The 288,358-nt window shown below is 42.8% G+C and overlaps 2 protein-coding genes across 7 annotated transcripts; one reads left to right on the top strand and one right to left on the bottom strand.

Annotated features, from left to right (window-relative positions):
• The first annotated feature begins 45,634 nt into the window (after positions 1-45,634).
• Neb (nebulin) lies at positions 45,635-227,851 on the top strand. Its single transcript, XM_041631527.1, has 157 exons — positions 45,635-45,704; positions 46,278-46,362; positions 46,839-46,903; positions 50,630-50,671; positions 52,254-52,454; positions 54,184-54,291; positions 54,733-54,837; positions 55,480-55,584; positions 56,214-56,318; positions 59,815-59,919; positions 65,932-66,036; positions 66,560-66,667; positions 69,038-69,154; positions 70,778-70,882; positions 70,977-71,084; positions 71,188-71,292; positions 71,757-71,855; positions 72,932-73,036; positions 74,004-74,111; positions 74,208-74,321; positions 75,471-75,572; positions 75,668-75,775; positions 75,865-75,969; positions 77,003-77,101; positions 79,188-79,292; positions 79,812-79,919; positions 80,025-80,138; positions 82,810-83,007; positions 85,128-85,235; positions 87,456-87,554; positions 88,316-88,420; positions 88,501-88,608; positions 90,155-90,466; positions 90,546-90,752; positions 91,555-91,659; positions 92,332-92,439; positions 94,252-94,563; positions 95,670-95,876; positions 97,806-97,910; positions 99,660-99,767; positions 100,604-100,915; positions 101,538-101,744; positions 102,160-102,264; positions 102,420-102,527; positions 103,072-103,383; positions 104,486-104,692; positions 105,762-105,866; positions 106,829-106,936; positions 108,137-108,448; positions 108,576-108,782; positions 109,321-109,425; positions 110,373-110,480; positions 113,204-113,515; positions 113,689-113,892; positions 115,911-116,015; positions 117,415-117,522; positions 117,927-118,238; positions 118,599-118,802; positions 119,035-119,139; positions 119,224-119,331; positions 120,391-120,702; positions 120,991-121,194; positions 121,617-121,721; positions 124,437-124,544; positions 126,817-127,128; positions 128,993-129,196; positions 129,715-129,819; positions 131,636-131,743; positions 132,919-133,230; positions 133,833-134,036; positions 136,877-136,981; positions 140,926-141,033; positions 142,010-142,321; positions 143,582-143,785; positions 145,403-145,507; positions 145,959-146,066; positions 146,668-146,979; positions 148,406-148,609; positions 149,670-149,774; positions 149,919-150,026; positions 150,548-150,859; positions 151,516-151,719; positions 152,499-152,603; positions 153,549-153,656; positions 154,804-155,115; positions 160,433-160,636; positions 160,991-161,095; positions 161,907-162,011; positions 162,113-162,424; positions 163,255-163,359; positions 163,908-164,006; positions 164,371-164,472; positions 164,602-164,709; positions 165,375-165,686; positions 166,719-166,823; positions 166,936-167,040; positions 167,354-167,458; positions 168,039-168,146; positions 168,251-168,364; positions 168,785-168,982; positions 169,330-169,434; positions 170,121-170,225; positions 170,323-170,427; positions 170,662-170,769; positions 172,366-172,479; positions 172,986-173,183; positions 173,509-173,613; positions 174,195-174,299; positions 175,430-175,537; positions 176,039-176,143; positions 177,442-177,549; positions 178,128-178,232; positions 178,362-178,466; positions 179,610-179,708; positions 180,105-180,215; positions 180,969-181,073; positions 181,662-181,766; positions 182,166-182,270; positions 184,299-184,403; positions 184,547-184,651; positions 185,415-185,519; positions 186,866-186,970; positions 188,297-188,401; positions 190,573-190,677; positions 190,971-191,078; positions 194,327-194,431; positions 196,148-196,252; positions 196,596-196,700; positions 197,499-197,603; positions 197,694-197,804; positions 198,423-198,533; positions 198,732-198,833; positions 198,938-199,042; positions 200,872-200,982; positions 201,336-201,440; positions 202,091-202,195; positions 204,446-204,550; positions 206,931-207,041; positions 207,500-207,610; positions 208,160-208,273; positions 208,743-208,847; positions 209,857-209,961; positions 210,527-210,631; positions 211,269-211,361; positions 212,648-212,740; positions 214,240-214,332; positions 214,795-214,887; positions 218,462-218,554; positions 220,709-220,801; positions 221,096-221,188; positions 221,524-221,616; positions 222,479-222,586; positions 222,897-223,080; positions 223,326-223,418; positions 224,368-224,511; positions 224,880-224,986; positions 227,235-227,851. The coding sequence occupies exons 3-157, from the start codon at positions 46,868-46,870 to the stop codon at positions 227,406-227,408; spliced, it is 21,450 nt and encodes a 7,149-aa protein (XP_041487461.1). The 5' UTR covers positions 45,635-45,704; positions 46,278-46,362; positions 46,839-46,867; the 3' UTR covers positions 227,409-227,851.
• A 9,101-nt stretch (positions 227,852-236,952) lies between these two features.
• Rif1 (replication timing regulatory factor 1) lies at positions 236,953-288,054 on the bottom strand. 6 transcript variants are annotated; one of them, XM_041631470.1, is made up of 36 exons: positions 287,938-288,054; positions 287,285-287,398; positions 285,783-285,861; positions 284,024-284,120; positions 282,444-282,571; positions 282,267-282,361; positions 279,900-280,089; positions 276,489-276,581; positions 275,298-275,436; positions 275,018-275,169; positions 273,220-273,346; positions 272,249-272,407; positions 271,925-272,035; positions 269,951-270,013; positions 269,631-269,731; positions 268,212-268,298; positions 266,951-267,024; positions 265,580-265,760; positions 263,941-264,048; positions 263,476-263,625; positions 257,198-257,297; positions 256,388-256,652; positions 254,700-254,742; positions 253,431-253,633; positions 251,881-251,980; positions 251,450-251,569; positions 250,666-250,817; positions 250,197-250,280; positions 250,076-250,118; positions 246,488-249,613; positions 244,010-244,156; positions 243,670-243,747; positions 243,462-243,580; positions 241,598-241,751; positions 239,499-239,607; positions 236,953-239,199 (listed from the first exon to the last, which is right to left on the bottom strand). In XM_041631470.1, the coding sequence occupies exons 2-36, from the start codon at positions 287,386-287,388 to the stop codon at positions 238,988-238,990; spliced, it is 7,293 nt and encodes a 2,430-aa protein (XP_041487404.1). In that variant the 5' UTR covers positions 287,389-287,398; positions 287,938-288,054; the 3' UTR covers positions 236,953-238,987. The 6 variants fall into 6 exon arrangements, with proteins under 6 accessions (XP_041487404.1, XP_041487403.1, XP_041487405.1 ...); XM_041631469.1 differs by lacking the exon at positions 287,938-288,054 and adding an exon at positions 287,673-287,777; XM_041631471.1 differs by lacking the exon at positions 287,938-288,054 and adding an exon at positions 287,599-287,678.
• Between the last annotated feature and the right edge of the window lie 304 nt (positions 288,055-288,358).

Genomic DNA, 288,358 nt, shown 5'->3' with positions numbered 1-288,358 from the left:
AATAATACAACAAAAGAAGATCAAGGGGATACAAATTGGGAAAGAAGTCAAACTCTTAATATTTGCTGATGATATGAGAGTTTGCATAAGCGACCCCAAAAATTCTACCAAGAAATTTCTACAACTCATAAACACTTTCAGTAATGTAGCAGGATACCGGATTAACTCAAAAAATCAGTAGCCCTTCTTTACATACATGATAAATGGGCTGAGAAAAAAAAATCAGAGAAACACCACCCTTCACAATAGCCACAAATAGCATAAAATATCTCGGAGTAACTCCAACCAAACAAGTGGAAGACTTATATAAAAAGAACTTTAAATCTTTGAAGAAATAAATTGAATAAAACACCAGAAAGTGGAAAGATCTCCCATGCTCTTGGGTAGGTAGAATTAACATAGTAAAAATGACAATCATACCAAAAGCAATCTATAGATCCAATGCAATGCCCATCAAAATCCCAGCAAAATTCTTTACAGACCTCAAAAGAATGGTGCTCAACTTCATATAGAAAAGAAAAAACCCAGAATAGCCAAAACAATGCTGTACAATACAAGAACTTCTGGAGGCATTACAATCCCAGGCTTCACATTCTATTATAGAGTTACAGTATTGAAAACAACCTGATGTTGGCATAAAAACAAACAGGAGGGAGCGGCAGCGGCGCCAGATGCACAGAGGCGGAGCGGCGGTGGCGCCAGACGCGGCCGGCGGAGCAACAACGCATACAGGAAGAAGCTTTCGGGGACCGGCACAGCGGCAGACCCAAGCGGCGGGGACAGGCGTGCAATAAGGAGAGCAGATCGCCCTACTACAATTGAATCAAAGAGGTAGGCCTTTGGTTGGCCAGGTCACTGGCACAAGGGGAGCCTGGTCCTGTCCTGAAGATCCTTCGGAGGGGTGAGAGGGTTCTTGGCCTGCAGCAGGAACCACGAAAGAGAGTGAGGGCATTTTGTAAGCGGAGCCCTTGGCCAGCAGGGAAACCTGATCCGGTTTCTAAAGGGACCCATTGGATAGGATCAATAGGAGGACATGGGCAGGCGCCAAGGCAAGAACTCACCCAATAATCCGAAAAACAACATGAAAACATCAGAACCCAATGATCTTACAACAGAAGTATTTGAACAACCTAACACAGAAGAAGTGGAAAAAATCGACTTTATGAAGATAATAGAGTCCCTTAAACAACATGTAAAAAATGCCCTTATAGAAATGGATGAGAAGTATAACAAAAAGTTTGAAGAAATGAGTAAATACGTACATGATACCCTGGGAAACCAAGAAAAAACCATCAAACAGGTAATGGAAACAGTTCAAGAATTGAAAACGGAAATGAAGGCAAAGAAGAAAATACAAACTGAGGACCAGCTGGATATGGAAAATCTAGGCCAACGAGCAGAGTCTACAGAAATAAGCATAAGCAATAGAATACAAGAGCTAGAAGAAAGACTCTCAGATGCTGAGGACACCATAGAGAAAATAAACGAACAGATCAAAGAAAACAGCAAAGCCAACAAATTCTCAACACAAAACATTCAGGAACTATGGGACACAATAAAAAAACCAAACCTAAGAATAATAGGAATAGAAGAAGGAGAAGAGTCACAGCTCAAAGGCCCAGAAAATATTTTCAACAAAATTATGGAAGAAAACTTTCCCAACTTAAAGAAAGATATTCATTTAAATATTCAAGAAGCATACAGAACACCAAACAGACTGGATCAAAGAAAAACATCTCCTCGCCATATAATAATCAAAACACAAAATATACAGGTTAAAGAAAGAATATTAAGAGCTGCAAAAGAAAAAGGGCAAGTAACTTATAAAGGTAAACCGATCAGACTTACACCTGACTTCTCGATGGAAACTATGAAAGCCAGAAGGTCCTGGATAGAGGTTCTGCAGAAGCTAAGAGACCATGGATGCAAACCCAAACTACTATACCCAGCCAAGCTATCGTTCACTATCAACGGAGAAAACAAGACATTCCAGGATAAGAACAAATTTAAACAATACGTAGCCACAAATCCAGCCCTACAGAAAGTAATAGAAGGAAAATCGCAACCCAAGGAATCCAACACTGCCAACACTGCCTACAATAACCCAGGCATCTAATGACCCTTCACGAGCACATCTCAAAGAAGGGAGACACACAATCTCTACTACCAAAAGCAATAAGAATAACCGGAGTAAACAACCACTGGTCATTAATATCACTTAATATTAATGGGCTCAATTCACCTATAAAAAGGCACAGGCTAAAAGATTGGATACGAAAACAGGATCCAACATTCTGCTGTTTACAAGAAACACATCTCAACCACAAAGACAGGCACCTACTCAGAGTAAAGGGTTGGGAAAAGGTGTTTCAAGCAAATGGTCCTAAGAAAAAAGCAGGTGTGGCCATACTAATTTCTAACAAAACTGACTTCAAACTAAAATCAATCAGAAGAGACCGAGACGGTCACTTTATACTCATAACAGGAACATTTCATCAGGAGGACGTCTCAATCCTGAATATATACGCCCCCAATATAAAAGCACCTACTTATGTAAAAGAAATATTACTAGAACTCAAGGCAGACATCAAACCACACACACTAGTAGTAGGAGACTTCAACACACCTCTCTCTCCAAGGGACAGGTCAATCAGACAGAAACCTAATAGAGAATTAAGAGAATTATTGGAGGTAATGAAGCAAATGGACTTAACAGACATCTAAAGAACATTCCACCCAAATAGGAAAGAATATACCTTCTTCTCTGCAGCTCATGGAACCTTCTCAAAAATTGACCACATACTCGGAAACAAAGGAAACCTCCACAGATACAAAATAATATCAGTGTCCACCTGTGTCTTATCAGATCATCACGGATTAAAGTTAGAAGGCAACAACCACGCTGCCCCCAAAAAACCGACAAACTCATGGAAACTGAACAGTCAACTACTGAACCACACCTGGGTCAAGGAAGAAATCAAGAAAGAAATTAAAGTCTTCCTTGAATTTAATGAAAATAAAGGGACAACATACTCAAACCTATGGGACACAATGAAAGCAGTGCTAAGAGGAAAGTTCATAGCACTAAGTGCCCACTTAAAGAAAACGGAGAATGCATACATTGGGGACTTAAAAACACACCTGAAAGCTCTAGAAAAAAAAGAAGCAGACGCGCCCAGGAGAAGTAGAAGACTGGAAATAATAAAACTGAGGGCTGAAATCAACAAAATAGAAACCCAGAAAACAGTCCAAAGAATCAATGAAACAAAAAGCTGGTTCTTGGAGAAAATCAACAAGATCGACAAACCCCTATCCAAACTAATTAAACGACACAGAGAGAACACGCAAATAAATAAGATCAGAAATGAAAAGGGGGACATAACCACAGACACAGAGGAAATTCAGAGAATCATTAGATCTTACTACAAAAGCCTGTATGCCACAAAACTGGAAAATACAAAAGAAATGGACATTTTTTTAAATAAGTATCATATACCAAAGCTAAACCAAGACCAGGTGAATGATCTAAATAGACCGGTTTCTCGCGAAGAATTAGAAATGGTTATCAAAAATCTCCCTTCGAAAAAAAGCCCAGGACCAGATGGTTTCAATGCAGAATTCTACCAGAACTTCCAAGAAGAACTAATACCTATACTCCTTAATGTATTTCACAATATAGAATCAGAAGAGTCATTGCCAAATTCCTTTTATGAAGCTACAGTTACCCTGATACCAAAACAACAAAAAGACCCAACCAAGAAAGAGAATTACAGACCGATCTCACTCATGAACATCGACGCAAAAATTTTCAATAAAATGCTGGCAAACCGAATCCAAGAACACATAAGAAAAATTATCCATTATGATCAAGTAGGCTTCATCCCAGAGATGCAGGGCTGGTTCAACATACGAAAATCTATCAATGTAATCCGCCATATAAATAAACTGAAAGAAAAAAACCATATGATCATTTCACTAGATGCTGAAAAAGCATTCGACAAAATTCAACACCCCTTTATGATAAAGGTCTTGGAGAGAATAGGGATACAAGGGTCCTACCTAAATATAATAAAAGCTATTTACAGCAAGCCAACAGCTAACATTAAATTAAACGGAGAAAAACTCAAAGCCATCCCACTAAAATCAGGAACACGACAAGGATGTCCACTCTCTCCATACCTCTTCAATATAGTGCTTGAAATTCTAGCAATAGCAATAAGACAACATAAGGAGATCAAGGGGATTCGTATTGGAAAGGAAGAAGTTAAGCTTTCGTTATTTGCAGATGATATGATAGTGTACATAAGCGACCCCAAAAATTCTACCAAAGAACTCCTACAGGTGATAAACAGCTTTAGTAACGTGGCAGGATACAAGATCAACTCCAAAAAATCAGTTGCCTTCCTATACACCAAGGATAAGGAAGCAGAGAGGGAAATCAGAGAAGCATCACCTTTCACGATAGCCACAAATAGCATAAAATACCTTGGGGTAACCCTGACCAAGGAAGTGAAAGATCTACTTGACAAGAACTATAAGTCTTTGAAGAAAGAAATTGAAGAAGACACCAGAAAATGGAAAGACCTCCCTTGCTCTTGGATTGGGAGGACCAACATAGTAAAAATGGCAATTCTACCAAAAGCAATCTATAGATTCAATGCAATCCCCATCAAAATCCCATCAAAATTCTTCACAGATCTGGAGAAGACAATAATCAACTTTATATGGAAAAACAAAAAACCCAGGATAGCCAAAACAATCTTATACAATAAAGGATTGTCTGGAGGCATTACCATCCCTGACGTCAAACTCTATTACAGAGCTACAGTATTGAAAACAGCTTGGTATTGGCATAAAAACAGAGAAGTCGACCAATGGAATCGAATAGAAGACCCTGACATTAACCCACAAACCTGATCTTCGATAAAGGAGCTAAAAGTATACAATGGAAAAAAGAGAGCATCTTCAACAAATGGTGCTGGCAAAACTGGATGTCAATCTGTAGAAGAATGAAAATAGATCCATATCTATCACCATGCACAAAACTCAAATCCAAATGGATTAAAGACCTCAATATCAGTCCGAACACACTGAACCTGATAGAAGAGAAAGTGGGAAGTACTCTACAGCACATGGGCACAGGAGACCACTTCCTATGTATAACCCCAGCAGCACAGACACTAAGGGCATCATTGAATAAATGGGACTTCCTGAGGCTGAGAAGCTTCTGTAAAGCAAAGGACACTGTCACTAAGACAAAAAGACAACCCACTGACTGGGAGAAGATCTTCACCAACCCTGCAACTGACAAAGGTTTGATCTCCAAAATATATAAAGAACTCAAGAAACTAGACCGTAAAAGGCTAATCAACCCAATTATAAAATGGGGCACTGATCTGAACAAAGAATTCTCAACAGAAGAACTTCAAATGGCCAAAAGACACTTAAGGTCATGCTCAACTTCCTTAGCGATCAGGGAAATGCAAATCAAGACAACTTTAAGATACCACCTTACACCTGTTAGAATGGCTAAAATAAAAAACACCAATGATAGCCTTTGCTGGAGAGGTTGTGGAGAAAGGGGTACACTCACCCATTGCTGGTGGGAATGCAAACTTGTGCAACCACTCTGGAAAGCAGTGTTTCGGTTTCTCAGGAAATTCGGGATCAACCTACCCCTGGATCCAGCAATACCACTCTTGGGAATATACCCAAGAGAGGCCCTATCATACAACAAAAGTATATGCTCAACTATGTTCATGGCAGCATTGTTTGTAATAGCCAGAACGTGGAAACAACCTAGATGCCCTTCAACGGAAGAATGGATGAAGAAAGTATGGAATATATACATATTAGAGTATTACTCAGCAGTAAAAAACAAGGACTTCTTGAATTTTGCATACAAATGGATGGAAATAGAAAACACTATCCTGAGTGAGGTAAGCCAGACCCAAAAAGAGGAACATGGGATGTACTCACTCATATTTGGTTTCTAGCCATAAATAAAGGACATTGAGCCTATAATTCATGTTCCTAGAGAAGCTAAATAAGGTGAATCCAAAGACAAACACATAGGCATCCTCAGGAATATTAACCTTCATCAGGCGATGAAAGGAGACAGAGACCCACACGGGAGCACCGGACAGAAATCTCAAGGTCCAAATCAGGAGCAGAAGGAGACGGAGCACGAGCAAGGAACTCAGGACCACGAGGGGTGCACCCACACACTAAGACAATGGGGATGTTCTATTGGGATCTCACCAAGGCCAGCTGGCCTAGGTCTGAAAAAGCATGGGATAAATCCGGACTAGCTGAACATAGCGGACAATGAGGAATACTGAGAATTCAAGAACAATTGCAGTGGGTTTTTGATCCTACTGCACGTACTGGCTTTGTGGGAGCCTAGGCAGTTTGAATGCTCACCTTACGAGACCTGGATAGAGGTGGGCAGTCCTTGGGCTTCCCACAGGTCAGGGAACCCTGATTGCTCTTCGAGCAGATGAGGGGGGGGGACTTGATCTGGGGAGGGGGAGGGAAATGGGAAGCGGTTGTGGGGACGAGGCAGAAATCCTTAATAAATAAATAAATTTAAAAAAAAAAAACAAACAGGAGGACCAATGGAACCAAATCAAAGGCCCGGATATTAATCCACACTTTTGAACAGCTGATTTTTGACAAAGAAGTAAAAAATATCAAATGGAAATAGAAAACATATTTAACAAATGATGCTGGCATAACTGGATATCAACATGTAGAAGAATTAAAATAGATCCATATCTGTTACCATGCACAAAACTCAAGTCCAAAAGATTCAAAGATTTCAACATATATCCAGTCACACTAAACTTCATAGAAGAGAAAGTGGGAAGTACACTGAACACATTGGCACAAGAGACCACTTCTTAAAATATAACCTGAGTAGCACAGACAAGAAACAATAAATGGAACCTCCTGAAACTGGAAAGCTTCTGTAAAGAAAAGGACACGATCAACAAGGCAAAATGACAGCCCACAGAATGGGGAAAGATCTTCACCAACCCCACATCAGTCAGAGGTCTGATCTCCAAAATATACAAAGAAATCAAGAAATTGGTCATCAAAAGAACACATAATCAAATTTTAAAAATGGAATAGACCTAAACAGAACTCTAAAATAATTGAAAGACACAGAAATGTTCAACATTCTTAGAGAAATGCAAATCAAAACAACTCTGAGATTCCATCTTACACTGTAAAAATGGCCAAGATCAAAACATTGCTGACAACTTATGCTGGAGAGGTTGTGGGGTAAAGGGAACATTCCTGCTGGTGGGAGTGCAAGCTGGCACAGCCCTTTTGGATATCAGTGTGGCGATTTCTCAGAAAATTAGGAAACAACTTTCCTCAAGACCCAGCAATACCACTTTTGGGTATATATCCAAAGGATGCTCAAATATATATATATATCAAGGACATATGCTCAACTATGTTCATAGCAGCATTGTTTATCATAGCCAGAACCTCAAAACAACCTAAATGCCCCTTGACCAAAGAATTAATAAGGAAAATGTGTACATTTACATAATGGAGTACTGCACAGCAGAAAAAATAATGACATCTTGAAATTTGCAGGCAAATGGATCGAGCTAGAAAACATCATTTTGACTGAGGTAACCCAGACCCAGAAAGACAATTATCATATATACTCACTCATATGGTTTATAAATATAAAACAAAGAAAACCAGCCCACAATTCACAATCCCAGAGGACTTAGGCAACAATGAAGACCCTAAGAGAGACATACATGGATCTAATCTACATGAGAGGTAGAAAAAGACATGATCTCCTGAGTAAATTGGGAGCATAGGGACCTTGGGAGAGGGTTGAAGGGGAGGGGAGAGACAGGGAGGGGAAGAGAGATAAATATAGAGCTCAATAAAACAATATATATATATATTGTTTATATATATAGAAAGAGAGAGAGAGAGAGAGAGAGAGAGAGAGAGAGAGAGAGAGAGAGGAGACAAAGAACCCACACAAGGCAAGGCAACCCCAGTTCCCCGGTAATTCATGGATAACAAAATTACTATGCTGAGTTGCTGAGTGTTAACCAGGCAAAGAGTACAAAATTTATGGAAAGTTCTAGAAAATGCCGAGCTACCTGTAAGGAAAGGGAGCTAGGGGGTGGATCCTCAGAAGGTGAGGCTGGAGAACTTACAAAGGGACAAGAGGAACCCTTTGAAAATGAGGGCCATTTTTTGTTATTTTTCTCCTGATGATGGCGTCACATGTGAATACCAACTCAAATTTAGCAAATTGTACAGCTTACTGTGTATCAGTCACACTCCCCCAGTGCTTGGTTTCTTGGTCTCTAGAAGTCTCCATAATGTTTAATGACATTAATATAACATTTTTTCAAGGGTACAGAAATCATATCAATGTTTTCCGGAATCTGTGGATGACCTGTGAATTAATTACATAGTGGGATGGTAGACATTTCTGGTGGTGGGATCATCCCCATTTAATTATTGTGGCGGCTTATGTCTATATGTTTGCCAAAGTTCACAGGGATATACACTAAAGAGTTTAAGTTTCCTTTTATTATGAATCATATCTTAATTTTAAAAATGGAAAAGATGAGCAAATAATTCTGAGAACACCAGAATTTTTTAAATTAAATTTCTCCAGAGTAGTACATATATAAAACCAAAGATATAAATATGTTAATTCAGATAATTTTTTAAATCAAAATACAGCTATAAAACAACCCTTTAAAACTAAATTTGAGAACATTCAGTCTGAGAACTTGTAGAGACATAATACCTCATTCACTATGACACTATAGAGCACCATAGACCAACACTGGAGCCAACAAGCAAGGTAGCCTCGCCCTCCAGACCTCAGCCAGAGCCAGCAGACCTGAGCTCCAGAAGTGCCAATCAACCTCCAGGAGACCAGAACCATGGCCCAGACTCTACCATGCGGAGGAACCATTCAAGCCTTGGATCCCCTGGCACCTGGAGGAAGGGCCACCAGAGACACAGCCCCAGCTGCACCAATTGGAGGAAAGGCAGGTAGACAACAAGGAAAGAACACCCTCAACACAAAGAGCAATACAGCAATATGGTACCACCAAAAACTAGTGGCTCTACAACAGCGACTTTTTTGGACACCCCCAACACAGATGAAGCAAAAGAAAATGACCTAAAAGAACTTTAGGAAAATGTTTGAGGCCCTTAAACAGGAATTGAAAAATTCCCTCAAAGAAGTGGAGAAAAAGACAAAAAATTGGAAGCAATCAACAAATCACTTAAAGAAACCCAAGGAAAAGCAATCAAACAGGTGAAAGAAACATTTAAGACTTGAAAACTGAAATAGAGACAATAAAGAAAACACAAACAGGGAACTCTGGAAATGGAAAATATGAGTAAATGATCAGCAACCACAAGGCAAGCATAAACAGCAGAAGAGATAGGAGAAAATTTCAAGTGCCTGAAGATATGATAGAAGAAATAGATTCATTGGTCAAAGAAAATGTTAAATCTAACAAAAGCCTAACACAAAATATCCAGGAAATATGGGACACAATGAAAAGACCAAACCCAAGAATAATAGGTGGGGGCAAAGAGAAGTTCAACTCTAAGGCACAGAAAATATATTCAACAAAATCATAGAAGAAAACTTTCCCAACCTAAAGAAGGATAACGCCTATGAAGCTTAAAGAACACCAAATAGACTAAAGCCCCCCAAAAAAGGCCCCTTGCCACATAATAATCAAAACTCTAAACATACAGAATAAAGAAAATAATATTTAGAGCTGCAAAGCAAAAAGGCCAAGTAACATATAATGGCAGACCTATTAGAATTACACCTGACTTCTCAATGGATACAATGAAAGCCAGAAGGTTCTGGTCAAGCATTATGCAAACATCAAGAGTATTAAGAAATCATGAATGCGAGCGCAGACTACTATACTCAGCAAAACTTTGTTACCATAGACAAAGAACCAGACAGAACCAGATTTAAACATTACCTAGCCACAAATCCAACCCTACACGAAGTACTAGAAGGAAAACTACAACCCAAGGAAGTCAGCTACATCCACAAAAACACAGACAATAGATGATCTCACAGCAACAAATCCCAAAGAAGGGAAAAACACAATAACATCACCAACAACAAAAACTAAATTAACAGGAGATAGCAATCACTAGTCATCAATATACCTTAATATAAACGGACACAACTCACCTATAAAAAGACACAGGCTAACAGATTAAATGTGAAAACAGAATCCATCCTTCTGCTGCATACAAGAAACATGCTTCAATCTCAAAGACAGACATCGTCTCAGAGTAAAAGTTTGGGAAAAATTTTTCCAATCAAATGGACCTAAGAAAGAAGCTGGTGTAGTTATCATAGTTATAGTATCCAACAAAATAGACTTCAAAGTAAAACCAATCAAAACAGACAAGGAAGGACATTTCATATTTGTCTCAAGAAAAAAATCAAGAGGAAATCTCAATTCTGAACATTATGCCCCAAATACAAGGGCACCCTCATATGTAAAAGAAGCATTATTAAAGCTTAAATCACACATTAAATCCCGCACACTAATAGTGGAGACCTCAACACCCCACTCTCACCACTAGATAAATCTGCCAGACAGAAACTTAACAGAGAAATAAGGGAACCAACAGGTGTTATGACTCAAATAGATTTAACAGACATCCTGAGCTCTGCAGTCTATAGACACAATGTAATTTACCATCAACATTTTGAACCTTGTCAGATTTTGGGAAACTTTGGCCATGAAAGCAGAGCCATTGACAGACCTTAGGGGAGGGGCAACCCAAATCTAGGAATTAACTCTTGGAGGAGTTTCTTGGTAACTATTGAGACTGTCTCCATTTGGGTGAAATATCCTTCCATGTTTCCAGAGATGCTAACTGTGAAAACTACCAAATACTTTTGCCTGAGAACTATGACTCTTATCTCTGTAGAATCCAAGACCCAACATTCTCCAAGCATGGCCCTTTGGGAAAGGATTCCTTCCTAGGGTACTGTTGTAGAATGTTTTATTCTTTCGGCTTTTTGAGGGAGCCCATCACCCAGCTCCCAAATAAATCTCACACGGAGGCTTATTCTTAGTTATGAATGCCTGACCTTAACTTGTTTCTTGCCAACATTTAACTTAAATTATCCCGTCTACCTTTTGCCTCTGGTCTTTTACCTTTCTCTATTTTTGCATACCTTTCTTTTTTCTCCGTTGCTTGCTATGTAACTGGGTGGATGGCCCCTAACATCCTCCTCTCCTTGTTCTCTTGTTCTTCGCCCCTAACATCCTCCTTTCCATGTTCTCTTGCTCCTCGCGCTCTCTTCATCCAGGTTTCTCCCATTTATACTCTCTGACTGCCAGCCCCGCCTATCCTTGCTATTGGATATTCAGCTCTTAATATATTAGAACCATCAGGTATTCTAGACAGGCATAGCAATACAGCTTCACAGAGTTAAACAAATGCAGCATAAACAAAAGTCACACACCTGAAAATAATATTCCCCAACAGGGTGCCAGTTCCTTGCAGCCTTTTCTTTCTCCTTTGGGGTTTCCTTGTGCAAAAGTGGGGTATGTCTGAACTCTGTCTTTGACTAGATTGTCTAGTTGAGGGCTGTGGTATCTGGGGCTGAGGAAGTCAGCAGTTTTGGATGCCCCCAGGAGGGTGGCCTGATGGCGTTTGATGACCTCTTGTCTTCTGAGAGCAGCAGGGAGCATGTGTCTCCCTGTGTGGCAAGAATCACCACCCGTTAGTGTCCTGTTTGGCATCTCCCCTTTATGCCCACTTGATTGCTTCCTGTGTGTAGTTTCGGTGCCCAGTTTTAGGGCCAAGATCAGAGGTGTATTCCAAGGGGAACGTCAAGAAATAAGGATCGCTGATTTCCATAGTCAATGTGCTTAACCATCCACTGCTTGACTTCTCGGCTTATAGGATGCTGTTTGGCCCATACTAGGCTAGTAGTACTTAGTACCTGAATGATCACTGACACTTGGTGGGTGGCTCATCCCGATGGGTTATTCTCAGTCCAGACCCCAGGGTGCTGCTGTTGCAAATCCTGCAGGTACCCCTAAGTTTGAGCATCATTTGCAGGTGCTGAACTTGGTTGGAGTAGGTATTACTCCAGTAGGGGGTAGCTCACAAGAATATGGTGGAGTAGGAGTCAAAGTAAGATGGGTAGGTGCCCTCCTCAAAGGAGAGAGTTGTCCTCAGTCTTTATGTTAAGTCTCTCCCAATTAGGAAATCGGGGCACACTGGCATGATTAAGGAGTGGGTTATAGCACCTTTCCCCAAGTCCACTGTCTGGGAAGTTCTTCAGGGACTGAGCGCAGTCTGTCACGTAGCACCCTAGATGCTATCTACTGAGGTATCTCTGGTCCAAGTGGCTCTATCAGAACTGAATGGGCCTTTCCTGTGCTCATCAGGAATTAACAAATTTGCCTTTAATGCCCTCGAATCCTGGGGGCTCAGGGCTCCGGGGTCCTGTCAGTTCTCACCCAGATGAAGGCTAGGTATCCTTCTTTTCTCTTCCAGTTTGGACATTCATTTTTCTGTTGGGACCATTTGGAGTCCTGGCCTCCAGCTGCTCTTCCCTGCTAGAGATCTTTACTTTCCTTCTGATTTGAGTTACTGAAAGCTGTGTCAAAGTTGTTTACCAGCTCTGCTTCATGAGCACGGGTTGCCTTGGCCTTGAGGATCAGAGGATAGGGTTTTCACCTGTTGGCCCACCTGACTGTTGGGTATGTAAGCCTCTGTGGCACTATTGAATAAAGGGCTTCTTACCAGTGACTAGAGGTCCATGTCTTCTGTGTGTGTTTGTGTGTTTCAACCTCCAGTCCCTTGCCCAAAGCTTGGGAACTGTATGGTAGCGCATAGAGCACAGACAGGCATTGTGCGCTTCATTTTGCCAGTGTGCCCTTTGCTTGCAATAAGGGCTTTGGTTATTGTCTAACCTCTTCTTTTCCTAGACTTTTCTGGCTTCCCCCTCTGGGATCTCTTATTGGTCTCCCCAAGCACTGCCACTGCTGCCTGGGTAAATCCTTTGTCCTGCTTTTCTTCCACAGAGTCACAGTTATAAACCTTCCTATCAAGCTCCAATAAGTGGGACCTTTTCATACCCTCAAACCTTTCTCACTTCTGAATTTTCTTTCCAATATCTGGAGCTGACTGCATAATAGAAGCAATATCGGATGCTTGCTGAGTTTCAAGCCTCTCTGGGTCTGTGGGAGTAAAACCTGGCAAGCTTCAAAGGCATTCAGGGAACCCAGCGGGTGCTTCTTGGGGCTCTGCCATTACCTCATTCACCTTAGACAGATTAGCAGATTTTCTAGCAGCTGCCTCCAATTCTCCTGAAAGGGCCTGGCAAAACCGTCCAGAGCCTCCTTATCTTGGTCAGTGTTAGGGTGCCTATCAGATCAGGAAGAGGGGAGATCTCTCTCTGGGCTGCACTATCCCCATCAGTGATCCCCTGCCTCGCCCAAGGGTGGCTGCCCTACTCTGCTTCGCTCCTTGGCAATAAAGAGGGTGGCTAGGAGTTCTCGACCGCCATTCCAGGCCAACTTATGGGTGTAAGAGCCTGAAGTTTTTCAAAGAATTGTGAGTTCCAATTATACATATCATTGGATGAGGAGGAGACATAAACCATGAAAGGGGAAAGATGAGAACTTCCAGGTCTTGGGGCTGACTAGGGAAGAAAAGGGGTGCCTCTGTCCCAGGGAAATTCCTCCTAGGGCCCACATGTCCAGAGCTATTCCATGTGGTAGAGGGAAGAGGGGGCCTGAGGTAGAAGGAACTATACCACCACCACTACAACAGCAGCAGCCCCGGCCCTCCAACCCCCGTGTAGTATGCGCAACTATTTCCCTTTCCTGGGCATAGTCTGTAAATGACTAAGCTTGGACATTGGAGGGGGAAGAGAACAGGTAGAAGTTTGGGTTTCTCTGAGACAGCTGGCCAAACCGAGACACCATGCACTTCAACGGTGTCTTGGGACTGCTCATACATCCTCCCACCACAGCGCCTCTTCTTCCAGTCAATAAAATTGACAAAAACACACAGAGAGACACACAAACCGACAACAACAAAGACAACGAGGGGTGGCCACCACATAGACCAAAACCAGGGGTTCTGGTGATGGATCCCAGCCACTGGAATTAGGGCTGTATCCAGCCTTTCCTAAGGGTCCTATGTATAAGGTGCTAGAAGCACTCACGTCCACAGGGGACAGATCCAGACAACTTTATGTAGTTTCTCCTTCAAGAGGCTGTAGGTCAGCAGGAACAGAAGAGAAGTTCCTGGAGTCTCAGAAGACCACAGGGTGTGCGCTCCTGCCCCTAGGAACTGCCCATTCCCCCATGCTATCTGCTCAGAGAATCTCAGGCCCCCAGTTATCAGGCCTCCCAGTCTCTGGGAATTTCTCTGGTGCCTCCAGAATGTTGCAAGGTAATTCCTCCAGAGAACATAAGGCTATTCTTTTTTTTCCTTTTTTTTATTTTTATTTTTTAAATTTATTTATTTATTAAGGATTTCTGCCTCGTCCCCGCAACCGCTTCCCATTTCCCTCCCCCTCCCCCAATCAAGTCCCCCTCCCTCATCTGCTTGAAGAGCAATCAGGGTTCCCTGACCTGTGGGAAGCCCAAGGACTGCCCACCTCTATCCAGGTCTCGTAAGGTGAGCATCCAAACTGCCTAGGCTCCCACAAAGCCAGTACGTGTAGTAGGATCAAAAACCCACTGCAATTGTTCTTGAATTCTCAGTATTCCTCATTGTCCGCTATGTTCAGCTAGTCCGGATTTATCCCATGCTTTTTCAGACCTAGGCCAGCTGGCCTTGGTGAGTTCCCAATAGAACATCCCCATTGTCTTAGTGTGTGGGTGCACCCCTCGTGGTCCTGAGTTCCTTGCTCGTGCTCCGTCTCCTTCTGCTCCTGATTTGGACCTTGAGATTTCTGTCCGGTGCTCCCATGTGGGTCTCTGTCTCTGTCTCCTTTCATCGCCTGATGAAGGTTAATATTCATGAGGATGCCTATGTGTTTGTCTTTGGATTCACCTTCTTATTTAGCTTCTCTAGGAACATGAATTATAAGCTCAATGTCCTTTATTTATGTCTAGAAACCAAATATGAGTGAGTACATCCCATGTTCCTCTTTTTGGGTCTGGCTTACCTCACTCAGGATAGTGTTTTCTATTTCCATCCATTTGTATGCAAAATTCAAGAAGTCCTTGTTTTTTACTGCTGAGTAATACTCTAATATGTATATATTCCATACTTTCTTCATCCATTCTTCCGTTGAAGGGCATCTAGGTTGTTTCCAGGTTCTGGCTATTACAAACAATGCTGCCATGAACATAGTTGAGCATATACTTTTGTTGTATGATAGGGCCTCTCTTGGGTATATTCCCAAGAGTGGTATTGCTGGATCCAGGGGTAGGTTGATCCCGAATTTCCTGAGAAACCGAAACACTGCTTTCCAGAGTGGTTGCACAAGTTTGCATTCCCACCAGCAATGGGTGAGTGTACCCCTTTCTCCACAACCTCTCCAGCAAAGGCTATCATTGGTGTTTTTTATTTTAGCCATTCTGACAGGTGTAAGGTGGTATCTTAAAGTTGTCTTGATTTGCATTTCCCTGATCGCTAAGGAAGTTGAGCATGACCTTAAGTGCATAAGGCTATTCTTAAAGCAGAATAGAAAGTCTGTGTTGCCAGCCAGCAGCTACATGGGGGAACTTACCTAAAACATGCAGCTCTGAGCCTCACCATTCTTTGCTCTTTATGCACCAAAAAAAAAAAAAAAATCATATTCTGGTTGACACACTTTGGTTAGTAAGAGCAGTTAGTGAGAAGGAAAACTACAGAAGCCAGAAGCCAAAAAGCAAGGTTAGTAGGTTTCTGGACTTCTCTGGATCCTGGAACTACGGACTATGTCTTTGATGCAGTAGGTCTATGTTCCCGTTTTGGCAGGTGCAGGAGCCCACGTGTTGGCTTCTAGGGCCAGAAGGGTGTCTCTAACAGGACATCAGTTGTGCCAAGGTCTTGGGGCCTGTTACAGTAGAAAACACTTGGGGCCCATGCGGCGAGTAAAGAGGAATGAGCTGGTAAGGAAGGCAGAGGCTCCGTGTAGAGTATTTCTGCTGGGGGAGCTCCCTTAAAGACTAAGAATGAGACCCTCCTTGTATGCCAGAGGGCTCATATGTGTGCTCCGTTCTTGGCCCGTGCGGCCTCTCGTGATGGAGCTAAATACAGCACAGGCTTCCTTTCCTAATAGCAAGATGATTAACCAAGGTCCCAGCAGGATCCTAAGGGGCTGCCCAGGACGGAACCTGAGGACTCTTCTGCTCCAGAGCCTCCCGGGGCCTCCTTGTTCTAGAAGAGTCTTCACACTTTCTCATTGCTCTTCCTATTTTAGCCTGAGTCTCCTTCACGCCAAGAGTTCTTGAATGACAACGGAGCCAAGAAAGGGCTTTGATAACAAATCTGCTGCACAGAACCGTGGGATCCCAATCTCTGGACTGTTACTTACAGACACTAAGATATTAGAGCATAGGAAATGTTGCTGGAGCAGGGAGATCAGATTAGAAGACTGGAGCGTACCTCCCAGTGAAGTTCCCAGTGCTGGGCAGAGTCAGGCTGAGTCAGGTTTGAAATGTTTCAGAGTCTTTCCGATGGTGAGCAGTTTTGAGTGCCCACAGTCTCCTGTATCTAAGTTCATTTTCTCTAGGGAGTTTCTCTTCAGCTGAGCTTTCTCTCCCTTGGGTCCTCTGGAGAGAAGAGGTTGGAGACACGTATTCAATACTACATCCTCAGAACTTCCTGGAGGTACCATCCCCCTCTCTGCCAGATGGGGAGTAAGTTTATGGGACATCTGAGGCTTTCAGTGGCTATAGGGGGACCATCTATTGATCAGCTCAAACTAAATGCATCCTCTTCCAACACACACACACACAAACACGCATGCACACACATGCACACACACGCACATATGCACACACATGCGCGCACACACACACACACACACACACACACACACCATGTCCTTATCTGTTTATGCCAGAAGAGCTCATAAACAGCATATGATGACAGTCATAATGATCATAGTCGCTCCAAGAGCCAAGGCAACTCTTGACTGAAACTAAGAACCATGGAGTTCAAACAACTGCCCTATCTCAGATGCCTCGTAATGGTTAGTTGGTAGGCAATGACCTTTCAGTGTGAACTGGCTCCCCAGAGCTCTTGGAACCGAACAAACTGCCGTCCCAGAGTGCCCAGGGGCAGCTCTGGACAGCTGTGCTTGCCCAACTGTTTGATGTCACGTCCCTATTTAGTTCATGGGCGTATCTGAGAAGAGGTAAACAAAACGGTGGCAAACTTCAAACTGTAACTACAATATGGCATTGAAAACCGTCTGTTTGTTCAGCCATTGAGACTGTGCCATGGCGTTGGGTGGTGGGCAGAACAGGGAGGCTGGGCCAAGTCTCCTTCGGGTCTTCACCTGTAAATCAAGGCTGTGGAAGGTCTAGGGAGTTTGGTGTATACGTCCTTCGTACGCAGCCTTGCTCTTTTGGCGAGCCTGTGCTGGGGCTTACCACAGGAAGGGAAGCCAGTAAAGGGGAATAGATTAGCCCAGTGGAGGATAAGACGTCCTCAGAGGGGGGAAGAAAGATCACCCAAATAATAGGTGACATAGTGCGGTGGTGGGTCTGGCGTATTTGGAGAACAGACTCCTAGGGAGGGTCTGCTTCTGAGCCAATATGGCCATTCACCTTCAGGCTGTTTCTTCTTTGTAATGGGAGGAAGCCACTGGTGCTAGGAACCTCTGGAACTTTTGTGAACGTAAGAGACCAAAGCTTCCCAGAAGACACAGGCTGGTCCACAGAATGGGACTTAGAAACCTTTTCTAAATATCTTCGGTGAAATCTATACAATGTTTTCCACTTCCCAAATCTTGCTCCTGTTCCTTTGAAATGAGCTAACAGTGCCTTGGCCCATTTACCCCACAGAAGCTTGAGAAGTCTGCAAAACTTCACGGTTCTCTTCAGAGATGCTGTGCTAGTTAGTTAGTTCTTGACAACTGGACACAAACTTGTGTCACCTGAGAAGAGGGGCCCTCAAATGAAGAACTGTTTCCATCAGATTGGCCTGTGACCTTGTCTGTGGGACATGGTTTTGATTATTGATTGATGTGGCAGGGCATAGCTCATTGGGCAGGGGCTTCTGGGTTGTATAAGAAAGCAGCCCGAGCAAGCCAGGGGATGCAAGCCAGTCAGCAGCGCCCCACCCCCACCCCATGGCCTCTGCATCAGTTCCTGCCTCTTGACTTGCGTTATTGCCTTGGCTTCCTTGGATGATGGATTGTCAAATGAAAGTTGAGAAACATCCTTTCCTCCCAAGCTGCTTCTGGAAGCTGGTTTGTGGCGGCAAGAGGAAGCAAACAGGACTGGAGCAGAAGGAATGTGACAAACTGAAATAATAAACCAAGCTTGCAAACTCAAGACAGGTCTTCTCTGTCACTATCATCAGTAACAAAACCAAGCAGACACGCCATCTCCTCAATGCCAGGAACCTAGCTAAAAATATAATCTACTCAAATGTTGTAAATTATTAGGTAAACGTGTATTACATTTGTTTATGCTGTGGAACACTTATTTAATGATGCAAAGATGTGTTGCATTCTTTTATGTTGTATTTGTTGAACTCTGTGACGCTGTGTTACTTTGCCTGTCTAAAACACACGATTGGTCTAATAAAGAGCTGAATAGCAAGGCTTGAGAAAAAAATAGATGAAGGTGACAGGCAGAGAAAATAAAAAGGAAGAGAAATTTGGGAGGAGAGGATCAAAGAGTGAGAAAAGGAGGGATCAGCCACCCAGCCACACACCCAGACACTGAATAAGAAGGAAAGAAGAGATATGCAGATATAGAGAAAGGTAAAAGCCCAGAGGCAAAAGGTAGATGGGCTAATTTAAGAAAAGCTGGCAAGAAACAAGTCAAGCTAAGGCCAAACATGTATAAGTAATAATACATCTCTGTGTGTATTTATTTGGGGACTGGGTGGCAGGCCCCCCAAAGAGTGAAAACAAGAACCCCTAAGCCTGACAGGTGCATGCTGCCACTGTGAAGACAGACATTCAGGAAAGTAAAACATACAGGATTGGTACCTCCTGGGCAGTGAGGGCAAGTGTTCTGTGGATGGGAGAGCCTGAAGGGCATCTTGAGAAAGGCCCCCAGCCCCAAAGAGGAGCCAGGAGGTGCCCTAAGCCAGGGCTGTGTGAGCAAGAGCAGGAAGATGCCCTGCCAGGAAAAAGTGAGTGGAGCCTCTTTGTGGGGCAGCACAGATGTGAGCTGACAGGCGTTGCCAAGGGAGTCAAAGCTGTAGGCTACCCCAGCCTCCTCCTCCTCCTTAGCGACCGGACCCTGATTTTTCCTGAGATTGTTGTTGCTCAGAGATAAAGATGATGTTTTCCAGCCTCCTTATATGATGAAGTATGGCCACGTGGCTGGGTCCTGGACATCCCATCCAGATGGGGTTAGGCCTAAGTGTAACACGTGGGCCTTTAGGGCCACCCCAGATTCAAACTATGGCAGGGACTGGTGGTCTAATAGCCAACAAAAAGGTGACTCAAGAATGCGTACCGCTTATTGGTGTTTGGAGAGGGAGGAAGCAGATGAGCCTAGGTCATTTCTAGTGCTTAGACGCAGCTGAAACTGCTTGTTTACAGACTTGTTTCATACGAGGGAAAACGTTAAAGCAGTTATGTAGCATTTTTCTGCTACCTGTATCCTATATGAAGAAAAGCTAGATTATAATAGGAATGAGGTTCCAGGAGAAGCTGTTTGAATCTAACCCTCTCGAGACTAGAAACTCCATACGATTACATCGGGGAAATCTACTATATGCTGGTCTCTGTGATAGAGCCCAGAGGCAGAGCTGGCGTGGGGCTCTTTTAAATGACAAGTTTCCCCTATGTAGTAAGATGCATGTGCTACTTCGGCACACTGCAAACTGTCAGAGAAATAGCCTTGACCTCACGGCCACTGCAGAGACACCTAAACCAGGCCGTGTTCGTGAGAACTTAGGCTGGAGCGAGGAAACTGGAACATTCTAAGGTGCCACTTCGTTATCTCTACTGCCCACTTAAAATGAAACGGGAGCCAGGTGTGGTAGCTCATGCCCGTGATCCCGGCACTTGGGAGGTTAGGGCAGGAGAACTGTCGTGAGTGTGTGACTAGCCTAGACTACAGTGTGAGACCCCGTCTCAAAAAACAGGCAAACAAAAAACTGAAAATCCTGGGAGCAAATATAACTTCCACCCACCACAGGTGTACCAGATATAACCTCCCTCTCGTGCCTCCACCACAAGTGCTAGAAGTTTGCGTCAACACTCAGGAGACCACCCCAAACACACTTTGTGGAGCAGCAGCAGGAATTGTCGGCTGTCTTAAAAGCTTTCTTCATTTAGCTTCTCATGAACACGCCAATGAATAATGACTCCAGCCCGCACACACGTTAACTTGGTGGGTGTTTGTTAATACAGATGGGTCCCTTACAGAATGGAAAGCCCACCACATTCCTGAGTACTCTCTTGCCAGGGGTGATTTCTTGTACAGATTATAAGATGATGCTAATGATAATGACAGTACCATCAGCATTATTTTTTGAGTATTCTGTGTGTGACAGAAGCTTGGCATGAATGTTAGGTGTGTTATGTTACATGTTTGGATGCTGATAGGAACTCGGTACAGGAAGCACTCTTTTGATCTCCGTATTTGACTTGAGGAAGCAGGATCAGGGAAGCTAACATTCTGAGGGTGACACATAGCAAGCTCACAATATCAGCTGCGTGGGTTTTGAGAAATTTTTGACAGAACGCTCTAAGCGCACTACCTGTGGTAGAGTGTTCTATAAACTATGTCACAGCAAAGACAAAATGTGAACACAAATGGAAACTCCATGTTTACAGTACAACATTTTTAAAAAATCGAAGTACGTATATTTGGGATATAGAAGTGAAAGCTGGCCTCATCAGCCACAAAACCACAGTGACTTTAGGAAAGCAGTTACTTTTAAGCTCGCTTATGATCTCAGGGAGGAGGGCCATGGAGATGTTTGTATCCCCCAGCACACTGCCAGTCAGAGGCTAACCAGGGAAGGTGTGTACCCCAGGTTCAGTCCCCTTTCTGCTCCTGAGCTGTCCAGTCAACCAAGCCACTTCTTTGCCAAGTCTTGAGTAAGTCTCTGTCTATTATTGACTTCTCATGAGTCTCTGTGTCTCCCTGGGAACCTCATTTTGCTCTTGGGAACAGCTCAAGGTCTGTCCAGCTTACCATCTACAGAACACTAAACATAGGTCTATTTCCATGTCTCAAGTCTGTAGTTGCCTGCTGCTGGCCAAACAACACAGCTACATGTGTGGGTGAGGTGTGAGGTGTGTGTGTGTGTGTGTGTGTGTGTGTGTGTGTGTGTGTGTGTGTGCGTGCGCGCGTGCATGAATGTTGGGAGAAGGAAGGACACAAGAAAGCCTAGAAGGCCAGAATTGGCTTATGCTGTGTTTCTGGAGCATGTGTTACTTTACTTTGCTAAGCTCCAACTGAGCTCCTTACTTTTGAGGTGGTTTGGCCTTAGTGATCTAGTCTACTGGGGCTTCCAGTTACCCTGGTGATCATCTGTGAGTTAGTGTGGAAGGGAAGGTATGTGCCCTTAGGTTCAGCCCAGTCTGTGGAAGCCTTGGAGGGTAGTTATGTAGATGAGCTATTATCCCAGGAAGCCCCACCACATCTCCCTAGGATCCAACACACATATACCCTCAGCTTTAACTCAACAATAAAGAGGCCAAACAAAGCAGCTTGTTACAAATCTGCAGAAAACAAATCACTGCATGCCACGGACATCGCCCAGTGATGCTGACAGGCACAGAGAGGCCTGGAGTCTTGGGGAGGGTGCATTTAGGAGAAAGAGACTTGTGATGGCATTGCTCCTAATTGGCTGGATCACCTTGCAAGGTGCTTCAAGTTCTTGTATCTTTGATGATCAAAGTCCTTGTACAATTTGTTCAAAATACGCTTACTTAGTCAACTTTGGCAGAAGCAAAAGGAGAGAGAGAGAGAGAGAGAGAGAGGAAGAAGAAGAGGAGAAGGAAAGGGAGAGGGAGGGAGAGAGAACCAACATCCCAAGCAACTGCAGGATGTTGATGGTAAACATTGGTCCAGGGCATCAGGACCTTTGGGTTTCCAGTCTTGAGTTCTGCTCTTGACTTAGAGGCCTTGGAAAAGCCACCCTAACTTCCTGAAAGTCATTCTCTCATAGTCTCCTCAAATATACATGGCGGTGGGGGGTGGGGGGGTGGGGAATCATAACTGTAGCTGTGTTACTACTACAAACTCTATCCTCTTTTCACCCACTCGAGTTTATTGTGTACTGTTCCCATTCCAGGAACAGTGTCACCATAAGAAGCAATACTCAGGTCCCCATTTCAGAAGCCTGTGTCACTGGGAGGGAGAGAGGTCATAAACCAAGATATAAATACATGGCCAGACCCAGTCCAGCTGGCTTGGGATAAAATCCGCTGAACATAGCAGACAATGAGGACTGCTGAAAAGTCAAGAACAATGGCACTGGGTTTTGATCCTACTACACGTACTGGCTTTGTGGGAGCCTAGGCTGTTTGGATGCTCACCTTACTAGACCTGGAAGGAGATGGGAGGTCCTTGGACTTCCCACAGGGCAGGGAACCCTGACTGCTTTTCGGGCTGATGAGGGGAGGGGGAGTTGATTGGGGGAGGGGGAGGGAAATGGGAGGCCGTGGTGGGGAGGAGGCAGAAATCTTAAATAAATAAATAAATAGCCAAAAGGTCATAATTGGTGAGTCCCACAAAGGGAACCCAAGCAGGACAACAGATGGTGTGGTAGGTCGGTGTGATTGGAACAGAGCTCCAGGACAGACAAAGGGCAGTGAGTCTGGGCGGAAGAGCATCCAGGCCAGCTGGACAGCAAGCCCACAGCCCCAGGCTCCCAACAAGCCAGTCAAGGGCATTGGGACACAGCCACTAGAAAGATAAACCCGAAGGGCAGGAACTGAGCCATAGGGCCATAGGGCAGAAAAATGGAATCCTTTGAAAGTGTGCACCTTAATCTGATTCTCAGAATTAAATTTCAGAATAGTCTGTGGGTAGCAGGAAAATCAAATCTCTGTCCCGTCCTCCCCTCTGTGATGAGGAGAGAAGCAGATGGGCATAGCAGGTCCCCTAGAGAACATGTTGAGTTGGTGACAAAGGACGAATGGAAAAGGAACACACTCCAACTTCAACTCTCACATTCACAGAGTCCTCCCTTTTTTCCTTCCCCTGGAGGGAAGATGGAGGGAGAGCTGATGCCAACGTCTGGGATTTCTCTCACAGCCTCAAAGGATTTGCAAAGCTGAGTGGTTATTATGAGAAGCCATCACCATGTTATACCCACCCCAAAATCATTCTTTAACACAGTACTAGAATGTAGAGTCACTACTCCCAGATTCCTCCCCTGTGTGCTGGTGCCGCTTCGGCAGTGAGGGCTGATACCAGGGAACAGGTCCTTCCCAGGAGGGGGTGTGGGAAGTTGCAGTGTTTGATAAGAAAGAAAGAGGGGGGGGGGGCTGAATTGATGACTTCAAAGCAAAGGGTAAATATAAATGGTTAGCGGCACCCAGCCGTGTTCTTGACCTGGGACCAGATGGGAGTTAGGCTTTTTCTTCACCAGCACTGTACCAAGGGGGAGCTCTGGTGCCGATTGTCCCAGACCCCCCCACCCCCCCGCACCTCTCTGGAAACCGACAAAGGAGGAACATTCCCAGACAATGGTACACAGGGAGGAGGAGAGCAGCGGCCAAGGGAAGCTCTTGTCCTAGTAACACAGTCTGAGGCTTGGAGCTGAACTGATCCTATAAGGGTATAGTGGATCTTTAGTCACCCTGAGAATTCTACAGCAGACGTGGCCCAGCGTTCCAAGGGACTTCCTCTTCCAGAGTGTGCCCATGTGAACCACATGGTTCCTAACACTCCCAGACTCAAAACCTCCCCAAGGCAGCCTGGCCCTCCTGCTAGTCTCCTATTCTCTCTCTCACATCTCCTTGTGTTCTTTTCTTGCTTGGTTAAGGCAAACACGTGCCCACTTCCGGTTCCTCTGCCTGGGCGGGTCTCCCTTGGGCATGCGCTCACTCTCTTCCTTCACCCATGAGTGCTATAGCTTCGCCCCGCCAAAGTGTCTCTGGGACTTCTAGATAGTTTGTCACTCCCCTTGAAATGCCGATTGTCCTTCCTCACAAGAATGTGAGCTCGGGAGGGCAAGAAGTCACTCTGCCTCATCACCTCCAGATCTTCAGCGCTGTTCCTAGCACGCAGTTGGCATCCTAAAAATATTTTCTACAATGATGCTTTGGTTTGTGCCCAGAGGCTTGCTTGCTGAGATGCCCACAGCTCTAGCCTAGGTTTGGTATGCATACCACAGACCTCATTTGCATCCATGCTATCTCCTGGCTGTGTATGTCTGCACATTCACGTATGAATGCATTTGCCGGTGTTAAGAATAATAAAAGTGATACTTTCTTTGATTTCCTGAGATTACAAAAGCATCCATATCTACAGGGACCTTTCCAGCCAGCAAACAGGACAAGGGAACTGCAGCCTTGCAGGGGCATCCGGGTTCTCAGGGTGGCAGCTGGATGTTTTCTGTAGTTATGGCCTGCCCAGCACAGAGGGAACATGCTGCCAGGATGCACTGGCCTCTGGGCAATGCTGGTGGGTCTGCATCAAGAATTTTACCGAAGCTGGAGGTAGCAGGAACCATAGAACACAAGGCCCTTGGATCTCATGCCTCCCACACAGCCCCTAGGACCCCGGCTGAATGCATGGGGTTGGATATCTGCTTGCTGGCATGTTTGGAGTTTATGCTTACATGGGGCACTAAAGGTCATGGAGAGTTCTAGTTCTCTTACATAGTCTTCTCCCCTCTCCCCCGAGATACAGACTCTGCAGTGTGGAATACCCAAAGTCACAAGTGCCAGTCCCTGGACACTACCACAGCAGCTTTTGTTCAGGTGGTCCTTGTGGTTTGACTTATATTTATACACACCTGCTAATCCCAAATTCACTGAGAACATATATTTTGAATCTTAATGTATGCTATAATACATCTGATTCTTTAAAACACCAGATTCTGCCTTGCTTTTTCCAAGGGGATGGTGTGTTTCTGTGGTTAGCTTCTACTGGGGTAATCACCAGGGAACTCCCTGACCTCATCAAGGCTCCAAAGACTAGGGTAACAAAACCCCTGAACAAAATATCTGCAATGTTAAGAAAAAAAAGTATCAGGTAGGATGCATATGAAAAATAAAGTTATTAGACTGGCTGTCAGGTTAAGCCACAGCCCAGCTAACCAATAGGCAAGCTGCTGAAATTCATAGTGCATAGTAGGTAAATGATCCTTAGTGATCAAGGAGATCCAAATGATCAAGGAGAGAGGAACCAAGCGCCGCATCTGAGACCCTTGTCCCTGCAAGTGCACACCCCATAAGCTCAATGTTTGCTAGATTTGCTTCATTATGTTGTTTAAACCGCACCAGGCAGGGATTCTGACCACTGAGAAAGAGGAGTGTCCCCTGTAGTAGGACACTCTTCTCTTTCAGTGATTCATTCAGGCTAGCTGTCCTGAGAGCTTGATGTTTGAAAAATCTTTTTCTCGGTTAAAATGGTGAATGCATGGCCCCTCTGCCTTTCCATCTGATGTTCTCTCACCACTGTGGCTGGCCGGATGACCCCAAGTTCAAGTCACAATTATTTTGTTCGAAACAATTTGGATTTAAGAACAAGTTAGAAAATACAATTCCTAGAGAGGCATAAGGTAGATACGTTTAACGTTGTACAGTTTGAAGACTTTTCAAGTCTTTTTTCAAGACTTTTCAAGAAGTCTGAAACTTCTAAAAAGACATAGACTTCAATGGCTTGCTTTTTGATTTACCAGCCTTTCTTTTTTTGGTAATATTCATCACCTTTTCATAACTGGCATGTTTAATGATACCATGATTGTTTTCAGTCAAATGGCTGTATATGTAGTAAAAATTGCATTACGGTAATTGTAAAGGGTATAAAATATCAAATCAAATGACACTGGCAACATTGCACCTACACGCACTCTCTCTCTCTCTCTCTCTCTCTCTCTCTCTCTCTCTCCATATATATATAGTATTTGGGGAAGGAATACCCTGAACTACAGCTCCCATGAACTCAAATATGACCATAACATTGAAGAGACTTTTGTTTTTCATTACAAGGATTAGTTTTGTGAGGAAAGTCTATGACTTGTCTTTTTAAAATGTCACTAAAGAACTGAGCCTTTGAGACAGACCTGTAATCCATGGAAACTGAGGCAGGAGAATTGAAAGTGCAAAACTAATCTGGCCTATACAAATAATTCAAGGCTATCTTAGGCAATTTAATAAGAACCGTATCAAAACAAAAAGTAAAAACAGGCTGGAAAGATGGCTCAGCGGGTAAGAGCACACACTATTCTTTCAAAGACTAGTTTGGTTCCCTGTTCCCACGTCAGGAGCAGCTCTCAACTGCCTAGAATGCCAGCTCCAAGACCGTCCAATGCCTCTGACTTCTGTGGCCACCTGCACTCACTTGCACATACATACACACACACACACACACACACACACACAATTGTTAAAAATAAAATTCATCTGAAAAGTACAAACAGGGCTGGATACAGTTGGTAGAATGCTTGCCTAGCCCAATACCCCATACCAAAACTAAACAACACAACCACACCCCAAATGGCAAAGGTCAGGCTAACCTCCGAAGTCTTCCCAGATGTAACGGGTATCACTGAAGCCAGAGCAGTGTGGCCGATCTCAGGTTCCACGACGTCCTCCAGGCCCATTTGCTGCTGTCCTGCCTTCTTGCTTTGCACATCCACATACCTACTTAATGCAGAAGCCGTTCACTATGAGAGGGCTAAAGGTCAAGAATGGACGCAGCCAGGGTGAATCCCCAGCATTCTCAGCAATCCATCCCTTTGCTCAAGCTGACACTGAAGAGCCAGCTCTACGTGCTGAGTGGCAGATGGATAGCTTTAGTTCTGCACACAGCCTAGGGGAGATCAAGGCCGTCAAGGCAGGGAGCCTCTTCAAACAGATGCCCAGACCACCAATAGAAGCTGGGGAGACAGAAAAAGTCACCTGGATATTCAGTTCCTCGAAGTGCTGTAGGAAACTGCCTCGGAGTAGGTTGACTGCACAGAAATGTCTTACTTCAGACTTCTGGAAATAAAAGCAAAAATGAGGGGGACTGGCAAGGCCAGGTTCCTTTCTTCTCTCTACTGCTGCGATTAGGTGGCAATCTGTGGTGTCTCTTGGCTTTTCCAGGTTTCTACGAGGTATTCACTCCAAGACTGTCTTCTTAAAGAACAAAAAGCACACCAGATTAAGGCTCACCCTATGCCAGCATGACTTCATCTTAACCAATTATACCTTTAATCAGCTGATTTCCAAATATGACCATATTCAGTTCCTGGGAGCTAAGACTTGAACCTACATATTTTGGGGGACACAATGCTCCATGGCCTAGTTTGTAAAACTAAGGTTTGAGAGACTCAGATCTTTACTTGTTTCTGTTCTACTTCCATTCTCAAGGTCTCTCTCCTTGCTGAGTGTGGTGGCTCATGACTGTATTCCCAGCACTCAGAAGGCTGAGGCAGGAGGACCAAGCGTTTGAAGCCTCCCTGGTCTGTGTAATGAGATGCTGTAAAAAGATAAACCATTGACTTACTGAAAAAATTCTTAAAACTGCTCCTACGGGACTGAGAGCATTGTAAGCACCACTAAAGTACTTCCTGTGGCTTAAGTAAACAAACTCTTATAACACAAAAACAGAGCGTGATACAAGTACACAATCCACAAAGGTAACTAGAGTCATAATGATGGACAGCGTGTAATGACTGCTAGCATCCTCTCAAAATGGGATCTGAATTTTGAATTTCAGCTGAATGGCAATTGGCGTCTCCTTGGCTTACGTCAGTCAGCTTCTGTGAGCCTCGTTAGTCATAGCTTCGGACACTTACCCTCAAGGCCCTTGCTCCTTGGAGGCAGGGCACTGCCCTCACTTGGAAGGAAGCCACTTCCAGTGCAATGTGCTGATTCTTTCCCTCTCCCCGCCGAGCCACCCTGCACTGTCTTCACCCCAGCTTGGTTCTCCCACTCCTGATTCAGACCAGCACCCTCCTGTTCCCTTTCCTCTCTCTCTCTGTGCCCTGTTTGCTCTGTGTTGGAGGGTGGACATGATCCTGGGTGGCCGAAGGTGGCTTCTATTTCCAGCGCTGAGCTCCACAGTCAGGCTCTAAGCCTGTGTGTTCTTGTCTCATGACTCAAGAGGGCTCTAGGCCAGAATGGTTTTCTGACTGCTGCAAGTGTTCCTGTTGTTGTGATGGCTGCCATGCTGTATTTTCTCCGAGACAAACAGAAATGAGAACAGAAACATTCCCTGAGCATCCTTATGGAGCAGGGACCACTATCCTCCTCAGGCTGAAATCAAAAGCACGAAGTTGGCAGACTGACCCAAGTTGGCGTCTCTGCAGAGCCAGGACACCCCCCCAGTAATCTGAATGAGAATGGCTTCTGTAGGCTCACATATTTAAATGCTTCCCAGTTGTTAGACCTGTTTGGGAAGGATTAGGAGGTGCAGCCTTGCTAGAGGAGGTGTGTCACTGGGGGGTGAGCTTTGAGATTTCAAGAGCCCATACCATTCCCAATTAGCTCTTTGTTTCACCATTGTGTCTCAAGATGTAAGCTCTGAGCTGCTGTTCCCGCAGTATACCTGCCTCCCTGCTGCCATGGTCAGTGCTCCGGAGCTCGTCACCCTCTGAAACTGTAACCCCAGATTAAACGCTTTCTTCTATAGAATGCCTTGGCCATGACATTTTATCATAGCAATAGGAAAGTAACTAAGATTCTCCCAGACGGGTAGGTGATCTGACCCCTGAGATGAGACCTTTGACCACTGTGGTTCTGTCGTGGCTCTTTTGACCCACTGCAACAAAATATCACAGACTGGGTAGCTTGTAAACACATTTATTTCTCATAGTTTTGGAGGCTGAGCTGTCCAATCAAGCTGCCAACAGATCTGGTGGCTGCTGAAGGCCCATTCTTTTTTATGTAACATTCCAAGTTAGAGACGCCCTCAGGCCTCTCCTGTTAGAGCATTAATCCTACGCGTGAGGACCTTAACTTCCCATCTCCAAATAATCTCATAGTGAATTGGATTTCAAGCTGTCAATTTGGGGACTACATAACTCTTAGACCATAGCAATATATCTCTAAGAGTTTAGGACCCTAATAAACCCTTATGCTAGGATGGGAGCTAGCGGGGCTTAGAAGCCTGGAGGCCTGACAGACAGATCCAGAAAGAGGCCAGCTCTCCTCACTCTCTCTACATGAGACACCCCGGATGGCTGTGGTTTCTGACCCTTGAAGGTTTGATGCTACCTTGAAAGTTTGCTCTGTACTTGCCTATTACTTGAGAGGAACCAGATTAGCTGTGACAGCAATGTGGCAGGGTCTTTGAGAAGCACAAGACTCAATCTGCATTTTAGGTAGATAATTCTCACAGCTGATAGACAGGAATAGAAAGGAAACCTCAATTCAGAGACACTGGCTGGGAAACCACATTGCTAATCTGAGTGAGAAATCCTGATTGATCTAAATTAAAACTGTGACACATAAATTAAAACATAGAAGGAGGAGGAGGGATGAAGGAAGACGAAGAAAGGAAGTGGTATGAGAAAGTCCTAGCACTAGGTAGCACCAACTTTTGCCAAATCTGCCAGGAACAAGTGGCTGTTATGAATACAGCAAGTGGTGGGGGTTTGGGCAGTCAGGGTGAGGATGGAGAGAAGTAATTTCCCAGAGCAGAGCCAAGGCATGTAGCAGAGCCAATTAGAACACTATTAACGATAGATTGCTGCTTGGGCCTGGTGATACTTAACTTTAGTCAAAGGATTCAAGGCCAGCCTGAGCCATGAAAGGAAACCCTGTCTCAGAAACAAGCATATCCAAAACAAAAAACAACACCAAAACACTGCTGATCTTGAGATCAAAATTGAAAGTTACAGTCATACAGAATATAGGACAGTACAGGTAGGTTTGGGTATGTCTTCTAGGAAGTGCTTAGATAGGGGTTGGTTTTGAAAATGAAGGAGTTCTTTGCAGGTAGGTTAAACAGTGTGGGCAGTGCACTAAGAAAAAGACGATGGCCGGGCCTTTTGAGGGACGGATCATGGTGGAGATGAGGTGTTGTGTTGTTCTAGCCATGTCTCTGAGACTGTTTCTTGCCTGGGTTATAATTTAGCTCTGGGAGAGACACTGTCTTAGAGTAGGTTCATCTGGATGAAGGAGGACTGTAAGTAAGCACACCATTTACAAAGCACAGAGCTGGCAAGACGGCCTTGTGAGTAAAGGCGCACACTGACCAAGCCTGAGCCCCTGACCTCCACCTCCAGGCATCACGTGGAAGAAGGAGAAAAGCGACTGTTTCAAGTCATCATGGCACACAGGTGTGCTCGTATACAGACACACATGGACAAACAAGTGCAATTTTTCAAACCTAAAAACATGACTGACAGGCCTGAGGCCACGGCTCAGTGATGGGACACACTTGCCTGCTCTCCTGCACAAAGCACGTGACTGGATCCCAGAATGTCAAAAAAAAAAAAAAAAGTTAAATTAAAAAACATCCCCTGTAGGTTTGCCTACTCCTTTGGTGACTGGTTACATGGTGGGAGTCCAGGTGAAGGGATTGCTTGAGCCGCCTGTGTCTATGGTCTCTCCCATATCAGGACCAAGCCAGGTGTTGCCTTCTACCCCACATCTCTTGGCCAGTAGCAAAGTCATTCTCTGTTCCAAAGCCGGCTGCCTCTCAATATGAGCCAGTAGCTGAAGTTGTTATAGGTGCTCAAGGGACACTGTTCAAGGATTATGATTCCCTAGAGTGGCTGCTTTGTGGCCGTTGTGATTGTGACATTCCTCAGTGGAGGAGGATGGGAGGAGACCTTCCCATCAGCACAGTTCATTCGGTAGCCTTACTGAGGAGCCTGGAGGTTTTTGAGTATCCAAATATTGTCCAGCTGACAGAGGTCTGTGCGAGATCAGGGTGACCCCACTGTTGGAGTATATAGACAGGACCTAAGGACATTTCTGGACAAGGCACCCCACTTCTTGAGATCAAGAATGTGCATTTCCTCCACAAGAATTGCATCGTTCACTGAGACATGACCCCGAAAAATGTTCTAGTGAGAAGAAGTAGAACAGTCAAATTGGATAACTTTGGCCCAGCCAGAATCTACAGCTACAAGATGGCTCTACAAATTGAGCTGGCATTACACTATGGTACCAGGCCACTGAAGTTTTGAGCTGGCTGTATCATAATGATACAGCCATAGTCATTAAGTCCCAAAGAAATCACACAGAGGTCTACTTTAATTATAAACTGATTTGCCTAGTATCTCAGGCTTCTTATTAACTCTTATAACTTATATTAGCCCATAATTCTTGTCTGTGTTAACCACGTGGCTTGGTACCTTTTTCAGTGAGGCAGTCATATCTTGCTACCTTGCTTCCTCTGCATCTGGGTCACAACTGCAGAATGAAACTTTGCTCTTCCCAGAATTCTCATTGCCCCACCTATACTTCCTGCCTGGCTACTGGCCAATCAGCATTTTATTAAAAATAACACAAGTGACAGGATAAAAGACCATTGTCCCACAACAAAGTCTGAAACACAGCTGTTGTGGTAAATGCTGTTTTTAACCCACATGGGTGGATCTTTGCCTTATCACTGAGATGCAGCTACTGGCGTTGGCTAGGCGAAATGCTTTAGATTGACTGGATATAATCCAAGATCCAAAGAGGCTCTGTGCAAGTGAAGCAGCACCTGGTAGTAATGCTATCTGACAAGGATCCTGATCTGGGCCTGTGAGTAGCAGTGGTAAAGTGGAAAGGGGGGGCATGGGATTCCATGTTGCTTCCCATTTGGGAATCTAGAGAAAGCCAACCAGGTGAGTTGAAGTGGGGTAAGGGGAAGGATTGCCTTCGTATTCTAAGGATGTCAGGTATATTTTGCCTCTAGAAGTAGGGCATCAGTGTAGTTAGCTATCTCTGCATGTACAAAGGGTTTTTGTTTGATTAATTTTTGCTTGCTATTGTTGCAGAAGAATAGTTCATAATGAGCAAGGTCCCAGGGATTCCTTTAGTTCTTCATTTTAGATTAGCACACTTTTATGGTAATTTAGTCTCATGACTTCTCCCTATTGCTTTTTTTTCTCAATGGGTATCTTTCCTTGGGAAGTTAAGTGCTGCCTTGGTCAACATGGCTTACTATTCTGAGACACCATAGACTCAGTGGCTCAAACAATAGAAATGTATTTCTTCCAGTTCAGCAGGTAGAAGTCTAGAATCTGCCATTGGGTTCAGTGTTGGTCAAGAGCCTCCTCCTGGTTTTTAGGTTTACAGGTGGCCATCTTCTCGCTGTGTCCTTACATGGCAGAACAAATAGTCTCTAGGTTCTTCCTTCTTCTAAATACTGTAATCTTGTCATGAGGACCTGGCATTCTCACCAGCTCATCTAAATTCATCTGTCTCCCAAAGCTCCATTTCCCGATATCCCATTAAGGGTTAGGACTTCAAAATATGAGCTTGGGGTGTGATAGTTAATTTTCACCAGTTCCTTGGTGGATTCAGAATCACTACAGAAACATACCTTTGGGTAGGTTTATGAAAGTGTTTCCAGAAAGGTTTAACTTAGCCCGGGAAGATCTACCCTGAGTGTGGTGGCACCAAGGCATGGGCTAGGGTTCCAGACTAAACAAAGAGAGAAAGAAAGCTGAACACTGGCAGTCATGGCTCTCTTTGCTGACTGTAGACACAGCATGGCTAGTTGCCCATCGCTCCTGTGACCTGTTTTCTCTGCTATTATAGATAGTCAGTATCCACTGGAACTGTGAGTCATAATGTATGCTTTCTTTTTTTTAATAAAGCACGTCTTAATTTTTTTAATTTATGTGTACAGGTGTTTTTCCTGCATATGTCTGTGCAACATTTGGGTTCAGTGCCCTTGGTGACCAGAAGACAGTGTCCCATCCCCTGGTACTAGAGTTATAGACGGTTGTTAGGAAACAAACCCAGGTCCTTTGGAAGACCAGCTAGCACTCTTCATCTCTTCAGCTTCAATACACGTTTTTCTTTCTAAATACCTGCTTCTTGTAGGGTCTTAGGTCATAAGAATGAGAAAATTAGCAAATACAGGGAAGCACAGAGACACGCAGTCAACAGTAGATATTCTTCCCTGGGAACTATATTTTCTTGGGCATCAAAACTGGATCGGCATTCTACTTTTGGCTTCCCAGTCTCTACGGTCTCAGGTTCACTGTCAGCTCAATTGGAATGGTAGGCATTTGCTAACTTGTAGAGTTCAAGAAAATGATGGAGACCAATTGCTTCTGGAACTTGCTAAACTCTTACGGTGCCTGAATGACCCACATCTGTAACTAATCAAGAAAAGTACTAATTACATACAAAGGCCTTTTGAAGACAGTAAAAAAGAAACAGAAACAAATTTTTCAGGTTAAAAACTCGCTAATTATTAGTCCCAGTGACTCTGATGGTAACTCTCATGTCCACTGAACATTTCCTTTAGATATTTTCCTATCCTGAGAAAAAGTTCACCAAGTATTAATTAGCTATAAATATTTAAATTATTATAGCTAAAGTAAAAACCGGGGCTCTATGTTTCTCAAATAAAATAAGATACCTACTGCCTTGCAATGTGTAATACAATGGTTTAAAGACAGTAAAGGCTATTTTCTTCTTAGAGGTCAAATTGGTCCTATTTGAAAGTTACTAAATGTCAGTCCCCAGCTATAAATTCATCCTGAGACCTGAGCTATGGAACATCTATTTATGGAGGATTAGCTGTGGTGCCTGTCACTCAACAGCCTCAGGCGGTGGGGAGGCCAAGTTCTGCAGCCAACCTCCCTCACGGAAGCTATTTCATGCCGTGGCAGAGCCAAGGGTTCGCGCAGCTCAGTCACTCATTTTACACACGAGGAAAATGAGTCTCGAAGCGGGAGAGTGGCTTCCAAGAGAAATACAGTTAGTTATAAACGTGTGTGCCTCAAATCTCGCAGGGTGGGAATCTGAGCCTCCTTCCCAGCCCTGGATGACGGCGGTCGCTGTTCCGTGCCAGCCCCGAGGACTAGGGTTCATGCCATCTCTATTCCATGCCAGCCCCGAGGACAGGGGTTCAGACCATGGCTGCTTTGAAGTTAAGAATCAAGGTTGAGAGAGACTCACTACACATGTGCCACAGGACAAGCTTTGCCAAAGTTACTCGAAGGGGTTGTTCCACGCTAGGCCAGTTTTCAGGCACTGAAGGAGAAACTAAGCCGGTAGGTCTCCTTGACAGTGAGTCTCAGCTTCTTGGATCATTACGGACAACATCCCCACAAATGGTGGAGGAGTCACAGCCTTCAGCTTCCCCACAGTTGCTGACATTGGAACCTTCCTCTCAGACAACTGGCGACACCAAGGTTCTCAAGAGTTCCTACAAACAAGGCCCATCTTAGTTCCCTCGCTTACTTAAGAGGAAAGGAAGCTGCAGACTTATGGAACCAGACTGACTTCCGTTTTGGAAAACGATATTTATTCTCATTTCACCAAGCCTCATACCATGCTCACTCTGGACAGGAGTCTACAGAGACCACGCCAAGAAAGCATCCTATGGGATTTCAGCTTGGCTCTCAGATGTCTGTTTTACTCGTGCCCAGGGCACCATCTTGATCCCTCCCTAAATCGCATCTTAGACCACTGCAGATGAAAGAACGGACCCAGCTTTTCAGTGACGCCCAAACTGCTGGTGTTCAGTGGTCTCGCCAGACACTCCGTGAAGCACCCGGTTCAGGACAAGACCTGCAGCGCAGTTCTCAACTGGCTCTAGAAATCAATATAATAACTGTCCACTATTTATCTGCCAATGTTTGCTATCATTACACTTTCAACTCAGACACTGAATCAGGAAAAGTTAATGTAAACAAATGTGTTCCTCTTTGTCTTCTTCTTTGAGAAAACAACCTCATTTGGTCCCAAATACTTTTAGTGGGGAAATGAGTTAGATATTCAAACTCTGACAAGAGATTTAGATATTTCCATACTGTCCATTACCCAACAAAGGGCATAAATAAGTATTTTTTTAAAAGAGAATTACTTATTCTGATCCAAGATGGCTGGCCCCATGCAGGCATGGTCTGCTAGAATCTCCGGGAAACCAGCAAGGAAAGCTGGATAACAGCTATCAGACGAGGTGGGTGACGGTTGAAAAATAGTGAGATGACATGGGAAACTTTAAAGTCCTAATGAAAAGAATAGATGGTCGCAGAGAGATTGGCCAGTGTGGGAGCACCTTAAACCCCCAGTGAGAGCGAGTGACTTGAGCCACACTGGAGACAACAGCTTCAGAACGTGAGAGCTGTCCTCTCAGTAGTGGACATTTTTCAAGACAGAGAATAAAAGCAGGAAGTGGGAGAGAGAGAAAAGTTGTGGTGAGACTCCGGGAAAATCTCAGTGTTCAATGAGAAAAAGCAGCAAGGGCTCATCTTCAAAAGACCCCAGCTGCATCAGCAGCTTTGTGGCCCGAGACTCTCCAGGAACCATACTCTCAGGACGTACAGAGTGAGGCTCAGGGGACTAAATGCTGAACCTTGAACAGTGGACAGTTTATTGGGGGAGAGACTGGATCAGCACTGTGTGGCACACAGTAAGGCAGAGACCTGCTTGGGGCCCGAGTCTGCAGGAGAACATGGACACCGTTCTGAGTGGCACACTGCTGGGGGCATCAGCAATTAGACTCCAGAAGGACCGTACAGAAGTGTGGCTACCATCTGTGACTTGACCCCTTGACGTAAGAGCACAGAGAAGTGACAGGCATCTGGAAGCCAGGGAAGGAATGTTGAGAGAGTAGAGGCAGCAGCAAGCAATTGGGTGGTGCTGTATCCAGACCCGACGCCCCCACCCACCTCTGACCTTCACAGCTTTCCCTCCTTTACTAAGCAGTACTGGAGTAGACAAGGTCTGTCCTGTTCACTTCTCAGCCTCTCTCTTTCCCTCCTCCTTTTCTCTCTAGTCTCTCCTCTCCCAGCCTCCTTTGGGCGGACATTCCAAAAAACATAAGACAATCTGGTGTGGTAGTTTGAATGTATACAGGCCCCCATAATCTCACAGAGAATGGCACTAATAGGAGGTGTAGCTTTGTTGAAGTGGGATGGCCTTGTTGGAGGAAGGGTGTCCCTGTGGGCGCCAACTCTGAAGTTTCCTATGCTTAAGGTACCACCCAATGATGTTGCTGCCTGAAAGATATAAGACTCTCAGCTCCAGCACCACGTCTGCCTGCCATGCTCCCCACCATGATGGTAATGGACTGAGCTTCTGAAACTGTAAGCAAGCCACCCCAATTGAATGTTTTCCTTGTAAGAGTTGCTGTGGTCATGGTGTCTCTTCACAGCAATAGAACCTCTAACTAAGACCCCTGGTGTGTAGCATCTCTGTATCCCGTCTCCTGAGACCTGCAGCTCTGAGTCAGTCTATTGAACTTCCCTGCCTCTCTTTTATTCCACATTTAGCCACAACTGCCTCCCTCACCTTCGTGCCTTTACTCTTCACCACTTATATTTTCTTTTCCCTCTTTGACTGTTTTCTCTATCAACCAAAAACTAATATCTGGCCTTGCTCTTTTTCCACATCCACTGTCTTAGTGCCTGTTTGCTTCCCACAGCTGGAGTCTGGGGAGTATGTGTTTGCTATTTGACCATTGCTGTATGTTTTAGTGGCATCCTTCAGTAGTAATTGTTTTTCAGACAGTATTTTACTCTCAGGAGCTCTTTGGGAGCTAAGTCTGCTGCTGTGAACTCAAGTCTAGAGAAGAAATCAGCACCTGAACCATACCTATAACTCAGCACTTCTTGAAGATTGCAAACGCCTCTGCTGAAGGAATAAAAGTGGTTAAGCACCATAACCCGAGGTGGACAAGTCTTGACACACAAACAAGGAAACACAAGACACAAGGCACAGGCAGGACTCCTCCAAAATAATTCCCCCAGTAATGATCTCCAACAAGAATGAATCCAATGAAAATCTAAAGGGACTCAAAAGAAGCTTATGACTATGTTCAAAGAAGTAAAAGAAAGCGAAGTAAACTCCCCAGGAAATCCCAAGAGAACACAGCAGCTGTGTGAAGTAATGAAGCCGGTACTGAAATTTAATAAAGAGAAATTGAAATAGCGACAAACTGAAAAATTCAAAACATCAAAAGGCTACATGAAAAGCCTCCCTAATAGAATAAATCACAAGAAACTCAGAATTGTTGTGGAATATTACTTTATTATGTGTTACATTTGTTTATGCTGTGGAATATTTGTATATTAACCCCAACACATTAATAGTGGGTGACATTGGTCCTCTACTCTCAGCAGTAGAAAAGCCTTCTGAACAAAAAATACAGAAATATCTGACTTAAATCACAGCACAGATCAAATGAACCTAACAGACATCTACATAACATCTGCCTAATCACTATAGAATATAAATTTTTCTCCGTATAGAATTTTCCCTAAAAGAGATCTTATAATAAGATACAGAGCAAGTCTCAACAAATACAGGGAAATTGAAGTACTTACATTCTGTCAGACTGCAATGAAACAAAACTAGAATATTCCTTTATACTGTAGTAGGATATGTCATTGTGATTGGTTTAATAAAAAGCTAAAAGACCAATGGGGGCAGAGAAAATGGCTTGAAAGAAGAAAGGCAGAAAAGTCAGACATGTGGAATGGGTCAGACACACAAAATGGGACAGAGGTAAAAGCCATGTGGTAGAACAAGATTAATAAAAATATGAGTTAATTTAAATTATAAGAGCTAGTTAGGAACAAGTCTAAGCTATTGGCCAAGTTTTCATAATTAATGATAAGTTTCTGCGTCATGATTACAGAGCTGACTGGCAGGACACAGACAGAAAAATAACTGCAAAAATATACAAAATTGTGGAAATTAGATACACTATTGAAGAATGAATGAGTGATGGAAGAAATTAAGAAGGAAATCAGAAGCCCCAGAATAGAATTAAAATTAACTACCACATAGCAAAACCTATGGAATACAATGAAAACAGTCCCATAACTTAATCCTACTTAGTCTTAATAAATTAGAACCCAGAGTCAGATATTAGGGAGTGAAAGCTGAAAGATCAGAGAAGAAGAGCAGTCAGCCACTAGAGTTCTTACTCTGAATGCTCAGACAAGCATGATCCTGCCTCTAGGAATCCTCAGACTGAATGTGATGCCCTCCTGTCTCCTTCCACCTTATATTACTTTCTCTGCCCAGCCTTCCTGTCTCCACATCCTTAGTGCTGGAATTAAAGGCAAGTGAGAACAGGAGAGTTCTGGGAAGAAGAAAGCCCATTCCTCTGCAGTCCTGCTGAAAATGTGGGCAAAGGGAACCTTTACTCCCTGTTGGTGAGGACAGAAACAAGGCCAGCCATTGTAAAGGCCAGCATAGAGGTGCTTCAGAAAACTAAAACTAGATCTACTTATGACCCGGTGGTACCAAAGGACTCTGAGAAGCACACCACAGAGACACCTGCACATTAGTGTCACCTGCAGCACTGTGGACAAGTTATGGAGCCAACCCAGGTATCCAGCAACAGAGGAACGGATGCAGAAAACATGGTGCATACACATGATGAAATCTTGGCATCTGTAAAGAAAACTGACACTGTCTTGTTTGTGGGGAATGGACGCATCAGAAACACAATGGACGTTTTTTCTCGTGTGGTTCCTGAATCTTATCTAGATATATAAAATGGCATGCTGTCGGGTTACAAAGAGGACCAATGGTGAGCAAGAGGGAAGGGAGAAAAGGCAATATGGGGAGCAATGCATATTGCCAACACACAGTATTTACTTGTATGAAAATTTGAAAATGTAGACTATTACTCTGGTGTCATAAAAAGTTCTTATCAAATTCCACCTCCTCTGCATAGGCTTCTCCTGGTAATTACAAGCAGTAGGACAGCTTCCAACCCTAAGAGCAGCCATATGAAAATTATATAATGTATATACAAACCGATAGCCTGGCATTGGTAGCTTACATCTATAATCCCAGAACTTGAGACGATAGGAGGATTCTCTTTAGTCCAAGGTCATCCTGGACTACATAGTGCCTTCCAGTCCAGCTGAGTCTACAGAGGGAAATCCTGCCTCAAGTACATAAAAAGCTCAGTGTATGGATACATGCCTATAGTCCTATCACTCAGGACATGGCGACAAGGAGAATCAGGAGTTTAGGTTACCCTCAACTACATAGCAAGCTTGAGGCTAGCCTCGACTGTATAAAACCTTGTCTCGACTTTTTTTTCATCTCACTTGAGGCATCTTTAATACTACAAACTCAGGGACTGCCTATGTCTTCATATTTACCTAGATACATGCTTGATTTTCAAATACTAGGATTTATTTTTGATGACAACGTAAGACTTGATATATTCAAATGAATACCTAGGAAAATCACTGTCCCACAGACCCGCTCATACATTTGTGTATGTGTGTGTGTGTCATATATATTCATGTATATAATATAATTCACATGTGAGGAATAAGGGTTAGAGGTACTTCCTTTGCAGTTAGTTCGCAAGCCACACAAGAACTGATATTGGCCACAGAACATTGCTACAAAATGTCTTAGCCAGTGCTTATCTGGTGTATGAGATCAGGAGAAAAAAAACAAGAGAGAGAGAAAGACAACAATTGCAGAGAAACCAATCTTTATGCAGGAAAAAAAGAAAAGACGAGAAGCAGTGGATAACAGCCTTCTGGTGGTCTTGTTAATGTGGGCCTGGAACTCTGAATCATGCAGAGCGCTAGATTGGGGGGTGAGCATGTGTGTGCCCTATGGAGGTTGTATGAAAGTCAGTCAGAGCCTCATCTTCCCATGCGGGGCTGCACAGGTGATGGGTGAACCTGAGAGATCAGTGAGGAACTATACAGGCAGTTTTGTTAAACGTGTAGCCACATAGAACAAAAGATTCGGGGGAATGAGAGTAAGTGTTGACCGTGGGGCTGTGGAAATGGATGCTAATTTAATTAACCACTCCTATTAGTTGCTTTTCTGTTGCTGTGATAAAATACCCTAACAAAAAGCAAGCTGGGGGGGGGGGGTTATTTGACTTCCGCTGTCCGGGGCTACACTGTAATCTAGAGATGGTAGGGAAGACACAGGGAAGGAGCAAGAGGCCATCCTGGCAGACAGGAAACCAAATGATCACACTTCATCTGTACACAGGAAGGAGAGAGAGAAAAGGAAATGAAGCCAGGCAATAAAACCTCAAACTCTGCCTCCAGCGATACACTTCTCCCAGCAAGACCCTACCTCCATAATCATCCCAAATAATGTCATCATCCGCCTACCAACCTTACAGAACTCTCTGATTACTAACCCATGTCCATGTGATTTATTAAAAATGTATGAAACTGAAGAAATTGCATCCACAAAGCATCTATGGTGGTATCCATCACACCTCATCTTCCCACGGGCCACTATGTAGGAAACGGTCCCTGAAGATCATTGGCAGGGCCTCACCCAACCCTTCTACACTTTTAGGGTAACCCCTACCAGTTCTTAGATGTTGGGAGCAGTAAGACCCCAGATCCTGGATTTCTTGTAATCCCCAGATTCTGAATTCTGTGTAAGATCAGACAACCCATGAGAATGCAGCATATGGTCACTTAGCAGAAGCAGGATCAGCTGGGCTGCTAGGGAAGCCAAAGAGGTGCACGAGAGAGAAGGTGTCTCCATGCACTCAGCTGACAAGAATGAATGTGCCACGGGGGTATGGCAGCTGGGGTATGTTATTTAGCGGACTGCTGAAGGAGCAGTATATAACCTATATAATCTGCCCCTGAACACAATAAAGGGGGCATTCTTGGGGAATTCAAGGATGAATTCCTTGCTCCTGGGGTCATGGCAAAGCCACTCCTAAAAGTCCCGAGTCTGAAATGGTCACACACCTCTGTTCACTTGAGGGGAAGAGGGTGTGTGGGAAATAGTATGAGGAACCAACCTGGGATGCTTGACAGGCGTAAGTTGCTCTCTTGTGTTCCCTAAAAGCCAGTATTCTCCTGAGGAGATGCTGTCACTCTCTCCTGAGTACAGGTTCAACAGAGTGCTGGCCAAAGTGAATCTAGGTGCAGTAGAGACCAAAAGGCTGTGGTCAGGAGGGTCTTCTGTTTTATAAAAAATTAAGGGGGGAGATGTTGGGGGAGCAGTGAGACCCCAGATCCTGGATTTCTTGTAAACAACTTGTTTCCCCTGATCTGAGTGCCTACAGCTGCTCTGAGCACAAGACCCTCAGGAGTTCCTGATGGCAGGAGAGTGGTTTCTGGTGGGTTTGGCTGGGCCGTGGCTATCTCTATATAATCTGCCCCTGAACACAATAAAGGGGGCATTCTTGGGGAATTCAAGGATGACCCATGTAGCTGTCTCTCTGTGTGTGTCTGTGTATTTTAACCTCCAGCCCCCTTGCCCGAAGCTCGCGAACTGGGCACCAGCGCACAGAGCACAGACATGGGGGCGCGGTGTGCAGCATTTGGAGGTCCCAGCCGAGATATCGGGAACTATGGAACGCTGAGAGTTCGCCCTCAGAAGGTGAGGGTGGATTGGGGTATATGTGTTAATCCTGATAGCATCTGGAGGTCTCCACCAAGATAGCGGGCCCTTAAATTCTTAGACTAACAACAACTGACTTCAGAAGCCTCATGGTATTTTGATATTTCAGCTAAGTATAGAATTAAAAAATGGAGACTCCAACAAAAGGTTAAAAAACAGTAAGCAAAATTTTTAAATAGTAGTAAAAGCTCACTGAGTCCTCCGTATTCAAGGCATGTGATAAGAACCTATCACTAAGCCAGGATTTTGTTTTATTCTTGTTGTGCATAAGAGGCCACAGAGAGGCCAGGACAAAAGAGCTGTGCCCCCATTTCGGGAGGGCACAGCTCAGGTTAGCCCCTGCAGAGCCCTCTGTCAGCATGGTAGCGTTTGAGTTTGGGATAATGAGCAGGAAAACGCTGCCCATTGGCACACTTGTTCCTGGGTGACTATGATGGGAACGTTACTAACTCACCTGGGACGCTCATTCCTTCTGAGCTTTGCAGATTGTTGATACAACGGAGAACAGACAAATTTAACTGGGAATTTGGGACTTTCATTTAGGAAGGAGTGAAATCAAGAAGTCTAAGGCAAGCTATTTTCAGATGAGCTTACTTGCTGCCTTCTGAATGTTCTGTCCATACATGGAGTCTCAGTTGAATGTCGTGGGTTTTTTTTTTTTTAAGTAATGTAGTGTGTCTGAGCCCATCAAGTCCGCTAAAACAAAAGACCATAAACTGGGTGACCTCTGCACAGCAGAAATTACCTGCTCACGAAGCTCTGGAGCTGGAAGTCTGGGCTCAGGCTGCTGGCAGAATGGGGTTCTTTAGAGGCTGCTGTCGCTGGAGGTAAGAGGGTGAAGCAGCAACCCCTTCCCCTAAGGGCCCCACCCTCATGTGAGACCACCCAAAGCCTCATCTTCTAATATGATCATCTTAGGGGGCAAGATTTCCATGTATTAATTTCTGGGTTACATTATACATCCACCCTACAGCAGAAAAGTGAACATTGCCCTAATGGACTATGAAGTTTACAAGGCTGATAACCCGAAGGTAGCTGAGAGGCATGCACAGCAAATGAACCTAACTATTTTGAATGTCAATTTGGCAAAGGTTCTCAATTTTCAAAATGTGCCTATAACCTGAGGCTTGGTAATTTTGCTTCTAGAAATTTGTCCCACAGATACATTTCATACAACTGGGCAAACATAATGTATAGGGGTGCGTAGAGTCTTTTGCGCTCTCTTTAGTGCTGTATTGTTTTATTTTGTTATAGGGGGAAAAAAGCATAAAACAGGCCAAGCCTGGTTGTGCAGGCCTGTAATCCTGTACTCTGGAGACTGGGGCTGGGGGCCCTAAGTGTGAGGCTAGCCTGAGCTACGTAATAAGAACCTGGGTCAAAGCAAAACAAATAAAAGCAAAATAACGTAAAGGCTCATGAATGAAACAATGATTAAACTATATCTGTTCAATAGAATTGTTTGTGTAAAGTGAGATATATCTGTGTGATTTTGTTAAAAAGGCCATTATGTTTTTATATGTAAATTTGTTAGTGCCTCCTTTAGAAATGTCTGGAATTTAACATTAACTGTATAGTAATAGGGGCGGCAGAGCACCCCGGCTGCCTGCTTGGCTAGCTTATACCCCGAAATAACAACACACAAACTGTATTCTTTTAGACACTGCTTGGCCCTTTAGCTCTAGCCCTTACTGGCTAATTCTGATATCCCGATCAACCCATCTCTAATAATCTGTGAGCACCGGTCTTACCGGGAAGATTCTAGCCCACGTCCATCCTGGGTCGGAGCTTCATTGCGTGTGTCTGCCCAGGAGCCGTGAGCATGGCGTCTCTCTCTCTGAGGTGTCTGCTCCCGAGAGGAGAGCTGTGGAGTCTGAGCTCACTTCCTCTTCCTCCCAGCGTTCTGTTCTGTTTACTCCTCCCACCTATCTTCTAACCAATGAGGGCCAAGCAGTTTCTTTTTATTTAACCAATGACCTTCCTCCATCATAACTGCCTTTGAGAAAGTTCATACTTCATTTTTTTTGTAATTTTGTACTATCTTTTTATTTTGTTAAATAAGTTCCTAAATTTTGTTGTTTTTTTTTTTAATAGAAAAAGAGTAGCCCTATTTGGACTGGAACTCATAGACTTACTATATTTCTCTCTCTAGTATATATTGAATAAGCAAGCTGTGTTTCCAATCTACGGTCACCAAGTGAGTGATCTCACATTACACAGATATCCCTTGCTCAAATGGGAGGCGGTGGCGGGGAGGAGGCAGAAATCTTTAATAAATAAATAAATAAATTAAAAAAAATATTCATGAGTCCGCATGAGATGAGCTAGTGTACTTAGTTAGGATGACAAAGAGAGATTAAATATAATTTTCTGTCACACAAATCATGCAGCAAGGATGGAGAAGTAAAGATCCTCAGAGCATTAGATGGCTCACTTTTTTCACTCAAAAAGCTGCTGCAGTAAGATTGGTGTCAATGAGGAGACCTCTGGGATGGAAGCCTCGGTTCAGAAGCAGCCCAGAGACAAATACATTCTTGTTCTATTTGCATTTACAGCTATGCACTTTGTATGAGGAGAGACAGAACTCGAGGGTAGCCCCAAAACAGTAGATTAAGATCAAAGGCAGAATAAGAATGAGGGACACAAGCAAGCTTTAAGAAAGTTGTTAAGTGATTTTGTTGTCTTGATCTATTTCTGATTTGGGGCTTTGTTGTTTGTTTTTGAGACATGGTCTCACGTAGTCTAGGCTAGCCTTGATCTCCTTCCCGAGTGTTTAGATGGAAGGCTTGGGCCTCCCACCATGGCCAGCTGGTAGATGATTCTGTACAAAGGAAATGTCTTACACTGTGAACTGCCCAGCAGGACATCGTTTTCTCCTGCTGTAGTAGTAATTTCCTGACTTCCAATGGACCTGTGTTTGCCATTCATAATGGCCAACCTATGGGGCCAGCATCCACGCTTTGCTTCTAGGAGATGGGGAGTCAATAAGAAATCAGCACGCCTTTAATTCCAGCACTCGGGAGGCAGAGGCAGGTGGATCTCTGTGAGTTCGAGACCAGCCTGGTCTACAGAGCTAGTTCCAGGACAGGCTCCAAAGCCGCAGAGAAACCCTGTCTCGAAAAACCAAAAAAAAAAAAAAAAAAAAAAAAAAAAAAAAAAAAAGAAATCAGAAACTCGATTACTGTGGTAACCCCAGCAGCTGGGCAACCAGGAGAAGGAAAAATTGAACACCACTGGCCATGCCCCCTGCCTTAGAACCAGGAAATCAATGAGGTCAAACTCTGATTACACTTGGGGATATGTCATCTAGGGTTACAACCAAGTATTGTCACCTATAATTGCATTGCATTAAAAAAAAAAAAAGCCTTGTTTCTGTCAGCCTGATGATTCCTCAGGTTCTCACACAGCCACACCAGTGAGAGCGTGAGCTGTCCTTCTGAAGTGAGCAGTCCGAAGGAATCCTATGGATGCCTGTGAAGATGAGGTGGTGTAAAGCCAGAAACAGAAGCGTCATGGCCTCCAAGTCCCTCTAAACCATTTTGTACAAGTGGGACGTTTTCTGAACACAGCTTCAGAAAATGGTGAGTTAAGCCTGAACTTGACTCTCAGATTGGCGGTTAGGTAAAATTCCGTGGCATTTGGATAGTTCTAAGCTAGCAATTTGTTACCCTTTCTCCTTTAGCGGAATTGACAAAACAGGTGGTCTGCGCATCACCCAGTATATTTAGCTTCTGAAATTTGAGCAACGCGAGATCTGATTGGCCACTCCCGCCACATGATAAGTTGGGAGCACCGGCACCGGGGTGGCTTTTGCCTGGGCTTCTCAGGAGGGGAGAGCTGGGAGAGGATTTGCTGCTGGCCAAGGGTTAATTCGCGTAGCTCGAAGGTAAGGCCCTTTTTTTTTTTTTGTCTTCTTCTGGAATGTTCTCCTGAGACTATGTTCCATGACTCCCCTTGAATTATTTTCCAAAGTTTTGAGTACCTAACTGGGGGAAACAGTGACGAGACATGGCTAGGAAAGACCCCGTTAGTTCTCTCTGACACGGCGCATGTGGATTAGCAGACTCATTTCCGCCCTCACCAGTTATTGCTGGACCGAGTTGGTCAAACACCAACTTTCTTTTTCATTTTTGTTGTAAATATATTCCGATGGAGAAGGCTCTATGGTCAGTGTTCCTATATTTATCTCACCCTACAGAGCTTCCTTCGCCTCAGAAGGACCAGCCGTTTCGCTAGCTTAACAAAACCAGCCACCCCGGGTGTTGGTTTACAGTCAAGCGTCTCTAGGAGAGGGACAGCTGCTCGCAGACATCACCCAGCTTGTACGGAGCGGCCACTGTCTGGCGTCAGGCCCAAGGGCCTTCAGCCTTTCCCTAGTTCCTGAATTAGAAATGTAGGCCAGAGACTGGCAAGATTGCGTGCACCTCAACCAATGCGGGTTTTGTTTTTTTGTTTTCAGGCTTGCACACGAGCTACAGAAAGGAAAAAAAAATTATCCACGGAAACCAATGATTTTCCGAAGAAAATAACCCCATTGCCGTGAGGTTTCTACTTTTATTTTTAAAATTATAGGCAGATTTATTCTACATGTTCTAATAATATAAGATATGCTGCACACAGCATTCTAGATGGAGGCAGAATACTAAGTTAGCCTTCCTAGAATTTGGAGTTTATGAGGCAAAATTCCAACTATTTGAAAGCCACACTAACGCTCCTTTTGCACAAAAAAAAAAAATATTGCTTGAAAATATTTTCTTTTTGGTCATTTCAGTTCCATCTCTGGGGTCCATACTGCCTCGCTTCCTTTTAAAACTTAAACTGAGAAAACTCTGTACGGGTAGCGGTGCTCAGCCTATCACTGAGGGAGTTAGGAGGGGGAGGCTGAGGCTCCTGTTGGTAGCCCGTTTAAATGCTCCTTAGCCCACAAAAGTATATTAACTGTGTAGGCTGGCTTGTTTTACAGTTTTATGGTGTTGTAAGAAAATGCTAATATACTTTCATTTGTACGGAATACGGGTAGTTTGTAGGTGCCACTACTACTCTGGAAAAATGGCGGACGAGGAGGAATACGAGGAGGTGATAGAGGTAAGAAGAAAGGCCGCTCAGCAGCAAAGTTTACGTGTACGTGACAGCCACAGCCAGTGGGCAAATGTTTAAAAAAAAAAAACACATCATCTATTTTAACTTCCCAAAGAGTCACTGTTAAAAGGCAAGAAAGGTGTATTTTCTGTTCCGTTTGACAGTAAGTTTGCGAGACCAAGAAGGGAAGGAAATGCCACTACTTCCCAGTTTTACTTTTTCTTAAACGCTCAAAAAACCTTCACAAATAGCGACAGACAAATGGAAGCCAGGGTGTGGGTGCGGGTCGGTTTTGCCTTTTAAAACTGATGGATTTCCAACCCCCAAGGCTGGTGATCACAGGGCATTCTTCCCAGCATCTGCACCAGGAGATAGGGAATGGGCAACTTCTGCTTCAGCTAGTTGACTGGCATAGGGGAGTGTGTTATACACAGGAACAGCTATCTATGAGCCAGGCGCGTATGCACGTGTGTGTGTATGCGTATGTGTGCGCCCACGATCATAAATACCATAATACATGTGTGGATTCATGAAGGTTACAGCTACAGCTAGAGCATCTTTCCCGTGGATGCCATCATATTTAAGCAAACAGACAAGACTAGCTTTTGAATCCTGCCTGAGCACTAAGACCACAGCAGCTATCTTGAAAACATCCCCTCCCCCCCTTATTGGTAGCCACCTGGCCGTTTTACAGAATAATTGCGTGTTCCACACTAGAATCTCATTGCTGTAATCACAGTTATTACTTTTCCTTATCTGCTCTTGCCCTCAGCGTTATGTTCGAGGCCAGAAACCCAAAGGCTTGCAGCTAATCTGCGCGAATACGTTGCTAAGAAACTGAGTCTGCCTAGAAAGTTCCAGTTAACAGCCATCTCAATGGATGCAAATCAGTGTTCATTTTGAATGACTGCCCCAACAAAACGTGGGATGGAGATGCCAAAATTTACCCTTGCTAATCGGTCTTTATGTAGGCAAAGAAAAATTTTTGTTCTATAAATAAAATTACCTGGGACATATAAAAACCAGAATGTATCTGACAGATGTAGTGTTTAACCTCCCTGTCTTGTATACTGATGACTAATCCTCTCATGGATAAGTACATCACTCGTGCACATTTTAATGTAGGTTCCTAAAAGTCAGAACTAGCCCATTAAACACACTATAAATTAAGTTATAATTATGATTAATTTCTTTCCTACTGTGATAACAAAAGGAACCCTTTCAAGCCTCCAGCTGAACTACACCTTGCTTTTCTTAAGTGTTTGTGTGACCTTGGCCATTGTGCCTAGCATTAGCCTTGCTTGAGGCAACCAGTCTCACAAAGGGAAGGGGCTGTTTCAGGCATTTCCATCCTTGCCTTTCTGTTCCCATTACTACTGCTGGTCTGACCAGCAGGTGCCTTTCAGGGAATGTTGAACTTGTCTCTTTGGTTTCAGAAAAGATCACAAGAATGGGGGAGTGGCAGATTCAAGAGAAGTGTTCCAGAAACAATAGCCAGCCTCAAATATGTATCTCTTAGGTGTCTTGGATACCTGAAATAATATTTTGCTGGCTCTGTCTATACAGACTGAAACATAGAAGGAGAAAGGAGACCAATTAGCAGCATAACTCTTAGAAATAAGATTTAACCTTCAAGTTAATGCTAAGTCCCTGAACAATGTTGCTTTTTTTGTGTGTGAGCTTCTTTCCAAGATTGATTTCCCAATGGTGAGATCCGCTAAAGGCGAAACCGTGCTGCTCACAAAAGCTGCTTCTGCTGGGATGCTAGGAAAATCTAAAATTGATGGGAGTCATTTATTGTAGTTTAATATTTCTTTGTAGGCTACTCAAGGTCTGTGTGACCAGGGGAATGGCTCCATTTGCCCTCAGTGCCAAACAATATCTCTTAAAGTGTCTAAATGGCCTTTGTCCTGTGGTGAAGTCACAGGGGTAAAAGAGCTCTCCTCTGTCCTGCTTATTGCTATACGTAAAGATATGTTCACGCAAAAATTACATTTTCCATGGAAGTAAGTACAAGCTTAGGAGACATTAGGTGAGCTTTATATAGCTATAACCTTGGTGACTAGGTAGATGCCCTGTGGCAATGAGAGCCTGCCGAACTAGGGACAAAAGGAAGTAGGGCACTGAGGAAAATTTTGCATCCTTGTACCCATCCCTACCCACAATGCTTCAGTGTCAGCGTAAAAGAAAAGAAGCATAAAGTTCCATGCTTTTTCTCGACTTGAGAAGACTGAGCCAGCTGCTTCCATTTCATCCCTCTCTTGTGTGCCCTGACCTGCAGGAGCCGTTCCTGCTGTTTGCCCAGCACAGCTGGGTGAGCCTCGGGCCGGATTCCACTCCCCTTAGGCACCAGAGACAAAATGTCAGCCAGTTCCTCTCTGTATCTATTTATTGCTCGTGATGTCAGGGAACGAAACTAGAGTGGGTTTCAGAACCAGACTGCAGGCCCAGTAGCAAACTCACAGCCCTGTATTCTCTGAGGAGTCTCTTCTCTCCCCTTCCTTCCCACAACCTTCGCCAACGGTCACCTCAGCGCCCCTCCTTCCTTCCCACAGAGAGGCCACCCCAGCTTGGCTAGTTGTTCAGTGGGCGCAGGAAGACAATGGTGAACCGGATACAGGCTATACTTTATTGAAAAGGGGTGGCCATCACTCCACAGGACTCTAGTAGTCCGGGGAAGACGGGAATAACGGAAACGCGACTATTAATACAATTTGCTCCCGGGAGGTTTCTGTTTTGTTTTTTATAATTAGTGGACAGTGAGTCCAAGCATAGTTTCTCTTTGCACACACAGCGTCCACAGAATATTATTACTGTGCCCTTTTCTTAAGTAGATTCTCTCAAATATTGTGGCTGTTAGTTTTTGTCTACCAAGTAGAGCCACCCGGGAAGAGGGGAACCACAGTTGAGGAATTGCCCTGTCAGATTGTTTGGTAGGAAAAGTCTGCAGGGCATTCTTTTGATTAATGCTTGATATGGAAGGGCCTAGTCTACTGTGGGCAGAGCCAGCCCTGGGCAGGTAGTCCTGAGTTGTAGAAGAAAGCGGTCTGAGAGCTACCCAAGAGCACATCAAAGTAGCGTTCCTCCATGGTATATGCCTCTGCTCCTGCTTGACTTCCTGCCCTGATTTCCCTTGAGGGTGGACTGTCATGGGACATGTAAGCCAAATCCATCCTTTTCTCCCTAAACTGCTTTAATGGGCTGGAGAGATGGCTCAGAGGTTAAGAGCATTGTCTGCTCTTCCAAAGGTCCTGAGTTCAATTCCCAGCAACCACATGGTGGCTCACAGCCATCTGTAATGGGGTCTGGTACCTTCTTCTGGCCTACAGGCATACACACAGACAGACTATTGTATACATAATAAGTAAATAAATACATAAATAAAAACTGCTTTAATTGTGGTGTTGATTAGGGCAACAGAAAGCAGACTAGGACAGAAAGTATAAGGGACAGATGTTTCTTGCCCTTAGGAAAATAGCTTCCAGTGCTTACAGGCTCCTCAGACCGCTCTCCTTGCTGGACACCTTGCATCTTTTTCTTAGACCTGACACGTCCACTTTAGCTTTCCTCGGCCTTCCTAAGTGACAGTGGGCCCCAGAATATGGACAGACCCTCACCCCCTTCCTTCCTGCCTCCTCAGCCTGGGAAGCCAGGGTCGGCAGAGGAGGGCTGACTGTGGGCTGCTCTGCTTGTCGCATTAACCCCCCCTCCTCCCCTGTTCTCTGTCTACAGTACTACACAGAGGAGACAGTTTACGAGGAGGTGCCAGGAGAGGTAAGACTCGGCCCACGTGTGCATGGACTGCTTCTCTTTAGAAAAGAGCCTCTTTTTCCTCTCCTACTCTGGGAGCCAGAAAGATGGAGAAAGGGAAGCTCACTTGCCTGCCTGTGCCTGGAAGCTGGTGGTAAAAGAGCAGACCATGCATTTGGCAGGCTAACTCACTGTCTTTATGCTCTGCTTTATGCAAGATGGCAAGGAATGGTTCGCTGCAGCTCATGCAGCAATTTTGTATAGATGGTGCCAATGAAGGGCACATCAGTGGCTGTCTCCTAGACTGCCACAGGAGGATGCCTTGGACTTCTGATTGGCACAGTCTAGCCATTGAATTGCATGGAATTGTAACTTGTAGGGTAAGGTCACTGCCACCTTGGGCGCTGCTCCCAAGGCATTGTCCCCCATAATTTAGTGACATGCCACTTTAGGAATCCCAAGAGAAGGCAGTTTTGTAACAATTCCAATTTGGGAATCCCCCAGCCCCATGCTTTATTATCAGTGAAGAGTTGTTTTTCTTTGAGTCTGACAAATACTGGTAAAAGTGGCAAACTCTGCAGCTTGCTCAAGGAGCCTGGGACTGGATAAAAACTAGCATTGGTGGTTGGATTGGCTTCTCGCAGTGAGTCAGACTTTAGAAATAAGAGGCGGAGTGCCGTCAGTTACAGTGGGACTTGTCAAGTTAACAGTTGCCTTAGCCGGTTTCTCTTCCCCACACCGATGCTAGAATTCTGCCCTTGGGACCGGAGATCTTTGCCTCGAAGGACATGATCTTACACAGGGCATCGGAACTTCCGCTGCTTGTCCTCCTTGTACACCTGCCATGTTTCTAACCTTGGACTACATTCAAACTTTGAATCTTAGTTTTTCCGTAATAGCCTGCTATAAGAGACAGTGGTAAACGATTGGAAAGACAAGACTGTGGAGCGGACAATTGCCCACTGTGTTGTCACCGTTGTTCTGGTCCGCCAGCGTGAGGGGAAATCTAATTCACAGTAGTGAGCTAATCCAAAAGACTAATACTTATAATACCGATATGATTAATTTTTTTGTCTCAAACTATACAGAATGACTAATGCTATAGAAAATGCAACTACTCTCTTATTTACTTAAAAGAATATCAAGAATTCAAGCGTTATTTTTAATATTTCACTACTCATTCACATTTGCTTTTTCTTGATCTAGACAACTTGAAAAGATTCCTATTGTTTGTTTTATTTTAACGGTGCTGGTGGTGGAACATAGGGCCTTGTACATGCTAAGCAAGTGGTCTACTGTAGAGCTACAGCCAAACTCACTTAAGAAAACACGATTAAGATGATTTTATTTGTGATTTTTATGCAGTCCTGAGGTATTTGACTAACTCACTGAAAATACAGTTTACAGATGATGTCACAATCTATCCAGGCCGACGTGTGTTAAATGTCTTTGAATGGATGTATGGACATTGTGTGCAGCTTCATGCTTTGGCTGGCTTTGTGACTGGAAAAACAACACCAGGAAGGTCGATGTGATTGACACTGGAGCAGTATACACCAAGGTCATGGTATTGGTGTTTACTTCATATCCGTGTTTCATTTTTCAGACAATCACAGAAGTCTATGAAACTACGACGACCAGGACATCGGACTATGGTCAATCGGAGCCTTCCACCCCGGCACTGGTGCAGCCGCAACCGGCAAAACCGACGGAGCGGAAGAAGGTCATCCGAAAGAAGGTGGACTCTTCCAAGTTCATGACCCCCTACATTGAACACAGTCAGAAAATGCAGGATCTTTTCAGCTCAGTAAGTATTGAGCGCCACCTCCTATGCTGGTTATGTGATGGAGAAGTGACTGATTTTAACCAGCTCTGAGATGCAGGCTGATTTTGTTTTTCAGTCTTGTAGGAAACACAACTAGTTTGTCGAAATGTGCCTTTTGTGCGTGACTGTGGAATTTCCGAGTAATTCACCCATGCCATTGCAGCCTTGAGACAAAACCTCATTACTGGAAGATATACGGGAGCCTGATTATACAATACTTGCTGCATAGCCCATCCAGAGCAATGAAACCACAAACATAAATATTTTGCTTCTTTATTTATTTACTGAAAGTCTGTTCATAGACGCTAAGTCATATAGTTAGATTGTGCCTGAGGGGAACAGTCTTTGCCAGCTGTACAAAAGATTCCTACGTGGTGATGGGTGAAAAACTTGTAATTCAGAAGACCGAGCTCAGACTAAACTCATCTGAAACCGAGCAACAGAGTGTTTGAGGGTAGCCCAGGGCCACGGATTTTAAGCGCCACTGTACCTTGAATATTTTAACCTACTGGTGCTCACGGCACGTTTGTTTAGTGGTCCAAGGCTTGGGCCTGTGCAAGAAGAGTTTTTAAAACTGCCCAGGTGTTCCCACAGGCACCCCAGCCAGAGAATGACTGAAGAGTCAGTGTTCTCTGTCCCTTACGGTCCCACGACAATGGGACTTACAGCGACTGCCAGAGAGACGCATCTGTTTCGGTGCATCTGAGTCGTCAATTTCCATGGGAGGCTAAGGTCTCTCCGTGAAGCTTGATTATATGTGCTCCGGAGGCATGAAGAGGTGAATGGTTATAGTTCAGGGGGACGTTGCATTAGGTGGGACCAAAACTGTCACCTAACGCTTCTGCGTCTGGTTGACCTCTAAAGATTCAGTGTTGGTTGTGTTAACTCCTGGAGACTGTGGAGTAAATTTCTCATTCAAATCCTTGAATGATCTCTCATGTGGGATTCTAAACAAGACTTTCTTGCCTCCTGGCTACAGCGTTCAGTAAAGGCAAAATTACCTCATTAATTTATTGCCATATAATCTCATTAATTCAGACATTATGAACCTAGAATTTATGAGTGGACTGTTGGCAAGCCTCCCTCCCCCAGTTTGCCAGTGGTTAGTGTCTGAATCAACAGTGTAATTCCAATTGTTGACTGCTCACGAATACTCTTTCAGGCCTTGCTAATTACAAGTGATGCAGATTCTTACCAAAGCAAGGATCCATGGTATAGCTGGCAGAGGTGATAAATTTGCATTCCATTGTGAAATATTCTAGAGTTCAGGCTTCCCATTAATTCAGCTGGCATCGCAGCTGGGTAACCACTGCAGCTCAGCTGCAAGCAGCTTCTGAGCTGAGTAGTTTTGCATTGTATTAGCAATTAAATCTTTTCAGAATTATCTCATTTTCTAGAATAATTGATATCCAGGCTTTTGTTTATGTGTGCAACCAAAAACAAAAAAAAAACCAAGAGAATTATTTTAGGGCATATCCAAGACAATTGTCTGTAACAAGTCCTCAGGATCCTAGCATGCTTAGGGGAGACAATTAACAGATCTATTTTAGGTTTTGCTGAAAGGATGTGGGGTAGAATGAAAGATGTCACAACTGATAATTGTGAGGATTTGGAGGATTTAAGGAAAAGTCAGATGGGGAATATGTGTGTTGCCTGAACTCTTTGCTGTTGTCTGGTCACATTCCAGACTAATATCTGGTATCCTTTTCAGAATAAATACAAAGAGAACTATGAGAAAGCAAAGGGACAGCCATATGCTATCACAAGTGATACTCCAGAACTTCGCAGAATCAAGAAAGTACAGGATCAACTCAGTGAGGTAGGCTGCATCCCTCAAGTAGAAGAGGGGGAGGTATTGTGGAAGTATGCCTAGCTCTGGGGTCCTGGGGCTCTAAGCATCATGGGAATGAGGAGTCAGATTACTCTGAGCAAGTCCAGACATCTACAGACGGTGTTAATCATGAACCGTATTTGTTGCAAATGAACCCAGAGAGACTTTGAAAAGCTTGGCTTAACAATCAAAGAGGGGACTGTTTTCTGTGTTCCGACTCATGGAGGTCCTCCACATAGAGTACAGCAAGGCGGAGAAACCTCAGGCCGGAAATTCAGCCAGCTGCGCAGACAAGTAGTCCACACAGGTGCCCTGTGGATCCTCCTAGCTAAAGTGCCTTGAGATGCGGAAATACAGCCATTGGGTTACAACAGGCTTAGATACGTGTCCACGATTGTCAGGAACTTCAGACATGTATTGTTTCTGCAGGTTAAGTATCGAATGGATGGGGATGTTGCAAAAACTATCTGTCACGTGGACGAAAAAGCAAAAGACATTGAACATGCAAAGAAAGTGTCGCAGCAAGTCAGCAAGGTGAGGCCACGTTGTGGGCGGCGCTGGGGTGTTCAACAGCGTGCGCAGCCCGCTTTATTGTGTCTTCGAGGTGGATTGACGGTCACACTGCCACTCACAGAGGACTGACGCGGCCTGTAGATGGCTGGGGTGGAGTGAAAAGTTCTTGACCTGCCTGCCTGAAGAGTCATTTGCTACCCTAAAGGCAGTTGGTAGTGGGGCGCGGGGGACGGAACTGCAAAGCGTGCAGTCCTGATGTCTTATTTTTTGAGGAATTTAGAATATGGAATTTTTATGAAAATATTCCAAATTTCACATGTGGTCAGCTAATTAATAGATGTCATGTAAGACAAAAGAAAATTGAATTCATTGACTGATTGCAACCTTTGAAAGAAATCAATTGAAAATCGGAATCCTAAAGTATTTTTCAAATTTAAGTTTCTAGGTTTTTTTGTTTTGTTTTGTTTTGGTTGGTTGGTTGGTTTGTTGCGAAAGCTTCCTAATGCTGACAAGGTGTCCTGGCATGTTGGCGTGGTCAGCATTTTCCTGGTAGCCTTCAGCAGCTTTTGCGTGAGGCCACGCTTTCACCGTTCCACCTGCTCTCCAAATCCTCCCACCTGGGGTGACAGGTCAAGCCACGGTCCCATCTGTTTTTCTCTCCAGGTTTTATACAAGCAGAACTGGGAAGACACCAAGGATAAGTACCTGCTTCCCCCTGATGCCCCTGAACTTGTCCAAGCCATTAAGAACACAGCCATGTTCAGTAAGGTGAGGTCTAGCTCTTTCCAATGTCCAACCATACACTTCGAGCCGCACTGCTGAACTCTTGACAACTTGGGACAGTTTCTCGGTGTTTGGGGGAACAGCCTTGGGGCTTGTACAGGGCTAGAACTTGGCAGGGAGGACCCTCAGGTCCTGTTGAGGGGGACTCTTGGGCAGACTGGCTGAAAGTACCTAGAGAATTGGAGCAACCCCGTGGGTGGGAGCATAACATGGAGAGAATTAAGACACCAGAGAACTGATGAGGAAATTGATAAAGCATCATTAAAAAAAAAAGTCAGTCATGCTTTGGATGCCCCCGGCTGTCACTCTAATTAGAAGTTTGTTTTATGACAGAAGTTGGGGAAAATATTTTCTGTTCCTTCGGTAGAAAACAGGTAAAGTCACAGACAGAAGACAATGTCTAAAAATAAGATGTTTTTTTCAGAAATAAAGCAAGCTACTAACAAAAATAGCATAAATTGTATGGAAAGGGAAAAGCTATTTAGGAATGTCATTGACGTTGGTTTGCACCTTGTCCTTGGTGCCTTATGTCATCATAAAAGCTCAGATTATGTATTTTCTGTGAGTATAGTTTGTTTTTCACTGTGTTTTTTTTTTACCCTTTTCTGATTTAGAAACTGTACACTGAAGACTGGGAAGCAGACAAAGGGTTGTTTTATCCCTATAATGACAGTCCGGAACTGAGGAGAGTCGCCCAGGCCCAGAAGGCGCTCAGTGACGTAAGTGTTACACACTTGGTACCATCTGAATGTAGAGTCGGGGAAAGCCTGAGCCAGGTCCATAGGTCCTTGAGAAAAGATCCAGTATCCAGTATTATTACAGAGGACTTCATTCAGAAGCAAAACTTATTATATGTGTTTCTATTAGCACATTATATTAGACATAATTTAGCCCGATTCCTTTATGTGAGAAACCTACGTTCTCATCGGTAGTAGCAGAATCTGGACTTAAATCCCAAGACTAACATTCTTCCCACCAAACCATGTGTCATTTTCCCTCTTGGCTCTGCAAAAGTTGTGTTGTGCCGCTAGAGTGGCATTTCTTTCTTACAAGAAATAAAAAAAAAATGAAAGCACAACAGCCATTGGGATCACATCCCTCCCTTTGCAAATTTACTAAGCAAATGCTGGCCCATGGTGTTGTTTAGCTCTGTCCCACCATCTGAGTCAAGCCTGAACGGGATGTTTCTCTCCTCCCCTGGGGACTCTGGAAACCTGAGAGAGTCTGTTGGTGGTCCCTTGAGAAGAGGCTAAGTCATAAATAACTACTGGAAGTTTGCTGTATACGAATATCTAGCAGGCTATGAAAGTTTCATCTTTTCCCTTGAAAGTCTATTATCATGCCGGCAGGATGAAAGCATTATATGTCCAACAAAGATAGAAAGGGACCAGAATGACCTAGTCATTGCTGTGAGGAAGCACACATATAAGAAATGACAGAGAGCTGGGTAATGACGAATAAACGCATTTTGGGTGCGGAACCTCTCTGATCCAAGAGGAAAGAGTGACATGAGTCTGGGATGCTAATGAACAAGGACAGTGGGGGCCTCATTGGCAGGGTGCTTATTAAATCGCTAGAGCAGGACCTTAAGAACCAGCCTGACATAAGAGTTTGGGCAACAAGTCAGCACAAGATGCAAATGAGGAAAACAATGGGACAAAGGTAGAATCTAGAGAAACTCAGGACGGTGGATTGGATGCAGGAAACGTTAGAAATTGTGAGTACTCGCAGTGTCTGACTTAGCAGTGGAGAAGGAGCAAAGGAAAAGAAAGGAATCCCATGATAGTAACAGTAAGTGTTGGTGACACTGGATACTGGAGACAAAGGAGAGAATAGAGGGATGGGGTTTATTACCACACACAGGTGGTCTGGGGTCTCAAACAGCTAGGTATTGTGGAGAAAGAAACGGATTTGAAATAATAGGGAAAGCGTTTGGACCAGAACATTCCATGGATAAAGTAAAGATTGAGGGTGTGAGATCCTCATGGTGGTGAGATCAGGATAAGCACTTAATGTTTAAAAGTCATCAGAATAAATGTGATAGCTGAAGACAAATAACAGAGTGTGGAAGAGCATATGGTCAAGGTCAGAGTCGTGGATGACATTCAGGAAACCTGGAAGAAGCCAGCACAAGATGAGGGCACAGAGAAGCTGAAGGGGAATCTGGAAATGCCATGTCATGTAGGCCTAGGGAGAGGTGTCCAAGAAGATGCTCTCAGAACACCTTCCTTTACCCATGAAATAAAGATTAAGAATTGCCTTTAAGATATTGCGGAAATACACACAGGAAAGAACTCACAACAATGAAGTAAAATCTCCACTCTTAACTCTGCAATGCTTGGCAGTTGGGACATAGCTTTTATTTTTGTTGCTGACCAAGTATGCACCAAGTATCACATTACTAGTGTGGCTATTAATACTATTGTTAGCAACATGAGTTTTACAGTCCCTAGCTCAGACACCAGAGCAAGCTGTTGTCCATGGAACATACCACTGTGTGGGCACATAGCCTTCAAGCCAGGGGCTTAGGTTACAGTCACTCATTTTCTCTGTACCTTATTCCTGCATCTCTCTAAATACTATTTACTATGTTTTCCTGTTATCTAAATACAGAGAAAACAGTTTTGTTTGAAGACTAAGAATATCTTTAGACTGATCGGGAGTGCAGAAGTCTAAGTAGACAGAACTCTGAGCATGGGTCCTGAAATACGAGGACTTGGTGATCTGATTTCTCAGACAGTTTTTGACAGGCTGTCATTCTTACTAAGCGTTTCTTCTATTTGAATGAATACAACTTTCTCCCTAAGGACTTTCCCTAAGTCATGGAAAATTCCACCTGCCCTTTGCCTAAAATAAGGCTTTTATGCACTTAAATTAAACATAGGAATTCATATATATTGTGTTATTTAAAAAATCTTTCATATCCCAGTTAATTTGATTTTTGTGAAAGCTTTTATTACAGGTACTAGGTCAATGTTATTAAAAGACATACTTAGGCCTAGTTAAGTATAACATGATTGTGGCCTTGAAGAATTCTTTTTTATTATAAATAAAAATGCTGTCATGTTGAATGAGAGGTATTTTGTGACAGACCAGTTGGGACTTCTGCTGGAGTCAGTGACTGACCCCTCCCTCTAGTTAGAAGATTCAGGAAGACAAGCAGAAAGGAGAGAAGGGATGAAGCGGTCCATGATTCATGCATACCAGATTTTTAAGATGATAGAAGCTTCTATAGGCTAGGAAGGAAGGAGGTATAAAGGGGGAGAGATTGAAGCTGTGACACATAGTAGCAACAATGGATGGAGCTTGGTACAAAAGGCAAGTGAGGGAATGGCAGAGAGTGCAGGAGCCATGCCCTATGAAAGCTGCTTGTCCTTGGGGTCAGAACCACAGGGACAGAGATAAGCTTGAACTGTAAAGCCTTCTCCTTTCTCCACAAAAGAGAAAATCAGAGTAGCATAGAGTTTATTGAGGACCTACGGAAGTGCTGGTGTTGAGACCTGCTTCCAGGAATCTGGACACGTCATGAGATATTCAAATTTCACTGAAGACAGAGTGGTGATTGTACATCATAAAGTCATAGAATGTTAGACACACAGCCCCAGGCAAGTCACAGTTCACAGAGAAAACTGGGCAGATGACCTATAGGGTTCAAGTTAGGTGTTGTGGCTTCAAGATTTACTCCCATAAACTTTGCTCATATGTCCTTCTTAACCCCACTGACAATGTTAGCACTGTCCCATCAGTAATTGTGTTAATTTTCCTCTGAACCAGTCAGCACCCTGGGCAAAGAATACATACATACAGACACACACACACACACACACACACACACACACACACACACACACACAGTTGTAGTTATAGTTAGGTTGGTCCAAAAATGGAGGCTGTTAAGTAGGCATGTGGTTAAGAGTTGAGGATGCCAGTGAAAGGAAAACTTGCCCTTACCAAGGATGGTACGAAGACAGATGCAAAGAAACAGGTCTAGGACCAAGAATCCTTGAGAGGAGAGAAGACAGACAGAAATAGAAGTGAATGGCAGTCCTGAGAGGCAGGGCATGCAAACCAGTCATGGCTAGATGGTGCACGACAATTAAAGACAATTAAAGACAGACATTGGCCTTGTTTAAAATGCCAGCAAATGCAGAGAACGTGAAAAGGAGGGTTCCTTTTCAAACGCTCATGGACATCCCTGCCTTTTATTTTTAACAGATCGCCTACAAAAAAGGACTCACTGAACAGCAAACTCAGTTCACGTCCCTGCCTGATCCTCCTGATGTAGAATTTGCCAAGAAAGTAACCAACCAAGTAAGCAAGGTACGCACTTAGAGGTGATCCTGTCTCTCTTGAAAACCTACTCAGCTTTTTTCAGCCATTTGGGAGAGAAACCGATGGTGAGCTTGAAGAAGAATAGCAAGCACTAGAGGTATTTTTGCATGTGCCCTCCACCCCCCCAAAAAACAGGACATGCGCCACCAGCATCAATGATGTCAGTGGTTAGCCAACTCGATGACTCAGTGAGTTTAAATGTCACAGTCAGTTCTTGATAAGACAGCGTATGGCTTACTGCCACTTGACATTTTAATTTCTGAGACAGAATCGTAGGTCACGGCCTAACTCCACTTCCTTCTGTGGAGGCTGTGGTTTAACTCGTGTGGCGGGGAGAGACACTGTGCCGTTTCTGCCCTCACACTCTGAGATATGAACTCACGAGACTGTGCGAGTGTGCTCTCAGACACAGCTCGGTGGGCGCTGGTTGGGGCCAGCAACTCAGAGATCTGAAGCCCTAACAAGCTGCTTATTTTGCCTATATTTAGCCAAACAGAGTAGTCCAGGAGGACGCAGCTGTGGCAAGGAATGTGGAGAGACAAGTGTTCGGCTGGTATATAGGCTGGGCTAAGTCCTGTGGCAAATTGGTCCAGTAAGGATGCGTTCTCTGGGACCTGGCTGCTTTTTTCCCCCCTTCTGAAAGTTGACACTCAGTTTGGTCTTCTGCTTTCTGGTTTTTGCTAAACTTCAGGGTTTTTTTTTTTTTTTTTTTTTTTTTTTTTTGGTTTTTCGAGACAGGGTTTCTCTGTAGCTTTTGGTGCCTGTCCCGGAACTAGCTCTGTAGACCAGGCTGGCCTCGAACTCCCAGAGATCCGCCTGCCTCTGCCACCTGAGTGCTGGGATTAAAGGTGTGCGCCACCACCGCCCGGCTAACTTCAGGGTTCTTATTTTTGTTGTTGTTTAGTTGGTTTGGGGTAGATGTGGGCTCTTAATAGAGGAGGAGAAAGAAAAGATATAAATGATGCAGTCTGTTCTGCGGTGTTTTTAGCTCCTCATTTCGCAGAATGCTTAATGTAAAACTCAGGGTAAGAATAGTAAAAGTAATGAGAATCCTAGCAACCTACTTTTCCCCCAGGGCTAAGCAAGCAGAGACTAAGTGGAGGATCGCGCATAATGGACTGGCTGCTGGGTGTGTTCACAGCAGAAAAAAAAAAAAGATGGACCAGAAAGACAGTTTAACTCTGGGAAAAGAAGTTGTCTTTAAGCGGTCATTTAAAATTAATCTATTTTTGATTTTTATTTAAAGAATGTCTCGGTTCAGATGGAGCTCTTTCTTTAATCTGAGCATGCAGTGTGGAGAAAGTGATTATCAAACTTCTCTGTAGTCGCCCCTCCCAACAGTTTCGGCTTACAAATAAAACTCAAGTTATGTTTCTCAGTGTGGCAGACTTTACACAAACCTTGACAACTTCAAGTGTGACTAGGGGGAAAAAAAGAGACTTCATGTATTTGGACTTACAATAGAAAATTATATGCAGAGAATCTTAAACAGTGGACTTTGGCTTCTCAAAGTTTCAGAAAATGGGAAGTCAAAAGAAAGGGCCATCTCCTTAGGAGCTGAGGATCCAGCATTATGAATTGGAAGGGGATATCCATGTATTCATTTTCCTAACCCCGAGAGTCTTCCACATCAGAAGTATATACTGGATTTTAAATGCTTACTATGAAATTAAAAAGAATGTAAAATCGCTCATCATTTTTATGCCAATTGCACGTTAGAATGGTAGTGCTTTGGGTCTACTGAGTTAAGTGTAAAATATATTAAAGTTAGCTTCCCACCTGTCTCTCTGCGCCTTAAAAAATATGGCTTATGGGATAGCTTTCATAAATAGGTATTTTGGACTGCACACTCTGGTTGGATTGGGTGACACACTATTGGCTATGTGGAAAGAGTAGCCAACCTGGGTTTGACCTTGTAGAATAATAAGAGCTGAGAAGAGCAGCTGTAGATGAAGGTCACTGGATTTGGCCATGGTGACATGATTTATCTTAGTTTTCCTCGGATTCCAAGTTCTCAGTATCTACTGTGCATCAAAATTCCAGCCTGTCTAGAGAGAAGTACTGTTCATTGTAGCTGTCCATCCAGTGACCAGACATCCAACCAAGAGGTCTAGGCTGCCAAGGGTGACTTCTCTGTGGTGCTCCCCTCAAGTTGTCCCCCACTGTCAAGCTGTTTGGATCCCCATGTCAGTATCACCACATCCTCTTTTCCCACCAAAGAGGTTAAAAATGTCTCCTCCACTGTCTCAATTTCAGACATTTAAACCCTTGACACAGCCACCCTTGCCAACCATATCTTCCATGTCCATTGTTTGTCCTGCAGCCTCCTGTTTGGCTGGTGAAGATCACACGCTGGCTATGGTTGTATTGACATTACATTCTCCTTCTAAGCCTTCATTGCTATCCTTTTCAGAGTGTATTTTCTTGCCTTTGTCTTTGCCAAAATCCTGAGCTTCATGCCAGCACCCTTTCCAGGCTCAGGTGTGTTCTGTGGTTCTAAATGAGGTGGACCAGGAGAATTATTCTTATAACAGATATTCCAGGAGAGGGAACAGACTCACCATGACCAGGAAGTGGATTCTGCACACAGCATTGGGAAGTCCCTTTTGTTTCTCTGTGCCTTTTTGCTTCCCTCCAGTAATTTCCAGTGGAATCTAGGATGCTTTAAAAAAATATATATCTTGCAGTAACACATTGCTAGATAGCATGGAGCTTGGATCTTCTGAAATACTCTGTTGGGTAGAATTAGAGAGACTCCTATGGATTTCACCACAAGGCATCATATAAAGACATGAAAGCAACTCTGGACCAACTGTGGCCAATAAAAACTCCAATCATGATGCCCCCAATACTCTGAAAGATAACTTCTCTGTGGACGGAACTAACAGGTGGCTCGGTGTGGAGCTACATAGAAAAGAAGAGATGTGATTAACTCAATTCATATTCTTTCCATTTGATAACCACATAAAACCTGCAGGTGCCGATCTGGAAAGTGGAAAGTGAAGCCATGAGTTTAAGCAAGATACCAGGGAGCCTAATTTGTAGCCCAGTTCCCCCGACCGACTGGTGGTTAGGAGGGGCTATGGTTCAGAGAAGCAACTGCTGTGCCTGCTAGCATGTGGTTACCTCCCACAACAAAGTCTATTCAGAGCTTAGAACTGACCCAGTGTTCTTTCTCTGTTAAATGAAAGTCGCAGGGAAAGTTAAATCGCATCTTTCCTCCAGGCTATCATTGATCAGCTGCAGCAGGGGGGTGGGGGGAGTTTAAGGAGAAAGCTTCAGGATCAGACAGGAAGTTGGATGTTGGGCTCTTGATATGTCTTCCCGCATGGATGCTGCCTGCCTTTTCCTCCACTCTTCTTGTTAGATGTCTGTTCCTTTGACCTCCTTGCTACCTGCCTGTAAAGGCGAACAAGGGCACCCTCCTCATCAGTTAGTCAGCCACCTCCACTCCCATGCACTGAGGAGCCCTGACCAACACAGGAGGACTTGGGAACAGACTGTGAGTCATGGATCCCCAGCCAGACCTGTTGCAGGAGGAAATAGCAGGTTTTTCTTCCTGGAGGGTCAGAAGGGAGGAGGGACTTTGGATGAGGCATCTGGATGATTCTGTATTCTGCTCTTCTTGTTTAACTATCTTCTTAAAATCCCATGTCTACCTTTGTTGTGAGAATTGCACCTCTTCTCAGTTCTCATTAGTCAAGCCATACACACAGTACCTATTTCTTGGTTATAACCCAAGAGCTGACCAATACGAGCATCCGTTGCTTTTCAGCTTGATCCTACAAAGATCTCTGTGTCTTGACTTTGCGATGCACCAGGTTTGATTCCTTTGCCCGAAGTCTTGAGCTTCCTGGGGTTTCCGCATAAAGGACCAGAACCCCATGACGACAACTTAAATGCTAGATGATAAAAGCTGAGATGACTTCCAAATGCTTTGTTCTTTGCTTTTGATTTTTTGGATATTTTCATTGTTTTATTTGGTTTGGTTTTGGTTTGTTGAGACAGGGTCTTACTGTGACATCCAGGCTGGTTTTTAACAAGGTTCCCTTGCCTAAGACTTCTAAGGTGCTTCTTTACAAGTTACCTGCCACCATGTCCAAACTGAACTTCTGAAGTTTTAACATTTATGGGTACTTTATTTATCAGACTCCTAAGAAGCCTAATCCCAAAAAGATTAGATGTACTTCTACAGACAGTCTTGGCAAGTCCCCAAGTGTAGACCAAAGTTTCTGTCCTGCAAGCCACTCCCAACTAACAGACACAGAGACTAAATATTAATTATATCATGCTCAACCAATAGCTCAGGCTTGTTACTAGCTAACGCATACACTTAAATTAACCTATATTTCTTATCTATGCTTTGTCAGGTGGCTTGATACCTTTTCTCAGTATGGCATGCCCATCTTTCTCCCTCTGTATCTGCCAGCAACTCCTCTGACTCCGCCCTTCTTCATACCAGCATCCTTAGTTTGGTTGCTCTGCCTATACTTTCTTCCTGTCTATTGGCCAATCAGCTTTTTATCATACCAGTCTGAGTGACAAATCTTTACAGTGTACAAGAGAGTTATTCCACAGCACCCACATCAAGTAGTTGGTCTTACTTAGGATTTCTGTTGCTGTGAAGACACACCATGACCATGGCAACTCTTAATAAAGAAAACATTTAATTGGGGCTGGCTTACAGTTCCAGTGATTTAGTCCATTATCATTATTATGGGAAGCCTGGTGACATGCTGGCAGATACGGTGCTGGAGAGGTAGCTGAAAGTTCTACATCTGGATTGGAAGGCAGCAGAAAGAGAGAGGGACACTGGACCTGGCTTGAGCATCCAAAACCTCAAAACACACCTGCAATGACACACTTTCTCCATCAAGGCCACCCTCATAATAGTGCCGCTCCCTATGAGCCTACAGGCGCCATTTTCATTCAAACCACCACAGGAAGATAGCTAAATCAGTGTCTAATCCATATTTTATTTTTCTGTTTTGTTCATTAAGGTAGGGTCTTTCCATGGAGCCTGGTTTTATCACAACATTCTCCTGCCTCTGTTTTCCCAGTATACAAAGCAAATCTGAGTCTTAGCAGAACTCAGTTTCTCTGTCTCCTCTCTCTCTCTCTCTCTCACACACACATACAGTTTTTCTTCAGTTTCTTCATGATCAAATTGTCATTATAATTTTTATACCATTCATTTGTTTAGTGTCATAGTTACACAAAGCGTGTGATCTTGCTTCATCTTGCTAGCAGTGTTCTGTGTAAAATCCTGCATCCTTTTGGTTGAGAAACTTGAATTGCTGGTGTGCTAAGTCAAATCTTTGGTAATGACAGTGTTCAGTCATAGGCACTAAAGATATATGGAGGTCTAAAATGAACAGGTATAAAAATTGCTGCTAGTAATTGGCATATTAATCATTACGAAGATAGAAAATAGGACATTTGTGGGAAAACTGTACTTCCTTTTACTCTGACACATTGGTTCTTTACATTAGAGCCTGTGCTGATGGGATGACAAAGAAGGGCTTTATATTTCTATGAAGAATGTGGTGGAGGTATAGGTAGTACAGGCCACCTGAGAGTCAGTAATGATGTCTTTAGCGTAGCTCTATGAGCCAAGGAGGAGAACTGCTCTAACCCTGCTCTAGCTTTGCCTCATGGGCCCAGGTATGGGGTTGGCTAGGTTAATTCTGTTCCAAGAATACATGGGTCAAGGAAGTTCACAACAGTATACCTGGGATCAGTTATGAGATAACTTCCACACACCACATGTGGGGTTCAATTCTAAGTCCCTAAAGTCAGCAAAGAGAGATGGTCCTTCCTTGGCTTTCTCTATTCCCCTCAAGTCAACTTTCTTGATGTGTAAGGTGACCACACTGCAAGATTATCGGAGACCCTAACATGAGCCTGGTAAAGATATTTAATGTCACACTATTCCTCAATTCCTATTTGTCAGCTCTTGGATTTTTGTCTTTGCTTCATTTCTTTTCTTTCTGCCCCCAGCAAAAATATAAAGAAGACTATGAAAAGAAAGTCAAAGGCAAATGGAGTGAGACGCCCTGCTTTGAAATCGCAACAGCCAGAATGAACGCCGACAATCTCAGCTCAGTAAGTAGGGAGTGAGGGCCAGACGTCCTGGGAGAGAACCCCTGTCTTTGACAGCTTCCAGCTGCTTGCAACAGCTTGGGGAATTCTGGAATGCTAGATATGATTTTGACCATGTTGCATGATTTCTACCCCAATTTCCATAGGAACAACCTAGTGAAACCCTCTTAGTAATTACAGAATACACTTAGCATGAGTCAGAAAGGCTCTTTGCAGTTTATTCTTCCCTGCTGGACAAAATTGTGCATTTATAACACTGAGTGACTTAATTTTTTTTCATTCATCTGCCCTGCCCTGGCTCTCCAGAGCTCTTCCTCAGTGGGCCGGAAAGACTGTGCCTTTCCCATTGTTTTCCAAGCCTGTTCTAATTGTCCAGATCTCTGTTAAGCTGATAGACATTTTGGCAATGCCACCAGTCTCCAGTTGTGACCTTACTGGTCTAAACCCAAGGGGTGGGTGTAGACTTGAGGGGCTCTGTCCTGAAGCTTGTCTCTACAGCTGTGCTCCGATATCTTTACTCTCACAGAGGAAGTATCAGGAAGACTTCGAGAACTTGAAAGACCAGATCTACTTCATGCAGACGGAAACGCCTGAGTACAAAATGAACAAACAGGCTGGAATTGCAGCCAGCAAGGTATAAATGAAGACGTTGTCCCATCCCTTCATGTCTTTAGTGGGGTGAGCTTGCCCTGACTCTGGCTCTCAAATATAATGGAAAAGGTGCCGGGTAGATGCTGAGCGAAGTTACTGAAGTTGAGACCAGTGTAAAGTAGATTGCCTAAAAACAGTAAAAAAGAAAATTATATTGGCATCACAATAGAGACCTTAATGGTGCCTAATCACCATTTTTATTATTTCACGGAGTGAAGGGCCTTTTGCTGGCCCGAAGGATGAAGGTAATCATCTTAGCTAGCAGAACTTGTATCAACTAATAATTGGCAGCTTTATATGAAACCATGTGCCTCATGCTCAACACTATCACTAGCCTGTGCTCTTATTGATGGTGAAAAAATGGTCCCAAAAGACCAGATGTCCATGGACATCTTCAGATAGCCTGTGGAGTGACTTTGATAAGTAGGTTATGCTTTGACATTTTAAAGTGGTATGGTTTTTATAAAAACATGAACTTGGAAGTCAAGTAAACTTGTTTGATTCTTGCCTTTCCTGGAGCCCTGGTTCTGCCAGAGGATAGAAACCAGGACTCCACCACCTAGAAAGTGTGAGACAGTGGTTGGGTGTGAGATAGGAGGGAACGATTTCCACTTAAGCAGCTCACTGGATGGGGTTTCCCTTGAAGGATACAGGGACGATTACAGGAAGAGAAGGTGATTCTTAGTGAAACCGGAGTTCATCTTCAAACCTGTTAGATTCAGATGTCTTTTAGATTCTCAGGTGGAAGTATGAAGTTGGTTGGTTGACTGCATGAGTCTGGAGGTTCAAAGAGTGTTTATGGGAATTTTATATAAAACTGGGGGACATTAGTGTGTGGAAAATAATGTCCTGAGACTGGACAGCACAAATGAGATAGGCTGGGCAGACAGCTCCACCGACTGAACCCTGACATGCTCCTAGCTGAGATGGGAGCGCAGTTGAGAGGTAGCAGGAGTGTGCATAGTTAATAAAGGGCGAAGATGGAGTTATCATTTGTGCCAGGTGTTTCTACCTGGGTTTGCTAATGCAGAGTCACTGGCAGCCCAAAGAATAAGTTGGCTGAGTTTGCTTGGAGAAGGCTCACGACTGAATAATAAACCACTGAAGGTCAGAGTATATTGAGTCCTTTCAAGAATTTTTCTTAAATGAAAATGAATGGTAGCTGATGGAAAAGACAGTAATAAGGAATGTTTTAAGATAGAACACACAATTCCATGCTGCTACGCTGATGGGAAAATCCAAGAGAGAGGTAACCCTGAGCTGATGCTGAGAGCAAAGTGCTGGATTGAAGCCCTTGAAGGAGGAGAGATCTGGTCTGTAAGAGGAGGCAAGACATTGTCATAAGCCCTAGTGACCGATGCAGGTGGCATGATAGGGGGTTGTGAATGTCCTTTCTGCACACTTCTGTTTTCCCAGGGACTTTATAATCCCATGAGGTAGAAAGATTGTGAAGGTCTCCCATGCCTGAAGAGCCTGCAGAGCAGCCCTTGTGGTACTCTGGGTAGACAGTAGGGTTGGCGCATCTGGGTTCCAGTTGTGCGTTACCTGTCATTGTCTACAGAGCTGATTGGCCTCATTTTGTGCAGCTTGTAACGGTAGTGAATGGTTTAGGATTCCTCGGACTTCATTGGCTCCAGTTCCCAAGCGAAAGGCAGGCTCGAGATCATGGTCTGCCTCAAGACCATGTTGTTTCGATTGCTGTGGACAGGTTCCTTTTCAGAGTTTTTTTTTTCCTCATCTCAAACTTACAGTGTCTGCCATGGTTGGGATTTAAAGTACAAAATGGGAAGGGAAAAGAAAGCTAAGGTTGCCACCGTTCATCCCAGCTGGCTCCTTTTCCCCTGGCCTGTGTATTAAATATGTGCTTGCTCAATGCGTGGCTGTAGGAAAGGCGTCAAGGTGGCGCTGATGCTCCCAGCTCCTTGTCTTTCAGATGTGCAGGCAGATGGCAGCTGGAAGTTGGAGTGGAGGTTCTAAGGAGCAGACATCTGGGGCACGATGTGCCGTCACTATTTGTGTTTCTCTCTTCCCCCCAATATTTACATGCCTTTTCCCTTTCGAGGACAGAGACCATATGTTGTTCCTTTTTGTGTCTTTCCCGGAGCCAGGCACATAATCAACTCCCTCTGATATTTTTGAATGAATAAATGAATGAAAAGAAGAGGTTTCCTGGAAATTCATGCAGTTTCTGTACTGCTGCTCTGAGTTACTCTGGGTGTTGTGGTGATAAAATGTCAAGCCGCCATTTTTCCAAAGAGGAAATTGATTTGGGGCACTATGTCATCATTGCTATCGTGGAGACGAGGGCAAAATAACCTGGGGAGTACCTTTATTATTTTATTTCCTCCCACAGGTGAAATACAAAGAAGACTATGAGAAGAATAAAGGAAAAGCAGATTATAACGTACTTCCTGCATCAGAGAACCCACTGCTCAGGCAGCTGAAGGCAGCAGGAAACGTCCTCAGTGACGTAAGTCAACTCTCTTCACAGATCTTTTATAACCTTAACTTCGTGAGAGATGGAGTCTTTCTCCTTGTGTGATACCTGTATAGCTGCATGCCTCTATATCTATATAGCTGTGTACCTGTATAGCTGTGTACCTATGTATTTGTATACCTGTATAACTGTGCACCTATATAGCTGTACACCTGTATAGCTGTATACCTCAATAGCTTTGCTAGTGTTTTAAGGTTCTGAAGGAAGAGTCACAGCAGAGCTGACTAGCCATAGAAAGCTGAGGGTCTCTTAAACACAACATGCCTTACTATCTGTAGCCAGTGGAGTGAATTCAAAGGGCAGGGAAGTCCTCATCTGCTTAGAAGATTCCAGCATCTGGGGCTCCTTCTGGGCATGGGGCATATTGTGCTGGGCTTCTGAACAGGCAAAGGGAGACCTTCAAGAACAGAGCTAACACTTGAAACTGTCACCTGCAGACACTTAACTCAGAAAATGTCCCCTGACTTGGTCCCTGACTACTTCTCCCAAGTAAGCTATCAGGGTTGAAATAGATAAAATAAGCCATTGCTTGGTATTAGAAAACTAAGGGTCCAAAATCAGTTTACCAATTTGACTAAAACACACACACTGACACATATACACACACACTCACATTCATACACACACCTGAAGTGCACACATGTACACACACACATATACACACACATTCACATACATACACACACATTCACACACCTGAAGTGCACGCATGTACAACAAACACACACAAAAGGCATACACAACAAACATACACAGGCTAAATTGAGGTTTTTATATGGACAGATTATATGAAAATTTTTTTTCCAAGATTCAAACATTTTACATAGCTCCCTGGATAGGTTAATGCTTCTCTACCCTTGAACTACATCAGCATACTGGGGTGCATGTGTCTGGGGAGCAGGAGAGCAAGGAATAAGGTGTTAATTCATCAGTCCAAATGGCTCTGCTGTAACCTCAACACTAAGTGCTTTATTTTCCAATGATGGGCACATTTACCAAACAAACCATCTCAGATCCACTGTTGCTAGAAGCAGAGATGTATTGACACTTTGAAAACTCAACATGAAAAAGGGATGATGGTCCACTTTCTCATCCGTGCCCTTGAAACCAACCACTGATTGGTTGTGTTATTTTAAGGCTAAACATAAATGTTAGCAGTGAAGGAGAGCTGGTGGTGACTCATTCATGCTTCAAATTCTCAGATGGGTCTTATTTTATGAAGCCTAATTGTGTTTTTCTACTTAACTTTTTATAAAAGTTTATTTGAAAAATAACAAAGCCATTATCATAGCCTCTGTGTACTTGGGGGCACAATGAGAGAGTAAGTGTGCTGAGAGAGAGAGAGAGAGAGAGAGAGAGAGAGAGAGAGAGAGCAGCTCAGAGAGCCTGCCACCGAGGCTCAGCTCTGAAAATGTCAAAATCTCGGGTTTTACAATCATTGCTAATAATGCCATGACACCGCATGTTTGTAGGTTTCTAAGGTAGTCGGCGGACGGTATCTTTTCTTCTTCTTTTGTCTGGTGTTGGAAAATATGAGCGTTATAATCAGCATGGGAGTGACAGGATCTATTTTAACTGATTTCCCCCCTTTGGCAGAAACTATACAAGGAAAATTATGAAAAGACAAAGGCCAAGAGCATCAATTACTGCGAGACCCCCAAGTTTCAGCTTGACACAGTACTGCAGAACTTCAGTAGTGATGTAAGTATCGTCCCTGTCACCCATTCTCTTTAAAGGCTCGCTTATTTAATAAGCCACTGGCCAATTAACAAGTGGAATACATTTTGTCTTTCAGACTAAGTACAGAGATTCCTACCTAAAAAATATTTTGGGACACTATGTAGGCAGCTTCGAGGACCCATATCACACACACTGTATGAAGGTGTCAGCCCAAAATAGTGACGTAAGTCCTGAGGCTATCGTTTTCATTTTCTAAATAAGATGTTGTAAGTTTAAGGCATAAAACAATGGTTGCATCGTTATATCTGATTATTTTCCCCTCATAGAAAAATTACAGAGCGGAATATGAAGAGGACAGAGGCAAAGGCTTCTTCCCCCAGACCATCACCCAGGAATATGAGGCAATCAAGAAACTGGACCAGTGTAAAGATGTACGTTCACACAGTGAGCTTGTGACAAAGTCCTTCATCCCCCTTCAGCCCAGATGCTTCCTACTTCGGGGACACTGATCCAGATGTTGCTGCCCTTTGTGGCATCTAGAGGCTGAGATGCTTTTAAAATGTTGACCACTTTACAAATATGTCTAAGAAAGGCAGCTGTAAGAAACGATTTTGTAGAAGATATACTTCTGTTCCTGCTGGCATCCCATGTCTTAAGAGCTAATTCTAGCTCATTGCTGTGAAGAGCTGTCAGGAATCTGAAAACATGGGGTTGGTCTTCATATTCACAGAAGAAGCACCTCAGACAAACTGCAATCCAGCTAAAAACAAACACCTTGAATGTTTGTTTAGCCACCAGTTTCTTCAGGGTGGGGCGGGACAGGTTCTTTCCTGGCTCAGAGACCACCTTGAACATCGTAGACCCCACTAAACCAAACTCCTTGGTTCCCTTCCAGCACGCCTACAAAGCCCACCCAGATAAGACCAAGTTCACTCAAGTTACGGACTCTCCCGTTCTGTTGCAAGCCCAGGTCAATTCCAAACAGCTGAGTGATGTAAGTCCTGCTAAGTACCTGGGGGAAAGCAGTTGTGGGAGTGGGGAGGCATTTCATAAATCTATGCAGAAATTCAATGTATTCCATTTTGCAGTTCTGGGTTCAAACCCCAAGCCTTGTTCACGCTGGGAGTAACACTCTACCTCTATCTTCTCAGCTGATAAAATCCAGCTTCTTGTTTGATTACATTGATTAGAAAGCCATTACATTTTAGTATATTCTTATATAGTTACAATCATTTAAAATATTTTTCTATCTGGATGGGCTGAAGCTTTTTTGAGTAGACAACTCTTAGTAAAATTAAGAAACCAGTAGAGCTTAAATTATTGAAGGGAACACAACTTCTAAAACTGGATTCACAACCCAGCTTCTTGTGGCAAGGTATTCAAATGAGTTAACCTTTCTGTGCCTCTTTCTCTTACATAATTTGTAGATGTTTGGGACTCAACATGGTAGGAGATGTGTTTTGAGTATCTAGTCAGGCACAGACCAGGGAGCATACAGGCTTCTCTCTGCCTAGTAACTTTCTAGAAAACTGAAACCTAGAGATAAGTTTATTATATGAGCTTTTTGTATGAACCTCCATGCCTGTCTTGGCCTAAAAAAATAAAAATAAAAATGGCCGCAGTATATTTTTATGGCCAAAATGACAGTTCAACCGCAGTATCAGTAAGCACGATATATGCAAGGTGACACTTAAGAAGGCGTCTCCAGTAAGTGGCATCAGTGAGGACAGGAACGCCAGGACAGTGTGTCTGAACCAAAGAGGCCAATTGTGAAAGGCGTGGAGAGGAATGTGTATGAAGAGCCACCTCATTCTGTCACCTGCGGTGGTGGAGGACACGGTGACTGTGAAGGACATGATGACAGCTGACAGTGACTTTCCTAAGCGCTCGCTCTCGTGACGGTTGTCAGTTATTTCACAAAATGCCTGAAGGAGGTTTTATATTTGGTAAATCTTTTTCTTCTGAATTTAATGATTCCTCTCCTCTCCTCTCCTCTCCTCTCCTCTCCTCTCCTCTCCTCTCCCTCCCTCTCTCTCTCTCTGCCCCGTTACCCTGCTTCCTGCTCTTTAGCTGAATTACAAAGCCAAACACGAAAGTGAAAAATTCAAGTGTCATATACCTCCGGATGCTCCTGCCTTTATCCAGCACAGAGTCAATGCCTATAACCTGAGTGACGTAAGTGCCTCGTGGACCGCCCCGGCGGGGGGGGTGGTGGCACATTGCTAGCCGTGTCCCTAGTTTTGAGTTGCTTCATTGTAGTTCAGTGACTACTTCAGTGTTGAAGCTAGGAAGCACCCATGACATTCCTGTCACGTGTCTACCTTTCTGTCAGCATCCCTTTAAGCTGACCTCGCATATCCCTGCTGCTTCAGTGTAGTCATTTTGTAAGTAGCTTCGTTTAATTGTTAGTAACCTTAATATTTACTAACCGGCCTCTAGAATGTCACCACGAGTGTGTGTTTCATTGTAAATCTTAATGTTACATCTGCCAGAAGCATTTATGTATACTACACCGTAATTCAATTTTCCTAGTATATGATCTTTTTTGAAATGATGTCCTTTATTCCCCAGGCCTATAGTGTCCTGTTTTACACAAATTAGACTTATGTCTAGATGTAAGAAAGCTTATGCCGATGATAACACCGAGGATCTAAAGGGCGGAAGGCCGGGAATCCATGGCCAACTTTCATTTTCCAAATTAAACTTCGTAGAAAAGTTGAATTACCCTCTTAGCTTCTTCAACAATTCCCAAAACAAGTACTGCGATTATCCAGGCAGTAGAGTGATTCATGAAATGACCTCTGAGTGGATTTAAAGGACAAACGAAAGCGATACCTGAAACCAAGAGTGATCTAACTGCATGCCTGGACCACTCTCTACTCTTTAGCTCCGGGCGCAGATATGAGTGTGGCCCTGGAATTGAGCTAATTGGAAAGATTCTGAGGGAGAACTAGAAACCTAGTCTTAGAATTAGAAGCTCTGTCTTAAAGGGAATTCGCTGAAATATGCACAATTGCTGGACCATGAACAGGTCTACTTATTTTCTGTTAGGAATACATCGCTGATACACCCATGAGTCAGCCTAGCCTCCGTCTTCAGGTGTGATGACAGGCTTTTCTCTTTTTGCTAATTGCTTTCCCAGAATGTCTACAAGCAAGACTGGGAGAAGAGCAAAGCTAAGAAGTTTGACATCAAGGTGGATGCCATCCCCCTGCTGGCAGCCAAGGCCAACAGCAAGAATGCCAGTGATGTAAGTGTGGCCCTGGGCTGGCCTGGCCTGGGCTGGGCTGGGCTGCTGGCCTGGGACGTCCCCGCTGAGCAGTTAGCACGTGTGGTGTCCCTGCAGGTGATGTACAAGAAGGACTATGAGAAGAGCAAAGGCAAGATGATCGGCGCCCTCAGCATCAACGATGACCCCAAGATGCTGCACTCCCTGAAGACGGCCAAAAACCAGAGCGACGTGAGTATCTTTGCAAAACCGCTCTGTTTTGATGTGGGTACCCTACCAATTAATACAACCTTGGGTTGGATGTCAGCCTACAATCAAATCTGATTCACATAACTAAATGTGGAGAGGTTTTGGTTAGCTGAGACTCATCGTTTGTGACATCATTCTTCTCTGGGAAACTTGCTTCTTTCATCTCCTCTCTGCCTTTGTTTTATGAGGAGGAAACAAACCCTAGAAACATTTTCTTTGTTTCCCAGGAGTGGGCTAAATATTCGAGTATACACAGTGTTCCTAGTATCAGTGTGGGTGTGCACCCATTCAGTGCCCTGAACTAAGGTGTTTGCAAGGATACGCGGAAAACAAACAGCGAGAAGTGAGAAGACCAGCTGCGAGACAAAGCGGTAGAGCCAGATGAAGCATGAATGTCAAAGCAAGATATTTCAGTTTGAGGATTTTATAAATGTTGGCTTCATTATGAAGACTTCAATCCTTACTTTAGAAAAAAAAATCTACTGAAACTGCCTTTGTAATTCCTAATAAGAAAGAAATTCTTATATTTCATGTCATTTACAATAGTCCCTGTTTTATTGAGTGTATTTTGAGGTTACTATATGAAAAATTAAAAGGAAGTGGGGGAAAGCATATGACAGATGTACACATTAAAGAACTAAAAATCGTAAAAGCCATCATTCAAGGATAGCTGCTAAACAAGAAACATAAGTTAGCGGGGAAGGCCCGCTTTTAGGAGTATGACGACATGTGTTTGGACCAAGTGCCAAGCTCATGACTTTGTGGAACTGCCTGTGTCCTCAGGCCCTGCTTAGGCCTCGGGACTCATTTTACTCCAATTTTTTTAAGTAATTCATGTTTTTCGAGCATAGGGAAATGGGGCACTTATTTTAAGGCAGAACTTCTCTTGAGTGGCAGCATTCAGGTGCTTTCTCTTTTGGTCTGAGCAATACTGAGATAAGCAATATGAGCACTTGCCACTATTAACACCTAATATCATACAAGACATGAGCCTCAAGGGTGTCCTTTCTTCATGGTGGAAAACGGTGGAAGAAAACATCACCATCCCGTCCCATTGTTTCAATGCCCCTGGTGGCTGTTGGTGTGTGAGATATATTTTTCTTTGCTCAATTTTCTTTTTTCCTTTGGCAGAGGCTATACAGGGAAAACTATGAGAAGACCAAGGCCAAGAGTATGAATTATTGTGAGACCCCTAAGTATCAACTCGACACCCTTCTGAAGAACTTCAGTGAGGTGCGAAGGGCCACGTCCACCTCTTGGGCGAAATGGCTTTTCCTGCCCATTGAAAAAATCACCGCTAATGCCAAGCATTGTGCTTTCTCTACTAGGCGAAATATAAAGATTCATACGTAAAGAATATTTTGGGCCACTATGTAGGCAGCTTTGAGGACCCTTACCAGACGCACTGCATGAAAGTTACAGCTCAAAACAGTGACGTAAGTTTGCATCCAGTGACTCAGGCCTGTGGTGGCATTGTTTGGGAGTTAGCAGCCATCCTGATTGGTTTTGTTCTTATACTTTTTAGAAGAGCTACAAAGCAGAATATGAAGAAGACAAAGGGAAATGCTATTTCCCTCAGACAATAACTCAGGAATACGAAGCTATTAAGAAGTTGGACCAATGTAAAGACGTAAGTCAGCGGCCCTGAGTTCCTCAGATTGGGTGTGGGATGCTTGTGATATCTGGTGGTATCTTTCATAGAATTTAAATGCTCTCACCTAGTGGTCAGGATATGATATTTTATTTAAATTGGGCCTTGGGGGGTAGGATTGGAGAACACCAGAATTACTAAGAAGTCCATTGGCTATGAAATTCTTTCAGGTTCAATGTCTTTATTTTCATTAGTATGTACAGCTATTAATCCAGGGCAAAAGGACAAACCCAGGTTTGTCATAATCAGGGTCTTCATTGCCCAACAAAGCGATACCAGGGCATGAGTCAGGCACTGTCCTCGATGCGGGAGACTAGGGTACCATAGTGACCTGCTCTTCAGTAAGTTCTGTTGGAGTGGAAGAGACAGGCAGTGAAGAAGGAACACTTAGGAGCAAGGAAGAGACGGACCCAGGCAATCTGAAACAAGAATGTTCTGCCATGCCAAGATCAGGGCAGAAAGAACAGTCTTGAGAGAGAGAGAGAGAGAGAGAGAGAGAGAGAGAGAGAGAGAGAGGGACATTGAGAGAAGACGTTACTAGGATGTGCTGGGAGGATGAGTGAGGAGGATACAGACATGAAGGGATGGTAGGATGTGCAGAACTCATAGCTCAAAGCACAGCACTGACTGCACATAAGTTTCAGTGCAGAGACATACCAACTGCATAGATGCAGCAGAAAACTCAGTAATTTCTCAGCCTTTTGGTTAATATCAAATGTAGAAAAACCAAGAGAGGGAAGAGGGAGAGAGGGGGGAGAAGAAATGGAGGAAAATAATATTATTATATTTTAGTATAAATGCTATACATCTGCAGCTTAACCTTGGGACGGGAGGGGGAAGACGAAAGAAGGGAAAGAGAAAAAGAGAAGACGAGGATCCTAGCATTGAACCAGTTTTTCAGAACTAACGAAAGCAAAGTTTTGGATGCAAACGTCCGCTGCATTGGTGTGGGGACGAACAGGAATAGAAAATTACAGTGTGAACCGTCAGCGACGGCTGTCTTCTCTTCCAGCACACCTACAAAGTGCATCCTGATAAGACTAAATTCACAGCAGTCACCGACACGCCTGTGCTGCTGCAAGCCCAGCTCAACACCAAACAGCTCAGTGATGTAAGTGTCCTGACTCGCGTCGGAGGGGCGACCCAGGGGCTTACTGAAAATCTCAGTGTCTTCAAGGATTCTTCTGTCGTGCCATTTAATGCCACGCTTCAGATTTTGCTTAATAAAGTGCAGATGAAGCTGCTAGATCGAGCTGCAGCCCCCAGCAGACTGATAGGCAGCAATATAGTAACTGAGAGTTTTAAGTAATACACTGATTTTTCATAGGATTGCTTTACTTATTAAAATGTGCCCCATGAACACTAGAGCTTCGTGCCCCTTAAGAAAACAGTTGCAGCAGAGGTACCCATTTGACGGGCAGAAAGGGAAGTTTTCCTGTTCTGGTAAAGTCACAAAGACTTGGCAAAAGGAAAAAAGGTGGACTATAACGAAGCGTTACATCAGGCAGTTAGTGGGAAACAGACAGTTAAAATATGGGGGCCGCTGAGATGGTTCGGTGCGTGTTTGCCACTAAGTCTGATGTCCTGAGTTCAATCTCTTATCTCCTTCTACGTAGTGGAAGTAGAGAACTGACTTCCAAAAGTGGTCCTCTGACTTCTTGTCAGACTTGTCACACACACACACACACACACACACACACACACACACACACACACAGTTTTAAAATGTAATTTAAAGCATTTTAAAATTAAATCTAGCCAATAGCTACATCACCTCTTCCTCCGTGACTCCTGTACCTAAGGCTCAGGAGACAACGGAGGAAGAGGTAGGTGGAAGGAGTTAAGAGCCAGAGGACCGTGAAATCTGCCGTGAACTGTGTCTCCTGGAAATGACAGGCAAGTTTCACTCCTGACACTTGAACAGTATGGCTGTCTATACAAGACCTGGACAGTGATACCACAGACATGCTAAAGTGAAGGGGGATTCTCTGGGAGCCCCACCCCTAGACAGAGAACTACTGACAATTAGGGGTGCTGAGAGTGAGAGAGGGAGGAACCCCATGGTTACCGAGTACTAGTGTTCAGCCCCGAAATAATCGTGTACATACAGGCTGTGCTGAATGAACTCAACAGGTCATACTGACTTATTTACGCATGTGTGTGTCTGTTCATGTGTGCATGTGTGCATGTAAAGTAGGAATTGAAGGAAGAGGGGAGCAGGAATTTGAGAGGGAGTAAGGGGGCATAGGAGGAGTTGAAGGAAGGAAAGAGACCGAAGGGAAAATAATGCAACTGTACTTTAACAAAGAGCTAGGTTAGGATGACGAGGAGAGGAACCACCGGAAGAGCGCTGTGGGTGCATAGCTGAGGAAAGCCTGAAACAGCGACCGTGTGGCCAGCACTTTAGAACTGGGTTAAGCTGTCCCCGGGAATTATCCTGGTGTTGTTATTGCGCTGATAACAGAATTCTGTAACTGCATTTTCATGCCTTTCAAGCCCGTTCTTGTGATGTCAGTGAGGCATATATTAACACGTCTACTGTATAGCAACAGCTACGACATGTCTCAGTGAAGTCCAGTTTCCCACAATCCTTCTGAGGGAGGGAATGAGACACTGACAAGATTGAGAAGCTCTTTGAAGCGTGTTCCCTTAAAAAGACACAATATTGTCCTACACAAATTCAAGGAAATCCCTGCTTTGAACTGTTTGAATATCTTCTGAGTCCATTTTCTCTGCTATGAAAAAATACCTGGGGCCAAGTAATTTATAAACAGTAGAAGTGACCCTGGACTGAAATCTCAGCACTTGAGGGGCCGAAGCAGGGGAATCTTGAGTTTGAGGGTAGCCTGGGCTACATGGTAAGATGCTACTTCTAAAACCACCTCCTCACCCCTCAAAAAGAATAGAGGTTTACTTAGTTCATAGTTCCAAAGGCTAGGGTGAATCACAACATGATGCAGGTATTGCTTAGGGAGACACAGATCAAGCCCTCCTCAGAGCTCACTTGACTAATAAAGCCACTCCTGCAGATGAATCCACTCACGAGGGCACAGATCTTGTGAACCAATCACCTCTGACAGGTACCTCCTGTCAAACAGCACCCACATGACTTTAGGGGATTACGTTTCAACTGCATGAAGCTTGGGGCACACAGCCCACAGCAACTTGTCTTCTCCCTTCTTTCCCCCCACCCCCAGCTGAATTACAAAGCAAAGCATGAAGGTGAGAAATTCAAGTGCAACGTGCCGGCAGACGCACCGGAGTTCATCCAGCACAGAGTCAACGCTTACAACCTGAGCGATGTAAGTATTGGGGAGAAGGTACAAGTCTGCCGGAAGACTTGGAGCTAGACTCGGTGCTGCTAGCTATGGAGACAGTTAGCAGTGGACATGGGGTCTTTTAGTTGTCCTGGCTCTGGGGACCTACTTCATTATCAGACATCGTGTCCTTGGCCTCTGTTATCATCACAAGCATTCTCTCATGTGTCTGTTTGATAATCTCTAGGGTTCTTGAGATTTCTCCCATGTAAATGTCTCATTTTCCCCTTTCTAAGTGGATGTCGGTTATATAGTTATTGGTGGTATAGACAAGGGACTCTAGAATGTTCTTAAACAATTAAAACAGAATATGCTATCTATAATTTTAGTGGTGTAGAAGGAGAAACTATATAATACACCAATAGTTATACTACTATTTGGTTAATAAACTACTCATAGATGAAATAGGTTTATAGATACAAACTTTCAACTTTTTTATGTTCACGGGATTAACCTGTTAAAAATGTCCTTTTAAAAAACAATTCATTTCTGAAACTTTCCCAGAATATCTACAAGCAAGACTGGGAGAAGAGCAAAGCTAAGAAGTTTGACATCAAGGTGGATGCCATCCCCCTGCTGGCAGCCAAGGCCAACAGCAAGAATGCCAGCGATGTGAGTGTGGGCTGGGCTGGGCTGGGCTGGGCTGGGCTGGGCTGGGCTGGGCTGCTGGCCTGGGATGTCCCCGCTGAGCAGTTAGCACGTGTGGTGTCCCTGCAGGTGATGTACAAGAAGGACTATGAGAAGAGCAAAGGCAAGATGATCGGCGCCCTCAGCATCAACGATGACCCCAAGATGCTGCACTCCCTGAAGACGGCCAAAAACCAGAGTGACGTGAGTGTCTGCCCTATTGTCAAGATGGCTTCACTGACCACATGCAGGGTGTGGAAGGATTCCACTTGGATGGTTTTGTGCCCATTGGGCTCTCAAGTTCATAAGAACCTGCTGAGAGCTTTAGAGGTCGTGTGGGCCCTGGCTCTTGTGTGCCTCACCTTTGAGAACAGGAATTTTTGGCAGTGTTTGACATCCGTTCCACTTTGAAGACTCTGCATTTAACAAAGCGTCAGTTTTTGTTCTCAAAACCTCCTATAATAAATCTCTAAGGTGTTTAAGTCTAATTGAGAAATAGCTTTTAAATTGATTTGAAAACTGTCTTTAGAAGAAACTAATGAATTTCCAATATTAAATCAAGTATGGTTATCAATGCTTACTATAGCCTTTAATAATTGGTAGTGGTCTCCACCTAAGAAAAAAATTCCATTGATGATTAAGCCTTTTTTAAAATATGATTTATAAAATACCACATTTGTGGAACATTTTCTTCATCATAACTATTTCCTTAACTTCAGGGATTTGTGGATTCCATAAAAGTGAGCCATGGGTCATTTATGCTGTTCTAGTTATTTTTACTATAGAGAGACAAGCATCTGTTCTTGCCAATTACAGTTCATAATGCTTAGAAGATATTTTAAGAGTGGCTTACAGTGTTCGGCATAGCTTTCAAACACTGGTTTCCATGGTGAAGAAGGAAGATGTGGGTATCATTTACTTGCTTCAACCATGTGTGCACACAATAATCTGTGTGTGCTTTCTTTATCATTATTGTGAGCATCACACAGTGCTCCTGCAATGCCACTGTGTTTCCACCATTCTGTGTGCCCTCTCAGGTTCAAAAGCCAGAACCAAGTCTACACTGATGCCACAGAACCCTACAGCTTTCTTATTGGTTTGTTTTTCATCCTGTCCTTGAAAGCATTAGAGCACTAGGTGCAAAATCAACCTGTGAATTCTTATTAATTGATTGACATTTGCAACCGAAAGACATCACCAGTCTCATTAGTCCAGGCTAATGCTAAGCTGTGTATAGCAAGGAGGCTTTTCCTGAAAGTCATTTGCATCTTCAATGATTTTTTAGAATGGATTTTTTTAGGTTAGCACACAAAGCAATTTGACCATGTTCATCACGGCATCTTCACACATGACCGTGTCATTAGACTCTGTTCTCCTTGCGTCACCTCCCTACTGCCTTTCTTCATGTTTGCCCATGCCCTCTGACCTGCTCCATGCCCTCTGATTCCTAACTAGTCTCCCTGACATAGTTAGGAGTTTGTTGCTGTGAAGAGACGCCACAACCGTGGCAACTCTTACAGAGGAAAACGTGTGATTGGGGCTGGCTTACAGTTCGGAGGTTCAGTCCATTCTCATCATGGCAGGAAGCATGGCGACATGCAGGCAGACCTGGTGCTAAAGAAGGAGCTGAGAGTTCTACATCTGGATTGGCAGGCAGCAGGAAATGAACTGGCTTGAGGTTAAGAGACCTCAAAGCCAACCCCGTAGTGACACACTTCCTCTATCAAGCCACACCTACTCCAATAAGGTCACACCTCCTAATAGTGCTACTCCCTATGAACCTATGGGGGCCATTTTCTGTAAAGCCGCCACACTCCCCTTCCTTTTCTTGTCATCTGTAGTCCATTAGCCTCTCTGTTTCCCATCTACCTTAGGGACTTTTCTTCTTTCTCACCCCCTTTGAAGTTTGTGACCTATATACCAGCACACACACAAAGTCTAAATTTAGGCACCATAGAAGACCAAACATGGAGTTTGCCTTTCTGAGTCTGCCTTGTTTGGCCTCACAACAATTTCCATTTGTATCCATTTTTCTTCAAATGCCCTAATTTCATTTTTATTTATGGCTACATAAAATTCCATTGTGTAGAGGAACCATGTTTTCTGGATCCGTTTGTCTGCTGATGGACAGCTAGGGCAGTTGCCTTTCCCGGCTATTGTGAATAATACTTCGGCAATAAACACAAAGGTGCAAGGATTTCTGTGGTGTGTTTTGACAGCGTTTTATGGATGCTGATATGTGTCAGCTGCTGAGAACATAAACACGAGAGTCTGAACAGTCCAGCAAATCGCTCCCCCCACCCCCCTCCGCAGCTGCTGTCGCAGCACCGCCTTGTTCGTCCCTTTCCTGCAGGACAGGCTTTAAACATGCGCTTGCGTGGCACCGCGCATTCCCAAGCTTTCCGTTCATCATTCAGGGCTTGGGTTTTATAATTTTTAAACTCATCCCCCGCAAATAACAGCCCACCAGATGTAAGAAGGCAGGTGAAGTCCCCTGAGCTTACTGATAGCTGTTCTCTGGCTGAAAAACTTTGGAAGCTGGTGTGGTAGTTCATGCTTGTAATCCCAGCACTCAGGAGACTGAGGCAGGAGGACTGCCATAAGTTCATTTTCAGCCTGGGCTCCATAAATAGTACCAGGCCAGCCAGAGCCATACAAGCAAGACTCTGTCTAAAAAGTCAGAAGAGAAAAGTAAAATAAATTTGGAAAGATTCATATATGATTTTTTTTCTAGAGGAACTTGATGATATAAGTTATAAAAACAAATTTGGGGCAAAATAATTACTCAAATGTTTGCACCTATTACTCTAAATTACACTGTACTGTCATAAGAACTCATTAAGGATGAGAGGGACTAAACACTCTCTTCTTCCAGCGTGAATACCGTAAAGACTACGAGAAGTCGAAAACGATCTACACTGCCCCTCTTGATATGCTCCAAGTCACCCAAGCTAAGAAATCTCAGGAGATTGCCAGTGACGTGGACTACAAGCATGTCTTACACAACTACAGCTACCCACCAGACAGCGTCAGCGTGGACCTCGCCAAGAAGGCGTATGCGCTGCAGAGTGATGTGAGTAGCGGCCTTCTCTTCCCCTCTTTGGAAGGGGAGACCGGACAGGATCTTGCCCAAGCCTGACCTTTAGTCCTCTCTGAAGCATCTGCCTTTCGTGAGGAAGCATGGAGACCCAAGGGGAAATGGTCCCTTGGTTCTTAGAAGTGTGCGTCCTCGGGATTGGACACCTGTGTCTGGCATGTGCTGTTACTATTTCCTTCTGGAAAAGTTAGCAACCTTGCCGAGCCGAGAGTCCTTGGCTGTTAAACTGGAGTAAATCAAAAGTTGTTTTGAGTATTTAAATGGACGCTAAGGGCCAGTGAGATGGTCCAGAAGGTCAAAGGGCTCTATTAAGCAATAAACCCCCCTTTCTCTCCTCTTCCGGCCCCCAGAAACCACTTATTGCTATAAGTTGGGCTATTGTAGACACATCACATGTGTGGAGTTATACAGTATTTATCTTTGGAAACTGAGTTTTTTCCCTTAGCATAGTGTCCTCAGTTACACTTACTACAGCTCTTGTCAGAGTTTTCTTCTTTTTGAAAGTTGAGCAGTCTTCCTTTATCAATGGATGCTACATCTTGTGTATCCACTCTTCTCTTGGCCGCTGTTTGGTTTGCTCCCACCTTCTAGCTACTGAGAATTGTTCATGTGACCATGAGTAATCGATTGTCCTGTCAATGTCTGATTTCAGTTCTTTTGGGTAGATACCCCAGAAGTCAAATCGTTAGGTCATATGACAGTCTTTTAGTTTTCTGCGAAACTATTTTTCCAATGACTGAATAATTTACACTCCTACTGTCAGCAAAGAACCAAGCAGACAGTCAGAGAGACAGGGCAAACTCAGCTTGATAGCATCCAGGCACAAACCCAAGCTCACGTTTTGGAAAGTTCAACTTTTGTAGGTCAGGTAACAGGGCAACAATCTACGGCCAGTCTCTGAGTCCCATGCTCGGCACAGGGAATTTCCATCACAGACATGTCTGCAGGAAGAAATTAAAATACACAAACACTCGAAGATAGCAAATAAAGTATCCCTTCCTTGGTGACCAGGATCTGCAAGATGACCTTTGAGAGCTGCCAAAATCATTCTTTTAAACAGTTTCTGCAAGTGTTTGCCATCCCAAGGCAAGAGGAAGGGGCTTTAACCTGTGAGCAGAATGAACTTAGCACCCTTGAGTAAAACTTTAACTTGTTCTATTTTCTAAGCAGTCTGACAATTTCCAGGCAGGAATTTCTATTAAACTATCAAAATACAGAGTGATAGTTTGATTTTGTTAGATCCATATATGAGGATAAAATATATATATTTCTCATCTCCACTTTACTACCAGTGACAGTTACTGTATGCAGGATCTTGTTTCTTATTTAATTTTTCTGTGTCTGCAATACAATTCTATTTGAAGGTCCCCAGAGGCAAGGTTGATTTATTGGGTTTTTTTTTTAAGTTTATTTTTTTTTTGATCCATTCTAAAGAACAAGAATTTTCAGTTGATTTCTAGAGATAAATTTCAGGTGTCATTTATGGTCCGATGACTAAAAGAGCTCGCTATCTTAATGGCGTCTGGTGATTGTCCCCACATAATATCAGTGCCAAATAATAGCTGTCTCCTTTAGCAAATTAACAAGAACTATTTCCAAGTGCCTTGTTGGCCAATGCAGAAACCCTTCTAAGATGGTCGCTATACATGAAGGACAGTGTGTGCCAAGGCTTTGACAAATATCTACCATCAAACATTATTAGAAAATGACCAGGATTATTTGCCTTCAATTATGCATCATCAATTCCGGACTAATTTGGTCACAGAGATACAACACTTAACATTCCAGGGCGCAAACCTCTACAGCCAATGGTCCCATTATCATCATTCCATTTATTCTTTAAAATACAGCCTGGAATCAAGCATTTTCTGGGTTAATATCAAAATTCTACACATTTCAATTAAGTTGAATGTAAGGGGGAAGTGGAAGACATGGCCATTAGAAAGCAATACTCCAGGTATTCCAAGCTATCACCAAAAAATAAGTTCATGTGTGGAGCAACATGCCTGCTCAGACATCTTTAAAACCCTGAGTAAAATGGCCATTGTTGGTGTAACAATAACAATGAAGGAAAACATAGCTCCTCTTTCTTGTAGGTGGAGTACAAAGCGGACTACAACAGCTGGATGAAGGGCTGTGGCTGGGTGCCCTTCGGGTCCCTGGAGATGGAAAAGGCAAAGCGAGCCTCGGACATTCTGAATGAGGTAAGGCCACTGGGGCGCTAGAGGGGACTGCCCCCCATTAAAATGCAGGGCCACAGGAGGTGCTCTTTCTACCTCCCTTTCTGGCCATTGCTGCTGACAGAGATTCTTAAAGCACCAACAATCCAGAAATATATTCATACCCCTTTATATTCGTGTAAAACACCCAAAGAGAGCTGAGCGACTTTATCCACGCAATGTGAGTTTTACCTGATTTAGACAGAACCCCTGCTGCCACCAGGATACTTTTTCTACTTTTGTTTTTATTTTAAGACAAAGTCTCACTCTGTAATCCAGACTGGTGTAGAATTTATTGTCACCCAGGCTGGCCTTGAACACGTGGGTGGTGATCTTGCTTCAACCTCTGGGTATGAGGATTCCAGGCATGAACCCCACCTTAGAAATTAATTTTAAATGCTTCTGATGCCCCGTAAGGTTTCCTCTAGAACCCTGCTTGTCTTCAACCCGAGGCCATTGCTGAGCCGCTTCTGGCCTCTGTAATTTTACCTTTTGTGAAAGTTTCTTTGAGGCTGCTTTTGTTTCTTTCGATGCTTTTGCCTATACCTAAAATTCATTCCTTTTCTTTATCTTTTAATTACATGGTCTTCCTCTGCAAAGACATGTCACATGTTAATGGCCTCTTGACCTGTTGGTGGAGGTGTGGCTTGCTTCTAGCTTGAAATACTTCTGTGTAATGTAGCTGTTGAAGGCTCTTCTTTAAAAATTGTGCCCTCGATTATAGTCTTGATGGCTCTCGCATAGTTACAAATTGCCACTCAGGCTTAGAGAAAAGGCAGTGGTCATCCTGAGCATCTCCCTATGGACACAGTGTCTGTCCCCTCTCCAGCAACAGCTGAAGGCACACTGTTGTCACCTGACCACATCACCAGGGAAAGGGGAGGGTGTGAAGGACAGAGGTGCAAAGTAAGGCCTGTCACCGTGTGTTGGGAGCAGTGAGACCCCAGATCCTGAATTTCTTGTAATCCCCTGATCTGAGTGCCTACAGCTGCTCTGAGCACGAGACCTTCAGGAGTTCCTGATGGCAGGAGAGTGGTTTCTGGTGGGTTGGGCTGGGGCGTGGCTATCTCTGTATAATCTGCCCCTGAACAAATAAAGGGGGCATTCCTGGGGAATTCAAGGATGACCCGTGTCGCTGTGTGTGTCTGTGTATTTTAACCTCCAGCTCCCTTGGTCGAAGCTCGCGAACTGGGTGCCAGCGCACAGAGCGCAGACATGGGGGTGCAGTGCGCGGCAACCATGCTCAAGCCAGAAGTGTTCTCGCTTCTGTGCACTTTTGTCTGGTTTGGGCGAAAGCATTTTTGCCTTCCCAGAAGTCTTTCAGGAAGTGTCTTCCAGTGCTGGTAGTTTTCAGAAGTGTGGAGTTGAAAAAGCGGAGTTAAAATATATGGAAAAGTTGCAATGTACAGTATGCCCCAAGGATGGCGACTGGGCAGATCGGCAGAGAAGACAGGCATAGAAGGAGTGACATTTTGTCAGCTCCCCCATGGGGCTGCCTTCCCACAGGCCCTCTTTCTTTCTTTTCCAGCACATCAGTGTCCCATACATAAGAAGCCTATGTATACGCAATAAGGCTGCAAAGCGGACATGTTCTCTGCCTAATTAATCGTTAGCTGTTGCTAATTGATCCCTCAACCAGAAAACTCCTTTGCTCCAGCTGCTGATGAAGTTGTTAGGGTTGTGTTAAGTCACTCTAGTATTTAAGGGAGAGAAACAAGAGGGTCAAGAGTTCAGGGCCATCCTTGGGTACACACTGAGATTGAACCCTATATTACATTAAGACCCTGTTGTTGTTGTTGTTGTTGTTGTTGTTGTTGTTGTTGTTTTAAAAAAAAGAAACAGCCCAAATATTCTTGCTTGTTTTTCTGCTAACCCCTCCGAGACCTCTGTGGTGTTTCTGGCTCAGTACAACAGAAAGCCCCTCTTTCACACCATAAGCAAGGCATCTGAGGAGTGCAAACATGCTTCCGGGGAGCTGTGACTCTCTCTCCTCCACACACTGCCCAATGATGACACCAATTTAAAACCATTCAGTTCTGTATCGTGTAGGTATTCATTCTCATCCAAAGTAATCGGGATTCCAGGACTTTCAAATTGAGAAAACCCCTCTGTGTCTTTCCAAAGCAACTCTCCAGGAATTCTCATTACAGGGCCTATAGTAAAGAATCAGTTTTAATTTCTTTTTTCTCGTTTTGATTCTCCTAGAAAAAATACCGCCAGCATCCAGATACGCTCAAATTCACCTCGATTGAAGATGCTCCTATTACAGTGCAGTCTAAAATTAACCAGGCCCAGAGGAGCGACGTAAGTGTCCAGCCTGTGTGTGCTTTCATAACTGTTTACCAACATGAAGGAACCTGCCCTTGAGTGCACTGGTCACCTGGAGCTGTTTAACCATCTGAAGGGCCTCTTGGGGCCAGCTGTAAATTCCCGCTGCCCAATGATACCACGCTCACCTAATCATAGCTTTAGAGTATTGCGTATTCTATACCAGCAGTCCTCTACCACTAAGGGAAGGCTCTCGGAGGGATCAGTGAGAGGGTCTTCTTTTACTGACTATGGTAAGGTATCTCTAGGAAGACCAGAAAGAATGAATGTAGGTGCTGGGTCCCCTGGAGATTATATCTTAAGTCGGGGCTAAGAGAGACTATATAGAATCAAAACCACCTGCGAGTCCCTTTAGACTCCCACAAAGTCTTAAATAGATTATTGCTGTGTTGTGACCTGCTAGCCTGCTCTGGCTCAGGGAAGTGGCTGCAGGTTAGCATTTCCATCAACTCACTTCCCTGGTTTGAGGTCCTCCAGGCACCTGCTACCTACAGCCAGAGATTCCTAGCCAGTGCTCGGAAATCTTGTCCAACTGTGTGCATGCAATGAGACCGGCCTCCGTGCCGCTGCATCAGGGTCCTAGAATGTACGGAGGTTTTTGCTGATGCATGACAGGACAGAACAGAGAGTGTCTTTCTTAGCATCACCTTGTGACAGACACACCACCCTAAAATTGTTCCCCAGTGCCATTAACTGTCTCTCCACACTTGGTGTCCACGTGGTTTCTCCTCTCCTAGATCGCTTACAAAGCCAAAGGGGAGGAGATACTGCATAAGTACAACCTGCCCGCGGACCTGCCGCAGTTCATCCAGGCTAAAGTGAACGCCTACAACGTCAGTGAGGTGTGTCTAGCGCTGCCCTGCACACCCGGCCTTTACTCACATGGCTCCGCAGTCCTGCTCAAGGGGTGTTTCTCTTGCAGAGCATGTACAAAGCCGACCTGAAAGACTTAAGCAAGAAAGGGTATGACCTGAGAATCGACGCGATTCCCATCAAAGCTGCCAAAGCTGCCCGGCAGGCTGCGAGCGACGTAAGTCCAGCCATGGTCACCTGCATAACAGGGGACCTAGTGGGGTACCCAGAAGTCAGCACATATGGTGTCCCTGACTGGAAATGATTCTATACAGAAAGAACCCTAAAGAGACCTTAGTATTCTCGGAGGTCGGAACTGGTATAACTGTCCACTTGTGAGTTACTAAGAAGACTTCAAATCACTGTGCAAATTTCTGCATAAATCCACATTATTTTAATAAGAACCTAAGAAGAAATTCAAGTTGTAATAGCTTCTGGATGGAATAATTTTATCTCTAATCTTTATTAATTTATGTGATCGCCTCTTTCCCTCTCTTCTCTTTTTCATCCATTACATCTATTTCTCTGGGAAATTCAAGTGCAACTTCTGATTGAAATGAAATTTTTATTACACTACTGTAATTACAATACAGCTTTAAAAGAAAAAAAAACAGGAGCTGGAGAGATGGCTCAGAGGGTAAGAGCATTGCCTGCTCTTACAAAAATCCTGAGTTCAATTCCCAGCAACCACATGGTGGCTCACAACCATCTGTAATGAGGTCTTCAGGCCTACAGGCATACACACAGACAGAATATTGTATACATAATAAATAAATATTTAAAGGAAAGAAAGAAAAAAACCAAACCCAGATGCCCCTTTTCTGAAAAACCCTTCTGAAAGGTCTCTCTGACCCTTTCTCATGGTGGATCCTCCAGCCACCCCATGCCCCACATCTTCCTATACTCTCTCCTGTCTGCTCTGGCTTTCCCAGGATCCTCTGCAGGCCTCCCCAAGAATCCCCAGTCCCCCTCTGTCTACAATTCAAAGCCAAATGCTATTCACCATGACTGGCTCTGGGTTTCCTTTGCAATAATCAAGGACTCTGAAAATGTCTTTTAGTTAAGAGTTGTCAAATCCTCAGCGGCTCCAGGGCCCTGGCAGCAGAGTGTAATTGGTGAAGAATGGAAAATGCTTCCTTTTTCTTTTCATGGCATTTACTTATGTCTATGGGGGGAAAGAGTGTGAAGAATTAGTTTTGTCATTGATATGAATTAGGGTTCACATCAGTGACAAGCTGGATCCCAATCTCTTTTGGGCGGCAGAAGTAGATACAGACACTCAAGGCTCCTAAGTGGTGTTTTATTTTACCATATTACATAGGAAGTTGACAGTTTCTATCCTCAGATTTCATATCCATAGATACCTGTGGACTGGAAAGACTTTTAAAATTACATCTGTACTAAACACTTAAAGACTTTTTCCTTGTCATATCTTCAAAATGACACAAAACCATTTATATAGCAGTTACAATTTACTAGATATTATAAGTAGTCTAGAGATGATTTGAAGTGTACGCCGAGAGTGTGCAAAGGTTACGGCTCATATAAGAGACTCGAGTATGGGTTGGGCTTTGTGTCAGCACAAAGTGGGGATCCTGGAACCAATCCCCTTGTTATGGGCAGACAGAAATGTCTAGGAAACTCAAAACTTTCAAAGTATGACCTCACTGTTCAGTATCTTCAAAGCGACATTTCAAAATATGCCCCCCCTTCACTCGCAATAGGTCCATTACAAAAAAGATTATGAGAAGGCTAAAGGGAAAATGGTTGGATTCCAAAGTCTCCAAGATGATCCCAAACTGGTCCATTACATGAACGTGGCCAAGATACAGTCAGACCGGGAGTATAAAAAAGACTACGAGAAGACAAAGACCAAGTACAACACCCCTCACGATATGTTCGATGTTGTGGCGGCTAAGAAGGCACAGGATGTAATCAGCAATACGAACTACAAGCATTCTCTCCACCACTACACCTACCTGCCGGATGCCATGGACCTGGAGCTGTCCAAGAACATGATGCATATCCAGAGTGACGTAAGTGCCGTGGTCCCCAGGTCAACCCCTCGGCTCCCAGAATGGGCCCGGCTCTCATTCCTCCTCTCTGTCACTGCAGAATGCATACAAGGAAGACTATAATACCTGGATGAAGGGCATTGGCTGGATACCGATTGGAAGTCTCGACCAGGAAAAGGTGAAAAAGGCAGGTGATGCCCTGAGTGAGAAGAAATACAGGCAGCATCCAGACACGCTCAAGTTCACCAGCATCGTGGACTCCCCAGTGATGGTACAAGCCAAGCAGAACACGCAGCAAGTCAGTGATGTGAGTACAGAGGAAGATGGTTTGTGTGTTTGTGTGTGTGTATGGGGGGGTACTTTTTAAGGGGTGAGTGCCTACTTGATGTGCTTACTCTTATGCCAATGCCTTCATTACTAATTGAGCACTCTGTGCATTCAATGTTAAAACTCTGGGGGCTGGAGAGATAGCTCGGTGTTGAAGAGCACTGACTGCTCTTGCAGGAGACCCCTGTTTGGTTCCCAGCACCCACATGGTGGCTCACAACTATCCATAACTCCAGTGCCCGCTCCTGACTCCGACAAGTACCATGCATGTGGTACACAAGCATTAATGCAAACAAGGCACTTACACACATAAAACAAATAAATTTTAAATTGTTAAATAAATAAAAAAGAAAATTAAAAATTTAGCTTAGGCATTTTTTTTATTCCCCAGGCACTAACATTTTAAAACTGTCATTTTCCACTGCCATTAGAAGACTGTCTTACTGGATACATTTAGAAATATTCTATTTACTATCCATACATGGATATATGGTGTTTAGAACCAACCTATACCTCCCAATCCCTTTCCTACTGGCCCCTGATTGGATACCTTCGACTGGTACAAAAAGTTTTATTCCAAGGCAGGTGTGGTGGCACACACCTTTCATCCCAGAACATGAGGGTCTAAAGATTTAGGCCAGCCTAGGCCACATAGCAAGATCCGTACAGGAAAGAGGAGACCAAAGACTCTACAAAGAGCCAGTCCTTTCAGTGGGCAGTTAAGGCCTTTTCCCTTCAGCCTGGTGTGGAAGGGACTTTATTCTTGTGTCTGTGTATTGCAGATCTTATACAAAGCGAAAGGAGAAGATGTGAAGCATAAGTACACTTTGAATCCCGACCTCCCACAGTTCCTCCAGGCCAAGTGCAATGCTTACAACATAAGTGATGTGAGTAGCGTGGGTCTCTGGCGGGGTGTGAAGACCTGGTGTGGCAATAGACAGATCTGTGGAGTGGAGAAGCATCTGGGTGATTATCCAAGTCAGCTTCCCACTCTTGGGTCCCCAGCAGAGCACGTCTCAGGATGGTGGCCTCTTGACTCAAGTTGGCTCATGGCATGGAAGGCCCTCTTCATGGGGTGTAGCACTCTTATATAGAGCACATTGCATGTTCCCCTAAAACTTCTGCTTTGTTTTCCAGTTGGCAACAAAGAGGGAGAGGGATTATAATCCTGCAGGACAAAAATGAAAATTAATGAAATTCTAATTCAGTGATTTCATTTTTTTTACAATAGCCTTAAATTTTTTAATTATGTAAATATGGCTGCCTGGTGTCCCCTGGGCCATCCTTCATAGTTTCATTTCCTCCCTTCTTCAAGTCTGGTTTTTAAGCATCCTTCTTCTTTATCTGCCAAGGCCAGACTTAGGTGAACAATCAGCGAGAGACCCGTGATTTCATGCTGGATTCAAATGTGACCCTTTGCTGATGTGACTTCGTAGCAGGGTACATGCGATGCGTTCCTTATCTCACATACACGAGGGAACTAAAGAAGCCAGCGGCTGAGGGATTCTTGAGAGGATGGATAAACAGTGTGCTGACTCCCTTTTGCTTTTCTACCCCAGGTCTGTTACAAACGGGACTGGCATGATTTAATAGCTAAAGGCAACAACGTCCTGGCTGATGCCATCCCCATCACAGCAGCCAAGTCCTCGAGAAACATCGCCAGTGACGTGAGTAAAGATTTTAAGTGACTACCTTTTTTTTTTTTTTTTAAGTAATTGGATACACGCTTGCTTGGGTGTACATATAAAGTAATGATGCCCAAACTCACCTTAAAATGGTGTTTTGAAAACCTGCCACCATTTCAACATTGTTGGGATTTGTTTTCTCAGATGACTCCACTTAGCAATGCTGTAAGTCTAACAATGGCTTTCTCCCCCGACTCATGATGAAAATTCCCTTTGCTGACTCATTTCCTTGACAGTTTGCATTTATTTCCAGTGAGAGCATGAAATGAGTGACAGAAACATGTTAAGTTCAGATGCCTGCCTGCATTACAATTGCATTAAAAAAAATGGAGGATGTTGCATATCAACAGGCATTCCCTAAGCCAACTAAGACCCCTGCCTTTTTTAGGATATGATGGTGATCATTTCAGTCAGTTGGTGCCATTTCATCTATCTTAGGGTTTTTATTGTTGTGAAGAGACACCGAGACCACAGCAGATCTTATAAAGAAAGCATTTAATTAGGGTGGACTTGCTTACAGTTTTAGAGGTCCAGTCCGTTATCATCATGGTGGGAGCATGGTGGTGTGCAGGCAGATGAGGTGCTACATCTTGCAGGAACTCAACTGATGGCCACACTGAGGGAAGCTTGAGCAAAAGAGATCTCAAAGCCCGCCCCCACAGTGACACACTTCTTCCAACAAGGTTACATCTCCTAATAGTGCCTCTCTCTCTATGAACTGTTTTCTTTCAAACCACCACAATCTATAATACATGCGCGCGCGCACACACACACATACTTCTCATCTTTAAAAACACATTTTTAGTCATTCGCTTCTTGCAGGGGTCACTGTCATGCTCTATTCCCAGGGCTACAATCTTGACTTGAGAAAAGAGAAGAAACCGACTGTGCATACAATCCACATAGAAAAGAAGAGTATAAAGTCACTCCAGCTTTCCTGGCAGGGATGGACTGAAAATGCCACCTTCAAACTTTGCAGACAGTACACATGAGTCTCAAATGCACTCCTGATTTAAATTAAAAGTGAAAGTCTGGAGTGTGATTCTGTCCCTTCCTCCCACTGGAGCCCTTTCTAATATAACAAGTAATTCCTTGGTAACCCTCTCACCTGCTAAGTCCTCGCTTATGAATTTACACTACCAGTGCTCAGTGTTTGCAGGGTTCGGTAGATTTGATTTCTCTTGAATAAATTTCGAGGGTCTGAGCTATTACGGAGCAGCTCAATCTGCATCTCAATGACGGCCCCCTGGCAGTGAAAGACCTTGAATAGATTTGCTTTGGGTTGGGCTTTTATGGATGAGAAACACCCCCCCCCCCAGCAGTTCCTGGCTTTGCCAAAGTGCCTTCCTTTGCGGTTCCTTCAGTCCCGAGCTTGCAGAGGGTGCAGTGGATGGAGGGAGGGGGTGAAGGCCCAACTGCTTACACGGATAGTCCCATCCATGAACAGAAATCACAAACTGGATTAGAAAAGGACACGTCCCTATGGAGCTAAAAGACATTAGTCTTATGTTTGGAAGATAGTGTGTTCATATTCTGGTAGATTTTAAAAAAAATAATTCTGTATACAAATCATCTGTAGGAGTCAAGCAAAGGGCGTGGAAATTGTTAAATTGATCATGGAATTGCCTTGAAGTTCTAGCCGAGTTTAGGTTTTGGTATGATTTTTCTGGACGAGATGAGGTGTGTGTTTCATGAACACTCATCCAGAAAGTCATAATGTTCTGTTTACCTTTGTGTGTGGAAAAACGTTTTTGTACCAAATGGCACTTGGCTAACCAAGTTCTGTCTCCACAGTATAAGTACAAGGAAGCTTACGAGAAGTCAAAGGGCAAACATGTTGGTTTCAGAAGCCTGCAGGATGACCCCAAGTTGGTCCATTATATGAACGTGGCAAAGCTGCAGTCAGACCGAGAATACAAGAAAAACTACGAGAACACCAAAACCAGTTACCATACCCCTGGGGATATGGTCAGCATCACTGCTGCAAAGATGGCCCAGGACGTAGCCACCAATGTCAACTACAAACAACCTCTGCACCACTACACATACCTGCCCGATGCCCTGAGTCTCGAGCACACGAGGAACGCTAACCAAATCCAGAGCGACGTAAGTATGCGTTACCCAACAGACCCAAAGACATTGATCATTTCCGTTCATCTTATTTGGCTTAAAAACACAATAAGGTAGCCGGGTGGTGGTGGTGCATGCCTTTAATCCCAGCACTCAGGAGGCAGAGGCAGGCGGATGGATCTCTGTGAGTTCAAGGCCAGCCTGGACTACAAGAGCTAGTTTCAGGACAGGAACCAAAAGCTACAGAGAAACCCTGTCTCGACAATTTAAAAAAAAACAAAAAACAAAACACAATAAGGTACTTGAAAAATATACATTAGAATAAGCGGCATTCATTTAAAAAACTTCCGAAGCTACATTGTTTTTCTGACTTTCCATGCTTATAAGTATTGGCATTGTGTCTGTTGACATATGAATGAAGATGGGACCATGTTCTTCTCATGAGATGGGGCACTTTGCTTCTCAATCAGAGGTACCCTCGTGGGTCCACTTCAGTGGTAATCACTGGATGATGCGAAATTAAATTCCCAATGCTTTCAGAATTCAGGGATTTTTTTTTTCTTTTTTAAACTCAAGGTCACCCCATCATCCATGTAAATCCATGCCGTGAGTCATATCAAATAAACCAGGAAGGTTCTGCTTGCAGCGTGATTCATAGAGAGCCGCCCAGGGAGCTGTTTAACATTCAGGGCATTTCTTTCTGCAGAGTTCCGTAATACTTGTTCTCTGTCAGGGGAAGAAATGGTTGGTATTCCGTTATTGAGCAGGCTTTGAAAAAAAATCTCACTACCCAGCTAAGGTCAGAAATAACCTGGCTGGATAGTGTGGGGGAAACTCAGACTTGCGAAGTTTCCAGTGAAAATTAAAAAGAAAGCCCAATTTATGGTCAAAAATCGACAAACCAGAATTCAAACAGCCGTGGAAGTGCATGGCCTAGATTCCCTTGTGTGTTGGATCATGCACTCCCACAGCTGATCTGCTTCCTCTCATTTCCAGCTCCTGGTAATAAGCCGAATGACAGACGAGATACAAGCGCAGGAGAAATAATTGCTTTCATTTCTTTTGTGTAGCATTGCAGCTCCCAGAAGCTTCCCTGAGTATTCCCAAGGCTACCTTCTCATAGGAGCTTATTCTTTCTGCAGAATGTGTACAAAGATGAGTATAACAACTTCTTCAAGGGCATTGGGTGGATCCCCATCGGCTCCCTGGAGGTGGAGAAGGCCAAGAAGGCAGGCGAGGCACTAAATGAGAGGAAGTACCGACAACACCCGGACACCATCAAGTTCACTAGCGTGCCTGACTCCATGGGCATGGTGTTGGCTCAGCAGAACACCAAGCAGCTAAGTGATGTAAGAGGTTCCCCTTTAAAGGTTTAGTCCCCGAGTAAACCCTGCAACCAAGCCACTTCCCCCATGCTCCTTCTCTCAGCGTAGGAGGATGCATCTATGGTTAACACAGACACCATTTTCAGAGGTGAAGGCACAGATTCTACTTTGGAAACAATGTTGAACTTGAAGGCGGGGAAAATAGGATCTTTCTAACTTTGCTATTTTTTCCCAACACAGAAAGTCTGGGCTATTCATATGATCTGCTCGTTATACACGGGACATGAGGGTTCCTAATAACATCGTCAACTTGGTTTGAATTGTAAAAGCGTCTGGTTGCTCCGCAGTAGTTCTACCAGCTACGTGGAGAAATGGCACAGTGTCCTAGTCCTTTTGTAGAACAGCTCGTTCTAGGAGGCGCTCTTCAAATGAGGCCTCTGGGGAAGAGAGAGTAGTTTATGTCTTGTCCTCATTTCTGAGAGCAAGTGCCTTTTCTTCCAGTGCCCAGTGTGTCATATCACCTCATACTTCCAGGGTTCACTTACAATGCTCCCAGAAAAAGAAGCAACATTTAAAGCAAAGCCTATGTTTGTGTTAGCCTCAGAGGTTAGAAAGTAGAGAGCTTTTTGACTTGCCTTGGACCTGTGGGTCATCTGTGGGTCTTGTCCCTTCAGGGTAATCGCAGCTCTTCTGTTACTGCAGTGTTTAAGGATACGTTGTACTTCAGTGCTCATAAATGCCAGGGATTCCCTTGTGCTGAGGACAGTGCCATTCCTGGTTGTAAGGGAGCTGCCTTGGAAAATGGTACTCACTGTTCTGTCTGCTCCATCTGAAGAAGTCCCAATAGAGACTGCTCTTTTGTTTCGTGGATGCCCAGACCCAAGCAATCACATAGAAACTAAATTATAATACTATAGTCCAATGGCTTAGGCATATTCCTAGCTAGCTCTTACATCTTAAATTAACCCATTTCACAAGGCTGTGGCTTACAGGTAAGATTCTGGTATCCTCCTTCAGCAGTTACATGGTGTCTCTTTGACTCCTCCTGCTCTCTCTCTATATCTTTGTTTGGATTTCCTACCTGACTTTACTCTGCTAAGCCATTGGCCAAAACAGCTTTATTCGTTATCCAATAAAAGCAACACATACAGAAGGCCATATCAAATCCCAAGGTCAAATCCCATCAGCACAAACCTAGATACTCCAGTCAGAACTGTGGTGGTGATTTTGGATGTGACTCCCTCCCTGCCCTCCCCATATCCTATATCTCTGCCAAGCCTGTGTCCTTGTCCTAAGTAGCCAGTTTGCTGCAGGGCTTGTCTTTTTACTGTCACCAGGCAGAGTTCCTTGTCTCTCGTGTGGATGACTGCAATGACTTAGTCTCATTGTCTGGGATCCCCTTGGGGATGAAATTAAAATTCAAACTCATTACCTCGAGTGAAGAGACCTCTGTCCCATGGATTGCTCTCTCTATCTAATCCTACTTCCAATTGCCCTGAACTCCTCCACGTGGCCAGGCCATTTCTTGCTTTAAGTCCTAAACACTGCTCTTCTTCCCAGAATGCTCCCTTCTACCCAAGTCTGAGTACACATGCTACCTCTGCCTTCATTATTGTCCAAGTTTTTCTGGTATGGTTGTATTTACAACATTTTGCCAATTTAGCTGTAGTTTATAGTTTACATGTTTATGCAAATACATGCCTCCTCTATTAAACTATAAGCTCCAAGAGGAGATCTCTGACTTTTTTTTTTTCACCTTAAACACAGAACCTACCACTTTACCTGGTGAGGTAAAAGCACAAACATATCTACTCCGGCTCCCTAGCTGTGGTGTTGTATGCATTTGTCTTGTGTTTGGGGAACACCAAGGACAGCCATCCCTTTAAAGTCACGGCTACAGGATCAAGCTCCTACCGTGTCAGCTCATAACATTGCGTGCTTCTTTCTTTGCAGCTGAACTACAAGGTGGAGGGCGAGAAACTGAAGCATAAGTACACGATGGACCCCGAGTTGCCTCAGTTTATTCAAGCCAAGGTCAATGCCATCAATATGAGTGACGTGAGTATCTAACCTGGTGCCCGTCTAACATCTCTTATAGGGACGTCCCTTTCCCAATTCTGGGTAGTTCTTTTACTGAGCCGTTCAAGGAGAACAAACCAAATGTAGACCATTTGAGCACCCAGAGGGGACCCTTATACAGGCAACAGAGGAGCAGGGGGTCACTACAAAATTTTACTTAATGTATACTCTTTTTAACTATGAGCTGTGACTCACTAGTAGATGGTAAAACCAGTTCAGAAAAGTAATATTCCGTTTAAAAACAAAACACATTACAAAGTCTAGCCAAGACTGGAAAGAGCAGGTTTATAGTCTCTTCTGTGCAATTTTGTTTCAACTCTTTATTAAAGCTTCTGGAAGAGCTCAGTTCCCTCTGTGAGTGTTGGAACTTTTTAAAGAAACTAGTTATTAGGTAGTCTGGGCATGTAATTGGTTACTATGTTTAAACCAGGATTTATAAAGACAGGAGTTTATAATGTGCTTGTAATATTAGGAGCTTGGGACACTGGCCCTTGACATTGAGGATAACAATCAGGAGTTTGAGCCCAACGCAGGCAACATAGTGGGACCTCGTCTCAAAAATAAAATAAAACAAAAAGCAAATCAAATAAATAAATCTAACATTTGGATTCTAATTTTAAAATAGAATTAAACCTGAAAAATATCTTTGTTTATTTTATCTATTTTTGGACAGGATTCTCATTATGTAACCCTCGCTAGCCTAGAATTCCCTATGTAGACCAAGATGGCCTGGAACTCATAAAGGTCTATCTGCCTCTGCCACCATGCCCAGCAATGCTCCTGTCTTAATGACAGTGTAACTTTAAAAAAAAAAAAAAAGCTTAGTTACTATTCTCAACATTAACATTTAGGTACTCTTTTATCTTCTGAATGTGCACGGTTTCTTTGGTAATCATCTCTATGATTTTGGGCCACTTAAACTTTTCTCTTGTAGGCCGGGCGGTGGTGGCGCACGCCTTTAATTCCAGCACTTGGGAGGCAGAGGCAGGCGGATCTCTGTGAGTTCGAGACCAGCCTGGTCTACAAGAGCTAGTTCCAGGACAGTCTCCAAAGCTACAGAGAAACGCTGTCTCGAAAAACAAACAAACAAAAAAAAACTTTTCTCTTGTACTACAGCATTAAAAGCATTTTAACAGGGGCTGGAGAGATGGCTCAGTGGTTAAGAGCATTGTCTGCTCTTCCAAAGGTCCTGAGTTCAATTCCCAGCAACCACATGGTGGCTCACAACCATCTGGAATGAGGTCTGGTGCCCTCTTCTGACCTGCAGGCATACATGCAGACAGAATACTGTATACAAAAATAAAAGCATTTTAACAATGAAAGCTACAGGATTGGTACTGTATCTTAATTTTAATTTTTTGATAACGACTTTCTCTTACTTTGAAATGCTTTATTATGAGAAGTTTGTCACAAATACCATGTTCTCAAATGAGAGAATAAAAACACAGGAATTTGTGAGAAGGTTTTGTTGTCCTACATTCTCCCCTTCCTTTGCTCTGTCGCACAAACAGACATTCTGTCATTACTTGAGATTACACCATGTATTGCTTGGTGGTTTTACATTGTTCTTGTTGAATTAGATTTTGTAGCAGGCACACAGGTGATGAGCCAATCACGTAGCTGCAGGTTCTCTACATAGCAGGGAATGTAGATGTCTGGGATACGTTTTTGTCCGGTTTCCAATCATCTTTTAACCATGTCAAATGATAACCCCTTTCTTTCCCACAGGCTCACTACAAAGCAGACTGGAAGAAAACCCTTGCCAAGGGTTACGACTTGAGACCAGATGCCATTCCCATTGTTGCCGCCAAAAGTTCAAGGAACATTGCTAGTGACGTAAGGAAACCCATGAATATTTTATAATCTGCATAGTGTGCTTGAAATCTTGATTATAGAGGGAAACACATGAGAAGATTACAATATAGGAGAATTTCCTTATTTCATGAGTGCCAAGGATATTTTCTCATTACTTCACTGAAAATATTTTTTTCAAAACTTCATTAAAAATTTACAGATACATTTTCTTTTTAGTTGTGGAAAATTTGAAAGTCTTACTCTTTTCACCGTGTGCTTAAATTTTTTTTAGATTTTTGTCAAGATAAAGTCTCCATTTCAAAAGAATATACTGTTTTAATTTGACAATTTATTTACACAAGAAACAAATCCAGTGAAACAAGAAAAACTGGGAAGCATTGTAGGTTAGATAACAATGTTTTAATTGTTTTTAAATTCTATATCCTGGTTGACTTGATGTAATTATCATAATAGAGTAAGAATTCATTCATTTTCAGGCCAATACTTTAATTTGGAGTAGAGTTTTGCTGAAATGGAGTCCTGAGTCCATAAATACTCTTTAAAGGTAGTCTAAATTACTAATGGAAATGAGGTAGAAATATACAACTGCTTAAGAAATAAACTTTTCAGGAACCTTTGGGCACATTCAAAGAATCTACTAACGGACAATCTAGATATAATTTGCAAATTATTATATTAATTTATTATTCTCAGAACAAGTCTTACAGTCATACATTAGAAATATTTTGCAAGTTGTATATTAAAATACTAAAAATATCTTAGGTATTGTCAAATTCAGACTGAACTTGGCCTTTGTATAAATTGTTAAATAAATTCGATTTCTGTCAAACTTCTGTCTGGCCCTCTCTTCCAAATAGTGCAAATATAAGGAGGCCTATGAGAAATCCAGAGGCAAGCAAATCGGCTTTCTCAGTCTTCAGGATGACCCTAAACTGGTTCACTACATGAATGTGGCCAAAATACAATCAGATCGCGAGTATAAGAAGGGCTACGAGGCCAGCAAGACCCGGTACCACACACCTCTGGATATGTTCAGTGTGACCGCAGCCAAGAAGTCTCAGGAAGTTGCGACCAACGCCAACTACAGACAACCCTACCACAACTACACCCTCCTGCCCGACGCCTTGAATGTGGAGCACTCCAGGAACGCCATGCAAATTCAGAGTGACGTATGTGCCAGTCCGTTAGCTGGGGTGCTTAGTTTTCTGTTTCCATGGGTGTGGGGAAAGAACTAGGGTCACCAGAGACATCTTCATCTTACACCTGACCCAGGGAGTGAGAGACTTTCATTCATGTAACTATAATGACCCATCGTTGTACAAACATTGTGTGTATGTTAGACCACCTATGATGTAGTCTGTGAAAAAAACTAAGATACACTATAATCTTTCCAATGCAATTTTTAAAATTTCACCCTGTTTTGTTGTTGCTGTTTGTTTTTGTTTTGTTTTGTTTGTTTTTCAATTTAGTCTTACCTAATTGTTTTCAGTTTAGCCCACCATGTAGTCCAGGCTGATTTTGAACCCACAATCCCATCTTAGCCTTGTGAGTACTAGGATTATAGCTGTGTATCATCCTGCCTGGCTAAGAAAATTAGTTTTAAAACAAATTGTTATGTTAGGATTTCCAGTTAAAACCACCGTGAATGCAATCACTTCCATAACCACTTTTTTCTAAAAGACTGTAATGAGTAAATGCTAGGCGTTCCCTTCTCTTTGTGATAATATGTCTTATAACCAAAGAAACCCAAGGTCTGCTTTCTGAAATGAACTTTCTTTCTTCGTGATAAAGAATCTGTACAAATCTGACTTCACCAACTGGATGAAAGGTATCGGCTGGGTTCCGATAGACTCCTTGGAGGTGGAGAAGGCAAAGAAGGCTGGAGAGATTCTGAGTGAGAGGAAGTATCGCCAGCACCCCGAGAAGCTGAAGTTCACATACGCCATGGACACCATGGAGCAGGCACTTAACAAAAGCAACAAGTTGACTATGGATAAGGTAAGAGCCCAGGGCCCAGCCTCAACCTGAGAAGCCCAAAGGGCCCTTTGTGAGTCTTCAGCGCTTTTGTCTCATGGTTAGGGGGAAGGAATAGGTGTTGTGTGTGTGTGCATGCATGTGTGTGTATGTATGTATATGTATGTATATATCTATTTATGTATGTATATATGTGTATATATGTATATATAAATACATGCACACACATTTTTAAAGGATGTTATGGATTTCAGCTTCTAGAGAGCTTTTATTGACACTTTGCCTAGACTCCACCTGACTGTAAAGTGGACAGGGCTCTCTTGTCTAATGATAATTTTTCTTATCATCAAGCTTAGCCTCGTCCACCATGGCCTCCTTCTTCTCCCATTATTACAAACCTGTTCCACTGTAGTGTCATGTACCGACCTTCTCTTTACAGAGGCTGTACACGGAAAAGTGGAACAAAGACAAGACCACCATTCACGTCATGCCTGATACTCCAGACATCTTGCTCTCCAGAGTGAACCAGATCACCATGAGTGATGTAAGTTTATCCTTTGCAAAGAAATAGGGGGAGGATGCTGAAGGGAGTTAACGCTTGTGGGATGTCTGTCTTTTACGTGCCCGCCGTGTTGGAATCAGGAGCTCTGTTGTAACTGAAGTCCCACCTCCCTGTTGTTTCTCTGGTTCCTGGCTTAGAAACTCTACAAAGCTGGCTGGGAAGAAGAGAAAAAGAAAGGCTACGACCTGAAGCCTGACGCCATCTCAATAAAGGCTGCGAAGGCCTCTAGAGACATTGCCAGTGATGTAAGTGCTGCCACGGGAACACGTTTAGCATGAGTGACGGTGCAGACAAGCCAGGCTTATGCCTGACCGTGAGGTAGGGTCAGCTCACTGGCTGGACACACTACCCCAAGATGCTTCCCTTCACGCAGGCCAGATACCCTCTAATCATTTTGCTCATTGTTCAAGGTAAAAATGATAAGGTCTTATTAAAATAAGTTATGCTTAGTATTTGAATTCAAAAGACAATTTTAAGAAAATTTAAAGGTGTGATCTATGTGCTTTACCTATGAAGTCCCATAGCCAGCTCTCATCCTAAAGATATACTAAGGATTTGCTGTCCTCTGTGTTGACACAGTGAGGGAGTGAGGACCAAGACACTGCTTCTGAGATCCCTGCCCAACATTTGAAGTACAGAGCCATTGCTTCTTGGCTCTGCTGCCCATCTCTGTCTCAATATAGGAAGCTCTAACTTTCTTCACTTACACCGAAGTTAGGAGCACCCAGTGAATCACATTCTCTTACCTGAACCATTTGGATCATCGCCATGTCTCTTGTCTGTCCGCAGTACAAGTACAAGCAGGCTTACGAGCAAGCCAAAGGGAAGCACATTGGCTTCCGCAGCCTGGAAGACGACCCCAAGTTGGTGCACTTCATGCAAGTGGCCAAGATGCAGTCAGACCGGGAGTACAAGAAGGGCTACGAGAAATCCAAGACGTCCTTCCACACCCCGGTGGACATGTTCAGCGTGGTGGCAGCCAAGAAGTCCCAGGAAGTAGCCACCAACGCCAACTACAGGAATATAATCCACACCTACAACATGCTTCCGGATGCCATGGGCTTTGAGTTGGCCAAGAATATGATGCAGATTCAAAGTGATGTACGTGAGAGTGATGCTCGTTTGTAGAGCCATTACCCACACCATAAACAGCTCATGGGTAACCTACATCATGACATCTCAAAAATCCTGAAATAAATCCACATGCTGTTTCCTGAAGAGGGAGGGGTCTTATTCATCCCCTTGGGCTGAATTCATTTTTTTCTTAATGGAAGAAAAGTCTGTTCTAGAAACTAAAATCTAATCTTTCACTCTTGGTGCTGTAGTCGTTGGTGGTGGTGGAGGTCTGCAGCAGCAAATTGATTTGATTTTCGAGAGCACCCATTGAAGGAAATAAGCGTAGCAAAGGGAACCAAAAGTGTGAAAGGCTCTTGGTCGCAGGGTGAAAGGGAAAGGCCAGCGTGGTGGTGTATGTCTGTGGTGCCCGTACTCGGGAAGCCCTGGCTTCACTTATGACCAGTTTTCCTCCACCACCTCTGTCCTTGCAGTTGCCTGTGCTGCCCACGGAATGTTGAGGAGGGGGTGATTGAGGAATCCCTGGGAACGGATAGAGGGGAAGACAGAGAGAAAGATTTCAGAGCCATTATCAAATAATATACATTATAAAAATAAACACAGACCACACCAAGCCAGGCCTAGAGTTTCATTGGACTAGGAACTTGGGCTATGAATTTCCAGGGAGACACAGCCATGTCTAAATGAAAGTACCACACACAGTTACAGGGAGACATGTCTCAGCAGAGGGGGAAACCCCACACAATTGTACCAAGTGCTAACAGGTTTCTAGTGTGCATTAGGAAATCATAACAATAGTAGAAGATCAAACGCTTACTGCTGGAGACAGAAACCTAGATTTCAGAATTAACCTATCCATGAGGGCATCTGGACCAATTTATCAGTCCGGAGAGTGAATCACATGGCAGATGTATAGTTCCTCACACGTTCCCTTTAAGAAGGCGTCAAGAAAAACATCAGCAAGACCTTTGCTCATTTGTCATTTCTTGTGTGGAGATGTGAGGAAAAGGTTGGCGTTTCATATGCTGCAGGTTGAAAACAAGAGGAAATGAAGGCCTGTCACATACACGTTCGTGATCCGTGCACGCTTGCTCTCTTCTGACCATTGTTTTATCTTCCTCTCTGGTAGAATCAGTACAAGGCGGACTATGCTGACTTCATGAAGGGCATTGGATGGCTCCCGTTGGGCTCCCTGGAAGCAGAGAAAAACAAGAAAGCCATGGAGATTATCAGCGAAAAGAAGTACCGGCAACACCCAGACACTCTGAAGTACTCCACGTTGATGGACTCGATGAACATGGTTTTGGCTCAGAACAACGCAAAAATCATGAATGACGTAAGTCTTGCAGTGGTAGAGCTGGTCTGGCTGAGAAAGATTCTAATGACTAGCTGTCGCCCTTCCACTAGAACTCCACCAGCCCTATAAATCACAAGCCACATGCATGTGTGTTATAGCCCAATATAATACAAACAAATTAGTCCTCTAACACTGTCATGTTTGCAGGTACTCAGTGGCCCTGTTGAGCTTGGGGCTACCATACTGATTTATGCAAAACATTTTTATCATCACAGAAAACTCTACTAGCTAACACTGGGCTAAAACAAAGACGAGCCACAGACAATATGACAGAGCTATGTCATTCATTGTATCTATGAGCAAGTGCATATTAATGTCACATTTTTATCAATATTTATCATATTTACCCTACAGAAATCTCTGTGTGTGCCAAGACACACGCGTGTGTTTCTTACAGGTTAGAGGTTCTGAAAAGTGATGTCAATATGGAATTTGAGTCTTTCAGGAATTTTTTTAATGATAGTACCTTAGAAATATTTTAAATATTGGCAAGTGACGCTAAGTATGACATACCTGTAGGAGAGAGGTCTCAAAGTGAAGGACCTGCAATGCGGATTCAACACAGCCTTGGCCAGTGACCAAGAGCAGATGACCAAAAGTGGGTCCTCCCTGGACTAGAAACCTGAGCGGCACATGTTCAAGCACTAGAAACAGACTGGAAACTACAGATTCATGTCTGTCAATGGAGAATTGATTAAACCAGTTGGATCATGCCTCTGCAGTTTTCTAGAATGGAGAGAATTCTTTCCAGAAGGTTCCAAGATGTCTGATCCATATTTTGTGGCAAAAAAAAAAAGCCAGCTCTAAATATTATATGTTCTATGATTTTACTTTTATTTTGAAACAGTATGCTTAGAAAGCTCCAGGAGGGGAGTGTCCATCTCTAGGCTTAAGGCAGAGGGATGGGACACTTTGATTTTCTGTCTTGCACCTTCTTCTCCGTGTTTTTTTCACTTAGATCCTGAGACCTGTATACCACAATAATGCGCATATGTATAGTGAGATCTTTTTAAAGAGTTTTAAATACCACCTTGTACTTTCCCCCCAGCATCTCTATAGACAAGCATGGGAAGCTGACAAGACCAAAGTCCACATCATGCCTGATATCCCCGAGATTGTTTTGGCAAAAGCAAATGCAATTAACATGAGCAATGTAAGTATAATACCCCGGGTGCCATCTTTCTTTGTCGCCTGCTCCCACCAGTAATTGAAAATTAACTCACTGGTGTCTCTTAATTTATGAGAGAGAACACTTAAAAACTAGTAGACTATTTGCACTTTGTTAAAGTCAATCAGTGTCTTTCCCTCTCTGATCTTTGCTCTGCTAAAATTTGGAGCAGGGCTGTTAATGACGGCTGAGACAACAGCTGTGGTTTTGAAGAACTGTTGGATTTCATTTGGGGACAGCCCCCCTTGAACTCAGACTTGGCAGGAAGAGAAAGGTTGGGAGCCGGAAGAGAACCCCTGACTTTGAAAACCCTCCACTAAGCTGTGGAGACGATCCTTTAAAAGGGTTAAAACAATAGAAAGAAAGAAAAAAAAATGAATGTTTTGAACAAACTGGGACAAGCCCTACAATAAGGCACGTGAAACTGTTGCTAGAAAAAGATTTGATGTTTAATTTCATTTCCTTCTTTTGCTGTCCCTGGTTGTTGGAACTCCTCCAAGATTAGCGGCTTTTTCCTCTTCTTTGTTTGAATTCCACAGAGATTTGGAATTGCTGGTGTTTTTTATTTGACTGTGGAATTCATGCAACTATTTATATAAGTAAAAGAGGCCATTGTAAAACTGGGGTGCTCTTTTGGCACGTGAAGATGGCTGATGTGTAGTCTTTCTTTGCTTCTAACGAGCAAGGAAGAGTTGGCTGAGCTTTATCATCTTCACGAAATCTTTTCAACCTCACAGCAATCAGGATCTTTCCTTTAGTAATGATATACTAAAAGCACATTTGAGCTCGAGTAATTGCTTTATTTTGTTTTTTTCCCCCCACACATAATGATGTTCCTTAGAACATTCAACCATCGACCCACCAATACCACATCTGCCAGGCAGAAAGTCTTGCTACACAGCTAGTCAGCCTTACAGACTAAAGCTGGGTTTCTCTTCTCTTTACAGAAACTCTACAAACTGTCTCTGGAAGAATCTAAAAAGAAAGGCTACGACCTCAGAACGGACGCGATTCCTATCAAAGCCGCCAAAGCATCAAGAGATATCGCAAGCGACGTAAGTGTGAAGGGTGGCCAGGAACCAAGCAGAGAAATAGAGCCACAAACACAGAGTACATTGCAGTACGAAAGCAGAACATTATCCCATGCCTGAGAGCCATAGACTCCCTGTGCTCCACAAATGCCTCTTAACAATGCTTGTGTCTTCTCTGGCCCTTCTGGGAAAATGTACAAAGACACAACAGGATTCTGATCATGCAAGGGCACTCACAGACCTCAGCATCCCCCTCAGGAGGTCTAGGTGAACCCTCTGCGTGTTGGCATCTGTGTTCTCAGCAGGATACTTTATGTAGTGTCACTGGGCTTTTGATCATTGATGCTGATGATGGCCACTCTTTAAATGATGAGGAAACCTGCAACCTAGTTGTTAAAACATTAGTGACTTGGCATCAGCTGTGGTAGGTGAACTCAAGCCACTGAGACGTATGAACCCTATGAACTAGGGCTTCCTGCAGCCTGAGAAAGTTGGTGGACCAGCACAACACTGTCATAAGAAACTTCATCCGTGCCTCAAAACTCTGCTCTCAGAAGCGTGTAGTGATGAGGCATACCAGGATGCGCTCTCTCCTTTGCCCTCCCGTCCTGCATCCTCCCTTTCCCAGTCCCTCCCATTGCTGAGAACCCCTAGTTCTTCCTCTGATACACTGGCTCCTCCCCTGTAACCTTCACACTCAACCTCAGGAAGAAAAGACTAAGAAGCACAGTATGGGCTCACTCTCTCTCCTCTATGGAAGCTGGGTAGAAATAGCAACGTTTCTCCTTAGTTTTGTCAGCTTGGAGAGAAAAAAAAAAAATCCTGCAGAATATGAAGCTGCTCCAAAATCATGCTTTGCGTTCCATACATGAGCCGGTTTTTCAGCAGCAGGTGACTGACTGGTTTATTTCCCCGGCAGCACTGGACTGCTTACACAAAGCTCATTTTTTTTTCCCTCTTTTGCTGCGATCTCCCTGTAACCACAGAGGGTGAGAGCAAGGCAGCGTAGTGCAGGGGGGTGTGCACCCCAGTCCTCAGTCACCCCAGGAAGTCACTCAGTATGTAGCCTTGCATCAAATGGGGCCTGCGGTAAGAACTCTGCTGCCAGGCTCATAAGCAAACGTCAGAAATGTGTTTGGTCCACAGCGGAGCCGTGCACAGCTACCGGCTTTATGGAACGCAGATATTAACCCTAGAATTGTTCTTCACTTATTCTCTTCACAGTATAAATACAAGCACAACTATGAAAAGGAGAAAGGAAAGATGGTTGGCTTCCGCAGTCTGGAGGATGATCCCAAATTAGTCCATTCCATGCAAGTGGCTAAGATGCAGTCTGATCGGGAGTACAAGAAGAACTACGAGAAGACGAAGACGAGCTACCACACCCCTGCCGACATGCTGAGCGTCACAGCTGCCAAGGACGCCCAAGCCAACATCACCAACACTAACTACAAGCACCTCATTCACAAGTACATCCTCCTCCCAGATGCGATGAACATCGAGCTGACCAGGAATATGAATCACATCCAGAGTGACGTAAGAGAACCTTCCAGCTCAGGGGTGGTTGGGTCCCCGGCGTAGACAGAGACACTGCAGTTTTATATACCATATTTTAGTGTTTTATCTGAAGAAGTAAAGGCAAGTGTGTCTCCTTTCTTTATAGAACGAATATAAGCAAGACTACAATGAGTGGTACAAGGGGCTTGGCTGGAGCCCAGCCGGTTCTCTAGAGGTGGAGAAGGCCAAGAAAGCCACTGAATACGCCAGTGACCGGAAGTACCGCCAGCATCCCAGCAGCTTCCAGTTTAAAAAACTGACCGACTCCATGGACATGGTGCTGGCCAAGCAGAATGCTCACACCATGAATAAGGTAGAGCGAGCACTTCTCTTCCTCCTTCCCAACCAAGAAGAGGTCAACAGGCTATGAGGGAGTTGAACTCAGGTCCCGTATTCTAGGAAGTGGCAAACGATTACAAAGCGTGGCCCTGTACCACATTTCAATGTCTGTCTCTTGCAATGCCTTCCCTTATCATTCTAATAGGGGTAGAAATTGCCTATGTTTTCAGTACATTTATCCTAAGTACTCTCATTCCATTCTAAAGATGAAAAAGATGCAAAATATTATTTTTCCAAAACTGACATTAAAGCCAGGTGTCACAGAACACATCTGTAATCCTAGCAGCTGGAAGGCTCAGGATCTCTATATGGATGGGTAGATATCGATACACTATTATATGTATTGTCTTCCTTTAGAAAAAGCATATGAATCTGTTCTTAACGTCTCTTCTGAATCGCATTTTTCCTTTTTCTAGTTCAAGCGAAGTGTTTTTGAATATTCTGTTTATCTTCTTTCCTGTTTATCCTTAACCGTTATTCAGACTTAAAATGTCTCTTCTCCCACTTCCTAGCATTTATACACCGTTGACTGGAATAAAGATAAAACCAAGATTCATGTGATGCCCGATACACCAGATATTTTGCAAGCCAAGCAGAATCAGACACTGTACAGCCAGGTAGGTGAAGCGTGCACGTTGGCGACATGCTTTTGTCTCAAAGCATACTCACTTCAAAACTGATGTAATAGACAGCTGGTGTAGATGCTGAAGCAACGGGAGCAAATCAAACTCCTCATTCTAGAGGGCTCTTTCAAGACCCTGTTAGGAGCCAGGGCCCTGGCTGTGGGCTTCTAGGAGGCAGGGGCTACATCTGTCCAATCACCATGCTCATTGCTCTTAGTGCAAAGGGGAGTTGCCATAAATAACAACTGAAATATAGAGTTATGTCAAATGAACCTGATGTAAGCTTTGACTTTGTTATCTGTGTGTTCCTTGATACTGGAAGAACCACCTATTCTGAAGTTTGTTTTCGTCCCTACTAAAATCAGGACCTTAAAAGTACCTGTGACATTGGATGGCCATGAGCAACAAATGAGAGACCCCCATAAGGTGCACAGCATAGCACCCAGGGGGCAGAGAGTCCTAAATGACAAGTTTGCTATGGCACTTTTAATACATCACCAGTTTGACTGGAACAGCTAGCTCATTTATTGAAACTTCCAAAAGGTGTTGATTACTTTTATCATGTAGGTAGTTGAAATGGTGTGACCTGATTTTCTTTTTTAATTATTTATCACCAGTGTTTAATAAAACAGTGGGCCCAGACTGTTAGCTGCTGGAAGAAAGCTACCTTATAAACCCCGCAGGACTGGATTGTGGCTAAATAGTAGATGCTGTGTCCAGATACACCATCAGCCTAAAATGAAATGAAAGACTAAGCTAGATCCCCTGATGCTGTCGGTGCTGAGCACTGAGCTATTGTTATCACCTGCTTGGTTTTATCTGCGTGTAGAGTCGGAGTAGTTGATTTTAGGGTTCTGTATTCACTCTCTATTCACACCTGGGCTTGTCTGCAATTTTAACATAGAAGAAATAGCACTAAATAGAGTCTCTTTACTTTTCAGAAATTCTATAGACTTGGTTGGGAAGAGGCTCTGAAGAAAGGCTATGATCTCCCTGTTGATGCAATCTCTGTCCAGCTGGCCAAGACGTCAAGGGACATCGCTAGCGACGTAGGTCCTGGTGGGGGCAGAAGGCTGCACTTACAGCTGGGTGGGCCATGGGGTGTTGGTTACCTTAGACATGGACTTCTGTTCCTTCACCTCTTTCTACCCTAGCTACCCAGAATTGTCTTTTCCCTCTCTTTCCTCAAATGTCTAACCACCTAGTGGGCCAGATTCTCTGGAAGACCCAGGGCCATGAGGCATTTTTCCAGATAGTACAAAGAAGCTAGACATTGTGGGGCTTTCATGCTAAAATTAATATTCCTGTTTTCTGTTGGTCTATTTTAGACAAATTGAGGCCAGATAATAAATCAACGTTAGCAACTGATGTTGACAGTTTTGACCTGCGTATGTCTGAAAATTAGCCATCAGTCACTTTAAGTTAGCCCCTCCTTGCAGTTGCATAATTATAGCAAATTAGCTCTAGGGTTGAAAGTCCCAAAAGGCTCACTTTACATTCTGTTGACCATTCAGAGATCTGGTTCATAGAAAAATGCCATTTGTGCCCCAAAGGGCAGATTCCTCATATGGCTGGAAAAGTTGGAACTTTTGGTGAACACACTACATATGGCCCCCATATTCATTCAGTTTTGTATAAAATGTGTTTCATTTGCATATAAATAAATATTTCATTTTGCTCATCCCCAAAACGCACTAGAAGAAATTCAAATCATCCTGGGTGGTCGAGCTAGCTCTGTGGGTAAAGGAGCCCAGAATCTGAGAAGAAATTCAAAGGATACAGGGAGGAAATCTATCTAATTCAATTGTGGCACTCTAGAAATACCAGGAAATAATTTGGACTCTCTGGCTTTCAGATCAAGACCTCATTAAATCGAACCGAAGTAATGATGAAACTACATGATAAAACCAACTCATTTTCCTTTAGTGCTGTATGCTAATGAGAACCTAGCAATTGAAAGGGCATCGACAATTTCCCAGCAACCCAGTGGCCAATAGTTCCTCATTCCTTTTCTTGCAAATCCACTTGAAAGTTCGCAGTTAAATTAGCTACGTGTGAACTTTCCCACCACAAGAGGAATTATTTTCGCTAGCAGCTCCCAATGGCTCTGTACCATTTCATAGGATTTTTGAGGCAAGCTTTAAGTGTGTAATCGTATAAGTTAAATGAACAGAATTTAGAGTTGGGAGGTAGAATGGTTATTCCATTCAGTCCTTTGCCAACATCTGCCTTCTCTTCATGCGTGGTGTGGAGAGAGGATGAAGTGCTTGGATCCATGGATACTCACACGCAGAGGAAGGGCATGGTCCTTAGAGGAGGAGTTTTCTCCACTGGGCTGTGCTGAGTTATTATCAGACTTCTTACTGTTGGTGTGAGGTATTCTATCCATCAGTGCCAAGTCTATGTTCTGGAATAGCACAAAGTAGTTTGTTTCTTCTTCTATTTGACATTTCTTCAAACATCTGTCTCCTTATTCTCCTTTGGTTTAGTTTTGGAACTGTGTTGGTCTTCTATGAGCAGTTCATTCTGTCTGTGATTTATTTTACTTTGTCGTCTTAAAATAGTGTGTCAAATATTAGTGTTTTGTTGAGACAGGAGCTCAGGCAGCTTAAATAGGTTTCTGGCAAAGCTTATCTGTGCTCCCTACAGAGAGATTGGCTCTACTTTTTTATAAGCAGTTTTGCCAGACTGTCCATATCAAGGGCTGTGTTAGGTAGGTTTATATGACTCTGATCAGAACCCCTCACAGAGACAAGAAGGGAAAGACACTGTGATTTGATTCAGTTCCCATCATGGCAAAGAAGGCAGGGTGAGCACCTCGGTTTCTGTCCCTGCAAACCAGAAAGCTGAAGATGGGAGAGCTGACAGTCAGCTTTCTCCTTGTCCTTTTTCATTCGGAACAGGCCCTGGTCCATGGGACTCCATGACCCACATGCAGAATGGGACTTTCCCCTTCTGGAAATGCCCTCACAGATACACCCAGAGGCATACCGTCAATCTTTTAGATGATTCTATAGTCGCTCAAATTGATAATGCAGGTCAACAATCACAATGATATAGTCAACTTCAAATCCAGAGTAGTTGAAATGTATGTATTCGGAGGGAGCAAAGCCTATGTCTGTGAGGCCCACTATGTGTTCAGAGACTAACATTAAGTTACCATCATTACACTTATCATCCATGTTGTCGTTTAACAGTAATGTAATTTTTCCAACTAAATATAAGCTCTGGACTTTACTTTTGTTATTTCAAATTTATATAGCTTATTTTCACCTACTTGACAAGATGTTGAGTTCTTATGTAATTTATTTTTCTAACAAAAATATCAAAGTATTCCCATCTGTGCCTATAAGATATAGATCCCAGTCTAGATAAAACTATATAATATGATCTTGTAAAAAATCTGTAACTTATATTTTAGCATGGTCACCAGCTCATATACCTTCATAATTTTTCTGTTGTTCAGCCCCCATTTTTTTTATAAGCATGTGACAAGGATTTTGCTGAATGTTATCCTCAATTCAGCCACACAATATCCTGCCTTTGGAAAGAACTAATTTCTCATGATAATCTCTCTTGATATTCAACTGCATTCGTTCTTTAGATAGATCTAATTAAACAGGACTTACTTAAGGAAGAAAACATTTCCTATTAGGTTAGCTCAGAAATCGTTCTTTCACATCCGTGTTGGGGGGAAAACTATAACAACAAAGAAAGTTGAGTTAACTTAGCTTTTATTTACATTATTAAAAAGACCGTTTCCTGATTTCAGTTTAAATATAAACAAGGCTACCGGAAACAACTGGGACACCATATTGGATTCCTGAGTGTGCAAGATGACCCAAAGCTTGTGCTATCTATGAATGTAGCCAAAATGCAGAGTGAACGAGAATACAAGAAAGACTTTGAGAAGTGGAAAACCAAATACACCAGCCCTGTGGACATGCTGGGTGTGGTGCTAGCCAAGAAGTGCCAGGCCTTGGTGAGCGATGTGGACTACAAGAACTACCTACACCAGTGGACGTGCCTGCCCGACCAGAATGATGTCATCCAAGCTAAAAAAGTCTATGAGCTGCAAAGTGAGGTCAGTGTCTATCAAATTTGTTAACTTAAAATTACTCCATGTATTGATAGCTATTTATATGAAAAAGAAGAGATTGGAAAGAGGAATTATCATCACTGACCACCTAAAACACAATGGTGTGTCATGGTGAAGATGAAGATGGGATTGTGATGGCTTGTTTTGTCCTTTCCTAGAATATGTACAAGTCTGACCTTGAGTGGCTGAGAGGCATAGGATGGAGCCCCTTGGGTTCTTTGGAAGCAGAAAAGAACAAGCGGGCTTCAGAAATTATCAGTGAGAAGAAGTATCGCCAACCTCCAGACAGAAATAAGTTCACCAGCATCCCTGACGCCATGGACATAGTTCTGGCGAAGACAAACGCCAAGAACAGGAGCGATGTGAGTATTTGTTAGAAATTGACAGGAGAGTTTATAGTGCTTGCTACCCGGCAGTTAGGAGCACTTCTTAGTTCTGACCTGATGCATAAGACCGTATTTTATAACTCAGCTCCTCTTGTTCTAACCAAGCACTCACAGATACTCCACAGTTTTGTTTTCCAAAGGCTGTAGCAGATGTGAGCTGGCAGGCCTCTTTCTGCCTCCATCCCCCTTCCTTCTCTTTAGATCTTTGCAATACACTTTGGTTTTGTTTCTTCCCTGAATGTTGCTTCTTTTTAGAATTTTAGTTTACTTGAAAAAGAAACAAAAAGCTCTGAACCGAGAAAATAAGCAAGGGAGAAGGGTTGACCATAAAGCTGACCAACCCATGCTGAACAGTGTGCCATAGTTGCAGGGATGCTGAAAGAAATTTGACATTATCTAGAAACTTCTTTCCCTTTGCCCGTGCCAACTTAGAGGTGGCATGATACTGGCCTCTAGTGGATAGAAAGCAGGGATGCTGCTAAAAATCCCATGAGACACAAGACTGTCCCCTACAATTAAGAGCCACCCAGTGTCCAACACCAGCTACTATAAGGCTAAAAAAGCAGTGGCACTCTTAGCAGAAAGATTGGTCATGAACTTGAGAAAGCATATATTAATATCAAAGAGCCTTGTTTCACTTTGGTCCTGAAGGCCTAATTAACTCCTCTTGGCCATCTGCATGATAGAAACCATATTCATACAGAGATAGGTTCCATCCCTTTGAATGCCCCACGCCGTACATCTCAAAGGGAACTTGGCAAGTCTAAGGAATTAATGAAACCTTGAAAATGTTCATACTGAAATGGCCCAGCAGATAAAGGCACCTGCTACCAAGTGTGTTGACTTGTGTGTGATCCCTCGAGCCTACATGGTGAGCAAGAATTCATTCCTCCAAGTTGTCCTCTTGCCTCCATGTGCAAGTCATGGCACCTGAAACCCCCCACCCCTACCACCACACATGTGTGCATGTATGCACATGTGTGTACACGCACACGCACCGTAAATAAATGTAATGAGAAAAATAATTTTGAGACAGGTTCTCATTATGTAGCTCTGGCTGGCCTCAAACTCAAGAGATCTGTCTGACTCCCCAGGCAAATGCTAGGATTAAGGTAGGCACTACCACGCGCAGTGAAAAATATGTTTATATTTGAATAACTTTAGGCATACCTAGAAGTTTTAAAAAACTCTAAGTTACATATTTTACCCAGATTCCAAAAACCTTAACATCTTGACACATTTCTATTCTGTCTCTTTATCCTTCTTCCTTTCTTCTCTCCCATATCTCTGAGAAACTACACTGCTTCATGACACCCTGTTACCCCAACCTTCAGCATGTGTGTCATGAAAATAAGAATGTTCTCTTCCAAAAGCGCTTTGGAATTATCAAAGTCATGGAATCAATGTTGACACAATGCTGTCCATAGAATTTATTCAGTTTTATGTGGCCAGAAGAATAGCTGTGTGGGTGAGGCACATGCCAGTAAACCTGATGGCCAACATTCAGTCCCCAACACCCTCATGGTAAAAGGAGAGAACCAATACCTGTACTTTACCCTGTGACCTCCACACATGTGCTATGGAATCTCAACCTCCCAAATAATTGTATGTATAAATTTACTGATCCTCCCAAATAATTGTATATATAAATAGTAAACCAACTGAGGACTAAGATTCCCTAGGTCCAGGACATAAGCTGGATAGATCATCTTTTGATGGGGTATTTTGAAGGCCAAAAAAATCGGAGAGTGCTATGCTATTTGATAGGGTCAGCAAAGTTTTATTATATTTATTTATTTCTATAGACAAGGGTGATCCATACTCTAAATTTGAAGGTAGTTGTATTTCAGATAAGAAAACCATGTCTGTTTTCTGCTTATATGGTCGTCTTATTTTTAATCAATTATAATGTTCAGCGCTCATGAACCTAATACTCCCCACTATGATCTTGGACCCTGACAATCCCCTGACAAAATGGTTGTTTCTCATTTTAGAGACTTTATAGAGAAGCCTGGGACAAGGACAAGACACAGATCCACATCATGCCGGACACTCCCGACATCGTTCTGGCTAAGGCGAACTTGATCAACACAAGTGATGTGAGTGTCCAAGTTCAGTGTGTTTTCCCTGTAAACTCTGTCAACTGCATCTTCATCAGCCAAGTGGTCTGGACGTTCTTTTGAATGCCCAAGTCATTTTAATTAGTCATTTACTTGACTATGAATGACTCAGGCTCCTTATTTGGTTGGGGGTTTGCTTATCCAATGTTGGTACTCACCATTTCAAACAGTGTTGGAGCACAGATCTATTTTTGCATTTCTTTATTATGTGTATTATTATCAAAATGAAATGTTTGTACCATTCTCACCCTCTCCTGTGTGGGCAGAAACAATTATTATTGGACCTGCACTGTTTACAATGTTTTGTGCTTGATGAATAGATTATAGATGAAATTTTGAACAAGTAAACAATCCATTAGAGGAAATTTTCATTTTTACCAATTACTTTGCTGCCAAATGTTAACCCTTGAAATGTATGGATGTAAAAAGTAAACATTTAAAACACAAATTCTGAACCCCAATAAGGTGACTTTAACACTAAAGAATATATGGCTGTATTACTACAAAGACTAAAATATAAACAAAAAGTCAAAGAATAGGGGCCTGGAGAGATGGCTCAGAGGTTAAGAGCATTGCCTGCTCTTCCAAAGGTCCTGAGTTCAATTCCCAGCAACCACATGGTGGCTCACAACCATCTGTAATGGGGTCTGGTGCCCTCTTCTGGCCTGCAGGCATACACACAGAATATTGTATACATAATAAATAAATAAATAAATAAATATTTAAAATAAAAGTCAAAGAATAGTCAATAGCCATTTTAAACCATGTGGCTTCCGGATATAAATATGTTTGAATATATTCTTAATTATTCAGTTATTTCACAGTCTGAATGGGCAAATTATAAACACGTAAGTTTTAAAATTCAGTACCTAAACTTTAAATATTTTTTTTCAATTATGAAGGACCATATTACCTCCAGGTGCCAGTCCTTCTTTTGATGGTCCTGTGTCATGACGTAGGAACGTTAGCTACCCAGAAGCAATATACTCTCACTGTTTTTGCCATGGGTGGAGTAAGATTAAAAGACGTTCCCTTCTCTACAGCAACTTCTCACAGAACACAACATAAACTGGAAGATACCACCAAAACGATAATTCGTATCTCTGTCAGCTAGCTCCTGTTGCCTTCTCTAAATCACTTGGGAAGAGCTGGCATTTAATTTTGTGCATTTGGTAATCAAGGAGCTTTAAAATTTAGAACAGGATCATTAGCAATATGTCGGCATAATATCCATTTCCACTGGAGTGGTCAAGACCATAGAGGCTCTTCTCATGGACTCTTGAAGTAGATAGTACATTGGCTTCATTTGTATTGCTTATTCATTACACTGTTTATGGAGAGTGGTTTTCCCAAAGTGATTGTCTTCATCTCTCAACAGAAAATCTACAGAATGGGTTATGAGGAACTGAAGAGAAAAGGTTACGACCTTCCTGTTGATGCCATTCCAATCAAAGCAGCAAAAGCATCCCGGGAAATTGCCAGTGAAGTAAGATGTTAAGCCCTGTAGATAGTGATTTGATTGCGATGGGTGTAGATGTTAAGCCCTGAAGATAGTAATTTGATTGCAATGGGTATAGATGTTATGCCTTGTAGATAGTGATTTAATTGTAATGGGCCTATTTTAAATTGAACAAAATCATCTAATAGCAAATTAAAACAAGGCGATAATCCCAGACATGCAACGTAAGATGTGGATAAGACCAAGGGTCAGCTTATTGCATATGGGATTTGTGGCTGGATTTAGCCTTTAATCTTTCCTATCAAAACAGTGAAATCTATAGCTCTTCAGGCTTAGCAAGAAATTTAGAATTAATAGGTTTTGAAAATTGCCACCAAGGAGGCAAGGAACGTCAGTTTTTAAAGGACTGAGCTATTCTTTTGTTTTTTTAGTACAAGTACAAAGAAGGCTTCCGGAAACAACTTGGCCACCACATTGGGGCTCGGAACATCAAGGATGACCCCAAGATGATGTGGTCCATGCACGTGGCCAAGATCCAGAGTGACCGGGAGTACAAGAAGGACTTTGAGAAGTGGAAGACCAAGTACAGCAGCCCGGTGGACATGCTGGGCGTGGTGCTGGCCAAGAAGTGCCAGACCCTGGTCAGCGATGCAGACTACAGGAACTACCTGCACCAGTGGACGTGTCTGCCTGACCAGAATGACGTCATCCATGCTCGGCAGGCCTATGACCTCCAGAGCGATGTGAGTCTAAGGTTTTCCTTTATTCGATTAAACATTCAGTGTCTTTTCCTGAGCATCAAAGTTCCCATAAAGTAGGGAATTTATACACTAATGCTAAAACTCCACCTAGTGATCCAAGCAGCATTATTCCTCAAAGAATCTGCAGTAGAATATTCCAGATAGTTGATCTAGGCAATGAAGAATTGAGCCATTCTCTACACATCTCCCTCTCCTTGTAAAACATGCTTTATTTCATTAAATTTCTGAAATTATCCGTGAAGCCAAATGTTAAGTATTGCAAACATGTCTGTATCATATGGCAGAACATTCCCTCCTATCTCTCTGTGGATATATGCTTACATGTGTGACTTGAAATTTCAGAATTTGTACAAGGCTGATCTTCAGTGGCTGAAAGGCATTGGCTGGATACCTTCTGGTTCCCTCGAGGATGAGAAAAACAAACGAGCCACCCAGATTCTGAGTGACCATGTTTACCGGCAGCACCCAGATAAATTTAAGTTTTCCAGCCTTATGGACTCCATGCCAATGGTCTTAGCAAAAAATAATGCTATCACCATGAACCACGTAAGTCCTTTCTTTGCATGAGGAAGGTATTCAGTATTTTGGACAGGAGGGGGCAACACTGTTCCCTTAGAAAGAAAAAGCATATTCCATTCTTCTCCATGACATTAAGGTGTCTCTAAAGGAAACATGCTACATACTAATAGAGAAACTGAAACCTGAACACATCACAGAGTTAACTCAAGAGCATGGTTTCAAAGTGTTCATTACTGACCTGCTCTCTTATTGTTCTTAGCACCTCTATACCGAAGCTTGGAATAAGGATAAAACCACCATCCACATTATGCCAGATACCCCTGAAGTTATGCTGGCTAAGCAAAACAAAGTAAATTATAGCGAGGTAAGCAATGTATTTATGACATGTGATATATTTTCCTTATATTTCTCTTTGTTAATCAAACATAATAATTTATGTCTGTGGCAGAAATTATATAAACTTGGCCTAGAAGAAGCCAAGAGGAAAGGCTATGACATGCGGCTTGATGCCATCCCTATCAAGACAGCCAAGGCCTCCAGAGACATCGCGAGTGACGTAAGTACCCCTGGGAAATTAAGTGTGCCTGGGAGATTTTCACCTTAGCTTTGGCTCCAGGACCACTTTGTTTCTCTTAAATTTACAGTGGGCCAAGCTGTGACGTTAAAATTGTTGCTGATAGCTTATTATGTAAGCAAGTCGCTTAAAATAATGAGACTAAAACTCGCGGCTTCAAGCCGAACGTCATCTGTAAGGACAACCGTTTGTGAGTCCACTGCCTGCTGAGCCAAAGCAATGCACACACTTAACTGAAGTTGGGGTTGTTTTTCACCTTTCCAAAAATACATATTTCTTATTTTCACATCACACGTTTTGGAGCATTCCTTTGAAACGTAATCCATGCTGTATGAACTGATGGACCTAAGCAAACAGTACACATCACTCAAAGGCCAGCCATCCGCATGGGCCATGTGTTTGTATCAACCTCCAGGGCCGGGCTGCAGACATGTTTGCTTTCTTTATTATATTACAGTGGGTTATGAATGACCATTTTTAAGGAAGCACATGCATGTGCTTTGGTCATCCCCTATACCCTGCTACTGTCTCCTCTTCCATTCTTTGCTTTCTTGAAAAGATGGGTTTGCCCAAGTTTTTTATTCACTTTGTGTCCTTGAATCAGAAATATACCATTTCTTTACAAAATACAGGAAATAATTATTTTTTTAAAAAAAAATTGACACAGAGAAGTTTAATATTAGTGTATAACCATATGACATGCCTACTATAATTAAAAAACATGTTCATAAAGAATTTTTAATGACACAGAAAAATGATTATATAATAACTGCAAAAGGCAGGCAAAACCCATTAGCATATGACTCATATTCTAATTATATTCTTTCATACACTTTTTGCACCACAAATAGCCCTATGTAGTAAAATACTATATTTGTTTTCCTTTTCTCCTTAGTATTTTTGTTTTCTACATGATAAAAGATAGATATATTATATAATCAAAGGAAATCATTGCATTTAATGAGTAGGCTAATTCTGTCCTAGTAAATGTATTTTTCTAAAGGTCAGAACAGACTGCTGGCAGTCTTTTTCTTCCTGTAGTTCAAGTACAAGGAAGGCTACCGCAAGCAGCTGGGCCACCACATTGGGGCTCGGAACATCGAAGATGACCCCAAGATGGTGTGGTCCATGCACGTGGCCAAGATCCAGAGTGACCGGGAGTACAAGAAGGACTTTGAGAAGTGGAAGACCAAGTACAGCAGCCCGGTGGACATGCTGGGCGTGGTGCTGGCCAAGAAGTGCCAGACCCTGGTCAGCGATGCAGACTACAGGAACTACCTGCACCAGTGGACGTGTCTGCCCGACCAGAACGACGTCATCCATGCTCGGCAGGCCTATGACCTCCAGAGCGATGTGAGTGCTGACAACCGTTAAAGATGGGAAACAATGGGTTTATTCCACAGAAGAAGGTTTAAGTAGGTGGCCCAAAGCTCACCTGTGCCTGCAGGTGTGCGAGGGGGCAGGACGCCTGCTTTCCTTTTGAACGCCAATCTTTAGCATTCATACAAAATGCTAAACACAAAGTGCCTGCTACCTACTAAATTATATTTTTCAGAGAGATCACATTTGATTTTATGCCCTTTGACTGAAAATGCATTCCCAACGTGGAGATAAACATTTGTTGACTCTTTGTACCAACAGAATATGTACAAGTCTGATCTCCAATGGATGCGAGGCATTGGCTGGGTGCCCATCGGGTCTCTGGATGTAGAGAAATGCAAACGGGCCACGGAAATCTTGAGTGACAAAATCTACCGGCAGCCCCCAGACAAGTTCAAGTTCACCAGTGTGACTGATTCTCTGGAGCAGGTGTTGGCCAAGAGCAATGCCCTCAACATGAACAAGGTGAGAGGTCAGAGTTCAGGAAAGCCACATAGGCTTGCTGAAGCCGAATCCAAGACACAGAAACATGATTGAGAAAAGAGCTTTACACACTAAGACATTTATATCTATCTTTTATTATCTTCCTATTTCTCTAATCTATTATCTATTTGTTCATATTTTATTATTGACTTCCATTGTAATTTCTTGATTTTGTATAAAATAACATATTTTGTGAAAAAATAATCATTGTATAAATACTTATTCTTACTTTCCTTTTAATTTGTAATGATTTTCAGATTATACTCCAATATGAACTAATTAGTTTGAGACATGTATATGATATATTATTCATGTAAAATACCATAGCCTTATCTTCCTAGATTATAACTTTTCTGTGGTCTTGAGACTCCTACTGATTAAGGATGTGTTATCTCCTTTGACAGCGTTTATACACAGAAGCCTGGAACAAAGACAAGACGCAGATCCACATCATGCCGGACACGCCAGAAATCATGCTGGCAAGAATGAATAAAGTCAACTACAGCGAGGTGGGAGGAGTTGCCGACTCTTAGACCTCCGTACTGGTTTTCACTTCCGTGGCTCGTTCCATGGCCGTCTAATGCTAAATGGCAGCTTCGGAAAGAGCCACGTTTTCTCGTTTCATGAGAAAAACAACTTTTGTATTTCTCAATCACTATTATAAAGGTTAAACTTTAAGTAGGATGAGTTAGCATCTAGGGTAATGCAATTTTTGTGTTAATTGCAAGAATTAATTATTTCAGCAATAATCATAAGATGAAGTACATTTCTCTTGAATTCAACTTTTTTCCTTGTAAAACAGCATTTTATTTGATGTATGTAGGTGCTTTGTTTGCATATATGTCAGCGTGCCATGTGTGTGGCCCACAGAGGCCAGAAGAAGGTGCAGGAACCTCTGGACTTGGTATTGATGGTTGTGAGCCACCATGTGGGTGCTGGAAATTGAACCTCAGACCTTAGGAAGAGCAATCCAGTGCTCATAACTCTGAGCCATCCCTCTAGCCCCACTTCCATTAACTTTTGAAGTGAAGAAATTAAAAACAGAATATACATGTGTCTCCCCCTAGTGCTAGTTCAAAGCTTCCTAAATACATTTTTCTATGTCTAACATTGTATTTAAATTGTGGTGTAGTGTTGAAACTATGATTTCTAAAGTTTAAGGATAAAGCCAAGGTCTGAAACCTCAGAACCATCGACCAACACAGAAAGACTATGAAGGATTCTCCACCAGGTTCATATAGGAATGAGCCTAGGTCTTTTCTTGACTCGTGGGGATGGGGCCAGGTGTCCCCATTTTAGAACCCGTGGCTTAGGTAGAAAGAGAGAGAGACACCCCCACTCACAGGATTGAGTCACCTTTGCTTAAGAATCCCAATGACAAGGAGCTTATTTCATAAATCAGTCTCTTCTGGAAATTTCCATTCAAAAGTATTTCTCTAAATACCCACAACGTCCTCAGAAGCTGGCAGTACCAATCTATACACAGATAGAAATAGGCACCAATGTCCTTCCCTGTTAGGTTCTCTTTGCAATCTTAACTTCCCTACGTTCCTAGACATCCCATGAGCTGGTCAAATGTGACTCGGAGCTAAACAAAATACCGTAGGTGCGTTATGATCAGGGCCGAACACGAGAGCTACTCTTGGCATCCTTCTGACCTGTGGCCCACATTTCTGCACCCTGCAGGAGCACACTGGCTGCTAGGTCAATGCTGGTGTGTGTGCCCATGAATCCTCTTAGACTCTGAGACCTTTCACAGGGACTAAAGTTAAGCTATGTCTCCCCTGGTCCGCCTCTGCACATTTGTAATTTAAATCTAGCTCCAAGATTGACATTAATCCCTCCGTAATTTCCTCCTGTTAGATTGAGGCTGCCGCTGTAAGCCTGTAGAGATCTTTGTGCATCTAAGATCCCGACAGAGGCGTATCAGCTTTCCTTCTGAGCTCTGTGCCACCAGCAAGTCGAACGCCATTTCTCTGACAGGACAGATCAATAGAATACTAATGGCTGCACAAGGAAAGACCTTAGACAGCATTAGAGGTTTAAAGTCATGTTATTTGGGGGGAAGGCGGGCTTTAGTTGTAGTTCTTGTATAACGAGCTTTTCATTCTCACCCAAACTAAAACTATCAAGTCTTCCAGCTAGCCAGGAGTTTTTGAACGGGTCTTGCGGGAAACTCCCAGAGACACCATAGTAGGGCAATGTTGCTAGTCAAACATGGGCCAGGAAGAACTCCCTTGTTTGAGCGCCTAACCCACCGTCTCCTTTCTCAGCATTTTCACTATCAAATTGCTTCGAGTCTTTTCTGTTCTCATCTTATCTAAGATGGGAATCCAGTGTAGAAATTATCCTGCCATTCACCCTCGTAAGATTTTTTTCTTGGTTCCTATGGGAGTAAGCGGCAAAGCCTGCCCTGCCCCCACTGGTACCAGAGGTTGAATTCAGGGCCTCAAGTGGACTGCCATGGAGTTGTAACCCGAGCCCAAATGCCACGTTTGCCACGGTCTTTCCTCAGCCACAGGAGTTATGCTGTAACTCCAGACTCTTTTCAGTCCACGTCTGGCATTCCTCCCTGGTAGCTAGCCCCACTCCTTCACGCGTCCTCACTTCCCCTGAATATCAGCTTTAGAAACCTCATTTATTATTCAAGGTATCACCCAAGGGCAGCCCTGGGCAGGGACTTCCTTCGTTCCCAGACCACAGTAAATCACTGCTTCCTGGAACTCTTGTCATCTCTGTAGTTGACCTCTGTGATTAAATTGTCTCATGTGGTTTGGCTTCTCAGCAGCTGGTCCCCTAAATTACCAGGCTCTCATCACTTCTCCCAGAAACTGGAAGGCTAAGGGAATGATTGTCTTCATCCTTGGTTGTCAAGTACCCAGCATCGTCATGGGCACAAAGTCAGGCCTAATAGACTGACTTGATTCCCGTAAACAACAGTTCGTCTGCATGTCTCCCTAGGCTTGAACTTGATTTCTGTGGAGACATTTTACATGTATATTCGTTCATTTAATTCATTGTCAAGTTTTAGGATAATCAGATGTAATAATCTTCATAGGTATTTTCTTTGTAGCAGAAGAGAAAAGGCTTGGAACTCAGAAATCACATTCTAATAAGCCCTTCATGGAGAGTTTTATGACTTATTTAAACCCTCTATGAGTTTTTAGCTATGAACATCAGCATCTAACCAATTCCTTTCTTTCCGGGCTGTGGCTCAAATGTAGAGTCTGTATAAACTTGCCAATGAAGAAGCAAAGAAGAAAGGCTATGACTTACGAAGTGACGCCATCCCGATTGTGGCAGCCAAGGCCTCCAGAGACATCGCCAGTGACGTAAGTTAGCAGTTCTCTTCCGGTTCCGTGAGCAGCGTGGTGTGACATAGTACTTCCTGTAGGCTGTGTATGGTGGTGTGTGCATGCAGCCCCAGCACTTCAGAGGCCGATGTAAAAGGACTGTCCTGTGTTTGAGGCCAGCCTCCGGTACATAGTGATTACTAGGCTAGCCCGAGCTTTAGAGTGATGTGTCTTGGTTGGAGTGTCTATGGCTGTGAAGACACACCACAAGCAAAGAGCAAGTTGGGAAGGAAAGGGTTTGTTTGACTTATACTTCCATATTGCTGTTCATCATCAGAGGAAGTCAGGACAGGAGCTCAAATAGGACAAGAACCTGGGGGTAGGAGCTGATGCAGAGGCCATGGAGGAACAGTACGTTCTGACTTGTTCTTCATGGCTTATTTAGCCGGTTTTCGGTTTTCTGTTTGTTTGTTTGTTCTTGTTTTGGGATTTTTTTGTTTTTATTTGTTTTGTTTTGTTTTTTTTTTTTGAGACAGGGTTTCTCTGTAGCTTTGGAGCCTGTCCTGGTCTCGAACTCACAGAGATCTGCCTGCCTCTGCCTCCCAAGTGCTGGGATTAAAGGCGTGCGCCCCCACTGCCCAGCCTGTTTTCTTACAGAACCCAGGACCACCAGCCCAGGGGATAGCACCACCCACAATGGGCTAGTCTCTCCCCTACAGATAGATCTTATGGAGGCATTTTTTCAATTCAGGTTCCCCCCGTTTCAGACGAATCTAGATTGTGTCAAGTTGACATAAAACTCTCCAGGACACAATATATATCTCAAAAAAAATTAGACAAAAAAAATGATCTCCTTTTATGAAAATTTCCAGAAATCTGGTTTTGGAGGGAATGGGAAACTTGGTATTTGTGAAAGGGGTTTGTGTTCTCAGAAGAAAAAAAAGAAATCACTCCCCGAGGGTGTAGCATGAGAGAATGCTGGAGCAGGAGCTGCAGGCTTGAAGATGTTTATGTATGAGTGATCAGTAGGCTCACAGGCCTCCATTCTGCTGGGGATCTGGGGCTGGTTTTACATGGTGTTTTAATGAATAGTATTTAAACTGCATGCGAGCCTTGCTATTGCAACTCACCCTGATCAGATTACAAAGAGAAAGCATCTATCAGTACCAGATGGAGACTTCTAGCCCAGGCTTGTACCTTGTCAGCTCCTGACTATGCAGTGTAGCATGCCCTATCCTTGCCCCACCCCCTATCCTCGCCCCACCCCCTATCCTCGCCCCACCCCCTATCTTTGCCAAGTCATCCTGCCTACCTGGTGCCTCCCAAATCCTTGAGGAATGGATTCCTGCTGTATATACCGAGGCTTGCTGTTAACAAACAAGGAGGTAGACTGTTTTTTTACAAGAATATTAATGGTTCACTTAATTTTTTTTGCATATTAGCCCCCTTCTTTGCCACAACAAAAGGATCTATGCCAGCCATAATAAATAACTAAATAAACCTACGAAGAGCTTTCTATGCATTATCCTCGTATTTTACCCAGATGGTACACACTGTCATCATCTCCATTTTATGACTTATTCAGACCGCTCTCCCAGAATCAGTCTCAATAGGTGGCGAAGTTGAAACTAGACAAACTCATTCCTTCCCACTACGCCGTGCCCCTTCCCCTTTATCCACCTTTACTTTCTACCTCAGCTGTCTTTAGAATGGGAAGCCTGTACTGGGGATGACTGTTTAGGTCCTGCACTGAAGGCATCAACTTGTCATAATAAAAACCACTCTTGATCCATGTGAAGTTAGAGCACAATGGCCTTGCTAAGAACATTCTTAACCAGACGGGTTGCCATAGCAACTTTACCAATATAATCGGTCTTGATGATGATGGTAGAAATTTGCCAGGGACACTGAATGTGTGAATCTGGTGTGGAATACCTTCTTTGTTGCACGATCCAACCACATGAAGGTACTTTATGGCTTACTAAATACACAATGATCCAAATGCATTCCTTTCCGGCCACTTTCAGTGTGTAAGATCCAATTCTTCAGGTTACCCCTGCTCAAATGGCCTCATCTGATTCCTCTGTAGGACCTTCCCCAGTGTGTGTGCTTCCTGCCTTATGCATGTTGTATGAAATCTATCTACTTTACCACATCTACAAGCTTTAAGGGTAAAGGCTAGGGTATTGGCTAGAGTTGGTGCTCACCAGCAAAAGTCAGTTAAACAATGATGAAGAAAACATGATTTTGTACAAATTTTTGACATTGAAGTATGTGCACTATAACTCTGCTTTGTAAATTCTCATTTCAGTACAAATACAAAGATGGCTACCGTAAGCAGCTGGGCCACCACATTGGGGCTCGGAACATCGAAGATGACCCCAAGATGATGTGGTCCATGCACGTGGCCAAGATCCAGAGTGACCGGGAGTACAAGAAGGACTTTGAGAAGTGGAAGACCAAGTACAGCAGCCCGGTGGACATGCTGGGCGTGGTGCTGGCCAAGAAGTGCCAGACCCTGGTCAGCGATGTGGACTACAAGAACTACCTGCACCAGTGGACGTGTCTGCCCGACCAGAATGACGTCATCCATGCTCGGCAGGCCTATGACCTCCAGAGCGATGTAAGTGTGGTATCTGTATATAAAAAGGTTATCCCTGATACCCAACCCACAGGCCTATTCAAGCTAAGATTTATTGGTTGGTAACTGACATCTTTATTAGGAAATGCTATTTCCTAGCTGGACTTGATTTTATGAAGACAAACCTTATAATTAAGCAATGTGTGATTTAATGCTCTACAACAGGAAAATATTTTCTTCTATTCTTTAGGAAATTAACTATTTTTGAAAAGGAAAATTTTTATTTTAAAAAAATTCCTCTGGAAAGCTGGAGATGTAACTCAGTGGTAGAGTGCTTGTCTAGTGTACGTAAGCCTGGATCTAATCCCACCACACACACACACACACTCACTCCTCTACGATTTGCTATTGTTTTCCTTGGTGGTTCCAGTCATTAGATTGCTAATGACAGCACAGGATTCAAGCTGCTCTCAGAAGATGATGAAGCCGCTGTGTTTGCAAGCTGTTGGACAGTTCTCCTGACATTTGCGCTGTGTGGGGTGTCAGATGCTAATGACTTAACCAAGCATCTTTTGGCGGTGGATGTGCTGTCTCGGAGCTGGGTGTGAGGAGCACATTTCCAACCCGGCGTGTTTGATAAATATTTGAGGCAACTACAAAGCATTAGAGAGCTTTGGAGAATGAGAGGAATCCACAACAATTATGCATTAATGACCGTTCCTCAGAGCTGTCCCGCCGCCTGCCAGACTCCCGCATCTGCTCTGGGCTTGGGGGATTAGTGAAGAAGGATTGGTGGTCACAGTCGCTGATAGACTGATATACTGCCGGCCATGGTTTGCCAAGTGCCTGTTCTGGGCTGCCTTCCCTGCACCGTGGTTGGTCTTGGTGCTGCAGGAGGCATGCCCTGCAGATACTGCAAACACCATATTAGCCAGCCTTGCTGTGGCTCTTCAAGTGTGCTAAGCAGTCGGCACTGGGCTGTGCCAGGAGTCTTTGTCTATGAAATCCACATGTATTTTTTCATCCAATTCCCAAGGCTGCTGAAATTCTCCTAGATAGATGACCAGGGGGGGTCCAGCAACATTGTTGGGAAATACTAATGAGATCTTGAGAAAAAAAATGGCTTAAAATGAACTAAAAAATGGCAAGATGGATGCCTATGGAAACTAGCTTGAGCCTTCTACCCTGAGAACTTGGTGGGAAAGGGACTGAGATCCTACCATGTGCATTTATTGTCCCCAGTCTTGGGCAGTATGACAACTGTCCACATTCTGGGGGCATTGATAATTCCTTATTATATGTCTCTTGTCACTTGAAGTCACTCATTTTTTAAGAAGATAATTTGAAATATGATAAAAAGTGCACTGAAAGCAACCATCTAGATCAATCCACCCCGCCCCCAAAACCCTGCACATAAAATTTCCCCACCCACATTGCTCCACATGCCAATTTCATTAAAATATATATTAATGTTTCTGCATGTTGTCAGTATTCTTAGAAAGGAAACATTTTGATAGCTACAGAATGTTTCATGAGGCTATGGCCATATCTGGATTTACTGGTAACTTGTGGGAATTCATGATTCCTCTCACTCTGGGTTGGCATTCTGTCCCTAGTACATTATTTATAAAAGTCGCTAGCGTGACTGACAGGCCTTCCTTAGGATCAGTCCCTTCCCAACGCTGTCAATACTTGGCGTATTTTGGTTGTAAATAGGAAAAGGTGTCTGGGTTGTTTTGAGCACGGTTGTTTTTGTCATGCGCTTGCGCCATGCGAGCCTACTCTCTCTGAAAACAATAGATCCTCGCTTTCTTACTGAGGTCATTTGCATCTTTCCAATAAGTGGACTTTACCCTGCACTCCTGCCCTCGATGAAGAGCCCCCTGCCTTCTTTCCCTCTTCCCAGAATGTGTACAAGTCAGATCTCCAGTGGCTGAGAGGCATTGGCTGGGTCCCCATCGGGTCTCTGGATGTGGTCAAGTGCAAGAGGGCCGCGGAGATCCTGAGTGACAACATCTACCGCCAGCCTCCAGACAAGTTCAAGTTCACTAGTGTGACGGATTCTCTGGAGCAGGTGCTGGCCAAGAATAACGCCCTCAACATGAACAAGGTGAGCCCGGCCACCTCGGACTCCGCAGGCTTCACGCCTTGAATGACTAATGGATTCAAAGTTCTCCCTAAGGGACAGAATCACATTTAACTTTGAAATTGTTCTTGAAATTTAGTAAGTCTCATTGTTTCCAGTTTTAGTCTTAGTACCAAGCAGTGTCCCTAACCTCTAGTCCAGTGGTTCTCAACCTTCCTAAGGCTGTAACCCTTTAATAAAGTTCCTCATGCTGTGGTGACCTTCATGAATAAATTATCTTGTTACTACTACATAACTGTAGTTTTGCTACTCATGAATCATAATGTAATATCTGATACAGAGGATATCTGATGTGTGACCCCATGAAAGGGTCAATTCGACCCTAACAGGGGTTGTGACCCCCAGGTTGACAACCACTGCTCTAGTACAATCAAATGTAGCTCACTTTCTCTAAATAAATCAACAATAATCCTCTTTCAGTTTGACTTTTGGAGTGCCTATCTTAAATGATTTTCTTTCAACACCTTGTCTTATTTTTATAGCGATTATACACAGAGGCCTGGGACAAAGACAAGATTCAAATCCACGTAATGCCTGATACACCGGAGATCATGCTGGCAAGGCAGAACAGAATCAACTACAGCGAGGTAGGAGGCCTCCAGTGCCATGTGGAGATTCTCACGTGGGCTGGTGGGAGATGCGGGCACTCGATAACGTGTCTCTTTCCTGTGAACGTTGGCCCCTCCCCTTCTGTTTCTGGGTGGAATACTACATTTCATGAGATTCTGCAGGCAAACTGAACTCGCTCTGTTTCTTACATGTTGAAGTCATTCCTAAAGTAAACAGATAGACCAAGGAGTGGCTTTGGGCACTGGTAAGGAGTTAGTTAGCCAGATAAAACACTGGCTCGTTATTACCACCAGTAACTAATGTTCATGTACCTGGAATTCAAGTTCAACTGATGTGGTATATTTAATTATATATATTTAATTAATATATATATTTGGATTTTCGAGACAGGGTTTCTCTGTAGCTTTTTTGGTTCCTGTCCTGGAACTAGCTCTTGTAGACCAGACTGGCCTCGAACTCACAGAGATCCACCTGCCTCTGCCTCCCGAGTGCTGGGATTAAAGGCGTGTGCCTCCACAGCCCAGCTATTTAATTATATTTAATTGGTTGTGTCTCATAGCCCCAGCAGAGAGCCTTCTTCACTAACACACACCTCTTCCCCACACTGAGCTTGACTTAAAATTGAGAAATGAAACGAAGGGGTAGAAACTATAGTCAAAATACCACTGTTTTAAAACCTGCTAGAATTAGCACATTGCGAGAGCTAAGTGAGCTGTGGCAGAGCAGGCAGCCTGCCCTCACCGGGCTTCAGAGATAACCTCCTGAGAGGACAGGAGACGCGCTACCCAGAGGGGAGAGACTGGTACATGGCACAGATCCGTCCTCAGCCATCAGATAAGTCACCGCACCATCCAGGGCTGAGAGAGGAGCAAGGAGTAGAAAGGTCAGGAAAGGGAGCAGAGGTAGAGGACCTGAGGCTCCTTTACAACAGTCAGCTCCATCAACAATGCCAAGTTCTGGTTTATCCAGAGAAAGTGCAGTTTTATAGACATGTGTCCCTAATAGAGAACCAAAATCTAGTCTTGAGGGTATAGTCAGCTATCTAAGTTACATCAAAATCTAGTCTTGAGATTATAGTCAAGTATATTCTAAGTTATACCAAAATCTAGTCTTGAGATTATAGTCAAGTATATTCTAAGTTATACCAAAATCTAGTCTTGAGATTATAGTCAACTATATTATGTTATATTTTTTATTTGATTTTTAAACACTGTGAGATATTGCCTGTTGTAATAAAAGATAGGTAGTGAAGAAATGAACAATAGTACCTGCCATATAAGTAAGATGAATAATATTGAGTATATTTCTCTCCGGTTTCCTTTTTACTCAGCAGCATGAATAGATTATATTTTATCTATATTAATAAATTATATAAGTCTATATCAATAGTTTTACCATTAATCTATAAGTGATATATAAACATGTAATGATAAAATATCTAATAAATTATTATATCAATTTTAATACCCATTACTACGTCTAATCCATTTCTGACACTAGCTTTTTTGGCTTGGGGAACATTTTGTTGTTGTTGTTGTTGTTGTTTTTCAAGGCAGTTGTTTTTCTGTATAGCCTTGACTGTCCTGGAATTCGCTCTGTACACCAGGCAAACTCAGAGATCCACCTACCTCTACCTCCTGAGTGCTGGGAATTAAAGGTGTGCACCACCATGCCCAGCTAAATACTTTTTTGGAAGAATAGAATAGAATTCATTTGCTTTCCCCTGTCATCAGGACCTTAGGTCGTATCCAGTTCTGTCCGTTAAAAGTCACGTGGTGGAAGTCACCTGATACTCTCCAAATGGTTGCTCTTAACCTTCTTCTCTTTCTGCAGAGTCTGTATAAACTTGCCAATGAAGAAGCAAAGAAGAAAGGCTATGACCTGCGCGTTGATGCCATCCCCATTGTGGCAGCCAAGGCCTCCAGAGATATCGCCAGTGACGTGAGTAGTGGCTTGTATGTAAGTGGCTAGAAGGGCTGAGAAGCAGGCTCAGTGACGCGGTGACAAGAAGCATTCGAAATGCCGGTTAGAACACATCTATTGACTTATTTTTAAATCACATAAATGTTATTTTTTCTTTATTCCAAAAGGTTAAAGCCCAGGTACCATTAGTTTAAAATTGAATCATAATCTATAGTATTTTGGGTCTATAATTATGGAAAAGTTATCTTTATATTTGATCCTATCTTTCATAGGCATAGGAAATACTAGAAGATAACTTGATTATATTCATTGTCCAACAGATAAAGACCTGGTATGGGACAGGAAACTCGATTACCTTTCCCTAAACTTGCTCTGTATTATTGCCAAAATTTTTTCTTTGGAAAATTGTCTGAAGTGCACCCTTCCCATTATCTAGTGAAAATAGAAAGACAAAGATGAACAAAACCAAGAATGATGAGTTCAAATACTTCTCCTGCTGTCCCTGAAAGGTCCTGGATAGAATGTTGACTACAGTAGATTTACGTTAAAATTTCAGTGACCCTGTCACCAAAGAGCACCGAGGTAGCCACTCCCACCAAGGTAGCCCCTCCCACCGAGGTAGCCGCTCCCACCACCACCACCACCACCAATGTATTAACGTGCTCGAGCCCACGTCATTTTCTTACTTGTGGAAGCCTCACTGCGGCCATACTTGGCACAGGACGTGCAGCATGGAGGTCTGGTCCTGCCCATTTCTGGGAGTCAAGAGACTTAGTGAACGTCCCCAGAGCCGGACTCGGGGTGGCAGTGTGAGGATTGTGGGAGACGAAATCACATCTACCAACTGAAGAATAATATTCATGAAATCACACATAAGAGTTCTAGTTAGTGGTTATACTGGCCAAAGATGACGAGAAAGCAGTATACATTTCTGATTTGGCTTTTGAAAAATATTACTACCTTTATGTCCAGAGACTTGATGTCTGCAAGAAATAGGATATTTTTAGCTTGGCCTGTATTCCCACTAGAGTGTTGCTGGGCATTTAAACCACAGTTTAGAATAGAGATATGGAAATATGCAGATAACTTTATTTCTTAGCAAGAACTGAAAAATAGCAAGATTTTAAAGTAATTAAACTCTCAACCCATTTCATTAATTTTTTTTGAAAAAAAAATGACCATTTTTATTTTAGTACAAATACAAAGATGGCTACCGTAAGCAGCTGGGCCACCACATTGGGGCTCGGAACATCGAAGATGACCCCAAGATGATGTGGTCCATGCACGTGGCCAAGATCCAGAGTGACCGGGAGTACAAGAAGGACTTTGAGAAGTGGAAGACCAAGTACAGCAGCCCGGTGGACATGCTGGGCGTGGTGCTGGCCAAGAAGTGCCAGACCCTGGTCAGCGATGTGGACTACAAGAACTACCTGCACCAGTGGACGTGTCTGCCCGACCAGAATGACGTCATCCATGCTCGGCAGGCCTATGACCTCCAGAGCGATGTGAGTGCTGAGACCTGTGGGAATCCCACTCCTCGTAGTAATTCACAATAACGTTTATGTTTAATATTGGATAGAGCCCTCAGGGAGCTGACGCGTCTTATTTCTACTTCTCAGTTTTTCAACTGCGCTCTACATACTTTTTAAAAAGAGAACCTTATATATTCTACAAGATGAAATACAATTTTGCCTTCATATTTTTTTTTCTGATTTTTAAAGGCAGGGTTTCTCTGTAGCTTTGAAGTCTGTCCTGGAACTCACTCTGTAGATTAGGCTGGCCTTGAACTCACAGAGATTCACCTGACTCCACCTCCTAGAGTGCTGGGATTAAAGGCATGCGCCACCACCACCTGGCTTGCCTTCATATTTTTAAAGACATATACAAAGCTTAAGGTTTCCCAAGGTTTCCAGTCCTTAGTCTTCATTTTTGAGACCAAGTGTCATAACAAGCTCAGTAGCACCCGCTTTCATGTTGGATCTCACTAGAACATTTAAAATCTTTTAGTGGATGAATGGAAATGGCTGGGTTCCCACTGGGATGTGGTGAAGTGTAAGACCAACACGGAGATTCTTGGTGATAACATCTGCCCTTTCCCTCTTCCCAGAATGTGTACAAGTCAGATCTCCAGTGGCTGAGAGGCATCGGCTGGGTCCCCATCGGGTCTCTGGATGTGGTCAAGTGCAAGAGGGCCGCGGAGATCCTGAGTGACAACATCTACCGCCAGCCTCCAGACAAGTTCAAATTCACTAGTGTGACGGACTCTCTGGAGCAGGTGCTGGCCAAGAACAACGCCCTCAACATGAACAAGGTGAGTGCCCAGTCTAAGGAAAACCAAAGCAGGAGTGTGCTCATTTAGATTGAGTAGCTATGGTCTCTAAGTTGGTCTTCTTTTATTTTATCCAGTTAAATTCTTATCCCAAGTACAGTGGTTTAGTTGACTTCTATATATCCTTATAGAAAAATCTCAAATACGGACAGGGGAGTTTCTGGATTGTTGTCTCTTTGTGAAATGGTCAGTCAGTGTTACAGATAGAATTCCTTGGGGCTGGAGAGGTGGTTCGGCAGCTGAGTGCCTACTGCGCATGCCAAGGAGCCAGGTCAGCGCCTTGCACCCATGCCAGTCAGCTAACAACCGTCTGCAAGAACAGCTTCGAGGGATCTGACTTCTCTGATGTCCGTGGGCATCTGCACTCATGTACACAGACCCAAACACAGACCCACATGCATGCACGGGATTAAAAATTTTAAAATATTAAAATTGGGGTGGAGAGATGGCTCAGCCGTTAAAGGCTAGGCTCACAACCAAAAATATGCCGCGCACTGCGCCCCCATGTCTGCGCTCGGTGCGCTTTTACCCAGTTCGCAAGCTTCAGGAAAGGGGGCTGGAGGTTGAGAATAAAGACGCAGAGACAGACCGACACGCAGACCTTTAACACTGATACTAAAACCCCAAGGATGCCCCCTTTATTGTGTTCAGGGGCAGATTATATAGAGAGAAACGCCCCAGCCAAACCCACCAGAAACCACTCTCCTGCCATCAAGAACTCCTGAAGGTCTCCTGCTCAGAGCAGCTGTAGGCACTCAGATCAAGGGAAAACAAGTTGTTTACAAGAAATTCAGGATCTGGGGTCTCACTGCTCCCCCAACATCTCCCCCCTTAATTTTTTATAAAACAGAAGACCCTCCTGACCACAGCCTTTTGGTCTCTACTGCACCTAGATTCACTTTGGCCAGCACTCTGTTGAACCTGTACTCAGGAGAGAGTGACAGCATCTCCTCAGGAGAATACTGGCTTTTAGGGAACACAAGAGAGCAATTTAAGCCTGTCAAGCATCCCAGGTTGGTTCCTCATACTATTTCCCACACATCCTCTTCCCCTCAAGTGAACAGAGGTGTGTGACCATTTCAGACTCGGGACTTTTAGGAGTGGCTTTGCCATGACCCCAGGAGCAGTCCCCTAAATAACACACCCCAGCTGCCATACCCCCGTGGCACATTCATTCTTGTCAGCTGAGTGCATGGAAGCCACCTTCTCTCTCGTGCACCTCTTTGGCTTCCCTAACAGCCCAGCTGATCCTGCTTCTGCTAAGTGACCATATGCTGCATTCTCATGGGTTGTCTGCTCTTACACAGAAGTCAGAAATGAATGCCCTTAGCAACAGGCGTTAAGATTGCCAGCAATAGGGTCCCCAATCCCCACTGGACCCAGCCTCCCATTTGAGCTACGGTATTCAACCAGCCCTTTGGCTAAACAGTTACAATCTGGTGTGCTAATTGTAACATTTCAAGGGTTATTCAAGTAACCATTGAGTTGTTTCATCACATAAGAGGCATTAGCAATATTAACAGATGTCACACAAATGGAATGATGAACAAGACGTTTGTTGTACTAGCCATAAGTCCACCTGCTCCTACAATAGGGCAGTCTCTTGATTTAAATTCGCTCTGCTGCAGACTCTTCGGTGTGCAGAGCCTGGAACTGCCACTGTCTTCTCCTTGCCCCGTGGCGTTCTCTGGCAGCCCAGTGGGGTCTGTGCTCCAGCTTGTCTCAGCTCCAGCACTTGCTGTTGCACCTGCCGACACTCCCGGCACCCCTGCAGCATCTGCCAGGCTAGGCACCGGCTGGACTGAGGCAATGTGCCTTCCACCACAGCCATGTAGCAAAGCTCTGCTCCAGCTGCCTTCTAGCAGAAGGGTGGAGCAGAACTCAGGAAAGCAGGCTTGCTGTTCCGCAACCACTGAAGGGGCCCCACTTAAATGATCTTTTAGGGAATTTGGGCGTTGTCAATCTGTCTGGCTACTTCCTGCTGAGCAGGGACGCTGCATTCTTGAGGGTATTTACTGCAATTTACTACCATTTTCCAGCCGCGGAGGAGCAGTGGTCCTAGACCCTGTCGGGGTGGGGCGGATCCTGTCCGACAGGCCCTGGCTGGTTGCCCCGGGCTGGGACAGAGGTCCAGACCAACGGCTCTTGTCGCCTTCATAATGCGCTTCTGCGCCCTGAGGCCGGCACTGGAAGTGGGTCTAGTGTTCTTGCCTTGTCGGTCCTCGAGGGATCTGGTCCTCGAGGCAGATCCCGGGGAGAAGGCAGGGGCTCAACATCTTTTTCTTGGTTTTTCAAGACAAGGTTTCTCTGTGTAACAGCCCTGGCTGACCTGGAACTAGCTCTTGTAGACCAGGCTGGCCTTGAACTCACAGAGATTTGCCTGCCTCTGCCTCCTGAGTGCTGGGAATAAAGGCATGCACCACCACTGCCTGGCTCAACATCTTTTAAGTCTGCTAAAATAATGTTTTGTTGGTATTGGATCTTCTTTCTTAAAATTTATGAGTTTTAATATAGCCATAGTAAACATATGGATATATAAATATGCTGGGAAATACATGATTTTGAAATTTTAATTGGGTTTTGAGTGACCTGGTAGTGTGTGTGTGTCTGTGTATTTTTCTCACATTAATATATGTCTATATTTAGTTATAGTAGATACCCTATAAAAATCAAAGGGATTGACTAGAGTGTTAACCATGTACACGGTACAGTAAGGCAAGAGGCTGTTTTTCAGTTTTTTTCACTTTGCTCATGGTCTCTTCTGTTTAAAACATGTTTGGGTTTTTTTTTTTTTTCTGATCCTTTTGTTTTCTCCTTCACAGCGCTTGTACACAGAAGCCTGGGAGAAAGACAAGACCCAAATCCACATTATGCCCGATACACCCGAAATTATGTTGGCCAGACAAAACAAAATAAACTACAGTGAGGTAAGACCTACCTGCTCTTGATTTCCTCCTCTGCTCACACTGACTTTGGCTGATGTAGGAACGTCAGACTGTCACTCAGCACAGTCATGATGCAGTCCACTCTTCTTAGGTTTGGTTTTATACTCATTATCTTACTTTAAATTTGGATATTGTTGCATCAAAAGTTAGAAAGACAAACACAGCCGGGCGGTGGTGCTGCACGCCTTTAATCACAGCACTTAGGAGGCAGAAGTAAGTGGATCTCAGTGAGTTTGAGGCCAGCCTGATCTACAAGAGCTGGTTCCAGGACAGGCTCCAAAGCTACAGAGAAACGCTGTCTCGAAAAACAAAGACAAACAAACAAAAGACAAACACAGAAGTATAAGTCCTTACAATCAACCACTAATAAGTAAATAATAATTTCAAATAAAAGTAGTTATTGCCCGAGCTAGAAAGGTGGGTCGGCGGGTAAAGCAGTGCTATGCAAATGTCATGGCCTGAGCTCAGACCTTTTGAAACCATGTGAAGCCAGACGTGCTAAGTGAGCATCTTAATAATTCCAGAAGGAATGAAAGGTGAGGGTAGAGACAGAATTCCTGGAAATCCCCAGGCGAGCTAGCCAGGCACACACAGGAGAGGGCATCCCGAACAGGAAGGAAAGTGAAAACTGACACTCGGGGTTGTCCTCTGACTCCACAAGTGCCCTGTGGTGTGAGTGTGCCTGGACACACACACACACACACACACACACACACACACAGAGGGGGAGGGAAGAGGAGATGTACACATGCAAAGATCCAAAGAAATTGTGTTGTTCATCAAATTGGGACTTGTTTTGGAACGTGTTCTGCATATTTGCTTTCTTCAGTTGCCTCATCTATAAAGTATCTAGAAACTTTTCAGATGACAAAAATCTATACTATGGGTAGTAATGGGTCAATAAATTTTAATGTCTTTCTTTTACCCTCAAGTCACCATGAAAATTAGTATAAGAGGGCCCCAAGAGAGATGCATGGATTTCCCTAGAAAGGGGAAATAGAAGAAAATTAAATGTGTTTAATATATTTGAAATAGCAAAGTTTATTAACAAGATCCAAATGCAAATGAGAGGTTTTATTTTTAATTCATCCTTTTCAAAATTGCCTAAGAGCAATCAAATTTTTCTTGCCGTTGAAGTGTATTAGAGGCAATAGAATCTAAGGGGAAATAATTATCTTTCCAGTGCAGAATTGCTACTACATAAGTAGTTTCTTACTCGATTGTCCTTGTCCAGGTGGAGAATCTCTGATTGATTCAAGTATTCTGATCTTTAAGCTTTTACTCTCAAGACTTGATCAAGTTTTTATCTTACCTGTATTCATCTATTAATACACATTTATTTGTAATAACAAAGTCTTAAAGAAAAGGCATGTTTCTTATCTCATATAGCAAAGACTAATCAATGAAAAGGGTGAAATTTTCCTTCCTCTATCATCAAAGAGCAGACTCAACAAAAATATCTGACCAGCCCTGGCTCATCCACATTAGGGCAGGCTCCTGCCCCAGCCCAGCCACATTAGGGTGGGGTTCTGCCCTGGTTCTGCCACATTAAGGGGTCTCCTGCCTCAGCTCAGCCATGTTAGGGGAGCTCCTGCCCGGCTCAGTCACTTTAGGGGAGATCCTGCCCCAGCTCAGCCGCACTGGGGTAGGTTTCTCTGCTGAACCTGACCTTGCTGAGCCTCAGGCAGATGTAACTAACTTCTGTCCCAGGTTGTGATGAGGCTCCTGCTTACCTGAGGAGAAATGAAATAGATTTTCTTTTTAGACTAGTAAGAGAAGATCGGGATATTTTTTAATTCTAAAATTTCCAACTTGGTTTATTTTCTTTAAAATGTCAAGATTAATTTCCCAGCCCCTGCTTTCTGAAGATGAGGTTTAAGAATGACCCCCGTGAATGACTGTGAAAGGCATTGCCGAGGGCTTTCACCCCACAGTTCACTCCTTGACTGCAAATGGAACGAACACACCTCAACCTTGTCTCGTGTATGCTCCTGCAGCTACTCTAGCTACCCTGCACATGTGACTTCCCAAAACAAGCTTTAAGTCATGACCTTGGAGATAACGAAAAGTGCTGTGTGCCTCAAAACACGGTGCCTCTTTCAAAGGTTGGGAAAACTAAAGAAATCTGACGTGAGGTCATGAGCTGGCTCCAGACAATTTTCCTTGATTGTACCATGAGGTCATAGTTAAGGCTTTGTTCTGGGATGAAAAAATATAATAGATGGATTATAGGATTTTACGCTATAAAAGAAATATTGTGGGGCCGTAGAGGTGACTGGGCAATTAAGAAGGCTCCCTACACTTCCCGAGGACCCAGGACCCAGCACTCCACCTAGATTAGCTTATTGCCACCTGTGACTCTAGCTCCAGGGGATCTGCTGGCATATATTCACTTGACATATACTCACACAGACACGTATACATACCCATAAATAAGGAAATAAATATTCTGTAAAAAAAAAAAAAAGTTTAGGAGTGAAGTTTGTAGTGACTTATAATTTTCTCCTAATTGGTTGAATAATTTAAAATTTCAATTTTTTAATTTAAAAATCTGTAAAGAACTGCATTTGAATTTAATCTGTATCATTAAAGTGGTCTTTATTGATAGAGAAATACAGATAGCAAATAGACAAATATATATGACATAAAGAGTGCAGGAGACTAGCCTGGTCTACAAGAGCCAGTTCCAGGACAAGCTACAAAGCCACAGAGAAACCCTGTCTCGAAAAACCAAAAAAAAAAAAAAAAAAAAAAAAGAGTGCAGGAGAGAAACAAACAAGGAGAAAAGTGGGATGCTCACTGAGATTGACCTTGTCGTGAAACTTTCTACAGGTTTTGAGAAAGGAAAAGGCCCACTCTGGGGTGTCAGAGCATCTGTTGAAAATCTCTGCCCAAGCGTGTTTACACAAGGGCCTTACTTTCTAAAGCAAAAAGCATGCTTCTGTCCCTAGCACGACGCTGTACAACTGAGGCGCCACACACACACAAAACTGTGCGGAATGACCATTTAATTCATTTGTGGTCGTCAGAATCTTTTTCTTTCACATTTGTGAGAAGTAACACGTCTCATTAAGAGATCTGGAAACCTTTTATAATTAAGATCTGTTTATTAAAGTAAATGTTTTGCCAGGCATGGTGCACATACCATTCATTCAGTTTGTCTCAGCACCGGGGAACATAGGGTCGGAGGGTTGTAAGTTCTAGGCCAGCCTGGACTACACTGTCATGAAATCAGAGTGGTGGTTTTGATTTATTGCGCAATATTAGCAATGACTGTAAAGTACACTGTTTCAGTAGACTTTCAGGATGATTGTAAAGATACCAACAAAGTTGGTCAAAATTTGTGAACAAAGAAATTGAACAGTGACGATGTTTTCTCAGTTCAGATTAAAAACAGAATCTTTTCTTTTCCTGGCTCATCAGTCTTTGGTATTTGCTATCGCTGTGTCTGCTACCAATTCCTGGCAGCTGAGACCAATTACTAATAAGCAACTGAATATTAGCAGAGTCTCATTGCGGCATGCTTTCGATCACGAGCACATGCTTACCGTGATTTGTTGTATATTGTCATAGAGTAATGCAGGTAGAGTTGTCCCTGTTTCAAACCTGGAATCCTTGCATCCTTCTTCTCTGGTTTAAGAATGGAGTAAGTTCTTACTGACTTAAACACCACCGAGAACTGCTGACTTCGTGTCTAAAACCTGTAAGGATGTGCAAGAAGGCATCATGTTACAATTTACTGAATGCAAAATTCCCATTTAACTTTAATAGCTTGGAAAAATTCTTTTTGTTTCGTTGTTTTGTTTCGGTTGAGAATGCATAGTTCTACATCCAAGGGTTGTCTTCTTTTGACCCCCTGCCCCAAAAACGTGGTTTTCCAGCGAATGTGAGTTCTCTAACAGAACGTGTCTTCCCTCTTTCCCCAGAGCCTCTATCGCCAGGCCATGGAAGAAGCTAAGAAGGAAGGTTATGACTTGAGAAGCGATGCTATTCCCATCGTGGCCGCCAAGGCTTCCCGGGACATCGCTAGTGATGTAAGCACTGACTCGGCACCCAGTCGGGCCAGCCCCTAGCACAGGGATCCCCCTTCTGTAACACTGTGGGACCTCTCGGTGCTCCTCTCTCACCTCACCAACCCCAACAGTTGTGGGACCTGGATAACCTGCCCATGATCCCAGGCTCATAGTCTACACTGCACTGTGCTCTCTTGAGCTTGCTTTTCATCTTTCTTAAAATAGAGCAGGCGTCTCACAGTCAGATGGACTGTGTTGAGCTGCTCATGAACACTCATGATACACTGGAGAGAGTGGATGCAAACATGAAATGGGCGTGGCTAAGTTTGCCCATACAGGAAGGAAGGTGGAGGATAGCCAAAGGCTGAAGGTCATTGTTTCTGTACTCTGAAAATGAAGATAGCACATTCCTGGACATGTTTAAAATTATCCGAAAGTAGAAACAGTGTCCAACTTTATAGCTTTTAACCCTTTTTTGTTAAGGTTGGGAAAGGTGAAACTGACTACAGTGACTATTGATTAAACGGATGATCCAACAGTGCTCTATATTTTCCCACTGTCAGGCAAGAACGGCCCTGTAACTTCCTCATCTTCTGAAACCCAAACTCCCCACCTACTAAATAACAGAATTTGTCTATTTCAAAATGATGCCTCCTGGCTTACATGTATGCTTCTGGAGGCTGTACATAGTTTGAGTAACATATGTGCTATATTTCTGTGCCTTTCCAAGGAGAAGCCAGGGAGCCACGTAGGCATACACCCCGGGGTGCTCTCTAGCAGGCTGCTTGGTAGGGCTTCTGGGGCACTGGATTAGCTTGTGGCTGCGATTGGACAGCCTCTTCCAGTCATCACTTTTGGCCAGATTTTGCCAGCATATGATTCTGCGACTTATGCTGGGGTTCTTCTTGCCTCGAGGCATGGCGTCACAGGAGCAGCCAGCAGCGGTCCTCTCCACCTCCTCCTTCCTCCTTATGCTTATGGGTTGTGTCTCTTTCAGTACAAATATAAAGAAGCCTACCGGAAGCAGTTGGGCCACCACATTGGCGCCCGAGCCATACACGATGATCCCAAGATGATGTGGTCCCTCCACATTGCCAAAGTGCAGAGTGACCGTGAATATAAAAAAGAGTTTGAGAAATACAAGACAAGATACAGCAGCCCAGTGGACATGCTCGGGATTGTGTTAGCCAAGAAGTGTCAGACCTTGGTCAGTGATGTGGACTACAAACACCTCCTGCATGAATGGACATGCCTGCCTGACCAGAATGATGTCATACAGGCACGGAAAGCATATGACCTCCAGAGTGATGTAAGTATCTCTGGTATGAGATAAAAACCATATCAGAAGAAAGTCTGTGAGATTCTGACTAGTGTTAAGGACCGGAAATCTAAATGCCCCTAGAAGTAGGAGTTTCTCATTGGGGAACCCTCCAAAAGTTGTGGGTAAAAAGGAAGTAAATACTATCAATGTTATACAGAATTTAGCTTCCTAGTGATTCAGGCTTCTTTTGTCTGAATCAACTAACGATTAGCCCTCAAAATAACATTGCTGACCCAGTCATTGTGGCTCATACCTGTAATCCCAGAACCTTGGAAGTGGAGGCAGAAAGATTGGGAGTTCAAAGCCAGCCTTAGCTATAGGACCCTGCCAAGGAAGGAAGGAAGGAAGGGAAGGAGGGAAGGAAGGAAGGGAAGGAGGGAAGAAAGGAAGGGAAGGAAGGAAGGGAAGGAGGGAAGGAAGGAAGGGAGGGGGAAGGAAGGGAAGGAGGGAGGGGGAAGGAAGGAGGGAGGGGGAAGGAAGGGGAGGGAGGGGGAAGGAAGGAGGGAGGGGGAAGGAAGGAGGGAGGGGGAAGGAAGGGATGGATCACTAGTGACATTTTGACCAGCAAAGTAGAAGCAAAAAGAAAGAGAATACATGTTGGCAGCGGCTAATGGAGAGTGGGAATAAAAGTACATTGTTTTATATTCCTTTAATAACTGCTTATACTTAAATGTACAAGAAGAAAAATATGAAGACATCCTTTTTCAAAGCCAGTTATCTCATATTAGCAGCTCGCTCAGGAATAAACTGATAAACACCTAATATCTTTCCATCGGCGCATCCCCTTTACTCACTTGAGAGCTGGGCTTTTTGGAGATGGAAATTGGCAAGGGTCTTGTGATTGCCATACTTTGTGTCATTGGTCTACTCGTGTGGTTTAATTTGAAATGATTAGAACACATTTGCCAAGGCTTAAGGAGCACTGGTCCTCTGTGAAAGATCTTGTAAAATCCTTAAGGACTGGCTAATGTTCCTTTTTAAAAAGCTCAAGAAAAAAAATCTTTAGAGAATTCAAGGCTATTAGTCAGGGACCGGTGTCTGAGTATGCTGCCAGTTTTATCTGTTCAGCAAAAAAAAAAAAAAAAGTTTCTTTTTTTTCCATTAATTTTTTAAAGGTTTTTGGACATGTACATATTATATAAAGCATATTTCTACATACACCCATATTCCTGTTTCTTGAGTGTGATGTGTCTTGAGATGACTCACAAAAGAAGAGTTAACACGTCTCTCTTACCCGTTGGTCTTCAGAATCTGTACAAGGCAGACCTTGAGTGGATGAAAGGCATTGGCTGGGTTCCCATTGGTTCCCTGGAAGTTGTTAAAGCCAAGAGGGCCACAGAGATACTAAGCGATAATATCTACCGCCAGCGTCCAGACACATTGAAATTTACCAGTATCACCGACTCACTGGAGCAGGTGCTGGCGAAGAACAACGCAATAAACATGAACAAAGTGAGTCTTCACGCTCCACCATCAAGCCCAAGAATTACCACAGGGCAAGAAGCGGCTCTGGCATGCAGTTATGTCTTGGAGTTACTCCGAGGCGTATCATACCTGCTCAAATGATTTCAGTTGGCATATGAAATGTGCTTTGGTAGTTCTCCCCCTTGTCTCTCCCACTCCTTTGTCACACAACCCCTTTTGTCTTATTCCCCACCCAGTCTCTCTCCTGCTTTCCTGTGATGTGGGTTCCTATTTCTTTCCCTTGTTTCCGCCACACTTTTTAACTTTTCTTGACCTTTCTAGTTTTTGAAGGCTTTACCTACGTTTTCACTTGTTGACATTTGTGTGTGTGTACACGTGTGTCATGGCAGGCATGTGGAGGTTAGATGACAACCTGTGGGACTAAATTACCTCCCTTTACATGTGAATCCCTGGAATCAGGCTGTCAGGTTTGGTAGCAAGCATCCTTACCCACTGAGTCATCTTGCCAGCGCTCTCTCTCTCTCCTTCTCTCTCTCTCTCTCTCTCTCTCTCTCTCTCTCTCTCTCTCCCTCTCACACACACACAGAGAGAGTAAAAACTAGTATCTACATATTAAAATAAGTGAGTTTTTGCTTTCTGAGTTTATATTATCTGTCTTAATATAAGTTTTTCTACTTAAATATGTTTATTACTTGGTGATGCTTCAAAATATTAAATTCTTGTTTAAAGTACTATGAAAAAGAGGAAGTTGAGAGAGAGAAAGAGAAAAAGAGAGAGAAAGAGAAAGAGATGTTTTAGGGGAGCCCAGGAGAAGTTGGAGGGTAAAGATACATTGTATGCTGTCTTAGCCAGGGTTACTATTGCTATGATGAAACACCATGACCAAAGCAACCTGAGGAGGGAAAGGGTTTATTTGGCTTTACTTCCACATCACTGTTCATCACTGAAGGAAGTCAGGACAGGAACTCAAACAGGGCAAGTACCTGGGACCAGGAGCTGATACAGAGGCCGTGGAGGGTGCCGCTTACTGACTTGCTGCCCATGCCTTGCTCTGCATTTCTTGTAGAACCCAGGACCACCAGCCTAGGGATGGCCCCACCCACAGTGGGCTCCCCCACCAATCGCTAATTAAGAAAATGGTCAACAGGCTTGCCTACCTCCTGTTCTTAAAGCATATTGTCAGTTGAAGTTCAGGACTGTCAGATGACTCTGGGCAGTGTCAAGTTGACATAAAACTAGCCAGCACACATACACTGACATTTTCAATGAATAAATTTGAAATATTAAAATGCATGCATACTATATGTAAAGCTTGGCATGATGTGTATGTTTATAATCCCAGTACTTGGAAGGCAGAGACCAAAAGATTCGGAGTTCAAAGCTATATGTAATGATTTTGAAGCTAAACTGAGCTGTAGGAAACCCTGTCTCAAAAAAGAACAGCAAATAATTCTTAGACAGAATTTAAGTACCGAAACCTAATTATACTTTGCAGAACAGTTGAATTATTTAATAATTGAAGTATTTATAAACTCTTAGTAATGAACAAAGGAATGCAGCCTTAATAAATTTAGTTCTACTTTGTGTCAAAGAGATAACAATTTCTGTGAACACCAAAATAATTTTCTCCTTTTTTTTCAATAGCGCTTGTACACGGAAGCCTGGGACAATGACAAGAAAACCATCCACGTCATGCCCGACACGCCTGAGATCATGCTGGCCAAACTCAACAGGATAAACTACAGCGACGTGAGTATCCAGAGAGGCCAAACCGAGGGGTCGTGATGTTTCCCTTCATTAAATGCTTTCCCTAATGTATTACCTACCCTATAACTGACATTGTTGGCAAAAGAAACAGCTCGTCCTTGACTTAACCCTGGGCTGCGTGGTGGGTCCACAAGGAAGACCAAGCTTTGGTTTAGCAGACAGGAAGTGGAGTCCCTGTGGGGAAGTATCCTGAGTATCACTCCTCCTCTAAGACCCTCCGTGGGTCAGCCGTGGTAGAGCACCCAAACATGGACGCTCCGCCAACATGTTTTCAGATTTACCAGTCAGGAAATCTTGATGTCTCAAACACGTGTCCGAGGACCTGTGAAGCGTGATTGTCGGTGACACCGCCACTGTGTTTAGGGGATTCATTTCAGTTGAAATGGCCACAGGAAGCACTGAAGGGGGTGGTGACTAAGGACTCTCTCCACAGAAACTCTACAAAGTGTCGCTGGAAGAGGCCAAGAAGCAAGGCTACGACTTGCGCCTGGACGCCATTCCTATCCGAGCAGCCAAGGCATCGAGAGAGATTGCCAGTGATGTAAGTTGACTTTTTGTTTTTTTTTTAAGAAGCGTTTCTTTAAAATGTTGTCAGAGGGACAGTTTCAGGGTGTTTGTTGCCAGCCCTTGCTTGCACTTCCAAGTGTCATCCTCCTTTAGTTAAAATGAGAAGGGTGGCTTTTGAACTTTAAAAGTAGATAGTTTCTGAACCCCAAGGAATGACTCTTCTGGCAAATGTAGGTGATGCTGACTGGCTAATAAGGAGAATAGCTCCTTAGCACATAAACTCTACCTAAATGGGATGCATATCCATGACCAAGGAATTCATTCAAAGGTCTAACAAGAGAAATATTCTAAAATATCTTTAATGTTAATGGTTTAAAAAAAAAGCACTGAAGTTTATTTGCCAAGGAATTCGATGTTATACTGGGGTACTGTAGTTTAGAGAAAGAAAGAATACAAAATACAAGGAGCCCTGAAGTGTAGGCTGAACCCTGTTACAAACATACATTGTGATCATCAGGATCCTGTTTTATAGATGGGGTTGGTAATAATCTTTGTTCTGCTTGATAATAGTGGGAAAATACACAGAAGTAGTATGTGTTTCTTTCATCAGATTTACATAACTTTTCTTTCTCCAGTACAAGTATAAGGAAGGCTACCGCAAGCAGCTAGGCCACCACATTGGGGCTCGGAACATCGAAGATGACCCCAAGATGATGTGGTCCATGCACGTGGCCAAGATCCAGAGTGACCGGGAGTACAAGAAAGACTTTGAGAAGTGGAAGACCAAGTACAGCAGCCCGGTGGACATGCTGGGCGTGGTGCTGGCCAAGAAGTGCCAGATCTTGGTCAGCGACATAGACTACAAGCATCCTCTGCATGAATGGACCTGCCTGCCTGATCAGAATGATGTCATTCAGGCGCGGAAGGCCTATGACCTCCAGAGCGATGTAAGTGGGTCTGATGTTCTTCAGCCATGTCTTCATACAGTTCAGTGAGGGAAATCTGACATTTTCAGTGTCAGAGAATCTTTGGGAAGCTTAATAAAACCCATGAAATATACATAAAATAAGCATTGAGCTCAAAGGAAGCCAACCATATTGAGAACGATTATGAAAATATCCAACCAAAACTGAGATATGATCATATGTGTGTACTTATTTGTTAACACATTCAATAATTATAGCCCTACCTATAATAACTAGCTCTGAGTATAATAACTAATTCCAAAGAAAAGTGAAAGGCATAGTATTTTAAGAAGTCTGTAACATCTGCAAATAACACAAGTGTCCCTAACACATATTGCTAAAACACATGTAGTACACATGTAGTATTAATGGTACTGTAGTCTGTTATCCATAGTTATACTTGTTTGAATGCTATGTTTCAGTTAGATGTTAATAAAAATATGGATGTTAGATTTAGTTATGTCCAAGTTCACTGATATCAGGTTAAGGAGTCCTGATTTAAAGCAAACTAATTTCCCAATTGGACTGATTGTATCTCATCCTTTCATGGACTCAATTTTCTTATAGGAAACATCAGTAATAATTTGTGAATGATTGTTTAGGAATGAGACATGAACATTTTGGCCAGTTTCTAGGAAACTGACATATTGTAGTGACCTAAAAATACAAGGGACACTTTTGTCAGCAGTTGACACCCTGTGACCTCCCAGATACCCCCTTGTTGGTTCAGTAACTTCTTGATTTGATTGGGCCCTGACTAAATAGTTGCTTTTGAAAGATTATGAAAGTAATGGTATTGCAAAGTTACAAGAAAAAAAGTTCTTCAAAAACCATAAAAATAAAAGTTTCCCTTAGAAGAAGTATTCTCTTAGAGCTGATTATTTAAATCCAATGGGAAAAAAAATGAATTCCAAGACAAGTCAAAAAAGACTTAAAATAAGTACAAGGAAAAGCAGGATTTAGAAGCACATATATATAAAGTCATGTAAAAATGCTACTTTTATTTGCACTCACAAGTGGTCAGTTGGTAGTATTCACCCTGTGTCTATCATAACTATCTGTGAAGGCCAAACAACATAGGAGCCCCGTGTGTTCCAGGAGAATTATTCCCACGTGTATAGGTGTGAGCATCACACCAGACGGCAAGCACCTTTCCCTAGAAGTCAGGCAGTAATGTCCCCTTTTTGTTCCATTGAAATCCAATGTTGAAGAGATTTGATGGGTCTTCGAAATGCAGTGAACAACAGCCAACTCTAGGGACATGGTATTTGATAAGCCTTTTTAAACAAAGGTGGGTCTTCCTAAAATTATACACAGCTACAGTTCAGTCGTTATTTTGTATATGTTCAGTCAGTCAGATGCCAGGATGACAAGGCGACGTCTCAATGCTTAACACTTTGGTTTCTAGGCTGTCTACAAAGCTGATCTTGAGTGGCTGAGAGGCATCGGATGGGTTCCCATTGGTTCCGTCGAGGTTGAGAAGGTGAAGAGAGCCGGCGAAATCTTGAGTGACAGGAAGTATCGCCAGCCTGCCGACCAGCTCAAGTTCACTTGTATCACCGACACCCCGGAAATTGTCCTGGCGAAAAATAATGCCATCACAATGAGCAAGGTGAGTCGTTAGCGGCTGTCTGCCACCAGTCAGGCCTGCGGTGGACTTGACCCCTGAGGCGGGGAATGGCCAGGTGAGCCAGGGAGCAACAATCAGGAGAGGGCCCACTTCCACAGCCTCCTGTAGGAGGACTGCAGGAATTCTAGCTAACTTCCGGTGCTTTTCTCCAACTGTGCCCTCTAACCATAGGTATACTTGAAAACTGATCCTGGGGATCATGTCCCCACCAGTGCACATGACCCCCTTCAGCTGCAACCTGCCTCTGCATGAAACATTGGCCCAGGTGGAGCAGACGTAGGCCCCTGGTTCTCTTGGTCCATGGTTCATGCCACAGCCTAGCTGCCTCTTCTGTTCCACTGATTTAGGCTGTGAGAATCCACTTTAGAAACCGAACTGGTATTGTTATCACACAAGAGAGAAGAATGTTTTCCTCAGAGTCCCGTCTGTCTGCTCATCTTTTATCAAATCAGTAGCTTCTTAGTTGGGTGCGTATGCATTCCAGGTTGAGTCGAACTGAGATGAGTTCTAACCCTGCCTGGGTGTCTTTCGCTTCTTCCGTTGTGGGAGTGAGCTCTCAGAAGAGAATTAGAAATACCTCTAGGAAAGAGCTTGCAGAATAAACCACCAGAGACCAGTTTACACTACACCAAGAACAATCACAAAGGAGAACAGAGGGAAAGAGGCAGAGAGAATCTACTGTGACCTTTAGACAAGAGCAGTGAGAAACGCACACTTCATTCTCAGGAACACTCAGCTTCCAGCAAGTTGGATTGAGCTTTGCCCTTAGGCTGACTGCTCTGTGTATGACCTCTGCTGTGTAACCAAGCACTCTGCAGAAGTTCTAAGAAGGAAGCTCAGGGTTCACTAGGTGGAAAGGATCCACAGTGAGGCCATCATATTGGTTTATGAGAGTGCTCAGGTCATGCCCAGTTGTCTCCATGTTGCCAGGTTTTACTGTTTACTACCTCTAGAAGGCTGTATTCGTAATAAAAAGAGGTTACGGTTGAGGGGAACTAACGTGACTGGGTCCAGCAGAAGGCTTTCCTCTCCTTCTCCACAGCATTTATACACAGAAGCTTGGGATGCCGACAAGGCCTCCATCCATGTCATGCCAGACACCCCTGAAATCCTGCTGGCCAAAAGCAATTCTGCCAATATCAGTCAGGTAAGAGGGGCCCTCGGGTGGTGTTTAAATCTCTGTAGAAGCCATTAAAATGTTTGTCCTCCTCCAACGATGTCTTCTTTGGGAAGTGACCTGTTGGGTTTCTAAAACAGTTCCATTCTCTGTTGTGTTTTACCTTCTACCTAGAAACTGTACACCAAAGGCTGGGATGAATCGAAGATGAAGGACTACGACCTGAGAGAGGATGCCATTTCCATCAAGAGTGCCAAGGCCTCCAGGGATATTGCCAGCGACGTGAGTGCCTTCCCCTTACATCCTGTGCTTTTTCCCATAGTGTTTCCCATAGTGCCGAGCATTCTGGTTATTGAACCACTTTGCAATTGCTTCTGTGTGCATTTCTCCAGATAGTACTACCCCATTCGTTTTGCAGAGGATACATTTTGGAATTAAAGTGGCTGCAAGGAAAATTCTCAAAAATGAGGATATATTAATCATTACACGCTTTTAAATTCTATTTTAGGTGTGTGTTTGCCAGCATGTATGTCTGTGCCCCGTATGAGTGGTCAAGGAGGCTAGACGGAGGGCACATGACCCTCCAGAACTGTACAGGTTGTGAGCTTGGGAATAGCACCTCATCCTCTGGAAGAGCAGCCAGTACCGTTAACCACTGAGCCAGCTCTCCAGCCCAGCTATTTTCACGATAGCAGAGAAGCATAAAAATTATACTGAGATGTTAGAAAGTTGAGGTCTGAAATTCTTGTGCATACCACGCGATCTAAACCTGGTTTTTCTTGAACTGGTTTCTGGCATTTTAGTACAAATACAAGGAAGCCTATGAAAAACAGAAAGGCCACCACATCGGAGCCCAGAGCGTGGAAGACGATCCCAGGATCATGTGTGCCATGCACGCAGGGAAGATTCACAGTGACCGGGAGTACAAGAAGGAATTCCAGAAGTGGAAGACCAAGTTCAGCAGCCCGGTGGACATGCTGGGCTTGGTGCTGGCCAAGAAATGCCAGACCCTGGTCAGCGACGTGGACTACAAGAACTACCTGCACAACTGGACTTGCCTGCCTGATCAGAACGACATTATTCAAGCCAAGAAGGCCTATGAGCTGCAGAGCGATGTATGTAGCACGAGCTTGGGGAATAAGGAAGCAGGGATGTTTGCTAGGTGTTCAGTTGGAGCCTCTGGGTATAGATCTGTGGGCTGTGAATAGCCCAGGCCAGGATGGTGGAGGAGGGAGAAATCATTCACAGTGTTTAATAAAAAAAACCATGGCAAGCAAAATGCAGAAATGAAAGCTCTACTGAGGCCATGTCTTTTATTTCTGAACTATTTTTTCATGCCATTTGTAATTTCTGGCAAATCAATATATCGTAATAACAGATACAGTAAATCTGAACGTTTTAAAATGATTATCACCACTTCCAAAATACTAAACAGGATGTGAGTTATTTGTCACGGGGTTAAAATGGAGTGAGAATCAGCACAGGTTCTCTTTAAACCTACCCCAGTTATGCAATTGCTTTAACATTTCACATAAGTATATTGTGGGGTTCATAAATACTGCTATATTAATGGATAGTAGAAATAACTATGTTTCCACCAGTTACTTTTGTCATCAGTATTAAAACCCCTGCATCCTCTGAGAACACAGCTCTTTCTCGTGTACTACCAACATCCCCCATGCTCCTCCGCCCCTCTCCTCAAGCCCTTGGGTTTTCAGCTACTAGAGGGCATGTCTAACATTCGCAACACTGTGGTCTGACCTCTTGGCAGAGTGTGTATAAAGCAGATCTGGAGTGGCTGCGTGGGATTGGCTGGATACCAGAGGGCTCCGTAGAAATGACCAGAGTGAAGGGCGCTCAGGACCTCGTGAACGAAAGACTGTACAGGACACGACCAGAGGCCCTGAAGTTCACCTCCATCGTGGACACTCCCGAAGTTGTCCTAGCAAAAGCCAATTCTCTGCAGATGAGTGAGGTAAGAGTCACCCATCTATTAAGCTTTTGTGTTTCTGGGTGCAGTGTTCAGGTGTAAAGACAAGTAAAGCTGAACCAGACTGTTCTCTTCAAAGATTTCCAATGAGGATGCAGACCTGAGGGTCTCTTAACTAGCTTAATGCAGCCACATTGGAAAAAGCACTCTGATAGGGAGAACGTGTCTTTCCCTTCTCACAGGGACTTTGAAGCGCTAAACTGAAAGATGTCACTCCACAGCAATTCCAGGAAATGAGTATTTAACTCTTACTAGTATCAAGGCACGGGACATGATACTACCTAGTAGTGTGGGGCATTGCACGAGGCAAGATTTGGCAGAGAAACAGATCCAGTGTGACCTTTCTATAGATGTATATGTAGAAAGAGATTGCAGTCTTAAGAAATTGGCTCATGTGGTTATGCAGGCTGGCAACTCCAGAATCTGCAGAACAGATTAGAAGGTTAGAGACCCAGGGGACAATCGCAGCTCAGTGTCGTGGGTGGTTTCTTACAGAATTCCTTCTGGATGGGGAAGTATAACAACCTTCAACTGATGGATGAGGCCCATCCACACAATGGAGAGCTCATTGCGTTATTTGTAGTCCACTGAATATTTTCAGGATCTGTCGGAATCCCCGTGCCTGCTCAGTAGAGCCTCAAATTTGCCATTCTAAGCACATACAGAAACATTTGCTTTTTTAGATAAAGTTGTTGCTAAGACTTAATGTTTCGGCTGTCCATTCTCTGCTGCTGAGCTGATGTGATGTTTCCTTTTGTCCTCAGAGGCTGTATCAGGAAGCCTGGAATAAAGACAAAACCAACATCAACATTCCCCTGGACACTCCAGCCATGCTGCAGGCTCAGATCAATGCTTTGCAGATTAGCAATGTAAGAGAAATAACTGTGGTATGGAGAAGCCTCTATCTTCTTGCTAACGGGTAGTGCCCTATCTTTTAGCTAATGACTAACGCCCATACTGTTGGTGTTACTTTTTTTTTTTCTTTAGCATCCATGGATAGAAGTTCTGTCTTTTCAGAGGTTATCATAGCCAGGTTATATCACACCTTTAATCCCAGCACTTGGGAGGCAGATGCAGGCAGATCTCTGAGTTTGAGGCCAACCTGATCTACACAGTGAGTTCCAGGACAGCCAAAGCTACACAGAGAAACCCTGTCTTGAAAAACAAGCAAACAGAAACATTGCATAAATGCATGACTGAGTGTCTAGACTGTAGGTGTTCTCTCTTCGGCCTTGAAAGGTGTTCTCCCCATGGCCAATGACTGTGCCTTCGTTCCTCATGTATTCCTGAAATAATAAATCCCTAGTCAAGCGCTTCCATGCCCAACAGTGCCTACTGCCATCTTAGGTCTTCTGATGAGACCTTCTTGTTTGACATTCCAAAGTCAAGTGATAGGCAAAGTAAAATTTTAATTACACTCAAAGATTGTGAGTTAATATCACATTCCTTCAAAAGAATACTCTGAGTTAAAGAGCAAAATTAAAGGTAAACCTTAGGAGATCTTCATGGGCCTTAATGAAGCATCCTTGGTTTCACTGTTCATTCTGAAGTCTCCATGTACTGGAGAAGAGGGAGGTTTTCAAGTGCACACCACGTTGGGATGAAAGTAAATATTCTGTCATTGGTACTGCTAGATGCTTAGCTTTAAATTTTACATCAGAGGTATTCCTGATACAAAGCAAGCATCCAGCAGCAAAGGGACTCAGCGATGCATGTTTTTCCTGCACTGCCTTTACATTATGGATTTGATATCTGCCATGCCTGCTACGAGTCTGTCTTCATTTTCTAAACAAACCTGTGCTCTGGCTCTCTAGAAACTCTATCAAAAAGACTGGGATGAAGCCAAGCAGAAAGGCTATGACTTACGAGCAGATGCCATTGAAATCAAGCATGCCAAAGCCTCTAGAGAAATCGCCAGTGAGGTAACTTCCTTCTGTTCTGGGATTTCCTCCCCGATAAACAAATGGACTGCTTCAGTAACCCTGTTTCTTTCCTTAACCCATGCAAACAGCTGCATTTTGTGCTGTGTATTATTTATCAGTAACAACGAAATATGAAACTGCTTTTAAATTTTTGGGTGAAAATGGAGGAACCAATACAGTGTCATTATATCCCCAAATATTTCTGGCATTCTCCACAGTATAAATGATGGTCATTCGGTACAACACTTCAGGCTGAAATCACACTTTTTATCAAATATTTTATGCTAGAGGCTTATATATAATATTTCAGCTACATTTTCAATTTCACTTCCTACTAATTCAAAGTTTACTAGCAGTAATATGGTCCAAGCCATCCCCTACTCCCAACTCCAAGCCTCAAACATGCCTTCCTTTCTCTGGTTCCTCTCCTTCCCTCATCTGTGCACATAGCTGCTTCCTCCTCCTCGGCCCTCATTTTCTCCCCTTAACTACACCTTAATCCCATTTCTCTCTCTGTTTGACCCAAATACTTCCAGGTTGCCACAAAGGGCACCAGCCCCCTCCAAAGCTTATCAGATGGAGGCCATTGTCCACAGACCTATTCATTTCCTGTTTGAAACCAGTGACCTTACTTTATGAAAAACGTATATTTTTCTAGTCTCTAAAACCATGCCTATGACTCTTCCATACCTGAGACCCCTTCAGTGCCCTCGGGTCTGTCTGACTGAACCCTTCACCTACCTAGCAACCTCATTACTGTGCCGTCTTCTGAATTATAGGACGGTATAGGACCTACCTCACTGCAACACTGTGAGAATTAAACTGTTATTGTAACTGCCATTGTTTAATTATTTTTAAATTTAAAAAAACCATCATTTTAGTGTGGATGAGCCTCACACATCTGAAGCTCTTGTCTTAGTAGAGATTGCTCATAAATTTTAGATTTGTATGTTATTCTAATTACGTATTGTTTTCTTCCTGATTTATTCGTCTGCCTAAAATAGTCCTGATTTCTTTAGACTCGAGCAGATAACAGCTTTCAGTGTTGAGCCAATTTGCATTAAAATTAAGATTCTGAAATAACTTAAAGGAAAGATATCAATATTTTATTTGTCTTTTTCTCTGCTTTCTTTCCCCGCAATATTAGTACAAATACAAAGAAGGTTACAGAAAGCAACTGGGCCACCATGTGGGTTTCCGCAGCCTGCAAGATGACCCCAAGTTGGTATGGTCTATACATGCTGCCAAGATCCAGAGTGACAGGGAATACAAGAAAGCCTATGAGAAGTCTAAAGGGATTTACAACACACCCTTGGACATGATGTCAATTGTTCAAGCCAAGAAATGCCAAGTCCTGGTCAGCGACGTCGATTACCGTAATTACCTGCACCAGTGGACATGCCTGCCGGATCAGAACGATGTGATCCAGGCTAAGAAAGCCTACGAGCTGCAGAGTGATGTGCGTATGTCTTCGCCTCCAGGGAGATAGCGTGTGTGGGTCTAAGTGTAGTGTATGCTCTAGAGACATCCTTTAGACAGTAATCTTCTAAGGCATTCTGGACATTCCAGGGTAACAGTAGGAGCTGTCCTGACATCTCCTGTCTTGTGAAGGATTCTTGTTGACGGTAGCAGGATCCTATTCACCAAGATAAAAATAATCAGTCTTGTTCTGTATAATTCAGTAGAAAATATTGGTTCCGCTGTTCTGATCTTTGCAAGATCAGCTGTCTAAATTTCAGAAACTGATAGAGGCATAAGGAAATGGTTTAATCCAATTGACACATGTAGAAAATACTATAGAGGTATTTTATAAAGGGCTCCTTCCCTAATATTCCTATCGCTTCTATTCCCAGTGGTTCAAGAGAGACCATGAGCTTCTCCTAGAGACAGGTGCCAGGATAAAACATGCAAAGATTCACGTTTAGTCTGAATGCCCTTTGGCTGACTTACAGAGGGGTTCTGTGTGCTGTTCAAGTATCGGATTCTACTGGCTAACCTGAGTCTTCTTACTGTGTGTTTCCCTCCTCCGTGTAGAATGTGTACAAGTCAGACCTGGAATGGATGAAGGGTATCGGATGGTTGACAGAGGGTTCTGTGGACGTCGTGCGAGTGAAGAATGCTCAGAATCTTCTGAACGAGAGGTTGTATCGTATAGGGCCCGAGGCCTACAAATTCACTAGCATTGTCGACACCCCAGAAGTGATCCTGGCGAAGACCAACGCTGTGCAGATCAGTCAGGTAAGCTGCTGTGGTTCTGTGTCCAGGAGAAGTCTCAGTTGAGGGGAACTCAAGTGGTGAACTTCAAATTGCCACTATCACAGGAAGATCTGGGGCACAGCTGAGTCCACATCTTCAGCCAGTCAGCCATCTCTGTAATCAACACATCTTGGGTCAAAACAATGGAGTCCAAACTCTGACACACATTTTAATTGCATTCGAAGTTGCAAACTAAAATGCTATTTAGTCCTACAACCACAGAACTGTCACTTATGCATGCGTACTCAATGATGACGTAGACTGAGAAGTCCCAGAACAATCCCATCTTTAGACATCACGATAGTTATTTTGGCTAAGAAAGCAAAGTTTTAATTAGCATTGTCTAGAATCAGAATTGCCTGTCATATAGACTGAGGGGTCACATAAATAGATGTGGGATTGGGCAAGAGTTTTTACTAGCATATTAAGATTTATATTGTATCATACACAGATTATCCATGAAATTAGTATTTGTAAATAAAACGCGGTGTATACGCACACACACACACTTGTGTGGTAAGGCACTCCCTAATCCGCTGTGTTATCACTCTTCCCATCCACCAGCCACTGTATCGCGATGCCTGGGACAAAGAGAAGGCGAACGTGAACGTGCCAGCTGACACGCCAGTGATGTTGCAGTCCAAACTCAATGCCCTCCAGATTAGCAATGTAAGATGCCACGGTATTTGCTTCACAGAGCGCTCTTGTTCACATCTTCCCTTACTGTACTCCGCGAAGGTTGTGCCAAAAGCACGACCCTTTTATTTCAAGTCTTTAAGATGCTAGGAATTTGTATGTCTCTCTCTCTCTGCTTTTTGTAGTGTCGAAATATATCCTTGTTGGAAAGGGAAAGGCAATGGTTTCTCAAAAAGAAAGTAAAATGTAACTTAAACGTATTTTTGTAGCACATGGCTTGGTTTTCCTTTTCAGTGGGCCATCATTGTTTTTATCTTAAAGGCCCACCGATTTATAGTTTTGTGATTTTTATATGGCTCTCTGCCTCTGAAATTTCTGACACAAACTCACACATACACACACACAATATTGGAGATTCCTTTACTGCACACCTTGAAGTGTGCTGGAAGTCAAATTGAGTGTGAAACTAGTCTGTCATATAAATCCTGAGAAGATTTATGTTCAGCAGAAGTGTTGGCAACAGTTCATTTTTAAAATCAGTAACATAGTATTTTATTGTCACTGTCCAATGGGTGTACAAGAGTTGTTCTCGCTCTTAATGCTAACTCAGCAGCTCCCTCTTCAGACTTATTGTGGCATTGCACTCCCCGTTTGCAGAAACAGTATCAGAAGGCTTGGGACGATGTCAAGATGACGGGTTATGATATACGTGCAGATGCCATTGGGATCCAGCATGCCAAGGCTTCTCGGGATATTGCCAGTGATGTAAGAGCTCTTCCTTGTTCACAAACACTGAATCCTAGACACGTGGGGAGGTGACTTAATTCCTCAAGAATTAGAGTAGAATGCCAGTAATTTTCCGAATTTTAAAACTCCAAATTCCAGAACAACTTGTCCAGTGATTTGAGAAGATTCCTTGCCTGCTCTTAGTTTTACAATTCCTATATTTATGCACAAAATTTTTCTTCCCCCCCCCCCCCAAAAAAATCTTCTCTACATCAGTTGATTTACAAGAGCACAGTTTGTTGGGTTAATGAACATAGAAAATGTTGCTATCACCCTGAAGTGTGGCACATATACTATTTATGGTTCCTTCGATAGTTTTCAGAAGTACAGGGACAAGTTTTCTTAATTGTAAAATTTTAATTTTAGTTAAAAATGTAAATTTAGTTTTAAAGGTAATTTTAATTTCAAACGAACCACAATTCATTGTAATGTAACAGAGATGTTGATTACCCTCTACTTATGTTATGCATTTATTTATAATTCAGTTTAAAAATAAGTTTATAATTTCAAAGTAACTCCAAGCAATTAATTTTATGTAACATGATAGGGAGTACAGGCTTGTGGTTGTTTATGATAAAGCATCTGAAGGTACTAAGCGGTGACTGTAGTCTGGGAGACGCTGACGAGGTTCAAGCAGGCAAATGGGTCTTATTTTAGGCGATGGGTCTTATTTTCAGGGTGCCCACAGTGTTTCCAGACATATGTTCTTAGAAAGAAAAATATCGTGACAAAAAGTGCAAAAAAAAAATTACAGCATGAACTTAGAGAAAAAAATAGCGTCCAGAATAAAAGTGGTGCAAAGAAGGTGGGGTTATTGTCCATGGGAAAATGCCGTCTTTAGGAAAAGGATGCCTGAAGAAAAACCTTATCTTCCTTCTTGTGCCCACGTTTCCCAGTATCTGTACAAGACGGCTTATGAGAAGCAGAAAGGCCATTACATTGGATGCCCCAGTGCCAAGGAAGACCCGAAACTGGTTTGGGCAGCAAACGTGTTAAAGATGCAAAATGACCGGCTGTACAAAAAAGCCTACAACGATCACAAGGCCAAGATCTCCATCCCGGTGGACATGGTCTCCATCAATGCTGCCAAAGAGGGCCAGGCATTAGCAAGCAACGTGGATTATCGGCAGTACCTGCACCAGTGGTCTTGCTTTCCAGACCAGAACGATGTGATCCAAGCCAGGAAAGCCTACGACCTGCAGAGTGATGTAAGTGTCCCCGGGAAGAACGTCCTCCACAGCTCGGGCATGCTGGCTCTTGTCAGCATCCTAGGGAGCCCAGCTCTCCCATGTGAGCACATCCCTTTACTATTCTACCAGATGTTTTTAATAACTCTGCTATGGCCAGATGTGTTCAGGAAGTTCTAATTTTCATTGATAAGGTACTATCGCGATTTTCTTGGAGAGTGACTGAGGTCTTTAACACGGTTTGTTCAGTGTAAGGATAGCCATGGCCCTTCAGCTGTATATTGAAGACTGATAGAGATGGAATGAATTCAAAGATTTAGGGACATGCTCTGAACTCACCTCTCTATTCCTGAATGGAATGTTCTTAGCATTGGGGGGGGGGGGGTATCTTGGCCAAGACATTTTTAGATTTATTCATACTCTATGCCAATTCAATTTTTCAAAAATGACGGATTCTATAAGATTATGTGTTTCTTTTTAAATTATTTATTTTATGTGTATGGGTATTTTGCCTGCATAAATGTCGGCACACGATGGATGTGCCTGGTGCCCGCAGAGACATGGGAACTCTTGTTACACACAGTTGTGAGCCCCCATGCAGGTGCTAGAATTGAACCAGGGTCCTCTGGAGGAGCAGCCAATGCTCATAACCACTGCCTCTTCTTTCCAGTCCAAGGTTATGCATTTCTTGTGTACAATGGATGTCTTAATTTTCTGAACTTGGTTTTCTTATTCTTCAAGAGGTGCTTATTAAATGTTGAATGAATTATTGTAGTATGCCTATAGATGACTTAAGTTGCCTAGTGGCAGGGACAGGCTAGTTTTAGAATAAACTGCATTGGTATACTGAGTCATGTATTTAAATCACAGTCTTTAAAAATGAGCAAGGGAAATGTGAATTTTGAAGCTGACTTATTTTAAGATTTTTCTAGTATTTCCATTCTCTTATTCCCATTTTAGCTTGATGTTTTTGTCCCATAACTAGCTATTAAAATATCATTTCTAAGCAATGGCTTTTTATATTAATTGCTGGTGTTTTAACAATAGGACAGTTTTATGCGCTTGTCTTTTATATGTGGTGTGATAATCAAGGATACGCCAGATCCCAGTTGGAAGAGAGGGACTCTTAGATAAAAAAAAAAAAAAAAAAAAAAAAAAACTCAATTAGTGCCAACATTGTGCAGTTGGTTTTTGAATTCTTAATTATCCCTCTCAAAATACTTATTGAATCTGCCATGTGCCAGGTATTGTATTAGCACAAAAGATGTGAAGGAAAAGCAAGGTGTGGCTCTAGGTTTGAGGAAGTTCACAGTGAAGCAGAAATGCATGCTAGAGAAGAGTGCCCGCGGAAATGGAAGGGCAGGGGAAGTGTGTTCTATGGCACTGTGAAAAAGAGAAGTGGAACTTTCCTTGGAAGAAGCGCTGGTTTAGCAGGCTCCTGAAGGTGAAGGGGACACTCAGGGACAGCCAAGTGTGATCAGGACACAGAAGGGAAGGCATGGGAGGAGGCTGGAAGGGAAGATGCCAGCTAGTACCAGTCCAGAGTCCGTACTGAAGTCTTCGGTCTTCATCTTGAAACCTGTGGGCTGTATATGATGGGGACTCCATGGTTCTAGATTTGAACAGAGAACTTTGTGAAGGTTGTTCTGGTTATGTAGAGAGCCATTTTTATGGCTTTGATTAGCTAGATACCCACCATAAATTATCCTTGCATACGCCCAAGTGGAGGGCTGCTTCCACACGTACATAAGTGTAGGCCCCCGGCACAACTGAAACCAAACACAGCTGTGTAGGTGGACAATTATTACTTCTGAAAAGGAAAACCGGACATAAAGAAAATGGCTCCCTGTTTCATTGCCACCATCAGAAAGAGACAATATAGCATCTAATTAACTGGGTCTTCTCCCCCAGGCCATCTACAAGGCTGACTTGGAATGGCTGCGCGGCATTGGCTGGATGCCAGAAGGGTCTCCTGAAGTACTGAGAGTCAAAAATGCCCAGGAGATCCTGTGTGACAGCGTCTACCGGACCCCCGTGGTGAAGCTCAAGTATACAAGCATTGTGGATACACCGGAAGTCGTCCTTGCTAAGTCAAACGCTGAGAATATCAGTATTGTGAGTCGCTGTTGTTCCCTATGCATTAAAACTAAATCCTATCTACATATGACAATCAAACAAAAATATGAAATGATAAATATGTTGGCCACCTATTTTTAGGATAAATATTGATAAATGTAAGCAGCATGAATAATAGCATTGTTTTGGCTTGGGTTATTTTTAAAACCTAAAATATTAATGATGAATACAAATATAATATTCTTACCAAATTTGAGTAACTTACAGGTAAAAATTATAAAAACTTTTACCTTAATGTCTGGGTCAGACCAAAAAAAAAAAAAGTACTAAGTTGTTCACTGAAACTAGCAAAAAACTATAGTGATTTTTGTTTTGTTTTGGTTCTTTCCATAGCCAAAATACAGAGAAGTTTGGGACAAAGATAAAACTTCAATCCATATAATGCCAGACACACCTGAAATTAACCTCGCTCGAGCAAACGCTCTTAATGTGAGCAATGTAAGTATCGCACTCGGCCACTCGGCTGGCACATTCCCATGACCAGGGAAAATCGGGGTAGCCGAGGGGGAGAGTACTCTTGGCTGCCAGCACTTGGCCCACAGTGAGGAGCGGAGCAGAGCAGAGCCCTGGCCCCAAGGCCAAGTGACCAAGCCTGTTACTAGTGAGCCAGTAGCCACAGGGCCAAGGGTGAGGGAAATAAGAACAAGGAAGAGGAAAGAATAAAGAAATGCACGGGCTAGAAAAAGGACGTAAGGGCAGACTCCAACTCAATTCACCTAAAATTGTGATGATTCTGAACTGTCCTTGGCTGTGACCTTTTATGATAGTTCCATCTGACTTTAAAATAGAAAATAAGGACCTTGGAGGGGAGTGATAAATTACTACTTTATCTCTCGTTTTTAACAACAAAAAAAAAGATAGCTGTCCCATCCAACTGTCCTTTATCAGGAGATCTGATGTGCTTAAACAATATGCACTATTGTTTCTAGAAGAGAGAAAAGGCCATATTGGAAAGGAAAAAGCTCAAAAATGTAAAACATCTGTCGTGGTCACACTAGCAAAGCTGAGCTAAGGAGACTTGGTAGCCGCCTGTTAGCATCTAGCTTGTCCCCGTGCTATCTACACCGACCCTGAGAAAGGGAGGTTGACACAGGCCTCGGACAACCAGGGGGAGGCTATGAGGCAAGGGAACAAGAAAGAAGCCCTGTCAGCTCCAGGTCTTTGACTCTAGATACTACTACATGTTCCAGAACAATGATGTAGAGAAAACATTTTTTTTTTAACCTCTCATACCTTTTGTCCTCTTCAGAAACTCTACCGTGAGGGGTGGGATGAGGTCAAGATGAGCTGTGATGTCCGGCTGGATGCCATCCCTATCCAGTCTGCCAAGGCCTCCAGGGAGATTGCCAGTGATGTAAGTGGCCCTTCCATGCCTTCCGGGTTCTTTCCCAACAAATTCTCTGTGTGTGTCCGAGGACCCACTGTGACCCATCTGCTCTGCTGTTTTCTCTGCAGTATAAATACAAGCTGGACCACGAGAAGCAGAAGGGACACTATGTGGGCACCCTCACTGCCAGGGATGACAACAAGATCCGGTGGGCCCTCATAGCTGGCAAGATTCAGAATGAGCGAGAGTACAGGCTGCAGTGGGCCAAGTGGAAGACCAAGTTCCAGAGCCCCGTGGACATGCTTTCCATCCTGCATTCTAAAAAATGCCAGACCCTGGTCAGCGACATTGATTACCGCAATTACCTGCACGAGTGGACATGCATGCCTGACCAGAACGATGTGATTCAGGCCAAGAAAGCCTACGAGCTGCAGAGCGATGTGAGTGGGCCGTACTGTATCATTCTGCTTTAACTCCCATACAGATCATGGCATAACATACCTTTGTCACAATTGCATGTCTTTACATGGTCCCGTGTTTGATAGTAATTAGGCCTCTCAGTGTGGTATCAGAATTAGCAATGCCAGGAAACCTATAAATTTCATATAAAAAAATAAATGGCAGTGTAAATGAATTTTGATGGAAGGTCCCAAAAAACTACTTTGGCAAATCAGGTCCATGGTAGCACACATCTCTAATCCCAGCACTTAGGAGTCAGAGGCAAGAGGGTTTTGCTGCCAATTCAAGGCCAACCTGGTCTAGTGCAAGAGCTACAAAGTCAGATCCTGCTGGAGGGGGAGGAAGGAGATGACAGTGGATGACTGTGGAAAACTATTGTCTGCAGCAGTCAAGGTTTGTACAAATGAGCTGTTGGTGGTTCATACTCAGATCTAGGCACCTATACACTTTTCCAACTGACGCAATTGTTGAGAGAGCTCGAGAAAGCTGTCAAAGTTTCAATTCGGGAAACTTTTTGGCAAATCTAAAACTTCCTGTTTCTCTTAAATTCTGAATGTGCAGCTCAATACAGGTGCTGCCACTTGGCAACTGTACCCTGCAGCTGAATTGAGGGTAGTTCATATTCAGTAGAAAAAAAAAATATCCTCTAGCTGTAGCTACCTGACCCGGCTGCTTTTACTACTCTACCTGCCTGGCTACCTGAGTACTTCTCTCGTGGCTTTTACAATATTTACATTGTTGTATTTCCTCATCAGACCAATAGGCTCCAATAATTAGACTTGTTAAATTAACTCTGCCCTTCTTTTCACAGGCTGTTTATAAGGCCGACTTGGAATGGTTACGTGGAATTGGGTGGATGCCAAATGATTCTGTCTCTGTCAACCACGCCAAACATGCTGCAGACATTTTCAGTGAGGTACTCCAAGATTTTGCCCAGCCATTCTACACATTTCCTTAGAACATGAGCAAGAGACACGAGCCAATATGTATAATCACCTTAGCTCAGCCTTTTAACCGTTTTCCATTGCTGAGATTTAAGCCAGACTTTGTCCACAATGTACTATTGCTATCACATTAGGGACCACATCCCTGACAGCATCTAACACATTCACCCAGGTGTGAGATAGCACAAATGGGAAATTTCTGTTGTCAACAATTGCAGTGTACAATTGTTGGGAGAAGTTATTCCAGTTGGAAAAATGGAATATCATGATACAAGTAATGATGAGACCTTGGGAGGTGAGCATTTTGCTGCTTTAAAGTCTGTGAGGCCCTGAATTCAAACCTCAATATCGAAAGGTCATAGGTAGTATACTAAGGCAGCATGGGTGTTTACAAAATATAGTGCTATATTTCCAAGAAAATACCATTCACTGAAGGCACTGTATCCCCCTCACAGAGAAGGACCCTTAATTTAGTGTCTCTCAGCTCACACATCCAAACATATTTTTCTTTTTCTCCCAGAAAAAATACCGCACCAAAATAGAAAGTCTCAACTTTACTCCCGTGGATGACAGAGTGGATTATGTGACAGCAAAACAGAGCACTGAGATCCGAGATGACGTGAGTTTGCACTGCCGTGAAAGCATACAGCCCTGCGGAGGCTGTTGCCATGACTCCCTGCCTCTTGCAATTATTGAGCTATATTCCCATCGACCAAATTATCGATGCTAGCAATGTTTGGACAACAGAGAGATTTCTTTTTGTTTGTTTTTTGTTTTTATTGAGTTGGATATTTTTCTCCACTCCCCTCCCTTCCTCCCCTCTTCCCCTCTCCCATGATTTCCACACTCCCCACTTTACTCAGGAGATCTTGTCTTTTTCTACTTTCCATGTAGATTAGATCCATGCCTGTCTCTCTTTAGGGTCCAACAACAGAGAGATTTCTTAACATCAAGTAACTTACCCTAATGCCTCTCACTTTCAGATTAAATACCGGAAAGACTGGAATGCCATCAAATCAAAGTATACCCTTACAGAAACGCCGCTGCTGCACACTGCCCAAGAGGCTGCCCGCATCCTGGACCAGGTAGGGGATTTTTGCAGTGGCCTAGTGCTTGGCGATAGGAAAACCATAACAGGTCTGTAGGAGATTTACATACCTGACGTCATCCTCTGATGCCTCATTTAGCCCCTCTGGTGGCTCTTTGTCTTTTAGCACCTCTACAAGGAAGGCTGGGAGAAACAGAAAGCCACGGGCTACATTCTGCCACCAGATGCTGTACCGTTTGTCCATGCCCATCATTCCGGCGATGTTCAGAGTGAGGTAATTTATCCCAACATGCCTGGACCCTGCAGAAACTGGACCTTGCCAGAAAGGGACACAGATTGTAAAACATGAATGTCAGCTTAAGGATGCCCCATCTCAGCTGTAGACCTGGCTGTGCTTTTTGAGGGCTGAAATACTCCCTCCCTTTTGGGTCTTTTTACTTTGGCTTTGGGCTTGGTTTTGGTTTGTTTGTTTTTCCTTGTATCTTCTGCTCTCTATCAAATCTGCAGGCTCCCAAATAAAGAAATTGCCACAATTAAAGAACAAACAAGCTTATGAGGTTTTTCTCTATTTAAAATGGCTGCCTCGGCCAGGTGTTTATGCACAAGCCTATAATCACAGAACTTAAGAGGTAGAGGCAGGAGGATCAGGAGTTCAAGGAGAACTTCAGCTCTACTTTATGGAGGCCAGCCTCCACTTGGCGAGCGAAGAAACTGGCTTAAAACAACAACAATAGCAAGCCTAAACTAACTACTTCTTCATCTCGGTGTATCTCAGTGGCATTTATCTCTATTTCAGTGTGGCTTTTGTCATCTCAGAATAGAAGTGTCCGCCAGGAAGCTAGGGAGTGAAACAGCTGGCCGTTCCTCTTCTTCATCAACCCTACTTTGTGCCACGTGTTTATCACGGCTGACGGGTTCCATTATTCTGCCTCTCCCCAGCTGAAATACAAGGCGGAACACGTGAAGCAGAAAGGTCACTATGTTGGTGTTCCCACAATGAGAGACGATCCCAAGCTGGTTTGGTTTGAGCACGCGGGCCAGATTCAGAACGACAGGCTCTACAAGGAGGACTACCATAAGACGAAGGCCAAAATCAATATACCTGCCGACATGGTGTCAGTGGTGGCTGCCAAGGAGGGGCAGAACCTTGTCAGTGACATTGATTACCGCCACTACCTGCGCCAATGGACGTGCCATCCTGACCAAAATGATGTTATTCAAGCAAAAATCGCCTACGACCTTCAGAGTGACGTAAGTGGCTGGCGTTTCTTGTTATCTCTACTACACCATACACTATGAGAATAATAAGCAGCATTCCATCTTTGACACTTTGAGCCATGAGCATTGAGTTTGTCCCTAGAAAGGAATAATGCTGGAGACTGAGCTGAGATTTTTAGCAATCTTGATCGAAGATGAAGACTGAGGAAAGCCAACCTACTACCCTGGATGTCTTACTCCTCAAGAGACTTAAGTAGCTGTTTATAAGGGAGTCAAAGTTGAGAGGGGGGGGATAGAGAGGGGGGATAGAGAGCGAGGGGGGGATAAATGGGGGGGGGAGAGAGAACGAGAGACAGAGCTGTAAGCTGAGCCCAGTATCCCTCAGGAGGGTAATAAGACACACCACCTCACCCTGAAGCCTGAAGTGAGCACTCTCCGCACCCCCAGCCCCAGCCTTTTCTGGCGGAGGACCAGAACGTGCACTTGGAGTCCCATCTCAGACGCAGAGGAGTAACTAACTCCACATAGCTCTTTTCATCATTACCGGGTGGAAGAGACTGCCTCATTGTTTGCTCCAAAGTGACTGGTGGCCAGCTTTCCTCCAGTCAGCCAATCCAGGAGCTAGGGTTGGAAAGAAGGTGGTGATGGGAACAGGCAGCCTTGTCCAGACTAGAGGAGATGCCTCCCCATTCCCCAGACCTTCATGAGCATGTCCATGTACACTCTCCTTCATGTAGTGCGGGGAGCTAGCGTGAGATACCCTGCCCATCTACGACTGCAGCCTCTTTGGTAAACCTTTCCTCACGGCCACAACTTATTCCGAACTCCAGTCGCCCTCCAGTGACCTCGCTCTCACAGCACTTCACCTTGTGCTGAGTCCTTAAGGCACTGAACTCAGGGCCTTGTGCAGTCACAGGCTCAAGAACTAATACGAGGCAAAGCCATGGCTGAATGAATGAGACAACAGCCACTAAAGAGAAATCCATCACAATGTTCTGAAAGATTGTCTGGAATCCTCTGCGGTTATCCTACGGATCACCTACGGCCCCTTCTCTCTCTCCTCAGAATGTCTACAAATCTGACCTGGAATGGCTCCGAGGTATTGGCTGGATTCCTCTGGATTCTGTGGACCATGTGAGGGTTACACGGAACCAGGAAATGGTGAATCAGGTATGCAGAGCTGTTGGCTTTTTAACCTAATGCCTACTTTCCTCACCTGCCACACAGGGATGGGGGTGCCCTGTGGGTACAGAGCTATCTTAATTGTCTCTATTCATTTCAGATAAAATATAAGAAAGAGGCTCTTGACAACTATCCCAACTTTACCAGTGTAGTGGACCCTCCAGAGATTGTTTTAGCCAAGATTAACTCAGTCAATCAAAGTGATGTAAGTTCATATTGTTTATGTTGAAGTGCTTGAACCAAGAAGCTAAGTGAATTACTAATTCTAGATAATTGACAACTTAAAATTGAGAGAGGGATAAATTGCAAGACGATCTTTGACAATGGTATATATTGCATCCACTTTTACATATCTGTGTTCTTGACCAGAATATTCAATTAGCTAAAATGAACTGTAAGTCAACCAATTGGTTAGCTTTTCTATGTAAATGTAGATTATTATGTCTTCAAGGTATGTCTTAGGAAATTTTAAATGTGAGTTTAGGCTAACCAAAAGGTTTTATTTTTCCTCTTTTTAGGTGAAATATAAGGAAACATTTAATAAGGCAAAGGGCAAGTACATATTTTCTCCAGACACACCACACATCACCCACTCCAAAGACATGGGGAAACTCTACAGCACTGTGAGTCCTATTTTATATAATGACTTGTTTCCTAATTACGGTCTTGTCAATTTTCGTATTCTTAACTGGTTTGTAAACTGATGAACTTGGAGGGTGGCCAGTTGTCTTCATTGCTTCTACTAATGCAAATAAATAGGTAATGGTGTAGCAAGTGTTATTAGGTCTCTGAGGACAGCACAAAGGATGGAACAGGTACCAAAAAGAAAGAAAAATGGAGGAGAACACATCCCTCCTCAACAACCCTACACGTATAATCCCAGTCAGCAAATGGAAGGCCTATACTTCCTAATTTAATCCAGCTAATTTAAAGAAGTGTATGTGTATGTGGTGTGTGTGTGTGTGTACCAATATGGAACAATGTTTGGTGAGTCTTTTCCTTATATGCAAATCTGTCATTTTTTTCAAGAAGTGTAAATGTAATCAACTGTTATAAAATGTTTCCATTTGTAGATTTAATGAAATAACTTCCTGGTTTTAGGTTAGGCACTTTAATGATGATAATCATTCTTTCCTTGAACATAAATGATGGTTTGGGTATAAGTAAATGTGATTCTATTAACATAATGGTTTTTTGTTCCAGATACTATACAAAGGAGCATGGGAGGGAACCAAGGCCTACGGCTACACCCTGGATGAGAAGTACATTCCCATCGTTGGAGCCAAGCATGCCGACCTGGTGAACAGTGAGGTCAGTTTGACTGTTTCCTCTCCTAGGATCCAGAGTCTTTATTGAGGAGCAAGAAGTTGGATAGAAAACTCCAGCGATTCTCAATGTTGAACCCATTTTTTCAGCTGAAATACAAGGAAACCTATGAGAAGCAGAAGGGTCACTACCTGGCTGGAAAAGAAATAAGCGAATTCCCCGGAGTGGTCCACTGCCTGGATTTCCAGCAGATGCGGAGTGCGGTGAGTCAGGGCTTACTTCCCTGAGAGATGTGTACAGCTTCCGTGTGTTCTTGTGTCCACGCATTTATCACCTTCCCCGTGACTCAAGATTAGCTGGGGGAGAGAGAGTAGTCGGGGGGATGGATCATCTTTCAGATTTTATCACCCTAACTGTCTGTACATATTGCCCCCCCGCCCTTTTTTTTGTAACCAAGCCTACAATAAGGGCTTTGAACTGGGAAAAAAAAAAAAAAAGGAAAACAAGTTTCCTAATGACATTGTATTACAGAGGGTTAGAAAGAACACTTTTTAAATTTTTAATGTTATTTTATGTATTATTCTCTATGTACTGATCTACATTAGAAATGGGACTAAAGCAATTGGCCTGAGTATTTTAGGTTTTCATCCCTTAATAATTTCTGTCTCTAAAACCATCTCTAGTTGAACTACAGGAGAGATTATGAGGACACAAAAGCAAACGTGCATATTCCCAATGACATGATGAATCACGTGCTGGCAAAAAGGTGCCAGCACATCCTCAGCGACCTGGAGTACCGACACTACTTCCACCAGTGGACGTCACTTCCGGAGGAGCCCAACGTTGTCCGCGCCCGAAACGCCCAGGAGATTTTGAGTGATGTACGATGCCCTTTTCTGCACATTGCCTTAGCCTGCAGACTTCACCTATTCCTGCTTAACCTCCCATGGTGCCACTTCCCCTGCTCACAGACCCAGAGACTTCCAACACTAAGTGGCATGACTATCTACTCTTTGTGGGAGGGTCCCCTTTGAGCCGTAGGGTGCCCGTGCTGAATATTTAATCAGTTCAGCACTAGACTCAGATTAGGCAGTTCCCCTCTGAGACATCTTTCAGCCAGGAAGTCGCTTTCAGCTGGTTGAAGGTCAAGGAGCAGCAAGAAGCCATCAAAGGGACCAACTGTAAATTCTGAATACCTGCCACCTTTCGTCTTTCTTCTTTGTTGCAGAATGTATATAAAGATGACTTGAACTGGCTGAAAGGCATTGGCTGCTATGTTTGGGACACACCCCAGATCCTCCATGCCAAGAAGGCATATGACCTCCAGAGTCAGGTGAGCCGATCTCCCTATAAGGACCAACTGTCCAGATGTCACCATAGTCCATGGTAGCATCCGTGGGCTGCTGGCCAGGCTGTCCCTAAGCTCTGATGAGAGGTTGCTGTAAAGGTGCATGATCTAAGGTAACTGTCCCCAATCAGACCTCTTGTGGTGACCTTCTCTGGTATGACTCTATCCTATAGCTGAAGGTCATGTGCATTTGTGACAGGAAGTTACAGAGGAGAGGGTTGTGGGATGGTGAACTGTTTATAGGCATCTCCGTCTTGGCCAGGTTAACTTGCAGAATATAGGAAGTAAAGTGTGCTTTGACAACAGGTATCTGTGTTTTGGGGGAAATCATTATCTGGGGCATGTCGCAGCATGTGTCACAGATGAGCTGTGATTGGGCAGGTCTGATGGCTATTGGCTCTGTGGGCTGCTACTGTGAGGGCTGGAAGGCGGCATGGAGAAGGTAACAGAATGAAGAAAGACACCTCACAGCGATCCAGACCTCTGTCTTGGCCAAGGACAGCTGCTGCTTGTTTTGGCTGCAGCACAAAGTCTGTGGACGGCAGAGTGGTGGCAGCCTGCTTCTTAAATTAAAGCAGAAACCCAGCAGTCAAGGCAGAGATGGCTAAGATGCTAGAAGCAGCCAACTTTGCTTGTTTGCCATCTTGGACGACTTTTGTTTTCCTTCACAGCTACAATACACAGCAGCAAGCAAAGACAATCTGCAGAACTATAACCTGGTCACAGATACGCCGGTTTACGTGACTGCTCTTCAGAGTGGCATCAATGCCAGCGAGGTATGATGTCCTTGTCCTCTCTGTAGGGTAAGCCCTTTCTTGTCTTCAGAGGTCTTCCACCAGCAGAGGTGCGGAAGTCATTCCTTTCTGTCTGCAGGTGAAATATAAGGAAAATTATCATCAGATTAAAGACAAGTATACCACGGTGCTAGAGACTGCCGATTACGACAGAACCAAGAACCTGAAAAGTCTTTACAGCAGTGTGAGTCATCCTTTCCCCTTCAGAAGACAGGTTTTTTAAAAATAGGGATAAAACCTTTCCATAAAGGTTTGTCCAGTTTTTCCTGAACCATCAACTTCCCATTTTCCCAATATATCCTCACTATACAGCTAAACTTCACACTGAAAGAATGCCCCGGGGTTGGAAAATATGTGGGGGCTAACCAGAGCGCGGTGCCTGTATTCACAAGGTTTTTTTTTTTTTTAACCCTTCTAGAACATATACAAGGAGGCCTGGGATAAGGTGAAAGCCACCAGCTATAAGCTGCCAACCAGCACCTTGTCCCTGACTCATGCCAAGGACCAGAAGCACCTGGCCAGTCACGTAAGTCAAGTACAAAGCATCACAGCCTCCCCTCACCCTTTCCTCTCCGCCCCCCCCCCCCACCATACCAAGAAGTCCCCAGGCTGTTCTGATGTTGCCCAGAAGCACCCCCAACACCCCAAGGGTGTCTGGCAAACACTTCTAATAGCTTGACATCAAAGTCCCTGCTCACTGCCTCCTCTCGGGGCGCTGTAGTCCCTGGAGAGTCATACTTACCAGTCGGGAGGACACGGGTGCAGTCGTTCAGGCTCCCTGTGTGCAGATAGCATGGCTGGGTAGCCTCTGCTTCAGCCAGCAGTGGAGAAAGCTAACACCACAAACCACCATAAGAATGGAGCGTTTCCAGCCAGGCCTGGTGTCTCACTACAAGTCCAGCATGGAGGAGACTATGGCAAAGAAGATTGCAGTGGGTTCAAGGCCAGTCTCGCCTGCAGTAATGGGTTTCAGTCTCACCCAGACTAGAGTAAGATCCTGGCTCAGAAAACAAAACCAAAAATAGGGTATTTTGCTAGAATTAAGGCGAGAACTGGTCCAAAGCTAAGCTGGGGAGTGTGGTAGCTGTAGCTGGTATTCACACCGTTACAGAGAAGCCGATGTGGCCGAGGAGCATGCCCCTTGTTGGGATTGGTGAATACATTTTACAGAGCCCCGGGGAGGCGCCTCTTCTTCTGTTGCAGATGCTGAGCAGAATATTGTTGGAATGCGAGGGGTGGGGGGAATTAAGGATCCCGACATCGGTTGGAAAGGAGTTCCTGTGAAGGCTGACTTTTCACAGCTGAGGGTAGATCAGCTCAGAGACGCTGGAATATTGTGTCCTGGTATTTGTTTGAGATTTGGGCGGAAATTCTGTTTGGCTTCTAATTGATGAAGCAGCCCCCCCACTGCCTCTGAGAGTGGCTCTCTGAGTCCTGAGAGCCTGTGTGTTGCTCCCGTGCCCCGGAGGCTGCCTCTTACCTCTGCCTTGTCCTAGCTTGTTATGTTGTAGAGTATTGATTGACAGGTGGTACAAACTAAACACCAAAGGCTGACTGAGCTACCTTTGCAAACACTTGGAGACACGGAAATTCAAGAATTATCACTCTCAACCATAGGCCATTGCATGTCTCAACACCAAAGGTTCCAAGCCAGGGCTGAACTTTTCACGTGGGAGAGCAAGAAAGAGAAGAGACGATTTAACAGTCTGCTGACCACAAGCTGGGGGACGTGGCTCAGTGGCAGGCTGTTTGCCTTGAACGTTCAAGGCCCTGGGTTTTGATCCTCATCGTTACAAACATTTTAACCCCCTAAGGTGTAATCCTAGAAGTAAGGTGTGTAGTAGCAGTGGTATTTGATGTGGGCACTTGAAAACAATACAGTTTTATAGGCTGGTCCAGGATAAAAGTACTTCCAGACGCAGCCTGGTTGCAGCCTCACGACGGCCCTGTGCCGGCTCTAGTGTCTGTGTATGGGTCCAAACGTGAGCACTGAGAAGTACTCCAGCCCCAACCCGCAGCATGTTATCATAATCCTGGAGGCAGGACCTTTGTCTCGCGCTTTTTTTTTAAACAGTAAGTCTTTACTCTTCATGTTTTAGCTTTTTCTTCTTGTCCTCTATAGATCAAATACCGAGAAGAATATGAAAAATTCAAAGCTCTTTACACATTGCCAAAAAGCGTTGACGACGACCCAAACACTGCGCGGTGTCTCCGGGTGGGCAAGCTCAACATCGATGTGAGTACCGGCAAAGGTTTGAGTGGGCACAGAAGCTGAATCAAGTTGTCACGTGGTATCCGTTGTTCTACGAGGTTGTTCTATGAAGCCAGGCACGTGGCACTGGTTGTACATACAGAAAGAAGCTAAGTATTATCCCAGCCCACGCTTTAGCAAACGGTTCTGGAGGCTGAGAGATAAAATGGGTAAGAGATAAGAATACTTGCTGTTCTTAGAGAAGACCCAAGTTTGGTTCTCAGAACCCATGTCAGGCAACTCACAACTGCCTGGAACTCCAGCTCCAGGGGCCCCACATGCATGTGATATACACTCACTCATACACGCACACAGACATAAAAATAAAAATGGATCTTTAAAAAAAATAGCCTGGTTTTAATCTATACAAGATGCAAGAAGAGTCCAGCTTCCACCCCATCCCCCACTGCTTGCTATAAGCTGGAGAAGGCAGACGTTGTGTGACGATACAGCAGCTTTCTGGTAACTGGGATGCAACTTGACTTTCCCAGCGCCTGTACAGATCAGTGTATGAACAGAACAAGATGAAAATCCACACCGTGCCCGACATGGTGGAGATGGTGACGGCCAAGGATTCTCAGAAGAAAGTCAGCGAGGTGGACTACCGCCTGCGCCTCCATGAATGGATCTGCCACCCCGACCTACAAGTCAACAGTCACGTCAGGAAAGTGACTGACCAGATCAGCGACGTAAGCCCATGGCTTAGGAGGACCCCCATGGTCGCCCCACCATCCCCTCCCCACTTCCACCTGATGAAAAGCAGGCTCATCTAGATCTCCACATTGCCTTTGTCCCTCTTGCTTTCCTGTCCATGGGTCTGAGGGATTTGGGAGTGATCCCTGGAAGCCGGGCTGAGCAGAGATCCCTGTGGCTTCTCAGTCTCTGTCCAGGAACTTTTGCTTTTCATTCCTTCCCAGTGTCACCTGGGTCTAGTCTACACCTATTCTTTGCTCTTTAAGAAATGGCCAGATATGTGTTTCTTATCCTCTGCATCTACTGAAACCCCACTCCTAGATTGTGTACAAGGATGACCTCACCTGGCTGAAGGGCATTGGTTGCTACGTCTGGGACACTCCTGAAATTCTCCATGCAAAACATGCTTATGATTTACGCAACGACGTGAGTGTCTTCGGTTTCTTGGTCTAGGGCACACCTCTGCACAATCTAGAGGCAAGGAAACAATGCTTAAAACAAAGATAGTGCCATGGCGCCGTTGTAAATTAAGTATTATTGAGGGTGGCTAAGCTGGAGAAAGATGCTAAAAATATAATATTCGCTTCTCAGCATTTAGTATTTCTAGCAAACAACCTGACCCAGCTATGTCACGCTCCTCTGTGCAGAAGTGACTCCAAGCTCTCCTCTTCACCTTTTAAACTATTTTGAATATATTAATGACACATAATTTTTACTATATATCTGTTAGGGTAATAGATGGGATTTAGTCATAAGGTGCAGGGAAATTTGCCGCACAGTGTAATATAAGAGGATTTCAGCAAAAACTTTCCGAGGAGAGCAGCTGTCACACCTTCTAGATAACTAAAGCCCCCCTATGATTGTAAACACTGGAAGTGCGGGCATTCAAATTCAAATCCATCCTGTGCACATTGTCGATGGGTGTGAGTCTCAAGCCCTTTGTAAAATATTATGCTGCCTACTGCAATACATGTTCCAACATAGGCTTGCTTGCTTCTTCTTTGCAGATCAAGTATAAAGCTCACGTGCAGAAGACACGGAATGACTACAAGCTGGTGACCGACACGCCGGTCTACGTTCAGGCTGTCAAGAGTGGAAAACAGCTGAGTGATGTAAGCCCTCCCTGGGGAAGCGACTTTTTGGGTAGCAGTGAAGATGGGGCACGACTCAACCAAAGACTGGGGAACACCAGCCGCTTTCCTACCTGGGTACTAGACTTGGTGCCTTAGAAAGGGCCTGCACAGCCCCCTTTTCCCTAACATCCAGAGTGTCAGCAGTTTGCAGGGGTGACGTCGTGAGTGAGTTTGTGAAATGCTTTGTTGTTAGAGCACCCAGTGCTGCTTTTTATGCTATACTGTGTATTGTTAGAGGCATTTATGTCTGTCTCCCTGTCTAGACCTTCTGTTAATCAGAGCCAGCTGGTAGAATGGGAAGGGAGTGGGCTGCGATGTTCAGGGTGTGGGTTAGAGTCCTGCCTCTGCCACATAATCCAAGCCTGGGAAAAGCTTCTAACTCCTCCAAGGCTCGTGTGTAAAATGGATTGTGCACATATTCCCTGTCAAGCCTGAGGGCAAGCAGAGAGCCATCAAGCTATCCTTGGTCAATTAAATGCACAGGTAGCAAGTAAATAATCGCACCCGGAAAGAGAAGGTTCCTACCTACTATCTAGAACTCCTGGAGGGGAGATGGCCACCCCTTGACACCTGAGATGGGCTGTCCACCTTCCAGGGATATCTGCAGCTTTGGTTCTGACTCCATTGCATAAAAAGAGAGAGTTACACAGCAGAGGTCTCTGGGTTCATTCGTTCTTTTTCTCTCGTTATGACAGATCCCTCACAGAAACAATGGGAAGAACTATTTCATTTGTCTTTCAGGTTTAGAGAGTTCATTCCATGGTTTCTTGGTCCTGTGTCCTTGGATAGATACCATGGTGGTAGAAGCATGTGGGAAGGCCAGTTCTCTGCCTGTAGCAGACAGGAAGGAGAGAAAGGGGTGGGGAAGCAGGCCTGTGACAAGAATCTGCCCCCACTGACCAACTCCCTCCAGCTAACTTGCAAAATAGTGCCACCAGATCAGGTCCAAGCAGTGGCGGCAGGGACAGGGGTTCATATTTATAACACTAAGCAAAGGCCAGCTTCACCCTTTTCATAGTCGTTAAAGAGATCATGGATCTCCATTTGCTCTGTTTCTTTCTAACAATGTTCCCACAGTCTGATGACTGACCTTACCTCTCCTCACCCAGGCTGTCTACCACTATGACTATGTGCACAGCATCAGAGGCAAAGTGGCCCCAACCACCAAAACCGTGGATCTGGACCGGGCCCTCCATGCGTACAAGCTCCAGAGTGAGGTGGGTGTTGGGAAAGGGAGTATGGGCAGAAACCCCAGCCACATGGTCCCTAGAGGCATGCTGGCTTGTGTATGCATCCTCACTGACTGATCTTGGAAGGTATATAAATGCTGTTTTCCACTCAAAGAGTTGAACAAGAAACAGCGTTCCTTGCCTTCCTTCTTGACTAAGGGGATCCTCCTATCAAGCAATCAAACAAATTAAAAATGGGCGTGTTGTTGTCCAATATTTGCAAGTCAGAAAGAAGAGAGCTGGCATGTTGTCACTGTTCTTTAAAACCTCGAAATCACAAGGACAGAGTTAGGGCATTTGATTCTAAAGGGCTACTAACTGTAAGGGTTAAAGGCAGAAGTCACTGAATGTGAAGAACTCGGGCCCTACCCTTCGCTCCCTTTCCTGTGTCTCGCCAAAAATCTAACAAACTGCCTGTGATGTGTTTAATGTGTTTAAAATGTCTTCGATGCCAGAAGACATTTTACTTGCTCTTTTTCATTCGGGCAGAATTTGTACAAGAAAGGCCTGCGCTACCTGCCCACTGGATACAGGCTCCCAGGTGATACCCCTCACTTCAATCACGCCAAGGACATGCGCTACATGAGTAGCTACGTGAGTAATCTTCATTCTGTCGGGGCCTGAAATTTGAGTGTGCAGAGACTAATGTTAGCATCGGTTCTCATGCTCAAACGATACCCAGAAGGCTCAGCCTGATGGTGGGCAGGGCACGGGCAGACAGAATGTTCCTGGGGATGAGATGCACCCCATACCGTTTGGTAGTGCCTGCATACCACAGTGGGTTACAACAGGACAGCCTGGGCACCTCGACTCAGTGTTGAGCGCTGTCAAGATGCTTCTGTGTCAGCTGGCCTGGGACTGGAAACATCCCAAGCTCTCCCCCACATCATTTACTGGAAATACAAAGTTTACTTAGGAGACGTCACTGTGTGTCCTTTGGAAGAGACTACTTACTGAGCCACTGAGCCTGACACTTAACCTTGGTTTTTACGTCTGTGCTCGGTTCGTGGGCTAGCTGGAAGTCCACCGATACTTCCCTTTCCTGGATTTCCTGAGTGCCAGCATAGACCTGAGACATGTACTCCAGGGGCGACTCTTAGAAGAGTGTGGTAGTCTACAGGCTGTACCATAGCCAGCCATCGGCTAGAGACCAAGATTCAGCTCTCTGTCTCTCGTTGGTGCTCATCTTCAGAGTCCTGGGAATCAGCTGTGCCAATGACACAGTGCCGCCGTGGCCCAATAATACAGCTCCAAAGCAAACACGAACAAATTTAAGAGTCAAACCTGTTATTTTTAGAAATCAGTCTATAAGTCATTCATCAGTATTAAAAATGTCATCTGGGTCCTTTTTCCTTGGTCCTATTTCCTAATTTTCAAACCACTTTGAGACTAAAGTGATAGCTATTTCTTGGGTTTCCTTCACTTCGTACAAATAGATTTCACCCAGCTGGGAAATTTTTAACCTTTCTATAGACATGTGCTTATCATTCAACTAACAACTTTCAAGACTTAAGACAATACTTAAAATTGTGTCACTGAGGCCAGTGAGATAGTGCAAAGGGGAAAAACTTATGCCGTGCAAGTCTGACACCAGATTTGACCCCAAAGCCCGTGGTGGAAGGAGGGAACAGATTCCAGAAAGTTGACCTCTGACATCTACACGCATGTCACACACACGTACCTGTACCCATACACGCATGGCATGCACATACACACATAGTATTTATAACAAAATAATGTTTAATGGATGTCATTTAAATTATGGCTAGTTCTTACTCTTGGCGTTTAGAGAATAAATTTCAGATCAAGACACAATCTCTTTTCTAATTGAGAAATATAGTACAGTTCTCTGTGTAGCCATCACTGATCTCAGTCTGACTTTGCTTTCTCAGTTCAAATACAAAGAAGCCTATGAACACATCAAGGCATATGGGTACACACTTGGGCCCAAGGATGTCCCGTTCGTCCATGTCCGGAGAGTCAACAACGTTACTAGTGAGGTACTGTGAACACTTATTCTTGGAGAAAAATCCTGAATTGAAAATCATGACTTTTGGGGGACCTTGGGGAGAGGGTTGAAGGGGAGGGGGGAGGCAGGGAAAGAGCAGAGAAAAATGTAGAGGTCAATAAAAATAAAAATAAAATCATAACTTCATTTGAAATGCATTTAAGAATTTCTTGGGCTTCATCTGTAAGGAAGACAGTATGAGGACCCTATTCGATTGTTGTGTCCCTCATAATTCATCATAAAGACTTGGTTCCATAGACTATGATGATATTTGTGCAACATCTTTCATCAGATTATATTTTTGTCTGACTTACAGCCCTGATTGTCATTAGCTGTATTTGTACCTCTGTCCTACTAAGCAAACCATGTCATGGGATGTAGACCACTTTGCCCTCAGAATTCTTCGCCAAAACGAAATAAGCATTTTCTCTTATGCTAACCTTAAATCATTTTATAGTCTCAGAGTTTCCTCTCTTGGTTCTTTGTGTAAAGTATTCAGTTGTTTCTTAGTCAGTAAATGCCCCTGTGTTCCTGCCCCAAACACCTAGAATGCTTTCTCCTTCCCTGCAGAGACTGTATCGAGAATTGTATCATAAACTAAAAGACAAGATACACACAACTCCAGACACACCTGAGATCCGCCAAGTCAAGAAGACACAGGAAGCTGTCAGTGAGGTGAGAATGATGGGACAGAGAGGCCATCACCCGGGGAGAATGCTGGGGAGTGGACAGGCCATCACCCACCGAGAAACGCTGGCCGTTTGTTCTCTAATGTGAGTTTCTGTTCTTTTTGTTTTTCTTTAGTTGATCTACAAATCAGACTTCTTCAGGACGCGGGGCCACATGATCTCGCTGCCATACACACCTCAAGTGTTGCACTGTCGCTACGTGGGAGACATCACAAGTGACGTAAGAATCCTGTAGGCTCTTTCTAAAGGAGTCCCACCAGAAGTAGCCTTGCTTTTCACATTTAGGACACCCAGTGGTCTTTGAAAGGCCTTTTCCAGTGCTCACTTCTTACCTAAATGTACAATTTGGAAGTGAAATTGTTAGGGAAGTCCTACAGTTCCCCAGCCACGGGGAAAGTCAGGAGAAAACCAGTGGAGGAAGAGGGCTGCCACCACACTTGCTCATTCAAGTGACCACCACTCTACATCAGCGTAAGGTCTTCACCAGTTCCTACCGTTCAGTGCCCTGCATCCCAGGTCAGATTAGCTTTCTTTCCCCCTCCTGGTCCTGGTATCACTCCCTCACAGCATCTTCTTATTGCCATTAGGAAAAGAACTCCTTGGGGATCTCCTTTTCCTGGTGGATCAATCCCTTAAATCTGTGAATTTTTTTTCCCTTAATGTGATAACACAATATTAGTGCCCTCCCCTCAACTCAGGGTTAGAGATTCAACTATGGTCTGAATGCAAGCAGAGTCATATCAGAAGGTATACATGTTGAGTCAAGATGAAAACTGCAGTGTTCCCTTGTATTGGTGGAGGAGGGTACCTTTCATAGACCCCCCCCCCAAGGGATACATCAAACCATGGACAGTACCAAGCCATGACTATACGGTCATTAAATACATACTCTGGATAAAGTTGAACCTGTGAATTAGGCATAAGATATTAAGCTTAACAATATATATTATAGTAGAATAATCATAACAATATACTAAGATAAAAGAGATTTAAAATATAAAAACTGCTTTTTTTGTTTGGTTGGTTTTTTGAGACAGGGTTTCTCTGTAGCTGTAGAGCCTGTCCTGGAACTAGCTCTTGTAAACCAGGCTGGCCTCAAACTCACAGAGAACCGCCCGCCTCTGCCTCCCGAGTGCTGGGATTAAAGTTATGCACCACTACCACCCAGCTTAAAAAAATGCTTTTTCTGGAATATTTCATTTTCATATTTTTTCATTACAGTTAACACTGGAAAACTGAAACCACAGAAAGCAAACCTGTGATAGGGAGAGCTACTGTGCACTGATAAAGAAGTGTGGCTATCCTGTAGTTTTGTCGTGTATTTATATTGGCTCACAACCAGCTGTCTATGTCTGCCCCACAGATTAAATACAAAGAGGACTTGCAGATCTTGAAGGGACTCGGCTGTTTCCTGTATGACACTCCTGACATGGTCCGCTCCCGGCACCTAAGGAAACTCTGGGTGAGGTCACACCTTCATGGTATACAGCTTCCCCACACCTGTATCACGCATCCCATTGCTAGCTTCCAGTGTGGGGAGGGGAGGGCAGAACAAATCTCAGCCTACATCTACTTTTAAGGAGAAATTTGCCATCAACCCACTGAAGTAGGTAGTGATTTCCTTATGATGATCCACGCCTGTTAGAAAGGTAATGAACGTAGTTAAATGATAATTGCTTTTGTTGTTGCCTAGGAAGATGAAGGTGGGGGCCGAGAGATATAGGGTGGATATATCATTGAGACTCTTAGTATCCCAGGACACAGTCAAAGCCTGCTCAGTTTGCATATGCCAGTCATTTGTGCCATGCAGTCCCTTCCATAACTAACCAGTTTGTCTTTCTGGCTTTCCTCTCCTAAGTCAAATTACCTGTACACTGACAACGCCAGGAAGATGCGAGACAAGTACCAAGTGGTGCTCGACACCCCGGAGTACAGAAAAGTGCAGGAACTGAAGACCCATCTGAGTGAGGTAAGCGTCCATCATCTGTCTTGAGAGGCAAATGGACCAGCTGGACTGAGCTACTCAAAAGATTCTTGGTTCCTGTCTATGATCATCCCTTGACTGCAGAGTGACCCAATGTCTCTGTTAATCAGTTGGCCTTACATTGGCTCAATTTATTTGTTTTAATTTTCTCTTTTTGTAAAATAGACATTAATATTTGCCTTTCTACAACGAAGGCAAATGAGAGACTTTACATGACTTTATAATTTAGAAAGTCTTTATACTGAACAATTGTCTGCAAACTAAAGCTAATTCAAGTTTTTCTGTCTTGAGTATACGAAGAATATAGCAACAGTAATGTCAGCTATTGGAAGGCTTGATAATATCTGCTGTATTAATGTCATGGGGGCAAAGGGAAGAAGCTTCTAGAGGAAAATAATCATAAACCATCAGTTTAGAGCACTGGTTCTCAACTTGGGGGTCAAGAGAGACCCTTAAACAGGAGTCACCTAAGACCATCAGAAAACACAAATATTTACGTTACAGTTCAGAACAGTAGCAAAATTAGTTATGAAGTAGCGATGAAAATAATTTTGTGATAGGAAGTCACCACAACATGAGGAACTGAATTAAAGGGTCAAAGCAGTAGGGAGGTTGGGAACCACGGGTTTAGAAGGAAGAAACTTACTTAGCCTGCTGCAGTAGTAGGTTGCCTGCCTTCCCTACGAGTAAGCAGTTGTCAGGTCATCTAGGGACGATGATGGCTTTTTTTGCGTCTAGCTGGTGTACAGAGCTACGGGCAAGAAGCTGAAGTCCGTCTTCACTTCAGTCCCCGATACTCCTGACCTCCTAAGAGCCAAGCGAGGACAGAAGCTTCAGAGTCAGGTAATGCCTGCCATTTATGAATGTCGATTAGCCCGCCATGGGACAGTAATGTCGCTTGACCTTCGTGGGCTGGTAGCTGACACAGTTGATCGTCCTTGCTGCAGTCTTTGCCCACTAACATTGCAGTTTTCTTCAAGACTATGAGAACTCTGATGATTTTACAGGCAAAGGATACTATGTCTTCTTTGCAAAGGGTTGTCTAATTTTGTCCTCAGATGAGTGGGTACAGACTCTCAGGAGTAAAAAAACTGATTGTTTGATCACTTCAAGGATGTGTCTGTTATCTACAGACAAACTCTGTGTCACGCATGCAGGCAACGCTAGGGAGAAAGGATGCTGAAGGAGCTTTCAGAATCCGCCCAGTGTTCTCTTAGCATGCTTTATCACGTGGCTGTACACTGGACCACACCCAGCAGAAGAGCTGTTGGACAACCGGTTTGTGGGTGGGTGTTTTCAAGTGACACTTCCAGAGAAACAAACTCACAAACACATACAACAACAACCTCGAGCAACCAAACACACAAAGACTCAAAATTAAGAGGACAGGTAAAATTGTGTCTCTGACTCCTCCCCACTCTTGTTACCCAGTATCTCTATGTTGAGTTGGCCACTAAAGAGAGACCCCATCACCATGCTGGAAACCAGACCACAGCCTTGCAACATGCCAAAGACGTGAAGGACTTGGTCAGCGAGGTAAGATGGGGATTCTACACCAGCGTACCCGTTTGCTAAGAAATACTTCATCTACTATTTCTAATGAGAATTTTATCACTACAAAGTGGGCTCGGCATCCCCCAACCACAGAAGCTGTGCTCTACGAATGAGATAGGATGTGCCTTTTCCTTAGATCTGTGATTTGGGTGTAAATTGGGGAGGGTTAAATCACAAACTCTGCCAGGAGAGTGCTGGCAGTACAAGCCTGATAACCTGAGTTCATTGTCCAGAACCCACAGAAAATGAGAAGGAGAACCAACTCCACAGAGTTACCCTCAGACTTCCATGTGTATGCCCCAAACACACAGACATGCAAATACACCACAATAATTGTAGTAAGATTTGAACTTGTCTTTCTCTGCTATTTTTGTATCTTAGAACAAGTACAAGATTCAGTATGAAAAGATGAAGGACAAGTATACACCAGTTGCAGACACGCCAATCCTCATCAGAGCCAAGAGGGCCTACTGGAACGCCAGTGATGTGAGCATCCCTTCCTTCTTTCTCCTTCTGCGACAGGGAGAGCTGCGGTTATCCAGCAACACAAACTGTTCCATCACAGCCATAGCTGAAAGTCATTGCTCACAACGTGAATCAGGAAAGAACACATACTCGCACAGTACCAATCTAGCAAAGTAGCTAAGAACTGTGTTGAGATGCTACAAGCTATTAGTTATCTCTTAGACAACAATATGATCCCCTCCTTGTAACTTTTGGATAGCATCCTAGAGATACTTGGTAGCTAATTTACTTAGACATAAAATCATGGTCTTTGGATGCAGACAAACATAGATTCAATTTAGTTGCCTGCTCTTTAAGTCCATATAATTTATCTAATTTTTCTTGTGTGTGAAATAGAATGAGAAAATGAGAAACGTGATGATGCTGTAAGAATGTACAAGAAAATGAACAATGTCTATTACACTACTTTATCAATGCTTGGGAAATGCTCTCGTCTGTCTCTTAATTGACTAATACAGTGTGTGAGTGCCAGGATATGTGATCACAGCAGCTAGAATCAGAGGGTGGACTTTCATTGTCCCCATCACCTGTTCAGGGACATGTCTGCCTTTCACTAGTAACCAGTTTATCTGTTTTTGAAGACAGGGATTATTAGTCCACTTGATAGAGGTGCCCAGCTCCTCCTGGCTTTGTGACTCAGAACTCAACTGCAGGTTTACTATATCTATTGCCACAACCCTTCATGGGATGGACAACTTGAGACTTAGACCCAGCCAAGAGCCTCAGTCAGGACCACGTGTCCACAATATAGCTCTGGATTTCATGGCCACACAAAGGAATTAGTAGGAAAGAGACATTTCCAGTTAGCGCTTGGAATTCAAGATGAGAAAGCCATAGATTCTCCTCTGTCCTTCCGGACAGTTCCAGTCTTGTGACATCCCCTGTCTTTATCATTCAAGGTTACTGCTTAATTTTCCCCTTTTTGTTTTGTTTTCTTTTTTTTTGTTTGTTTTTTTGTTTTTGTTGTTTTGTTTTCTTGAGACAGACTTTTACATTGTAGCTGAAGGAGGCCTATCATTCACTGGGTAGCCGGAGTTGGCCTCAAACTTACTAACAGTCCCTCCCAAGTACTGGGAGCACACTGCTGGAGCCACTCTGACCAACATTGCCCACTGTTAATTCGTGTCAAATTTAATTTTCTTTGCACAGGGGTGGCCACACACTGAAATCAATCCCAGAGTCTGACTGTGCCCCAGGGCTTCCCCTCTGCCAGTTTTCAAATCCTTTATCTTTAAAAGAGCACCAATTCCAAGAACCTTGATCTTTAAAGTCACCCAGTGCAACAAGGATGGTAGCTGGTATTAATTTTTAATATATCAGCCATGGCTGACCCCACAAGTAATTTTCTAACATGGCCCGTGTAAAGAACAAAGCGTTTCAGAAAAGATGTCTTTCACTGCGTGCTTGGTTGGGAAGCAGGCTGCCTAGAGAAGCAGTCTTGCGTCGATGAGATGAATAGAGCGGCCATCCACAAAGACAGCAGTCATAACCAAATGAAATGTCAAGATTGCTTAGTGCAAAAGTCATTTTAACAGCAGGAGGTGGGAGTCAAATCTCTGCCCCATCCATGAACATTAGTATGTCTTAGCAAGGCTGTGGTCTTTGTTTCGTCTTTCCCCGAAATAAATTAACACTTACATGTATTTCTTTCTTATGTTAAGTAGTCTTAGATTTAAAGAAAAACAGCGAAATCATACAGAGAATTCTAACATGCCCCCCATAGTTTCCCATCACTAATGACTCTCAGGCCTTTGTCACCATCAGTGAACCATGATCCATGCATTATTACTTTATCAAGCCACGTCATTTTTTTTTTTGGATTATGAAGTTTTCCTTCATGTCTTTTTCTCTTCTAACATCTGGGATAACCTTTCAAACTTTTCCCTAAATCTATTCGTGAGGAAAATCTGAGAGTGGGAGCTTAGCAGAACTGAATTATTTAACATGGTAGTTGTTATTCATGATTGGTGTTGTATTCTCTCTTAACAGCTTCGCTACAAAGAGACATTTCAAAAGACGAAAGGGAAATATCACACCGTGAAGGATGCCCTGGACATTGTGTACCATCGCAAAGTCACAGATGACATCAGCAAAGTGTGTCCCCGGATAGGACTACCTCAGAGGGGCTCTGAAACCTACCACTGTTTTGGGTTTTTTTGTTTGTTTTTTCTTAGCGCAATCTCATTTTTCAAAAACTCCGGAGAGATTAACTCTGAGTCTTTACATTTTTACAACAGGTGAAATACAAGGAGAACTACATGAGCCAGCTGGGAATCTGGAGTTCCATCCCCGACCGCCCCGAACACTTCCACCACCGGGCAGTCACGGATGCCGTCAGCGATGTGAGTGCCACCTCCAGTTTTCCCGTAGGAATCCATGTTTCCATGGGAGCTGTGAAGCCGGGCTGCTGAAACACTTGTCTGGGTTACAATTACGTTTTTTTCATGGGTGGAGAGGAGGTGTCACATGCCACAGTACATGAGCTATGATGAATCACGTGACAGTCAGAACAACTCGTGGGAGTTGAGTCTGTCACTCTGCCATTAGAGTTCCAAAGATCAAACTTTGTGGCATGCACCTTTACCTGCTGAGCCATCTACCTGGCCCCGCTTCCATAGAGTTTAGATCTTGTATGTGGTTATTCAAGTCATAAAGTTCAATTACTAAGTGAGTAAACTAAGTGAGCTTGGGAGAGGAAAAATTGTGTTCGAATTTGTCACCTTCTGTTTTCCTCTATGAGTCAAAGCAATATAGTTCATGCCTATCTTGGATTCTTTGAAGAGACTGTGACAGAAAGCAACGTTCATTTAGAAAGAGGTTTCACCTCTCTGCATGGAAGTATAGCTGCCAAGCCAATGATATTCTCTGTGCAAAAGTATACTGGTTAAAGTTGATTTTGATTAATAGTAAAAATGAAAATTTCTAAATATTATCAAACAAATCATAAGAAAAAATTAGTAATTCTAGAAATGTATTTAAATAACACAGGCTATTTCACATCTTCATTATTTGACATACTTTGGGAATCAGAGGTTCTGACGTGTTCTCTTGGATGGCTCCTAAGAGATGAATTGTTACAACTCCTTGATATTCCTCTTGTCTCAGGTAAAATATAAAGAAGATCTGACCTGGCTCAGAGGCATTGGCTGTTATGCCCATGACACCCCTGACCTGACTCTAGCTGAACAGAACAAGACCCTCTACAGCAAGGTATACCTGTATTCTCAAGGAGAATGCTTTATCCATTAAATACAAACCCAGTTCACAGAGGGAAAACAACCTTTGTAGCTTCATCCCTGTCCTGCCTCCTAAATCCTGAAACTAATGCCATGCTGAACTCTTTACTATCTTGAGAGATTTTCAATTTTGTTTTGTTTTTCGACAGGGTCTTACTGTGTAGCTAGGCTCACCTAGAACTTATTATGGGTAGATTAGGTTGGCCTTGAATTCACAGAATTTTGGTTGCCTCTGCCTCCCCAAGTGCTAGGATTAAAGGCGTGTGCAGAGATGTCTTTAGTGCTGAACTCATTAACCGTAGCTTCTTTGAATCTGATGAAAAACTATCGAGGACAGCCACTCATGACTACTCCTGAGTTCCCTCTCATTCATCTATGTGGATGATCCACCCAGCTAAAGCCGAATACAGCAGCAAATATCAAGTGTGGTTATTTTAATCTACAAAATATGTGATCCAAGCTGTAAATCAAGTTTTTTAGGGCCTAATTTTCCTATTTACAATATAAAGCAGTTGAATTTGCTTTTAATATATAAAATAAGAATCAGCCAACTTCTGATACATACCAGACTGTATATATTTTACAGTAGACTTGGTGGGTCACATTTATAATAGCACCTATTTTCTCTGTTATAATTATCTAGAATTGTAAAAACCATTCATAATTGTAGGACTGTTTAAAAACAGGTTGCAGGGTAGCTAGGTCATCACTCACCCATGCTCTGTAATATTTAATTATCACATTAGTTGCTAGAAAACTATAGTCTAACTAATGGACTAAAAACTGCATTCACATGGCGCATCAAAATACATTAAAGTTACATCATCATAATATACCCAAACAGAGAAGAAATGCTTTAGATCTTTGCTCAGCATTGAATTTGTATTTAATAACCAACTAACGCAGTGGTTCTCAACCTGCAAGAGATATAACCCCTTTGGGGGTCAAACGACCCTTTCACGGGGGTCACCTAAGACCATCAGAAAATACTAGATATTTATATTGTGATTCATAACAGTTGCAAAATAATAGTTATAAAGTAGCAACAAAAGTAACTTTATGGTTGAGGGGTCACCACAACAGGAGAACTGTATGAAAGGGTCGCAGCATTGGAAGGGTTGAGAACCGCTGCTCTAATGGATGGTTTATACTGTGTATTTTGGAGTGTTTTCTACTTTTCACTTCCTTAGGATGTAAGAAGAAAAACTCGATAAAGATTTGTTAGCTCTATGAAAGCATTATTATAATTGTAAGAAAAATATCATGACTCCTCCTTTAAGACTGGATATGCAATCTAATAATTATGTTCTTTCCCCCCAGTATAAGTATAAAGAAGTATTTGAAAGGACGAAGTCAAATTTCAAGTATGTTGCTGATTGCCCAATTAACAGGCATTTCAAATACGCAACTCAGTTGATGAATGAGGTACGTACTACTAAGTGGATTAATAAGCCTATTCGGTTCTCTTGAGAAATCTGTAGGGCTACTTCATTAAAATCTAATACGTAGCACGACAGGAAATCTGCCCTAAATGTTCGTTCCCTAGAAGGAATTGGAAAGACTACCGTCACTATCTGGTCGGCTCTGCCAAAACCTTAACTAGGCCTACCCCTCCCTTCACCTCTTCAGCACAGTCCCGTGGTGTCAGAGAAAGGAGGGAGGATTTTGTGGACTGTCAGCTAAACACCTTTAAACTGTTAGAGCCGGGAGACCTAGAAGTTAGAGGTTGATCCAGTAGTCCCGCAGAGGCACCCCAAGGGAAGTGGTTAGGCCCCCTGACCTTTGCAGTGGGGGTAGTTATGTGAACCATGTATTCAGATATATCTGCCACTCCCACAGAATTGAATACACAGTCGTCCAATCTACACCCCCCCCCTTTACAATCAACTCAGTCTTCCCTAGAGCCATTTTTTGCAGCGATATAATTTGAATATAATTCGAGCAAGTTAAAATAAGAAAACCGTGAGTTCTATTTGGGGACTTTTATAACGTTTAGATGTTTCCATAGCTAAAATTATAATTTTATGCTTTCAGATAATTCGTGGATTTGCATAAGTTCAGACATGTTAGAAACTTAGTAAAAGACCTCGTAATGAGATTGTAGCCAGTGGTGCATTTACATGATGACCTTTGTCGATTTCAATTATTTTTGTTTCATTTTTTCATTTCAACACATTTCCAGGCTGGAAAGCTCTGAACAGGTACCCACAAGTAACTTCCTGGGGCAGTCTTGATAGAATTTGTTTTTCCTGTTTCATAAAGAATTCCCAGGTGTCCTCAAATCATCGAGTAAATTAGCACTGCACGATGATGGCAGCTGTGCTTGGGCATTCCTACTTAGTTATACCTCTGCGTTAGTAGAGTGAGTGATATTTTCCTATAGCATTAATTACACTTTTGGATTCTTTCTGCCTTATTTGTTAAGCTCATAGATTACCAGCATCTCGTTTTAAATACAATGGAAGACGCCAGACATTAATAATGTGTCATATGAAAAGGTGGAAAACCTCTGGGCATGAGGTACCCCAGTTTGTTTGAGGTTGATCTCCCCTAGGCTAGAGCCCTTTCTCCGTGCAGTTTGTCTTCATCTGTCTTTTCTGCTTCCTATATGAACAGTAAACATTGTCCTGGGAGACGGAGGGACTTGCTAAAAATGACAGGGTTCTCCCTCTCTGGAGTGTTTAGACTGAGATGTTACTGTGTACCCTTGATGCCTTATTCTTGCTATAATTTAATATGATGTTCGACCAGAAAAAATACAGAGCTGACTATGAACAGCGGAAAGATAAATACCACCTGGTAGTCGATGAGCCTAGACATCTGCTGGCTAAGACCGTAGGCGACCAGATCAGCCAGGTACTGTGACGAGGCTGGCAGCGCGGCCCAAGCAGGACCGCGCTCCACATTCTCACAAGGTGTCGTCCTGTCTGCTGCAAGGATGTCATAGGTTCTGCCTATGATATTGGACTGTTCTGTTTCAAAACATCTGTCTAGCCACCCAAAGAGCCTCAGCGCTGTTTGAGTGTGCCAGTCAATGCTCTGTGTCCTCATTGGTGCTGTGGTGAAGATGAGAGGAGAAGCTGGGGCCCCTCCCCTGCAGAGCCTGTTTGGAAACCGCGACTGGAAACTGCAGATTGACTTGTAAAAACAAAAAGAAATCCCTGCTATCTTTTTACTGTTCCGATGATGTCATCCCCGTAAGGCAGTCTGGGTGGTAACATACACGTTGCTGCCTTTGTCCTCCCCATTGGCAAGGATGGTGGATGGGCAAGAGTAAAGATTTCAGCCGCTCCCCTTGCCTCGCCCATAGGGGTCTTCACCGCACAGCTCTGTGAGCGCACAAAGCATGCTAAGCCTACATCTCTTCACTCAGAGGTGACTGGGATATAGAGCCATGTTCCTTCTGTCTTGATAAGTCTCTTTTGTGCTTCACTGCTCTTTGCATGGACAGAGAAAATATAAATCTAGTGCCAAGATGCTTCTGAAACAAGGATGTAATGAAATCCTGCGCCCAGATATGTTGACCGCTCTCTACAATACATACATGTGGAGCCAGGTAACGTCCGACAGGGTGGGAGGAGGCGAGTGCAGACCTTCCGCGCATTCCCTTCTATGCTGTCATTGGCTTCCTCTCCCGACCGCTGCCCATGCTGCTTTCTCACAGGAAGTCATGTGAATATTCATTCCTTAGAAATGAAATCTGACCATGGCCCCGGTCCTGGGCAGCCATCATCTGTCTGCACATCCAATGCTTAGAAACCCTCCAAGATCAACTGAGTCTCCTTCACAAAATTTTTTTTTTTCAAATTGGTACAACATTAACTTGTATTTTTTTTTTATTAATGTTTGCTTCAAGAGACAGATTCCTTAGAAACTGAGATGTTTGGTAGATTAATGGATTTAAAGGTCTGGATATTTAATGTTTTCTTCTAACGTTGCCCAGTTCTTTCAGAGAACCAAGGCTAGCCATGCTGCCTCTGGACTTTGTCCATGTTCATGTTGATAGTATTGCCACCCAGCAAGGTCTGCTGAGCACGCTGCCACCTTTCCCTCAGAGATTGTTGGTTACCAGGAAGAACGTTAAGGGAATAATGCCAGTCTCTTGGCCCAAACTGAAAAGGCTTTAGCCGATCTTTTGTATCATCAGTGTGCTCTGTCGTTTTTGTTTGTTGGTCAAATCAACATATTAGGAAAAGAGAACCATGTTCTCACCATAAACATCCTTGGCCTTGATAGGAACATCAAAACTGTGTGCATAAAGGTTCTTCGTTCTCCGTGTCTGTCCTGCTTAAAACAGCTTGCGTGCATGAAAAAAAAAAAAAACTGTGGCTTGGAAATTACAAAAATAAATGCATTTTGAATCGGGGGAGAGGGGAAACGGGGGGGATGGGACAGGGGAGGGAGAGGAAGCTGTGGTCGGGATGTATTTTATGAGGGAAGAAAAATAAAATCCATTAAAAATCATGTACACTCGGGGGCTGGAGAGATGGCTCAGAGGTTAAGAGTATTACCTCCTCTTCCAAAGGTCCTGAGTTCAATTCCCAGCAACCACATGGTGGCTCACAACCATCTGTAATGGGGTCTGGTGCCCTCTTCTGGCCTGTGGGCATACACACAGACAGAATATTGTATACATAATAAATATTTTTAAAAAATCATATATACTCATTTTAACGAGCATCTATTTCACTTGGGCATAGAAAAACACCAATATTATATAGAATGTTAGAGAGAAATTGTACTTGTCAGAACAGAGAAGGTTCTCGCCCTCCTCTGAGATTTACCCTATACATGCCTTTGGCTCGGTCTCCTCACCTCTGAGAGCCTGTTCACTCCCATGTGTATAAAACATTGAGAACTACCAGTCCACTCTACGACACTACTGCTATCAGATGCAAGTTTTATTAAACATCTCCAGTTAGGATTTAAAACAGAAGCCACTAGGGTGCCAGCACCCACTCTGGTGTTTCCTGAGATTTCAAGACCTTCATTCTTGAAAGTGATGTATCCTTCCTTCCACAATGTAGATCAACTACAGGAGGAAGTACGAGAAGACAAAGGACAAGTTCACCTCAGTTGTGGACACTCCGGAGCACCTGCGCACCACCAAAGTCAACAAGCAAATCAGCGACGTAAGTGCAGAAGCCAAGAGCCTGTGTTCTCGGGTTCAGGAGCGTTTGCCCAGGAGGGGAACCATTGTAGACTGTCTGAGATGCAGGGGGCAGGAGGCTTTGTCTTTCACACTGGAGACTTGTCATTCAAATCGGCAAGCCTGCCAGTGGAGCATCAGGCCCCAGCAGAAGGCTACGAACACCTATTGGGTTTATAGAATTGCCTTGCCCCTCCTAGTCACTTTCCGTTTGTATTTTAAATTATAAATGGAGAAACGTCATTCTGTACCTTCCTGCCTTTTGATCCGCCGCAGATACTTTATAAGCTGGAATACAACAAGGCCAGACCCAGAGGCTACACCACCATCCATGACACACCCATGCTGCTCCATGTCCGCAAAGTGAAGGATGAAGTCAGTGATGTGAGTAGCCTCGGTTAGCCCCTCTGTCTTGGCCTTTCAATACGATGGCGTAAACCCCAGGTAGTGACCTCTGTCTGGGGAAAAACCACTTGGCAGCCTGATAGCCTGAAATCATAATCCTCCATTTTCCTTATGATTCTGAATTGGCTAGACGCAGCAAAATGGATCTATTCCAAAAGCTGTAGGCAGACATCTGGGCCACAGCTGGGCCAGAAATTCAAGGCAAATCTTCCAGGACCCTGGCACAGTGTGTGAGAACCACGTCGGTGCGAAGGAGAAGGGCAGGCAGATGCAGAGGTACAGAATGCAGTTGGAGGGGACTGACTGACGGCGCTTAGTTAGCCCAGGGGAGCAAGACGAAGCAGCAGATTCGTACAGTCCGTGTCCGAGGGAGAGATACTGGTATATTGGTCAGGTCAAAGGCAACCCCGCCAGAACCAGGAACGTGCCTACTCATCTTGAGATAATGTCAGCTGGGCATGGTGGCACGTGTCTTTAATCCCAGCACTCCTGAGGCAGAGGTAGGTGGGTCTCTGTGAGTTCTACACCACCCAGAACTATACAGTGAGACCCTGCCTCAAAAGCAAAAGCAGACAAGAGCCACAAACAATAATGCCAAAGAAATCTACCCTTCCCTGGCACTGACCTTTGGTTGCAAAGGTCTATATATCACTACAGTGATTTGCTGGGAAACAGTGCAGGAGAAACCAGTTTGGGTGATCATGGCAGTTAGGATCAGATAAGCACAGCCATGCGAAGCTGAATCCAGAGAGCCACACTCCCACAACTGACAGCTGATGGTCATTTGGCTTCTATGTAAATGAGGGTCCTTCTGGGCATTTCTCCACATGGATCGGCTGCTGGCAGTGGAATGCCTGGGCTCCAGGAGCCAGAGAACCGAAACTTCAAAGTCAGCCGAGAGCTAAACCTAGAACTCAGACTTCGTTCCCTCCCTGTTTTTCATACACATTCAAGAGATGTGATCACTTGCTGTCACCGAGATAAATTCTCGTAGAAAAAAGAATGTTTTATTTTGACACATAGTCGGGCATTTCCACTCTGTGATTGGCTGGCCCTGTTGCTTGAGCCTGGATGTGGCTGCACCACATGGCAGAGGTACAAAATTGCTGACCTCTTCATGCTCGAGCTACAAAAGAAGAGAAAGGAGCTGGGGTCTCAGGCTCCCCTCAGAGGACCAGCAGGCAGTGCTGCTGGGAGGTAGAAGAAGCTGTGGGAGATGCAGCCACCTTCTACCACCTCCTAGCAACACCTGAGACTGGGGACCAAGACGTTAGCATATGAGACTCTAGGAACATTCCAGATCCGAACGACGGCAAGTGCTAAAGCTCCGGATGAGCGAACAGCAGAGCCTTACTGCAGGCCAGCGTGGGGAAGTGGTCCCACGGAGGCCATCGTCAATAAAAGCGCAGCGTGACACACATGCCAAAAACACGCTCCCCACCTTATCTCCCCTGAGAAAAACGAACTCGTGTCCATGCACTCTGAATTTCACAAGAATTCCTATCCATAAATTTTCAAATGTTTGACTTTTGATCGGCACAGCAAATTCATGTCTATAATCCCAGCGTTTGGGAAGCTGGACAGGAGAGGATTGCTAGTTTAAGGCCAGATAGAGCTACATAGCAAGATCTTTTTCAAAAATAAACCAAACCAAAACTAGATATTTGCTTGATTTTTGTAGTTGAAAACCGCCATCATTTTCACTGAAAAAAAAAGATTCACTATTTATTATTTTAAAAATATTTAATTTTCTATAGCTCTAACTGGCCTGGAGCTCACACTGATTCCCCTGTCTCAGCCTCCCAAATGGCATGAACCAACATGCCTCACATAGATTCAATGTTTTAAATAACTCTGTGGTTATGTGCACTTCTGGGTGCACACACGCATGTATAAATACACAATGTATACATATACATACGTATATATGTGTGTATATGCATGTTTATATATTTATCTGACACATGTATAAATACACAATGTATACATATACATATGTATATATGTGTGTATATGCATATGTTTATATATTTATCTGAGTTGAGGCAAATATGCTGTGCCTAATCTCCATCCTAAAAACTTGATTATTACTGTGCTCAGGATTGCATTGGTAGATGAATAAATATGCCATATTGTTGACTATGGGTCACCGTGAAAAACACGTGATTATCCAGTACATTGATTGAGAAGGTGGAAATCTGTAAAGAGCATCTTTGCAATGTAAAATCTGTTCAAATAAGTTTGGATGTTACAAACATAAATGATCATAAGTATCTGTCAGGTCGAGCCCATATGGGAGCAGCTTGCTCCCTGCAGAAAACTGAGGCGTATCTATATCTATTTCCTCAAATGTGTGTTAGAATGTCCTGGGGTTGGGTACTGATGAAAAGTACTAATTCCTAGGATTTTCTCCTGGAGTCTGGATTAATGCAGTAGGTCTGTGGTCAAGCCCAGAATGCAATGGTTCTTGTCGTAAATATAGTAACCCCTGCTATGGTTCCTTGCCTTTGAGAAGCTCACTCCACCGTAGTCATGGTGCACCTGGGATCCTTCCCCTTCAACTAGTGGAAATGACCAGATTGCATCCTAGAGCCGTGGAATTTAGGGAAAACAAAAATAGAGAAGCTAGAAGTCCCAGACTCAAGACAGAGGAACGGCTTGTCAGGCCTCTCCCGTTCGATCCAGTTACCGGCCTCATGAGGTGCAGCTGTAGACCCACAGCTGTGAGGAGAGCACCTTTCAGTCCCTCTGCACCCTGAGTGTTTATGTGCCGGTCCCCGAATAGGAGACAACGACTTCACTTTGAAGGGCTTCAGCTAAATAGAAAGCTAGGCAGATAAAGGGCTATGCTTTGAGCAGAGAGGAGCGAGAACTGTGGGAACACAGGAGGAGGGCAGGCCTGCATGCCTGCTCGAGGGTGGGTTTTCAGGGCGTCTGCACCAGGCTTCCGTGATGCAGGAAGGTAAAGTGGAAGTGGGTAGCACCAGCTCCCTGTTCGGACCACCCCGTGGCCACACTGTTGACCACACTCGCTGTGTCCTGACGTATCTGAGGAAGAAGGGCCCGTCTCTTCACAGCTCCATCTCCTCTCCACAGCAGGGTTTGACTAAATACTCTCACAGGGAACATCATGTGCTAACATTACAGTTTTACTTTGTTTATAAAATGTTTTACTAACTTCCTTCCTAGGGGAAAAAAGTTTACCATGTCACTGTTTCCTCCCATAGCTGAAATACAAGGAAGTTTACCAAAGAAATAAATCTAACTGCACCATCAAGCCAGATGCTGTTCATATCAAAGCAGCCAAAGATGCCTACAAAGTCAACACCAATGTAAGTGCCAAGATGTTCCCCCAAGGCAAACTTAGCCTCTTTTTGATACTGTACTAGAACACCAATGACTAGGTAGCTTACAGAAATTGATGATGCTCTAGAGGCAGGGAAGTCAAAAACACTGTGTGTCTGGCGTGGCTCGTCTTGCTACATTCTCCCGCAGCAGAAAGCAGAAGGGCAGGAGAGCAAGGGAAAAGGCTGAGAGATAACTAACGCCCTCCTGCGCCGTGAGCGCCAATGCTCCTCGAGGCTCTGCCCTCACGACCACACGGCCTGCTGAAGGTCTCCCCTCCTGTCATCACAGGGCAGGAAAACCACAGCATGAGTTTTGGAGATGGCTGTGGTTTGCTGTTTGCTTCATGGCAAGCAAGCACAGTAGGGATTTATCGACTTCAGTGAACATGGGCCCTTTCGTGTCTCTTCGTGAGACAGAGCTCTGCCTGTCCAGATGAAAAGCTCATCTCCAGGAAAATGAGTACTGAATGATGTTAAAAACCAAACACCCCTCCTGCTCCTCATGAAGGACCATGAAGAGGGGCAAGGGTGGCCTGACCTAGTCACATGTTCCATCTCCTTAGCCTTTGTGAGCGGCTGAAACCTGAAGGCTAATTCTGCAATGAAGGCTGCACTCTGGAAAGGGCTTCAGCCTCTTTCATTCTTTGCCCCATGCTCTCCTCGGGCCCTCAGCCCTAACAGCTCTTTCTGAAGGAGAAAACGGAGTTACTAGCTGCCATAGGGTCACTGTCTGGATCCTCCACTTATTTAGAGCTGCCTGCATTGATGTGTGTCTTTAGCTGTAACATCCTAAAGTCTCATCCACAGAAACAACTCCGCGAATTAGATGGGCACCAACTTTTAAAAATATATAACATAGTGTCATGAGACATTAGTAGCAACCCATCTGATTCTCATTCATTCACTGGGGCCTATAAACTAAGGTGCCATAGGAGTTAGCAGGTGTCTTAAGGCTAACTCTCTTAGTTAGGGTTTTTATTGCTATGAAGAGACACCATGACCACAGCAATTCTGATAAATAAAAACATTTAATTGGGGCTCACTTACAGTTCGAGAGGTTTAGTCCATTATCATCATGGCCGGAAGCAAGGCAGCATGCAGGCAGACATGGTACTCCTGGAGCTGAAATTTCTTATATCGTGATCCAAAGGCAACAGGAAGTGAACTGTCTCACTGGGCAGAGTTTAAGCATATATGAGACCTCAAAGCCCGCCTCCACAGTGACACACTTCCTCCAACAAGACCATACCTCCTAATAGTGCTAGTCTATCTGGGGGTCATTTTCTTTCAAACCACCACAACACGTTAGTCGGCAATGAACAGGGAAATAGATGCGGGAAGGAAATAGACCCCGTGGAATCTGGGTGGTGGTTGTATGTAGTCTCTGTAATATTCCAGCCACCTTTATAGAAATAACTGTAATTTACTTACAAGCTAACCAGCACTTGACTCTGCAGGAGATGAGGGGATACTGGTAGTTAAGGAAGATTGTAGAATCATTTCACCCAGAAGCCTTTCAAAGCTTTAGCGCTGATTTGATATAAAAGGTGTCGATGGATGACCTGAGTGGCTGGCGAGCTGCATCGAGCACAGTTTCACGAGCTATGATTGGTGGAGTGTCCACCTGCAGGAATCTCCCTGCGCACTGCATGCATTCGTAAATGGAGCCTGAGTACTGTCTTTCTGTCACATTCAAAACAGCTAGACTATAAGAAGCAATACGAAGCCAACAAAGCCTACTGGAAGTGGACACCTGACCGGCCTGACTTCATCCAGGCTGCCAAGTCATCACTACAACAGAGTGACGTAAGGACAGAGGCAGCGTGTGGTTGTTTCTAATATGCCCCGCCAGGGCGCTAACCCCAGCTGGTATGGTATGAGGTCCAAGTTGAAGAAAATTTGATGGGAGAAGCAAGTTCATGAAACTAACCCAGCTGTTGAGCCTGATCTCTGACAACAGGGCATAGGCAGTGTGGACTCAGACATGAAGCTAGAGGGGGTTTGGCTGGGAGACCTGAATCCTGGTCCTGGTTCTGGTCTCTGGGCTAGAAGGGATGAAGTGAACAGCCAGGAATCCCCTCCCTTTACTCTAGGAAAGTCTTCTTCAAGATTTCTCTCTGGTTTAATCCTCTGCTTTCTTCTATCACAGTATGAATATAAGCTGGACCGGGAGTTTCTCAAGGGCTGCAAGCTGTCTGTCACTGATGATAAGGACATGGTGCTGGCCCTCAGGAACTCCTTAATAGAAAGTGATGTAAGTATCCTGCCTTCTACAGTGTCTGCCCTGGCTCGAGGCCATCGCTTGCAGCAACAATCCCCAGAAACATCCAGGACAGGAGAGAAGTCCTCTCTGTAGGGGCTTGGCTGTGGTCCTGACACATGGTCCCACCCTCAGTGGCATCAGCGATGAGCTGGGCGCCATCTGTAAAAGTGCTGGTGAGCCCGGGCTTGTTCTTGGCTTACACCGCAGCCGGCAGTTGACACAGCACAGACTAGGACCCGGAAGGTGTGGCTCGATTCTCTCCCTGACCTTCAGTCTCTTTTCTCTGGGATCCTTTTCTTTTTTTTTTCTTTTTTTTTTTTTTTTGATTTTTCGAGACAGGGTTTCTCCGTAGCTTTTGGTTCCTGTCCTGGAACTAGCTCTTGTAGACCAGGCTGGCCTCGAACTCACAGAGATCCGCCTGCCTCTGCCTCCCGAGTGCTGGGATTAAAGGCGTGCGCCACCACCACCCGGCTGGGATCCTTTTCTTTCTACTGCATACTTCCCACATCTGGAAAGGAAGAAAGATCGTGTGTCCAGCCCTGGTGGCATATTTGAGAATGCTTTGAACTAAAGGCAAAGGTTTGCTGTGAGATGTCATCTTTATTAAAACCTCAACTTGAAAGTTGTCAGGGAAAAAAAACCATTTTGAATGCACATCAAATTCTTTATTGTGCACCGTGGTGTTATCCTCTCTGATATTGTTGAGGGATTTGAGGGTCAATTAAAAGTATGCAGGATATTCAAAGAAAGTAAGAAATGTCTACTTTCTCCCCCCTTCTACTCCTACAGCTGAAATACAAAGAGAAACATGTTAAGGAAAGAGGAACGTGTCATGCTGTACCTGACACCCCACAGATCCTCCTGGCAAAGACTGTCAGCAATCTGGTGTCTGAGGTAACCCACCCACAGCCCATATGCTTCGCTTCCATCACCGGCTGAGGCCCCAAGCAGAGCCCTTAACATGCTCTTTGTGGGTTCCCCCAGAACAAGTACAAGGACCATGTCAAGAAGCACCTGGCCCAGGGTTCATACACGACACTGCCAGAGACCAGGGACACAGTTCACGTCAAGGCCGTGACCAAGCACGTCAGTGATGTAAGTGGCCAGCCACAGAGCTCTAGATGGCAGCTCTGAATCGGGTCGAAGACTGCCACCTCCTTGCTTACCAACGCTTTCTTTTATATCTCAGTGCCCTTAACCTGAGTACTTGCTTGTATACGAGTCCTAAACTCTAGTTTCTAAAACTGTATTGGTATTCCAATCGTGGCAGACGTAGGTTCTGCTTCATAGCACCGCCAGCAGTAGGAGGCATAACTAGTGTTGATAATGGGAGGGAGAAGGGCCAGTCAAGAAGACCTCTGCTACCGTTAAACAGCTGTGCAATGTGACAGCTAAAATCACGTCGTGCACCTCGGTAATCTTTGCCCACTGCATCCAGCTCTTAGAGACTATGACTCGTATATTCTAAAGGGTAAGAATCAAGAGTAAGCATGTAATATGCTTGAATTCAGTTCTCTAAACTTGCCTGGTATTTCTGGTGTTGGTTCAAATAGAGAAAAAGTGGGGAAGAAGTAAATTATGACCCAGAGATCAAAGTTATAACTGGCACCATGATGGGGAGCCATGCATTTTCCCGGAGATCTTCTCAGAGTCTTCAAATAAATCTCTTTCTCACCTTCCTCCGCTCACTTGAGTAATTCTGATGCTGTTTAGACAAATTACAAAAAGAAGTTTGTCAAAGAGAAAGGGAAGTCCAACTACTCCATCATGCAAGAGCCCCCAGAGGTGAAGCACGCCATGGAAGTGGCCAAGAAGCAGAGTGACGTAAGTTCCCCCTCGGCATCCCAGTGGACCCCAGATGAGTGCGCGTTCCTACTCTAGTGATTTCTCTGGCCAATGGGTTTAGAAGCACAGTGGTGCAAACTGGCTTGCTTTTACTTAACACGAAAGATGTTTGTATTGAATGAGGACGTTTCAGAATTCTGTGTACCTCAAATAAACATTTCCTTCCTCCAAATAAAGGTTGCTTATAAAAAAGATGCCAAAGAGAATCTACATTACACCACAGTTGCTGATCGGCCAGACATCAAGAAGGCCACTCAGGCAGCCAAACAAGCCAGTGAGGTAAGAGCACCCTGAAAATGTCCCTGGCACCCAATGGCTACTGTGAAAAAACAGGGTGTGTGCCACCATGACCACACTGCCCATTTCGGTTCTCTCTCATACAGGTGGAGTACAGAGCCAAGCACCGCAAGGAAGGCAGCCATGGGTTAAGTATGCTTGGCCGCCCAGACATTGAGATGGCCAAGAAGGCAGCCAGGCTGAGCAGCCAGGTAAGGGAAGAGGGCAAGCAGTGACTCCAGTGTGCGATTTTAAAAACCGTCCAGTGGGAAGTGCTTCCCAGAAAGAGCACTGTCAACAACTAAGCGGACACGGGCTCTTAAGTTGCACGGTGGCCCTTTGAAAAGTACTGCTAACCAAGCTAGGCTCTCTAGTCTTCCAGATCTCCATCTGTAGGTATGCATCTAGCTGCCTGTGTACTGAACTGCTCTCATGCGACAAAGGGGGCCTCTCCGCAGGCAGTAAGATTCATATCCAAGTCTGATTTATATGTGGGTCACCTACGAGAGACTTGGCACTGTGTAGCAGTATGAATTTCTAACTTTTAAAACCCAACTGCATAAAAGAAGACCATGTCAGTGCCATGTTTGTGGCGCATAGCACATGCAGTCATGATGGGGCAACCTGAGATTCTCCTCAGTAACATGAGAATGATGCCAGCAAGGCAGTGCTCTGGCTTTCTCGTTTCGTGGACCTCAGTCAGAGGACTAACCAGGTCCTGTTAGTGCTGTTTAAAAAAGAAAAAGGTCAAAGGTCCTGTTCTTTTTTCTGTTAACTTTGTGTTGGAAACACCATGACCACAGCAACTTTTATGAAGAAAAGATTTTTGGGGGGTTGCTTGCTCACAGTTTCAAAGGTTTAGTCCATTATCATCACAATGGGAAGCATGGTAGCGTGCAGGCAGACACGATGCTGGAGCATCTTGCAGGTGCCAGGAAGATTTAGCAAAAGAGACCTCAAAGCTCACCCCCACAGTGACACACCTCCTCCACATCTCCTGATAGTGCTACTCCCTTTGGGGACATTTTCTTTCAAACCACCACACATCATACATCCTCTTTTTCTTTCCAAAGCTTTCCTTCTGAAACATGCTTGGAAGAGTAGGAAGATGTTAAAAGTGTTTTCCCCATAGCTCCTTCATCCTTTGTAAAACAATTCTTCATGGGAGTAGTTTTCTATCTGGGGATTGTTCTCCACTCTTTACAAGAACCAGTGTCTCATACAATGCCCTGAAAACCAACTAAACAATTAGACATTAAACCATTAAATGTTAAACAGTTAAAAGTAAGTACTAGAAGGAAAACTAACTTATAACCACTTACAGCACCATGTGTGCTATAGACCAATAACTGAGCCTTGTGGACTGACAGAGCCTGGGTGCTGCCTCTTGTTGGGCCATGGCACCACAGCTACCTCAGTGGCCTCCACGGTTAGTGAGCAGAAGTAGCCTTTAGAGTTCCAAATGTCACTGCCCTTTCCTCCCAGTCCAGTGCCACCCTTCCCATTGCTGAAGCATTGAACCTTATGTATGGACACATCTTTGAAGATACGGTTGGTTAAACCAAAGCCCAAGGTGCTCAGATCATGTCTGCCATTATGGTGGCTGCATTTGCCTGGCAGCCCTCTTTTGGAGAGGAAAGGTGTTTGGGGTTGTTGTTTTGGGTTGTTTCATTAATTTTAAAAGTTGGAAATTTAAGTAAACTTGAAATTTAATGAAGATGCTCAGGTGAAGCCAACTGGATGGCTGCTCCTCAGAACAAATATTGCTTCCAAATAAAGTTACAGTCTACAGGGTGGGTCTGCACACTTTCTAGGCTCTGTTCTTACTCAGCATGAGGGTCTATTTCTTCCCATCCCCATGTGAACTAGCGCACTTTCTTTTCATGTCATAGCTGTGGTGACCATCCCTTATCTTCTGGGTTTCTAAACATAAGCTGGAGTACAAATTGTGTGACCACTTACAGTATGGGCATAGTCACTACCACTCCCATTTCCCTATCGGGTGCTCAGGAATAATCTGGATGTTTGCATTTGTTGTTAGGTTAAATACCGAGAAAATTTTGACAAAGAGAAGGGCAAGACACCAAAATACAACCCAAAAGACAGCCAGCTCTACAAAACTATGAAAGATGCCAACAACCTTGCAAGTGAGGTGTGTTCTTTTACTGTGGTGAACTATATACATCCTGTTGCCTTCTAACCAATATTTCAGGGGCACTAATCACTTTCACCGTATTCTCCAGCTACCACCGTTTCCAAGGCCCTTTAATTACCCCAGAGAAAGCCATGAAGCAACCCTTTCTTCCCTCGGCTCCTGGTAGCCTCTATGTCTGTATGATTCTGCCTGATTTACAAATGTCATATTTCTTTATGTCTTATTTTAAGTTTCCTCCGAAGCCCTCCCCAGCGTTTGTTTCATGAAGCAGCATCTTCCTGTTCATTTCCTTGGTGCTGTTTTCTGTTTTCTAGTTATGTGATTTCCAGTTTTTCCTCCCTTACCACTAGGTTAAATACAAGGCTGACCTGAAGAAACTCCACAAGCCTGTGACTGACATGAAGGAGTCCCTGATAATGAATCACGTCCTGAACACAAGCCAGCTTGCCAGTTCTGTAAGCTCCATCGTCCGTGCTAGAAACAGCTCCTTTCAGCCATTTGTGGTTTGCTTCCTCCTCTGAGCTCCTGTGGTCTCTTCTCTGCTACTGATACTTACTTTGCGTTTATCTTAAAATTCCTATCTGATGATATTCCTCCAAATGACATTTATCTTCCAACCCTGCATCAACACCTCTTAGAATGTAAAACTGCTTCTATTTGGGTTGGGGATGTGGCTCCATAATGTTAACCCATGAGTTTGATATCCAGGAGAAACAAATAGCTCTAGTCCTTGCAATGATGTAAAAGAATTGTCTAGAGCAGCCTCTCACTTTCACTGATGCCTACATAGAAGCATCCGTACCAGTGCAGTGTGTGTCTCTAGACTTAGGAAAAGTACCACACTGGATCTCTATCTATGCAATCTTTTTTCTTCTTTTTTTTATGGGGAAGGGGTGGAAGGGGGTCCTCTCTCTAGACTTGGCTGGCCTGAAGCTTGCTGTGTAATCCAGACTGACGCTGGACACAGATCCCTGACACCCCTGCCCGAATACTGGGATTAAAAGCATGCACTGCACGCCTGGTCCCCAGACAGCCAATCCAAAGAGGGAAGCCTGAGACACGTGGAACCTTCCCACTGATGTGCTTTCTGTTGCTTCCCCCTCAGTACCAGTACAAGAAGAACTATGAGAAGAGCAAAGGCCACTACCACACGATACCTGACAACCTGGAACAGCTGCACCTCAAAGAAGCCACGGAGCTGCAGAGCATTGTAAGTCCATCAAGAGGGAGGCCCACAGCTAGTGTCTGTTTGCCTGCAGTATCAATAACCAGCACCAGGTCCACTCTAGGAAGGACGCTTTTAATAGACTTTATTTGAGAAAAGGCTCACTGGTACTGGGGCTTTGAACTTAGTAACATTTTGATAGTATTGTATTGACAGTATTTGTGAATAATAGAAAAATATACATGCTGACTGAGATTTTCTGTCTTGCCAGGTTCCCACAATCATTAAGTCCTAAAGAAATCACACAGAGGTCTACATTAGTTATAAACTGATTGGCCCATTAGCTCAGGCTTCTTATTAACTCTTACAACTTATATATATTCTTGTCTATGTTAGCCACGTGGCTCAGTACCTTATTCAGTGAGGCAGTCACATCTTGCTTATTCTGTGGCTGGGCCAGGACTGCTAAATAAGCTTTCCTCTTCCCAGAATTCTCCTGTTCTCATTGGCCCACCTCTATTTCCTGTCTGGATGTCCCGCCTATATTTCCTGCCTGGCTACTGGCCAATCAGTGTTTATTTAAAATATAATTGACAGAATACAGATAATTGTCCCACACCAAATGCATGCTGTACTGTTTGTTCTTCAGGTTATGAAAAGGCTGGAAGCATGGCAGTTAATTTCCAGGCAAGACAAACCCCTTACAGTCACCCTGATGTGCCCTTTGGTCTGTGTCTCAAGTCAGGAAACACCAGTAGACAGGGATTCCTAGGGGAGGGTTTTACTAGATGAGTGACGTAATCAGATCTAGTCCTGGAAGAGGATCTGGGTGTTATAATTTTTTTCAGAAGAAATGTAGTAATAAGGGCGGCGGGGCTGCGTCCCCAGCACCCCGGCTGCCTGCTCGGCTAGCTTATGCCCTGAAATAATTACACGGACACTGTATTCATTTAATCACTGCTTGGCCCATTCTCTTCTAGGCTAATTCTCACATATTAATTTAGCCCATTTCTAATCATCTGTGTGTAGCACCCCAAGGTGCGCTTACCAGGAAGATTCTAGCCTATGTCCATCCTGGGTCGGAGCTTCATCCCGGGAGCGGGGCATGGCATCTCTCTCAGGCGTCTGCTCCTGAGAGCAGAGCTGTCGCGACTCTGAGCTCACTTCCTCTTCCTCCCAGCATTTTGTTCTGTTTACTCCTCCCACCTATCCTCTAACCAATAAAATGGGCCAGGGCAGTGCCTTTATTAGCCAATGACCTTCCTCCATCAAAGAAAAGTTTTTTCTTTTTTGTCAGAGAAAATAACGTTCTATTTACATGGCCTTGCTACCATTATGGGGCCCCATCGGGTATTATCCAGCAAGCTGAGTTACTATAGGTGCCCCCACATCCTGTGTAAGCAGTGTGTCTTCTTCCAGTGCCCCATAATCGAGAGAGCTGAGTTGAGCGATGCCATTAAGGTTATGAGTGGAAGGGTCTTTCTGTCTTTGTCTCAGTTTCTCCTCTGTGAAGTATTCTGTTTATGTGACTCCCTATTAATAATAGCATGTGGTAAGGATGAGGTAATTTTATTTGATAATATCAAGTTTATTAATGATTCAGTCCAACTGTAAACTAGCTTTTCTTTCTATGGCAGTTTATAGCAAATCGTTAAATAGAGATGACCCGGGGAAGTTATGTGCTTATAAAACCTCATATACTCTCCATTCAGTTGAGACCCCAGATCTCTGGTGATAGCTCTTTTGAAAGAACTGGGGGTTTTATCAGCAATATCAACAGATGCTATTTATTATCAAAGTGTTCACATATCAATATCAAATCCTGGCCAACCTTCTCCAAGTGTCATTTCCATAAGTCAATATTCCTGTCAGCTGATTGTTGCTACTGATTCTTTCGTGTCTCTAAATTAAATCTAAACATGGTAGATTGTACTTTTCAGATAGCATTGATTCTCAGCCCCACCCTTAACCCCTCACCCCCGTATACAGGCATCAACTAAAAGGTCCTCGATCAGCAACACAACAGGAAAGTCTTTTGAGTGACAATGAGATTAATCAACTGGACATAGTTTGTCAACTAAAAGTCCTTTCTCTAGCTTGGTAGTAGCCCATCCCTGTAATCCCCATACTTGGGAAGCTGAGACAAGAGGGCTATGAGTTCAAGGCCAGTCTGTGATCCATTGTGAGAACCTGTCTTGGATATTAAACCAGTTAATAAATTCCTGGCCATAAGTAAAGCCTCTGTCTAGGAATTGACAAGCAGAGAGATACTTAAACAGACCTTCTCATCCCTAGGTGAAATACAAAGAAAAATATGAAAAAGAACGAGGAAAGCCCATGCTTGACTTTGAGACTCCAACATACATTACTGCCAAAGAGTCTCAGCAGATGCAGAGTGGGGTAAGTCCTGAAGAAATACCAGAAAGGACGGAAACATCAAACCAGTAAACACTGGCTCAGGCACGACCATTTCCAGCCTCCGGTTATCCAAAAGTGATCAGAGATACAGCTTTGTAACCCATGACTCCTAAATTCCTGCTCGTTGTAGGAATCTTATAATTATTTTCTTTAGGATGTTTTGAGTAGGATTTGGCGTTCATGTTTTGTTCCAACAAGTATTTTCATAAAATTAGGAAACAATCCTTCCTAAACATGAAAATATTCTATGGACCACAGTGTGAATATTTCTGTGCTGAAAGAAGGGTTCCCACCGTGCAGGTGCATTGCTGCTTTGCCATGGTCTCCACTTAGTGGAGTGCCCCGGGCCAAACAAGTGGGGTTCCATTCCCTGCACACCCGTGTCTTCTATGGCAGTAGTAACTACAGTCAAGTCAGGAAATCAGCCTACTTGCCCATCAACAGATGAATAGATATGGGAAAAAGTCGTGTTATTTATACGTAATGGAGTACTACTCCCACACAGAAGGGAGTCATGTTACTTGTAGGAAAATGGATGGAGCTGGAGGTCACCGTGTTACGTTAAACAAGCCGGACTTGGACAAATGTCCTATGTTTACAGAACCCAGGTTTTATTTTTAAGGACATGAATGCACAGAGGGAATTATTTATGAAGAAGACCAAGAAGGAAGATGGGGAGAAAAGAAAGATAAGAGACAGAGATGGGCTGGGGATGTAGATATGATCAAAGTATATTATATACATGTAGGAAAAACGTCAAGTCAAATGCCATATTCCTTATCATGAAAAGAGGTGTTTTTTTTTTTAGTTTGAACCATAAACAGAATGAATTTTATAGGGAAATAGGCCTTTGAAGATCATTCTTGCCTCTTCTCCATGAGGCCTATGTCCTGCGATGACAACAGATGATGCTTTGTTCTGTTCTGTCTTCTTTCATTTTTAAAGAGAAGTAGTTTGTGAGCATTCCTGGTATACGGAATGCAGGTCATAGAAAGTTCAAAACAGGCTCGAGAAATCGGTGAGTTCGAACTAAGTCTATGCGAGTGCTCTGTGGTACTCTTGAAACTTTCCTGGGGATTTAAAGCCCTGTGAAGATAAGCCAGCAAAGCATGCTTCTAAGATCTGTCCTCTGTGAGAGTGATGTCATGTGTTCAAGACATCAGGAAAAGGGAGGACTAGCCCTTTCTCTCACCCATGGATGAAACCACAGACTCCTATACGCCAGCCTCACTTTTCACCTGGTCTATTCAGGGATTCAAATAATAGGTCACAAGCCTCTTACTGCCTCCCTGGGGCCCAAGAGGACTGCGCCTGACACTGTAATGCAGACAGGACTGTGTCTGTCACTTCGACACTAGAACCCAACAAAGTGCTGGCACATGGTAGGTGTTGCCTGTTCAGTGAAGAGGTTGAAAAGGAGGTTGTGACAGGGGTGGTGATGCACACCTGTAATCTCAGCACTCAGGAGGCTGACACAGGAGGATCGTGAGTTCAAACCCAGCCTGTCTGTCACACCTCAAAAACGAAGTCATGATGTTGCGAAGTGCCATTGCTGGTGTGGTCCCTTGAGCTCCTCTTTCTAATTCCATCCCCCGGAGCTGCTTGTAAATTCTGAGACAAAATATTATCTCCACTTTAAGAAAAAAAAAAAAACTTGTGGTAGAGGAGTTGTTGAGATGGCTCCGTGGTTAAGAGCACTGACTGCTTTTCCAGAGGACCCCGGTTTGATTCCCAGCACCAACATGGCAGTTCACAACTATAACTCCAGTTCCTGTGGAATCCAACACCCCCCTTCTGGCCTGAGCAGGCAAAACTCCCATACACGTGAAAATAGAATAAAGTAAAATTTAAAGTGTGACAGGACCAGCGTGATGGCTCAGTGTGTGAAGAACTTAGAGCACGAGCCTGCCGACCCAGGTTCCACAAGACCCCAGGAGGGCACTGACTCCTGCCAGCTGTCCCTGTCCTCCACATGTGCACATGGCATAAAAACTGGCATGTGTGTGTCCATGCTCTCACGCACCACCCACAGTGATGAAAATAATAATAATAATATAAATGGGACAGTCTCAGGAAGAGAGTAGATTCTAAGTTGATGGTCCATCCATCCCCTCACCGTGGTTGGTGCCAGCTCCATCGCAATCTTAGGTAGACTTTTAGGAATCATCAAAGACCTTCAGTTTCTTTGGAGACATTGACTGCCAGCCAAGTACTTCTGGAACAACGAGACACTTTCAAATGCTCATGCCTTATCAGAACTGTGGTTAAGAGGCCAAACCCTGAAAGAAAACCTACATGTTCTTCTTAGGATTGAAATATGGATTCTAACAGGGTCTTTGTTTTTCCTTTTCACTCATATTAGAAAGAATATAGGAAAGAATATGAAGAGTCCATTAAAGGCAGAAACCTGACGGGCCTGGAGGTCACACCAGCTTTGTTACATGTCAGACATGCAACCAAAATAGCAAGCGAGGTAGTAGCCGCTTGGTCTTCCCTTCCCTCTTCACCCAATAATACACTAATGACTCACCTTTGTGCTCCTGCCTGGATACCACTTGGGATTTCCGGTGGAGTTCCCATGTTTGGTACTACTGTCTAATCTATGACCCCTTTTAATTCCTCTCATTTTTAAAATGGAATATCTAATAAAACATGCATACCTTAGTAGTCTGTAGACAATCTAATCAAACATGCCTACCTTTGCATTCTATTAATTTCTAGTCTTGTATTTAATAAAATTAACATCAACTGTGAACCATAAATCCTGCATTAATCACGTATTTACTTACTCAACCAGGAACTATTAAAATTGGGATAACTGTTTTATTTATTTATATTCATTACCTTATTTTGGTTTGCTTTTTTGGCTCTTCACCTAAGAGAACAATCAGGTTTTCTTGTCAGTTTTGTTGCTTTTATTTTGTGATATAGAAAGAGTATAGGAAAGATCTGGAAGAAAGCATTCGTGGGAAAGGTCTCACTGAAATGGAAGATACTCCTGACATGCTGAGAGCGAAGAACGCCACTCAAATCCTCAATGAGGTAAGACTTAGCCACCTACTGCATGCACATCCTTCATATGGCACCTGTATACCCAAATTAGACCAAGAAAGAAAAAAAATAGTTTTTGCCTTTCAGACTTTATATCCAGAATAGTTATTTACTACTAGATAAAATGTATGTCAATTTCTGATGAGTAGATATGAAACAGGGTATGTGTCTATAGCAGCTGTCATAACCAATTAGTATTGACTATTGCTTGATTTAGTTTTGATATATTCACAATGCTCATTTAAATGAAAACAGCACAGCACACTGGGATGGTTGGTGTGCTCCTAAATTTAATCCTAATAATGTACCAAGCCAGATTTAAAATTTACTTTCCGTGTCAACAGACTTCCCTTGCCTAATGTCACCATACCTAGAGCAGGATGAACACGCATGCCACCCTGTCCTGGGAAGTAGCTGGCAAGGACACCGCCTTTGACTCGTGAAGGGCGTGTACTGTGGATTTGTATTCATGTGGTACTGTCACCACCTACTCAGAGAAGGCACGTGACCTTTTTCCCTTAAAAACCAATTCCTCTACAGAAAGAATATAAGCGAGACCTGGAGCAGGAAGTGAAAGGAAGAGGCTTGAATGCCATGGCCAATGAGACTCCAGATTTTCTGCGAGCCAAGAATGCTACAGACATCGCCAGCCAGGTCAGTGCTCCATCCCTGCACGCTGCCAACATTGCCAGATCAAACATATGTACCAGCAAAGCACACACACACACACACACACACACACAAAATTTTAAACCTTTAAAAACTATAAACACAACAGGAAGAAATGTTATTGAATGCCAGAATATTAAAAAAGAAAGAAAGAAAGAAAGAAAGAAAGAAAGAGGACTGGGAAGATGGTTCAGAGGCTAAGAGCACCAGCTGCTCTTCCAGAGAACCCAAGTTCAATTCCCAGCACCTACCTGGCAGTTCACAACTGTCTGTAACTCTAGCTCCAGGGGATCTGACACCCTCAAACAGACACACATGCAGGCAAAACAACAATGCACATAAAAAGATCATTACAAGAAAGAAAGAAATATGATCAGGTCTTACTTCAACCAAAGCCTATAAGGGCTACGCATATCGTAAACATTCACCGAACTGATGGTTGTCCCTTTTACAGATTAAGTACAAGCAATCAGCCGAAATGGAAAAAGCCAATTTCACTTCTGTCGTTGATACCCCAGAGATCATTCACGCTCAGCAGGTCAAGAACCTTTCCAGCCAGGTAAAGTTTCCTTAGGGCAAAGGTTTTCCTGGTAATTCTCAACAGTTTCTCATAACACTGTCCCCCCACCTCCCCACCCCCCACCAGAACAGGAGGCCTTTGTTTACAGTGCAGATTTGAGTCAGGATTAAACTTTCTGAATGAGATTTAAAGATAGAAGGGTTTGGGTGCAGGCACCTCAGTAGTAAAGTGTGACACCCTGGGTTTTAGCCCAAACATTGGAAGAAAAAACTCAAGCCATCATGAGTGAAGTTCCAAAACCTGGATCACTTCCGCGGCTTCCGCAGTACAACTCACAACTAGTGAATATTTGAGCATCTGTTAGAATGGGGATTTAAGGAGTGTGGGTGCCGTGTGGAAGACACAAAGTAGGCCACCCACTCGTGCCTAAGACTGAGCCATCAACTTGAACCACCAACCTCTGGGGCACCCCAGGTGGGCTACCTTCCCAATTCCTAAAATTCCTGTGACCAAAAGTTGGTGGTATGGAAATTACTTAATCCCAGCAGGTGGGGGAGACAAGGCGGGAGGCTGGCACAGGCTGTATAGAAAGATCCTGTCTCTGAAACAAAATTAAAAAATTATGAAAACAAAATAAAACATCAACAGGATTCCTTCCTATATTAGTACTCTTCAGTGACGACCAGGATGTGCCTGCAAGGGCGGGGTGCAAAGAACCTTCCCCGCCCAGGTGGAAGGGCTCTTATAGGTTACCGGCCTATAGAACAAAGGGGCTCATGCTCTTTTAGGTTACTGGCCTATAGAACAGAGGGGCTCATGCTCTTCTAGGTTACCGGCCTATAGAACAAAGGGGCTCATGCTCTTCTAGGTTACCGGCCTATAGAACAAAGGGGCTCATGCTCTTCTAGGTTACCGGCCTATAGAACAAAGGGGCTCATGCTCTTCTAGGTTACTGGCCTATAGAACAAAGGGGCTCATGCTCTTCTAGGTTACCGGCCTATAGAACAAAGGGGCTCATGCTATTTTGGTGCTCCCTGCCTTTTCCCAGAAAAAGTACAAGGAGGATGCAGAGAAGTCCATGTCGTATTACGAGACTGTCCTGGACACTCCCGAAATGCAAAGAGTCCGTGAGAACCAGAAGAACTTCAGCCTTGTGAGTTTCTCTTCCGCTGAGGCCCAGCCCACTGGTGGGGGGACAGCAGGCTAAGGGGGTGGCTTTGAGGATACACACTTGGCATCCCCTGAGGGCAGAGGAGTATGCGAATCTTCTCTGTGCTCACTTTGTGTTTTAATCCCAAATGAGCATCCGAGTCTCAGCTGCTCAACAGGTGACTTCTTATCACTGAATGCAAACTATTGCTGTCTTTACTTTTCCAACTAAACTTAAGCAAGAAATACTTTGAATTTTGTATATATTTTACGTCTTTAAAAATTAGTTCTGTTTCTGGGAGCACACGTAGCTTGGTGTTAGAACGGGTGCTTTGTGTGAGACTCCGGGTTTCAGTCCCCAGCAAGTCTCTAGCAACACCCCATCACTAAAATTAGTTTCTCTCCAAAATTCTTGATAAAGAACTGATTTGGGGCTATCGCATTGTGATTATTGTGGCATGGGCTTTCATTAAAGTAAAATTCTAGCTTCTCATGCACAGTATAGAACAGTTATAAAGTATGTCAGGCAATGTGGAGATCTTAACAGGATATTTACTCTTTCTTCATAGCTCCAATACCAATGTGACCTTAAAAACAGTAAAGGGAAAGTTACAGTTGTTCAAGACACGCCAGAAATACTGCGTGTCAAAGAAAACCAAAAGAATTTCAGCTCGGTACATTTACGATTTACTCTCCATCTAATGCTAACCTAACAATGTCGTTCTCTTTAAGAAGATACATGGGCCCCGTGCTCACACAGGCAATTAACCTCTAACTTGCCCAGTTAATGCTAGCGGGTCCTTGGTAAAATGCCCCAAACTTTGTTCCCAGATCATCACTCCTGAGAACATTTGAAATAACTTAAAGCTAACAAAATAATGCCTCTTTATATTTTTTGATCTCAAATAGTAACTCAGACAGTAACCCGTGTTGTCTTGTTCCGAGGTGGTGGATTTCTCTGTGGTGTGATTTTCTTTTATTAGCCCTCTACAAAATAACTGACCGACTGACTTTGCATTTCTTTAATGAGTTCTGTGGTTTTTAATCAACATTTTCTGGATTTTTTTTCCTCATCCTGTATTAACATGGTGTGGCATTCTGAAGAGAATTCTCAAGAGCTGCCAAGCAGCTGGCCTCTATGGTTCTGAGTATTGATTCTGACAGGAGGAATTCAGAAGCAAAACTTCATCCCTTGCCTGGAAATGCTGGGTAGTGCCTTTGTTTTCACGGAAGCCATGCGGGCTAGACTTTCTCCAGGCACTGCCCAGGTTTCCTTCTTCTGTGTAACAGTCTCCCGATTCCGAATGCCAGGTTCTCTATAAAGAGGGTGTCTCCCCGGGAACAGCCATCGGAAAGACCCCTGAGATGCTGAGAGTGAAGCACACGCAGGACCACATTAGCTCGGTAAGGACACGTCAGAGTCACGTGTGCTGTTCTCGACCTGACTTTGATAAATCTGTGGCTTCTAAGTCGTAATCTAAACATGCCACCAGAAACAGCATTCCAACCTCAAAACAGATGTCTGGGCACTGCCGACATCACAGGCTACGTGCCGGTGGGGGTTCTCATGAAGATGGAAAGCAGAGGCTTATAGGAAAATAGGACCTATTGGCACCAAGGAGTGAACCTTTTTGGAGGCACATGTGTGGCTAGCTACATATGGTACTAATCAAATGGATTCTCGGGTAGGAAGATGCTGGAGGCCAGGCAGCCTCTTCTTACTTTTGTATTCTCTGACCTCCGCTGCCTCTCAAGCAGTCTTGGTCCAAAAGTGTGAAATGGAAGAGCCCAGAATAATTATTCTTTCTCATATAATGAATGCCATGACTTCCCATCTCATCCCACCTGGGGCATGAATCATCCCTTCGCCGGTACATTCCGAAGTGCATGCTGCCTGCCCTCTCTAGCTGTCTGCATTGCCAGATTTTAGTACGGCAATGTTTGTCTTCAGGTAGCCCTTATTTTATTAGTGATGGCCCCAAAGAGCAGGAGGAGCGATGCTGGCCATGCAGAAAAACCAAAGCTTATAAATAAACCAATGTGCTTCCTCTGTTAAAAAAAAAAAAAAAAGTCAAAGTGGCCGGGCAATGGTGGCACACTCCTTTAATGCCAGCACTCGGGAAGCAGAGGCAGGTGGATCTCTGTGAGTTCAAGGCCAGCCTAGTCTACAAGAGCTAGTTCCAGGACAGACTCTAAAACTAAAGAGAAACCCTGTCTCGCTGTCTCGCAAAACAAAACAAAACAAATCAAAGTGATCAACGTAATAAGATGCCATCTGCTAAGGTTGCTAAGAGGATACAGTAGAATGAATTTTATGTCCGTGAACTTGGGAAAGAGGGAAAGAAGCCATGTTTGTTCGCTCTCATGCCTTAGAACTGCAAAAGAGAAAGCCACAGTGCATGGCAAGCACTTAGTTAAGAAAAAGGCGATCTGAGTGTGATGGCGTGCACCTTTAAACCACTCAGCAGGCAGAAGGAGGTGGATCTCTGGGTCTGCGGTCAGCCTGGTGACATGGTGAGGTCTTGCGTCAGGACAATACAGCTAAAACTAAAGGAGAGCTGGGGAGCAGAAAGTGTACATACACCATTTCCAATCTCCCCTGAAAAATACAGGACTACTAATCAACCAGACAGAGGAGGTGGGAAGATCTCAGCATGCAAATATGCCTTCATGTCCCCATTTCCCCATAGGTCAAGTATAAAGAAGCAATTGGACAAGGAACTCCGATCCCTGACCTGCCCGAAGTGAAACGTGTCAAGGAGACACAGAAGCACATTAGCTCGGTACAGACTCTTACTCGGCTTGCCTATTTGTGTGACGGGCCACCTCTCATTGGTACCCCCAGTGCCATCCATCCCTTCCTTCTGCTGATGGCCTCCCATGCTGAGGGATGCTGTGACTCCCCCACAGTTCCCCTCAGATGGCAGAAGTAGCCAAGAGACCTCAGTCATGGTTGTAGTTCACCCTCTATGACCCCTTATAGCGTCTCTGGGCTGTAAACGTCATTTTGAATTTTCTGTCCCCTAACCTGAAAAGAAAACCAGCCCAGGGTTTCTGGGTTGCTTTGGCTTCTAACTCCTTGTCTTTCTGTAGTTCTCTTCTGCTGGTCCACCCTGCCTCTGCCTCCATGTGATGGGATTCAGGGCACACACCACCATGCTGAGCCTAGGCTGCAACTCACTAAGAGGAAAGGAGATAAGAGGTTTAGAAAGTGGAGATCCTTTACTCTTTTTGTTAAAATTTGCAGTCCTTTGATAGTCCCTGTAAAAAAAAAAAAAAAAAAAAAAAAAAAAGCATAGATTCAGTGCGGGGCCTGAGGACGTAGCTCAGCGATGGAGCAATTGCCTATCATGAATGAGGCCCTGAGTTCAATGCCAACACTACAAATAAAACAGAAAAATAAACACAGTGGGGAAAAAAAAAGACCAACCAACAAGTATTAGCTTACTTGATCTCATCGTGACTACAACTCTCAGAGAAAGATGCTCTTCCTGAAATACAAATTAGACCTGCTCATATCACATGTCCAACTAGGGACCACCTAAGGTTCCAAAAAAGCTGGAATATATGTGTGCCTGAAATCCTAGCACTCAGGAAGCCTAAGCAGGGAGAATATTGGGAGTGTAACATGAGTCAGGGCCGAGTAGCAAAAGAGCCTTCAAAATATATATATGCATGTGTGTGTGTGTCAAACATTTGTGGTAAAAATATATTTGTGGTAAAACATGTATACATGGTAAAATGGTAGGAAATACATAAAATTCTCAATGACTCTGAAAGAGAAAGTATTAGAACATCATATGGTTAGAAAATTATAAAACAGACAATATGTGCTTTGAGTATAGATATGTAGACCTAGTATGCACAAGACATTGAGACTGGATACATTGAAATGGTTAGTTTGGGGCTGGTTTTTTGTTGTTTTTGTTTTTTGAGGGGGGTGGTTACTGACAACTGAATCCAAGGCTTTGCACATGCTAGTCAAAAATGTTTCTCATGGTTAATTAAATTTGCTGTCATAACTTAATGCATTTCAAGAATGAACTTAATGCATTTCAAGAATGCACTAAGAATTGACTATGGGAAATGAAAAACTTAGGATCCAGTTTTCAAGATGGCAAAATTTCTACAAATACTTATGAACTTTGTTTTCCTTTGGTCCCCAAGTTCGTATTACAAAGGTAGCTCGTTTTTATGAACACTCACCCAAACACCCTCAAGGAGCTGTAACCTAAAGCATTTGTGGTCACTTTGCTTTCTGGGTATTCTAATTATTCTGCAGGTTATGTACAAAGAAAACTTGGGAACAGGCATTCCAACCACTATCACCCCAGAGATTGAGAGAGTCAAGCGCAATCAAGAGAACTTTAGCTCGGTATTTATGGATATATGAACTAAGAAATTCTTTCCCTTTAAAAAAAAAAAAAACTACCAGAATAACCTACCGGCCTCCTTTCCACAGTAACATCTTAACGGCTCTGTGTGTTTGTGTACCGCCCTCTGATGAAAGCCCCCGGCCCCATCCGGAATGCCCACTCTTCTCAATGCTCTTTAACATTCTTGCAACTGACTGGTGTGAACTAGGTCTGGAATACTGTCAGCAGAATTAACAAGCTTCCTTGGGGTACTCACACCCTAGAACCCAGTCCTCCTTCCTCCTGTACCTTTCTCTTCTAAGATGTAGCGGTGTAGAGTTCATCTTTACTTTTGCAACACGCAAAAGCATTGTCCTGACTAAATGCTGCTATCTAAAAATCTCCCTCCCCATCCCAGTCCCTCCTTCCTCTGTCTCTGGCTTGTTTTGAACGTCTTCTGGGCACTTTCTTGTATCTCGCAGGTTTTGTACAAAGAAAGCTTGGGGAAAGGAACCCCTACAGCTATCACTCCTGAGATGGAGAGAGTCAAACGCAATCAAGAGAACTTTAGCTCGGTATTTCTCAGGGGCAAAAATCCCAACCCTAATTCTTATTTTTTTTTTAAAAAAAGGCACCTTAATGTCTTTAACATACAAATGTAAAATGACTAAATTCATATAATGAAAGAATGATGCCAATATTAGTTAAGATTTCAACCCAAATCTAATGTGATTTTTAATACTAATGTGAAATTTTAACTGTTTTTTTAATGTTTAAACTCAACTATATATTACTTTCCTTAAAAATCTATAATTCTCAGTTTTCTTCCTCCAGTTCTAACTAGTGTGGTACAGGTCAAAAATAAAATCTAACATCCTTCCCCAAAGGACAGCACTAATCAGAATTGTGATTATTGTGGCTTTTTTTTTTTTTTGGTATACATAGCTTTTTCTAAATGGTTGTGATTCTTAAACATCTTCCTTCAAAAATAACAGTAACTCATTTATGTCAGCGAGTTTTGTTTGTATGCCATACAAGATGCAGGTGAGCTTTCCTATGAGGAATGTATTCAGGACCACTGCTAAGTTGATAATGTTTATGAATATTTATTAATCTCCTCAAGCCCTCAGTTTTTCTGATTCAGTGCTGTCTGTAACTCATAGATATAACTTCAACAAGATAAGTAGTGTTTGGTAAAGCCTAATCCAGTACATTTGAGAATGTGCGTAAGCAAAAGGGCCCTGTGTGTGCCCTGATGTCAGAGAGACCAGCCATTATATGGTGTGCACCTACATGCACAAAGCGGTCCACGGTTGCTCTGTTTCTCAGTTTCGCTTTGCTTCTTAAGAACAAGTACTCTTGGAGATTTGTTTTAAGGTCAGATTTACCTCAAAGATGGATCCAGGCTGATGTGATTGTCGGTTCTGTGCACGCAGATATTGTACAAAGAGAACCTGAGCAAGGGGACTCCCCTGCCTGTCACTCCTGAGATGGAGAGAGTCAAGCGCAATCAAGAAAACTTTAGCTCGGTATTTGCGAGAAAGTTCCTTTAACTCCGTATTAAAAATAATTCCAATAAAACAATTCTTACCATTTATCCCTTTATAATAATTTAACAAATTCTTTAAAAAAAAAAAACAAAACTTACCAACTGAATCCTTCTGTCCTGGACATTGTACTTACCATTTAATCTTTGTTTTCTTTCTACTTTCTGAAATACCCCCATAAAACATCGTTAGATGTGTAGGTGGTATATCTGTATTAACTTAAGTGTCTGTACGTGGTGGTGGTGGGAATTGGACTTGTGGCCTTGCCCGGGCTAGGCAAGTGCTCCACCGCGTGGGCTCCCCACTTAACACTTGAAATTGTTTTCCTTTGCAATGTGGTTAGTACTGGTACTTTTGAAACTGGTTTCCCGACAACCCAAACCTGGTAGCTTGTATTTACATGGAAATCTTTCAGTCGGATGTTTCCGGGTTAGTGCAACAAGAAAGACACTGACCCAAGGCCGTGTGCAGGACCAGCGCCTTTGCGTGGGAAAGTGGTGTCCTTACCACAGGTCCCACCTGGGTGAACAGCAAAGAAAAACACTCAGCACTGGCACCAAAAGCCTCAGTTTGATAGTTCTGATTTATGACTAGAAATTTACAAGTTCTATATTATTTTTTTTTTTAAGACAGGATCTTTCTAGATAGTCCAGGGTGGCTTTAAATGTGCCATCCTCCTGCCTCAGCTTCCCTAGTGCTAAGAAAAGCATAGGCGTGTTTTTCTTTTTAAACATGCCAATTAAATCAGAGAGCATGCATTTGCATTATTGTCTTCCCTTTTTTAACTGATGTTTCTGAAACACAACAGTCATCAATAACCCGTGATTCTTCCGTATAAGGAGCTTCTGGGCCTGAAACGAAGATTCACGTATCCTCTGATAAGTTAACTGGATCCGCTTTGGGGGAGGAGGCCCACCTGAGTTAAAGTACTTGCTGCCAGTTTGGTTTTCCGTGGAGCCATCCCTCTTTCGCACAGTGAGGAGTGTCTTCCTGTGACTCCTCCTTTTGTTCTGTCCCTAATTGCTGCTCACTAACATCTTCCCAATTTCAATGCGTTTTCACTGTATGCGGTTTTGTCTTTGGGGGTACTTAATTTACTGTTTTCCTTTTTGTGGAAATGTATCACCTTTCAAAATGATATTTTTAACTATTTCTATATTACAGTGTATTATTATGTATTTGAAACTAATCATTCTAATGGCCCTGGACAAGTTTTTCTCTGTTCAAGTATGATTCGTGTCGATTTTACACCAGTTATTTATTGTCCAGGAGTACCCAGGCCTTTTAGATACTACGGGAAAGACTGTATGTTAAACATGGACTTTTGGATTTTATTATTTCTGTAACCTTAGCCAAGACCGATTTAGTCCGAGAGAGCCCAGATTCTGTCTGTAGTTGTAAATGCCTATTATGCACTGAGACATGTCTTCTGTAGAAAAAGGGACCATGTGCTGACTCGACAAAGACTGTCTCTTTGCATAGTGGACATTTCTGTGCTCTCATGATGCTGTAGTTCTCCCCTACCTCTGTGGGTTAGAGGAGAAAGGTGAACCAAAGAGCTGTACCCATCACCAGCACCCAGGACGGTGGGCGTGGTCTTTCCTGAAGGATGCGTGTCTCAGTCTGACTGTTCGTGTCCCTCCCCACCCCGTGCTCTCTCCTGCTATACAGGTGTTGTACAAAGAGAACCTTGGGAAAGGTATCCCGATCCCCATCACTCCAGAGATGGAGCGAGTCAAACACAATCAAGAAAACTTTAGTTCGGTATTTACAAATTAAAAAAAAAAACCCTTTAACTGTTTTTAAAATGCTTTTAAAAAGATTAATGACTGGAACTTTAAAATCTAATTAACTTATCCCAGTTTTTAAAATATGACCTGTTTGGTATCCAACTTAATGCTGCTGTTTCCTATGAATTGGTTTCCATACCTCGGTTAAACATTAACCTGATCATTAAAAGTATCCCAGCTTAAAAAAACGTAACAGCCTCGGTGTCTCAGCATCTGTGTTTACCTTGCTTTGGCAATGTAATGTGAACACAGTTTCAAAAGTTCCATTCTGTGCAGATCCGGTCTCCGACTCCTTTCCTATCCTAACCTCCCACTCTCCTGGCACCTGTATAGTCCTTTGACATTTCTCTAGCATCTTAACACAATTGTTCTGAATATGTTCACCCGGACTAAAAATTAAATACTTTGACTTCATTGGAAAGTCAATGAAAGTATGTATCAATCTTCCCATAGATGAGACTTATAAAACTCAAACATCTTTCACATGATTTATGACAATAACTTTTCTTGGTTTGGTTGCTACTCCCCCCACCCCCATTTTCCCTCATAGTGTTAACAACTAATTTCTCCCTTCAGAGTGACCTTTATTGCCTATGCTGCACAAATTCAAACAGCAAATGTAACAGAACCTCTTTAATGTCTTCATCTCTGCGGCTCCTTCCTGCAATCCGTTCCCTTCCAGGTTGCAGCTTTGGTACTTCCCCATCCCTAACTCCTCTTCCTCCCCGCCCTCCCACAGCCAGCTGCTCAACAGGAGAGGAGGGACAGTGATTGACAGCTCTTTCTGTTCTGCATGCTTTCTCATCACCTAGGTGCTATACAAAGAAAACCTGGGGACAGGAACTCCAATACCCATCACTCCCGAGATGGAGAGAGTCAAACACAATCAAGAAAACCTTAGCTCGGTATTGGAAAGAAGTGGGGGAGGGGGGGGGGGAGATGCCATTTAACTCCAGATCCGAACTCACCATTAAGCCCTCCTCCCTCCTTTGCTTCTAATGGATCTGATTTTCTTTCTCAGTTTTATGTTTGGACCTCTGTTACTTCACCTGATGCTTTTAAAGACGTTAATATATTTTAGTTTGGTGGATAACAAAACCGAGTTCTAACCATCTCCAATCCCCGCAGTTGCTTAGGAAGTGCGGCGCTCGCAAAAATGAAGGGAAAAAAACAGTGGGGATGACTCTACTAGCCTTCGCTAGCTAGCAGTTTAGGGTCTTGCTTCTGCAGCACACAGCTTCCTAGCCCGGTAACAGCTTCCTTAAATAGCACACAGCAGCTTGCCAGCATATAACTCCTGGCTCCTGTGTTATTTTAGACCAAAGAATTTGACCTTACCTTTCAATGAAATGCCACTTACCACTGCTTTCTCTGATACTTTCTCATCATACAGGTGCTATACAAAGAAAACCTGGGCAAGGGAACCTCTTTACCCATCACTCCAGAGATGGAGAGAGTCAAACAGAATCAAGAAAATATTAGCTCGGTACTCTGATCAAAAAAAAAAAAAATACTTCTTTAATGATTTTGGAACAACTTCAGTGATTTAAAATAATTCCTATTAATCCTACTTTTAAAAGGCACCTTAAGTGTTGTCCATTTCTTGACTACGTTTATCCTTCGTTCCTAGCCCTAACTTAATAACAAAATTGCTTTATTCCATTTAAAATTCTAATATCGAGGTAACAAATTTTCCTACAAAATATCCTTCTGCTCATCTCTCCCAGACTTACTCTCTGATATACCCACGGACTCCTTATGTGCTTGAAAAACTTGGGGGGACCTTGATGGGTGCAATAGGAGGTATAATGGGACTTTGTTGAATATTGACATATTTGATGGCTTGGGGTTCACCCCACCAGATTTGAATCAGTCCGCAGGGCCTTACACAGGCTAATATGGGCTCTTACACTGAGTTATGTTCCAAACCCTACTATCACAGATGTAGGCAAAGAAAGCTTGGGAAAGTAACTCCTGATTTTCTTCCACAGACAGTGATGTAAACTCAATCCAGTGGTGTTTCTCATATTTGAATAAGTTGCTTAAGAAGGTGTCACCAAAAAGGCTTTTTGTCTTCAATGATTTTCATTTTGATTTTGTTCTCTTCATTCTGATCTTTAGCGATAACTATAACGATCTATTTCCTTCAAGCCTGTGCTCTCTGCTAGTAACCTGTCAGTGGCTGGGGGATAAGGTCTGTGGGGACATTAGCTTTCAGTAGAGAAGTTATTACTCAGCAGTTGTTACCACCTGAAGGCTTCGCCATCAAAATCACCTGGAAGCTGATGTAACCAGGTTTCTGGGTCTGGCCCGGGCTCCTTTCATTTTGTCAGTATGGAGCTGTGAAAGGCATTTCTAGTAAGTTCTCCCCTGACACTGGCCCACTATTCGAGGACTTGGAGAACTGCAGGAAGAGACTCCCTCCAGAGTGCCATGTCCCAAATCTCCCAGGTCACCTAAAGAGACACCAGGGAAGACACAGAGGTTGAGGATTTATTTGTCAGGACATGTGTCTATTGCTATTCCACGCTGGTCGTGTAATTGTTGAAAACATTTCATGGCTGATACATGCGGACTCTTTAGTAAATAGAATAAGAGTAAGAGAAACACTTGCCCGGGATCCACAATTTTACTCTGTATGAGAGCCTGTGCTGCAAAAATACCCATTAAACAACTGTTGTTTTGGGGAAACTTCAACCTCTGTGGTACAAGCCCTCATGGTAACTCCTGACTAGATGATGTACCAGGGGTCTGACAGTCGTGCACCCGTGGTGAAATGATGGCAGGACTGCGTCTTTTCTGGGACATCACAGTCCTCACTTGGAATCTGCAAGCTTTAGGGCAAGGTTGTACCACAGAAACGTGTGTTTTGCTCTAACTGTAATCAGCTTCTCCCGTGAAAACATGGACTGCTGTCTAACCTCAGTGCCTAACTGATTTGGTGCCCAGGGCCTTATCGAAAGTTAATGTATTTTTCCATTTCTCCTTTTGGTAATTGTAACTCTTTTTTGTTGTTGTGTCTCCTTTTGGATTTTTTTGGATCTGCTGGACTCCTTTAGGTTTTGTACAAAGAAAATGTGGGGAAAGCCACCCCAACCCCTGTCACTCCAGAGATGCAGAGAGTCAAACGCAATCAAGAAAACATTAGCTCGGTATTGTCTTGAGAAATGAAAGTGCTTCTAATTTTACTAAGTAACTCTTGGCAGTTTGGCCTGCTCTTAATCCCATCCAAAATTAAAAACCAAATTGAATCGCAGTTTGGTTACTCTCCTCTAAATACCACACACATTTATCACTGCCATTAACCACCTTTGCTTTGTTCCTGAGAGCTATTCTCACTCATAGCAACAGGTTACACCTAATGTGTCCCTCCACCCCCAACTGTATATTGAATTGATTATTGCCTCCTAGTGAGTGACTCTTAGGTACCGCCTTGTTTCTCACAGGTGCTATACAAAGAGAACATGGGGAAAGCAACCCCCACACCCTTTACCCCCGAGATGGAGAGAGTCAAACGCAATCAAGAAAACTTTAGCTCGGTATTTGAAAGGAAAAAGAAAAAACATTAAAATCCTAACAAGCCTGACCATCATGGCAATACCACTAATTTTTCTCACATTGTTTCCAAGACTTGATACTTCTTAAAATCCTTCCTTGGCCACTTAAAAACAAGAATTCAACCTTGCTAGTTGTCACTGAGTTCGGGCCTTTGAGCCTCTTGCTTTCCACTGTAACATTTTAATGGCTTTCTCCTCCTGAGGTGTTTCTCATACTGCGTGACATAAATGAGCCGTAACCACAGCTAAATGACGACTTTTCACGCCTGTGTTTTCTTTTGCTTTCTGATGGCGGGATACTCTCTTGGCTCCTCTAGGTATTGTACAAAGAGAATATGAGAAAAGCAACTCCGACACCTGTCACTCCAGAGATGGAGAGAGCTAAGCGCAACCAAGAGAACATTAGCTCGGTATTTCCCGACTAGAATGAGCAGTGGAACAACTTGGAATTAACATTTTAACATGATGGAAACACGCCTTTGTTGTTCACCTGAAAACGACACTAAAACTTAAAACGACAGATAATGCAACATCTTGGGAAATGTTTTAACCTCATAAAAATGTGCACTTCGTTCCCTGAAAATTTACACTAAAATTAACACAGCCATGCTTTTCCACCCCAAATGATCATACTAAGCATACGATAATTGCCTATGGTTTTTTTCCTGTGACACTAGACTCAGGTAGTTTTTCATAACCAGCCATAACAAATTGACTCCTAACATCTTCTACCTTCTGCTGTTATTGCTAAGGTACTTTATTAAATGGGTAACAGGCCCAGAAAATGACTATTTTCACTTTGATATTCTTGCATTTAGTGTCTGGAAGACTCTGATTTTGGTTTGGGCATATTGGTTTGTGTAATCTGGAAATCATCTAATGGTTACCTACTTCAAAGGCCAGGTCTTTCAAACTCCTTTTGGTATCAGATTTAATGTAAATACCACCAAATATTCCGGCAGTGGTTTTGCAATGCCTAGAAAATTCGAGAGGCCGTTTTCTTCCTCTCTTTCAGACTTGTACTGTGCCCCTTTTCCTTTGAAAATGAAACCTCTCATTTTCAAAGTCAAAACAAGTTTTGTGTCTACTGATGCAAGCCTTGCCTGTCCTTGCTCCAATCTGGTAAATTGCTAATCCAGTATCTGGCCACCTTCTGATGACTCCAACTTCCCTCACCAATTTCTTCCATTTAAATGAAGCTGTTGAAGTTGTTGAGCTTAAGAATTAGAACGATGCCATGCCGTGTGCTCACGCATGGTCTCTCCTCCATAGGTCCTTTATTCTGATAGCTTCCGGAAACAAATACAAGGCAAAGCTGCCTACGTGCTAGACACACCAGAGATGAGACGAGTGAGGGAAACCCAACGGCACATCTCAACAGTAAGTCGGGAATTAGTTGTTAAATATATTTTTGTATGTATGTGCCTGCCTGTCGGTATGTTTCCTATGTGTGTGCAATGCCTGCAGAAGCCAGGAGAATATCCGAGCTTTGGAACTGGAGTTACATATGTTTGAAGTGCCTTGTGCTGGGAACTGAGCCCAGGTCCCCCATGAAAACAACACACACTCTTGCCTGCTGTGCCATCTCTCCAGCCGCAAGAACTCCTTCCGACTGGTGGGCCAGCCTGCTGGAACATGTCCGGAGATTGGTTACACTATCATATTTTCATGAAGTAAATATATATTTCAGGTAAAATATCATGAAGACTTTGAGAAACACAAAGGCTGTTTCACGCCAGTGGTGACAGATCCCATCACTGAACGAGTGAAGAAAAACACACAGGACTTCAGTGACATTAACTACCGAGGTATTCAAAGAAAAGTGGTAGAGATGGAACAGAAACGGAATGACCAGGATCAAGATACTGTCACAGGTAATTGACAACAAAGGGACAGTTACACCAAATGGAAGGAGGACACAGATCTGCGAAAGAAAGCCCCATTAGCCGGTTCGCAAAGCTGAGGTCTCTCAGGCATCTTCTGCCAGTTTTGTTCTGAGACCAGATAAGCTAAGCAGGACAGCCCAGCCCTCCTGTGATTGCCCACACTCCTTCTTAGTTCTCAAGTTACAGACAAATGTGAGAACATATTTTTTTCCTGACTGCTGGCTTTCTTTCAGGTCTGCGTGTCTGGCGTACTAACCCTGGTTCAGTCTTTGACTATGATCCAGCAGAAGACAACATCCAATCCCGGAGTTTACACATGATCAACGGTACGCAGACTCCCAGAGATGCGGGACAGAAACATCACCATCTAGCGGAGTACACCCAATGAGCGTTTCCTCCCGCCAGGGTTTCCCATCTTCTGAGCTTGCTCATTGACTGGTGGGCCAAACTCAGCATGTTCAGTTTAGGAAAAAATCTTGACAAACTGTTGGATTTCGTGTCTCCTTCAGATCCCATTATTATCATGTCTGTATTTTCCTAAAGAGAAAAATTAATAAAGATGACAGTAAAATACATAGACAAAGGGAAGAGAACACAAATGTTCATCAGGAATCTTTGCAAGAGTCCTGGCACATATTCACACTGTCTGCTTATATAGAAAATAAACCACTGGGCCAGAGATTGTGTGTCCGTTTAGTCCCGGTAATGGGGGTAGAGGCCAGCAGATCTGAGTTCAAACCTCGTTTGTTCTGCACATTGAGTTCCAGACCAACCAGGGCTCCATGGTGAGACACGCTACTTTTTGTTTGGGTTTTTCTTTTTATGTATGCTATACTGTTCGTTAAGGGTTTATGCTATGGATAAAGAGAGACCAGTAGGGACTCCTGGTACTACCCTGACATACACAGTTTTAAGGCTGTGCTCGTAATACCATGGGACACAGGACAGACACTTCCATCTATCTGGAAGTGAGGGAGGCCTTTCTGGAGAAACCAAACTGAATGTGTTTGCCCTCTATGCGTTGAAGTGAACCAGGAAAAGGAATGCGGTGGTGGGAAGGCCCTGTGTTAAAGGCAGACACTGGTCGGAAACCTCCTTCTGCCACCTACGCCGGCTTTGACCATTTAATCTCCCATCTGAAAGGGAGAACAACTACACTAGCAGAATTGCATGTAAATCATAGGAAACCACTCAGAGCTACATTCCACAAAAACAAACGAGATGACAGAGGCGTCACTGCTGTAGAAAGAAACCTGTCTCTTTCCTGTTTCCCAGCCCAAGCTCGCCGGAGCCGGGAGCAGTCGCGATCCGCCAGCGCAATGAGCATCAGTGGGGGCGAGGAGAAGTCTGAGCACTCCGCGGACCAGCGCCTTTCCACCTACAGCGATGGAGCTGCCTTCTTCTCGGCCACCTCATCAGGTACAAGTAGACTTTCCCAGATGGGCATGGTCCTGCACACCTGAGGCCAACCGTGCCACGCAGAGAATTTGTCCAGTCCAACAAACATGACACCAACCAAAACAGTGAAGCGGATGGTATGGGCTATCATGAGGTCAGCTCACGGATGGTTACTAAGCACTGTTTTAAATTTAAAAGTTAATTATTTTTCTGGGCAAAGACTAGAAGTCTTTGTGGAGTTACACGAAGCTACGTGGTTAATTTTCATAACTTTCCTAGCTCTTCTCTTCGCAGGAGTCATTCATTTAAAGGACAACCCTGCTTGGTTTGTAACCACCGATGAGCCGTCTGCCACACGCCTTCACCAACTGTTTCTTTCATCTTCGCAGCTTACAAACACGTGAAAACCACCGAGCTCCCGCAGCAGCGGTCATCTTCCGCGGCCACCCAGCAGACCACGCTGTCTTCTATCCCTTCCCACCCATCTACTGCTGGAGTAAGTAAGGAGTAATGGACACAAAATTGCTAGACTTGTGTATTGTTTTTGTTTTCTTTTTCCTCAATTCTGACTGTGAAATATACAAACACATATAAATATGCAAACTCGTCCTGCTAGGTCCATAAAGAGTTGCTCATATGTATATACATTTAGGGCTGACCACTTAGTATTAGATAACCAATTACGGGCTTATTCCAGACGGATTCTCCTCGCTCGTTAATTGCCTGTTACTCTGGGGGCTGGCCTTGTAAGATCTCTCCCAATTGCCGAAGCCTTACTTCAGCAGCCTTATTGTTGAGGTTTCATGGCTGCAACATCCCTCTCCTCCAAGTTAGGCACAATCCTGAAGCAGGTATCCTAGTCCTCTGGCTTGTTTTGGGGGGATAAGGGATAAGACCAACTGAAGGTATATGGATTTGTAAGTATTTAGAATGCAGTTAAGAGATTATACTGGTTTAGGAAAGAGACAATAATAGATTCTCCTCTAGGCTCCATTGGGTCATTGACTAGGTATATATAGTTCCATGCATGTTAACTCTCCACTGAGTAGGCCTTAGGTCTAGTTAGACCGCTGTTGGTTATGACCAAGATGTAAGTGCCATTATTACCTTTTAGGAATGTCTTACTGTGCTGGTCATTTTTGTAGCCCTTAAGCATTCTTGCTGGGTGGGCCTGTTGATCTTTCTCCTCCGGCAGCTTGCATGGCACCTTCAGACGTTATGAGAGTTAGTCCTCAGGGAGGAGACCTTGAGGTCAGATCCAGCTGGATTTCCACACGCCCTGTGTCTGAAGTGGATGGTGTCTTCAGCAACAGGCACTTACTTTCAAATTATGAGGATCAATCAAAGGCAGTCAGCATAGGTTTTGGGGATCTTTTGGGCTACTCTGCCATCAACTCTAAAGGAAGTTTCCATGCCTGGTACTAGAGTTTGTATCAGTCTATGGCTCGTAGGGGTAGCATTACCGCTCCACTGACATCACTTCCTGAAAGAAATAGACTTGTCAGGTAGGATTGTTACACCTGCTTGCTTCCTAGCCTCATTTACCTGAAACACTCTTTTCCATCATTTCACTCTCAGGTGGTACCTATGTTTTTAAAGTTGAGTTTCTTGTAGACAGCAGAAATACGTATTTTATCTCTTAATCCTTTCAGCTTAACCATTTCTCTCGATCAGAGAATCGAAGCAATAAATACCAACTTTCGGGAGTGGAGTTGCTTGCTGTCTGTTGTCTTAGTCCTATTTTGCACTTCAGTAATTAAAGCTTCATCTGTAACATATTCTTCCACCCAAAATATTGCTTCCAATGTTCTCTGCAAGGCTGCTTTGCTAGGTCAGGAGGTCACTGCGCAGTCTCAGGCTGTAAAAAAAAAATCCAGAAGGAGATTTTTGTCTTGTACAAGGTGACCAGTTGTCCACAAACATCAGTAGGACACCTGAGGGAAGCTTTGCCCTCAGTTTCCGCCTAGCCCATATGGCGAATGGCCTTTGTTTCGGTATGACCACGCCATGTCAACAGTACACATGCACTCAGGACTTCCTCTAGGAAGAGGTCCTCTGCTCCCTCCAGAGTCTCTTTTCTTTATTACACTTTTAAAAGATTTTTATGAGTGTTTTCCCTGTACTTATTTATGTGCCCCACGTGAGTGCAGAGGTCAAAAAAAGACCACTGGATCCCTTGGGACTGGAGTTACAGTGTGAGCCACTGCTTAGGTTCTAGGAAGCAGATCCTCCAAAAGAGTAGGACGTGCTCTTAATGACTTTGCCCTCTCCAGCAAGAAAAAACAGTAGGTAGCTTGAGAGTGGGAATAAGAGTGAAACATCTTGCCTGGGTGTGGTGGCGCATGCATTTAGCCCCAATACTCAGGAGGCAGAGACAGGCAGATCTGTGAGTTCGAGGCCAGCCTGGTCTACAAAGTGAGTTCCAGGTCAGCTAGGACTGTTACACAGAGAAACCCTGTCTCAAAAACCAAAAGAAATAAGTGAAACATCTTTTTCTGTTCCCCCTAACGGTTCACTCATGTTATTTGCTTTGGAGACGTGTTTATTCATAACTTTAGCATCTTAAATAATACTTCTGGTGTTGAGTTGGAGGCCTTCATAAATCAACATATGATCTACAAATATTTTATGAGATTTTTGTTTTGTTACTGGTTTTTGTTTTGTATTTGTGGTAGCCGCACACCTAAATTTATCAAAAAGGTTATATCTTATTATATTTTCCTTGTTTTCATTCCCATGAACAGAAAATCTTCCGTGCCATGTATGACTATATGGCTGCCGATGCAGATGAAGTGTCCTTCAGAGATGGAGATGCTATAGTGAATGCTCAAGCGATTGATGAAGGCTGGATGTATGGCACTGTGCAGAGGACCGGCAGGACCGGCATGCTCCCAGCCAACTACGTGGAAGCTATCTAAGCACCTCAAGATCTCCATCAGTTTGCAGTGTCTGAATCTGTCCTCTGCAGGCAACATTTCAGGAGACATCAGTGTACCCATGCTCTCAAAGTGCCTAATATTTTCACCTGCATCAATATCATTTAATGTATTGCCATCTCCTCTATAGGAAACCTGAGTGATTCTCCATGAAACCAAACATTAATTCATCTGGTCAGTCCTTAAACTAGACTTTAAAGATTCATTCTTTTCTAGATTTACAGAGAAAACTAAAGAGGGCAAACACATAAAAGCTCATTTTGAAAATTATTACCATCAATTCCTTTCCGTTTTAAAGTAAATTGAAATTCACAATAGAATTTTTAAAAGCTTCTGTAGTGCTACGTAACCAGACCAGTCTTTCCCAATTATAAAAATGTTTTGACATTTATTCTGGACATGCCAAACAATAAAAGAAAAACAGAAGAGTGAACCACGTTTGTCTTGTTTTCTTGTGTTTCTACTCTTGTTTCTGTAAGTTATAAAGATGACAGTCGACAAACTGGTGAGAAACTGAAAGCTAATAAACTCCATAGTTCTGCAACAAACTGCTCCTGGGCTAAACTCTAATAAAATCCCAGCTTAAAAGTTACCAAATTTGGAACTGGAACAGTGGATTGGTGGTTAAGAAGCACTGGTTGAGCTGGGCAGAAGTGAGGCATGCCTTTAGTCCCAGCACTCAGGAGGCAGAGGCAGGAGGATTTCTTGAGTCAAAGCCAGCCTGGTCTACAGTGCAAGTTCCAAGACAGCTAGGACTACACAGAGAAACCCTATGGAAAACAGACACAGAAGCACTGGTGGCTCTTCCAGAGGACCTTTGTTTGATTCCCAGCATCCACGTGGCAGCTCACAACCATTTGTAACTGGAGTCCCAGGGAGCACATGCTCATGGTGCAGGCATATACACAGGCAAAACATCTATGCCTATAAACAATAAAAGCCAAAGGCAAAAAGAGTTACCAAGGTTTTTTAATGTACTGATAATGAAGTGAAGACATTCTCAGAATGGTCCATTTTACATATGTATTGGATTTGGTTTAATTCTTTCAGCTAACTCGTATCTCTTAACCAGAGAATGGAGACAATTCATACCAACTTTTTGGGCCAGTATTAATCCATACTTATTTAACAAACTTCCCTTAAGAGCGTTAAAGAAAGAGCTATGGGATGCAGTGTTGAGGGATTTCTGCCACCTGTATGCAACGGGATACAATATGAACTAAACCTTGTGTGAAGGAACAAGGGGTGGAAAGACAACCAGTAACGAATGTCTGACCATTACTTACTAACTTGTCCTTCTGGAGGCGACAAAGGCTGTCCTTTAACGTGATAGCTACGTTAGTACAGCTGACCAGAGCCAGTTCTTTCAGTTGCTTTTTGGTTTTGGCATGCTAGATCAATCCAAGGGTCCTGGGCATGTTAGGCAAATACCCCCTTTTCCCTCAAGTTTCTTACCATGCTGCCTCTCTGAGACTCAAGGGGTCGAATGCTCTAGCAAAAATCACACACTTATGAATATCAGAATGCCGGGTATTGTACTAGATAATGGAAGTCATATGCAGAACAAAGTTGGGGTCCTCACAGTCCCAAGAAAAGGCATACTTACCTATATTGATTTCCATTACTGCAACAAAAGTCCTAAAGTAACTTAAATCAGGAAAGGTTTCTCTGGACTCAACAGTTTTGTGACGATTTCAGTCCAATTGATCCAGTAAGGGAAAGCAATGAATTTCAATCTTAGTGACCGTGCAGTCAAAATAAACACAAACAGACATGGAAAGAGTAGAGAAAGAGTACCTGCAGAAGGCACGGGGTTGCTTGGGAATCTGCAAAGCTGTGTTCTCCCCAAGCAAAAGATAAAGGAGTTTATTAGGGAGGCTGCTTTTGCTTGCTTTCTATTCTCATCAAAAGCAACTGGGGCTGGTATTTAGCTTATACTCCCATGCCACAGTCTGTCACCAACGGTCTCTAGAACACAGACATCATGAAAGAATGCTGCTTAATGGGACGCTCCTTACGGCCTACCCATCAAGGAATAACAACACCCATAGTGAGCTGGGTCCTCCCACATCAATCAATACAATCTTCCCAGACTTGCCTACAGGCCATCTGATGTAGACAATCCCTTACTGAAGGCTCCCTCTTCCCAGTTGTTTCTAACTTGAGTCAAGTTGAAAAAAAAATTTTTTTACCAGCACAAAGACCCATGTTTATCCTTAAAAGCAAGGCACTGTAGAAAGGGAACATTCTTGCATTCCTGTGAATGCCCAGTTTGCACAATAGTGTTTTAGCCCAAAATAAGAGTACACTAAAGGTGCATCAGCACAAAAATCTACCCCTTTGGCTGCTTTACTTAGTCACTAACAAGTCCCAATACATAGGAATGTATGACAAAGGAAGCCAATTCATCAGGGTTAGAAGTAGAAAAGGCCACAGTATCGCAGTCCTTTATGGACATGGCCTAAGCCTCCAGCCCATCATCTACCAATATCGCCAGAGACCAAGCCTCAAGCCTACCTGTCTAAAAGACTTTACTCAATGGCAGCTGGTTGGCCCCTATGCCTTAGAATCCTTGTGGCCACCGCCCTGCGGGTCAAAGATGCCTCAAGGTAACCTCGTACCCAAGAACCACCTGACCAATGGATGAGTGGTACTGGCATGACTCGCTGTAAGAGCCTCCTCAATAACCACCCCCCCTCACCCCTGCAGATCCGTTTCCTTCTGAGTGCAAGCTTGAACTCGGCATCCCTACTCCCTGACCCTGACCTGGAGACTCCATTACATGATTGTGCAGAAATCCTGAGCCAAGCACACAGGCTGAGAAAGGATCCATACGACCGGCCCGCTCCAGATGCAGAGCTTACCTGGTAGATGGACAGGAGCAGCTTCATGTGGGATGGCAAGAGGTGTGCCAGGGCCATGATGGTGACACAGGAGGACACTGTGTGGGTTATGGCCCAACCATCAGGGACATCAACCCAGAAGGCTGAACTCGAAGTTTTAACCAAGACACTGGAGATGGTGAAGGGGAGGAGGCTGAAAGCCTACATGGACAGCCATTGTGCCTTCGCCACGGCCCACGTTCATTGAAATAATCTGTCAGGAACTGGGGCTCCTCGCTGCAGAAGGAAAGACTACCAAAAAACAAATGGAAGATCCTGGACTTACTGGCAGCCTATGACTGCTAACCAAACTGGTCGTCTCCTGCCTGAGACATCAAAAGGCTGACATGCCAGTGGTCGGTGAAAACCAGAGAGCTGATAGAATGGCAAGGAGGCAGAACAGACTACTGATGTCCTGGTGCTCACTCTGCCAGACCCAGTACCTCCCAATCTCCCAAACTACACCTCTGAAGATTTGTACATGATATATAGACTGCCAACAGCACAGAAAACAGAAAATCGACGGATAATGGGCAGAGGGATATAGTGATATTTTAATAAAGCTTGCCTGAAGATCAGAGTGAAAAGCTAACCACACTAGTCAGCCATACAGGCCAGGCAGTGGTGGCATGCACCCTTAATCCTGGCAACCGCACTAGCCATAGAAGCCAGGCAGAGGTGGTGCACACCTTTGATCCCAGAATATAAGGCAGAATGAGACAGGAACTCACTCTTTTCAGTCTGAAGATCTCATAGAGGTAAAAGCTCTCCAGTGGTTGGCTGCTTTGCTTCTCTGATCTTTCAATTTCAACCCCAATATGTCTCTGGGTTGGTTTTTCTTTGTTAGTCATGCTACAACTAATGCCCAACTTTTAGGGTATACATTCATGAAATAGCTGTCTGTGACCTTTCAGCTACCAACATAGGCTGGAGCTGCACGTGACTAGAGTCACTGCCCTGCCACTTGAGTCTTCCTTTCTTCACTCCTGGGGGCTCTCCCGGAACCCCCTTCTCAGGCTGCTGTCAAACTAGGTCGCTGCCTTGAAATCCAGTCAGGCTTCTACTGTTATACGCATAAGCAATCAGCCTCACATCTTCATCATTATTTCATCATTATTTGCGGCAGATTTGGTGAGAAAACTGGAATTCTTAAGAGAGGAATTAGTTAAAGGGGGAGTTTTTTCCCATGTTAAGAAACGGAGGACACAATTGAGATAGTTATGAAGCACGATTAATAAAAACCCAGGGTCAGAAATTGGAGTTCAACCTGAAGATCTGAAAAGCAAAACAGCCAGCCACTGGCCCTTACCTCAACCTCAGTTTGAAAATGGTGATCCTTCCAAGAATCTCAGAATGAGACTATGTTGCACTTGATCTGCTACGAGACTGTGATGGAGAGTCTCAGCTGGCCTCCAGCACTGGCTCACCCAGAACACTATGACTTCCCTCCCAGACCCCAGGGCCAGCCCTGACAATAGGAGGTGTTTTACCACTTTCAATATGACCCTGGCTTGTGTCAAGTCGACAAAAGCTAACTGGCACATAAATGCAGTATTATACACCTTCTCATTATTTAATAAGTACAGATTTAGAAGACAATGGAACCCATCAATCTTTGTAAGGCAACCATGAGAAATGGAGGAGGGGGAGAATACTGTGTCTCTGGCACACCACAATGCTCATAAACACGGGTATTTGGATCATGTTATCCTTATTCCCTTTAGGTCTCAAACCACAGCTATCAAAATCAAGAAACAAAAGTAAACACAAGAATTTTTTTTAAAATATTTATTTATTATGTATACAATATTCTGTGTGTATGCCTGAAGGCCAGAAGAGGGCACCGGACCTCATTACAGATGGTTGTGAGCCACCATGTGGTTGCTGGGAATTGAACTCAGGACCTCTGGAAGAGCAGGCAATGCTCTTAACCTCTGATCCATCTCTCCAGCCCAAAAATTTATTTTTAATTTATTTTAAATAAAAGTTCCATTTTAATAACCAGTCTCGGCCGGGTGATGGTGGCGCACGCCTTTAATCCCAGCACTTGGGAGGCAGAGGCAGGCGGATTTCTGTGAGTTCGAGACCAGCCTGGTCTACAGAGCTAGTTCCAGGACAGGCTCCAAAACCACAGAGAAACCCTGTCTCGAAAAACCAAAAAAAAAAAAAAAAAAAAAAACCAGTCTCAAATGGCAAATTATTACAGTCAACTCTCAATTACTCATTAGTTTTACTACGAAGACACTCAACTATTAGTGCCCGACACAGCACGTTAGACAGCCTATTGCTTCCAGACTGTTAATCAGTCTCACAGAACAGCGCTCTTACTTCTCACCTGCTAGTGTAGTTGATAGGACTAATAGGTATTTGCTAAATTTTAGAACTCAACAAATATACTTTGAAGGTAAAACTATCAAAACTAAACTTTTACCAAGAGCAGCAAAATATTAACAAAAGACTGGTTGGATTCTGCTAGGGCTGGCTATCCAGTGTTTAAAATGGACTGAAAGCAATTGCTAATTTACCAACACAGAAAGCAAACTGCCAAATTCCACATTATTTCATAGGTATAACTTACGAATTAGTGCCACACGTTTCTCCTTAAGACCAAAGTTCCCTGATATCACGGTAAACATGCTTAAAGGCTCAAAAAAACTGTACTGAAAAAGTTGAGAAAAATATACTGAAGATCTAGCTGGCTCATAGTGTATGTATACTGGAACATCAGGAAAGCAATGACCATCAGGATTCTTACAGAAAAGTTCAGACCTACCTACCACTGTCTAAACTGACCACATACCAAATATGAACAGAATTGTTCTCTGGAACAAGCACTGACAAACTCTTAAATTAAGAGGCAAATATCTGAAGACTGTATGGAGGCCAGTCTCGGAAGAATCAGTCATCAAAACAGGAAAGCAGCCAAACACAGCCTGACTGCCACAACTATTTCTGAATATTAAGAATTTCCTATTGTTTCATATGCTTGAAATATTTTTAAAAATTTCTTCCCAATGACTTTAAAACAAAGAACAGGAAGTGGCACTGGAAAGATGGCACAGTGGCTAAGAGCACTGGCTGCTCTTCTAGAGGACACAAGTTTAATCCCCAGCACCCACATGGCAGCTCACGCCCGTCTAAAAGATCTGATGGACATTCTTCAGCACGCACATGGTACACAGACATAAATGCAGGGAAAATAGCAACACACACAAAGTGAACTGTTAAAACAGGAGGTTGCGGGGGGGGGGGGGGGGCTGGAGAGATGGCTCAGAGGTTAAGAGCATTGCCTGCTCTTCCAAAGGTCCTGAGTTCAATTCCCAGCAACCACATGGTGGCTCACAACCATCTGGAATGAGGTCTGGTGCCCTATTCTGGCCTGCAGGCATACACACAGACAAAATATTGTATACATAATTATTTTTTTAAAAAGTTAAACCCAGGAGGTTAAGGCAGTTTGCTCCACTATGACTAAACTATCCTGCTGCAATTTGATTTCGATAATCAATTCTTTTCTTCTTAGAAAATTCTTAGTCTGTAAAAAAAAGCTTTAGATACTAATTCAATTATGCATAAAAATAGCTTTAATGATCTATTTAAATATTTCAAGAAATTATATTGAACATCCTAGGTATTTATCTTTTAAGATCCAAGGCACCTTTAAGCATTTATACTGCTGGGAGTGTAGATTAAATACTGAACGTTTTGTTAATATTTGTTGAAACCAAGTCTCTCGTGGCCTTGAACTCTTGCTCCTAGCCACACCTCCCAGGGCTAGAATCACACACATGCCACCACACCTTCTGATCAGATATTTTAAAATAATCACGCAAGTTAATTTTGAAAACTTCAAAACTGCTTTATGATAAAGGCATTCAGGACCCAGTGCTTGTCCTCACACCAAATGGTTTTATCATCAAACTATTGGCTGAGTGTGGTGGTACATAGTTAATGCCTACATCAAGTCAAAGTCAGAAGCAAGCAGATCTCTGGGAGTTAGGCCAGCCTGGTCTATATATAAGGAATGAAATCTACAAGAAAGTCCTGTCTCAGATGGTTGTTTGAGGCTAGAGGAGTACCCTGATCTTGAGACCAGCCCTGACAATGAAGTACAGTCCACACCAGCCAGGGCTGAAGTAAGACTGTTTCCAAACCAAACCCACCTCTCCTGTCCTCCTCTCTTCATGTGCCACGTCCTATGCGCTAATAAGCATATACACTTAATGTTAGTTTTATACTCGGTTACAAACCAGCCAAGAACATTTCTGCTACAACTGAAGCATCAAAGTTGCAGGGAAGAGGTTGTTCTTTTCGACATCAGCGGTTTGAAATATTGCCTGAATTTTCAAATCACATAAAAGGTCCATATTCCATACTGGAGGTACTTTCCAGGAACATGAGCATTGAACAGGTTATGTCTGTTTTTACTTAAAAATTTAGTATACATAGGAAAAAAGGTTGTAACTGGGGCTGGAGAGATGGCTCAGTGGTTAAGAGCATTGCCTGCTCTTCCAAAGGTCCTGAGTTCAATTCCCAGCAACCACATGGTGGCTCATAACCATCTGTAATGAGGTCTGGCGCCCTCTTCTGGCCTGCAGGCATATAGACAGAACATTGTATAAATAAATAGATTTTTTTTTAAAAAAAAGGTTGTAACAAAACTATAACATTTATCATCTATACCAAGAACTCACACAGATATTGTTAAAGGCATATTTACAAAGTAACTGCAGATCTTAAATTTATGGATACTTTCAAAGAGCAATATATAAAGCCAGGTACATAATAGACATAACCATTAACTAAATGACCATAAACCACCCGTCAATGGGCATGCATGTAATCAAACAATGAAGCGAGTTTGAGACTAACTGGTCTACATACTAAGTTCCAGGCCCGCCTGAACTAGTTTTGGTAATGTCTCAGGCTTGCTTCTACCCCCGGCCAAGATTCACACCCCAATAATGTCCACTGATGTGGGAGTCCCCTCTGTGTGTTGCTTGTATTGGCTAATGAATAAACCAACTGCCTTGGTCTGACAGGGCACAACTTAGGTAGGTAGGTGGAGAAGACAGAACTGAATTCTGGAAGGAAGAAAGCAGAGTCAGAAAGACGCCATGGATCTGAGGCCAGAGACAAGACGTGCTGAATTTTACCCAGTAAGCCAGTGCCGCATGGCAATATACAGAATAGAAATGGGTTAAATTAAGATGTAAGAGCTAACCAATAAGAAACTAGAGCTAATGGGCCAAGCAGTGATTTGATTAATAAGAGTTTACTGTGTGGTTATTTGGGGGCTACTGGGCAGCCAGGACAAACAAGTGGGCCCTCCTGCAACAATGCACAATTGCTGTTCTATAACCTGCTGACTTAGCTGACAATCATTTCACCATCTGTGCCTGGCTGGCAATGCTCAAGCATGCATGGGCAGCCCATTTATGGCAGTTCTCCACTTCTATCCTGGGCAGTCCTAGATACTTGTTATTGTCATGCCCAAGGTTCCAGTCTTCCTTTATGCTGTCTATCCAGCATTTTTTGGGCCTTCCTCATGGCCTTAATCCTGTGCACTCTTCCAATCCGTGCTATCTTGCTATCGTTCACTGCCGCACTTGGTTCTGAAATCAACCTCAACAATGCAATGAAACCTGAGCCTTAGTCAAAGCTGAAAGCGAGGCCAGTAAGATTGTTTTAAAGTATTCCACTGACTTCAAAACCAGCATTTCATTTACTTTAAACCAAACAAAATTTTTACTTTTCATTTTATTTCAATTTCATTTACTTTTCATTTACTTTAACCCAAACACAACCCTCCAATTAATGTTTCCAAACATAACATTAATTACTTTATTTTCTACTTTCCCCTTGTTTTAAGACAGGTTCTTCTTCTGTAGACTGATCAGACTAGACTTGACACGAAGCAATCATCTGCCTCAGCCTCCCAAGTATTGCAATTACACGAGCCACATGTTCAGGATCCAATTATTAACATTTTAAATTATTGAATTTCTAATGACCCTTAAATATGTAAGTGTATTTCCAGCTACATTCAAGTTCCATTGAAAAAAGAATCCAAAAGGTATTGTCATTTAACAACTACTTTTAAACTTTAGATTTAAATCCTATTTTTAAACTGTTACTAATCTGATGAATTGGACTCATAACCCACTATTTGAAATACAAAGAAAGACCCTGCAGTGATGAGATTAATTTGCTGAAACAGAGCAACACCTTCAATAATAAACTCAGTCCGAACATCAAAATCCACTATGTTCAGAAATGAAAAATGACTTTGCACACCACTAGCTTCTCTTTAAAAGTAGATTTAAAAGGCTCAGTAGTTAACATGGATTTGGTTCCGAGCACCCACAGGGTAGTTTATACCTACATAACTTTGGTTTTCCCAGGGATCGGATGCCTTCTTTTGGCCATCATGAGCACCAAACACACACATGGTACACATATACACATACAGGCAAAACATTCATGCACAGAAAATAGTAAATTTTTAAAATTACTTTTATGTGTTATGTGTGGGTCCTACCACATGGGTCTCAGGGTTTGTGGAAAGCACTGCATCTTCTGGGCCATCTAACCAGCTACAGACTTGTTTCAATACATACAACAATCAGGGCATCACACTGGAATGTCAGTATGTCACTTTTTTATTAACCATTAGAAAAAAAAACTGAAGAAAGGCTTCCATGTAAAAGTGAAACAATACATTGGAGTCGAATTCAGAATAATACCTTTTTTCTAGTTTAGGAATTAATGTGGAAATTTGCCCAAAAAAGTTAAGCCAAGAATACTGAAATAAACTGAATCAACCTTATTTTTTCTATAAACTGAACTAAGTATCAACTAATATTTTAAAACACAATCTCACTGATCATCTGTGCTTTAAGTAAATCATCATTCTGGTCACATTCCTGCTATTCTTTGAGCTCCCCAAGAACTCTGCTGTGCCTGCACGTGAGTAGACAAGAGTTAAGGAATGCGGTTGTGAAATGAGCACTCCACCCACCCCACATACTCTCCTGGCTAATCAATCCTGCTCACTGAACGTTCATCCACACCTCTTAATACTTAAATATAACGACTGACAATGCAATCCACCATTACCAATGTTTTTAAAAGACAGTCTTTTCCTCATTAGTTATTGACTTAGGTCCTTAGAGTCCAACAGAAAAATATCTATTTATGATAATGAAAAATGTTACCAATTTTATTTACTAGGTCTCTGCTGGAAATAAAAGGAAACCTTAAACAACAAAAGGAACTGGCTTTACAACTGCAATGTCCAAGCAGCAGTTAAACTAAGTTTGAAACTAAGATCATCCACTGATTTTATTCAAAAAACAAGCAAAACATAAAATACAGCCAGGTGTGGTAGCAAACACCTGCAACCCCAAAACTCTGGAAGCAGAGGCAGGAGGATCATAGAAGTTCAAGGCTAATCTGGGCTACACAGAGAAACCACATCTCCATAAACAAAAACAAAAAAACCCAGGTGAAACAAATACGTGGAGCCAGGCACTAACTACTTGGTAAGATTTACCAACCGTTTAATTATATATCCCATTTTTTTAAGCCAGACAAAACATTAATATATAAAGGGCAGATTCAAATTTAGTTTTCAGCGTATGTGATAAAACCAGGTTATGTCTATAGAGGTTTTATAGTACAACCTACAATGAAAATATTCAGGCTAACTCTCCATTAAGAAGAAACATATGAGGCACATTTTCTAGTGGCTGGGATCCTCTTCCAAACCAAAAGAAAAAAGAAGGTAGCGGCATGTAGTATTTTCTGGTTCTGATAATTTTAATTATTCTGGACACTTTAGAAAATAAACTCATGCTTTAACTAAATACAAAACTATCTGTTGCTTTATTTGTAGATACAGACGCCTACAAATATCCACAGTAAGTCATGAAGTACTTTTACTATCCAAATGGATATTTTGATATTACCTATATACAAATGTTTCTATTAAACAAAAAAAAAAAGGTATTCACAAGAAGCTGCAGAAACTCATGCAATTAATGAAGGCTGAACTTTATAAATTAAAGAAGTCTTCTATACATAATGTACAAACAGTCATGCATTTAAGAATACTATATCTCGTAAGAGCACATTTTCATAGGCAAATGCTGTTGCTATTTGTCAATACCAAATGAATGGAATGTTAGCAAAAGAAGCATTGTTATTTTAACTACCAACAAATTGAAAGGGTATTTCTTCAAGTAGTCTACATTATCTACACGTCTGAAGGAAATGCTCTCTTCTGTTTCACCAGACACAACAAATATAAATATTTTGGAAAAATATAAACACCTTTCAGTTCAATAAAGTGTAAATAAAACTTCTCTTCTTAAAATATCTGTATTATGAGCTACACCAAAATATGCATGAGTTAAAGTATGAAAAAAAAAGGTATGTATATCTCATTTGCTTTCAAGTTTCAGTAACATTTCTTAAAAAACTATGTATACTGGCCAAGAAAATACAGTAGGAAGTATCTTTACTAATGAACTTGTAAAATTGACCTAATAATTCATTATCTTCAGGATTTGATATCTTATCACCTTTGCAAAGTTTCTTTTTAAATGGTGCAGATATTTCTAAAAGCCAAAAAATAAAAATCTGGTAGTGAAAAACTTTACAATTCTCTTTAAAATACTAAGAACTTTCATGGGCTGGTGATCTCCAACGTGACTGTAGATTTCTTATTATAGAGTTTGCCATGGTACCGAGTTTCTCATGCATTTCAAATAGCTGGCTTCCAGAGTAAGTGTAGAGATCTTCTGAATCCAGTTGAAGAGCAAGAGCACTAATCTGTGCCACAAGATTTTTAGACAATGGGGTGTCTAAGGTCACAGGATCAACCAAATCTAGAAAAAAAGCAAAACACATTAAATCTATACCAGTTTTTTTAAAAAATGATCTGTATCTCCAATCAAATTGAAAAGGAGAGAAAATAGGCTAAGGTATACATTTGCTCAAGAAAACAAAAAGCCAGAAAAGTCTACCTCAGATTGTTATTCTGTATATAACTGAACAAAATTTCAAAGTCCTTATTTACACCTTGACGGACAAACTTTTTTTTTTTAATGTAAAGACGTGAAGAAAGTTAAATTTTTTTCAAGAATGTTTGTTTTCCAAAAGAAACTATCATACTTGGATAGCATACCTGAGGCAAGTCGTTCTTCATCAGTTGAAAGGGGCTTGCTTTCTACTCCATTTACTGCCCTTTCAGAAAGATCAAAAACTGGTATCTCTTCAAGTCCACGAGATTTCATCTTGATTATACATTAACATCAGTAAAAAAGAGAAATAAAAAACAAAACTTTTAACTGGAATGACATGAAAGCCCCACAGTCCATAATCCATAACCCATCCTACTAACTACACAAAGATAGTATTACAGCAAACATGGTGGAGCAATTCTGTAATCCCAGCACTCTGGAAACAAATACAGGTGCATCTGTAAGTTAGATGCTAACCAGGGATAAAGTCAGTCTTGACCCAAGTATTTCCTCAAAGAGCATAGAAACTTATATTAATTTCTTAAGAAACAGCAATAATTATCTAAGTTCAGAAATGTAGAAAAAAATAACTACGGCTAAATAATCAGTGGCTATATTTTATTTTCAAAGCTACCGACAATTCACTAGCAGAGCACTGCCCAGCATGAATGAGGTCCTGGTCAAGGGCCAAAACCAGAATGAAACTCTCAAGGTAGTCTCAGGTTTCAGGGAGCACTGCTCAAAGAAACTATTATTTAAAAAGTTGTCATTTGACTCCACAATCCTATTGAAAGGCACAAACAATGTGAAAACACAGCCACATAAAAACTTGGATATGAACTGTGGGAGGATTTCTTATGAAAACCAAAGAAGCAAACCAGAAGTCCATCAATTGAGGAACGAGTAAAGAAGATGTGGTATACCCATGGAATACGGATCAGCCATAAAGAGAGTAAGATTCTGACATATTGTAGTAAAAATAAACCTAGAAACTTAAGTGCACATGCACGCACACACACAAATTTATAAACTTCCTGAGATTGCAAATTAATCGCATAGTGTCTGGGTTTTGCTTGCTTCTTTATACAATTAACATGGTCAACAAAAATGTTTTTAAGTATCAGAAATACAAAAATCAAGTAATTTCAAGAATACAGTACATAGTACATATCCTGAATAGATGTTTGAGAATCTAAACTTTGTCCCAAGATAAATAAAATATGGATCGGAAGAATTATGAAAGTCATACACGTACTATGTTTAAAAAAAGGGGGGGGGGGCTGGAGAGATGGCTCAGCGGTTAAGAGCATTGCCTGCTCTTCCAAAGGTCCTGAGTTCAATTCCCAGCAACCACATGGTGGCTCACAACCATCTGGAATGAGGTCTGGTGCCCTCTTCTGGCCTGCAGCCATACACACAGACAGAACATTGTATACATAATAAATAAATAAATATTTTTTTTTAAAAAAAGCTAGAGCTTGTCATCTCAATTACACACATACAAAAAAAAAATGAAAGAAAAAAAAAAAGAGCCGGTGTGATGGTGAATGCCTTTAATCCCAGCAGAGGGAAGCGGATCTCTGTGAGTTCAATGGGAACCTGAGTGAGTTGCAGAACAGCCAAAGATACGCAGAGAAAACTTGTCTCGAAAACATAAACCAAAAGACTAATGCATAAATTTGCAGTAGTCTTAGACACATTTGGATTTGAGCACCTACGTCTCAGGAATACTTTAGCCATGGAGCCACCAGATGACAAAAATTAAAAAGGAGAAAAGTTTTTGAATAAAATTTAAAAGTGAGTCTAGGATACAGTACATAAAAACAGAATAAAAAAAATAAAGCTCCCACTGAGGCACAGAAAGGGTTTTGAACAATAGTCTAAATGCAAGCTTTTATTACTTTGGTAGAGCTCTTTTTGCTGGGTTCTCTCTCTCGCTCTGTGACCCAGACTGTACTCAAGAAGGGTTGATCCAACTATCTCTGCTTCCTAGGTACTGAGATTAGAGAGGCACAATACCACTTCCAGATGAATCACTTATTAAAATATGACTCTTGGGCTGGAGAGAGAGGTCAGCAGTTATGAGCACTGGCTGGTTTTTCAGAGAACATGGGTTTGTTTCTCAGCACCTCCAGGACTGCTCACAAACATCTGTAACTCCGGTTCCAAGGCATCTGGTGCCCTGTTCTGGCCTCTGTAAACACTGCACACACGTGGTACACAGAACACACGTACGCAAAACACTCAAATAACAAGTTTTTACCTGTTGCTCGTGGTATACCCTGAGAGCTTTTTTTACATTAAACACCTTTGGAGAGCGAATAGGGAGAGTTTTTATTTCAGATGCGGTAAGAGTACTCAAATCACCAATTGTTTTTATATTCTTGGCTCTGATAAGTTGTCCTAGACCTCTTGCCCTTTTGAAGAAAAAAAGAGAAAACATAATTATGCTTTTAACTGATATCTGTGAGCATTTCTCCATTTAAACTCAAAGAGTTTATTATTCATATAGTCCACCCAGCCCACACAAGCTGGGTGGACAAGCATCTGGGGAATTTAAAATGAAACTACAATCTTAATGTGTACCTGTCTTAATAACTAATGGAAATCCAGTAATTCTCTGTAGTCTACATTTTAGTAACAGCATAGCTGTGTTCTCACTGCTGCACTGGAACAGAGACAGGAATAGCAGGATGGGAAACTCGTTTTCACACCACAGCTTCCGGTCTATGGCTCAGACATTTCATCAACTGTAAGCTATTTCCATTTAACCTATCCTATCCTAGATCCTTTTTAATGTGACTTCCTTCTATGTACATGTCTGAAACAATTCTTTAGAGGAATATAAGGAATGTCTTAATTAGGAATTATGCCGTGGTTCAGACTAGTAACTTAAAAAATTACCATTTAACAAACAAGTTATGTGTAACAATTCTCTTAAGACTTAGCAGTCTGGGGCTAGAGAATGCTCAGTGGTTAAGAGCGCTTGCTGCACTTCCAGAGGACCCAGATCAATTTCCAGTATCCACGTGTCAGCTCACTGGAGCAAATCCAGTTCTAACATATATAATACCCTCTTCTTTCAAGTCTCCTATGGTACCAGGATCACATAATATACAGACATACATGCAAGCAAAAAACTCATAGGTAAATTCAAAATGATATGAATTATATTTCTAAGACCCATAACAGGATATAATTGAAGCACAAAAGACAACTACACGACAACTTCCTTAGCTATGCAATGTTTATAGACTAACCTCTCTAAGCTTCTACTTTACAATGCTTCTGCTCCTCAGGTTTACAATGGGACAGAACCAGATATGTATACAAAACATGCCAACACCGTGGGAAATACTAAGCACTTATTCCTATTAGGATGCAATGCCTAGTTTTACTTCTATAGCAAAGTGTGAGAGTAAATGCCAATTAATTCTAAATGTGAGAAGCCTGACCATTAAGACATTAAGTCAGGCCTGGCAATTCAATCCTATGTAACAGCATGGAGGAAAGGGGACAAGAGGATCCAAAATTAAAGGACACAGAACCTGTGTGTGAAGCATAGGGTTCATACAGGTAAAGCTCATGAAGGTATTTTATTTTTGTGACCCTCCACATAGTCTTTGAAATTTAGTCCTTGTGGGTCAACAATCCACAGGGTCACAAAGTTCTGGCTGACATCAAACTGTGTTCTGCTGTGTAACAGAGGATGCCCATGCCCTTGAAATTCCCTAAGAATTACACAGGTCTCAGATCACCTCAAGCTCATGGACTATGTCGCCAGGAATGCTCTTGAACTGACCCTAACGTTCCTACACCAGCACTTCTGGCTTATGTAGTACTCAGGCTGAAACCCATACCTTCATGAATGCTAAGCAAGCACTTGCATCAACTGAGCCTCGACCCTAGCCCCAGATTACCTTCATCATTACTGCAAAAAACTAAAATGTCATCCCAAGCAGGCCAATGAACTGGTAATCCGCCTGGCTCAGTTTTCCTTAGTAGTTGGACTACATCCTCAAACTGGAAGTCTTAGCAAAACTATGGCACAAAATAAAGTAGAAAAACAAAAACAACAACAAAGATCCCTTCACCTCAGAGTATGAACTATAAACTTGACCACTCACCACATGTTTGATGTAATCTGAGGTAAAATGATGTCGACTGATGCTGCACAGTTCACCAAAGCTGGGTAAACGCTCTCTGTTGTTGGGGATAGCATGGGTTCTTTGGCCATTTCTGTAATCTTAAAATAAATTTCCAAAGTCATTAAGCAGAGGTTACAAGACTGAACATGAAAGTATAAAGTTAGATAAAAACTAAAACACTTCTTACTAAACACTTCTTTGAGCTCTTAAATCTAGAGCTCTGTGATCCTGGGGACAGAAATCCTTTGGATGAAGTGGTATTATGCTAGATAGAAGAAAGTAGAGGGAAAAAAAATTCAGAACCCCAGACAACTAAAATGTTACAACTTAAATTGTACAACTAAAAGCCTCTGGAAATTTTTAGGAAAAGAAAATGGAACAGGATAACCTAATGATTTACCTGTGGGATAGCTGACTGGCCTTAAGCCTCTACAGGAAAAGCAATCCATCAAAGCAAAGCAATCTTCAAATACATGTTTTAGTTACAGACAGACATACATAGATATATTTTAAAGTCCATAGCTTACCTTAGAGTGTGAAGTAGGTGAAGTTTTAGCACTTTTTACTAAGGGAGAGCTATTTGAAGAATGAGGCCTAGCAACAGAGCAGCGCCTATCAATGTCATCTGCCAATCCTGCTTGGTATATTGGATCTGCAAACGAAACACGCCTAACCTGGAAGTACAAGTTTTCATTAAGAACAAAGCAAGTTTTCATTAAGAAGGCAACATCCTACTTAATGTGTTGAGTTTTTGCAAAAGCAAAGCAAGACAGTGTTTCTAAGCTTACTTCACCAGAAGCCTCCTGCACAGTTGTTCATCTTTTAGATACTGCTTAATACTGCAGATCATTCTAATTATACCCTCCACTATCTCTGCAGTGACAGAAGTTAAAAATGTACAATGAACAGAGTGTGATGGTTCAAACCTTTTAATCCCAGCACTCAGGGGGCCTTAAAGGCAGGTAGATTTCTCTGAGTGTGAGGTCAGTTTGGTCTACATAGTGTAGACTTTCAAGTTTCAAGCCAGTTAGGGCTACATACTAAGACCCCGCATTAAAAAAAAAAAAAATTCCAGGACTGGTGACACTCATGTAAACTCAGCAACTGGGAGACTGAGGCAGGAGATCTCCAAAGGGAAGCCAGTCTGGGGCTACCTTTGCCTCAAAATCAAAACAAGAGACAGTTTAGTGGCTAAAAGTACTGCTGCATAATCATGACATCCAGAGTTCAAATCCAAGCACCAACATTAACGAGTCGTTCTACAAAAGTCTAACTCCGGCTCCAAGGGTCTTGATTTGCTCTCTTCTGGCCTCACCAGCACTGGCTTGTGCATAAACTAACACACACACACACATTATTCCTTTATGCTGATGTGTCACTAAGACTGGTTTAATAAAAAGCAACTCGGCCAGTAGCTAGAAAGGAGGTGTAGGTGGGATTTCTGAACAGGGAAAGCTCTGGGGAAGAAAGAGTTGACAGCGGCCAGATGTGGAATAACCAGGATGAGCGTAATAAAGATGAGGTTCATAAAGAACATAGATTTAAAAATATGGGTTAAATTGTAAGAACTAGTTAGAAACAAGCCTAAACTAAGGCTGAGCTTTCATAATAAGTTTCTGTGTCATCTTTTATGAGCTGATGGCCCTAAAAGGAAGGTCAGTCTACGTGCACACACATACACAAAATCTGTAAGTATACTGTATAATTTGCATAGCCAATTGGTTTACAGACTACAGCCAATAACAACTGGCTTTAGTCATTCTCCTAAACTTGTGAAAGTGTGTGTGTGTGCACACATACACACTGACCCATGACTATACGTAGAGATCAGAGAACAACTTTGAAGGGAAGGGGGTTGTTCCTCAGATGTTGTACAACTTATTTTTGTGAGATGGAGCCTCTCATTGGCCTAGAACTCCCTAATACACTAGGCTTACTGAGCAGCCGATCACATGCCACCAAAGCCCAGGATTTTTGTCTTCAGTGTGGGTTCTGGGAATTGAACTCAGGTCCTCATGCTTGCCTTGCAAGCACTTTACCTATTTTCCTACCCCTGCTCTAAACTCTTTGAAAGCAATACAAGTATCGTGGTCACAAGGCAGCAATCTTAACTATTTTAACCTCACTGTGGCTAATTTATTTGGCTTCTCTAAAGGTCTACAATATGTTCACATTGAGCTACAAATTTTTATCAAAGAACTCATAATTATTAATATCATTCCATATCATCTAGGATTGATTTTCAAGAATGGGCAACATCTAAGTATCTACAATATCCTGTTTTGCCTTGGGCAATAAACCTGTCCTAAGGTATAACAAGACTTTAATCCCAGCACTCAAAGCAGAGGCAGGTTGAAGATGTCTGGTCTACAGAGATGGTTCCAGAACAGACCGAGAAACCCTGTCAAAAAGACCTAAAACAAACAAAAAGAAAACATCACACTGTACTTTTAAGGTCTCAGTACCCACATCAAGCACCTTACAACTCCCAATGCCTCTAGTTTTCATAGGCTCCTGCACTCCTGTGCAGACCCTAAAACATACATATAACATATACATAAGTAAAAGTATAAAAATAAATCTAAAAAATGTGCCTGCTAGCCAATTTCCAAAAGACTATAACCCTAGCTAGCTGAGGGCCATATATGTATATGCATGGATTAGAGTGACCTTTAAGGCATCATGTTTAAGAACAAATGAAGTAAGTGCTAAGCCTTTCAATCAACAGCAATCATGATGCCTAGCTCCTTAAAACTGGTTCCATATATTGTATCACAGAGAAAGGTACTAATAGGACTCATTCAGTATGCTAACAGTGGCCCACATACACACCTGCATCAAGTTGAGTGTGGACAAAAGATTACTTGAAAGGCTTCCTGTCCTTTCCACAGCACATAACCAGTGAGTGACCACGACCCTTACACCCTTACCCTTTACTAGGTTTCGCCCAGTGACCACATATTCCAAGCAAACATTAGACTCATTACAGTCAGTAACATTCCTACCTTGTTAACTGGTGATGACAGCTCATCTTCGTGGGATCTTTTGAGTCCTCTCTTTAAGATGCTTGTGGACGGAGAAGCCAGTGGCGACCAGACACACCGTGCTTGCATACCACTAGGACTTTCAGTTGCTGATCCAAGGGAGGGATCCAGCTCTCCTAATTTTTCAGGAGAAGCATTACTGCTTTCTGCTACCAGTTCAAAAGTCACGTCGGATGTCAGAGACCGTGGGAATTCCTCCACTTTCTCTGAAGCGAAACAAACTTCCTGCAGAATATCACTACCCATTACAGTCTGATTGTCACTTGATTTTGTCTCATCCAATTGATTAAGTTCAACTTTTGTTTCAGTTTTGTAATAAACAGTTCCTTCTTCAGAACTCGTATCAAGTGCGTCACAAACAAAGCTTTCAGTTTTGACATCTAGTCTTCCAACTGGTGCTTCTTCAGGTTCAGGGGTGCTAACAATCATGTCCCTATCCTCTTCCCCAGCGTTGTCAACTTCAGTCTTCAATTGAGCTATCACTGGTGCTTTGTAATTTTCCATTTCTTTGTTCATTTCCTCACATGAGCCTGAATCAGATTTAACACTATCCCCCTCTAGTTCTGCTCTCGCAGGATGCTCAGTATGAACAGTCCTTTTGCTTAAAGGTGTCATGTTATCAGAAAGACTCATACCAGAATTAAAACCCTCAGGGGCTGTTCCTTCAGCATTCATTTCAGTTGTGACTGTTTCAAATTCATCTTTATCATTTTCCTCTGGTGCCATATCTACAGAAATATCCACTTGGGCACTCTCTTCAGAGACGGCAGTTTCAAATGTATCGTTTCCTAGATCTAATTCCATAGCTTCAACACCCTCTGAACTGGATTCTGCTATTACTTTGGAAACCCTCCCTAAGTCACTAACATCAAATTCTCTTTTCAGAATTGCTTCTGAACTTTCTACTTTGTTATCTAAAGAATATTTCTCTGAAATATCCTTGGAATCACTTAAGCATGGGTCTTCACCATTAAACTTCTCGTTATATGACTTTTGGATTTCAGATAGTGTTTCACTAGAATCTGTATCATGAGGGTTTTCTTTTACCATTTCAGATGGCAGATTTTTTCTATCTTCTTCCAACCCAGTTTCAGATCTAATTAAATCACTAGTACCATTCTCTTCTTTAAGATCCAAATGAAAACTCATACCAGGATGTTCATCTACCAACTTGGTTTCAGCAAGCTCATTAGCTTCACAAGTTTCAGGTGTTGTTTCAGGTACTTGCGTATCTGTCGTCTTTGTCTCCATGCTCTTCATAGCACAACTTTCTGTGTTCTTTAACCCAATAAATGTCTTTTCCTGATATTGTGATTTTTCCCCACAGCAGTCACAGCCCTTCGATCTCCTGACTCTCCTGCTTCTCTTGTGTTGACATTCAACTGCTTGGCTCCATTTCTCAGAAGGCACAGAAATGTCTGATGTCTCCATTTTTGAGCAGTCTCCCACACTGCTATCAGTATCTCGTAATCTCTTAATGGCATTCCTAGTCCTGAGATTTGATTCAGGCACAGGAGTAACTGCAAACGAGTTACTTACGCATTTGCTAGTCTTACTTGTGTCCTCAGTTGTAACTGGCGGATCAGTAACTTGCAGTGAATCTGAAGACCCAATAGACTCCTCAAGAATCACTCTATTTGTACTTTCTTCAAAAACCTGAGCCGCTGTTTCTACATCAACTTCATGTGTCTCGTCTGCAATTTTTTTTATACATTCATCTTTGACCACCTTTTCTTCTTGTTCTTCAGTATCAACACTGTCACTGCTTTTATTTTTCCATTTCCCAGATCGTTTCTTTCTAGAAACTTCTTCCTTTGCCTCAGAACTATCAGATTCTGAGTTTTCAACACTGGAAAGCAACCCCTGAGATGCTCTTCTAGTTTGGTAACGTGTACGTCCTCTCAAAGGTTTCTCAGATGACTTATCTACACTGTCCTGGGTACCACCTCCCTCGGAACTAATGTTCTCCTGGTTTGGCTTTCTTTTATTTTGATCAACTTCAGCATTACCACTGGATTCCTCTAAAGTTTTATCATGTAAACCATTTCCCTTTTCAGTCAAATTTTCCTGTGTAAGGGATTCAGCAGTTAGTTTTTGCTTAGGCAACTTGTCATCTTTTATATGTAGAGGACTCTTCGAAATTGTTTTCTCTTCTTCCTTCCGTCTTTCCTTTTTTTGTTGAACGTTATCCTTCTCTTGGCTGTCCGTGGAAGACTCTACTATATCTGAACGCAGCCTTGAAGACCGTCTGAGGGTTTTTGGATTTGGAGCTACTGCAGCTTGACTATCTTCATTTACTATTTGATCTGCTGGTGCTGGAACTGGGAGTTTATTTTCTTTAGATCCCGTATTAATGCCTATGTTTTTCTCTTCTGTTGAGGCTTCTAATAAAGCATTTTCTACCGCAGATTTGGGATTTCTATCTTCATGCTCTAAGGTAGTTCCAGAAGGATGATTGTGATTATCTGACACACATTCTGCTTGACTGAGCAAATCAGAAGGGTTATTTTCTAATGCATGTTCCTCCTGTTCAGATCTCAGTGAAGGCTTAGACGTTTTAGCAGTCAACTGCTCAACTTTACCCCACCTCCGGCCTGATTTCTTACCACCATTCACTAATTTTTCTGAATCAGATTTTGAGTGCATCATTTCTCTTTTCCTTGGTTTTAGTGACATATCAGTTTTAGTTGTGTTTTCTTGGTTGTTTCTCACTGTAATGGTGGATGACATGTTATTCAAAGGGGATGGGCTAAAAGGTCTATTTTCTGAACCATCAAATTTCTCCAGAGTAATAAAGGTTTGTCTCCGACTCACAGGCTGTGGAGGAGTTCCAGAAACGGTGGCATTAGAAACTGAACTACTGCTGACCACCAGTGAACTTTCTATACTAGAACATTCATCTGACACAATCTTTGATGAAATTAACATGTTTTCTGTCGCATCAATATCGGGGCTCAGCGCTTCTGAATTGGTTCCAGCAACAGAACAAGAGTCATTTGGTAAAGAAGCCTTTCCAGGATGTACACCCATACCAGAGTTTTCCATGGCATCTTGAGAGATGAAAACAGTGCTCTCTGTTTGTTCTTCCTACAGAAAAACATACAAATAACAGTAAAACATTAGTTTTTTTGGAAAATTTAAATATAATACAGTGGTAATCAAGATTTTCTTGGAAAACTTAAGTGTAAGCTTTGGTAATTTAATATACTAACTTGTAAAATACCGCAAAAGTTTCAAAATCAGCAAAGAACTGTCAGACAGTGTTCAATTAAAGTTACAACTGAGGCCAGGATTACTGGGAGGCAGAGGCAGAAGTCTGAGAAGAACCACTCCACAGGAGCTCCAGGCCATCCTGAACTTCAATTCCAGAAGTTAGTTACACATATTTATGTGCGATTAATTCATTAGCGTACAGCTCAAAGTTAGGAAATTGTAACTTTATCAATGAAACAAAGATCTACAACAAACTTATAATTTACTAGACCTCAAAACAGAAGGATGACTGATTTTTGAAAAACACCAAAGCATCAAATGTTGCTTATACCTTACCTTGGCATCTTCTTTTGGTTTTTCAGTTAAAGTGTGGCTTTCCCTAAGATAAACAATTGTACAAATTAGATTATTTTTAATTAAATAATCATGAAACTAGTCATAAAAGTTTTGTACTTACATAGATTCTTCTTGACTAAACTGAGCAGAAAATAAGGTGTCTTGTGAAACATCCAGATTATTATACAAGGCAGGAATATCACACCTAGAGAAAAAAATCTTATAAATAAAAATCTAAAAACCTAGTGATATTCCCACTATCAAGTAAAAGTTATAATTCTACCAAAGTGTAATTAATAATCATATAAGAACAGATTTTTCTCCTCCAAAGCTTAGAAACAGTGGGCATATTACTGAAAAGATAAAATGCTATTAAATGCTACCATGTATAGTTCCATCATCTGCCATTAAAATTTAGTATGCTTTGGCTAGATCTGGCTAGATGTGGCCCAGTGGTAGAGCACTTAGCTACCATTACTAATGTCCTAAGATTTCCAAGGCACCCCCAAAAAAACACACCTGACACAATGACACATTATCTTAGTTCTCACAGAAGTGACATAGAGGTCAAGATAAAAATGCCCACAAACCGTTTTGTCTTGAGAACTTCTTTCTGGTGATCAGTCAAAATCCTTGACTTTGCCTCTTTTTCTTCAGGAGGTATGAACACAAAGTCAGTAGATTTTTCCTCTTCCAAGAGCTTATTACTCCTTAACTTTGGAGATGAAGATTCTAATTTCAGCTGTGGGTTTTTAAAAAGATGTGAGTTTACAGATTATTTTCTAATTTTTCTGTTTTCTATCACTATGGTATTATTTTAATTCTGATTACACAGTTTGAAATTGACATACATCCTTCTGATCTGAAGATAAGGTTAAACTGAACATGAGATTCTGTCTCAGACTACAACTGTTAAGACTAGAAGCACACAAATAAAACAATATTCACAATAAGAAATGCCCTTGGCTTTCTCCTACCTCTAATATTCAAAAGATATAGTTAGTAGTAAGCCTTTTAGGAGGCAATTCTATGGAATTAGATATACACGTATTACTAGGCAGCATAAAGTTCTTATCAAAGGATCAAAATTATTGTCATGCAATACTCTGTGCTGTTGACTCATCCTTTCAGCTCTCCTCAGGAAAGGTGCCTACATATAATACTGAGAATGACCATGAGGCTAAGCATCACACACATCTGTCATTACTAAGAAGAAATCACTACAGCTTCTATCAGGCCTGTATTTAACATTATATCACAAACCCAAAATGTTATTTGGTCTTCCACAGCTCTTTCCTCCAAATAAGAGGGTTTGTGTCCTAAAGCTAGCCAACATTATTTACAATTCCAGAAAATATACTTTTGAAAACATACTTTGGCCGACAGCGTTGTATTTTCTTTTCTATCCTTAGTCCGTGCCAAAAAGGAATATCTTTTTCCACTTGATTTTCTTTCCATGCCACTTATCTTGACATCTAATTGTGAATTTTCTGTCTATTAAGAAAAAAAATGAACATATTAAGTATGTCTACACTTTGATTATCAAAATTTCAGTCTAATGATTATTCATTTAAACTGGTATAAAATTTCTTACTATCACTAGGTGGAGAACATAAACGTATTCAGCACATTTTTCTCTTACAGCAGGATAGAGAATTTGACACGCTAAATTATGTTGAACAAATAGAAATAAGCTGTTTTCTCTGGTGAGAACACTTTAGACAAAACAAAAACCCCACAGTAAACCTCTGTTCAAATTCTTACTTAAACCAAACTACTCAAATTGAAGTAAAAAATCAACTTACTGCATCTGAATATGGCCCACTGCATTCATCAATCATTTCAACGTTTTCCAAACCAGGCAACAGAAGCAAAACTTTTTGCTTGGCTTCTCTTAATATTGGTCTTTAAAAATAAGTACAAGGATATTAAGTACACTCATAATGTTAAAAATATTAATTATGAATCAGGTTCTCATGAATCCCAGGCTGGCCTCAAACTTGTGATTTAGCTCTATAACCTTGAATTTCTTTCTGAATCCATCATGTAGAGTTTATGCTGTGTTGGCAATAAAGCCCACCGTTTCAGGTACACTAAGGAAATACAGTGCCAGTCCTATTTATAATTGTTATGTAGCAATTATACCTAGTTTATGTCTCTTACTTACACGTATACAACACTGAGAAACTAGAAAAATATTTTGAGTTTTTCCTCTATACTACCTTTCACAGCTTAACTTTCAAGCAAGGCATAGCAGGCTATGTACCTGTAATTCCAGCATACTAGAAGGTGAGACAGATCACGAATGTTCAACAACAAGCTATGCTATAAGTGTGAAACCTTATCTCAAAATAAACTCAAAATGATAACAAGCAAACCCCCCACCCGCAAACCCATGAGAGTAGTGGACTGATGGCTTAATGGTTAAAAGCACTGATTGCTCTGACCCTGGTTCAATCTCCAGGTGGTCCCACCATTCATTAACTCCAGTTCCAGGAAAAGCAATGCCCTCTTTAGTCTCCAAAACCACCAGGCATGCACACTGTATAGGAATATACTTGCTTGAAAAATACCCTTACACAGTTTTAAAAAAATATATCATGAGTTTTCAAACATTAGGGATTAGTGAGGTGACTGCTCTTCCAAGGGACCTACCTAGCAGCAAGCAGTCTAACCCCAGTTCAAGAAAGACCCAATGAAAGCCCTCTCTGGCCTCCACAATGACCAGACATGGAGTTGGTACACAGACCACATACGGAAAATATTCATATAAAATAATTTTTTCTCAGTTTGGTTTTAGGATATGCTAGACATTGTGGCAAATGCCTTTAATCCCAGGACTCAGGGACAAGTGAATATGGGTTTGAAGACAGCACATCTACATGAGTTCTAGGACAGTCAGGGTTATATATAAATTTTTAAAAATTTAAAAGTTTTACTATGAGGCCGGGCAGTGGTGGCACACGCCTTTAATCCCAGCACTTGGGAGGCAGAGGCAGGCGATCTCTGGGAGTTCGTGGCCAGCCTGGTCTATAAGAGCTAGTTCCGGGAAGTGCACCAAAGCTACAGAGAAACCCTGTCTCAAAAAAAAAAAAAAAGTTTTACTATACTATTACTACTCCCCATTTCTGGCTTTAACAATCTGCAACTCTCTGCCCTTGTTTATTTAAGGATTTTTCTGTTGCACATGCTGGTTTCCCAAAATGTGAAGTCTAATAAAAGTCAACCCAAGTTTAATGGTTACTACATAGTCTGGGAATACAATTAAACTGCACAGGTTGTACTAGAACCCAAAGACAGGTTTACATAATCATAATGGATTAAGCAGGTATAGGAAGTTGCAATGCTAACATACTTTAATTCCTCAGGATAAACCAGAGTTGTCGATTTAGCAAATGTAGCGTTCCACAACAGAGCACTCTGCTTTCGAATCTGTTTGTTCTTGTGAAGAAATATTATGCACAGAAGTGGAGAAAGTTGTCCAAGAAGTTCGCTGTCATAGGCCCCAGGATAGTTGTGCTGTAGAGAAGCAACAATTTCTCCTAATAGCTTTTCTAACTAGGAAAGAGAGGGAGAAGCAAAATGTTTATTAAACACAATTTTGCAAGACATATTACTATTTCAATTTTAAAAATAACAACCATCTTTAAGCAACACCGTGGGTACCATACATATATACTCCTCTTTAAAAACAATCAGGTAAATTTACTTTAAATACAAATATTGTAATTTGATTTGAAGTTATTTCTTAACATAAAATGTTTTCTTATTAATTGCAATAGCAATTAATAACTGCCTATGCAATTTATAAAATATAGCCAACCCTTACATAAAGAGTTAATACCTGAGGATTACATGAGCTCGAAATAGTAAATTCTAAAGAAAAAACCCAACTACTAAAGAATGTAACCATACCCTATTATTTTATGACCATTAAAAAATGAAGCAATGGAAAGGGCAGTGGTGGAGCAACTTTTAATCCCAGCACTTGGGAGGCAGAGTCTGGTGGATCTCTTTCAATTTGAGGCCAGCCTGGTCTACAGAGCAAGTTTGAGGACAGCCAGGTCTAGTACACAGAGAAATCCTGCCTCTAAACGACCCCACACGAAAAAATGGAGCAATGGGGCTGGGAATTCAGTGGTTAACAGCACTCAGTGTTAACTCCAGAGAGAAGACACCTCTTCTGACCTCTAAGATAGCATACATTTATCCAAGGAGTGAAGGAACTTGACATTAAAGCTCATAGGCTTAATTTCAGTCCTGGATTCTACATGGTAGGAGAGAACCAACTCCTGCACATGTCCTCTGACTTCCACTCACACCACAGCATGCATTTAACATCAATTATGTTTAAGAAAGATAACTACAGGGGGCTGGAGAGATGGCTCAGTGGTTAAGAGCATTGCCTGCTCTTCCAAAGATCCTGAATTCAATTCCCAGCAACCACATGGTGGCTCACAACCATCTGGAATGAGGTCTGATGCCCTCTTCTGGCCTGCAGACATACATACAGAAAGAATATTGTATGCATAATAAATAATATTTTTAAAAAAAGAAAGATAACTACAGAAACTGTATGCTGTCCTTAGTGATAAGGTGTATTTTATGGACACTATCTACTTACCTTGTTGTTCAGACTACTACACACTTTAGGAACTTCATCAAGCCTGAGAAGACAGATATAAAATCGTTAATATTTCAAGATGCCATCACTGCACTAGTTATCAAGCTCAGTCTCAAAGAGAAGACACAGAGCCACAAAAAAAAAAATAAGGAAAAACAGTCACATAGTAATGTAAAATATCCCAAGAATCAAATATCAAAAATGAAGTAAACATAACACTTAGAAAACAAATCTTTAAAAACACCTAGAACAGACTTCAAGTGCCTGTGATTAACTACTTGTCCAAGTCCTGTCATTTGTGCACAGTTAGGTCTGTGTACACTAGGCTAGTGCTGTACTAAGCTATTTCAACAGAACCACACACACATTTAAGTGTGGGCAGGTGCCTGTGGAGGTCAGGGAAGAGGCAGAGGTCAAAAGAAGCAACAGCTGAAGTTAGGATTACCAGCAGTTTAAGCCTACCCAATGTGGATGCTGAAAGCTACACTCCAATCTTCAACACTCTTAACTGCTTCAGCCACTGCTCTGGCTTCTCCTTATATTCTAAAATAAAATGTTCTAAATCATTTAAATCATAATAATGATTTTAAAAAAATGTGGCCAGGTGGTGATGCACACTTTTGATCCAAGCACTTGAGAGGCATAGGTGGCTGAAATCTCTTGACTTTGAGCCCAGGCTGGTCTACAAATTGAATTCCAGGATAGTAAACAGTTCTTGTCTCAAAAACAAAGAACCTTGGCTTAACAGACGTTATGGTCAATACAAACAATGATATAAGGGCAAATAATGCTTAAATGTTATGACAGACAAGGCTGGATATAGAACCAATGGAGTGGGGCTGGAGAGATGGCTCAGCAGTTAAGAGCATCGCCTGCTCTTCCAAAGGTCCTGAGTTCAATTCCCAGCAACCACATGGTGGCTCACAACCACCTGTGGTGAGATCTGGTGCCCTCTTCTGGCCTTCGGGCATACACACAGACAGAAGATTGTATACATAATAAATAAATATTTAAAAAAAAAAAAGAACCAATGGAGTCCACTGATCAGAAACTGGGATTAAGAGAATGAGGTTTTCATGTATATAACTACAGTGTATTATTCAATTGCATAGTATCAAGTAAAATAGATCTGTATTATGTATTTAATAAGCATGTTCATGTAAATAAATATGAAAAAAATCACATATAAAATTGAAAATTGCAGGGAGAGAAAAAAGTCAAATGAAATATTTCTAAGTCCTTTCTATTTGAAATTTTTACATTTTAGAATACATACAGATATATTCTAAGAATTTCATCCAGGACAAAAAAGACGATACGAAAGCAAAAAATTACTTATTATACTTAAATTACACGTATTAGGCTGAGAAGACAGGCTCTGTTGGTTTAAGTATTATCACACAAACATGAGGACCTGAGTGAATTTGGATCCCTAGAACCTGAATCCAAAGCCAGATGAGGACACAGACTTGCAAACCTAGCACTAAAGAGAATATCCTGGTGCTTCCTAGAGTTTGCAGCTGGAATTAATGAGCTGAAAGTTAGTGAGAGGCCCTGTCTCAAAAAGCAAGGTAGGTAGTTAATAAAATGTGTTAATGCATAACACATTCATAAACCATGTACACAAAAATCACACCAAAATTTTAAAAAAATCATATACTTAACATGAATAAGCTGAAAATACTTACTTTGAGTTTTCATACAGTAAAGCCAGAGGTCTTGTGAAAGTTGCAAATATTTCTCGGATCATAGAAGGCAAGGAAATGTGTCCAAATATATTAGAAAGCATGCTGATGACAGAGTTAACAATATTAACCAGCGTATCAGAAAACGTTTCCTTGAAGCTCAGAGTGTGGAAAGAATGGATCACTCTCACAATTAGCTTAAATAAAGAAGCCAATTTCCCAAGGGGTTCCTTCTTCTTTCTGGACCATTCTGAAGATCTCTGTAGTGCTAAGACAAAATTGGATTGAGTTTGCATATATCACTTACTTTTACATTTTGCATTCAAATGCTAACTACATCAAATATACATGTTCTTGTTATCTACATCCTCAGATAAGCCTTCAAATAATAAACTATTACCGAATAAATGTCACTAGACTTACATTAGAAATGAAAACCAGGTCAGGTGGTGGTGGCATACACCTTTAATTAATCCCAGCACTTGGGAGGCAGAGGCAAGTGGATCTCTGTGAGTTCTAGGCCAGGCTGGTCTACAAGAGCTAGTTCCAGGACAGGCACCAAAAGCTACAGAGAAGCCCTGTCTCGAAAAATCAAAAAAACTGGCAAATCTCAAATAATCCCCCCAAAAAAGGAACTTCAAAGAAATTATAAAATACATTTCGGTTTCTGCTATCCCGCAGAATTCCATAACTATTTTACAATTACTAAATCATACAACTGAAATACAGAGAAACCCAGCCTTGAAAAACCAAACAAATTTTCCCTGAAATGCTATGAAATACTGTATTAACAATGGTAAAGAAAATACTTACATTTGATTTTGGGCTGATATTTAATATTATACGGTGAAAAGTCGATACAATCAACCATTACAATAATAATTTGAGAGATCCTATCCAAGAATAACAAATCCTAGGAAAAAATGTAAGTACCACAATCAGAAACCCTTACTACAGGAATAGTATTCAAGTGCCAATTCACATACAAAAATTTTATTATGCTACAAATACATTGTCATTAAGTACTTCCCAGTTAGGTGTTCTATGGCAAACACTGTGCTTCTCAACACTCAGAGAAAACTATTGATCTTTACAGTACCAAAAATAAGTCATATCCACTAATAAATCCCATTTATTTATTTATTTGTTGACTGATTGGGATCTATGCAAGATCTTAGCCATAGCTCCACCTAAAACCCCACCCTCAAAACTAGAGTGCCAATTCAGCTGTGGAGGTGCAGAAAAATAATACACCTACAGGAGGAGGTTCCAGGGTATCAAACAGCCACTTCCACTCTCCATGAGCACCAGCGCTCACACACGTGCTCTCTCGCTCTCTCTCTCACATACACATACACATACATACATACACACACCCCTACATAATTCCAAGTCTTGAAAATTAATAATATTAAGCCCCATGAATACAAATACAATGAAAGCCGCTAACTAACGCTCAATAAGCTCCTCTACATTTCTTCCTCATCCTTAACAAAAGAAATAACAGAATCTAAAAATGTGAGGCAGAAAGACTGGTAGAAAACACAGAGCTTTCCCCTCCCACATCTACAGCTACTACTTTTCCAGGCATGAGGTACACCCTCCAACAAAAAATTTGATTAAGTACAGAGAAGAAAAAGGTATTCTCCACCAACAGGATGAACTATCGACGTTCACAAGACTTCCGTGGAATGTATGGGATTCAGAGAGTATCTCTTAAGCACTTTCAGAGATCCAAATATATCCATGAGAGACAAGATTCCATAGTGGGAACTGATACCAGGCTCAACAAAGCAATCTAGGTCAAACAAAATCAAAAGTATTCACCATCATATCCAAATGTCCAAAAACTAAGAGGATATGGATTCACCAAACAAGCACTGTGCTTAATCGATGCCCTCATTAATTCAAAATGTTCAAAAATCTAACAACAGCCTGGTGTGATGTTGGCCCATGTTGGGGGCTGCAGACCCCTGGCCCCTTGACTTTCTTTGCCCACCTCAAACTCTTTGTCTGCTGGAGTGAACAGAGTAAACAACTTATTTCCTGTGCCTGCAGCTGCTCTGAGTAGGAGACCCTAATGAACTCCGGTTTTGCAGCTGGGCAAGGCTATCAGTTAAGGATCCAGATATAAGCATCCCTGGAGCATAATAAAGTTGTCATACTTAGCTTTCTTGTTTCAAGGATGTCTCCGTGTCTCTGTGTGTCTCCAGCCTAGCTCCCAGCTTGCACAGAGCAGGCACTACAGGCCCACACCTTTAAACCAAGAACATAGGGGAACAGAGCCAGGTAGATCTCCTGAGTTCAAGGCGAGCTTGGCCTACAGAGTAAGCTCCAGGTTAGGAGCTACACAAAGAAACCCTGTCTCAAAAATGCAAAAATCTAAGAAGGCTAGTGAGATGGCTCAGTGGGTAAAAGCGCTTACCACCAAAGCTAACAGTCTGAGTTTAATCCTAGGAACCATATAGTGGAAGGAGAACCGACTCCCACAGTTGCCCTCTGACTCAACAGGTACACTTACACGCATGCATGTGCTGTGTAGATCAGAACCGCTAATCAAAGTTATAAAACCAAAAAAAATCAAAGTTTATAAAGTTACAAACAAAACAGAAGGGTCAGGCACAGTAACCAAGGCTTGGAATGTCAGCAATATAAAGTCTTACCTATGTAAATTCTATTAAATTGGAATCCAGTCAGGGCTACAGTGTTTCCTTGACTCAAAACACACACACACAACTGGGGTTGGATGCACACACCTGTAACCCAGCACTGTGAGGAACAGAGTCAGGAAGATAGTTTGGGCTTGCTGGCTGACAGTCAAACAGGAAACTCCAGGTTCAGTAAGAAACTTAAGAGAATAAAATGGAATTATAGACCAAGACAGCTAAAACTCTCCTTTGACGTGTACATGCACATAGGTATCACACTCCACACCCCCATCCGACACTATGTCCTCATGTGAACCCACCAAGGAGAAGGGTTTAAGATGGCTCAGGAAATAAAAGCAATTGCCCCACAAACCTGACCCCAGAACCTATTGTGAAAGGGAAAGACCAACTCCCAAAGGTTGGCCTTGACTTCTACAACACAGGTTCCCATGTTCCCACCCTCATATTAATATTAATTTCTAAAATAAAAATCAATGGAAGATTAATTAGGATAATTGGTATGGTAGAGTCCCTGAATAGCATGTATAAAGCCTGACCAAGCAAACCGGGTATGGTAAGTCACACCTGTAATAACAGCACTCATGAGGTGGAGAGAAAAATAATCCATAGGACAGACAGACAAGTGATCTCTAGTCCTTGACCCTCCAGCCCACATCCAAACTTCCATTCAAAGTAACTATAGATGCTAAGTCCCAGCACAGAAACAAAAAGGCAAAAGTCCAAGACAGCATCTGTTCTCTAAAAATAAAATCTTATTTTAATGGATCCAAATAAGAATCTGGAAGGGCTTCCAAAAAAATTTAAAGCTGGTTATATTCCAAGAGAATGAAAACAAAGATCAATGAAATGAGGCTGCCAATGTAAGACATAAAAAAAAAATAATTCAATAAAAAGATATAATTTACTGCTGCAGTGGTGGCTCACATCTTTAATCCCAGCACTTGGGAGGAAGAGGCAGGCAGATCTCTGGGAGTTCAAGGCCAGCCTGGCCTACAATAGTTCCAGGACAGGTCACAAAGTTATACAGAGAAACTCTGTCTTGAAAAACAACAACAAAAGATAAAGATGTCAATTACTGAAGAAAAGCCAAGCTGAAATGGTGCTGGAAAAAGTTCTGTGAACCAATAAAAATCTCAGTGGAAAGCGTTACTAACAGACTACTGACTAATAAAGAAAACACAAGGTAGAGAATTTGGACCACTCAAATCCACAAATGTACTTTGGGACACCATGGAAAGACCTAGCTTTTGGGTTATGGCCATAAAAAGACTACTTTACCTAAGTCAGAGTTATCATTTTCAATAAAGGAAAATTTTTTTGTTGTTGTTTTGTTTTGGTTCTGGTTTTTCTTTTTTCTTTTTGGTTTTTTTCGAGACAGGGTTTCTCTGTGGCTTTGGAGCCTGTCCTGGAACTAGCTCTGTAGACCAGGCTGGTCTCGAACTCACAGAGATCCGCCTGCCTCTGCCTCCCGAGTGCTGGGATTAAAGGCGTGCGCCACCATCGCCCAGCTAAAGGAAAATTTTCTACACCTAGAGAAAAAGATGCCCATCAGGCAAAAGCCTATAGAATTCCAAACAGAACCAAAAAATAAAATTGCCCATAACAGTTTAAATAATTCAGCTGGGCGCTGGTGGCATAACACCTTTAATCCCAGTACCTGGGAGGTGGAGACAGGCGGATGGATCTGAGTTTGAGGCCAGCCTCGTCTATAAAGCTGGTTCCAGGACAGCCAAGGCTATACAAAGAAACCCTGTCCTGGGGGAAAGGGACGTGGGAAGAGGGCAGACTAAAAGAAAGCATATTGAAAAGCTACTAAAGGGGCAATTAAAGTCTCAAACTAACACCTAATTATGTGACAGAAAAGCCCAAAGCCAGAAGTGCCTAGAAAGACACATTCCCAGTCAACAAAGACTATTACACCCAGCAAAACTAAAAATCAAAATGCTGCACATGGTAGCATCACTTTTAATCCCAGCACTGAGTAGACAGAAGCAGGAGGATTTCTTTTATTATTTTTTTTTAAGATTTATTTGTTATTTATACAGCATTCTGCATGCCTGTATGCCAGAAGAGGGCACCAGATCTCATTATAGGTACCTGGGAGGCACCATGTGGTTGCTGGGAATTGAACTCATGACCTCTGGAAGAATAGCTAGTGCTCTTAACCTCTGAGCCATCTCTCCAGCCCGCAGGAGGATTTCTTTAGTGAAACTGCTATCACCCCTCCCTGATATAAAAGATATAAAAACTTTTCATAATAAACACAGATTCAAGAAATTTCTGACCACAAAGTGAGTTCTACAAGGTAAATACTTCAATTTTAATATAACCAAGAGGTCGCAAGGAACAAAAAAGCAATACTTGGATAAAAAGATCAGAAAATGCCATACCACTGGAGAGATGGCTCAGTGGTTAAGAGCACTGTCTGCTCTTCCAAAAGGCAGGCGGATCTCGAGTTCAAGGCCAGCCTAGTCTACAGAGCAAGTTCCCAGACAGCCAAAGCTACAGAGCTGTCTCAAAATAAAAGGGCGGTGGGGGAGAGGAACAAAAATTAACATAAATCTTTCAAAACTCTGAACACCCGACTTTCTCAATTCTTCAACAAAGTGGTAAGACTAGGCCAGGAGAGGCAGCCCAGAGGCTAAGAACATTTGCAGCACAGCTCTTCTAGAGCAAGCACCCACAGGGAGGTATGTTAGCAATCTAGCTCCAGGTCCAGTTCCTTCCTCTATGGGCAGTACATGCAGATAGAACAGACATACATACATGGAGGCAAAAAGCACCTACTCACCTGCATTTAAGAAAGAGAAAAACTGAGGAACACAGGGTGTTTAAAAAAAATAGGATCCATCTCTGCTGCCTCCAAGAAACATACTTCACCAAAGACAGAAACAACTTTAAGGTAAAAGTAAAGAGGTATTCCAAACAGATTTAGGAAACAAGTATATTCTAGGATCTGACATGACTCAAACCAAAATAACTCAAATGAGATAAGGTCACTTCATAAAATACACCAAGAGGAAGGATAGTACAATCCTAAATATATGCACATACACAAGTATACCCATGATAAAAATTTTTAGATGTAAAACAACAGATAACCCCAATACTGAGATAATAATAGGTGACTTGAATAGAACACTCAGCAAAAGACATCTAGACAAAAACTAAACAATCAAACTCCATACAGCAAATGGACTCAACACTACTGATTGACAAAAACACTGACGAATAACTCTTCTCGACAGGGTCCATGATCTTCCTCCAAAACTGACCACCAATTAGAACACAAAGGAAGCCTCAACAGATAACAAAATTAAAATATCCTGTATTCTAAAGCTAGGTATCAGTAGCAAAACTATAAAAAAAAAGAAAAATGAAAATTGAAGAAAAATTTAACATACCAAATCTATGGGACATAACAGACAGTCATGAGGAAAAGTATTAAAGGCCTAATATCAAAATGTGAGATCATATTAATAACTTAATGATGCTCCAAAAGACCCAAGAAAAACAGGAACAATCCAAACCCCACAACAGTAAATAGGGATAATCAAAATCAGGTAACAAACATCAACACAAAGAATCAAAAGGAAGAGCTTGAGCTTTGAAAAGAATGACCAATGGCAGCTGGCTGCGCTGTAGAGTCTGCCTTTAATCCCAGCTATGGTACAGAAGCAACAATTATTGTATTGCCATTTCAGTAACTGCTATCTAGTTGGATTTGACATGTACTTTACAAGGAGGTAATTTCATGCCTGGTCAAAAGTCCATGGCTGGTGAAGTCATATAGGGGTTCGGGCCTGCTCACCAGAATGCCAAAGTCCTGAAGCATCAATCAAGTGGCAAAAGAGAACACAGTGAAGTTGCCAACCCAAGTGCTGTAGGAAAGTCTGACTCAGCAGTCACATCCCACTCTAACAGTCAAAGCCCATAAATTTTCTCTCTGATGTCAGAAACAGGCAAAAGCTGTGCTTCTCCCCCATCCCCAAGAAAGCTGCAGGTTCTGGAATTTTGATCCATTCAAAAGGAAAAAAACTGTTCAATATGCTTTCCTTTCCATGCCAACTACTTCCACCCAGTAAATTCTACAAAGAAAAATAATTTCACATTATCTATACCAAGAAAGGGAGACACACACAGAGCTCCATGCAGACACACTCAGCAGATTGCATTCTCCTTTTCATATAGGGATTTTAACTCAGGCCTAATCAAGATTCATACTTTGATGTGGAGAAAAGTTCGTAACTAATCTGTACAAAGGTGAGTATACAGACACTGTAGTTAAAATAAGGAGGCACCCCAAGGTAAAGACTTGTGTTTCTCTAGATCAACTGGACCTCTAGTACAGAAGCTTTAGTAAACTTCATTTTTTCATGTTATCTCCAATTTATAAAATATATAGTACAGGGGGAAACTCACTGAAAATACTTCGTCTTCCACACTGCAGAGTATTTTAGAAGAAAGCTCTTCACAGCACAAATTCTCTTCTGCTGTTGCCACCAAAGCAGCACAGCGTGCAAATGCTCTATATAATTCTGACCAAGTTTTAAGTAAAGTCTTCATGGTAGCCTAATAACAAAGCAGAAGTTAGGTAAACTGACACCAGCATATTAAAAATAACAGGATTAATACATTTGAGACTGTGAAAAGTGAGACATCTAAGGTGTCAGACGGACCTGTTATAACTCCCTATTATAGTCTATGTGAACAGTATCAGAAATTACCAAAGGTCAAAAGTCAAAAAAGTCTATTTCACCGTCTTTGCCTTCGCACAAGTATTCCTCCACCCCACAATACTAATTTCAAGAAAAATTAGAGTTGGTGCTAATCACATATAAAGGTAGTATTTCCAGAAATACTTACAGAAGCAATATACATTCTTACCATGGGAAATGTCTGAGCTGAAAAAATATGGCTTATTGGTAAAGTCAATGCACCATAGATGGCACTAAAGTTATGTTCTAAGGCATCACCTTGATTAACTTCATTAGTCTGAAATACAAAATATGGAGTTAGACATATTACCATCTAATTCAAATCCTACCCGGCCTTAGCCTAGATAAAATATGACCTCAGTGAGATGAACTAAAACCCTATGCAGACTCAAGATGGGATCACATTCAAGTATGGTGAGGTCACATACAAACAAATAGCAATCCGCCTGCCATGGCAGACAGCTGAAATTATGTGAATACTATTCAAGGTATGGACTGCTGGCTACCACTATTAACAGATGAAGGCCAGATTCTCTCAGGGCTCCAAAACTGAAAACCAGACTCCTAGTCTTCAGAATTCTGAGAGTAGAGATTTATTTATTTATTATTTATAATTGGAGCTAGAAGTAGAGCCCAGTGATCTGGAGAGGTAGTACTTTTTATCTTGGGCTTCACTCTAGTATAATATAAAACAGTTAATTTAAAAAACAAACATTCTCTTGTTTTCACCACCTGTTCATGTGAATTTGTTCTCCAAAACCTTTGGGAACTGAGACATGGAAGAGAAACAAACAGGGACAGGGAGACTCTAGGACCCCCAGAAAACAGTGTATTGATTGTGGTGTTTTGAAAGAAAACCGCCCCTGAAAGGAGTGGTACTAGTGGGTGTGCCTTTGTTGGATTAGGTGTGGCCCTGTTAGAGGAAGTGTCACTGCAGGGGTGGGCTTTGAGGTCTCCTTTGCTCAAGCCTCATTCAGTGAGGCACAGTCCACTTTCTGTTGCCTTCTAATCAAGATTGTAGTCAGCACCATGTCTGCCAACATACCTCCATGCTCCCCACCATGATAATAGACTTAAATCTTTGAAAATGTAAGCCACCCCAGTTAAAAACTTTTTTTTATGAGTGCTGTGGTCATGGTGTGCCTTCACAGCAATAAAAACCTTAACTGACACACTGATTTTAAATTCTGAAACAACCCTATGCTCCCAAGCTGTAAGTTATACTTCACACATGTTATCACAGCATTTAGAAAGCTGAGGAAAGAAGACTACTATGAGTCTTGAGGCCAGCCTGTTCTAAAGAAAGCTGCTACAGACGGACACCATCTAAAAACACAGAACCTCAAATATTTCATAAGAAATTAGTCAGAGGGGGCTGGAGAGATGGCTCAGTGGTTAAGAGCATTGCCTGCTCTTCCAAAGGTCCTGAGTTCAATTCCCAGCAACCACATGGTGGCTCACAACCATCTGCAATGGGGTCTAATGCCCTCTTCTGGCCTGCAGGCATACACACAGACAGAACATTGTATAAATAAAAAAATAAATATTTTAAAAAAATATTTCTTGGCTGTAAGTTAAGACTTTAAAAAAAAAATTAGACAAATGAACTCATAAAAGCCCCTGCTACCATTCAAAAAAAATTAAGTAATTTAATTTTTATTTAAACACATTACTTGTGATCTTTCAAAATAGAGGGGAAACTAGCATGGTGGTAGCAGAGGCAGGGGACTGTGCCAAGCACAAGTTCAACCTGATATACAAAGGTTAGTCCAGACCCCAGGGAGGGAGCCACAGCAGCTGTGCGGTACCTGATGAATCACATCAGTCAGAGGAGTCACTATAATGCTCCACATTCTCCAGAGATGCTCCTTGTTTGCCAACTGCTTCGCATTCTGATTAATCACACTCAGTACAGAATCACTAAAAGCCAATGGCGAAGTTGGACCAGAAAGTACACATCCTACAAGTGTTTCCAGATTGAGAAAAAACCTAAAAAATTAAAACAATGTATCAGAATGAGTACTTCATCCAGAAAGACATTTATGCATTAGCAAAATTCTAAAATTAACAATTGAACACAAGAAATGGTGAAGTTGTCTGTTTTTTATTTATCTCCCGAGGCTCTAACACAACTACCAGCCTCTAATCACAACCAGCTACCCACGTACCCAATATCAAATTATGACACAAGAGCTAGAGAGAAAACTCAAGAGCACTTGTTTTTTCCAAAATCTGGGTTAGTTTCCTGCCCCACACTGCCACCATGCATGATTCCACATCCAAGTGATTTGACATGGAATCTGGCTTCCAAAGGCAGTAAGTCATATACATGGTGCACACACACATGCAGGCAAAACACACACACACACACACACACACACACACAAATATCTTTAACACAAGACCTGGTGACAAACCCCAGCATTGAGGAATCAGACACAAAAAAAGATCTACAATAAGATGGCCCTGGGCTACAAAGCCACATCACAAAACACAAAATGACCAACTGAGCTTAGTGGGTTATCTATCTGTAACCTAGCAATTAGGAGGTGGAGGCAGAACTGCCACAAGTTTAAGGCCAACTTTGGCTGTATATAGACAGGATGCTTAAATAAAGAAAAACATTTTAATTCTAAAACCAATTTTAAACTCATTCATTATATAATCATCTTTCATGAAAAAGAAAAGAGGAAAAAACCGGGCAAGGGACTGGATTAGTTGTACAGTTTAATCCCAAAAGAGATAGGCAGATCTGAGCTCAAGCACAGCCTGTTCTACATAGCCAGGTTAAACATGATGCTAAATAAAAACACGGTCTAAATAAAAACACTGAAAAACAGCCGGGCGGTGGTGGCGCACGTCTTTAATCCCAGCACTCGGGAGGCAGAGGCAGGCGGATCTCTGTGAGTTCGAGACCAGCCTGGTCTACAAGAGCTAGTTCCAGGACAGGCTCCAAAACCACATAGAAACCTTGTCTCGAAAAATCAAAAAAAAAAAAAAAAAAAAAACACTGAAAAACAAAAAGGCCACAGTGATACACTTCTATCCTAGAAATTAGCAAGTGGAGAAAGGAGAAATCAGTTCAAGTCAGTCTCTTTACTCAGTGATTCGAGGCCACCGTGATTGATACTCATGCAACCGTGACAGGACTTAAAATAAAAAGCAAGGTGCAAACTTACTTTTCATCTGCAACACCACATTCTAAAAGATTGTTGTTAAAAATTAACTGGATTAAGAACAAAGCTGGAGTTCCCTGAAAAGAAAACAAAGTCACAATTCCCAGTAAGAAGAACAGTTTGTTTTCTACAAGCATTTAATATGAATTATTTTAGAATGAAAACTTAAGAGTATGATGGCAACAGCAGTTTATTTCAAAAACTAAACAGTGCAAGGCATAGCGGCACACACTTTTAATTGTAACAGCCAGTAAACTGAAGGGGAAGAATCTTGAGTTCAAGGCTAGTGTGGGATACCTAATGAGACTCTGTCTTCAAAACAAAACAAGCCAGGTATGACGATAGCACTATGTATGAGTTTGAGATTTAGAAGCAAGCCTGGTTTACAGAGCAAGCCCTAGGCCAACTAGGGCTAAAAAGACAGTCTTAATTTTTTTCTTTTGAAAAAAAGCTCCGAGCCGGGCGTTGGTGGCGCACGCCTTTAATCCCAGCACTCGGGAGGCAGAGGCAGGTGAATCTCTGTGAGTTCGAGATCAGCCTGGTCTACAGAGCTAGTTCCAGGACAGGCTCCAAAGCCACAGAGAAACCCTGTCTCGAAAAACCAAAAAAAAAAAAAAAAAAAAAAAAAAAAAGCTCCGTAGTTAAGAGTGTTCTGCTCTTACAAAGGACCAGGCTTCAGTTCCCAGTACCCACATTAGGTGGATCACAACCACCTGTAATTAGCTGCAGGAGAATCTAACACCTTCTCCTGGCATCTCAAACTACTGCTATCCCACATTATTGAGACACAAAGAAGCTAATAAAATTAAATGAACAGTAAGAAAAATAAAAAAATAAAAAAAAAAAACAAATCCAATGCTATTCTCTGATCATAGTTTTCCCATGAGAAATTAAAGATGGTGAGGCATCAGATGACACACCCTAGAAAATGCTGGACTCAGAAAACCCATGTTTCAAACAACAAAGTATATTTCACACTACTAAGCTAATTATTATTAAGCTTTCAAATACTTTAGTAGTAGCCAGTAATATTACTCCATACAAACAAACGGAAAACGTTCTTTCGAGTCCACTAATAAACCCAGGGAAGAAAAAAGGTCATCTGCTGGCACAGTACCATCTTTAATTTTTCACAGCAATCTATTATTCTGCATACAAGGTTTTTAACGTAACCAACCAACTTCAATTGTCATTTAAGAAATCTAAAGGAATTTTTGTTTTGCCAATCTTTATCATATCACTACACTACATTTAAGATACTTGCATTAAGAATATCCATATTAGCAACCTGATATGCTGGTGAACCTAATACTTTCTGAGGAAGTTCTTTAACTGTAATTTCCATGAGAACCTAAGAAAGAAAGATTTTACAATAGTTAGCGATAAAAACCTGTTCCTAAGTAAAAACTTTACATCATCTATGTTTCTAACTTAAGTAATCATCACTTGTAATTTATTATAGTATATTCCTAATATATATTATATTTACATTGTGATTCATTACAGTATATTCATAGACTATTGTGTATGTTTACATTATATTCAAATTATTGTTTGTTTACCTTATTTCAAACGTTCAAAGAGAAAATATGGAAGAACTACTTTTACAAGTTTTTGTTATAGAATAAAAAGCATATATGAACAAATATCCATAATTTAACTATTTTTCTAAAAATGGACCTTCATAGTACTTCACTGTTATAAGAAACTCTGCAAGTTAGGTGGTGGTGGTGGTGCTCGCCTTTTAATACCAGCACTCAGGAGGCAGAGGAAGGTAAATCTCTGAGTTCGAGGGCAGCCTGGTCTATAGAGTACCAGGACAGGCTCTAAAGCTACCCTGTCTCAAAAAAAAAAAACAAAAATCACATACACACCAAACAGGCCTAAAAGGCCTATTTAAACAGCTTGCTAGCTTAACTACAAGTCAATTCTCAGGTTATAAATCCAAAGATGCTAGAGTCTCCTAAACTGTTCCCCAAGTCTTCCTGTGCTTGTAATAATATGAACTACAAGGTGTTAAGTGTCGTTAATAGTTACCTTAGTAAAGACATTTTTAGCCAATTTTGGAAATACACTAAAGTTGACAATATTAATTTGTGCCTTATCCAGACTGCTTTGTAAACATAAACTCACTTAACTATTTAAACTACTAAGTACACTTTTTACAAATACAAATTCAGAACTGATATGCCACATAAGCACGGCAATTAATTGTCCAAATTCCCTTAGTTAGACAAAGGTTCAACCTAATTTGTTCTAGAGTCCTTGATACCATCTACTATGCTATACCAGCACGGTGTATTTAACGATATTATTTGTTACACTATTATAAAAACTACGTTTTTTTTTCCAACTTATTTTTTTCATTCCTACTATTGAAGTTTTTAAAGAATACTTAAAAACTGACAGTTTGCTATTGTTACCAAGCACCATAAACATTGAAATTTGTTCAGTTTAAGTTGCATGTCTCCCTTTAACAACACTGTAGATGTCTGTAGCTGCTACTGCTACAGCTATTTACTATGCAGGTTTCAAATGACATTTGAATGGCAGTTACAATAAATACAGTTAAATTGCTAGTCAATATTTGGTATTATAGGTTTGTGCCAAACATTAACTGAACAGTATCAATATAAACTGAATCTCAGAATTAGACTTTAAGGCAATTTATAACTATATTTACCAGTGTTTTTGGTACAGGAAATACTTCTGACTTCACTATGTTTTCCAAAGATTTTAGTAAAAGAGTCAAAACTTCAGAACCTGATCTTTCTTTTCTGTTTCCTATGAAAGAATAAAAGAAAGGCTATAATTCCAAACATGTTTTAGATGAGTATATCTACTAAGAGCTATGAAAATTTTATTTTAATTAAACAATTTAAGCAACTTGTTAAAGGATTAAAAGATTAATTTCATAAACATAATACAAATAAGGTTTATACTGGCAAGTGAAGCACTGCACTTGCACCTGTGAAGGTCACTTAGCAATGTAATAGTACTTACCTGACTCAGTAACTGACTTCACCAAGCTAATTAGCGCCTTCCAGATAGCACTAACTACAGCATCTGTCAAGGAAACAAAATTTTTTCAGATAAGGTTCAGTTCCTAGTAACCCATGTCTAACTCCAGTTTCAAGGAATCTGATGTCCTCTTCTAACCTCCTTCAGCACCAGGCTCTAGTACACATACATACACAGGCAAAATACTCATATATATAAAATAACTCTAAGAAAACAAGAAAGCAAAACCTATTCTGCGGTTCCTTATACTAACAGCAAAATGAGAATTTGACTATTTATAAAACCACCATTTCAATCTTTCTTTATAGAAATTAAGCCTTTTTAAAAAGGACGTGTTAACAATGGGCCTGTCCTATAACAAAGAATAAATGTTTTTCACTTTTATCTGTATTTTCTAGGTTGAATGCCCATCACTTCTGCAAGAAGGAAAACAATGATTTAAATGGTAAGTCATGCCTGGTGTACACACTTATCCATTTCACTTAAGAGTCAGAGACAAGCCGTGCAGCGCATGCCTTTAATCCCAGCACTCAGGAGGCAGAAGCAGATGGATCTCTGTGAGTTCAAAGCCAACCTGGTCTACAAAAGCTAGTTTCAGGACAGGCTCCAAAGCTGCAGAGAAACCCTGTCTCGAAGTCAAAGACAAGAGGACTATCACTGGTTTCAGGTCAGATGATTTCCAAAGAATACAAATTTCCCCAGCCTAGACTCCATAGCTACTACACCTTTTGTTTATTAAATAAACAGTACCCTTTTATTTATTAAAAACAAAATAAATAAAAAGAACCAAAACAAAATAAAATGTCTCAGCAGGCACTTTTGCCAAATCTGATAACCTGAGTTTAATCCTGAGACACAACTGACATTAGTGGAGGAAAGAACTTCCAAAATTTGTCCCGTCTTTCACACATGTGCCGTGGAAAAGCCTTAATACACACATACATGCATAATAGGAGAAAATATGCTTTATTTTACCTACTTATTTTTGGGTGACAGGCTTTATGTTTGAAAATTGGGTCTACCTTAAGTGAGTGACCCATTTTTCTCAGCTTCTCCAATGCTCGGATCATGTTTGCCACCATACTCATTTTGAAGCACGGTATCTTTGTTGCCTAGGGTGGCATCAAACGTTTGGCAGTCTTCCTGTCTTACCACCTCTATTATGCATTATCTATCTCTTAGTACAATCCAACTATTTTCTTTTCCTATGTAGTCTTGGGTGTCTGAAACATGCTAGATAAACAATGCAGGCATCAAATATCAGACTAGCCTGCCTCTCCCTCCCCAGTGCTGTCAGCCACTCCTGTCTCCCAGTTATAATGGTTTAACACAAGTTACTTCAAGGAAAAAAATAAACTTTTCTGGTGCACAAATAAATATTTGGTTTTGTTTGTTATTTGAGACAGGATTTCTTTGTGTAGCCGTTGCTGTCCTCGAACTCGCTCTGTAGCCCAGGCTGGCCTTGAACTCAAGATCCAACTCCCTCTGCCTTCTGAGTGCTGTGTCGTAAAGGTATGTCACACCAAAACTCAGTATTATTTTTTTTCTTTTCTTTAAAGGGCTGGGGAGATGGCTCAATGGGTAAAGGTTCCTGCTTCCAACCCTGAGAGCCTAAAATTCCCAGGACCCACATGGTGAAGAACTTGAGTACTAAAAAGTTGTTCCAACATCCCCATGTGTTGTCGTACGTGTAGGGCCAAACACATGGGAACACATAAATGGTTAAAAAAATAAACGAGATTTTTGAGTTTAAAATGTCCTAAATTTATGCCAGGAGGTGGTGGCACATGCCTTTAATCCCAGCACTCGGGAAACAGAGGCAAGCGGATCTCTGAGTTCGAAGCCAGCATGGTCTACAAGAGTTAGTTCCAGGACAGGCACCAAAAACTACAGAGAAACCCTGTTTCAAAAATAAAATAATAATAATAATAATAATAGTAATAATCCTAAACTTACCTGAAGCATCTTTTCCAACTGCAACAAAGCTATCATGAACAGCAGTGATAAGTGTATGCGCATGCTTAGAGAAGAAAGAAGGGCTGCTGATTAGTGGGTACTCCAGGGGCTCTAAAGGGGAAAATAAGGCAATCAAGTCAAAGATTTACGGAGCAAAATTTTCAAAAAAAAAAAAAATTATCTAAAAAATGCTTTTACTTAAATTTATACTTATTTCACTTAACAATATCACTATTAAGTTGTTGAGAACGAGGCCTCTCCTCCATCCACCACAGTAAGTTTTAGATTGTTTCAAACACATGAAATTATTTCCAAAACAAATACCTAAGCTTAATACAAGCTTGTGCTGCTTAGCAAAATTCAAGACTTCTGGACCCAACAAAAAATGAAGCATCATTTCCAGTCCCAAAAGCTGAATGGAAGGGATTGAAGCCATTCCACCAATATTTGAACTCGGACTCATGCGTGGTGTTGCAGGAACTCCTTTAAAACAAATACAAAATCATTCAAGTTATACTTCCTAGCCAATACAATGTACCTTCAGAAACATGACAGACACCCTGAAATTAATATTCAAGCCTTTCTGAAACTTGAATAGAAAATCTAAAACGCTGAAAAAGGATGACATATATTAAAGACAAATAATTGCTTTCTAAGGCTGCTTTAAGTGTCTTTTAAGGTCCATTTTCAATGCAAGCAAGTAAATTTTTGCTACTTTCTTAGTCATTCCGAGTTGTTTATTGGCAATCAATTCGTGTAGCATGAAATGAGCTGGGTCTGACTGTACACTTTTGCAATCCCAACAACTGCAGGAGGACTTTTGTCAGTTCAAAGCCAGGCTGGTCAACACAGTGGGTTCCAGGCTAGCCAGAACTGGATAGTGAGAGCATGTCTCAAAACACAAAGAGCTCTCATTAGTCTTAAATAACAAGGGAGAAAAATTCAAATTTGGGCTATATACAAAGATAAAAAGAAAACCGAAAAAAAATATTTTCCAACAACCCAAGTAATCCAATTAAAAGGTGCAAAATCAGTAACAAAATGACTAACAATCAGTAACAAAGAGCATAGGTAAGAATGCATTAGAGGTGTGCCCTCTAATCCCAATATTTGAAAGGTAGAGGTTGTCCTGAATCAGCAATTTAGGACTAGCCTCAACAAGTTCTGAGACAGGCTAAGTTATAGTAGATTCTCAAAAAAAAAAAGAACATTTTGCTTAAAGGACACCAGATGAAAGTGCAAGCACTCCTTCAAAGACTTTTCAAAAGAAAAGGAAAGAAATCTCTTTCTCTCACCTTTATGTCCAGGAGTCAGTGGACTCAGTGGACTTAAGCCAGGAGACGTAGACCCTCGAGATGAACTGCCTTGCGATGAAGCAACACTATCAACACTTATTGTACTCTGAATCAAAGGCACACAAACCTAACAGATGAAAAGACAAAACAGCAATAGTTTCATTGTCAAGTTTGTAAAAGTTTTACAAGTTATGTACTTTTTTTGAGGCGGGATTTCAATGTGCAGTCCTGTGTGCCCTGAATCTCACTCTGTAGACCAGGATGACCTTCAACTCAGAGATCCACCTGCCTCTGCCTCCGAAGTGCTAAAGGAATGTGTCACCAACCAGCAAGATATATATTTTCTCAAGAAGCAATCTTAATTCTCCTGATATGGAGATAGATCAGGTCAATTAAAAATTTAAGATCTTCTACGTTCTAAACACAAAACTGTTTTTAAATCTAAACATGACTCAAGTTCCAGGCCAGGAGAGAGACACTGGTAAAAAAAAAAAAAAAAATCTGAAATGCAAGACAAGTTTTCTTTTTCTTTCTCTTTTGGTTTTGTTTTGGTTACTTTGGAGACAGGGTTTCTCTGTCTAGCTCTAGCTGTCCTGGAACTCACTGAGGGCAGGTGCCCTTGAAGAGATCCCCCTGCCTCTCATCTCTCAAGAGCTAAATTTAAAGGCATGTGCCACCACAACTTGGCAAAGAACAAGATTTCTATACTTGTATTTGCCTGGGATATGTGTTTTAGTTAGTTCTATATTCTAAACAAAATTGCACACATTAACTTTGGCAAACAAATTCTAAGTTAGCTGCACATGCTACTGGTTCATTTGTTGTAGTTTTCCTCCCCAGACAAGGTTGCCTACATCCCAGGCTTTCCTGGAACTCAACATACAACTTCTTTTGCCTTTACTTCTTGGGTGCTAGGGATAAAGACATGCAGCAGCACACTCCACTTTTTGTGGTCCAGAAGTTTGACTCTAGGGCAACAAGCATAATGAGCAAGTATCCTGTCAATTTATGTACATCCTCACACTTTAAGTTTTTAAATTCTTCTTTGTTGTTGACTATTAAACAAATGGTTAGGTACAGTCTAATCATAGCCCCTACCACTAAGCAATATAACCCCTGCTGTGCAAAGCTTCTGGGAAAAGTAACATTAGAAAATGAAGACAGACAGGGCTAGAGATGGTTCTTTAATTCCAATCCCAGAGATTCAACAAACACCTTTCTGGTCACCTCTGAGATGAGGCACAAAAGTAATGTAGACATACACGCAGGCAAAACACATAAAACGCTGGAGATGGTTAGGCAATGAAGCACTGGCTGCTCTTCTAGGACCTAAATTGGATTCCCCACATCCGTAGTACTCACACTCTGATAACCCCTGTTCAAGGATCTGAAGCTTCTTCTGGCATCAGAGGGTACAAACACGCTACACTATGTAGGCAAAACACCCATACATAGAACAAATGAGATAATTCTTAAATGAATATTCTACACTGGTATGTTGGCATTTGCTGACTAGAGGTTTATGGGTACTCCATCTTAGGCCTCTGGAGAATAGTGTGCAATAAAGAATAAGAGACCTTTAAAAATAGATACCTAAAAAAAAAATCACTTCTGAAATTAACGGTTAGAAATTAAGGATACATGTCAGGCATGCTGGTGAATACTACTAATGGCCAGCTTGATCTACATAGGGAGTTCCAGCCCAGCAAAGTGCTACAAAATTAAGACCCTATCACAGGAAACAAAAAACTACAAAGACACATGAATCTAAGTTAATGGTTAATAATTACGATGTTACCTGTTCAAAGTTGCCAGGGAGTTGAGGTCCAAGTCTTATCAGTAAATACCACCAGACTTCTAGTTTTGTTAATGCTAACGTTTCTGCTCTCACATGGATGGAACTCAAAGGCTGCATTAACAACTTGAGTCTTTTTGCACTACAAAGTATATCTTAAAAGAAAATATGGATAAAGTAAAAGATTACTGAACCAAAAAAAGACAGAATAAACTCACTTTGACAAACTCTAGTACTGCAGGACGAAAGACAAAGAAGAAAGAATTTAAAACTATTTACATACCTGGGTTTAAAGCAAAATTATCTATTAAGCTTTTCCAAGCAATGAAAGCTATCTTTTTAATCATGGGTGTTCCACTACGGAAGCCCAGTTCTTCCAGCTGTAACAAAGAATTGATGAAACTCCCACTTCGGTGCAAGGCCTAAGAAAAGAGAAAACGCATCAAAATAATTCATTTATTCACTTGATACCATGTTCTTGGCTCATAATCAATAAACAAAGGTCACATTGCTTACAACATAAAAGACCTTTAACATGAGTAATGAGGATGTTTTAAGCAAATTAAAAACAAGCTAAAGGTATGGGGGAAACAGACAGCTTGTTCAATAAAGTGCTTGTGCATTGATGAGGACCCAAATTAAATCAATCCTCAGAACGCAGGTTCAAAAGCTAGGCAGCTGGATGTGGTTGAATATAGAAGGCAGAGGCAGGCAAATCTGCCTTCAAGGTAATTCTGAGAAACAGAGCTCTAGCCTAGACAGGACTACATAATAAGAGCATGTCTCAAAAAACAACCCTGGACAGAAAGGCCCATGAGAAGGCTCAGCACAAAACCCTGAAAACCTGAGTTTAATCTCCAGTAGCAGGAAAGAAAAACTTAACAAAGTTGCCTTGACCTCCATGTACACACCGACATTTCTGTGAGTGCACGTACATAGAACACATACACCACATATGCTGTTGTAAGGCCAGACATGGTGGCAAAGACTTGTAATCCCATTGCTAAAAAGAAGCCTGCCTCAAAGACAGACGTTAGGAGATAGTAACAGATGCCTTTAACACCAGCAGAGAGGCAGGTGGATCTGCCACCCCGAGTTCACTGGGAGCCTATAATGAAGGTAAGAACAACTCCCTCAAAGAGTCCCAATGAGTCTGATGGGTGTCGTTTCTCACACATCATTCACACAAATAAATATAATACAGAATCGTTTAAAAAAAAGGCAGATAGCACTTAATGAGCACCACCTGAAGTTGAGTTCCGGCCTCCACATGAATGTGCACGTTAATGTGCATCAGTGCACACATAAGCATGCACACCCACACATAAGCTGGGCACAGTGGTGTCCTGGGCTTGTGCTATGGTGGTGAGCAGTGAGCTCCAGAGCAGCCTGAGTGTGGGATACTCTTAAAGTAAAAATTCTGGCATATTCAAATTATGAAAATATCAACTAGTTCTTTATCTGTGGTACTTACCTTTCCAAGAAGTTTGACAAACAGAGGCCACAATTTTAATACATAAGTTTCATTTTTACTCATGAACAGCTTTTGGAGTTCTGAGATTAATTTCTGTAAGCAAAGGTAATTATTAAAAGTATTATCAATACTTCAAAAAGCAAAAATATCCACAAGTCTAAAAAATTTTCAAGCATTAATTTATTGAACCAAATAACCTTTCCAAATGTGAACAAACACATCCTCCACAGAAAGCAAAAGCTGCAGCATAGCAATGTGAAGAAGCTAATAGTTAAAAAAATCTACAAATACCAGTTTCATGTTCATCTGACCATCCACATTATTCTTTATTACACACATGATTAACTAGAATTCAAATGATACTATAGTGATCTTACACTAAGAGCTTCATAGTAACAGATGTCTAAAAGCTCAAGAGCCTATGAGACAGCTCAGTGGGCAAAGGCACTTACTGCTCAAACCTTACCATCTGCAAGCCTACCAATGAGACACCCAATTTGCCCTCTTATTGGGCATGGTGGCACATGTCTTTAATTCCATTACTCAGGAGGCATAGGCAAGCTGATCTCTGTAAATTCAAGATATATCTGGTCTACACAATGAATGTCATATTGAGACTGTATCCAAAAATAAAAGCTATCATCTGATCCTATGTGCACCCAAACATGTATATCCTTGCACCCAAGCATGTACATCCTAGCACTCACAATATACACAGAATAAATCTGAAAAGCAAATTTAAAAAAAAAAAAATAAATGTTTTCACTCAAATGTATATATATATAGATCGGTCTATGTGGAGAATTAGTAATAAAAACTGGCCTATGAGGAGAAAGCACATTAGTGAAAGTCTTAAGGGATCTTTCCATAGCTCCTTCCAAATCTCTGCTTCCAGTACAATATTATGACTTGAGTATGATTTTTTCTCAAGATGAAGTCCCACTATACTGGTGTGGATGACCTATTACTTTCTATTGGGGTGGAATAATTTTTTGTACACTGTTAAGATGTATCACTCAGATTGGTTTAATAAAAAGTTGAACTCCAATCAGTAGGCAGGATTTTCAGGGCAGAGAGGATGCTGGGAAGAATAAAGGGAAGCCAGATGCAGAGGAAGTAAGGCAGGAGGAGAGGTGAAAGCCACGAGGCAATATATAAGTAGAAATACATTAATTTAAGCTATAAGAGTTAGTTAGAAACAAGCCTAAGCTATTGGCCAAGCTTTCATAATTAATAATAAATCTTCACGTCATGATTTGGGAGCTAGGTGGCAGGACAGAGAACTCCTCCTACATGCTAATAAAAACCAACTTTAACTCACAGAGATCCTTCTTATCAATGCCTTTCAAATTCAGGGATTACAGGTGTGTGCCGCACACTGTGAGAAGCAGCATATACTCTGCTATACACGCCTGCCACCATAAAGTTCACGATTAAAAACATGCATGGTACTAATAAACCAAATGTGCACCCTAAAGAAATCTTCCGCAGGCTTATTCATTTTCTCTTTCTTGATGTTCTTGAGAGTCTATGCATATTTTTCTAAATATTACATCAAAGCAATAAGTAATTAACATGTGGCATTCCATATAAATTATTTTACCAATAAAAACTTCATGGGCTGGTATAGGGCTTGCAAGACAAGCAGGAAGACCTAGATTTGATCCCCAGAACCTTTGTTTTAAAAAAAAAAATTGTACATGTTTGAAATCCCAAAGTTGGAAAGATGGAGAAAAGAGGACCCATCAGGGGCTGGAGAGATGGCAAAGAGGTTAAGAGCACTGACTGCTCTTCCGGGGAAGTCTAAACCATCTGTAATAAGATCTGGCGCCCTCTTCTGGCCTGCAGGCATACATGGAGGCTGAAAATGTGTACATAATAAATCTCAAAAAAAAAAAAAAAAAAAAAAAAGAGGATCCATCAAGTACCAGGCCAGTGAATAGTCTTTAGAAAAAAAGAGGGGGAGGGGGAATTAAGAAACTAAGAAACTGTGCCTGAAGAACACCAGAGAGATTGTCCTTTGAGCCTCTCATGCTTGTATCCATGCAAACACAAACATTCACAGAAAAGTCAATAACTATAAGTCTTGGTCACACGTGCCTTTAATCCCAGACTCAGGAGGCAGAAAGTCTGAATTCAAGGCCAGCCTCCTGTACACAAAGAGCTCCAGGCCACTCAGGATTTACCCAGTCCTATAAAATGAGATTCTATCTCCAAACAAAAACCAACTTACAATAGTCCTCAAGTCCTATTCCTATGTGATTAGGTGCTCTGTATCTGTCATTCTCTTCCACTGAAGAAAAGAATCCACAACATTCCCTGAAAACCAATTGGGTGCACAAAGGGGCCCTTGGCACTCATGATTTTCTCACCTAAAATGAGCTGACACTATTATTAATTATACTTAATAATTATCATTTTACAGTCAATTCTTATACGTTTAATCACTGCTCATGTCTAATTCTAACCTTTTCTTCATACTATTATGTCTTATCTGTTTAGTAACGGTAGGAAATAAACCTCAGAGGTTTACACATTACCACTAACAATGCCTTTAAAACAATTCACCTTAACACACATAAACACACAAAAACAAATGCTCAACAGATGTTGTGAAGAATAGAGGTTGGTGAACATAAGACTTGAAACAGGAGTTAGGAAACTACATTTACACGAGCTTATACGCATTAAATGTTTATAGACTGAGATGCTATACTAACAACTGAACCCATTACAAATTCTTCCCTTCTCAGAAATATAATCCCTCGCCGGGCAGTGGTGGCGCACGCCTTTAATCCCAACACTCGGGAGGCATAGGCAGGCGGATCTCTGTGAATTTGAGACCAGCCTGGTCTACAAGAGCTAGTATCAGGACAGGCTCCAAAGCCACAGAGAAACCCTGTCTCGAAAAACAAAAAAACAAACAAACAAACAAATATAATCCCTCTTTATTCATCATTCACTAGAGAAGTGATAAAACATCTAGACTTTTAAATTAAAACTTAACTTATAGGAGTAATTTGAATGTTAACATTTCTACATTTGATTTTATCTGATAATTCAGACTGCACACAAGACATTGTGCATGCTAAGCTAGCAATCTACCAGTGAGCCTAAATCTTTGTTTTGATTTAAAACTAAACTCCTCAGTCATGGTGTAACTACAATAATACTTCAGGCTGAATTTGTTGTTTTGTTTTTGAAACAGGGATTCTTTGGAGCCTGTCCTGGAACTAGCACTGTAGACCAGTGCTGTCCTATAACTCAGATCTCCACCTGCCTCTGCCTCCAGAGTACTGGGATCAAAGGCATGCACCACTATCACCTAGTAGCTGATTTCAGGCTGAATTTTAAACTCCAGGTAAAAGCCACCAATACAGAATTCAGCAAACTTACAAAGGCAACACTTACAGTAGTCATAAGGTGCTCTGTAATTAAGGCTATTTCTTGTTGCTTCTGGAGCAGCAACGGCATCCCCATCTCCAAAGCAGTGGCTCCTCGCAAATGAACCTTTTGCGCCGAGTGAACAACTAATGGTATGACCAATTTAGCCCACCTCACAGACTCTTCTCCCATTTGAACTGGGGCTTGCTCAATTAGCCTACAATAGAGAAATCAGTAACTAAATTAAACTTAAAAAAAAACGAGGTCAAGTTAAATCATCAAGAAGCAAAGCCAGGTCGAGTGGTGGTCTTGAAAAAAACAAAAAAAAAGAGAAAGAAAAAGGAAAGAAAAAGCAAAGCCAGGTGATACAGGCCTATAAATCCAACTGTTCAACAGGTTATGATCACAAGTTTCAAGGCCTACCTGAACTACACGCTGTGTTAAGTCCAGCCCTAGGCAAGTCGTTGAAAATGTCTCAAATTTATTTATTTTTTGTTTGTTTTTCCAGACAAGGTTTCTGTGTTGCTTTGGACCCAGTCCTGAAACTAGCTCTTGTAGACCAGGCTGCCCTTGAACTCACAGAGATCCGCCTGCCTCTCTGGGGATAAAAGGCGTTTGCTACCACTGCCTGGCTGTCTCAAATTTAAAAAAAAAGAAAAAGGACATCTGGTTTGGGATGCAATTTAAGCGGTAGAGCATTTACCTAATATGCTCAAATCACTCCCTAACACTACAAAAGAAATTACCAGAAAAATGAGCACACAGGATAACATGACCCAATTATTTCAAAATGTATACATCTCAAATGTATCATTTGTACAGAAATACAAAATGTGTATACAGAGAAATAGATTAAATTGTACCTGCATACATCTGTATTGCCCATGTGCATATGCCCTGGAATTCTGTTTTGATATGTTCTTTTTCTTGCAGCACTAGTGACTAAAGCTAGCACCTCATGCTTAAAAAGGACTCTACCACTGACTTTCAGGAAGGACACTTCTAGACTTTTCACAATCTTCATCTTAGATAAGGACTTTTGTTTCCAAGTCAAAGCTGATGAGATGCTTCAATGGGTAAAGGTGCTTGATGGGAAGCCTGATGACCTGAGTTTTGATCTCTGAAACCCACACTGTGGGAGAAAAGAACTTAATCCTTCATTTGTCCTCTAACCTCCACAAAGGCACACTAGTATGCACAAACCAAGAATTGTAACTATACTATCAAATTGAACATTATTAAAAGTGATCATAATCTACCAAGTCAGTCATATAGCACCAGAACACAAAGCAAACAGCTGAACAACTAAAAAAACTTAGAAAATTAAACTATGGGCTGGAGAGATGGCTTAGTGGTTAAGAGCACTGGCTGCTCTTCCAGAGGTCGTGAGTTTAATTCCCAGCAACCACATGGTGGCTCACAACCATCTGTAATGAGATCTGGCGCCCTCTTCTGGTATGTGGGGAGACATGAAGGCAGAATGTTGTATGCACAATAAATAAAGAAAATCTTTAAAAAAAAAAAAAAAAAAGAAAGAAAATTAAACTATGTAAACTGTGCTGCCAGAATGTCTATGAGGAAGTGCAAGAATGCTCCTGGCTAGCTCACTTAAGACTCTGAAAGCCTTTACATACAATTTTTTAGGACCAAAATATATTACCAACAGAAATATAGCCAAGACTATTTCAGTAAAATATAAGAACAGCAACTTACAGCCCGGGGAGACCTAGCCGGGTGGGGGACGCGAGGAGCCATGGGGGACGCAAGCAGGCAGAGCAGGGCGCCTTGGGCTATGCCTGCCAGATGATGATGCCAGGCTGCACCAGAGGGCTTCTTGGGGAGGCGCTTTTTTTTTGTTTGTTTGTTTAATCTCAGCACTAGGGTGGCAGAGGCAGGTGGATCTCTGAGAGTTCGAGGCCAGCCTGGTCTACAAGAGCTAGTTCCAGAACTAAGCATAATGATAATAAACTCAATCCCAGAACTCCCGTGGTAGATGGACTACTCCAAGTTGCTCTCTGACCTTGAGTGTAGGTGCACACACACCAAGTAAATACCTTCCTAGATGGGGAAAAACTGCAAATTTTTTTCATCTTATTACCTTTCTCTTGCTTGGTGTGGGTCTAAAGGATATTCACCTTTGTTTTTTTAAACCTTACTCTTAAGTTTTTTCCTGTGTGCGTATGTGTACATGTACCAGCATTTATGTCTACACATCCAGAGTGCTTGGAGGTCAGAGAACTTGCAGGAATAGGTCTCTCCTTTCACATGGGTACTAGGGATTGAACTCCGGTTGTCAGGCTTGGTAGCAAACGGTCAACTCCATTGTTTAATATCTATATCTCACCATATATACAAACCCCAAAGCAAAAATTTATACAAGAACAAACTGCATACCTTATAATAACATTTAATGCCTCAAAATCAACAACAGCAGAATGTATCTCTCCTTTACTTAGTAGCACTTCCAATGAATCAATAATACTGGATACCTAAAAGACAGAACAAATACACACGAATCAAATGAGGCAGAACAATTTTATTAGCATATAATTCCAATGCCCCAGTACTCACCATTTTGCTAATAACTTCAGTAGGAAACGTCTGTTTGGATAATACCCACAATGCCCTGGTACACACATTTTTGTCTGAACTCTTAATGATATCATTCAAAGTTAAAAGCAGTTGTTGAATATTTGCCTCTGAAAAACACCAAGTTTTAATTTCAATTATGTACCATAGTTTAAAATCTTTAAAATCTCAAACACAAAATAAAAACAACAAAGACAGATGAGGGGATCAGAAATCCCAATTTCTTATATGTGTGACATGATGATCAGACAATCTGCAGAGACAGATACCACAATTCTTGTCAAAATACAAAATCCTGACTAAAGCAGAAGACGGTAAAGAAAACAGACAGTAGCAGACTGCAAACCTTTTATCTCACACAACTCGATTAACTACTGTCATATTCGGATGCTAACAAGTCTTATGCAAGAGAAAAAACTGCAACACTTCACTGAGGGGAAGATAATAACAACTTCACGATATCCTTATTGCCCACCTCTCAATTCTTAACATGTAAGCTGTAGGTTTCCTTTCCAATTGCAGACTATAAAGCAACAGAATTACTTAACACCTAGAAAATATCAAGCTCTATACTTTCAATACCACTTCCAAACAAACATTTACCATAGTATACAAGACCTCTTCATCTCATTAAGTTCCTTAGGAAATATGCCTGTCACATGAATCAGATAAATTACTGTTAACTTCAAATTTAAAAAATATAAGCCGGGCGGTGGTGGCGCACGCCTGTAATCCCAGCACTCGGGAGGCAGGGGCAGGCGGATCTCTGAGTTAGAGGCCAGCCTGGTCTACAAAGGGAGTTCCAGGACAGGCTCCAAAGCTACAGAGAAACCCTGTCTAGAAAAACCAAAAAAAAAAAAAAAATTCTATCTGGGTGGTGATGGCGCACAACTTTAATCCCAGCACTCAGGAGTGGAGTTCGAGGCCAGCCTGGTCTAGAGAGCAAGTTCTAGGACATCCAGAGCTACATAACATAAGGAGACCCTGTTTCGAAAAACCAAAAAGGGGAAAAATTATATATATGTATATGTGTGTATGTATAAATTTTTGTAGGATATGTATGTAATTTTAAATATTTAATTTTAGCCGGGCGGTGGTGGCACATGCCTTTAATCCCAGCACTCGGGAGGCAGAGGCAGGCGGACCTCCGTGAGTCCGAGGCCAGCCTGGTCTAGAAGAGCTACAGGAACCAAAAAGCTACAGAGAAGCCCTGTCTCGAAAATCCAAAAAATAATAATAATAAATAAATAAATATTTAATTTTTAGTAGGGGTGTGTGTGTGTGTGTCCTACTAAAAAATAGTTTGGGACCAATCCAAGACTAAACCAGAAAGGCCCTTGTCATTAAGCATAATGATAATAAATTCAATCCCAGAACTCCCTTGGTAGATGAACTACTCCAAATTGCTCTCTGACCTTGAGTGCACACACACCAAGTAAATACCTTCCTAAATGGGGAAAAACTACAAATTGTAAAATTAATCCATAAATAACAGTACTTTAACTGCATTAAACTATACTTTAAACTTAACAGATATCAATAGCTATAATCATTTTACCTACCTGATAATCCTGAGGTAATTTTGGGATTATATAAGCAAAATCCCAAGGCTTGTAGAGCAGCACTACTCAATTCTGAGTTCTGGCTGGAAATGTGAGCCTACAAAATCAAAATAACACTCACAGCAGAGAAACCGTTTATAGAATCAAATCCAACTACAACCCAAATTCAATGCATTTTAATCCAATCAATCAGGCAACCTTTTGGGAGTTAAGTGAAAACAGGCAATGTCTGGCAAAGGAGAAGGAACTAGAAAAAGATCGACTGGAAGTGGTTGGAAAGATGATAGCTCAGCAGTTACTCTGGTAGAATGTCTTGATTTGGATCCCAGTGCCCACATGGCAGCTCACAACCTGCCTGTTAACTCCAATTCATGGGGTTCTGACACCCTCTTCTGGCGTCTATGGTCAAAGCACAGGTACACAGACATGCAGGTATTAAAATTTTTTAAATCAACTGAAAGAACATTTTTTAAAAAAGATAAATGACATCTCATGCAAAAACAAAGAAAAGGCCAACAAATGAAAGATGTTAAAATTATTAGACAGGAAACAAATGGGGGCATATCTCTACAATGAGTAAGCGAAGTCTCAAATGAAAAGTTGCCATCCTAGGTTTAGAATGGAGCAATGCCTTCTTCCTCTAAGACTAGGAGAGGGAAGCAGTTGCAGTGTAGCAATTCCCAAGTATCTACTATATATCAGGCATTTTATCTCAATCCTAAAGTTAAAGAAAAATAAAGAAATTTGGGGCTGGGGATGTACTTTTCAGTTGGTATAGTACTCGTCTAGCATGCATGAAGCCCTGGGATCAATCCCCGGCACTGCATAATGCAAAGTGGTGGCACGTGCCTGTAATCCCAGCACTGGGGGGGCAGGAGGATCAGAAGTTCAAGGTCATCCTCAGCTATATAGAAGTCCAAGGCAAGCCTGGACTAGAGACCCTGTCAAAAAAAATAGTAATAATTTCAATGAGGTTGGGATATTTAATTCAATATTTTCATTCTAAAAACAAAGTATTTGTTGAAAAATGTTGATGGCACGTCATGAAGTCACTAAGTGGTAGAGAGGCTAAGACTACAGACTGCCCGATAGTAACTATGACCACTAAATAAAAGAGGAGCAAGCCAACTATATACTTAACAATTTTTCAAGCAGGCATAATTATCAAAAATTGATCATGAATAAAAAGAAATTAACATGTACTATGGATTTTGCTAGTCCCAGCCTATAATCCTAATATTTGAGCGGCAGAGGCAGGAGGATTGTCACCTAACTACCTGGCTTAAGGCCACGGCTTTACTGGAAAAAAGTCCCAAAAACTCCCTTGCTCCACCAAAAACATGTATAATTGCCATTTTCAGATAACATACTTGTATACTTGCAAAAAGCAAAGAGATTTTATCTGTGACAATTGTTTTAGGCTTTGAATTAAGGCAGTCCTGAAGCCTTCAGCAAACAAACCAGTTTCCTGACCTGCTGCGGGTATAGCTTGATGGTAAATAGAAAGCACTTCACTAGCATGCCAGAGGCCCTAGAGTACGGAAATTAAAGTGAGAGAACACAGAAGGTAATTAACAGTACCTGGTGAACCATACTTAATAAAAAAGAGAGAGCAATCCTGTTAATATAACCGCTGCTATGGTGTATGCGGGGTTAAAAATGCACTGGGTGATGCTAGAGCCCAAGTGAAGAATCATTTACTGGAGAGACAGTCAGGAGTTGCACCTGGAATCCCAAAGATTCAAAAATAAACACAGACCTTCAAAACTGTATAGAGCCGAGGAAGATTTTTCTCAATTTCTGCAATGACTTCTTTTCCTTCTTGTCCAGTCATACGACTTTAAAAGGAAACAGAACACAAGCTTAGGCAAAAAGGACAAACAGAAAAAAAAGTACTGTAATCACTTTTAAGAATTACTTTCAGAAGCCCGGCAGTGGTGGCGCACGCCTTTAATTTCAGCAGTCTGGAGGCAGAGGCAGGCAGATCTCTGAGAGTTCAAGGCCAGCCTGGTCTACAAGAGCTAGTTCCAGGACAGGCTCCAAAGCCAGAGAAACCCTGTCTCGAAAAACCAAAAAAAGAAAAAAATAATAAATAAATAAATTTATTTCAGGATTGAAGAGGCAATTCAGTGGTTAAGAACTTATACCACTCTGGCAGAGGGTCCACGTTCAATTTCTAGCACCGGTCAGGTGGCTCACAACCACCTGTAGCTCAGGTTCCAGAGTCACTCAACACTAGTATCCAATATTAAGAACTTTTAAGTTTCTGAAGATTTGCTTTCAAGCCCTTGGAAAAAAATCAATTCCTTAAAAATGCTTTAGAGTCTATAGAAAACATACTGTAAACTAATCAAATATAAACAGTAACTTGATCCAGGCGGTGGTGGCGCACACCTTTAATCCCAGCACTCGGGAGGCTGAGGCAGGCGGATCTCTGAGTTCGAGACCAGCCTGCTCTACAAGACCTAGTTCCGGGACAGGAACCAAAAGCTAAGGAGTAACCCTGTCTCGAAAAACCAAAAAGAACAAATAAGCGATAACTTGCACAATTTATTCAAATTTTGACTCTTTTAGAAGAGAAAAGGAAATGACTATCCCTTTCCCTGGTCACATATTTTCTAATTTTATAATCATTTGCAAAATTTTAGAAAAATCTTTGTAGTCTTTTAAATAAAGTAAAAACGAGGTTCCTGGCTCTATGGGGAGGGGGTAAGTAGACGGGCAGAGGTGGCGCTTGCCTTTTATCCCTGCACTCTGAGGCAGAGGCAGGAGGATCTCAGAGTTCCAGGCCACCAGGTCCCCGGGGCAGCCAAGGCTATGACACAGGAAAACCCTGACTAAAGGGGGGGGCAATTCTGGGAGCGACTTGAAGGCTCGCGCACCTACACCCTCAACCCCGAGAAGGCGTCCGCAGGATCCTAACGTGGGGGCGAGCGGGGGACCCCCTGCCCCTAACTACAGCAAACCATCCCGGACTGCCGCCAACTTTCGCACCGCGTCCCGGGCTCGCCGGGAGAAGCGCGGCTCTCTTCAAACTCCTTCCACCTCAAACTTTTCCTCAAAGCTCCCGCTTGCCAGCCAAACAAACAAAACAAAACAACAACAACAAAAAGCGCCTCCCCAAGAAGCCCTCAGGCGCCGCCGCTGCGCCCCGCACCGCCACCTGGCAGGCATGGCCAGGGGCGCCCCGCGCTACCCGCTCGCGTCCCCCACGGCTCCCCGAGTCCCCCGCCCCGGCTCGGTCTCCCCGGGCGGCCTCACCTGGTCAGAGTTAGGTAGGCGTCCGTCTGCTCGCCGGGAGACGCCGAGGGGTCCTCCCAAGTCTCCAGGAGCGGCTCCAGCGGGCTGCGACCCGCGGCCGTCATCTCGGCCACCCTGAAGCGAGGCCGGAAGACACCGGTGACCGGTGGCACGGCTCGCGCGGCGCCCTCACCTGCACGCCGGGCCGCGCGCTCGCAAGGCCGCCCTCCCGCTCGTCCGCCCGCCTACCCGGTTCCCGCAACCGCTTCTCTCAGGACGGCGCGGCCGCGAGGGGGCAGAGGCAGCGCCGGCCGAGCCTCCCTCCCGCGCCTCACCCCACGCGGGAAGTCCGCTCCGCCGCTCTCCGCCCAGGGCCGCCGTCCGCTCCCGGCTCACGCTATTTACTCACGCGTGCCGCCCGCTCCTCCACGACCAAGATGGCGGCGGGGGGCGGGCCCACAGCGGCGCGCGGGAGCCGGGCAGGCCTGGCGGGAGAGGCTCGAGCCAATCCAACGGGCCGCGGCGGCGCGCCGGGCAGCTCGATGGTCTGCCGCCCGCCCCCGCCCCCTGGGTCACCTTCAGGTGGGGGATAGCCCCGGGGGCGGGGGCTGGAAACCGGGCGTGGGTGGGGGCGCTCGACTCCACCTGATCCAATCCTGGGCTCCTCCGCCTACCAAGTTTGCGAACTCCCAAGGACGGTGCTTTCTAGAATGAGCGAGCCAATTTGATTGAAAAGTCGATGGCAGGCTGTTAGGCTTGTTGTTGTTGGTTTTTTTGTTTCCTGGGGGTCCAATGCTGAGCCTTGCGCCTTGCAACCCCAGCTATTTCTAAGCCACACGCCCGAGCCCTAGGGGTAAGTCACGGGCACGTCTCCAGCGAGCCTCCTTGGAAGCTGCGGGCAGTGAGCTTAGCAGATTGATAGCAGCTCAGTTTTTTTTTTTTTTTACTCTAGCACCTTTCTCTGCAAAGAAGTGGGGGCGGGGGAGGCCAACGTCGTGCACAACAAAGGCCTGGAGAAGGGCGGTATTGATGTGCAGATTTCAGAATACCGCCCTTCGGCCTTGGGATTCCTCAGATTCAGGCCGCTGCGTAGAA

This window comes from Microtus oregoni, unplaced genomic scaffold, assembly GCF_018167655.1.
Source record: "Microtus oregoni isolate MIOR12 unplaced genomic scaffold, Mior012 000037F_ref0000500, whole genome shotgun sequence".
NCBI classification, from domain to species: Eukaryota; Metazoa; Chordata; class Mammalia; order Rodentia; family Cricetidae; genus Microtus; species Microtus oregoni.
The sequence above is the reverse complement of the archived record's forward strand: the minus strand, read 5'-3'. Positions and strand labels throughout refer to the sequence as shown.

Excerpts from the sequence above, each read along its gene's own strand:
- Rif1 (XM_041631470.1), bottom strand. The coding sequence starts at position 287,388 with ATGACGGCCGCGGGTCGCAGCCCGCTGGAGCCGCTCCTGGAGACTTGG. Across the intron at positions 275,170-275,297 it reads TAATTTTGCTTTAAACCCAG|ATATACTTTGTAGTGCAAAA; the intron begins GTATGTAAATAG and ends TTTTCTTTTAAG. Across the intron at positions 244,157-246,487 it reads TGTCATCACCAGTTAACAAG|GTTAGGCGTGTTTCGTTTGC; the intron begins GTAGGAATGTTA and ends TTGTACTTCCAG.
- Neb (XM_041631527.1), top strand. The coding sequence starts at position 46,868 with ATGGCGGACGAGGAGGAATACGAGGAGGTGATAGAG. Across the intron at positions 134,037-136,876 it reads ACGCCCTCAACATGAACAAG|CGCTTGTACACAGAAGCCTG; the intron begins GTGAGTGCCCAG and ends TCTCCTTCACAG. Across the intron at positions 223,419-224,367 it reads GAGTTTACACATGATCAACG|CCCAAGCTCGCCGGAGCCGG; the intron begins GTACGCAGACTC and ends CCTGTTTCCCAG.